This window comes from Cucumis melo, chromosome 10 (genome assembly GCF_025177605.1).
Source record: "Cucumis melo cultivar AY chromosome 10, USDA_Cmelo_AY_1.0, whole genome shotgun sequence".
NCBI lineage: Eukaryota > Viridiplantae > Streptophyta > Magnoliopsida > Cucurbitales > Cucurbitaceae > Cucumis > Cucumis melo.
Window position 1 is genome coordinate 4,923,465 of NC_066866.1, and position 251,682 is coordinate 5,175,146.

Consider the following 251,682-nt stretch of genomic DNA (forward strand, 5'->3'; position numbering starts at 1 on the left):
TCACGTTGTTTAAGTCCTGAAATCAGTCCTTAAGAGAACAATTTTTCTACTTAATATATCTATAGAGAGAGTGAATTTCTTATTGTGTAGCTATGTTTCCAACTCCACAATCAAACAAATCCCAAAATGATAGGCATATTAAGTTGTCGACATAAGTCACTCTCACCCATGCAAATCAAATGATCGCCTTCATACAACTCACTCAGGATTCAAGTCAAGTCACCTATGGTCATTCTGGTGAAATGTAGTCTCAACTAGTAATAATAAAAAATATTATTCATTTCATGGTCCGGTCTTATACAAACTCTTTATATAGAACACTCTCGCTCTAATGCCTCCACATGAATGATTAGGATCAAATCATCTATAGAACTTTAAAACATTTGTAAAAACTACCAAGCAGGTCGTATCCATGGTGTCACCAGGATAAAGTATCCAGCCTTATGCATTTACTACAGACAATTTAAGTTATCACTTAAACATGATCCATTTGTATGTCTTCACATACATATTTAGGTTACAGAAGATAACCTTTGATTTTAGTTTATTGGTTTTGTGGGTTTATGCAATTAAATGTCAAATAAAATAAAACACTTTATTTTATTAGATAAATAAAATGTCTGTATAATATATATAATTACAAACTACAAGATCACGAAATTTTAGGCATCAACTCCAACAGATAAAATATTTACGCTTTATTAAAGTGCAAAATTTTGTCTTTTAGCGGTTTTGTTTTATGAAGAATAAATAGTCTGTCAATTATTTCTATTTTTGAAGAATCCCTAATCATAAGGTATAAATAAGAGGTTTTTTTAAACAATAAAAAATTACTAAAACATAAAATTTTATTAAAGATGTTTTATCTTCCACATATTCACTTGGAGGAGCTAACATGACTCTTTAGGTTTGCATGTTAGACAACACAGTACACACCATCAGAAGACACATAAGATGAATCATCGAGATATAAGTTAAACTTACCTAAAAGTTGATCAAGAGACAATATGGTCTCATTAGCATTGATGAAATTCTAATGACTCCACAAGTACCACATGATAGTGATTATGACTTTAGAGTGTTTTGAGTCCTCGAGATTCTCAACAATCCATCCCCAATAACTGAAAAGATGTCTAAACCTTGTAGACAAAAGTAGAGGCCACAAGTTAGGGATAAGGTGAACTCAAACACCCTTAGAGAATTTACACGTCCGTAGACGCATGGGAAACAAACTCTGTATGTTTCTTGCAGACAAGCACATTCTAAGTCTTACAATGTCATAGTTTTAACCAATAAACTTTAGGTTGGTTTCAATTTGATGGTTAAGATCAAATTTTACTGTCTTAACCTCGAATATTCACTAAACACTCATTCAATCATAATGTTTATTTTCCAAATCTCCTTCAATTTTTTCATAACATTTGTTTTTTTTTTATCAAAATTAAAAAATTACCGATGGATAAATTTATTTGACAATTTGAAAAAAAAGATTTGAGAGATTATGTTTTTTTTTTTTTTTACCATTTTCAGTTTATATATCGAATGTTAAACCTTAAACTAATAATTATATTAATTTAAAGGTTTTTTTTCAAAAATAAACATAAAAATTGACAAACTATTTACATTTTATATAACAAGTTTACTAAAATATTGATTACAGTTGATTTTTGTATGAAGTGTAAATATTTTGTCAAATGTTTTATTTTTTATAATTTCTCTTAATTTTGTCAAATTCATTATAGTTTTTTCATCACCTCATTTAAAGCTATGTTGGATTGATTTGAGGGTTTTGGTGATTGAAAATTAAGAGTGCTCATTATTCCAAGAAGGTTTCTAGCTCTAATTTACTAGAGATTTCATATCACAAAGTGTTTTTTCATGCATGTCAAGAACATTCGGAATTGATCATCTTATTTGTGTAATGTTTGAACTTTGGGGGCAAGAAACTTGTTCTTATTTCAAAATATTTGATCTTTAAGGTTGTTCTAACCCAATCATTGGGATTGAAATCAAGTTGCTAGGATTTTACTAATCGATAATTAATTAGGGATTCTCATCCCAAAGAACTTATAATCCACTTTGTTAGGGTTAATAACAGTATGTCTGATACTTTTCTTTTTTTATTTTCTCAAAAAGTATTTTTACATTGAATTTTTAGATGATAAAGGTGATTTTATTAATGCTAAATTACTATAGAAAACGAAATACTGTAGACTAATAAAAAAAAATGGGAATTCAACGTTTTGATGGAAGTTTTGTACTTTTATCAACAAAAGTGTTTTCATCGGCTACATCAACTTAAACATAACCATTTATAGATGTTCATATATATTTTAAAATTAATAGTTATTTTTAAGCATTAAATTAAAGTTTTATCCTCAGTTTTATGTGACAAGTATCATCAAAACAAAAGACATGATCGTCGAAATTGACAGTAAGAGTTGATCATCCAAAGTAGTCACAGAAGTTAAACTACAAGACATCGGTGGAGACGATGGTTTAAGATTGAGTTCACCCCGACACCCCTCGACACCCCTCCCAGTACTAAAATATGTATATAAGTATGTTAAGAAAGAAGAGGTGAATTACGTTACAAAGTTATTTGATGATTTTTTTTCTATTTTTTTAGTTTTGATAATTTTTTCAAAATATTAAATTGAAAATCAAATTAATCTTATCGTTTACACAAACGAAAAGTTTTGGTTCCGATAATTTATTTTTGTTTTCTTATATTAAAAAAAATACAAAGAAAAAATAAAAAGTATGATTGTTTTTAAAATTATTTTTGTTTTTCTATATTCATAAACAAAAAATACCGAAAGGATTATAGAGGAAGGGTTGGGTTATGTAACCCAACCTTTCAACCCTTTCTTAATCTATTTTTTCTCATTTATAATTTGGATGAAAGGTTATTATAACCAAGTTTTACCCTAAACCCTTCTTCAACTCTTTCTTAATTTTTTTTTTTGTTCTCATTTTTAATTTCTATACTTAGTTTTGTTAATTTTAATCCTTTTATTTTAAAGACACAATTTTTTTTTTTTTTTTTTTTATGAATTTGGTACAATTACATAATTAAAATTATGATTTATTCCTCTATTTTTGAATTAGGTAATTTAGTGTGGTCACACAATTAAATGTTTAATTTGAAATTTTAATTTCACAAATATATTAATATGTATTCGAACATAATTAAATTTTAATATCAATTTCAATCTCATCATTTCCGATACTTCATATTTTCAATTTTTATTTGCACTTATTAATTTACGGGCGTACCACATTCATAAAATCAATTTATTGAAAAATGTAATGTATACTTAAAAAATGTTGAAAATGAACGTTATAGTAAATTAAGACAATTTTTTTTTTGCGAAAACTATGATAATTCGGTAAATTAAATATACAAATTTTGTGTATTAGATTTAGAATATGAGTTTGAAAAAAAATATTCGCACGTAATTACTTAAAAATGTTAAAAATTAACCTCGAAGTTAAAGAAATGAAGAAAAATTATTTCTAAAAAACTAGGACGATTCGGTAAATTAAATATTTTAGAATATGAATTTTTTTAAAAAATCATTCCCACCTAACTACTTAAAAAGGTTGAAAATGAACATCCTATTTAAAAAAACTAAGACAAATTGTTTTACGAAGATTAGGACGATTTGGTAAATTAAATATACAAAATTTGTGTATTGAATTCATAAAATATGAATTAAAAAAAATTATAAAAGTAAATTCCATAATACTATCTACATAACTCTTCTCCAAACACATCTTATCTTCACTATCATAATCCTACCCACATAATTTTTTTTCCCAAACACATCTTATCATAATACTTTTTTCATAACTCTTCCCCCAAATACATCTTATTAATACTAGGTTTATCGTAACAGTGAGTTTATCATAACCCTAATCCCCCATAACACAACCCTTCACCTGAACAGTCTTTAAAATTTTAAAACTAACACGTTCATTTTCTTTGTTTTTAGAAATTATTTTTAAAAAATGAACTTTAAAATTCTTAATCTAACACAAAATTTAGATTCAAATTTCAAAACTTTAAATCGGAATAAAATATGTTTTTCAATACAAAGAAAAAGAATTGTTTTTATTTTCTACTAATGTTTTTAAAAAGTAATTTGGATCACGAACCAAAAGTTGTTTTATGTTATTTAGTTTTTTAACAGTGACGTGTCAATCTTAAGTTTAATCATTTTGTGGATATTTTGAGAAGACTGGTGGTCGCGAACCCGAAGCGATTCGGATACCGACACCGTATGCAGAAATCTTCGTAGTTCTGGGGATTCTCAATTCGTTCGAGCTTCTTAGGGCATTGATTTTCGGATTTCATCTTCCTCTTTGTGTTGTGAATCGGTTGAGTTTTCTCAAATTTCGATTACGTTCAAAAAATAAGCTCTGAATTTGAGTTGTTCTCGTGGGAGATCGGTCCAGAATCGAGATGACTCCTGTTTGTCCTTTTGTGAAATCTGCCCGGCCCGATGACGCTTCTTCACGGAAGCACCAAGGGGAATCTGCTTGTCCTTTCGCGAAATCCGGACGTTCTGATGATGCTTCTTCAAGAAAACCGCAATCCGAGTCTGCTTGTCCGTTTTCGAAATCCGTTCGTTCGGATGATGCTTCTTCATTGGAGAAGAATCAGGCTGAGGGGGAGAGTAATGGAGCGGAAAAAGATGTTGGTGATGCTGCTGGAGCCGGTGGCAAGTGTCCATTCGGATATGATTCTCAAACATTCAAGATTGGCCCTCTGAGTTGTATGATTTGTCAGGCACTTCTTTTTGAATGCAGCAGATGTGTCCCCTGTTCTCACATTTTCTGCAAGTAATTAATCAATTACGGTGTTTCTTTATCGTCGTTTTTTTTCTCTTTTCTTTTCGAGATCCCTTACGTCATTTATTTGTTTGTTTCTTTTTTAATTGATCTAGAGCTTGTATTTCGCGTTTTAACGACTGTCCCCTGTGTGGAGCTGACATTGAGAAGGTTGAAGCAGACGACAATCTCCAAGCTACGGTCGATCGCTTCATTGAAGGTCATGCCAGAATCAAGCGACCCCAGGTGAACTCAGACAAGGAGCAGGAGAAAGTTAATGAAAGTAAAGTAGTGATTTATGAAGACGTGTCCATGGAGAGAGGTGCTTTCTTGATCCAACAAGCCATGAGGGTAATATTCCTTGTTCTTTTAGAACGTATAGAAGTTGCTGTTATTTATTATGCAGGTAAAAATTACTTCAAACTTCACATGGGACTATGGGAGTGAACAAGGAAAGTGACAATAAGGGCATAAATAAGATAGCATTCCAAATAAGATATATATCCCCTCTGTAAAGAGAAGCCATCAAAAGGTATGGAAATAGAGTAGGGTCTTGAAACTAGTTAAATCAAAACCAAACTTTCCATAAGATAAGCAAAATGTAATCAATCAATCGTGAATCTAGACAACTAATTCAAAGTTTGGAATTAACGGCCTTAGGATTGAAAAGCTCTGTGTCCAACTTAAACCATCAATGAAAGAAGAATTGCAAACGAATCTCAACAACCCTGGTCTTTGTAGAAGCTACAAAATTTAAACATCCACCATCCTGTTCATACTGAGTAGAATCCTTTACGAACTTTTAGATTAAAAGCTAAACCAAAAGGATGTTTATCACAATTGAAGCAAAAAGGGACAGAGTCGCTAGGAACATCTAAATCTCTTCGAACACCAATCAACAACAACACCATAAATGCCAGACATGGTAACTCTTACAAAAGAGTATCAATACTGAATTTTCCCAAAAAAACCAAATAAAATAGAAGTCTATCTATACAACTTGGCCTTTTGAATTGCTCCAATGTTCTAGTATGTCAGGACACTTTCTACTTTGAACTATTAAAAACAGCAAAGAATAATTAAGCTTTTTGACTACCCCTCAGGAAAAAAAGAGGGAATCTCTTTAAACTGCTGACCAGACGCCTTGTTAAGTCATCTAAAGCAAAATCCTTAGCTATATCTTTTGCACAGAAGCTACTATGATGCTGAAAGTCAATCTCCACAGTACTGACACTAACATTAGAGCGATGATAGTGTGGTGGGCTTGTTTTAGAATATCTTAAAATCTTATCAAAATGTGTACCAATTAGCCTAATACTTCTACATTCTCCACTTAATTTCTATGAGGATCATTAGGAAGACCTTTCTTTGAGCCCAAAATGTTATCTTTTCTTTGTTTCTGTAATAATAAAGAATGGAATAAGTAGTTTCTTCCATAAGAACACAAAAAGAAGCAAGAAAATCATCTTTTTGGAAACAGTTATCCTAACACCATTTACAGAAAATAAAGATTCTTTTCGTTTTTGTATCTAAAAATTTTACAATCTGGCTTTTTATTGCAGGCATTTCGGGCTCAGAATATTGAAAGTGCCAAGTCCAGGCTCACTGTCTGTGTTGAAGACATTCGAGATCAATTAGAAAAAATGGGCAGTTCACCCGAATTGTGCTCCCAGCTTGGAGCAGTTCTAGGCACACTTGGTGATTGTTGGTATGTTTGATACCTTCTCTTTCTTATGATGGGACATAAAACTTCCAATGTAGCTTCCCTTCAATATTGTCTTACTCTTAGGTGGTGAGCTTTTAAGCAATACGTATCTCTAAGGGTCTTATATTTTATTTTGTAAGCAGTTAATTTAATTTAGTTAGTTATTGGACAAGTGTGTTGGTGTATGTGTTGTAGCGGGGTGTCATGAGAGAGTATATTGATGACTGTGAAAGGCTCACGAGGTTCTTTATTTGAAACTCCTGATGAAAGTTTGTTTTTTGATCCAATTTTACAGTCGAGCAGCTGGAGATGCTGCTTCTGCAATCAAGCACTTTGAAGAAAGTGTAGAATTTCTCTCAAAACTGCCTGAAAAGACTCACGAGGTTCTTTTTTAAACTTTTGTGGGTCGACGTTGTGATTTTTTTAACTGCTTGTGTTTGCAATACTCAGTAACCCTTGTTTCTCCCTCCAGATCACTCATACACTTTCTGTATCACTAAATAAAATTGGCGATCTAAAGTACTATGAAGGAGACCTTGAAGCTGCAAGATCTTATTATCTCCGGTCTCTTAACGTTCGACAAGATGCGAGCAAGCATCATCCAGATGATCCAGCTCAGGTTTGTGATTGTTAATTTCTTATATGCAATCTTTTACCCTAAAATATAGCATGTCCTATATGCTATCCACTTCTAGAAGCTTTTAATGATTTTGGTTCTATTCAGTGTTTATCAAACCCATACGATACTCTTGTATCATATGGGTTGACTCGAAACATAGTCAAGGCTATTCATATTGTGGCTCTGGATTGAAAATAACATTAAATGTTCAATTTGAAATAGTGAATCGTACAAATTGGACTAAATCACAATGGTGTCCAATTCAATATCCTTAAACTAGAGCAGGGAAAAAAACATAACAAAACCTCGGCTAACAAATACATGCAATTAGCGTAGACAAAGTAACCGGAGAATAAGGCAGATAAATGGATACTAGTGATACCGTGTACGAATGAAAAAATTGAAGAATCTAGCACACCCACAGTCATTATAATGGATGAAACTGATAGAGGAAGAAAATGATGGACTTAATTTGTGAAGTCATCAACTGCAGCTTGAACCAAGTGAAATAAAAAGCTCAAGGAATCTTTCCGAATGGACAAGCAAGAGAACACAAGGGTGCAAAACTGATTTGTCTCCTTTCTTTTGCATTCCACATGCTTAAAAAAGAGGCATATTTGTACTATTTAATACTGGCGTACTCATAGAAATCAATAGCCAGTTTACATGCACCTTGACTAGTCTCACGGGACAACCCGTCTGACCCTACAACATTTGGGTGTCAAGGAAACTCGGAGGAAATTAATTCTTTGGTAGGTGGCCATCATGGATTGAACCCACGACTTTTTAGTTAGATATTGAGACTATGTCTCCCTTTTCGCCACTAGGCCAATCCAGGATGGTTCATTAAGGCATATGTTCTAGACCTAACAACTAAGTGAGTCTCCCTTGTTGAATTCAAATCAATATGATGTAGAAGATTAGAAGGATTAATTTGAATATTTGTGAAAAAATTTAAGTTCGGTTTTCGTTATTGGCTTTTAGTTTGTCAAATTGTTCCCCTATAATTTGATGTAGCATTGTAGTAGATTAGTATGGAAAGTTTGAATGTTTATGAATTTTAAGTTTACTGGGTTGCCGTTTTAATTATTGGCTTTTAGTTATTACATTTTTTCTCTATAAACAGAGGCATCGAACTCTTCTGTTAGGGACCTTGTACCAAGTTTGCTATTGAAGAAAGATTGTCTTTGAGGATTATTAGAGGGTGAATGTTGGCCTGCATCATTTGTATCAGTACGATGTTCTCTCCCCCAAGAAAATGACTGTTGTCAATTGAGAAGGAAAATTCCATTGGAGTAAATTCCAAGAATGAGTAGAAGAATTTAATGAATCTTTCATTGGCAACAATGAAATCCCAATAGGTTTTCTCCGAGGATTAGAATTTACCAAAAAGAATGGCTATTCAAAAATTGTTGAAATCATTTTTGTTATTTTCAGAATTACTATGAACCATATTTTTAATCCTTCAAACATGCCCGTAGCCTAGATAATTAGTGCAAATGTTTACTTGTCGACCCTTTAGGAATGTAGTATATGATTGGCTCCTAGAGTCCATAACCGGTGAGTTCTAGAAAGAAATGCCTACAGGTTCGAGAAGGAAATCTCGATGTTTGTGAACAATGTGGTAGGATATCTAGCGTAGGTGGTATGCATGGTGTTCACGATGACTTCAATTATGGATTGCAACTTTAAATTTCTTATTTAGTCGTTGAGCTGTCAAAATTACAAATCTAGTCCTTGGCACTTTGATTTTTTTTTTTGGTATACAAAATTAGAAGTTTTCTTAGATCAATAATTTAATTTTTTTAAAAAAATTAAAGATATATTAGACGCATTTGGAAACATAGGAATCTATTTGTCACATCTAAAATTTTAAAGACCAAATAAATACAAACTTCAAAATTCAAGGGCTAAGTATGTACTTTAACCGTTCCTACTTCTAAAATGGTTTTATTGCTTATGAACCTTTTTATGGGTTGATACAGATTCTAGATGTGGCTGTTTCGCTTGCAAAGGTGGCCGATGTAGACAGTGGTCTAGGAAATGAGGATATGGCAGTTGATAGATTTCAGGAAGGCATTAAGTTGTTGGAATCATTATCACTGAATTCTGAGAATCCAGCTCTTCAACACCGAGTAAGACTACGATTTGTTGCTTCCTTTCTTTTATTATTAAATATGTTTGGGAATGATCTTTAAATTGCTAAAATCATTTTTGTGAGTTTCAAAAGCATTCAGAAACAGCATTCTGAAACTTGAAGTGTAAATTTGAATCATATTAGAAAGGGAAATCGTAAAAAATAGAAAAATTAACAAAATGTTTACACTACGAAATATAATGAATTTTGTTTTTTAGTGGTTTTTTAAATGGAGGGTAATAGTTTGTTTCTTTTTCTTTCTATTTTAAAAAAAATCTTATTACAAAAGTGATTTTAACAATTTCAAAATCACTTGCAAACATGCACTTAATAATGCTTCACCTTCATATCAATGGAAGGTTTAATGGAGTTTTTATATTTTACTTGCAGGGTGAATCTGTTTTGAAGTTCCTTGAAGGTCAACTTGCAGAGCGACAAAAGGCAACTCAAACCAGTTGATAGTGAGATCATTCCAATCTTTTATTATATATGCAAATAAACTCCTTTTAGCCAAGCATCGGGGAAAATTGCAAGCATTAAGGTACACATGTATTGCCACGGGATACATCTCATCTCCGATGTTCCTATCATGTTTTCTTCGGGGTATAGTACGGAAGCATACATAATCGACGTCGCTTTATTCATCGTACGTGCATGAATCTGCTTGGCAGTCTCGTCTCTTGTTAATAATGTTTTTTCTTTATCCCCTCGAGAAACTCCAGTATTGTACAATTCAGCAGAAACTCCTCACACTCTTTTATAGTGAAGTCGTTTGCTAAGCTGCATTCTATGAAATAAATCGAAACTCAAAATAATTTATTGTAGGTTTCAACTATTCTTCTGTCATTCTCATCTTTTGTCAATCTTATTCCCATTTCTTCGTCTCCTATGTTTCACGTGTTGCAAAATGCTGAAAATTGGCGATGAGATGAGTTTTTCTCTTTTCTGTAGAGCGTAGATTTGAGCTTCTAACATTTTCAGTAGAAATTCTTTTTATTTACATTAGTTAAAATGTTCATATTAGTATATGAATGAAGAGATATTTTTGCCACAATGAAATTATATTGGAAAATTTGGGTAGGATATCTTTTAGGTACTAAAGTTTCTTTTAACATTTAAAGAATTGTGGGTTTTGGGTTCATGGAATAAGATAATTGATTCCTTATTATTTATTGATGTGCTAAACTGTGAATGAAATGGATCATATAATGCTAAAATAGTGTACGTATAATTTAAAGAAGAAATTGCATTATTGTTTACGTTTGTATTTGGCAGTATTCCTAGTTCTTCCATAGTAATCAAAAATATTTTTCTAATTATTTAAACTATTTAATGATATCTACTATTTAGGAAGTTTATTAAAATTTAGGTGACAAGTTTTTTTTTTCTAAGGGGTATCAATTGAAGTGAATGGAAAGGCCAAGTGTTATCAATCCTATTTATTTGCTCTACTTCTCATCATCTTTGGTTTAATTGGATAAATAGTGCTGCTGGCTTTTAAAAAGAAGGTTATTTTAGTTCAATTTGTAGTGAATCTTAAATTTAGCTTGATTAAATAATTGTGATGATTTAGAAAATTGGAATAGATTTCTCAAATTTAGAGTAAAATGTTAACATAAAAGTAAAAACTAATTTCTCAAATTTAGAGTAAAATGTTAACATAAAAGTAAAAACTAAAAATTTTAGTAGTAGAAATTGAATTTAAGATTTATTAAAAAGTCGAATAACTAAAATTGAAATTGAAAGTAAGATTAAAATTAAATAAACTCTAAAATGTAGAGATCAAGAAAAATAATAGATTAGATTAAATTTAGAAAAATGTTCTTTTCAAGGGATACTTTTTTTTTTTTTTTTGTTCTTTTATTATTTTCACTTCCTGCTTGACAGTTTCTTCTCTTTCTTTTCTTTTCGTTTTTATTTATTTCTTTCTTTTAATTTCTTATGATTACTCTGTTTTTCTTCTCCTTTTAAACTTTGTTTTCTAGTGTTGAGATTTTGTTTTTTTTTTTTTTTTTGAGAAAATACATTTTTGAAATATAGATTATGGATTTAATTTTTATTTGGTAGTGTTATTTTTTTAATCAACTAATTTTTTTGTTACAATCTTCCCTTAAAATCAGAATTTTTGTTTCATTTTGATACTTAATTAAAATCAGAATTTTTGTTTCATTTTGATACTTAGTTTCAAGATTTACAACATTATAATGTCAATTAATTAATTAAAAATAATCGTATATGTTGTAAAATTATAAAAGATGTACATCTATAACTTTCGATTTTTACATTACGTCTGTCGGTTGCTAGATTAACGAATGTTTGAATAAACATACCATATGTTTTGCTGGCTAAAATTGTTGATAACAAAGATTATATGAACTTCATGAAATGGGCAACTAACAATCAACATAAAACTGAAGTGACTAAATTCGCCATTTTAGCCCACAGCTAACCTAAAAGACATTGATGCCAATCTAATTAAGATATGTAACCATAGGGGAATTAGTAGCTGCAAACACCCAAAATTCTGAACTTCCCTTATGCATTGAACTCATTTGGACCTTCCCAGCTGGAAATGGCAGAATTGGTATTAATCAACTATAGTATTTGCTCAATAATGAAATGATAACGGAGAAATGTTAACATATATATACACACACACACACACACACATACATACTAGTACAATTGCACGATAAAGAATTGAACCTTCAACGTTTGAGAATGGAAGTCATGTCAATGCTACTTCGACCTTAAGTACTATTATCAGATATCATAATCAAAAGTAAGCAAAAGAACATCTAGAAAAAGAAAATTTTATTGCAAGTGTAGACTAAATTCAGATGTATGAGAGCGGACTAAAATGAAATGAAATTTAAAGGAAAGTACATAGACCGAGATGATACCCCGACAAAAAGAAAAAACTCCTTTAGCCAACTCAAAGGCCAAGTGTTTTCAAAGCGACAATCCCGGAATCTCAATAAGATTCTCAGAGATGGCAAAACTCCAAGCAAACTAACAATAGTAACAATAGTAATATGCACAAGAGGTATCCCATTGATAATTTATAGCTTAAACACCATGACCACTCGATGAAGATGTTTTTTTCTTCTTTTCTTTTAAACTATTTCTTGATAGGAACTTTTTTGTATCTCATTTCATCGTATCAATGAATGGTTTCTGTTTAGGGAACACGCACATGAGCATGAGCTAGATTCATATTCACGTTTTTTTTTCCCTATCTGTGTCAATGTGAACAAGATAAGATATGGTCTAATGGCACAAACATATCTGGTTTATCCAGCACCAACTGTCAATATTAAAGGTCAATTTAATGCTGCTGGATGATGTCCTCATTCCCATACCTCATGGACCCTAGGTTCAAATCACTACTCTGTGTTGAATTGTAAAAGAAAATATATACTAAAAATTAGTTTTTTTATTTAAAAATTGATTAAAAAGTAATAACAAACCTTTGTCTGGTTGGGTTAATAGAGGGGTGGTCTCTTCCCTGCAACTTAACATCATGGCAGTGCCACTCTCATCTGAATTTTCCATCCCTGCACTAACGAGAAAATTTATAGTACTACAGTAGTATACACTTCTTCTATTCATATTTCAACATGTCATTTAATGATATATTATTTTAATTTTATGGACCTAGAAGTATTCTTAAATGCTACGAATTCTGACAGACAATGAACAGAGGTGGTATGAATGCTTTTCTATACTACTATAGTATTGAATTTCATCCATGGACTTGCAATACAAAAACTTACCCGCAACCTTTTTTGGGTTGAATAGATGGAAAGGGTGGCGCTCATAGTAGCTTGGAACTCTGGCATGGTAATTTTGAGATCATGAGCAGTGTCACCATCTGATTCCCCAGCTCTTCTCTATCTCCTATCTTCAGGCTCATAATGGCCTGCATGTTCATTAGTATACAACCGTGGCAGCTAAATAGAATGTAAACTTCCCTGTGTCTGTCAGAATTACTTTCAAGTATGTAAACCCCATACACACACTGAGCAGTGCATTCAGATTCACGGATGAAATTGTTTATGATACAAATTAATCACTCTCTATCCAAATAATAAGTATCAGATATCTAATCTTGTGTAAGGAACAAATGTCATCATTTGGCTGAAAATATATACACACTGATCCACGCAAATTATTGAGGCTACCTTCTAGGGTATTAATTATTAAATGAAGGTGCAAAAGAACTGGCCATTTTTTCAGATCTCTCAACTATGTATTATTTCTCAGCAGCAGCAAACAATTCTTCTTGAATCAAATATTGACAGGCGACTTCAAGCAAAGATCCGAAGATTGAAAGAAAATTTGTAGACTTCACATCAACCTGGGATTGCTTTTGGGCCATTCCATTGATCTACTGAACTATTTGGTAATCTTACAGATGGATTTCCTCCTTATGAAGCTTTGAACCTTCAGGAGGAAAAGTTTGATACACAACTATGAGTCTGACAATTGTCCATTGAACAGGACAGTTTAATTTCCCTTGGCCCATGCTTCTCTTGATCCTTGCTTCCACAGTTCCCATCTCCATCTTGGTCTTCGCTGATTAATTGCACGTTTTGACATGATTCCGCCAGTAACGTCAGAATCAGCATTCTGATAGAGAAGCAATGCCATATCGAACGAGTCGGTACATTTTTCCAAAATGGGAATGATAAATGGAAGTTTTAACTCAATCTTGTTGGTTTTGAGGCTAGAATGATTCTTTTTCAAATCTCTCATGCCCATCCGTCCCTCCAAACCTTCAGCTTGATAACAAGTCTCTGCTTCTGACAAAACTCCAGGTCCCAATTTAAGAAAGCAAAGATTTGGAAATATTTCAAACACTGTATCAAGGCAAAACTTAACAGATTCAACAGATTCAGCACGTTGCATCGTATCCAGTGTGAGTTCCTTTATAGTTCTGGCAGATGAAAATGTTGTGATGAGACTGTGAAGACATGGAAAATGAAGATGAAGCTTTCTCAAGCAGGGAAATTCATCTACTTGTAACCCACTTGCATCTTCTAGACAAAAATGGAAATCAGATAACATGGGAGTTTCAATGATAAGAAATTTTGGTTTGACACACTTCAGTTCAAGTTTTGAAAGGCTTGGTGCATATATGCACAGAGAAACAGGAGCATTCGACACCGTCCATTTACAGGTTTTAAGGTGCAACAGACGAATTTTTGGTTCATTTAGGCCTCCAACCCCTATCAAATTAAGAACTTCAAGATGCGGGAAGTTATTGTTAAGCTCACTCAGATCTTCATCATCTAATCTTATAAATTCAAGGGTCAGATATTTGAGGGAGTTCATTCTATGTAGTCCATCCACTGACAACCAAGCATTCTTCAATTCAAGTTCCAGAAGATTACAGCCTACAAAAACAAGTGAAGGTCAATAATGAACAATAACAAGAAAATGTAATGTCATGGAAATATTTTGAATAAAAAATACAACCAACCAAGATTATAATCAAAATCAATTCAAAAGGATGGAAAACTAGTGGTTTTTGGTATCAGGAAACTCAATGTATCTTACATCTACCTGTATGAAAATTTCAATGACAAGTTCCATTCCGTTAACGGAAACTAAAATCTTTCTTTAACAATTACTGTTTTATGCGACATACAAATACAATAATAATACAAATAGTCTAGGATACCAATTACCAAATACTCGGCTTCACTCTGAAACTAAACCTCTCTTTTCCTAAATCCATGCGGACGCCAATTGTTTCTTAGTGCTTGCTCTGCTCTTATCCATGTGAGTGGGTGGGGGGGGGGGGGGGGGGGGGGGGCTATGAAGATGCCTTTCGAGGGACTAAGCCTGCTCTTTCTTCTCCTCTTATCCAACTTATATCAACCATATAAATATATAATTTCACTGATCAAACTTTGGTCTTTCATAGGTCGCATACACCATGGTGTTTCTTTTTCGGTGTCCTCCAGTTCTTCTTTCCATTTCAGAAGCCGAGTGTGCCTATGCTATTCATTCAGCTATGGCCAAACCCCTTAAACACGACCTTCATGATTTGACTATCACAAGCATAACATCAGAGAAAACCATACGGAACATTTAAGAACTGACTTGCTTCAAATAGTATGTTGTAACAATTCACAGTCTACCACACTTTCAAAGTTGACAAGTTGGTAAATTCACTACTGAAATCAACTTAAGCTACATCTTTTATTCATCCCAGCACTTGAAATAGTTCTTGTATATTAACCAGGGAACATGGACTCAAATAGAGTATCTTCTGTTTTAATAACATGTTAAAACACCTTTAACCCATAAATTCCATTTTTTTTTTTTTTTTTTTTGGTGTGTGTGTGTACAAAAATTTACAGTCACTACGAATTCATCGTTTGAATTTTGTTGTAGCAAATTGGAGACGTTTTTTGTATACCATGTAAAATGGGCCCCTTCTGTATCTCCTTGTATATTTTATTGAATGAATAAAAATATGTTTTTATCCAAAAGAACCCATGAATTCAATCTCGTTGAACTAAATTTAATCTTTTATACAAATTCTTAATCATTCCCAATATCCCATATTTCCCCTCTGCGTCCTCACAGCCGTCCCTTATATTTTTCTGTGTCTTCGTCGCATATTCTTGTTGATCAGAATCAACCAGCTAGCATACCAATTCAAATGTTATGGAAAGTTCAGGGAAAGACAAAAAAAAGTCATATAATTTCAGTCTTTCAGACGTGGGTTTTACTTTTATCTAGAGTCTTGTATGAACATAAACAGTTATATGATGAAATTGACAAAAATATATACATATATATAGAAATTCAATAGCCAAACTCACAGCACAAAGTAATTAGCGCCAAAATCTTCGATTGCCTCCAGCAAGATTGAACCCAAAAATCAACGATAGACAAGGACGTCAAATTTTTCCCAATCGCCGGCAGCCATTCCTTAGCGTAGCCAACATCCGTCAAGAACAAATCATCAGACCAATCCTCAACATCGTCGTGCTCATACGAAATCCGTCCGAGTGATTTCTCTACACCAATTGAAACAGAATCAAGAGCCAAAAAATCATTCACCAAAGTCTTCAATATGACCTTGAAAGGCGTTACTAGCAACTTCGTCTCTGCAGCCCTAGACTTGAGATATCGATCCAGTGAACAAAAGAGGTTCACTGACCTAACGTCACGGGAGAGAACATTGAGAGATTTGGAAGCCACTCGGCACCGAGCTAAATCGGCGGAATCCGCCAATCGGTTCAGGATTTCGAGAACTAACGAAGGCGGAAGATCGTCCATAGCGGAGAAGAAGAAGAACGGATATGGATTCTATGAATTTTCTGGCGATGAATTTATGCATTTCTTCGTTGACGGTGAGCTTCGACCATTGTGATTAACGAACAACGATTCTTGAGAATATTCATTTTGGTTTCTTCTGTACGGACGGACACGAGGGAAAAAACAATGGAATATCTCCCAACACTATTAATATTATTAAAAAAAATCACATCCGTTCATAAATAACACAATTTTTTTAATATCATAAATACGACAAATAGGTGTAAATATCACACGACAATCTACTTTTAAATTTACTATTTTTGTAATTTAAAAAAAATGTGATTATATGTGTTGTATTATTATAAATTTTTTTATTAATTTTGTAAATATTCTTAATATTAATTTAAATTTAATCGACTTGAATAAATTTAATTTAGGAACGTTCTCTTAATTGGTTGGAGTCGGTTTGTTGATCAAATAGTCATCGAATTTGTTATGATTAGTTTAGTAAATGTTCAAATCTAGTCCAATCATAAAGGTGTAAATCGATACGTTTGGCCATTTTCATTTTTGAAAATTTTCCTAAATAATATTGGTCCATAAATTAACCAACCTCTACCGTCTTCGATTTAATTTGTTTTGGTTGGTTGACTTGGTTTTAGTTTATGATGTGTTCATTTGACTCAGTTAGTATAAACTTGTACTAGTAATCAATTTGTACTATTAACGTTGAGATCATTCTTCTACCTAATGTATTATTAAAATCAAACAATAATTGAAGTTAAAAAAGAAAAAAAAAATCAAAGCTAGCGCGTGTTAGGAGTTTTAGTTGAATGTATAACATTTTCACTTGCATTATTCTTTCATTTATATAATACTTTTATACTCCAATGCTAAGAAAATGTAGCGTATGATAATTATAATATATTGTTGTATGTGTTGATTCATATCATAATAAATACAAATAATTACATATTACGGTGTATCGCTTCTAAAAATCTCGAGTGGGGACAGAGAAAACAAAACTTAGTGGTGAATAAAATGGATGAAATATTAAATAGTTCGTGAGATGAAGTATTGGATGAACCTACCAAAAGCTCAGAAAGTTTAATAAAAATTTAAATTTATGTTGTTCTTTACCAACCTAATACCAATCGTTTTCACACATAAACTTGACCAACGGAATACATATATATATAATTTTTTTCCTTCCGTATAAATAATTTATGTTTTGTAGTTTATTAAAAAAATACATCAACAATAATTTTGTGTTTGATGTGTTGCAGACACTTGGTTAGATTATTTGAAACAGTAAACACCGTAACAAAAGGGATAAGACATAAAAGGTAAAAAATAATAAAAATATATCAGTCAATGATTAGAATATGTAGTAGTGTAGTTCATCGTAGGTGTGTATAGTTGTTTGAACTACCAACCACTATAGTTCGAGTTCGAAACGTTAAGATTTTCGTTGACTTTAACTCTATGTGTAGGTCTAATAATTTGGTTTAGCTAACTTATGTATGATTTATAACTAACTTAAGTTAGAATTTAGTCCATATGACCTATAATTAAAATTTCGTTCCTTTGAGTCGATAGGATGATCCCAAAATTGTATAGGACAACTATAAGAGATTTATCAAACTGAGTTTATGAGTTTTTTTCAAATCCCAACGACTAAACTATAATATTTCCTCAACCATTACGGACATATTGCAAAAATCGCCTCAAAACTATAGATGTAGTTGTATCATATTCTAAAACCTCCAATTGAAAACTCTAACGATGGAATAATTTTACAAGTCTGAGAATTTAACTTTTATTGTTTGGGGTCTAATTTTCTTCTAACCGTTGAAATTTTGAATTTAGTTAAAAAAAAAATTGTTGATTTGGATTTTTCTCAAACCAAAACAATATCAAGTGAACCATTTTTTATCTTCCACTGGCCATCTTCGATTTGGTTGGTCGGCTCATCTTTTCTATATCTATCATGTTCACGCTTACTACTATATGTGTTCATCATGATTTATTACACTCAATCGTAAATATACTATGATATTTTACTATATTTTGATTCGAGCTCTTATTTATTTAGTTTTTAGATGATAAGATGTTTCATTTAGGGTTGGTGAAATAACCCGAACAATCTATACTACCCAACCCAAATTGTAAAGGATGGGTTGAGTTAGGTTTTATTTTGTGATGGATTTAGTTGATTTTTTTTTTATGTTTATTTAGAGTTGGGTTGGGTTCGGGTTACATTTAAAAAAAGGATAGTTGCAAATGTAGCAATTATATTCAAAATAATGAAATATATAGCAACATTTTAAAAAATTGCAAATATAGCAAAATCTGTCAAAATCTATCAATGATAGGAGTCTATCACTAATAGAACATGTAAAAAATGTTGGTCTATCACTAATAAACCTTAAGAGTCTATCAATGATAAAACCCTATCAACGATAGACTTTGCTATATTTACAATTTTTTAAAAATATTGTTACATACTTAATAATTATTCTAAAAATTGCTACCATTATAATTACCCTAAAAAATGGATTAACTCGACCCAATATGAATTTCTATATATTATTAAAATACATACTACAACTTACAAATATTATAATTCACACCTTTTATTGTTTTTTTAAATCTGTAATTGACATGTTAAATTTGATATTTAATATTTAAATTTTACTAAATTTTAGTTATTAAAAAGTGGTGTAAACAAAATTGAGTATTTTAAGTTAATAAATAATATACTTAAAATAAATAAATAATTTAACAACCCAACCCAAATTTTAATAGTTGGATTCGATCGAATATCTTATTTATATTATTTTAGTTGTTAATTTGACGAACAAAAAAAATCGAGTTGGTTTAAAAAATCTCCTTAAACCAACCTAACTCAATCCAATAGCTGAGTTTGGTTGATATATTAAGTTTATGGAACACAATTGTAACATATTTCATTGACTATGTAAAATTACTTTGTTACCCCCATGGCATAATATATTACTAAATTTGTAGTTTTCTTTAATATCTTATTTTATGATGTCACCGTCATTATCCTCGTAGGAAAATAATGACATGCATTAAAAAAAAATGATTTTTATGATTATATATGCTTCCAAGTATGAACTACAATTTAAAAATCTCATAAATAATTCCATGTTTAATATATTACATTATAACAATTAGATTCCTTAAACCATCCTTATGCGTCAAATTTGGTAATATTGATTCCATCAATCTCTCTTTCTTTTTGTTTTTATTCAATTGACAAAATTTAATTACTTTTCCTTTATGAACTTTTGTGGAAGGCGTATAATGCATTTAATCCTTATCTTAAATGATAATTGATCATATGAATTAATATTTGGTAATTGTATTTTTCATCCACGATATTCAACGATTTTTGTTTGGTTTGAGATCAAAATTGATAGTTGCGTGCACTTCAATTATGAACGCTAATTCGATACTAACCTTAAAACTAAAAGATCGATAATTTAACGTACAAAAGAGATCCAAGGTCAATTATACTCTAGACTTTAAAAAAGTTCATTATGTATAGAGTAGCTCGAAGTTTATTTTAAAATAAACCTTTGAAGGCTAGTTTCATCTTAAACACAACGTCTTGAAGTTTACTTCAAAACAACCATTATAGAATTTTTCATGTAATAACCATAAATAAAATAGTTTTTATAAACTCATGTCAACGAATCTATACACTAATGAAATAAAATAAAATCACATAGACCATGCATCTTATCGTCTACCTCATTTTGTTGGGGTTATTTTATTCCTGGTGAATTTTATTTAGGTTTGTTGACACGAACAAAACACAAACCAATACAATTTTTTTCATCCATAAATCCAACAACAAAAACCTTAACAAAATTATTTCAAACAATTTCAAGAATCATTACTCTAAATCCACCGTTAAACTTAGAGAACATTTAAGGAAAATATTGAAACTATCAAATTCATCAAACTTTATCTATAACAAAATATCGAAATTACCTACAAAATATAGGAAAATCCATCCAACTTTATTTAGTCAATCGAAAAAAAATATATTAATATTTATACAATATAACAAGATTTAGATTTAATAAAGATAAATTAAATTTTGTTATAGTTCGGCTTTTCTTTTTCTTAATGAGATAAAAAGGATGAGAATTTAACCCAAAAAAGATATATATATGTATGTATATATATTTGGAAGCTTTGTGAGGATCTTTATCCAAATTTTTTATTTTTCTCCACCAACTATTCCACTAAACTCAGCACGAGCGGCTTTCTTAAATATAAAAAAAAAAAAAAAAAAGAAAAAGAAAAAGGAAAAAATAAAAATAAACGAATGGAACACAAAGTGAAGGTTCCTCGCCATTAAAGCAAAAATTATTTTTCATACCCAGCTTCGAATGACAGAGGCTTTAGGTTTGAGTGGGCAACCTATTCGATTCTCAGCCAGCAAAACAATCTGTGGACCAAGGATCTACGGTGGCCATGAACTGAAATTGGTAGGCTTGTTTAATCGAAATTTGGCCGCTGTTTCTTTTTTTTTTTCTTTTTTTTTTTGTCAGATTCGACTAGCTTAAGATCTGAAAGAGAGCTCCCTAGGTTTTTTGAAGCACCTTTCATCAAAATTCGTTCTGAATCTTCGATATAATTTTTCTTCTTCTCTGATTCGTCGTTTAATTGTTGAATTGAAGACCATTTTGTTGTATTCCCTAGAATTTTGAATTGCGTGCACTTGTTGGCTGATCCGATCTTTCACGCAATTGCGTAGGTAATTGTGAGCTTTTATTGTTTGAATGAATGAATGACAGATTGTTAGTTCAGTTGGGAATTAGGAGAGTTGGATCGTCATATACAGCTCATTTGTTGTTCATTTGAACCGAAAAATTACTTCCCCCATCTTTCGTCTCGTACTCATCCTTCGTGTACAGAGGACATTGAGTGCGGGGCTTGGATGTGCGTGTTTCTCGCGGTGTTTGTCTGTTCATATATTGGGGCCGAATTGTATAGCTATGCAGCAGAGTGAAGGTCTCTCTAGGAACAGTAATGAAAATGATATTTCTTCTTCGTCTTTGAGGCTGACAACGCCTCAAAAGTCTATTAGGCGATTGGGGTTGTGCTCGCAAATAGCAACTGGCGGACAACACTCCTCGCCCATAGTCTTCCCTGAGAAACGCAGCAAGGCTAAGTCTTCTTCCAGGAGAGGGAGTGAGATTAATTCCTCTATCCCCAAGTTCACCATGACTTCCAGTGACGATCGTGACAAGCCGAAGAGCTTTGAGCACAGGATTGACATAGGTGGAGGAGATGAAAAATCGGATTTATTGGGCTATACGGTATTCTCGGGTAAGCTGGTTTTGGATAAGAGAAAGAATTCAGACAAGAATACTTCTGATGATACCGGTGTAGCTGATCAAGAAGGTTTTGATGCTAAACTTACTAGCACGGCCTTGGTATGGGGTTCTCACATGCTACGTCTGGAGGATGTCATTTCAGTAAGCTTCTCTTTACATCTCACCAAAACACAAGGTCCAAGATTTTCTGTTAGACGTATTGATGAAATAATGATACTATGACAGGTCTCGTACAATGTTGGTCTCAGGCATTTTACAGTTCATTCCTATCCACTGCAGAAAGGTCCATGTGGTCTTTCTTGTTTTATGAAGGCCAGGAGAAAGCAGAAAAATTTTCGCTTTTTGGCTTCTAGCGTTGAAGAGGCAGTTCAGTGGGTTGGTGGTTTTGCAGATCAGCACTGCTATGTAAACTGTTTGCCTCACCCCTTACTCTCATCAAAGAAGCAGGCATCTTCAGAACTAATTCCGGTTGACACACCTCCTGAATTACTTTTCAAATGCAAGAATCCACCAAAGATGCTTGTGATATTAAATCCACGCTCTGGACGGGGTCGGTCAACTAAAGTTTTTCATGGAATTGTTGAACCAATATTTAAGGTATGATTTATCCATGCACTAAAGTTCGTATAGCATGCACTTTGTTTCCATTCAGCTAGATTTTTCCTCCAGCTAATTCCCAAAAAATGACCATGGAGTATACTGTTTTTAATGCCATTTTGTATCAGGATTTACTGATTTAGTGCAAACTCATGATGGAAGTTGACATTTGTACTCTTGAATGAAGTTGAAAATTTGGATCTTTTCTGTCTTGGGGGTTAATTTTACCATGGATTTGAAAGGTTCACTATCAGATGCGAGCTTATATATTTACTTATTTATTGCAAAAACTTAACAGCTTGCAGGGTTCAAATTGGAGGTGGTTAAAACGACATCTGCAGGCCATGCTAGGAAGCTAGCTTCCAGTGTTGACATAAGCAGTTGCCCTGATGGTATTGCCATTTGATGTGCTCTATTATGATAGACAAATGTTATTTCTGGATTATGTATTCATGCGATCATCTTTCCCGCTTTGAATAATGAATCCACCTTTCAATTTTCAGGAATTATTTGTGTTGGAGGTGATGGGATTATTAATGAGGTTAGCCACATCTATTTTTCTTTTCTCATGCTTTGAGTACGAACAATTGTTGGGGCTCTTATTATGTGTAATTGTGTGGTTTTGAGTCTAATAAGTACTTAAATTTTCAATTTTCTATCAAATAGGTCCTTGGAAAATTCAAATTTTTTAAAATTAATTGTTCTATTAGATAAAACTTTGAAATTTATGCAAAATGAAATCCTAAATTTTGAATTTGAGATTTATGCAAAATGAAATCCTAAATTTTGAATTTTGTGTATCACTGTAGATCCATAAATTAAAATTGAAAGCTTAGGGGCTAAATTTGTAGTTTTGAAAGTTGAAGGACGGAATAAACAGAGAGAGTATTTGTAATTTACCTATTTCTTAAGTGGTATATTAAGAAATACGAATCATATCAACCTTGGCAATTATGCAGGTTTTGAATGGTCTATTGAGTAGAGACAACCAGAAGGAAGGAATTTCTATTCCAATTGGAATAATTCCTGCAGGTTCCGATAACTCATTAGTTTGGACTGTTCTTGGTGTTAGAGATCCAATTTCTGCTGCAATGGCTATTGTGAAGGTGAAAACTTTTTATTGTTAACTTGGGATGTTTATGAAGTGTTTAGAGGGGTGGAGAAGGATCCGATAGTGATATTTGGTTTCTTGTTAGATTCCACGTTTCCTTTTGGACTTCTATTTTGAAGCCTTTTGTAATAATTCGTTAGACACAATTGTGTATAGTTGGAGTCCCTTTCTTTAGTGGGATTCCCTTTTTTGTGCGTTTGGTTTTTTGTATGTCCTTGGATTTTTTCATTATTTTCAATTAAAGTCGATATTTCTCCAAAAAAAGGCTATACTGTAAATAATCTTGTTTAAAAAAGAAAAGAAGTTACACCATGAACAAATAGATTTTCTGCACTTTTTGTTACTGTATTCCTTTAGATAAAAGAAAGGCTTTCATGACATGGAACCTGGTTACAATACAGTAGTTGTCTATATTTGTTGTTTATACAATTTCTATGCTCTTACTACTTGATATTCCTTGCATTTACTTTTCTAATTAAAGTTTGTACTTGCAATGGTAATATCAGGATTTACATTTCTGTTCCTGGCCGAAATGTAATTGAGGATATACTTATGTGGGATGTAATATGAACTCACCTCTTATATCAATGTATGAATAATTCTCATAACAAACAGTGAATTGCATGGTGATGTTATCGCTAGATACATGCTTGTACATTCATGCTTGTGTGGAAGCAGAGCCGATCACTATGTCTGCACCTACTACCCAACTTTTTATTAACTCACATGGGAAACATTATGCCTTCATTTGGTTGTTTCAAGATTAGATTTATTACTTATTAGCTATATTTCTCTCACTCTTGCTGTGGTGATTTTTTTTTATTCATAGGGTGGTCTTACTGCAACCGATGTTTTTGCTGTTGAATGGATCAAATCAGGTGTTATCCATTTTGGGTTGACAGTCTCATATTACGGATTTGTCAGTGATGGTTAGTAATGATATCGAAGTTCATTTTATTTTTAATTTCTTATTATGAACCAACGTTGAACACACAAAAGGGTGAGGTGCATGATGGCCTCTTCTTTTGGTGGTTATGGTAGATGTTTCTTTCCTTGCGCATTATGATCTTTTATTCTATTCTTCCTACATTAAAAATCATCCTTTATTGTTCTCTTGTCAATTCAGAGCTATGGTCTGAGACTCTGAATTCAGTCCCCCTATCCCTCTCTCTAAGTTGATTAAGATTTCAAAAGTATTTGGAGGAAACAAAGAACGAAATCATTGATTGGATGTAATCTTTACCGAGTCATTGTTGTTGGAAATACCTTTTTCTTCCTCTTGGGTCAATCCTCTCTCCCGTTATTTTTGGCAGTCAGTGGTAGAAGTCTAAAATAAGTATTTTACTTGAGGCTTCAAAAGCTTTTCACTACTATAGTAGATAAGTACGTGGTTTTGTTATGCTGCAGGTGGCTTTTGAATAGGCTGGCCTGCCTTCAGCTGGATATCTTAGAGACCAATTTTTGTTGACGCCACACTCTTTTTCTTTTTTTAGAAGAAATTTTATTGTTTTTCTTAATGATGGAATGGATTTTGTTCTGTAAAAGAAAATGATGTGAATTTGTCCATTTGTTACAGTGTTGGAACTTTCTGAAAAGTATCAGAAGCGATTTGGTCCTCTACGTTACTTTGTTGCTGGCTTCCTCAAATTCTTATGTTTACCGAAGTACAGTTTTGAAGTGGAATACCTTCCTGCATCGTTAGAGGATGAAGGAAAAGGCACTGCTGAACGTGAAGTTGTAGACATGTCAGATTTATACACAGATATAATGAGAAGATCGAGCAAAGAGGGCATCCCCAGGGCGTCTAGTTTATCAAGCATCGATTCGATAATGACTCCTAGTCGAATGTCTGGTGGAGACTTGGATACAACTTGTAGTAGCACTCGAGCTAGCACTGAACCATCTGAGTATGTGCGTGGTCTCGATCCTAAATCCAAGCGCCTTTCATCAGGAAGGAGTAATGTTACAGCAGAGCCTGAAGTTATTCATCCACAGCCACCCTTTTCAACTACTCCCAACTGGCCAAGAACCAGGTCAAAGTCTAGAACAGACAAGGGATGGACTGGTTTGATAACCACACAAGATACCACTAGATGTTCTTGGGGCAATGCTGCAAATAATGACAGAGAGGATATATCTTCCACACTGTCTGATCCGGGTCCGATTTGGGATGCGGAACCGAAGTGGGATACTGAGCCTAATTGGGTTGTTGAAAATCCAATTGAATTGCCAGGTCCAACAAATGATGCAGAAGAAGGTCCAACAGAGCAAGCCGTGCGAGTGGTTGAAGATAAATGGATTACTAAGAAGGGGAAATTTCTTGGAATCATAGTTTGCAACCATGCTTGTAGAACCGTTCAAAGTTCTCAGGTAGTGGCCCCAAGATCTGAGCATGATGACAATACTCTTGACTTGGTTTTGGTTCATGGGAGTGGACGTCTTAGGCTGTTGCGGTTTTTTTTGCTGCTTCAGATTGGTCGACACCTGTCCCTGCCGTTCGTTGAATATGTTAAGGTATGTTACTCTGCAGTTCCCATTTTCCCTTGCATTTCCAGGCTGCAATTAGGATTCTGTTTAAGGGTGAAAGTGACAGGTAAGGCTCCAAGCAGCACGACCTAAAACAACATTTGTTCTTGATACAGGTGAAGTCGGTGAAGATTAAACCTGGTAAGCATACGCACAATGGCTGCGGCATTGATGGTGAGCTCTTCCCCCTCACTGGCCAAGTCGTTTCTTCTTTGCTTCCAGAACAATGCAGACTTATTGGTCGATTTTCTGGCCATCACGTATAACCAAGTAATCCTCTTATCTGAAATATTTTGATGTGCCACTGACTGATGATCACATTCTGTTTAACTGAGTCCCGTTTTTTGTCGTGTGGTTATGTAACATGCGGAGCAATCCTTTATATCATAAAAGAGAATCTTTGTGCATTATTTCCCTACCCATTTCCCATCTCATAGTTCCTGTTTTTCTACCTTCGAACAAATCGAGGTCTCTGTAAATCTTTTGTTTAGAAAACGTGTCGCTTTTTGTCCTCCAGTTCTATCCCCTCTTGCATTCCCCTGTTGTGTATTTTGTATCCCCATATCATTTTCATTGTACAAGCGTGATAAGCTGCACTCTCAGCGCCCCGGTCGACTCGATTTAGTTCTATTTACATTTTTCACAAGTTTTCTGGAGATACTTATATTGTATATACGTGATTGTGAACTTTTGGCCTGCCCTTCTCCCCTTCTTCCCAGTTCTTCCTCTTTTAATGTTCTCTATTTATGTCTATATTAATCCAAGTGAGAGTTTCTTAATTAGCTATTCATGTTTGTGATTAAAAATGTCTTGTAGCTAGTTTGAAATATTTCTTGGCAGGTATGTTTGGTTAATATGATTTATTTAGTTGGCTTTTTAGTTGATTATTATTAAAGTTATGTGGACTTGCAATGCTTTGGTATTAACATGAATATTTCCATTTCGGCTTTGATTTGTGTCCTAAAAACATTAATGGCAAATCATTGACAACGTGCAGCTATTGATCTGATGAATTATGACCCATACATATTTACTTGTGAATTATGTGATTTATAATAGAAATATGTAGTTTATGAACCTATGAATTATCTAATTCCTCATCTTTTTTCAATTCAAAAAGTTTCTGATACTTCAATTCTGAAATTCTATGTCTGATTTAATTCAATATCGAACTTTTTAACTTTCTAATTAGCAAATTCTTGAGTTTTAAGAAAATTTCACAATCTTGCCCCTCATTTTCTTTTCTAAGATATAAACTTTCTTACTCTCATTTACATAATGATGATAACGTAAAATAAACTACTAAAATGCTAGTCAAATCATAGTTTGATTGATTAGAAGAGGTAAATTATATCTCCAAAAGATTATGATTTCTATTCTTCCTAAAACTAAAAGAAAATTAATAAATATGATTATGATTTAAATATCACAAAATCTGAATTGGGGAAGATATTTTCTAATTTTGAACGATTTGTCGTAGCGTAAAGATGGAACCGAGTACGACATCGCGACGATAATCACACGTTCACATATTCACGAGATAAGAAAGTACACGTGGCATCATTTACATTCTCTTGTTCCAGATAAGATGGAAATAATAATAATCATTTCTCATTTCTTTTTCCTTTTTCCTCTTTTTTTTTTTTTTTTCTTTTCTAAAATAAATTTGCTCTTCACGAAGTGGAAAATATCTGGTGAGGTAAGGCTGTGCGTTTGTGTGTGTGTGGACACCGCCAATAAATTAATAAAATAAAATTGAAGGAAGAAGAATTTTTTTAAAAAAACTCAAGAAACCATATTCATTTCCTTCTTAGGCGAAAGAGTCCTCCAGCGGCACAGAAATGATCGGTATTGCGAATAGTATCGGCCTGATGCCTCCGCCGGTACCGTCGTCGGCGTCGGTGGCTGCACGTTTTGCCTGTTCTATGACGGTATTCTCTACTTCTGATGTTAGATCTTCCTTTTCGTCATCCGTTTGTTCTTTATCGTCAGTTGTTGTTAATCCTTTTAACTGCTCGATTCGAAGAGGGAGAAGATTGTTTAGCGAGGTTTCAGTTAGATCAGATTCCGGAACTTCATCTTCAGCTACTGCTGTTTCGGCGGCGACAACGTCATTGTCGGAGGAAGAGACTGATGAAGCGGCTGCCGCTAGAATTGGAGCGAGAGTTAGGGTTAAGGTGCCTTTGAAGGTGTATCATGTAGCGAAGTTACCAGAGGCGAATCTTGAGGGAATGGAAGGAGTGCTTAAGGATTATGTTCGTGTTTGGAAGGGGAAGCGTGTTTCTGCTAATCTTCCGTATAAGGTGGAGTTTGTTGTTCCTGTTGAAGGTCGTCCACCAATCAAGTTTGTTGCTCATCTTAAGGAGGAAGAGTTTGAATACGTTTAATCAGGCTTGTTATTCATCATCATCTTCTTCATTCTAATGAATCATCAAGCCAAGACAATTGTTGTTTTTCCGATCTCAGTATTAATACCAAGCTTCCTTGTGCAGTATTATTGTCAACCTTTTAAGGTTTGATCTTCTTCTATAGTTCTATCTACACCATTTACGTTTTCCTTTGTAATGTAGAAAAATTGCTCGAATGTTTTTCTTCTGAGCTAGTTAACTTTCTCGATTCTCGATTTGGCTTTGTAAAATAATTGCGCCAAGACAAGAGGAAATTTAATCATCTAATACATGTCTGATCCGAATGGTTTCAAAATCGGTTACTCTTGTATGGATGTTGTTTCAACAACCTATTGTGCATCACCTTTTACTTCGAGGGAGGATGGGGATTTGAAGTGGTTGGGCTTTCCTTCCATTGTGAAGATAATTGCTTACTTGTTTCTTGTGAGTCGCTCCAGTTTACAGTGAGATTCTTCTGTGCTGTTAGACGATATAATATTCAATTTAACTTTACCTATCAACTTAGTACTTGTTTGGATCGACTTCCTAAGCATTTATGAACAGCACTTATAAACAACTTAAACACTTAAAAAGTCAACACGAAGCACCCTTAAGCTTTTGGGTTAATCAGTGATTTAACACCGAGCCTTCTACACATTTCAAGTCCACAATTGGGAGAGTGTTAGATGATATAATATTAAATTTACTTTCATTCCTTAGCTTTAGTATTTGAGTCAATTGGTGATTTAACACATAGGACTTTCAAGAATAGACCCACCTTATTCTATTACCTTTCTTATGTGATTTTCTATCCTATTGGCTAACTAAAATTTTGTTTTCTGCGTTGCATACGTATAGACTTGAGATATGTAGTGCCCATTTGATAGGTTATTTGTAAATATGATTTTTGTAAGAGTAGTTATAGCCGCTTCTTTTATTCTAGTTTTGCTGGATGGTCGATTAGGTATGCCTAAGTTGGCTTGGTCCATATTGAACTGATTTGAGAAGAGTTTTGAATTGTAATGTACTTATCTTTACATCATACATGCATTTAATAATAAAAATTCAATCGGTTCCTATCGTTGTGGGTTTCTTTTACTATATGGTGAGGATCTGGTTGACTAGGCTTTGGAGTGTCCATGTGTCTAGGACTCGCAAGTCAAAAGTCTGCTTGAGCTGCATACAGCTTACTGTTGATTTACTTTGATGTAGAATGTTTTTCTAGAGAAGAAATACTTTGATGTAGAATGTTAAAATAGTTCATTGCCTTCTCAATTGAGGGCAATATATTGAACACCAAATCTTGAACTTTTCTTGAGTTTCTGAAGAAACTAGCTAAGATCTAGATTTAGGTCAGTACATAAGGCATCTTTCATAACTGTGAGTTAAACCTATTCATGATGTAGATGCAAAGTAAAAATATGTTAAAGGCGTCAACAGAGGGATGGAACCGTGATATGAATGAGAGGGTTAAATCTTGTTTGCAGTTCATAGAATTAAGATTTCTTTGAGTTCGCTGCTATTTGTTGTACTCAGAAAAGTAGAAAAGTAGAAACTTAACAACGAATGCTATTATCATCTAAATTGGAAAACTGGGAGATCTGATGATTGAAATAATTACACTTTGCATATTGATAATTCTACATGATGGATCGGTGTGACTATGTCCAAGCTCAAAAGAGATTTTAGTGCTGAACATGAATGACTCTAGATGAGATGGAAAGGTGCATTCTGCAGATAAGAGGAGGGGAATAAATCTCATTGAGTAGTTTTGAGGGCCAAACCTTTTCCTTAGAAAAGTCACTAGTATTGCTGAAACTGAACATTGGACAAGATTGAATTAGTTGTTTGTTTCTTAATGGATTGAGTGCAAAACGTTATAAATCTTTGCCTGCTTTGAATGCATTACATTTGAAAAGTGATCATAAATCTCAATCAGCAGGTACATCATCTAATTAATCTTCGTGAAATTCGATGAAAATTCTCACCTTTTTACATGATATTTCAATTGTTCCATTCTAGAGTAACCTGTGGTCGTGACCTTACTTGAACAGATTCTGTTGTGTAGGCTGTTCATCTGTCTCTTTGAATTCTAAAGAATAGCCTTTGGTCTGTGATCGCATGTATAGATATTATCTGAGTATTCATTTAATTTAAAGAACCGACTAGAGATAAGCATGGAACAGACGATGGACAACATTCAAAAAAGTTGGAGAGAAAATATGAAGCACCACAAACAGAACTGGTGATCTCTTTCTCTCATTGAACTCTCGCTTGGTTCCAGCCTAATATAGTGTATTATGCTTCATTACATGACTTATTGAAATTCTTATTTCTGTTTCATTTTTCAATTAATTGAATCCGAAACTAGAAATGCTTGTAGACAAGGAGAAGTTACAGAACTACTTTTTGTAGTAACATAATATAACATCGAGCTTTATCGATGCCATGCATGCATTACTGAAATGAGACTGAGTAATATCGAAGACATAGAGAGAAATATTTGTTTTCTTCTGCTCCACCTCTAACTTCATTATTCTGTTAAATCATGAGGATATATCTATGAAGTCAGTGTTGCATCAATCTTGTACTATGTATAGGAGCATCTGTTAGATTGTCCTCTCTTTGATTATTTACTATGATTTGTTTTGCTGATTTTAGTTTAAAGAGAAAGAAACAATGGCTGGCATGGGTTAGATGGAGTTGGGTATTTGAAATCATTTTGGATTGTTGGATTAGTTTGATTCAACTGTTGTGAAGTTTGGTGAATTTCTTGCTTGCTTCAATTTCAATTCATTTCCACAACTGAAAACCTTTAACCTTTACCTTCACCTTCTAAATTCTTGATTTAGACTGTTATCTAATAAGCTAAGGGGATTAGCTGGGTTATCTTTTCTAATTAAATGAATGGTTTTGGTGAATTTTCATGCCTAGAAGTGGCATTGGAAGCAACTTTATAGCATGTGTTAATACTCTTGAAAAGTGCTTTATCATTGAATTATATACGTATATATTTTTTTTTCGTGAAAAATGTAGTTGGCCTTGGATTGGGATTTTCTTTCCCTAGGGTATCGTATTTTCTATAAAGTTGTTCTATATCGTCGTGTTTTGAAAGGTGCTTCCTAAATTTAATTTAATTTAATTTCCATTTTTTTCTTTTTTGGGTGTGAAAAATGCTTTGAACTGAAGTATTTTCTTATTAGCACTCATGGAAGGAATATTAATTAGTTGGGAAGCATTTTTTTTTTATCATCTAGTCATACACTAAAAGAAATTTGAAAAAAGAAGTTTTAGCTTTTATTTACATTTAAAACATCACACCAAATACACCTTAGTCCAAAGTATTTGAACCTATTTTTTCCATGTGTTTTTCTGGTGGATTAAGTGGAGGGGAAGATACCTGAACTTTAGGAAAATAAATAAATAAATAAATAAAACATTTGGTAAAATATTTACATAAAATTTTGTCTTTTAGTGTTTTTGTTCTAATGTAAATAGTTTTTAAATTTTCTATTTTTTAAAAAACCTCAATAATAAATGTCTCAATTGTTCTGTTTATTTCTAATACTAAGTTTCGTAACTTTTAAATTTTATAAAAAATAAAATGGAGGATTTTCTTGAAAAAGAAAAGGTACTTAAAATATCATTTTCTAAGTATATATATATATATGAAATTAATGTAGTTAAACATTAAAACAGATGAACAATTATGGGTTTTTTGGTTATTAAGATAGATGTGTATATATGTGTGTATGTATATATGTATGTATATGTGAAAAGGAAAAGTCTAGTAATTTTTTTCAAAAATAAAAGTTGGAGAAATGTCTTAAAGTGAAAATTAGGAAAAGAGAATAAATGAGAGATAGTATTAATTAGAGAGAGAAGTTAAGCTTCAAAAGAAAGATAGATAAGTGAAAAAGAAATGAATTATAGTTTGAGAGTAAAGTTAGACATTAAAAGATACTTTTAAAGAAAGAAAGATTAGAAAAGGACACAAATTTTAGAGAGATATATATACTAGGAAAAAAGCTTTAAGGAAAATATTAAAACTTTGGGCAGAAAAGTGAGAACATTATAAAAAGAGAGAATGAAATTAAAGTAATAGAAACATGGAAATTTTAGTGAGAGAGAATTTGTTTAAAAAATGTTTCCAACCATCTCCTAAAAATACAAAATTTTGGAAAATGAACGTTTTCTTCTAAAGTTATATTAAATCATAAATTTGATCGATATAAATCATAAATTTTGATCGATATAGTTTGAAAAGGAAAATAGAATTTCAATCTTATAATTAAAAATTCGGAATTTAGTCTACGTGCTTCAATGAGATCTCAATTGTCCTGTTGTATGGACTGTTTGAAGTTTCCATCATATACAATTCTAATCTTAAAATTTAAATTTTAAATTTAAATTTTGTCCAAACGTCTTAAATAAATTTTTATTAATTAATATCTTCTTTAGTTCATCAATAAATATGTTTAATCATTTCACAAATAGATAGGAGTATATAATCAATTATTGAAAACACAACAACAGAGACTATTGGCTGGCGATTGGTACAAAATGTTGAAAATAGTTGAGGTGTTGTACCAAATATCATCTTCCATCCTCTTAGAACAAATAATGTAATGTTTTGAACTTTAATGAAAGGGGTCCCTTCCTCTAATCGATGAATTTCTCCCCTTCGAGGTGAGGAGTGGTATTCGTGTTTGAGTAGGATCGGATTGGGTAGAAACGTTTTACGTTCATAGTACACGAGTTTTGGGATGTTTGAGCATGTATTTTTGAAGATTAAAATCACATGATTTTTTGTAGTATATTGTTTTAAGATATCGTTTGACAATTGAGTATTTGATTTTGGTACCTAGTTTTCGAAAATTAAGTTGGAAAGTATTTCTTTTACCTTTTATTATTATTATTGTTGTTGTTAGTAGTCATCTATCTTCTTCTATTGATGTTTTATAGATAAAGAAGTAACCTTTGCTTTTAGAATTAAGCTAATAAATCAACTATTTACTAAAGAAATATGAAAATCTTGTTTGAAAATTGAGAGCGTAGGATTAATCTTAAAAATTAAACGATTATCAAACATGTCATAATATGAGTTCATGCAATACATAAGTTTCGTAGAATTACTAGATTGGAGTACATTTATTATATATTTTCTTAAGTGTTTATCTAAAAAAGAAAAAGTGATTTTAAAAGGAAAAATGAAGAGTTTTTGAAACAATTTTTTGAAGTGTATTTTAAATAGTTTTATCGAAAAATTTTCTTTTAAAAAAATCTATTTTAAATGTGATGCAACGAAAAAGGTATTAGACCAAATCCACGGCCGAACAAGAGAAATTAATATACAAAATTAAATGAGCTACGCAACAAACACGAAAGGTTATATATGGTAGTATTGACCAAATGCTTCTAATTATTAGAATCCTAAATATCTCCTAATTCTACTCAATCCTCATCACCCTATTTTTTGAAGAAGAAATTATTGGGCATGTTATGGAATTACTAATGTACATTACGACAAAAAGACAATATAATTTGTTTTTCTTTCTCTTAATAATCATGTGGATTGTAATAATAGAGGAAAGCAATTAAAAAAAAAAACATTTTCTTAACAAACATTGGAATAAAAGGAAACATTTTCATTGGAGATTCACAAAACCAATATAATCTCGGAATATGATTTGTGAGAAATGAATGTTTACATTATTATAAGACATTTATGGATCTCATTATTTGTGTCTCCTTTATTGATGGATTAAAGGAGTACTTATAGTCTTTATACTATAAAGTATAATCTTTTGCAACAATTTTGTTTGGGAAATTGCCAAAAATAGGTTAAAAAAAGAGATTTAAATGAATTTTGGGACAAGTTTTCAAAAGAAAGACTTTTAGGACAATTTGGGTGTGAATAGACAAAAATGCCCTTCCTTTCCTTTCCCTCTTCCACGTTGCTTTCCCTTCTCTCCACCATCGATTCGTTCTCTTTCGCGTATAGTTCCGTTTCCCTTCTCTTTTCTTTCGTGTAGAACACCTGAACCTACTCCGGCCATCGTCAGTTGTTCATCGTCACTTGCCCATCGTCGCTTGCCCATCGTCGTTTGCCCTTCGTCGCTTGCCCTTCGTCGCTTGCCCTTCGTCGGTCGTTGTCCAGTGCATTTCGTCGCTCCTATTCGGACCATTCAATCAACTTCGAGCGTCTTATTTAGGTGAGTTTCATGTATAACCGATTTTCAATTTATCTGCTGTAAGTAAATGTTTGTTAGGGTATTTGGTGCTATTTTCATCCGTAATTGTCTGGTTTTTGGAATTGGACTTATTTGCCGTAAATTAGTTTAGTCAAATTTTGGTTTTAGGTTCTTAGAAAGTTCAATGTTCAATGGCTAGTGAAAAATGAATTGAACTAGAGGATGAGGATTTAGTTGGATCAAATAGAGGAGGAGTAAGCAATAGGAATAGAAGGAATTAAGGTTTTTTTTTTTATCTCGCATTTTTTTTTATCTCGCACTTATCTCGCACGTATCTCGCACGTTCCAAACTTTCACTATTTATTTCAAAATCAACTTGGTACACCTCCTAATCCATTTAGAGCTATTCTTTGCATGTTTAGTAACTCTCTTAGGCCCTCATGCTTTATCATGCTTTATCTCGCACGTATCTCGCACACATCTCGCACGTTCCGAACTTTCACTATTTATTTCAAAATCAACTTGGTACACCTCCTAATCCATTTAGAGCTATTCTTTGCATGTTTAGTAACTCTCTTAGGCCCTCATGCTTTATCTCGCACGTATCTCGCACGTATCTCGCACACATCTCGCACGTTCCGAACTTTCACTATTTATTTCAAAATCAACTTGGTACACCTCCTAATCCATTTAGAGCTATTCTTTGCATGTTTAGTAACTCTCTTAGGCCCTCATGCTTTATCTCGCACGTATCTCGCACACATCTCGCACGTATCTCGCACACATCTCGCACACATCTCGCACGTTCCAAACTTCCACTATTTATTTCAAAATCAAATTGGTACACCTCCTAATTCATTTCTTTACATCTTGCACGCATTTTGTAGGTTCTTAAGTTCAAATCAATTTTTTAAGATACAAAAGTACTTAAGGTAGTTTAAGGATGGCACATGTTCGGATTTTAGTGCGTCACGGTGGTGAATGGGATGAGGGACGAAGAAAATATGAAGGAGGAGTGTTAAAAGGCATTGTTGTCCCTAAAGAAATAACACACAAAGATTTACAGTCTGAACTATATGACCTTGCAGAAGTTGACCCTACAAAGTTTGACATAAAGATAAGATGTATATATGAGATCAAAGGGGAAAAGGAAGCTCCTCCATTTGAGTTAAGCAATGACCGTGATTTGAAGTTTTATATTCTTAGTGAAAATCCATTGGAGGTCCCCCTATACCTATCGTTTGAGCCTACAAGCAATCGAAGCATGAAAGTGTTAAACAAAGATTACAATTCAGTATCTGGGAGCAACCAAGTTCAAAATTTAAACCCTCATCCTCCTCCAATTGGAATGGATAGATTAGATGAGAATGAAGTTGATATTGGTGAAGTCGAGGGTGGCTTGTGTCATAACATGATAGGGACCAATTCGGCTATATGGGAATCATATGAGTCATATCATTCAATAGATGATACTTTTACATTGGAGTCAGTTGAGATGTACAATGAATTGTTTGACATCCCAGAACAAAGAGATGCTCCTACAAAAGATTGCAAAGGAAAAGGTAAAGTTGACTACAGGTCCTCTAGTCGGAAGTTGAAGACAAAAGGAAGTGGCTGGTCGGAAGAAAGCTCTACAAGTGAAGAGTTGGATGTAGGACAAATATTTTTTTGCAAGAGAGATTTGTCAATGAGATTAAGTGTGTTGGCAATGAAAAAAAATTTTCAGTTTGTAGTAAAAAAGTCTACAAAAGAGGTTCTTTTCGTTAGATGCATCGACAACAAGTGTGGTTGGAGATTGCGAGCGGTTAGACTGAAGGATTCAAATATATTCAAGATTAAAAAGTATGTGAAAGTTCATTCATGTTCTCTTGAGTTTTTGAATCGTGACCATAGGCAAGCAAAATCTTGGGTTGTTGGAGAATTAATAAAGTCCAAATTCAAGGGGCCCGGTCGCATATACAAACCACGTGATATCATAGAAGACATGAGGCAAGACTATGGCATAAATATGAGTTATGAGAAAGCATGGCGTGCCAGAGAAAATGCATATGAACGAGTGCGAGGGTCTCCTGAAGAGTCATATAATCTTTTGCGTAGATATGGTGAAGCACTCAAATTTACAAATTCAGGTACAATATTTCACATGGAACTCGAAGATGATCGTTTCTTTAAATATCTTTTTATGGCTGTTGGTGCATGTGTTAGAGGATTCTTAAATTGCATTAGACCGGTCATAGTCATGGACGGAACATTTCTTAAGAACAAATATCGGGGTCAGTTGATAGTGGCCGTTTGTTTAGATGGTAACAATCAGATCTATCCTCTAGCCTTTGGAGTAGTTGATAGAGAAACAGATGACTCAATACAGTGGTTCTTAGAAAAATTGAAAGTGGAAAGTGGATCCAAAATTATGGAAGGAATACTTGCAATGGAAAAAATCAAGAAAAACAACCCATGAAGAAAGGAAAGTAGTCTCCACAACCAGAAAGAAAGACTTTTTCAGACAGCTTGAAGAAAACACATGGGTACATGGAGACGTAAGTACTCTTCCCAAACGATCGCTTATATTTGATATACGATCGCTTCTATTAACTAAACGATCGCTTCTATTAACTAAACGATCGTTAAGTTAATATTACACGATCGCTTACTACGTAAACGATCACATGTACATTTCTTATGCGATCGCTTATCCTCTCCTTTCATTCATTAAACGATCGTTTATTTTTTCTTTGTAGACATTGGATCTGCTATTCGCCCACTTGCAGAATAAAATGTTGCATCTCAAGCACCATTGCAAGCGTTCTTTTAGAATATTACATTCCTCTTTTCTGGTAAGTTGTTATTCTTTAATTTTTTTTTTGTATACAAGTTAAACTGCATCATTATATTCTGATTAAATTTTGACTTGTTCTTGAAGACTGGAATCAATAAACCAGACTGCATTGTTTGGAACCACATTTTTGATACTCATCTGGTGACACCAGATAATAAGAAAGCTGAATGGACAGACCCAACAGCACACCTAACTATATGGACAGAAAAAGATGTCGAATACTATTTCAACACTGCTGTTGGTGATTACAACGACATACCAGGGTGGGGAGATGTCAACTACGTGATTACCTGCATCAACATAAAAGAACACTGGTTGGCTATTGCAGCTGATATGAGAAAATGCAGGATCTACGTGTTCGACTCAATGCCAAATTATGTTGAGCAGAAACTTGTTGATGAAGCTCTTCAAATGCCTGCACGATGCATTGCCTCACTCGCGATTGCAATTGGAGTCAACCTCCATTCAGATCGTTTCACATATGGCCCTTGGCCAATACGCAGATCGAAGGCCACATTACAGAAAGGGCGTTCATTGGATTGTGGAATTTTCTGTACCAAATTTGTTGAATGCCTTGTAACTGCTAGTGACCTTGGTTGTCTAACTGTGCCAAACATGAAACTGTTTAGACAACAATATGTGCTGGAACTTTGGGCCAATAAATACTTTTGTTAATATTTGTATTCGTTTATATAATTTTTTTATGTAATTTTTATAGAGAGAATAACATATTATAATTTTAAACTTTGTTATAAAATAAATACTTTGTGATATTTTCAATTAAACGCGACCAAAATTGAGAAAGAATATTTGAGTTAATATTTGTATTCGTTTAGATACATATCACAAAATATTCGTGTAGAGAAATACTCATCGCGCACATATGTATAAACGATCTTCTTAATAAACGATGTCTAAACGATCTTCTTAATAAATGTCAAAATATTAAGCGATCGTTTAGTAAAGTCTAAACGATCGTTTGGTAAAGTCTAAACGATCGTTCGGTAAGTGTAAACGATCTTCTTAATAAACGATGTCTAAACGATCTTCTTAATAAACGTCAAAATATTAAGCGATCGTTTAGTAAAGTCTAAACATCGTTTGGTAAAGTCTAAACGATCGTTTGGTACAGTCTAAACGATCGTTTGGTAAAGTCTAAACGATATTCTTAAAATCATAAAAAAATTCAGCGATCGTTTAGCTACAAGTAGTTTTGCAACATAGAGAATAATCGATACTACTAATTGAAATGCAACATACACAATAATAGAACAGCCAATTGATACTTGTGATTTATGTTAATATTTCAATACATAGGAGTGTTGGTCCATACTTGAAATGCTAATTGTTTTCTAAAGTATGACATGTTTTCTTGACATAATGTATCTAAACCAACACCAGCAGCTATGTACTCAAAATACTTAATTGCGAATACGCCACAATCACAATTATTTCGTTGAAGTGGAATTGGGTCAACAATGACAACTGGCCAAGGTTCCTTGTATGTCGATGATCTACCTCTCCTATCAAAGAAGCCAGTACTATCTAACAACTTTGGCACCAACTGTCGAATGGGCAGTAATATGTTTGTCATCTCTTCGGCAGTTGTAAGTGACGGAAGCGAATCCCATACCTTCACTTGACAACTTACCAAATCCAAGCATAATAGAACCCAATGGTTGCCATGGACATTGAATGGAGAGTAAACGTAATCAACACTTGCCCAAGGATCTTGGAAGTCCACTTTTGACCCGACAACATAGTCAACCAACCTATACTCTTCGTCCCAGTCAAACGGGCGATTCTCTTTGATACATTCTTTGTATAGGGGCCACTTCGAAACTAAAATGCGCTGCAAAGAAAAACATACAAACGCAAATATCAGACCGAAAGACAAATATCAAACGCAAATACATACATAAAGTAACGAGACGATTACAAACCATAAAGATTGTGTCTGCAGTTGTGAAGTTCTGAGAAGAAGGTATCCCGGCTGCCTTAATCTTCAAGCGAATGAAAAGAAAAAGTGCATCCAAATGCTAATACAAACAAAAGTAAGCAGTAAATGTATAGAACCATAACAATGATAAAATTATAATTGCATAAATGATAAGATAATCCCATACCTCATCCGACAACCACCGGCGACACATAAACAAGTCTCTGAAAAAAGCCTTCGATTTTTTCCCATGAAAGGTTTCACGCAGCTCATCGTCTGTACGCTTGTCTGTAATCCAAGCTCGAAGTCTATCTAAATGGACGTCAAGTATTTTGTGCATAGGATCATAAACAATTGCTTCAGACTCAGAGGTGCTGGTGGTTGATGTCAGAGACCGTTTAGGTAGAGTTGTGAATGGGGTTGATAGGTAAACACTTGCACGCTTCCTACGGGCGGGCCGAACGTGTGGTCGTTGAGTGAGAAATGGTTCTATCTCTATGACGTCCTCATCGTCAACGACATCTATTGGCTCCTCTAAACCAATATCAACCTTCTTCTCCAACACATCTTCGTCACCCTATGGAAGCTCATAATGCATTAGTGTATATAATGATAGAAATTAAACATCAATATTAGCATGAACATGGAACCAAACCTTCTTTTTAACTTCAATGTGTTCATCCTCCAAGCCTTCGGACACCTTGTGGTCCCCTTCGTCACCCTATGGAACCTCAAAATGAATTAGCGAGAACATGGTTACCAAATATGAAACAACTAACGTGAATACACTTAACAGTTTCATTCCTAACCTTTCTTTGAAGTCCAATGTGCTTCAATATGGTTGACATCAGGCCCTTCAATTCGTCAATATCGGATTTTATAGTATTAAGTTGGCCTTCAACAACCGCTACTCGATCTTGGAGATTTCGAATAGCCTTTTTCATCTTAATCTTGGACTTCTGTTTCTTACTCTTTTTCAACTCATCTTCATCGTTAACAACTTCTCGTACTCTTTTTGAACCACCATTCTTCGACTGAATAATGGTAGATGAGCGGAAGTTTTCAAAAAGTTCACCTGAAGCAATTTTCAATTGCTCCTCTTCAGGTGTCATCTCAATGACCGCCTTAATTATAAACTGCAAATAGAAAAAGGCAAATGTATTTAGGACAAAGAAATAAGCACAAAATCACGCGATCCTTAAGTAAGTTACTATTGCTTGCTACTTACCATTGGCGAGTCAAACACCTGGCTTATAGTTTGGGACTTTGGTGATTGTTGGCACACCCACCTCAGCATTCGTGGTATGGCATGATCGTTTACTTTATCTACACCACATCCAATGATGGTTGGTATAGACTCATATGCCCAAACCTATTCCACATTTGACAAACAAGTTTAGAAAGTGCCACAAGATATATATAGATATATAAACAAGTGGTTATACAATCGTTTGAAAACAACTATACGATCATTTAACATAACTAAACGATCGTTAAAAAGAACTAAACGATCGTTTAAATAACTAAACGATCGTTTAAAATAACTAAACGATCGTTTCAAATAACTAAACGATCGTTTCAAATAACTAAACGATCTTTTTAAAGTTTTGAAGTAAGAAGTAAGAAGTCAAATACCTGTAATGCATGCGGAAATCCATTGATAGTATATTTTTTTGTCTGTGTTGATTTCTTCTTTCCCTTGGCATATTGCTTGTCCAAGGCTCTTTTCAATGCACTTAGCGTGCGTACAAAAACAATCCGACCCCAATCATAATTATTAAATGAATTCCAATCATCAGCAATCTTAAAAAAACCAATGTCCACTTTGGTTCGCCTATCTTTTCCCAACAAAGATATCTCTATAAAGTAGACTAAAGCTAATTTGACGATATCATCGTCATCACCCTCGTATTCCAAAAATATATCTTCTAAGTCGCTAACGTAAACACAGTCCTTGTCTTTGAAAAACTTCTCCAACAGTCGACTGTTCCCACCCAACTGAATATAGTCCTCTTTAGGACCCCATAGTCCAGTTACGATGTTAAACTCTCTCCTACCGAAAGTACAAACAACGCCCCCTAGTAGGAAACTTATAGAATCCTTTCCTTCATCTTCCACCTCCCTTAACAGTAAGTAGTGGATGAGTGGCCCATTGAAGACAATATTTAGGTCCAAAAAGTGCCCAAACTTTGTTTTCCTAAATAAGGCTAATTGATCGGGTTTGAGTTTGGCCTTAATATTATGTGTTGTCTTTTCCAAATGAGACAAACAGCTTACTAGGGAATAAAAATGATGGGAAGGATTAATCTTGTAGAAGGGTCCGTCGGTCGATGTTGAAGTCGATGTCATGATTCAAGCCAAGAAAAAGCAAATATATTGAAAATGGGTTACAGATAAAACTCACTGAAATAAGAGAACACGCTCAAAGTTGATTCTTAGGTTCGAAAAGGAGAAGCGACGAAATGCACTGGAGGACCGACGACAGACGAACAGTCGGAGTATCTTCGAAGAGCAGAGCGGGAAATTTCAAAAGCCAAAGAAAGGAGATGTTTTTTTTTTTTACTTCAGGTGTTCTATGCGAAAGAGAAGGGAAAGCGAACGTGGGTAGGCGAAACAATCAATAGAGAGCGATAGAAATTTAATGAAGGGCATTTTTGTCTATTCACACCCAAATTGTCCTAAAAGTCTTTCTTTTGAAAACTTGTCCCAAAATTCATTTAAATCTCTTTTTTTAACCTATTTTTGGCAATTTCCCATTTTGTTTGTATTAATGTTTTCCATTTTATTTTTTGGAATATCGTTATTATTGATTAAATAATATGTGAAGTTAAAGTTATTGGTCGTTTAAATATGATAAATAAGATGTATATTATTATTTTAAAAGACGATGACTTACTTTTTTTTTTCTAAAACAAAATGATTGTTTTCTTATCTAGAGAAGAAAAATGTCGGATAATGTACGTATGGAATTACGATCACACTCTATAGCAAGTTTGTACGGCAAAAAAAAGTGTTGTTTTATTAACAATGCGTATGTGGAATTTCAAGTACATGTTGGCTTTAGATGAGTAGTTCGATAAATATATTAAGGTCGGTAGAAATAAATTATAGAATATAAAATTTGAAAAGAATGATAAATGATTTCTAGCAAATATGCTAATAGTTTATCTTTAGAAACTAATTAAATAATATTTTGGTTTTTGTATTTTTTTGTTCTTTGTTCGTTTAAAACAATTTTGTTAATGCACTTTCAATATATCAATTTTGCTAATAATCGTAAAAATTTAGGAGTTTAATTACAACTATTGCCAATATTTCAAGAAATTATTTTGTCATTTATCAAAAAGAAAAACCAATACAAACATCTAACTATTTTTTCAAGCCCTAATTAAAAACTCAACATCTCTATCTACCTAATAATTCACTATACAATTGGTTTCTTCGACTCTCATAGAAGCCGAATTAATTGAATTGGTTGTTATAAAACTAGGGTTTTGGAGAGCTTATCTAACCTTGATCATCCCATCATAACAATTAATTTATGGTCGAATTGTTCCTAAGTGTCGCATTCAAATGTGATATCTTTGCACAATCATTTATTGTGTGTGGTGCTTATGGACATTTGCATGATAATAAAAATATAATAACCAAAAAGGAAAATTGCTCAATAGTAGTTTGCATAGTGGTTGTATGTTCCCACCACTAATAATTAGAGTTTCAATCACCGACATTATGTTATAAAAATAATATATTTATATATATGTGTGTATGTATATGTATGTATTAGATTTTAGATATATCATAAGATGAAATAATTTTGAAATGGCCAAAAAGAAAAAGATGATGCCTTTGGTATGGATTCATATAAAAAAGAGTCAAAAACAAAGTGGAAGGTGTTTGGTGGGTCATTTTCAAGAGGAGTGGGAGATTTTTTTTTTCCATCTAAATAATTGTTTTTTTAGTAGAGAGATATGAAATAATAATAAATAAATAAATAAATCTAAATGAGTGGGTAGTGATAAACAAATATTAAATAAATCTAAGTAAGTGTGTAAAGTCAATTTGTTCCGTTGAGCTTGATCAAAACCTAACCCATGTCATAATCGGATCTAAAGAAGAAAGGAAATCGGATCAAGGCTCAATTATCCATCACGATCTCAATTAGAGAACTATCACTCTTTCACGGACCATTTGGAGCAAAGATTATATAAGATTATTATAATCATCTCTTATCGGGCGATCCATCGATCGATCGGAGTCAGTATTTTTGACCACCCTGTCATTTACCAAATTGATCTCAACATCGATGAGTAAAGGTCGGTCGATGGGGTTGGGTAAGTTTTAACACTTAGAAATACTTCATGAAAATTCTCGATTTGGAACTTTCCAAAACCAACTCCGATCGACGATTCTTCTTGTTTTTCGACCAACCGACTTCTGTTCGGTCGGTTAGCTTGGCTTTTTGGTCTATCATGCTCACCGCTAATAGTAAATATTATTTAAAAGTTTTCAAAAATTCAATTTTAAATGGTAATTACTATTAGTTGTAGTTTTTATTATTTGACAATCATTATATATATATGTATATATATATATATATATTTTTTTTGCTACATTGTTTACTATTTCCTTATGAAATTAAAATAGTATACACACCAAACATATATTATTATAACCACATTACTTTAATCAAACTATTATAACTCACTTTTTTGTCCTAAACATCCTTTTAGTTATCATACTTATCTTTTCTATTTTAAATTCGAGTGAAAAACATGAAACCCTAAACCAAAGCTAATATCTCCTTCCCTTTATTAACTTAACTTCAATTTTCTAAACCCTTACCATCTTAAAAAACAAATTTATCTACACTAACTCGAGTATCAAAACGATGTGGAACCACACCCAATGTGCAATTCTTTACTATAATTTGCACGTCACATATTATCTTATTTACAAGAGTAACAGTAAAGTACGTAAAAAATAAAACAAATATAAACATTAACTCAACAATTTCATTCTATCCCATGAGTGTAAAATTATCAACCGTATACTTTTTTTTTTCTTGTAAGAAGTAAAAAAAAAATCAAGCCATTAATTTGCACACAATTATTTATCAAAATATGATCACAAATGGATTGTACATAAACTCCCGTCAAACACAAGTAAAGGACAATTTGAATAGAGAGAGTGAAAAATATCAAATTCAAAAACCTAAAGTTTTAGTAAAGTTTAATCAATGCTTCGTCAAAGGCATTATTAGAACAAAAGTGGTGGCTTAACGGTTTTGCTTCTTATTCCCTTTTGACAACAAATTTAAATCACTAGAGGAGGGAGCATCCCATTTCATTCCTTTTATTTAAAAAACCAAAGAAAGAAAAACATTCCTTTCCACTTTTGATTTGATTTTATCTTAAAAAAATATAATTTGACATGAAAAAACGATATATAGATGATCAGTAAAGTAAAAGACTTTCAAATCTCGTTAGACGCTAATATTAGGTTGAACAAAAAATTAGGAATTATACAACTTCGAGTCCAATTAGCCATGCTGAATAATATAACTGAATTGACACATAATGTGTGTCGTTGATGAAAAGTGTTGGGTTTGAGTCATTCACTTCGTATGTCGAGTTAAACTCAAAAGGAAAAAAATAGTTCAACCAGTGTTCAATGCTCGAGAATTGAAGAAGTCGTTAGAGACATATATAGTAGCTTGATTGATTCTATATAGATATATGTTTTGTATTTATGTGATGTATATGGAAGTATTTTTGGGGATTAATTTTTTTAAAATGATGGCTTTTCTAAGGACAAAAATTCAGGATAAAAGATGTAGGTGTAATTGATGAAATTAAAATTTTAGAATAAAAATTGTGTATAAAATGCAATAGCTAGTTGGCTATTACTAACTTTTATTACTTTTTTCAATATGAATTTTTGGAAGCATAGTGATGTATTACATTTTCTTTCATGAAAATTATTATTATTATTAACTAATTTTGATAAAATTAACTATTAGATTTAAATACAAGTACAAATAATTAAACGTTTGAAAGTATCTAAACTAAAATAAACAAACTTTTTTTCGATAGAAAAACTTGAACCAACTTCAAATGATACTGACCAACAAGGTATTTTCTATAATTTCATATTCTATCGAAGTATACCATTTATATTATCCGAATTTTTTATACTTTATAAATATTTCAGTAAATTTACAATTTACAATCATTTTCATCTAAAATAAAATCTAATAATAATAATAAGAAATAATAGGAATAGCTGAAAACATATCAATCAGATTCAAAATAATTAGATGTATAACAACATTTTAAAAAAATTGTAAATATAGCAACATCAATAAAAGTCTTTAAGTTAGGAGTCTATTATTGACAAACCATGTTGCAAATACTGATCTAATCAATAAAATATAAGAGTCTATTAATGACAGAACTATATTTGTAATCTTTTAAAATATTGCTATATACTTAATTATTATTCTTAAAATTGCTACCACTATTATTGGGAATAGTTGTAACTTTAGCAATTAGTTTTAAAATAATTAAGTATATAACAACATTTTAAAAAAATTATAAATATAACAAATTTTGTCAAAATTTATCATTAATTATTATATTATTGATAAACCATAAAAGAGTCTATCAGCAATAAACGTGTATCACTAATAGACTTTATTATATTTACAACTTTTTAAAAGAGATCGCTATATTATTGCTAAAATTACTGTCTATTATAATTAATAAATAATAATATATAGGAAAGAAAACTAAAATGGGCCGACCCGATCCATATTTTGGTTAATTAAGGTTTGGGCTGGCCCATAAATCCCCGCACGGGACAGTCCGTGGGACGTCGTTTTCACACTGACCAAAACCTCTGCTTCCTTTTGTTTGGAAAAAAAATCAAATTTAATTTTTCTTTTTATAATTTCCCTCTCTCAGTCACACCTCAAAAATAAGTTCAAAAAAAGAAAAGAAGAAAAAAGAGAAACAATTTAAAAAAATTGGTATGGTTATATATTTGAATAAAACGATATGAATACATATTTATTTATTAGTTGGCGGAGGGAGAGGGGACACAAAACGTGAAAGCGCCTCCCTCTCTTCTCTAATCAAATTCATTTTTTATTTCTTCTTTTTCGTTATTATTATTATTATTATTATTCTTTTTATTTTTTGAAATTGAGTTTTGGCCTTCTGTCCTTCTCTGTCCTTCTCTCTCTCTCTCTCTCTCTCTCGGAAGAGCTTTGCTTCGGCGGGATATGCCCATGGCGGTGCCGTCGTTGTTGTAAACAAAAATCCAAGTGTTTAATCGCCGCCGCCGCTGCCGCCTATACCGTCTCAGCAACTCCGACCGACGCCTCTAACTTCGAATTTCTCTTTTCTAATACTGTACTGTGTTTCTCTCTCTCTTTCTTTGTCTTCTCGTTTTGAAATTTGGTTTTTGGATTTTCTTTTTTCTGTTTCTGTTGTGGTTAATGTTTGTGAGTGTGGAGAAAGATGAAGCTAACTTGAGTTGGAAATGTAGCGTGTTGTTGTAACCTTTTTCTTGACTTGCTTGAAGCAAACTGATAAACCTTCATTTCTGGTTTTCTTCTTTGGTGGTTTGTTTGTGTTTTTTTCTTTTCCTAACTTTGATCTGGTTGCTGGTGGTTTCTTGATTTAACTTTTGTTTTTTCTTTGGAAATTTGTGATACAGTGACGCTGTTTGGGGCTGGTGGTGGAAGAAAAGGTGGAGTTTGCTTTTGAGATCTAAGACGTTGTGAGTGGAGATCGTCGGTTCTTGGAAGTAGTTGATGAAGCAGTGTCACTAGTTATATTGCGCTATTCTCGGATTCAAATGTTTTGGGGAATCTGCACAGTGGAATGCTGTTGTTGCAATTCCAATTTCTAGGTTTTCTTCGCGTTCTGATGCTTTTGTGGTTCTAAATTCTTGGTTATACATGCCATGACTACCAAACGGGCGTACAAGCTACGTATCCTTTCTCAATGTCTTGGGTTCAACTTGGGATTTTAAATTTTCAAACCGAAATGTCATTACTTACACTTGATCTGTTTGTATGGCCTCGTTATTTTCACTTGCGATTTTCATTTCTATCTTCATCAGATCTCTGAGTGTGTTAGTGCATATATTATGTTTTATTTCGAAGCATTTCATTTGGGTATATGGTTGCCAATTAGAAATAGCCCTGGGTTATAGTTGTAGGCTGAGGAAGGCTCCATCTTTTTTGCCTTAACAATTATTCAAACAGAAGAATTTGTGGCACATTCTTCCGCTGTCAATTGCCTGAAGATTGGAAGGAAGTCATCCCGTGTTCTTGTCACCGGAGGGGAAGACTTCAAAGTCAATCTCTGGGCTATTGGTAAACCCAATGCCATACTGGTATGTTTCCATTTCTACTGTTAATGGTTTTCTATCTCTTGTCCCTGGTCAGTAGAAAAGAAATTATGCTCTATTAGTTTGTTCTTAAGTTTAAAAAGATATCATTACAAAGATTGACAAACCAATTATTTGATAGTTTTCTTGAGACCTCGTACATTTTAGATTTGTCTTATATTTCTTGTCCACGATATTCAAACATTCTAGTGTAAAAATTTCCCCCTCTTGTTCTAGCATCCTTTTCTTCTGAATTCTTTTTCTTCAATCACTTGTCTCTCATTTTATTGGAGTACTTTTAACAGACCTTGTGATGAACGCTACATGCAATTAATTTTAGTCACGTTATTCTCCCTCCATCTACCCCCAAAAGAGAAAAATAAAAAATAAAAAATCCATGTGCACTATGGTAAATAGGAACAAATATATATATATATATATATATATATATATATATATATTAGGTTATTTTAAATTTAAGAAAGATTAATGCAGACTCATTTTAGCTAAAAATCTATTTGTTATTTCATGTTACTTTGCACTTTAACTTAGCTGTACTTTCATATCCAGAGTTTGACTGGCCATACGAGCGGAATAGATTCTGTAAGCTTTGACTCATCAGAAGTGTTGGTAGCTGCAGGGGCTGCTAGTGGCACAATCAAGCTTTGGGATTTGGAGGAGGCCAAAAGTATGCTTTCTATCACCTCAATATATTTCTTTCATCTCGTTGACAATGTCCAATTTTATATTGCTGATTTTCATGGATAATTGTACCGTGAAGTTTACTTGTACTTCCCCTTTTCTGGATTTCTCTTGGATATTTTCCAGTTGTTCGAACGCTTACTGGTCATAGATCCAATTGCATTTCTGTGGATTTTCATCCCTTCGGGGAATTCTTTGCTTCTGGGTCTTTGGATACAAATCTTAAGATATGGGACATCAGGAAGAAAGGGTGTATCCACACATACAAAGGTCACACTCGAGGAGTCAATGCAATCAGATTTACACCAGATGGCCGTTGGGTTGTATCTGGTGGAGAAGACAACACAGTGAAGGTTAGTCATCCATTGTTTTCCTTACAGTTTCGGTTCACGAATTATTACTGTCTTTTTAGAGGAGAGCAACAACCTACTTCTTGATAAAACCTACGGAGCTGTATTGCAGTGTGTGTAACTATATTAGTCTCATTTTTCTTAACCAAAAAATATTTTGACCTCACCAAGGAGTCTGGAATCCTTTCCTTCATCTTATTGGCCCAGAGAGCTTTCTTTTATCTCTATTACCCTTGGCCTTGGTTATAGCTTGGAACTAGGATTTCTTGTCCCCTTTTCTAGTAATATTGTTTATATTATTTGTTTCCTTGAATGTTTACCCTCAATTTATCTTCCTAGAAGCGTCTAGACTTTGGGCACAGATGACTTTAATGTATTGTCTGGTGGGTGGTGCCAACTGCCAAGTGAGTTGATTTGCAATAGCGTTACATCATTTGCATTGCTTAGGTGTGCTCGCCAAGGGAAACTCTTTTAGTACTCAACTGCTTTTCATACTTTTTTTCCTTTCACACTCCTACCATTCTCTAACTTTTGTCCTCTTTAGCTCTTTTACTCCTTTATTTTACTAGCAGGTGATATCCATGTGCCTAAATGGTTATAGATCACGACATTGATATGCCTAGATATTTACTCTTCTAGGTATATTTTTAACCTTATATGTACTGAATGTGAATGTCATTACTTAATTAGGTTTAAACTTCGGTTTGCACCTTACAACCTAGCCATGGTGGAGCCTTGTATGGAAAAGTACTGGTTTTCTTTATGATGTTTGATGGAGAAGAATGGAACTATTGATACTTGGTTTGGTGGTTATTTTTCAGGGTGTGTTTGGTTTCAACCAACTTTTTTTTGTTGTGGGTTCTTCATTTAGGCGTATTCAGCGGGGTTTATTTCTTATCATTATTATAATAAATGAAATTAAAGGCACTTATCCTTGTGAAGTTGAGCCAATTAACCCGGTGGTTGTTTTTTCTTTTCTTTTTTTGGGCGGGTGAGTGTAAAAGATTAGTTGAATACAAATTTCATAATGCTAACGCACTTGGCAATGAAGGTCAAATTTTAGTTATTTATTATGTCATTTTCTTTATTTTATAATTTGTTGTAACAATTATATATGTATTATGTCATTTCTTGCAAATGGGATATACTATTCACATGCAGAACTTGTGTTTGTATTTTCATTTAGGTACCATTTCCAATTCCAAGGAACCTTCTAATGTATATTTAATATATATTTTTTTAACAGCTCTGGGATTTAACTGCTGGAAAGTTGTTGCATGATTTTAAGTGCCACGAGGGTCAGGTTCAATGTATAGACTTTCACCCTCATGAATTTTTGCTAGCAACAGGTTTGTTATGCACTTTTACCTTTATCTCATCGTTGTTTCTATATTTAAAAAAAGAAAAATTAAATTATGTGTGTTATCAAGTCATGTGTCTATCCTATTTCTTTTGCTTGAGGCTTTAAATTTAAATAGTAGATTTTGCATATGTGAAAAACTAGAGATCTGCTTGTTATTCAATAATTTCTGAAATTTCTTTTTGTCAATCAGGTTCAGCAGATAAAACAGTTAAATTTTGGGACCTGGAAACCTTTGAGTTGATTGGTTCCGCTGGACCTGAGGTATCTTTCTTAATCCAATTTTCTTCTCCTGGCTTATGAATATATATACCTAAGAATGAATATTTTGTTAGGGTACTGTCTTATGATTTCTTTTTGGAGATCTCTTATTTTTGTGTCTGTTTCAGACCAGTGGAGTCCGTTGTTTAACATTTAATCCTGATGGGAGGACATTGCTTTGCGGATTGCATGAAAGTTTGAAGGTAATAATTTGTGCGCAAATGGTTCATCTGTCCAGAACTGCAAAATTTTCGTTCTTTCTAAATTTATTTATATGATTGTGCTACTTCGTAGGTTTTCTCATGGGAACCAATAAGATGTCATGACGGTGTGGAAGTTGGTTGGTCTAGGCTGTCTGATCTTAGTGTTCATGAGGGGAAACTTCTTGGTTGTTCGTACAATCAGAGCTGTGTTGGAGTGTGGGTTGTAGATATTACGGTACAATGCATTATCCATCTACTCCCTATTGAGATTCCCCACTTTATTGTTCTTGTTTTTTACTCAATGTATTGTTAGTAAAAAAGGACAAAAAAAAAACTTAATATAATTATATCGTTGCCTCTTGCACAGCGGACAGAGCCCTATGCAGTTAACAATGCTAACAGACTAAATGGCCGATCAGAACCTAAATCCAGCAGTCATCTACAAAATGAGAACAATACCAAGACTGGTTTTTGTGGATTGTCGGTCTCACAAACTTCTGATCCACTATTAAAGGAGACCAAAACATTGGGAAGGTTGTCAGTTTCTCAAAATTCAGATGTTGCCAAGGATCCAAAATCTTTGTCGTGTAAGCAATTTTCTTTTGTCTTTGTTTTCATATATATGGTTTCACTTCTGTTTTTCGTTGTCATTTTCTAAAATCACCCTTCGTATTGGATTTTTCTTATGTTTGATTGGCACAACCTCTCCATTTACTTAAACTTGGAGTAAATATTCTTGATTTTTTCCCCTCACTGATTGAAGCCACAGGAAATGGACCAAGTACTCCTCAAAAGATCAATTTAAATGCTGGCTCAAAAACTAATTTGGTTACCTCAGCAGCAGTACCTAGTGCAGTGGTGCCGAAGAGAAACTCTGTGAAGGCTACTTCAACATTCAACAATCCAATCTTCAATAAGTCAGATGTGATACCTGTAATCGTACCCAGGACAAGTTCAAGGCATGAGCAGGATGATTCTAGAAAGGAGTTTGATGTTGCTGGAAGAGCAGGCCCCATATCAAGGACAAATTCAAGGCATGAGCAGGATGATTCTAGAAAGGAGTTTGATGTTGCTGGAAGAGCAGTCACCGTATCAAGGACAAATTCAAGGCATGAGCAGGATGATTCTAGAAAAGAATTTGATGTTGCTGGAAGAGTAATGCCACTGTCCAGGACAAATTCAAGGCACGAGCAGGATGATTCAAGAAAGGAATGCGACATTACTGGAAGAACAGTTCCAGCACCATCGCTATCGAAAACTACCGATAACAGGAGGTTTCCCAATAGTAGAGATGAAGTTGATAATTCAACTATCTCTGTGCTTTCTGAATCCAGAGGTCTGAAGGCAAATGACATGAGCGCCATTGCAGATAATAGGAATTCCTTGCATGGCATTGGTTCATTTCAAGGAGTATCTGCTCCACAGAAGATTGTGAAAGAAGAAAGATATATTGGATCTGGCAAGACTGAAACAGAAACAAAAGATACAACAGCAAACTACAAGCACGAAGGTTGTACTTAATTTAGTGACCAGTTTATATGGTTTATATGATTATTTTTAACTTTTGCAGTTGTTATCTTGTTGATGGGTCTATATCTGATAATTTAGTCTTTACACTTGTCTAATTTAGTCTTTAGTTTTTGTTTTTGGCTGTTTGTGATGTCGTTTTGGGTTTGTGTCTTATACTCTGTTCTCATGCTTCTGTGTAATGTCTCTTTGTTCTAGATGAATCAAGAGGCCATAAAATAAGCAGGGATTCATCTTTTCCTGAAGCTACAAAAGGAGGTACTGTCATATTTAGATATTGTTTTGTCCCCCTTGACAATAAATAATGCCCTAACATTCTTTTTGGGGTAATATATATAGGAAGATTGCGTTCACATGTAGATTGGGAGAAAAGAGAGAGACCTAATTTTAGCCGGCTAACATATAATGCCTCCCCTGGAAGAGCAGCTGCACTGGAAAATATTCCATTAAATAACGGGGTACGAATTTATTTGAATTGGAACTCGTTTTTTTGTTCATAGTTGTATATTCTTCCCACAGTGCTCTACTGTTATTACAATTTTTTTACAATGGCCTTTGGTCTTAGTATTAAAATCTTTAGTGTCCTTGTTCTGTTTCTCAACTCTTACCGTTGAACAGATTTGGTAGATTAGTTGTGACTTCTTTGAATTGCTTATTGTAGATTTCTCAACTCTTATTGCTCAACAGATTTTATAGATTAGTTGTGACTTCCTTGAATCAAACGATTGTAGATTATGAAAATAACAGGCCGACAAGTTAAATGAAATAATACTAATTTAAGTTTTTAACATCTCATGTGGTCTTGTGTTTGTTATATAGTCAATCAACTTACGGTTTTGTTCTCTTCCTTAATCTAATGTTTTTGACAGAGAGGATATCGTCGATCTCCTGAGAAAGAAACAGTATCACCTGCAAGTGATGAGGATACCATAGCAAATGTTCTACAACAACACGATCAATTTGTCAACTCAATGCAATCTCGGTCGGCAAAATTGCAAGTAAGGAGAACTTCCAATTCTACACCATTGCATGCTTACATTTGCAAAATATTTTACTCTTTTCTCATGCATTTATCATGTTATACGAGGTAGGATAGAGCAAGTTTGATGTTAAGTTATTATCAATGGCAATGTGACAATTTGCTTGCCTCTAGATAATCCCGCAAAAGGGAGGAATTCAAACTAAAGGAGTGGTCTATTATTATTTTTTTAATATTGTTATATATTAGGTTAAATTACAAATTTAGTCCCTCAAACGTAAAGTTTGTGTCTATTTGGCCCTTGAACTTTCAAAATCACAAATTTAGTCTGCATTTTCATATTTTTGAAAATTCGCAATCAATTAATTTTAAAAGATTTGAATTTCTCAAAGATTTATTAAGCACAAAATCGTAAGTCCGGGACCTATTAAAAGCTTAAATATTTGGGAACCAAATACAAACTTTAAAGTTCAGGACTACAATATTCTTTTTTAATCTCCTGGCACTTTTTATAGAACATAAATAGATAAGTTTTTTCAGAAATTTTCTTATTATTATTATTATCATCGTCATTTTTTAATTTAGAAAACTACATGAGTTGGCTCTTATAGGGGCATAAAATCATATGAGATTTTTGATAATTGCATGATGATCACTTCGGCTGCTATTTGTAGCCTGTGAATTGCTGCAGTTAAGTTTTTAACATAATATATCTGATGGTTTTTTAGGCAGTCTATAGACATTGGGAAAGACATGACATTAAAGGAGCGGTTTCTGCAATGGAGAAAATGGCTGATCATGCAGTAAGTATAATCTTGTTCTTTGAAGTTGAATGAACTTATTTTTCTTCTAATGTAAACTGTTCAAACACGTATTCCTATTGATATAGGTTGCTGCCGATGTAATTAGTATTATGACCAATAGAATTGAAGTTGTCACCCTGGACATCTGCACTTGTATTCTTCCAGTTCTCTCTGGCCTCCTTGAAAGTGACTTGGATAGGTCTCTCTCTCTCACACACACGCAGTTTTTTTTTCCACATTTTAATAAAAACTTTATGGTTTGTGTTTTTGGAAGACTTATTTTGCAACTTTTGTAGTCAAAACTCTTTTGAACCTACGACATTTACTAGATTTTAGTTCAAAAACGATTTGGATTTTGGTTTTTTCTTACATACGTTTCATTTCTGGAACAATAGGTATTTAGACATTTCTATGGAAATGCTAGTGAAGCTGGTGAGGACGTTTGGTTCAGTGATCTATTCTACGTTGTCGGCAACATCATCTGTTGGTGTAAACATTGAAGCAGAGCAAAGGTGTTTTTTGCCAATAAGCTTTAATTTATCATCATTATCATTATCCACCAGATTGTCCTTGCACTCTTTTTTCTAGAAATTATTTGTATTTAATTGAAATTGGCTGGTTTCTAGGTTGGAGCGATGCAATCTATGCTTCATCGAGCTCGAAAAAGTTAAGCGCTGCCTGCCAGCCCTTATTAGGTATGATACGAACTATATTAACCAATTCTAATTTAGCTAAGCACTTTATTATAAGTTATTTTATCTGAGAAGCACTAATTAAATCAAACAACGCACGGTATCTTTAGACTCTTTGCCTTCAAAGAGCACTCTAAACTTCTATTAGTAATGAAGGAAAACTTACCTACAGCCTGCAAACTGGAAATGTGGTCCATTCTTATGGTGACACGTGTTGAACATTTTGTTTTTAATTTTATATATTTTTATTTTTATACTCTTTTCTCATTTATATATTGCCATTCGTTTCTAATTAATCAATTAAATATTTTAAAGTATAAAATAATAAGGTGAGATGTTCTCATAACCTAAATCGGTGTTTCCTAAACATGTTTTTTAGTACATTTTTATTTCCTTTATTTTCTTTTTTCATCTACGCAACGTTGTATTTTCAACCAACCAATTGAATATTGAGAGTTAAAAACATCAACGTGAGAAATAATGTTATCCATTTATGTTTATTTACATATGTTAATCTATTTTACTTATTCGAGTAAAAGATAACATAGGCCTTTTTAAATCAAAATTGAAAGAAAATTATTTATAATTGACTATGTACTCGTAATTACCTAGTATTTCCTCTTATTGTTTAGGGTTTAAACAATAAAAGAGGCCTTTGCATAATTATGCAATTACTTTGAGAAACACTTTTTCCTTGGTTGCACCTACCTAGGAATTAATTCATTAGAAGTTTTCTTGACACCAAAATGTGGTGTGATCAAGGGGTTGTCTCGTGAGATCAACCGAGTTGCATTTAAGCTAGTCTAGATACTCATGGATATAAAAAGAACACTTTTTCCCTTTTTTCAAAACTTCTAACGATGATTGTGAAATCGGTGGTTCCGCAGAAAAAGGGGATCAGTAGCAAAGTCAGCACAGGAGTTGAATCTTGCACTTCAGGAATTTCAATGACATTAAAAACGAAGTAATCCGCTGCTGCTCTTCTCTGCTCTTTGCCATGAAAAGAGAGATCCCCCACACCCTTTCTTCTCTTCATATGCGATGCAACATATCATGAACATGAAATGGTGATATTCTTCTTTGACAATCTTTCCCATTTTCCCACTTCACTACTCACAATGCTTTCTTCCTTCCCCTTACTAGAAAAGTAAGTACGTAAAACAAAAGTACAGCCACAGGTACTTTTATTGACTGCTCTACTTTCGTTGACCCCTGCCTAATTCTGCACATACCCAAACAGGAGACCAAAACAAACAAAAAGAAAGGACAAATTAAGGGCTAATTTGTAGTAGAGGACTGTGTTTCGGTTTCGGTTTTGGAGAACCATCATCTTCATGAGCCACCCGTTCTATGTGGTGAAGGAGTTGAGTGAGTTACCTGACCCCCTAAAACTACCTTTGCTTTTTTTAACTTTTTCTTGGCTAACCCTTCCTATTCCCTAAATGTTGTGCACCACACACCATCTTCTTCATCTTATTTTGACCACGTTGTTTCTGAATATTGTTAGTTATGTTGTGGGTGTTGTTTATAATTAGTCCACTTATTCTCTCGTCTTGCTCTTTTGTTCGAGGGAGGGAAGGCTTTTTCTTGTAATACCACATATCCCCCTCTTTATGTAATCTTACTCACCAATTCATTAAATTTATATGCCCTTTTTTCTTTTCTAGTTATGCTGCCTGCTTGTCTTGCATCTCTTCATCTATTTTTGCATTATTGTCGACTCTCTTGGTCCCAAGTTTCAATTTTTATAGGGTTGGGCATCTCTTTCAGGATTTTGTTTCCTCTTTTAAATCTTATTTTGATCTTGTGTTGTCTATTGGTGTAAAATTGGACACCCTTTTGAGAACTTTAGCCTCTCCATCTTAGTTTCTAATTAGCACTCATTTTGTAATCATCTTTAGGTGTCTGGGTCTCTTTTTTCATTTTATCAACTAAATGTTTCTTATTTGAAAACAAAATTTGGAGTTTAGCTCAATACATTAAGTTTTTTGTGTCTTGTTATAATTTGGTTCTATGTTTTGTAATGTTAAATTTTACCTCTAGAAACGGTAGTGATAAGTCTAAAACCAAGGGATTTAAATGGAATTAAACGGAATTTTGAAAAGAAATTATTTGAATGACGTGATTTGTTTAGTTTATTTGATATATTTATTATAATGGAACAGCAAATTTACCATATACCACATTACAAAAGGTTAAGAGTTTCTATAAAAGCGGTTGAGAGTTGATCTGGTATCTGAAGTACATATAAATTTGTAGAACAAATTATGAATGTTTTAAAGTTATAAATAACTTCGAAGCAGTTTTCATGATAATCTCGATATATTGTTTCATTTTCAATTCATGCACAATAATCACAATAACTTTTCAATTCATTTACGAGAATTAAGAAACTACAGGGTATCCAAATCTTTTTTTAATATTTGAGTTGAAATAATTGAGAAGAAAAGTTCAAGGTGTCACTTTCATGAATTTGTTTATTTTTTGAAAATCAAATTTAGTGCCTCATTAAATATAAAATTCATATTTGCTTATAATAGAACAATTAGTTATTATAAATTTGAAATCTATGAAATTGAAAATTTAAAATTCTAACATAGAGATTAAACCTGAAAGTTAACTTGGACTTGTTTGCTTTTCAAGATACATCTTTAGGTTGTGGTCAATTGAGTATGAGGATGAGGATGAGCTTTGGAAATTGGAAGATTAAGCATGACCCATAGTTTTGAGAAACTTGACCAAGAATCTCAGGAAAATTTCGAATTGGAACGAATAAACGAAAACTTGGAAAAGAATTGGGAATTTTGGTAGAATTCTGCCTTAAACGAGTTGGAATACTACTTGTAACGTGGCAAGAAAATTATAATACCTATCATTAGTAGTCATTCAAAGGAGATTAAATCCAAACCTTCTATTTAATACAGATTTACAAAATATTCAAAGAAAGAGCATAGTTGAGTCCTATTTGGTTTTCTTTGAGGTTGGAGGTTCAACTTAACTTCATGTACTACTATGTTTAGCATGCACCATCATCTCCTATAAAGTTTTAGGTATATATTTTCCTTAGTCCTTACTGTTGTACTAAAGAAGAAAAGAATTTTCATGGATATCGATAATATTTGGAGTTTCTCTAGGCTAAAAGAGGATCGTTTTTTCTTTTAAGGATGAAAGTCTGTTATCTTTTTTTCTTGATGGTCGGTTACGTTTCACCACATTTTTTTTCTCCTATAAGACATTTTTCTTTTAATTCAAGTCAGGGAATAAGGATTTACTCTAGGTGGTTAATTGTGAAACATTTATTTTCTCCTAATAAATCGAGGTTGGCATACCTTATGATGAGGGTGAGACATACGAATGAAATTTCTCATCGAGTATAACTTGACTACTTTTTCAATATTAGAAAAAAAATGATTCTCACGTCTAATTGGTATTCCGTTTCTTAGAGGAGAAGGATGTGTGTGGGCCATTTTCAAATTTACTAAATTCTAAATTTTCAAACTACTTGAAATAAAGCCTACAAGCTTCCTATCATTGCTAAAGCAAGCAAATATACCTGTCAACTGACATAAAAATGTGTTAGCAGTTAGAAGATCTATCTATAAGTTCGAATCTTCCTAAAAAATTCCTAATATTATAGCAGAAACTTAAACGATGAAGATTTAGGCATTATATATACACAGGATTTTAAAAGTAAAAGTTAGATTTTGAAAGACTTGTACCCATACTCAGGACTTGTCATCCCTTCTTCCCAGTCGCCCATTCGACGTCCGCCAAACACAACTTGTTGGATGCCTAAATATCTGCACGTCAAAGTTTATCATTATTAGATAAAGAGAGTATCTAAAACTTTTCGTGTATTATAGTCTAGAAGCTGTCGTAACTAAAGAGTATAATACAAAGTAGACAAAGTTGAACTTACTCTGAGCTTAGAACAGTCAAGCAGTTCAATAGTACATCGATGGCAAAATAATCAGACGTACCAAGGTCGACCCTGCCACACATTATACAACAACATAATAACAACTTGTTTGAATTCCATAGTAGAGACGGAAGGAAATAGCATTGAACAATAGAGTACAATTAATTTCAAGAACTCTTACCAAACCCGGCCCCAGTTGTCCTGAAACTCAACATCACTGATATCATGAAATGATGACTGCATCACTTTAAACCCCTTATCCGCATCGTAGACAGGATTGTACTCCATGGATGAATTCGCCAGCTGCATTTAATACAACAAAAAATTTGAATCCAACAATTTTGCAATTCCCGCAGCGGTCACTATGTAAAGAAGTTGCAGATTAACCACCTAACCAACCGGGTTGGTTTAACCATCCCTTTCTTTTGGGTGTCACACAAAAAGGAAGGGAAAAAAAGGATAGAAAAGAATGTAGTAGGATATATAAAGATTCAATTGTCTAAAAGACCCATTTTAGAATCTCAAATGGCAAATGACCCAAATATTTTAAAAACATCAAATACCACTTCAATGATGTCATCCTCGCGTGGAATTACAGCATTACTCTCAATATTGATTCAGGGTTTTCTTTCATCCTTCTTCCCAGCCGCCACACAAGTTTTTTCTTATCTCCCTACGTTCCTCTCCAGCATCCACACATTTTTCTCTTTTTCTCTGGCATCTTCTTCTTCTTCTCTGACCATCTCTCCAACATCAAGCGACACAAACCAAAATGGGCAAGATTGAACGACAACAACGAGACCAAATGAGATGGGCGAGAGTGACACCAACCGTGCGAGACTGAGAGAGATTGAGCGAGATAGAAGAAAGCTAGACGAGACTGTTTTTTCGCATATGAGCGAGTGCATTTTGATAATCCCACTCGAATTTGACGTCAGCAAAGGGTTATTTGACATCTTTTTCAAAAAACAGGTAATTCCATTTTTGGGTTATCCATCCGCTGGAGCCATATATAAACAGCCTTCGAATAAACCAAATTCATCATTAATTGAACGTGTTATTTCCTTTAACAAGAAAAGAGATGCTTTTAACATTGACCATAGTTCCGTTTTTCAGTAGTCTGAGCATGAGTGGATAGTGATCAAGAGTACGTCCAAAGCAGAGTAACTAATTTCAACCATATAAGGTCGACAATCTAATTAAATAGTTGTGCAATACATTTATCAGCTAAGCATTATCTCCACAAGAAACAATGTCATGTAGAAATTATTGAGAAACTGGCAGAAAGACTTTCCCTCTTTCCAATCCACAAATAAAGCGAATAACTAAAGAAGTAATTCATAAATGTGTAATAGGTGAGGAAACAGGAGTAATTGACTTCAGATCGTTAAAGCGCTTTAACAAAGTATACTATAAATCAAGTAGGTTCAAGGATATATGGTGTAACCTGCAAATTTGAAGAGTTAAAGGCCCCCAATCGACCCATGACATACCATGACTGGATAATCTGCACGATTACTTGTAATGTTAGTAATATAAAGGGATAGTTGCAAATGTAACAATTATATTCAAAATAATCAAGTATATGGCAACATTTTTAAAAAATTGCAAATATAGCAAAATTTATCAAAATCTATCAATGATAGGAGTCTATCACTGATAGACCATGAACAAATGTTGGTCTATCGCTGATAAACGATAGAAGTCTATCAACGATAGAAGTCTATCACCGATAGATTTTGCTATATTTGCAATTTTTTAAAAATATTGCTACATAGTTAATAATTATTCTAAAAATTGCTATCCATTCTAATTACCCTAATATAAACTACAACTTAAAAGTCATTCATGGATGCACAGAGAATGGGGGACAATAGAATATGGTCATTGTAAAGTTTGAGCAGCTCAAGTATAATAATACTTCTGACAAAGAAACTCGTTCTACAGCAATAAGAATTAACTTACACTGCCAATAAGATCAACATCTCGATCAGTTGGTGATCCAATCAGCTCAAACCATATGTAGGAATCAAGAGGATTAAAGCTGTGCAGCAAAACAGAGGGAAAAAGAATGATCAATAATTTAAAATGGTAAAGTTGAAAGTTTGAAAAGTTAAATGAACAATTTATCACCACATCAATGGCAATACTAACAATTTTCACTTCATTAGCACTTAGCAGCATAAGGATGACTGAAAATTTCCCAAGACACGTAGCAAACAGGTACATATATCTAGTGCATAAAAAATAATGGTTATACCTTAAAACCAGTTAATCAAGAAACAAGGACAAATGTATAGCAAAACTCCAGAATACCTGTATCCTGGGATTGTTCAGTTTTGCACTGAACTACTACCAAATTTTCCAAAAAGAAGAAAAACTAGTTTATGGGGTTTTAAGTGATTATATAATAATTGACGTATAAATTAATCACGATCCAAAATTTCAATTATAATCAGCATCCCTATCAATATATTTCATATAGTTTACTGGTACATTCGTTAGTAAATAGATTAACCAACAACCAGAATGCATATTTCAGCCTCAAATATCTCAGGAGACGAGAAATTTAACCAGGATAAGAACCACAGAGCATTAACAATATCCAACCATTCTTTAATGAATAAAAAATTTCTGACTAGCACATTTAGGAAACCCAAAGTTGAAACTAAATCCTATTGCGTATGGAAGCCACAATGAAAACATTTTTCTTAAGATACAGCTGCTTTAAATAAGACTTTGTGCTGAACCAGCCATGACTTCAACAACTTTTGGGTCTTAAATATTTTCTTCAAAACAGATTTGAAACCTGAGCAATTGAGAAAGAACATAATCATATTTAAAGAGTAATGGCCGATTGCAAGAACAAAATGAAATTGGCAATGAGTTGAAATCTTTTCTTTTATGGTGGAGGATCCAGCTTTGATTTTGGCACCAGAAATAAGGTTATACTAGCGAGGACAGAAAAGGGCAGAAAAACGAATAAGGGGCCATTTATTGAATATATTACTCTCTAAAGCTGACTTTGAAGGCAAGGATGGAACCCGTTTTAGACTTTTGGAAATCTCTACCCTTCCTCCGTACTCTATCTTCAACCTGTTACAATCACATTGGAAGATGTAACTATGCCCAAAGATGAGAAAGCAGCATTATTTAACAGGAATTACATGAAAAAAATCTAGAAGCCTTTTCTCTTCTGGTTTGATACCTCGCAGAAAGAAGCTTATTCTGTTGATCAGTTCTATGTGAAAGTAATCACAGACAAATGTTCAAGAATGAGATTCAAACTGCTTTTAATACTCTAATATGAAGCTAACAGCTTGTGATTGACGATAGATGTGAAATAAGTTTAATTACAAAAAAAAATCTGTATGAGTAATTAGTCACATGACGAAACTTCTCCAGCCAAATGTTTTGAAGAGCCAATACTGAAATATAAGTAAAGTGAGCGGCTTATGAAACGACAAACTAATAAAACAGTCCCGTTGCTTATCCAGAAAACGCTACTCATTGAGATAAAATCACTACCTAGAACTTTCCAAGTCTCCCACAGTAAGCACCATATTCAACTATAACAACAAGATATATTATAACAACGGTCCTACTTAATCCTCGTAATTGCGAGAAGATCATAAGGTGAATCTTATCTTCTCAGACGTCCGACTGATGAATATATCAAGGAAACATTAAACGGAAGCGATAAGGTTTATCGTCGCTCAAACAGAAGCGAAAGAATTCTGAACAAAGAGTTGAAAAAACGACACAACAAGAAATGTGCAAACAGGAGATGTATCCAATCATAACAAACTGATACTAAAAAAAATCAAATGAAGAAGATGAATATTAGCCAAACTGATATACCTTTTTCCTCATCTCCTCTGGATTGCCAATGCTATCGCCAAGAACAGCACGTAATTCCGCATCGTTTTTGCAGGCGTCTTCCAACACCCTGTCGTTTTCCCAGCAATTTCATTACCAACAATTAAATAAAACGCAACACACAATCATACAGAAAAAAGAACACACAGAGAGAGAGAGAGAGAGAGACTTCGCCCAAGCAGGATAATTGTGGAGACGATCATGTTCTCGTTTGCGTTTCTCTTCACGAAGCTTAAGCAATCGACGACTTCTAGCAGAGGTTCCAGAGCTCTTCTTAGGATCAGTTGTAGTCGGTGTAGAAATACTCATAGCGTCAAACTTAGAATCATCGCCATTTTCAGAAAGCAATGCACGAGAACGAAGCGAAATTGGATGAAATTCAGGGACTGAAGCGAGGGATTGTGGGAAAAATCTTGTATTAGAATGGAAATTGCAAGTGGAATTGGGATTCGTAAAAGCTAACCCTAATCCGACGCCATGTAACACGGACATTTCCTCGTGTCTTCTTTCCTTTTAGCTGCTCTTCTCCTTGTTCTTCAGAAACTCTCGCGCTAATTAATTCTTAGGAGAAAGATGATTCCCTCCCTCCCTCCCTCCCTCGCTCGCTCGCAAAACCAATTTTGAAATTATTTTTATATCCACTCAAGATGGAGCTTTAATAAATCTTCAACTTCTACACATTTAGGCTAAGGACAATAGTTAAGAATTACAATTTAGCCTTTCAAATTCAGTTAACAATTTATTTTATTTTATGTATTTCAAACTTTATCGTAATTCACTTTCTATCGTTCGTGCACTTTGTGTATGTGATGCAAGTAAACATGTGCAAGAAAAAGCTGTAGAAAAGTGAGTTCTTGGTTCAGTCGTCGATCCTATCTATGTTTCTACGATGACCCAAGAGTACGCTCATTCTTCCGCTGTTGAGAGACTTTTGAAATGGGAGATACCACTATGAACTCAATAAATACGAGTCTTATTATGTAAAATCACTCGAATTTCAAATCATTCACTTGCTTTAACTACTCATGCTATGAATGTGGGAGCATCAACTACATTCCTATGGGCTTTTTAGGTGCTGGAGAAATTATTCGAATTCTATGAAAGAGTCTTGGAAGCCAAAATGCATGCCAATTTCTTACGACTAGTGGAATGGTACAAGATCTGCCTCTTCGCTTATGTCGAGATATTGATTCCTTCACACAACAATTTGCTTCTCGTATCGACGAATTAGAAGAGATGTCAACCAACAACCGTATCTGGAAACTACAATTAGTGGATATTGGTATTGTCAGTGTGTCACTACACAACAAGCAAAGGATTAAGGATTCGATGGTGTAATGTTAAGAAGTCATGCGACATGAAGACATTGATAGCAATATGGAGGAAGTTCCAATCAGGCAACAAGGGTTCTGCCTCGTGAACAACTATCCAATAATTAATCTAGTAATTAATTAACTGTCTACGATATAAGAAACATATGTAGAATAAGGGTGGATTTGAAATAAATCATTTTGAAAAAAAAAATAGGCATATTGTTATAGTCAATCCAAACATGTCCTAAATCATTGAAATTAAAATTTACCAACTAATTTGTTACTTCTATGAAAGTCTAAAGATCAAAAGTGTTTTATAATACGGTTTAAGAGTTGAAACTAGACCACTTAATCAACAGATACATCTAATTTTGTACTTTGATTTGTCTGTTTTAAAAGTAACCAGTTTTCTAATAGAGATTCTATTCAAGAGCTTTGTTTTTTTAAAGAAGACTATTGATTGGAGGTTTCAATGGATAACTAGAGTGTTATGGTCCACCTTCTCGGTCGAGCTGGTAAGATCAAAGAGGCCTGGAATTTTATTGAAAATAGGCCTATTGGTCTAGGGATTATGTATATGGTTCGACGCTGGGTGATTGTAAAATTTAGAAAAACATTGAATTGAGAGAGAGCCACCAACAAACTGTTTGAGTTGATGAAAATGAGTACTATGTCTTGCTTGCGACCATTTCATGCTTCTGCTTCAAAATGATGGAATGGAGTAAGCACAACTCATCCACAATCCAAGAGAATATATAATGTCTGTTTTGGCTGGCGTATGTGCCCAACACAAAACTTGATTCACGATGTAGAAGACGACAATGTGCAAGAGCAACTTCTCAATAGCCATAGTGAAAAATGCTTGCCATTTCTTTTGGTCATTTAAATACAATACTAGTCCTACATGTCCGAAAGACTAGGAAGGGAAAAACAAAATGCCTCTCATTCCAAGGTCATCGGAACCAGAATTAGGCTATACATACTTAGCAACATTAAGAAATATACAGCAATAGATTTAGCCAACAGCCTTAAATTGGAAGGAATAACAATAGAACTCTCCCACTTGAAAAAGAGAGATCCCCATATGAAAATCTTAAGGAGGCGGTGTTCTTTCAAACAGTAGGCTTATTAATAATAACAAAAATGCTCTCCCATTTGAAGATCCGGATGCTGAAATTTAAACTATAAGAAGATTATTAACTTACAACTTTCCAATCCTATAGAACAGATTTGGTTCCGGTTGTGACATTGCCCCGGTATATGTCCATCATATTTGGGATCTCATTCAAATGTTTAACAACATATTTCTCCACAAATTCTCTCTCCCCTCCTACAAGCATCCGAGGGATCTTAATGTTCTTAAGAAGACTTTTCACCTTCAAAACCTCAAGAACTTTGTACCTCGGTCGGAGTTTGTCCAGTGCACTCATGAATAACGTAGGGTAAGAAATTACAGTTTCTGGATCCAACTTTGCAGTGTTGAAACAGAAATCTGCAACATCCCTCAGTTTCTCCTCCGAACAACCAGTATTTTGGTTCTTTCTTAAATGCTGTAAAAATCTCCTTCTCAGACCATCCTAAACTCTTCATAACATTTATTTTCTTCTTCCAATTTGAATCACTCATTGAACACCTTATTTTAAGTGCACGAACAAACATACCAGACTTTGGTTCAATGCCCAATTCTTTAACCATTTTCACTACTTGAATCATTCTATCAACCTTTTGCATTATAGTTCTAGGCTCCTTTACAATCAATTTCGCTATACTCCTAGAAGCTATTCCTTCCCTGACCAATAAATCAGTGTTAGGTTTTAAAATACCTTTCAAATTAAAAGTTAGAAGCCACGAACAACGCCAAATAGAAGCAGTTGCTTTTTCATCCGATTCAACAATTTCCTTCAAGAAAAAAAAAATGATGGTTTCAATTGAGAATCTAAGCTCCTTGCAAGAATCACAGGGTTTGATAGAATTAGCTTAGGAAGTAAAGGACCGTCGAACCCGATTTCCTGGAGGAACTCAAATTTAGGCTTCAGATTGGTGGATACTTTGTTATGAAGAACCGAAGGTTGTCTCGAGACCAACTTGGCGATCCGTGAATTCTCGAATCCATGCGATTGCAAGAAACCGATAACGGCTTCGTACTTCTGGGAGTTTTTTTCATCGATTTGGAGCTTTCGACGAGCGGAAGAAGGAGATTCTGAAGCAAGCCCACATGAATTCTTTAGGAATTCAATTGTGGAAACAGACGCTAAAGGCAACGTAGGACCAGAAACGTTTTTGTATGAAATATAGAAAAATTTTGGAGGAAATTATAGACATCTTGGGTTTGGATCGAAAGTTTTCAAGAAAAAAGGTTGCAAGTTGGGGTTTTGAGCTGGGCAGAGTGTATATTGATTTTTTAATTTGTGATATGATAAATAATAAAAAAAATTATTTACTTTTTTTTTTTTGAATTTACAATGTAATAAATTTGGGTTAAGAGTAAAAAAAAGAGTTTTGGTTATGTGATGGTCTAATTAATGTTGACTAAATACGATTTTGTTTCTTATTTTAAAGTTTATTCTTATTCTTTCCGTAAACGTTTGTTGGTGCTTGTTTATTTGTGTTATGTTGTGTCATTTATAAGGGTACATTTATTCACACGATCTCGTTCATTTTTCAAAAAATAGAACATTTAACAAAATATTTATACTTATAGGAAAATTAAGTGTAATAAATTTTATCATTTTGTTTTATAGAGGGTAAATAATTTGTCAAATTTTTCTATTTTTGAAAAAATTCCTTTAATTTAAAAATTTTCTTCATTTACCTGGGTGACATATATGTCTATAATGTAGGATTTTTAAAATCTGATTGATTGTGATAACTTTTTACGTGATAAAAGAAAAACTAGACTTTAATATAATAAACAAAATATCCTATTTGGTTGTTTCTTTTGTATTTGTGAGACAACATGATCATTTATTTGGTTGTTCGAAGCTTTTCTACAAGCAATAGAATGTCGTCAACTTCAAAACAATATTTAGTAATCATTGTCAAGCAATAGCCAATGCAATTGAAAAGGTATTTCGTAAGACTCCACATTGACTTTGTTTATGGTATATTGGTAAAAAAAATGCCCTGCTTATTATTTAAGAATGTGTGATTTCGAAATTTTATTCAATAGATGTCTTTACAACCGTGAGATTGACAAAGAGTTTGAAAACGTGTGGAATCAACGGTTAAGACTTTTTTCCTTTTGTAGAATATTTTAATATTATTTTATTTCGATGATGAGAAATTAAGAACAAGGATAGTGCATCTTGAAAAAGTTTACTTCGTCCGTTGAACAATTCATGAATTAGTCGATAAACTAATGAAGGAATGAGAATGTCTCATTAATTTGTTTGTTTGTGAACTAATAAATATCTCTAATCATGTGAACCAGTTATGAAAATCATGATAGACCAAAAATAATAATTATTACAATAACTCATTTGGTTTGAGAAAGAAATAGATTAGTTATTTAAATTTCTGGGACATAAAATATCCTCTAATTTGAGTTTTTCTATACGGCGGATTAGACATTTAAACTTTCAATCCTTAATGGAAGGTCGGGACAATTATAACTTTAGCTTAGTATTACTAAGAAGATTTGAGATTTTTCTTTAAAACACAATTTTTATAAGGTTTAAGATGTCGATATGCACAAAAATAACACGACCTTGATTTTAAAAAAAGAAAATTAGAGGAAAATATTGATAAAATAGATATTCTTGAAAATTTATATAAAGAAAGAAAAATTAAAAAATTTTAAATTTATAGATTAACCTTTTATAATTTTTAGATAAAGTCACATATCTATTGTTTATACACTATTTTGTTAGTAACATTTTGCTATGCTTTGTGGATTTTTATAAAATAAAACGAAAATATATATTTACCTCTCCGATATCAAACTCATGAAAACGTAGAAATATCGACAAAGATATCGCAGAAATTTAATACTATTTGCAACACTAAGAAACCAATAACATGTAAGCATTAGGGTATTTTGGGGGAAACCCACTCATTTTCCCATACATGACTAAGTAAATCAAATATCATTTTCTACATCTAACTTCACTAAATCACATTCCAAATTCGAAAAAGTAATGAAAACAACACCCTCAACTATTTAAAATTCTATCTTAAAAAGATGCTAAACTACGAGCATTCTTATAGTTGGAACTTGCAAGGTAGAAAACAATAAAAGAAAGTCATTGATAGAGTGTGGTGAAAGCAATAAGTTGGTAAAAAGAGATACATGCATCAAATAGGTGTATTAAGTATACATTCTTTTTTAACATCTCTGTGTGTCGAGAGCTTAACGTTATTTAGACAATGTCTCCCCTTTTACTACTAAACCAATCCATGATGGTTAAAAGAGGTGTATTAGTGAGGTGTGAGAACAAACATCTTACAGTCATGAGAGTCTACTTGAGCAGTAAGGTGATGTTGAACCACCTGGCTGGAATGCTGTTGTTAGGAATGAATAATTAGTCAGAAGAAGAAGGAACGGTAAAAAAGGGAAAAGGAAAAAAAACAGCTCTTTTGAATGATGAACGAATTATATACACTCGTATAAAATAGATAAATTCAATTTTGACAGAGTTCATATTTGTTTATTAAAACGTGTGCTTACTTAAAAAACAATTTTCATCAAACCAAGCATCAGAGAACAATTTAGTGTTTGTAGTTTATAATCACATTTGGTTTTGAATAAATTTATAAATCTCCATACGTAATATAAATATAATCATTTCAATACTAAGCCAATACAACATCTATCTAGAGTACATAGACTAAATCAATACAAAATGAGGAAAGATACTAAATGGTTACATACTAAGATTAAGTGACAAGTTTTATAAATTTAAAAGTATATGAACTAAATCACTATCTAATATGATAAAAATTTAAACATTAGTTTTTGACATATGAAACCCAATGCCATAAAAACTTTGAAAGGTGGATTTAGTTACCAGATAATTCATATAATACCTGCCATAAGTCTCGAGCAGTAACTGTCGTTGATGAACACAAACCTATATCAGACCAAGATGCTGTGATATTGGCTCGCCATAAACCTCTGTTCCATAGAACCACAGCGACTCTTTTACCACTCAGCGGCCCTGCCCAAACCTGCATTGGTTTTGTGTAGAAAAGTTAATGTAAAGTAGAAACTTTACCTTTTTTTCTTTCTCTTTTAGTTTCCTTTTGGAATACGTTAGATGATGAGAAATTACCTCGAGGTCTCCATATTTATAGACCTTCTTTCCTTGTACTCCAAGCTTATCTACTTGGATAAAAAACTTTTAGATGGCAGCACATAATGTTATATTTAGTTAATGCTTGAGTGCCTCCTCGGCGTAGAAAGATGGGTGCAACCTAATATGCATCTAAATATTCTTAACAATTAAACTTTCCATTTCATTGAGAGAAATCATTACTATTTTTGGTTATCTTTTTCACAATTCTCTATGAATTAGCATAAACAGTTTGGTTTTTACTTACCCTGATTAACTGCAATAACCTCCTTGTTACTTAACAGTTTCATGGTGATGTTGTCCATTGATCTGATGTCACATCCAATCAGCAATGGAGCCTTCGTATATGAAGAAAAGAAAGGAAACGATTGTAACATGATTTATATATTTTACGAAGCACATGATTATACACTCAACCCACGAGTTGAGGAACATAAGATGTTCAACCCCACCTTGTTATTTAACGAACTTGAATTCCAAATATGTGCTAATATAGTACAAGGAATTCCCTATCTGAACTAAAGCTTTAGAACTCAATGACACAATTGTACAACGACCTATAGAACATATCCTAAGGTCTTCCATCTAAACTAGAACTGAAAAATTCTACTCAACGGTACTTACTTTTGCCAGTGCCCAAATGCTAAAATGAGAACGGTATTCTGCAGTGGTCATCCCTCCATTCCCCACTTCAAGCATGTCGGGATCTTAACAAAAGAAATAACTAAGATTATTTTCCCGAGTATTTCTGGGATTTATGTACTCTTCTAGAGAGGTTAGCCAAAGGGAAAGGGTTTTGAGGGTGTAGAGAAAGTTGTTTTGTCATCATCATAAAAAGAAATTGTTTGACAATAAGTTAATCAGATGCAGCATTTGATTTGATTTAATCCTTCGAATCTTTACTAAGTACCGACAAGCTAACCAGCCAGCCAGTGTTTAATTATCATATTGAGCTACAATTATGAATTTACCATTCCATCCTCCTGGTTTAGCGTAAGAAGCCCATTTGTCATTCTGATCAGCAATGGTGGTCATGCTGTAATCATTAAGTAGGAGCATTAGTTTCTTGCTAAAGAAAGTATTTTGGACTTGAAAGATCGTACTTCAGTACAGGCATATTCATAGATAGACAAAAGGGACTAATCAAATAGTGTAGACAGTTTTCCGAAAAACTGAAAGTGTTTCCAGAAATGATGATCGAATGTATGCTCACTACCTAATCCAGTTATCTTGAATATCTGATGTTGTTCTCCAACTATTTCCTACATTTACTGCCCAAGTTGCTGGATCTTCTTGTCCCCTACATGAGGAAAAGTTTAAGAGAGGAACTCGGTCTGTGCTTTAGAATGGAGAAGCATTAGAACAACTATAGCAATTTTTTTTGTGTGTATAAAAGATTCCTAACCATTCGCATAATGAAAAAAGTATGGGTCTCCCAGATTGTTGTAAAGCTTTAGTCATCTTTGGATACCTGTACCCCTGGAATTGTTGCAGTCATTTGAAAATTTTGATACTTGAACGTAGAAAGCTAATCCTACCTTTCTTTTGGGCTTGTACCAGTATTTTCACAGTTATCATACTTCAAGTAATCAATCCCCTGTACAATTATGTATATATCAGTTTCTAAGCAAAAAATCATTCATTATAAACAAGAATTAAATGAGTTAAGCTTTAAGAGTGTAGACTAGAACAGCAAAAAATACCCATGAGGCAAAAGTTTTTGCATCTTGTTCTTCGTTACCAAGGGAACCAGGCATCTTTTTACTGCAAGTTTGGATCCTGAAGAAATTATATAATTTAAGTAAAGAAGATTGAACTAAAACAGAGTTGAATCTGTTGATAGTGAAATTTCTTTCAGCCAAAAAAGAAAAGAAAAACAGCTGCAGCATTTGAATGAATCGCAACAATCGAAACGAAAGATCAGGAAGTATTTTATGATGATCTGTGAGTGTATAAACTTACCCAGCATCCGAATAAATTCCAAGCTTAAGCCCTTTTCTATGAACATAATCTGCTAGGGCCTTAATACCAGAAGGGAATGTTGAAGCTTTAGCAACCAAATTACCCTGAAAATTTTGATGGAAATTATTTAATATACAATTGTTTTTCATAGACATCCTAGACAGGAAATAGGACATTCAAATTTACCTTAGAGTCTCTGTCAAGTTCAGCCCAACAATCATCTAATTCATATAGAAACAAGAACATATTAATGTCAAAAACAGAAAGCATGAAGTCGAAAAACCAAAGAAATGTACGAAAAAAATAAATAAAATCATCACCTAAATTGATATACTCATATCCTAATGCAGCAAGTCCGCTGGATACCATTGCATCCGCTTAGCAAAAGAAATAGTATGTGTATCTCAGTCACAAACTCACAGTACACAAATCAAAACAGAAAAACGCCTTCAAATCAAAATCATCACCTGTTTCCTTGATTAAATTCTCGTTTAAATTACATTGAAAATGGTTCCAACTATTCCATCTGCATTGATTACAAAAATCAGCAATCCATCACCATCAAATTATCAATAAGCACTTTGAACAAAGCCAACAAGATCGACAATAAAAAAAAAATATTTAAAAAAACAACATTTGATTCAATCGAATTGATTCTACTTAGAAATCATGATCGGAGCATAACACTTACCCCATCGGAGGAGTTAGAGCGAGACCATTGTTGAGAAGAACCCTCCTAGAGGAAACAGAATCAAACTCAGCGGCAAACCGTAGAGCTGTCGATCGAGAAGCTCCGGCCACCGCAACACCATTGCCATTGCCACCTAGCAAGAACGTCCAGGAAAGGACGAAGTAGAGTAGAACCATAACTGAAGGTGAAGATGGGGAAAGAGCCATAGTTGTAACCTGTGATTGAGTATTAATGGTGAAAGTACCATTAACAGAGTTTAAGTCTTAGATCATAACAGGTTGATTGGTTACCTCAGAGCAGCAGCATTGAGAGACAGGATGTGGGTAATGCTTCTTCAGTGAAGTAGAAAGCAATTAATGAAGGAAGTGAGGTTTGTCCATGCAAACCCACCAATGGCGGTTCCCCTCAATGATTGATTTAGCTTTGGGCAATAGCAAGTGGTAAGCGAGGACCAGTGACTCCAATAATTATTGCATTCAATTGCTTTTTTCTATTGTATTCATTTGAGTGAGAAATCATAATCTCGAGGGAAGACTCAGAAGTCAGTCTCAATGTGGAAACAATAATCTGGAGGGAAGACTCAGAAGTCAGTCTCAATGTGGATGAACATTTTCCTTACGAAAAAATTTAAGAACAAATGTGAATGTAAGAAACAAGTCGATAGATGGAGATATCCATAGAGGTGGTCACGCGGGCACATGGGTGAGTGTGAGAGTGACTTAGATCAGAGTTATGTGAAATTAATACATTAAACTAATAATTATTGCATTTATCTTGCTTAAAATGATCAAATACCAAAATATTAACTCTATTTTTTCTTTATCTTTTTTATGTGTACTATATAGGGAAATTTTATGAAGATGTACAAAAACATTATAAACAAAATTATTACCTAATCACATTAATATATATATATATATATATATGTATGTATGTATGTAGTTATTTACTTATCATACTAGGAAGGAAATGGTTTAGGAATATAAAAAAATAAACTAAAATATTTAATAAATCAAACTATTATCAAATAGATTGAGATGGTTTATTTTAGAAGTTTTATTATTTAAAATAATTTCAAATTACATGTGTTTATAAAATAAATAACTATACTAAAAAAAAGAGAAATAAATAAAGGGAATAAGATGGAAGAAAATTGTAAAGAGAGAACAAAATCTAGAGAGGTATGTGTCAAAGAGAAGTAAATCAAAAGAAAATTGGTGAAATTTTGTAAAAGAAAAGAAATTTAAATTATTAGAAATTTAGATCCATAAAATTGATAGATATATATATTAGAACCAAATAATAAAGAAAAAAAATATCAAAGATATATATGTCTGAAAAAAAAATAGTGTCTAAACAAAATATTTATTATAATTTGTATCAAATTACCAACAAAATTACTTAATATTAAAAAAAATTATTTTCAAATATAACAAAATAAACTAAAGTATTTATAAATATAAAAAAAAATATCACCATAAATATTGATAAACTACTAACATCTATCACTTAGACATTGGTAAATGTCCATCGATTATAGACTACAAAATTTTACTATATTTATAAATATTTTTAACAATTTTATCATTTATTTTTTTAAGAATGCTTTAAAAAAAATTCTAAGTCAACTGTTATACTAAGAAAATTAATAATAAAGAGAAAAAATTGATACCCTCCTCCTAAATGGCTAACTATTTCAACGAGGAGTTTTGAATTTGTGGTATGAATAGAAGTTCTAGTTAAGAGAATTCTTAATTCTATTTTTGTTTGTTTTCAATTCAAATGAGAGACCAAATATTATTATTTTGAGTTAAGGTTTAATTTTGAGAATTTTGAATCAATGGGTCCAACAATAAGGTAAAAAATATCAATTGACTCAATTTTTTTAACAAATTGTCGAAGGATTATATCTATTGATGTCAAGTTCGGATTAAATTACCAAAATACACTTACGCACACATAAAAAAGTTTTTCGCTCTCGCTCTTTCTTCTTGTTTTTTCTCACTCACAACTTCCTCTCGCTTTTTTTATTTTTCTCACTCCCAGATCGCTCTCTCCCTTCATGTGGTCTTCTTCTTTCTGTCTCTCTCTCTGTTCTGCTCACTCTTGCTCTACGGAGTTGGTTGCCTTGAATATGCCCACTTGACTCGCAAGACAGGTAGAGAAGAAGAAGATGACATGCAGAGGAAGAAAAAAAAGAGGGAATATATATATATATATATATCAAAATATCGTAACATCACGGGTTCATGACATCAACAAAATAGCATTTCATTTATTTATTTCAAAAATAGATAATGTGCCATTTTTTTGCTTTAAAATGGTTTTCTTTTTCTAATTTTATTTTTGCAATTTTGAATAGTTGTCATTCACTCAGTTTGTTGTTGTTGAAAATATTTTAGTAGATTAAAAGTCGGAGGACAACACGCATCATCATAATACAAATAGACACCATCATTTTACCATTCATCATGTGATCCATCAAATTCATTTGATCTTACGGTCTCACGTAAAATTAAGATATATGTTTTATCCATACCCATAATTATTTTGTAAAATAAAACAAAAAATTTATAAAACATAACAAATTTTCAAATTTTATTAATGATATAACATTTTCAAATATAGCAAAATATACCAATATATTTCGATTATAGACGGAATAAAACCTTTTTCTATATTTAGTAAAAAGAATATATTTATCTATTTTGTCATTTACTATAAACATTCACCTTTTATTTCCTTATGTATTGTTATTGTTTCGGGGTAAATTCTTTTTTTTAAAATATCTTTTAAGTACAACATGAGTTTGAATTCAAAATCTCTTATCAAAAAATATCCAGATGTCAATTGTCAATTGAATTAAATTCATGTTAAGGAAAAGTAGTTGTGAGATGAATCGATTTAGTTAAGACCAAGACTCAAACAAAAAGTAAACAAAATTGTTGAAGCCTAATTAATGCAGACATTTTATTTCATTTTCCTCAAACTTGGAGAGCTTCAAAAGAAATTAAAGCAGCGAACAAAAATGTTCCATAAATAAATCAGAACAAAAATGTTCACAAAAACCTTATTTCCTTGACAAACCATGTCCAAATGTGGAATTCAATATCTCTAACATCAAGAAATTGGCTTCAAAATATATAGTTTGCAGGCATGAGAATCCACAGTAGCTGTCAAATTTGCCACAAAAGTAGTTTTCAAAGTAGTACGCTGCAAAATTGTCACACACAAATCAGATATTTATATGATATATAAAATTAACATGATGTTTGGGGATACCACTAGCAAATTTACCTCCCAAAGATCTCTTGCTTCAACATTACTGTTTGGAGGGATACCAATGTCATCCCATTGCGCGGTGATTGCATTACGCCATGGCCCTCGATTCAGCAACACAACCGCTACTCGGTAGCCAGAAAGAGGCCCTGCCCAAACCTGAAATACAAACAGTAATCAAATATGTATATGTGTGTGTATATTTTTCTCTAACCTGCTTTGCAACAAAAAGGGTTATGCTCTTCGCTAGTAGAATTATAATATTGGATTGTACCTCTAAATCACCTTCACTTCTGACTTTCTTGGCCTGGACGCCCAGGGGATCTGTTTCGGGAAGCATCGAGCGAAGTCAATGAGGTTGAGAAGCAAGCAGTAACATCTATGACAAAAGGAAGTGTAATAGTAATCTCTTCTATACCTTGGTTAACTGCAATGACTTCTGTGTTCGTAATGATTTCCTTTGTTTCTTTTGTTAGATTCCTCAAATCACAACCAAGAAGAAGGGGTGCCTGCAACATCACCCCCACAGTACCACATTAATCTTTTTTAGAAAAAAGGTGAGGATAGGGAATCAAACCTTTGACCTAAAAGAAATACGATTATGCCATAAACTTACTTCTTAGTGTTATATTATTAAACATGCTATTCAAATATCCCAAACAATTCAGTGAAGGAATAGGAGTTTTTGCGGCTTCACAATACCTTGGATATGGCCCAAAGACTAAAGTGAACGATATACTCATCTTTAGTCATCCCTCCATTACCAACCTCCAGCATGTCAGGATCTGAAAACAATTTGCAAAAATGAATACTAAATATGGTAAAAGATATTCTGGGAGTTATGATTTGGCTCAATATGAGGGACACGCTACCATTCCAGCCACCGGGTCTTGCGTAATCAGCATATATTTCATTGAGGTCTGCTCTAGATATCATACTGCAAGTAGAATCTCAAATACTTAGAACTTGCTTAGGAGTGGTTTTCAAAAATAGTGATTTTAATGAAAATGATTTAGTTTATAAATGAATTAAAAGTGGTTTTCATAAAACTTTCTCAATGTTTGGGTTTACACTTCTAAATACTATTGTCATGCAATAAAAATTAATTTTGGAGGAATTAAATATGTGTTTTATAGCACCCAAGCATGCCCAAAGAATCCATTTCAGATGATGAAAGATAAGCATCTAAACAAAACTTCCTTTAAAAATTCAACCTCTCCCATGAATCATTGATGTCGTTAGTAGTTCTCCAGCTGTTTCCTAACTTGTCGCCCCACAAAGCAGGGTGCAGGTCTCCCCTGCAGAACAAAGCAAAAGAGCAAATGCCATAAATGAGAATAGACAAGGAACAAATTCATTCGCCTAGCCCGAGTTGGCGTTAAGTAGGGGAGTAGTCACCATTCACAAAGAGATAAGAAGATCGGACGCCCAGCCTTCATCAGTGCCCGAGTCATTACTGGATATCTGAGAAGGAAAAGATAATCAACAGGCTGCAGCTTCATCTTTCAAACCATCATATATGACTAACTTAAAAAAGAATTTAACTTATTGATTTATGTTTGTAGAAATTAAATTACCTAATAGTTGGCTTAATGTTACCATTGTTGCAATTATCATACTTCAAATAGTCAATCCCCTGCCAAGTAAAACAATGTGCATCAACAATCTTTCACCTAGAAGATGAATTATAAAAAAGAAGAATAAAAAGAAAGTTTGATTTAATTAAACTTAGTAACGAGAATTTTCTATTATCCATACCCATGCAGCAAAAGTTTTGGCGTCTTGCTCCTCATGGCCAAGAGAGCCGGGCATGGTTTTGCTGCAAGTAAAATACCTGCACAGTTGCTTGATAGTTTACTGCTTGAATGGTAGATCGAGTTCACATATAGAAAATGCAAAGGTATGTGACAAAGTTGAAAATGAAAGTTCATACTAAAATTTGTTTTTTTTTAAAGAAAAAATGTGTCCCAAATAATTTTAAAATCTTCAATTCAACTTTCATCTACAAATCATAGATGCCTCATTAATGCCAGAAAAGGTAAATTCATTTAAGTTGGAATTATCCCATATTTTAATTTAATAAATTAAATATGCCATCATAAAATTGAAAAGTGAAAACCTATCCGCTATGCATACTCTGGGCCCTCTTAACTTACCAAAATCACAAATAATCATTACAGCACATAAATTCATTGAAAATTTTGTATACATATACATAAAAGATAAATTAGACCTTCTCAAAATTTTATCCATTTGAAAATTATTGTCACCCACTTACCCAGCATCTGAATAAATTCCAATTTTAAGACCCTTTGCGTGAACATAATCTGCAAGAGCCTTCATACCAGATGGAAATGTTGAATTCTTCGGCACCAGATTACCCTGAAACCATATTAGAAAGAAGTTAGAACTCTGAGAGACATAAAATCAAACGGTGTACATGCAATCTGAAGGAAGATGAAAAAGAAGGCGAAGAAATTACCTTATCATCACGAGCTATCTCAGCCCAGCAATCATCTAAGAAGAAAATCCAAAAATCATATAATTTATCTTTTGAGTCTTGAAATGTAATAAAAAGAATGAGAGATTGACCCATAAGCCATACCGATATTGACGTATTCATATCCAAGCTTCGAAAGTCCAGTGGAAACCAGAGCATCAGCTGTCGAACCAGGTCATTTGGTCATTGATGTTGAGTGTTGAGGTAAGTTAAAAGAAATTGAACGATGAAATTTTTACCGGTTTCTCTAATCATTTTCTCGTTGATATTACATGCAAAGTGATTCCAACTATTCCATCTGGCCAACAACAATGAATTTTCAAAAATTAGAATACAAACAGCGCTACTCCAATTGGATAAAAAGAATATAAAACCTAATTTAACCAAAAAGAGTGTATGGGAGAGAGAAACATTTGCTAATATAGCGATGAAAAGGACAAATAACAAGACGAAATAAGCCAATTAACTAGAGAAATGCGCGCCAATAGCGTCGTTGAATTAGCAAAATAAAGAAAGATCTCCTTGGGTACTGTTTGCCTGAATTTCCTACTGGATAATAATAAAAAGTTCAAGAGAGAGATCTAATTGGTTAAAAAGGAATAACAAAAACAGAGGAACTGCATAAACAAACGGAAACCCATTTAGATTTGTGTTAGATCGAAGAACTCACCCCATCGGAGGAGTAACTCCAAGGCCATTAGCAAGCAGATTCCGCCTCAGCAAATCACCGTCGGTGGCGATGATCTCCGTCATTCTAGAAGTGGCTGAAACAGTACTTTCCAGCATTACCAATGAGAACGCTAAAACAAACACCGCCACTGCCGCTCCAGTGCAGTAACTCCGGCACTCCATTTTTACACTTCAGAGCTCGATCTCCCTTTGTAAGAATCGATTCGATTCTTCGTTCTTCCTCAGTACGTGTAGTGTAAAAGATGGTGGATGGATATAGCCCATGAGTTCATGGGGAGTGTCAGTATTTATATGAACTTTTTTTCTTTGTAAAATGAACCGACCGATTTGCATTTTGATATTCCGAAATTGCCCTTCTCATGCGAGTCGAATCGCTACTGAGTCGGATCGTTTGGTTAGTGGAATTGTAAATCATTATCCTTTTGAATGTGACGCTCTCCCCCTCTCCCTATTTTTTAACTTTATTTTTTCAAATAATAATTTCAACTCATAATTTTCAAATATATATATATATATATATATATATGAAAATTATATATTTATATATTAGGAAAAGTCTCTTTTACGAATCATAAAGATAAAATTACAGGAAGAAACTTTCTTATAATTATATAAATTTACCCTAATTTTTGTTAGATGATAAAAAAAAAAATTGAAATTAATTACAAAATATATAGCAAAATTTAGGATAGATCTTGTAATATTTTGCAGATAATTTCAATTTTTATCATATTTGAAAATGTACTTTTTGTTTGCTTTTTTTTTTTAAAGTAAAAAAAATGATTTGAGGCTTAGTAAAGGAAGGAAATTTTTTGAGGTGAAGAGAGGAATTAGAAGATAAAGTTGGAAATGAGAGAAAGAAACAAAATAAATTATTCAAATCATTAATTATATAAATATAAAAGTAGGAAATCAAATTAAGGCAAAAAGATTAATTAATGAGTAAGTATTTGATGGTTTGTTTATGTTTGTGTAGATAAAATTGATTTTTTTTTCTTCATATTTTCATATTTTGTTGTTATTATTTTGGTCTAATGAATAAAGTTGGCTTCTTTCATTTTCATTTGAATGGTACAAAGACAAATGGGTGATGAAGCAATAAAGAAGAATAGTGGAAGAAACAAAAGAAAAAGGTGAGCCAAAGTCCTAACACAATGTTTTCCTCCATCTCTTTGTTTCATTTAAATTTGTATTATTTGTGGACCAATATGATCCCACAAACCCACAAAACCTACCTTCTTTTTTGCTTTTCCCATTGTTGCACTTAAAAATTAATGGAGTTTTTTTTTTATTCCATTTTCAAATATATATTAAAGTTAATGAAAAATTTTGCAATTTTAGTATCTATCCATTAAAATAAAAATATTTTCAAAAAATTTTTGTCGCTTACGATCGTTTTTTTTTTTCAAATATAACAAAGTTTACTTCTTAAAAAAAATTGTTTTTCTCGATCTTCTCCTTTTTAAAGTGTCGAAGAATAATGGGACTAGTTTTGAAAGGATAACAAGAGAATAATGCACTTTTTTTAGTTGTGTTTTATTTATTTGTTTCTTTGTTTCAAAGGATGAATGGATTTTGAAGAAAAGTGTTATTTATATTATGATGCAAAGCTAAATTGAGTATATCACCTAAAATGTATCTTAAAAAAAAAGAAGAAAAAAAAGAATTGCTAATGTGCAAAATAAATATTACTAAAATCAAATAAGAAATATATTTAACAAAAAAATCATAAAATAATTCATTAATACAATATAGATCAAATAATATAATAACACACATATGGTGGAGGAAAAATATGATTCTATAGTTTTATAAAAGTGTATTTTTTTTTTCAAGTGTGTCTAAAATTCTATATTTTTACATGTGTTTAAGACAATTGAGTCAAATACTTATGAGGTTATTTAGGAAGAAATAGAAGGCTTGTACTATGAGTGTAATAAGGTATATTAAATTAAGTTTATTAGTGTAGAAAGTTCCATATGTTATTATTATAAAATATTTTTTGGTCTAATTTTGATATGTGTTATAGGATTCGTGTTTTTTTGGGTGAGACCTGAACTTTTTCCCGTAAAAAAGGTGCTCATTGCAAATTATGACCCTAAACCGAAATCAAAATTAGGAAAAATAGATTTGAACTTTGTGATGAAAAAATTGGATAGTCGCAAATATAATAATTAAATTCAAATTATTAACATATATGACAACAATTTTAAAAAATTGCAATATAATAAAATCTATCAAAGTCTTTCAATAATAGAACATGTTGTAAATATTGGTTCGTTATTGATAGACTATATGAATCTATAGCAATAAAAAAATGATATATTTTGGTATAGTTACAATTTTTTGAAAACATTTTTATATACTTAATTATTTTTTCTAAAATTTCTATCATTAAAATTATCTTAAAAGAAGTAAGAAAATTACATGTGACATAATAAAAGTGTAGTTTTAAATTAAATTAAAGACTAAATCCTAAATGAAACTTTAACAAACAAGGTCAGATGAGAGAATGAGACTTGAAAGAGAACGTAATCATTTCTATGATACCGTTGAATATAGATATTTCCTCTCCATACTTAGATGTCAAATGAGCTATGCTCAATTTAGAAAAATTTAATATTATCTAATATGATATAATAGTGTAAATGAAAATAAGCTGTGTCTGATTTTCTATATGTATATTTCTAATTACATGTATGAAACTTAAATCCATTTAATCTAGTGCATACTATTTTCACATTAGTTTCTTGCTGCAACATCAATGGTTTTCGTTCATCGTTTGATAATAGTACGTTCAACTATGTTTAATTAAACATCTATCGTTCTATATATTTTTAAAATTTATTGTTGGAACATCGTTGATTATATTATGAAATTAATTATACCATACACACATACATATAATTATGAAATTAATTATACCATACACACATACATATATATAATAGGTGAAGCACACGATGGTACCAATTTTAATCTCGTTATCTATAAACTGTAAGAGACCGTTTGGGAGAAGGGTTAGTGTTATGATAAACCTAGCCTTATCATAACATGTGTTTAGTGTTATGATAAATCTAGTCTTATCATAACATGTGTTTAGAGAAAGAGTTTAAAAATGTAGTTATATGATAAAGATATGTTTGGAGGAAAGGTTATGTGGATAGGGTTACAATAGTGTTATGAATAAGATGTATTTAGGGGAAGGGTTATGTAAGTGTGTTATAATAGTGTTACAGTAAGATTTGTTTGGGTAAAGGATTTTGTAGGTAGTGTTATGAAATTTTTAATTATTATACATTTTTTAATTATTATACAAGTTTCGTATATTTAATTTACCAAATTATTATATTTTCATAAAACAATTTTAAGTAATTTCTTTAAATGTGACGTCCATTTTTAACGTTTTTCTACGTTACTCGCGAAGAAATTCTTAGTTTTAAAAAATATTTGTATTCTAAATCCAACACAAATTTTGTATATTTAATTTCCCAATATGTCCTATTTTCGTAAAACAATTTCCATTAATTTCTTTAAATATGACGTCTATTTTCAACATTTTTTACGTAATTGTTACGTGCAAATAAATTATTAATTTTTTAATTCATATTTTAACTCAAATACACAAATTTTTTATATTTAATTTACGAAATCGTCCTAGTTTTCATAATACAATTAGCCAAATCTTTTTTAAATAATCGCTAAGTGGAAATATTTTTTCTAAAATTCATATTTTAAATCCGGTGCACGAATTTCACATATTTAATTTAACAAATCGTCCTAGTTTTCGTAAAATAATTTGTCTTAATTTCGCTAAATACAACCTGAAATTTCAACTTTTTTTAAGTAATCATTACGGTTGAATAAATTACTGTTTTTTCTTTTAAAATAAAAATTATAATGAATTAATGAAAATATAAAAATAAGGAAGAAGAAAGTGAAAGACTACATTTTGAAAAGTACGAGCATAATTTGGTAAAAATTTTAGATTCAAAATTTAATTGAAATAAATCTTAAATTAAATCTCGCCACCAAATTGAATTCTTTTAAAGAAAAATCCTATACATTTAAAGTTTAAATCATTTTTAAAATATTTTTTATACATTTTGGTTATGTAAGGATTCAAATGTTATTTAATTTAATATTAAATCGTCTAATCTAATTTTGTTTTGATTTTTTATAAATTTAACAAAAAAAATTTAGAAATTCATTTAATTTAAACTTATCCGAAATAGTTTAGATATAAGATTAGTTTTAAAATAAAATATTTGAAAATGTGAAAAAAAAATAAAAGGCATGAAATAATAAAATTTAAAAATAGAAAAAGTTAAATACGACATCTAAATGCGTAAACTAATCGCAATTAAAATTAATTTCGTAAATAAAATATAATTAAAAAATAATATTTTTTTAAGATCATTAAATTAATTAAAAACAAATGACATTTGATAAATAAAAGAATAATATTTAAAAAATAAATAAAATAGTAAAACTATGGGAGAGTTGAAAAGGTAGGGTTATGGAGAGTTGAAAGATGTTTTAAGAAGGAGAGAGAGAAGAAGAGTTATGATAACCCTTCCCGCAAACAATGGTTGGATTACCATAACCCAACTCAACAGTGATAACCCGAAAAGGATAAAAGCCCTGCGCAGTGGAAGAATTAACAGATACCTCAATTTAATTACGAACTGGGAACCTAAAAAATTTCAATACATTGGCAAAACTTTATCTATGGCTAAGCATGCTTTGAAATAATGGAATAACAGAAATACAGAGAATTGGAAACTTACGATCGTTGACGTATCTGTATCTACAAAACTCTAAATTGGGAGACACCACCACTTTGAAACCTTCTTATTCTCTAGTTGAGATTTGGTCTGTGGGAACCAATTGGAATGAATTTTTTTTCAGAGAAAAATTTTCTTTTCCAGAGAGAATTTGAACATATACAGAATCACAAAACAGTTCTTCAGATAGAAGAACTAAGAAGTTGAGATAATAAATGGGAACGTGGTAAAACCATCACGTTTTCTATTAATTTAATATGATTTATCTAATTAATATATATTAAAATAATTTTAATTAATTAAATCATATTTAATTAATGTTTCATTTAAACCATATTTAAATGAATATCTCTCACATATCTTATAGTTTTAATTTAATTAAATCAAATTAAACTTAATTAATTGTTAAATTAAATATCTTATATTTAATTTAATTCAAATTTGAATCATATTCAAATATAAATTTTTCTCGTAACCTATAGTTTTAATATGTATCATATATACATTAAGTTTTAACCTATAGTTTTAATATGAATCTAATTCACATTAAATTAATATTTGAATTTATTCAAATATTTTATTCTCTCATAAATTAATTTTGAATCATATCCAAAATTAAATTTATATAATAAAATTTAATTAAAATATAAACTTTATATTGCAATGTATCACCATACATTATATTAATTCTCAAAGTAAATTTGAACATTTCAAATTACAATCAATAAAATTAAATCTCATTACCTTTTACGAGTTATGAAAGAGACCTAATGGACCTAGAGATCAAAAGATACAACAATATGAGATTAATTGACTAAACTCATTAACCACATTAATCAATATTCGTTGATTGTGTGTACACTTCACTAAAAACTCACAACTGAACTCTTCTCACTTTAGATATATTTTTGTGTCCACAGATATAGACCAATACTAACAAGTTAGTTTTTCACAAGTGTTCGTAACACCAGTTTGGTCAAATTACCGTTTTACCTCTGGGTTACTTCTAGTCCTTAAATATCAGTGTTCCTCTAATGAACAACATGTTTATGGTCGAACCAATAAACATAAACCCCTCTCGTACCATAATGAGGGTAAGGCCCTTTGTTCAAGTCTTAGAGACATCATTTAAAGAAACACTTATCTACTTACCTTAAAATCGGGAATGAGTGAATTCCATTTTGTATGATTATGTTCCCAACTCCCCACTCCCACTCGATATTGTCCCCAAAATGATAAGCATGTTGAATCGACAATCTGGCCACTCTTACCCGTACAAGTCAAAGGACAATCTCTCGTGAACAGGAGTTCATAATACACTCAATATTAAGACTAAGTTACCTAAATCGATCATCATAATGAAATAGAAATCCAACTAGTTAATGAAGTTACATTTAGTGATTACTATTTCGTGGTCTGATCTTATGCAAACTCATTGCATAAGATACCCTCACTTGCATGTCACATACATAAACGCATTGGATCAATGCGTTTGTATCAAATACAAAGTGAATCGTATCCACGATGTTACTAGGATAAGGTATCTAGCCTTAACCCTATACTATAAATCCATTAAGCTGATCTTGACCATTAATTTCTGTATGTCTCCACATCCTGTTCAAGACTTATCAAACAAATTAGGATGATAGTTTATTGGATTTAGGTTATTAAGACAAAACTAATAATCAATAATACTTATTGAAATGTTACAATAAAATACTTTATTAATAACGGTCAATAAAATATATTTACTATCTATGAGTTTTAAGACATAAAATAAACCCTTGGGCCAAACGGCCCTTATCTGTTTGAAAGTTTCTTTGAGAAATATTACTAGAAGATTAATATTTGATTTTAATTTTAAAAATACTTTGCTACATTTTCTCTCTCCAATGGGTTTGGTTTGTTTTAAGGAGATAAAAGCTGATATATGAAAAATTATAATGAGTAGAAATTTTTAGAATAATCAGTAAGTATATATCAATTTTTTAAAATTTTTTTATAAATATAGACTAAAATTATAAATATAGAAAAGTCTATCAAACTTCTATGGTTGATACTCTTATGGTAATAGGTCAATATTTATTACATGTTATATCAATGATACACTTCTATCATTAAAAATGACACAATATACTTAATTATTTTGAATATAATTACTAATCTTTAAATAAACAAACAAGACATTTGTTAAAAAAAAAAAAAAAACACCCTTTTTTTTCCTTTAGTCAAAGGCACTAAATCAATTAATTATTTTATCTCAAAAGCCAAAAAGAAAAAGAAAAAAAGAAAAAAAGAAAAAAAAAAAAAAAGAAATAAGGGGAAAATTAATGTAAGATGATGTGATATAAGTAAAAGGAAGATCTTGACAAATCCATTAGAAAATGTTTTAAGTGTTGTGGACCTTTTGAGGAAAATAATAATATTTAAGAGCTTTTTTTTATAATTATTTTTGAACACTAATAATTCAACCTTTCTTTGAAAAGGATATATTTAAATCCAAAATTTTGTCCCTTTTATTAGTTGGATGGACCATATGAAGTCCAAGACCACGTGATTTACTTTGACCCTGACAAATAATGTTAGAAATAGAATACGTAATGTGTTTGATTTGTTATATATAAATTCAGAGTTGTTAGAGAGTATTGTGATGATTTCACTTTTATTATCATACATCATAAGATGGTAACAAAATAATAATAATAATAATAATAATGGTCCATAATTAGCAAATATTTCATCAATATGGAGATTCTCATTGTATTGAAACAATTAAATAATAATGTCCATATTAATATTAATATTTATTTTATTTTACTTTTTATATTAATATTGATTATCATTTTTTAAAGAAAAATTCTAACACCACGCTATATTTACATTTTTCAAAAAATATGCTTTAATGATTATATTTGCCCTAAAATATTGATAAAGAGATTTTTAAATATATTAAAATAAACTAAAATATTGCAAAATTTTTAATAGGATACTAATATACTTTATTATTATCTATCAATCAATATGATAGGAAGAAACATATACTTTATTATTACCTAAAATTTTAAATATTTTATCAAATTTTCTTTTTTTAAATTTTCCTTAACTTATATTGTTAAACTTTTTGTTAATACAAAATTTGCATGCCAATAGTCAAACCTATTTTTTTTATTTTACCACAATCCAATTATCATTTGAAACTAAATTGAATGAAAAAGATATTTATCCATTCTTTTTATATATTTTTTTCCCTAACTAAAATTTTTCCTTTCAAAATGAGAAACTACAAGCTATGTTATATAATACACTACACAGCATAATAAGATTTAAAAATTTAGATTGATAAAATTAATAATGATTTAGACACCATAGTTTTTAAGGAGAAAAAAAAATCCTTAAAAAGGTATTAAAATTATAGATGAATAAAGACACCAAATTAATATAAAGGGAAGCATATATAATTGAAAACTGAACTACTATGAAATAAAACTCATATAACAAAATCCATCCAAAGGATCTGTTTCAGATTGTCACATGATGAGAGTACACAAATGGATTTTGAGTTCTACAAAAAAAAACAAAAATTAGGGCACAAAATTTTGGGAATTTCAAGAACAAAAGTTTATGAAAGTTGATTGTTTCAAATTCTTACTTCCCCTACTTTTTAAGGTCACACAATAAGCAGTCCAAAAAAAATTTCAAGGGGATATCCACCCCTCTTTCACAACAAGAAAATCAAAATTACTAGTTCAACCCTCTTTAGGTGAAATACTAAAAATAACTATATTTATATAATAAATAGCAAAAGCATAGATCGAGACCAGACTGCAAAGTTATATAAAGATAAAGGATGCACCTGAGCAACTTCTGGATGAAGGAGTCAGATGCCGAATTTGCTTGTTTATTTGATTCATTTCACAATGCATATCTTGATGACGGAGGCAGCTCCAATTCGGTGAAGTGCGACAATGGCATCCCCAGGTTTGCACAGTCCTTTCCCCATAGCGGATTTCAGTGCAGCTTCAAGTATTACTTCTGTGGATTCGGCATCTGTGGCCTTAGCAGATCCTTCAGCCAATATAGGAATCAAGCCTCTGTGGATCAGGCTGTGTCTGGCTGGGGATTCGTCGCTGCAAGTCCAATCGAAAGAATCGGTAGTTAAAACTGGAACGACGACTGAGAGGATGGGAACAGCTGGCCTATACTTAGCAACCAACTTGGCAGTGGTTCCACCACGAGTCAACACGACGATGAGTTTTGCTCTTGCCTTGTTAGCAGTTCGAACGGCTGAGGAAGCAAGACTCTCCAATGGACTCATTGGAAGTGGGGTGGCCCTTATCATCTCCTTAAAAACAACACCATAGTCCAAGGATGATTCTGCTTCAATACAAATACGAGCCATGATCTTTACAGCAATTTCAGGGTAAGACCCAGCTGCACTCTCACCACTAAGCATAACGCAATCAGTGCCATCAAGAACAGCATTAGCGACATCTGTAGCCTCTGCACGGGTTGGCCGTGGAGATTTGATCATTGATTCAAGCATCTGTGTAGCTGTAACCACAGGCTTGCCAGCAAGATTACACTTGTAAATCATCATTTTTTGTGCCAAGAAGATCTTCTCAACTGGAATTTCCATTCCAAGATCACCTCGAGCAACCATGAATGCATCAGTCTCACGCAAAATTTCATCAAAATTGATAACTCCCTCCTGGTTCTCAACCTTGGGTATTCAAATTAAAAGAGAAATGAACGTTTAATCCAACAGATATAAAGACATCCAAAGAACATTATCTTTGAAGATATATACAAAATGAAAATTATCTACAAAGAAAGCCTTAAAACATTGAATCATTGCATAAAGAGTCAAATACGATAGGGAGTGATTCCTCGACCCACTCAACTAGCCTGCAAATAAAGTACTCATCAAAGGACTAAGAATTAAAAACATTGTGCACACCATGAAAGTACTCATCAAAGGACTAAGAATTAAAAACATTGTGCACACCATGAATAGATGGAAGTAATGACTACAACGATTTCAAAAGGAAGACAACACCAAAACAATGTCAGCCAAACAGCTTCTAGTGGACCGACAATTATTAAAAGAGAGAAGGAATTTTAAGCAAATAAGCAATGGTAACCTTCAAATGATACTTTTAGGTGCTGATTTCCCTGATAAAAATGTGCAGTCAAGCAACACATGCAATGTAAAATCCAAGACCGTTCAATCTACACCCCTCCCAAACGAAAATAGCAATGTTTCTCTCTAAGCTAAGAGACAATAATACAATAATTTTCACTCAATATAATAATAAGAAGAAGAAGACGAATGGGACTCGTAAGCAAAATACATACCTTTGACATCAGTTTTATATGTTTGGCATGGGGGCCAAGAATCTTGCGGACAGTGACGAGATCAGAACCCTTGCGAACAAACGAAAGGGCAATCATATCAATACTATTGGGAACACCCCAACCAAGAATATCTTCTTTATCCTTTTCTGTCAGAGTGGGAAGATCTACCACTACACCAGGAAGATTCACATTCTTTCTCTCTCCCAACATTGCTGTGTTTTCACAACGACATACCACCCTCCCAGCTTCTGGATCACAAGACAAGACTGTGAGGGTGATTGTGCCATCTGAACACAATATATTATTTCCTGGCTTCAAGTCCACAGCAAGCTTCTGATAACTCATTGAGATCATTTCTTCATCCCCCTTGATGCTATAATCCGTAGTTATGATCACTTCTTGGCCTTCTTTCAGTTGAATTGGTTTCCCATCCTTCAAGAAACCAGTCCGAATTTCTGGTCCCTGCCACGGTGAATAAGAGGAAGCTTCATGAAAAATCAGTTTGCAACTGCTAAAAAATTACGATACCATGTGAACTAAGTATGCTCTGATCTGTGAACTCTTCAAAAGTTCATGAGTTGGTGTATGCAGTGTATATTAAATCCTTTTTTTAATAAGAAATGCATATTCAATCCACTTTCTCAAAATAGGTGTTAATCCAATCCTTTTTTTAGTAGGTCTATACTTTATTTTGTACAAGGGTATATACAATCCCCAGGGTCCATCTTTACCCAGAAAATAATATATTCGTGGACTAGCATAGAGATTTTAGAAGCCCTATAGTTAGAACTTAGAATTACGAAAAATTGCAGGGAGATGGTACATCAGCAGGAAAATTATCTTAAATAGACATCATATTCACATTAGACATTTGTTGCGGAAAGGATAATGAAGGAGTTATAAGATAGCAATACCTTATTTAGATCCATAATAATTAATCAAAATACAGTAGCGAACCCAACCATTTCTTATGTATAAAGTTCTAGACTTAACACTTTTCGTTGACTACATATTCCCTTATCAGGTTTTCTAAGTTTCAAATACAACCCACATTTTACTTCTTTGCATCAAATGTGACAGAGAAAGATTTTCGAACAGATATATAATTCAGCATGGTATAAATGAGGTGAATTTCCTACAAAATAAATAGTTTCATTAGACGTGTTGACAGAAAAAAAATAAGAAAAAACAATTTCAACAAAGTGTCATTGTTGCAATGTATTTAACATAGCAACTGAATCAAGAAGCAACCCAGCAGGATATTTTCTCATTTCCCAAAATCAATCATCCACTACCGCAAAGTGGATGAAAGTAAGTTCATTAACCAGATCCTTCTTCCATCCATTTCCAGAGCACCCAAGCAAGAACCAATGATAAATATTCAAGGAATTTAATAAAATACTACCTCATATAATAGCATAACTCATCATTTTCAAGCAAAAATCATATTAGGAGAAAACAACAAACCTTAGTATCAAGCATGACGGCGCAAAGGATTTGAGTATTCTGCATGGCGGTCCTGAGATTGTTCAAAGTCTCTTGATGATACTCATGTGTACCGTGAGAAAAATTGAAACGAGCAACATTCATACCAGCCCTAAGAAGCTTCTCGATCATAGTCACCGATCGAGAAGCAGGTCCCAAAGTACAAACAATTTTCGTTTTGGGAATACGCCCATCATTAGGAAGTTCCTTAAGAATCCCTTCAATATCAATATTGGCCATCTGCAACTTACTATTTCTTCCTCCCCTTCCTAGGGTTCAGTTAAGCAAATCAGAAATCAAACCAAAAAAAAAAAAAAGAAACATATGTTATCAAAATCATACAAAATTAATCCAGAGATCCAAAAAACACGAAGACAATTAGGAAGAGCAAAACAAGGAAACAGCAAAACAGCAAAATCTATGATGAATATAAGAAAAACTGAACAGAAACAGAAAAAATTTGGTCGATAGAAAGATTGATATACGGTATACCTTTTGCTGATGAGGACACTAATGGCTTCAACTACAAACTTGAACTATTCTTCTTCTTCTTCTAGTTCTTGAAATCTGTTTGGTTTTGTAGTGTTGAGTTCTGTGTGCTTCAAAGCTTCGGCTACCACCGTTTATGCTTCTTTACATATACTGCGTTTGTAAAATTATATAATCATATTATTATTAAAGAATATTTGTCGAAATACAAAATATTTGACCTAAAAAAGTGTAAATTTTATATGGAAACTTTTTCTTTTCACATTTTAATTTAAAATACCTTAAATTACATCTTTAACCTTTTAGAGTTTAAATACTTTAGAAAAAACCAAAAACTGATTTTAGGTTTTTTTTTTTAAATATATTTTTTGGATGAATTTTAGGGTTTGTTCAATTTTAGTCTCAAATTTTTAAAATTTTGAATTTAATTTATGGTAGATTTTATCATTACCTTTTGTTTTTATTTGCATTTTCAATATAAAGGTATAAGTACTAAAATCGAACATTTGAAAGTACAATGACTAAAATTAAGTAAATTGACCAAAATGACATTTTAACCTTTCTTTTGTTCATAGTAAACTTATAATTGACATAACTATCTTCTCTCTTTCTGATCGCTTACACATCTATTATTGAAATCTTCCTATATTTGTTCTCTCTTTTTTTTTTGTTAAAATGTTAATTCTTAAAAATAATTATGAGAGGTTAAATTTTATTTCTATAGCCAATTTTATATTTATGTGTGTGGAATTTATCATAAATGACAAATTAATAGAAAATATTTATTAAAATTTCACATTTTATCAATGATAAGTATGTACACATATCGATAAATCCAAAACTTTACTTTACTTTAAAAATATTTTAGTTTATTTTACTGTATATGAAAATGTTCAGATGGACGTTTTAGCATAAATTGGAATTATAAATTGAGATGTCCGTGTCCATGCATAGTTGGCAATCATGAAAATAGCTTTATAATACAAAAGTTTATTAAAACAATTTGTCTTTTTGAGTATTGTTATTAAAATAATAGAGTATAGATGCAACTCCACCACTAATATATTTAACAATACTCACTACTGCCACACTTAGTTTAATAAGTGCTTAAGTTGCCTTCTTCTTCTTCTTCCTCTCTTATGAGATTTTAAGGTTTTGGATTTCCATTAAAATAATTGAATGATGCTTAAATCAGAGATTAAAATATATATATGTGTGTGTGATTTATTACTAGGTTGAAACTATAAAAATATGTGATTTTTATTGGATTAAATTAAAGTTTATTTTATAAGTTGAAAAAAGAAATTTAGTTTTAATTTCTAAAATTCTACAAAGATATAAGTTTAGTTTGTAACGGTCAAATTTCCAATTTTATAACAATTTAGTTATTAGATTTTATTATGCAACAATTTAGTTTTTACTATAAAATTAAATGTAAAAATTTAATGAGCTTTCTTTTTTGTAGAAATAAATTAATAGACTACTTAGAGACTCAATAATTTTATAAAATACAATGCTTAAATTTCTAAAAGTTGACATCAAATTCTTATAAACTTTGTTATATTGAGGACTAAATTGATAGAAAATTAAAAATACAATGACTAATTCATTATAAACAAAAATCGAATGATTAAATTATTACTATTGTAGAAAGTTCTAGAAACCAAAAGTATTTATTAACCAAATTTATGAATAATATTTACAATCAGCAATTTCAAATTAGCAAATTAAATCAAAATATTTACAAAATAAAATAAAAATTTAAATTTTTAACCTTAATTAACATTAATAAACATAAATAAATAGATTTTTATCATCGATAAAATTTAAAATCTTACGGTTTTTATAAATATCTTGTCTTTTATTATTTTAAATAATTAAATCATATTTTAAATGTTAAACTTTTATCATAAAGAAAGTTTTATTTTTTAAAAATATAGGATCAAATTCACAATAAAAATTTGTTAAAAATAAAACAATTGATAAAATATTTGTATTTCATAAAAAAAATTAAATACAATTAAATTTATCTTTTAATAATTTTGTTATATATAGTTTATGGATTTGGGTAAAAAAAAAAAACAAAAAGTGAGTGGAGAATTACAAAATCCACCTTGGGTAAAAAAAGAAAAAAAGGAAGAAAATGAAAAAGAAAAGAAACTGTGTGCGTGGTAATGTTGTAGGGGTAAAATTGTAATTTGGACTGAGGCTTCCATTAACAATGGGCGCGTTTCATTAAGAATAGATTACTTGCGTGACAAGACAAATGGGAATATTCCACCATTATTCCATTTTGCATATCAAATACTTTATTTCATTTTTATTACTTTTGGGATGACAAGTAAGATGCCATCAATTATTGCTTTCTTTACTTTTTATGCTACAAAACCATTTTTTGTCCATGGGTTTTGTGTCACCATTTAAGCAAACTTTAATTCATGCTGATTTCTTTTTTAATTTCCACTTTTAAATTTGTATTAATTTAGTGAATTTTAATTTTTATACCTCATATTTTGTAAATGCTTGTTATTTATAGAGTAACGTGGACTGATAAATCGATTAGGGATCGAGTTTATTTGTAAATTATAACGACAAAGTTGTGATGTAATTAAAATTGACAATGTCGAATAATGTCAAGTTTTGACTAAGCAAAATGTATTTTAATCCCTATGGAATAATAAATAGTAAGTTGAAACATGTATTTGATCCGTATGGAATAACAAATAGTGAATTGAAAAATTGTGTGTGGTGTACTCGGTTGGAAGGAAAAGAGAGTATTTGATACTGATTGGACAGCTTATGTTGTTCTCGGTCTTTATTTATACGTTTTTACCATCTTCCTCTTCCTTATCTAATCAGGGTACGTTTCTGTCAATGTCGCCTCTTCAAGGATTCTTGAGTCCAACCAACCCAACATTCTTATCCAACGTTTTTAGGGTTACATTCCTTTTTGGTTAATTCTAGGTTCATCAGATGTTGATCATTTTTCTGTTTTATGGGCTTGGATCAATGTCAACCGAACCCATTTTCCTTTCGACTTATTATTCTTTTATTCCTTTATTGTATATTATAAACTTGGAAGTATAACAACTAGATTATTACAAATTTAAAAGTACAATGAGTAAACCATTACAAATGAAAGTTCATGGACTAAATCTTTATTTCCTATAACAATAATTCATAGAAGTGATTTGTAAACTACATTTTCCTTCGTCTAATTATTTTCATTAAATAAATTACACCATTCTATTAAACTTGTCATCTACCAAAAAAAAAAAGTGTAAGTTCAAATTATCCTACACACACCATTTAATCTCTAAACAAAACCCAATCACTCATTAGTTTATTTTGCATCATATTATATTAATCTAAAATGATCAAACAAGATAAAAACATCGACTTCCAACCTCGAAATTAATAGTTCAAACAAATCTTATTTTCGTACAAAAACTACAATATAATATATAATAGATATCTAATTCATCTAAACTTAGATGGATGATAATGTTAATAAAAGTTACTAATATCAAGTTATAATCAAACTGTTGTGTCTCTACAGTAATTTTATTAAATAAAATTCGAGTTATTAGAGTATATATATAGAGCTAATTAAGTAGGCTATAAAGAAGAATGAAAAAGAGAAAGATTTGTATGGTTATTGCATAGTTTTAACATTAAAATAGTTGAAAACAATGGAAGGTTAGCCACTTGTTTTTGAATTACACAAATCAAGCGTCCGACAGTTGTTTTTAACTTTCAAGGTTTTGCTTTGCCTTTTTCTTTTCCCCCAAAAACCACTTTCTAAATGAATTCAAATCCCCACGTTTTTTATCCAACCAATTACCCTCCAAATTTGTGTTAATTATAACCGATTTTGGTTTTTTAAATTAAGTCTATTTTCTTCTCGATTCTTATACTAATTTGTATAGATATAGATAGTGGTTGAATTTGTCGTCAAATTTTAAAAAAAAATGCATAAATCTTATTTTGATATCTAAACTTTGTATTTTGCTCTATTCTTTGATTTTTTTTAGAATGTATGTTTTAGTCTTTAAAACATTAAGAAGAGATTACTTTGTTCATACCACTATTACGTGATTTCTATGTTTAGTTAGATTTATCATATGAATTTAATTTGAGTAGTTATTAAAATATTTATTTGTAATTTCTAGAGTTTATTTTCTACGTTGGTTGTTCTTGATTTTTTTTTTCACTTATCATGAATATTAACACCAAAATGCTAGTTTTATTTTATTTTATTATGTTTAATGTTCTTATTATTTTCAAGATTCCAATTTTTTAAAATAATAATATGGGTGTGGAACGTGAAAAGGTTGAGTTTTGGAGGAAAAAAAAAGGAACAATTTTAGTTTTTTGGTTTGTTTGATTCAAGTGCATTAAATATATTTTCGTGTCGACATAAAAGATTTTTAGAATAAATTAACAATATTTAATCTAGAGTCTAATAGTCCAAATATTGAAGGTTATTCCATCTTTAAATTTTTTTAGGTTCAAAACAATCAGGATAGAACAAGACACAAAGTTTAGGGATCAAAATATGATTTAAGCTATTTTTGTAAATTAATTTGGCTTGATTTTTCAAACTAAGTGTATATCAAAATAAAAAACTGGAGAAGGCAAAAATCGTGTTATAAGCTTAATTTTCAAAAATAAAAATAGAAAATACAATTGTGATTAGAGGAGACCTATGTTATAAAAAAAATTCATAAGACATTAAAAAAATGTAATTGATATGAATATACTATAAATAAATAAAAAATAATTTACTCGTCATATCTAAAGTGTTTATAATTTACATTCAATTGTCGATTAATTAATTTTCATGCTTCTAACAGTTGAATCCAAAAAACAAAAAGATGTAAATACGAATAGTGAAGTGCCAAAAAGATTTCTATTATAGTATAACGTAATACTTTAATATTTGACCATTTTAGCATAAGTGTCTTCACCGATTGTGGGTGGTTAAGGCTTATCATATGTTTTTCTCTCGAGGTTAAAAGTTTCATAATCATTTTTATTTATTAAAATCTCCATGTTAACTCATAGTTTGAATTGAGACTTTTTTTGAAATTATTTTAATATTTAAATTAATAATATTTTGACCTATGTATTTTGGTCGATCGATTTAGTTTGATTATGTGACATGTTTATCGGTTTTATTAAGTATTAAGACATGTGCGAGACTAACTCGATAATTATATAATTTTTATAGTTTTTACTCAAGAAAAGGTAAAAGCAAAAATAGAAATTTATACTTAAATATTATTCTTCCTTAAAAATAAGAAATAGATGGAAGATTTGTTTTCATTTTAATTACTATTTTCGAGAAAATAAATAAACAAAAAGGTGAGTTTGAAAATCTCAACAAAATTTCGAATGTTTTTGAATTTTGGACAGAGAAGTATTTCGAAAGTCGTGTGAAACATTTTGTTGAATTATATTAAATCCAATGTGACAATGACCAAATGAAAATTGGCATTTCTTTGGTGTGTTTTTTTCAATTCTATGCATTCCTTTTTTTTTTCAAACGAATTAATGACATCACCACAATTAAAGGAATGGTTATAATATAATAATTAAATTCAAAACATTAATATAAATAGCGATATTTTAAAAAAAATTATACATATAACAAAATCTATCATAATCTATCAATGATGCAAATCTATCACTATTATACTATAAAAGTTTATCGTTAATAGATTTTGTTGTATTTGCAACTTTTTTTTAAAAATGTTCGCTACACTTTATTATAATCTTTAAAATTGTTATCTACCATAACTAAAAATAAATTGTCGCTGATTTAGAAAAATTATTGTAAATGACAAAACTATTGAAAACATTTACAAAATGGAGCAAAATTTAAGATTCTATGATGAGAGATATTGATAGACAATGATGGACGAAATCTATGACTTTTTAAAAAAGAAATACAACAAAAAAAATAATAATACAAAACAAAAATGTTAGAGGAAGTTAATCTAAATGAGAGATATGACAAATCTCGTAAAGTATATTTAAAATGGAAATAAAGTAGAATAAGGAACGAGAATGAGATTGATCACCATTATAAAATTAAAATGAGATTCCCAACTTTGGAGTGACGGTTTTGTTCTCGTTCTAAACAAATGTTATCGATGAGAATAAAGTGAGTCTCACATTTTTATTTTCGATTGAGTTTAGTTACACAAAAGAATGAATAGTTCATTTTGGAATTTATTATGGGTTGATAGTGATAATCCTTACCCAAAATATGTATCTTGAGTTTAAATTGTTCATAATTTATTTTTACCTAATTGTTACAAGTCAATGAACTTGTAGGTTTGATTTCAATACTGATCTTAAATTTCTAAAAGTTTCAACTGTCTTCATTGATCACATCAATCTGTAAATTCAATAGTGTTTTGTATAATTTATACCCCATTTAGTAAGTGTTTTTTGTTTTAAATTTTGAAAATCCAATCTATTTATTCTTCATGTTTTACCCTAATTTGTATTTATTTCTAACTATAATTTATTTCTAACTAATGGTTGAATTTCTAGGCAAATTGTGAAATAAAAAACAACTTTGTATACTTACTCCTTTTTAGTTTTCAAATGTTAGTTTTTTAACACATTTGTAGAATATAGACGACAAAGAAAGAAACTTGAAGATAGGAAGTAGTGTTTGTACGTTCAATTTTAAAAAACAAAAACAAAAAATAAGATTAGATTAAAAGAAACAAGAAACAAGAGCTTTTATTTTACTAAATAGTGATTAAAAATGTAGGAATCAGTAAACATTCATACATAGAATCAATAATAGAGGCTAGACATATAATTGAGATCTCATTCCCCCCCCCCCCCCCCCCCCCCCAAAAAAAAAAAAAAATTATTACACTACTATTGTTTATTGTTATTATTATTTTGTTTGAATCTTCCATCCCCTATTGGATCTAAAATCAAAAAAATAAAAATAAAAATGATGAGAGATTTTAAATAATTGTTCTTAAAACAAGACAAAAATGGGGGTCAATGCAAGTGTAATAATAGCCAGCAACGTTCATCAAAAATTGAGAGAAGAAACCAACTCCGGAGAGCCATACCATTTGCTAAGTTGGCCATGTATTCAATGTTGTCGACAATGGCTTCTTCCTTTAAAAATCATTCCTCTCCCTCCATTTTTTCTATTTTACAGCTTGACCAATGACTCGAAAAACGTCACAGCTGGGAGTGCTGATTTTTTCAATTTGCAGTTGAGCTTTTGACCCTTTCTCTAACCATGGTTTGGACGAAGAGCTCGCCTGCCCGATATGATGATCGAACCTGAACATATAGGGAAAGAAGTATCAAATGAATTCATTTTGGTAGCAATAATGGTCTAGGAAATGGATGCAGTAGTGTTGGCAATGGACGGAGAATTATACGTTACATATAAAGCTTACCAAGGGCCCACTGGCCACGTATCGGAATCCAATCGACTCCCCATATTCTTTCCAGAATGCAAACTTTTCAGGTGTGACGTATTCTTTGACAGTCAGGTGTAATGGGGTGGGCTGCAAGAGGACAACCGTTTATTATTATTAATGAGTTAATCATCAACAAGTTTACTCAAACTGCTAATATGCATGAGCTGATGCAGGCCCTAGCTAAGCGGTTATCAGACGAAACACCCAAGGGGATTGCAAAAATGATATACACTATAACCATTACGAGCAACGAAGAAAAAGAACTAAGAATAGTTGAAACTGAATTAAGAACGGTCAAAACTCGGACAAACTTGACTCGTCTTCATTCAGTTAAGTTGGTTCCATGGCAGGAAAATTGAAGCGAGGATAATTTTCTTTCAAAGCAAGGAATATGACTGAACGAGTAAGTTCCAAGTATTAACAAACCTGCAAATACTGCCCAAGTGTAAGAATATCCACATCTATGGCCCTTAAATCAGCAAGAGCTTCCTTCAATTCATCATCGGATTCTCCAAGCCCTAGCATGATTGAAGATTTGGTTATCATCCCCTCCTTACTGTGCTTTGCATGTTTTAGCACGGCTAAGCTTTGGTCATAACTGCATAGAATCAAACTGATTGTAAGACTCTCGACTAGGTGGGGCACGGATCACAAGTAAAGGAAAAAAACTGAAGAGTTCCATATTGGTTGAAGCCCTTGCTTACTAGCTTTTGTAAAATTTTCAAAACAAAGTTTAGTTGAAAAGAATGGAAGCACAAAAACCAGATTCCATCACACCCACAAGTTACTAGTTGTAATTTGTAAAAGGACTTTTACCATAATGGTAATAAAACAAGTGTGCATCGAACGGTCATTCAAATAAAGTTTTTTATCTTATTATGAGAAGGTCGATGCCATGTAGACTAGAATGGGCAAGAAAACTAAACTTGGAAAAATGAATCAGTGTCAAACAAGGTGGTGTCCAAAATTATAGCGTATTTGACTTTGAGAAATCCTCGTTTTTTCATGAAACAAATGTCAGGTCTGAGTTTTGTATTCTTAAATATTACTAAAATAGAAACTACGGACATAGTTTTCTTTGCTTACAATCCATAAGAAGCTAAATGCCATTATTTCCTTTCAATCTCTTTAAGGATTTCTTTCACCTAATGATTTTATATATAGTAATTAGGACCTTAAGTCAATACACACTCAAGTCTAGAGACAGGACTGAAACAAAGTTAATTGGTAACACAACTTACCCAGCTCGAGGATCTCTAACAATTCTTTGAAGCCGTTTCACAGTCTCGATATTGTGAGCAAATACATCTAACCCTGAGTGAACAAGAGTCTCCACAGCCTTTAAGTCACCTCGGAAATCAGAAGTTAAGCATTCAACCATTATCTCGGGCTTAAGTTCCTACAGAATAGATTCACTAAGACTAATCAGATTTCTAGTAACTTTTCCAAGAAACCTTCAACAATTCAGTTTATCAATAAGGAGACAAAAATTATTGTAGAAAAATCTATTCAACCTTCATTGCTTTAACTGTTTGAGCAAAATGCCCACTTCCTCCATCAGGAATATCATCACGGTCTACACTTGTTAAGACGATGTAATCCACACTAAAAGACAATACAGAAAAACAATTCAATATTATTAAAAATTAGTTACACCCATTAATAAAACAAATAGATGAGAACATAGAGAAATTTCTCTGTTAACTATTTGATAAAGAGAATAAAGAAAGAAGAAAAAGAAGAATAGTCTTAACAACCATGTAAACACATTCTGCCAATTAGATATATGTCAACATTATCAATGCAAGATCAAGTTCAATAAACATCAATCCATAATCACTCTTAATAGGCAAAAAGAAGGTTGATTCTCTTACGAGGATACAGGATAGTTAATACATACCCCCAACTGGCAATAGCTTTAGCAGTATTAAGTGGTTCCATTGGATCGGGAGGTGCAGGGTTTCTGCTAGTCTTAACAGCACAAAATCTACATCCCCGAGTGCATGTATCCCCAAGAAGCATAATTGTGGCAGTTGCAATTCCATCCCCTCCCCCATTCCAACACTGCCCAAACATTAGGATCATGAGGATATAATAGTCAGTCCTGAATACAATTAAGAGCTGCCCACATTGACAAAAACCAGAATCCACATACTGAAAAACAGAAATCCAAAACAACTTCAAATCAAAAAACACTACTCTAAGGTAGCAGTTAACCATACTCCCTAGTACACTCAATCTTCTGAGAATAGTTCTTTGAATCACAAGGTCTAAAATGAATTAGTGTATGAAGTTAACTATAATGAGCTCTTTCACATACTGAAAAACAGAACCAAAACAACTTCAAATAAAAAATCACAACTTTGAGGTAACTGTTAACCATACTCCCTAATAATAAACTCAAGTTTACGAGAATGGTGGTCTAGGTTAACTATAATAAGCTCTTTTAAGTTCTAATGAGGATAGAGAGAAAAAGAGAGAGACCTCTCCAATGTTGGGGCATTGAGCCTCTTCACAAACAGTATTGAGATTCAAACGAGACAAGGAGTCTTTGACCTCCTGAAATTTCTCTCCCTGGGGAGCTCGTTGCCTCAACCAACCAGGCTTCTTCACACTCGGATCTCTGCCGGTGTGAGGCCCCATTCCTCCGGGATATGGACCTGCCTTGGAAGAACCCTCTTGGGGTTCCATAACCCTACCTCCCACCGAAGAAGAAGAAGAATAAGAGGACTGCACCGCCACCTCTGAAGAAGAGGAATCGAGAGCTTCACATCGAATCACTGAAATCGACCGGCGAAAACGGAGGGAATGATTAGAGAAGTTGCGGAGTTTAACAAATGGGAGAGGCGAATGAGAAGAAGAAGGAGACTGATTGGAAATTGAAAGCGAAGAATGAATAATCATTTTGAGGTGAAATTCTGTAAACAGAAATCAATTTGGATGGAAAATGTGCGAAGAAATTTGGGATTTCGGTATGGTAAATGAGAAAGATGGATGAATCGAAGCAGAGAAGAAGAGATTGTTGTGATGAGTTTAAGCCAATTGGATCAGTTGAAATGAAAACGGTGCTTCGATTACTCCGTCCAACGGCCGGTGGCTTCCGTTCATTTCATTTTCTTGTTGGTTTTGGGTTACCAAATTGACACTTTACATACAACTTTCTATTAATTCAGAGGGTAACTTTCTAATATATGTTTAAAACTATAAATTAATATTTATGTCATTAACATTTTCTTCTTCTCGTATCTATTCATATACATTACTCTACAGACTATGTTTAATTTCTAAAAGTTTAGTGTATAGGTTTCAAAAGGTTACCATATTCATTTTTTTATTTAATATTAAATATTAATGTATATTAATTAATCGAATCTAATTACAATAATTAATTAAGTTCCAGTATTTATATATATATATATATACATAATTTTTTTTTTTTTGAAAGGCTTAAGAGCCCTTTTAACTACTTTCGATTTTAAAAAAAGAAAAAAAAACCACTGTTTTGTAACTAATAATTAGTATAAATTGTATAGATTAAAAAATATTGATATTATTTATAAAATAAGATAAAATCTGATATATAAAATTTGACGAATTTTGTTATATATATCGCAAATAGTATCAATATTTTGCTATATGTTAAAATATTTGAAAAATTAATAAAACATTTGTTTTTTTTAGCGATTTTGTTATAGTTTCTCAAAATTTTCTATTTTTGAAAAAGTTTCTTAATATTTTTAATTTGTTTTATTTTTCTCTGACTCTATTATTTTTCATATTTGCATGTTTAATTTAATTTTGAATTTTAAATCTTTTAACATTTAGGTTATATTTAGCAATATGTATTTTTCTTTTCATATTTCCATGTTTAATTTATTTTTTAATTTTAAATTGTTCGAAATTTAAATTTATATATTATTTTGATCTTCCAAATTTAAATATTTTTTATTTTAAAATTTTAAAATGTGCATGTTTAAACTTTTCTTAAATTTCTTCATAACATGAATTTCATGCTCCCTCCTTCAACATTTTTCATATTTCTACCTAAGAATTCATGTTGTTGGATCAGATTATAACTACCTTTTTAAGAATCTGTACAAAAGTCTTTATGAAATTTTATTTTTGAAAAATGCTAAGAAATTATTCATCTAGGTTATGTTTAATATTTTACTATTACAACATTTACCTAATAATATAATTAAGTTTAATTTAAGTAAAATCATTTAAGACAATTAAATTGAATGAGATAATATTTCAAATTAAATTTAGACAATATATAAATAATAAAATCTATTATATTATAGTTATTAATTTTACAACGAGGTTTACATGTATTTTATAATGGTAGGCATTTTATAATTATTATTTTTTATATATTAATGAATTCTGTATTTTTTTTATTTTTTACGTAATTAAATTATACTTAAAACTAAAAACTAACCCAAAATGCTCAGAAAAATAACAAAACAAGAAATAAGAAATCATTATCAAATAAATTTTTGTTTTTGTTATTTTTTTCGAGAAACAAAAATAATTATCAAATATTTTCATTTTTTCTTCTAAAAAACAGAGAACAAGAAACAAGAAATGGAAGATATTATCAGATAAATCCTAACGTTCTTTAAAACTCAAAGCCTGTATCCAATTCAACCTAATAGACTAGACTAGTACATAGGAGAAAGGATTTATTTAAACTAAACTAAGATAACCATTGAGAACGGCTATCAAATCCAAACATAACTGAAATAGTTCCATTATTACTTTCGTAACGGTTGAACTCAATATACATATATACTCGAATTGGCGATACCTACTACTTTAAAAATTCTATTTAATTTGATGTTAAATTTTTCCTTAGAAGTTGGAAGAATGGGCTTTGAAACTATAAAGTACAGATGGCAATAATAATAATAATTAACATATAGGAAACAAAGGCAAAAATCTAACAAAACAATAATGATAATATAATACAAATTAGCCTCAACACTAAACCTCGACCTTACTTAATGACTATCATAGAGCAAAACAAAAAGAAGCTAAAACCAAGAATGGACAATTTCATCAAATAATCTACAAAAGTTAAATCTCATTTTAGCTAAAAAGAACTCAGAATCCAGCCTCATAAAATAAAAACATTGGGGATTTTATCCTACAAAAAGATTTCATATCCCAAGCTCCATGAATTTGACGAAAGAGAGAGTTACGATCTCACCTCCCAGAAAAAAGAACTACAATAATCTTTAATCATTGCTTTCATCAGATGGGTCATCTTTTAAATCTTCGGAATCTGAAATGCCAGCCATCTTTTGAAGAGAATCCATGTCCCCAACTTCGGAGAGTGTGTGTATTCTTAGTTTTTCAGCATCTTCACTGGAAAAAACCAACAAAACTTATATAATCAAACATGGAAAAGCACTAAAGGAAAGATGGCTCCAGAAGCTTATGTTGAAGCAAAGTTTCAAATTTCCCATTTGCAATAGCTCACAAGAATCTTTTTTTTTTTTTTTCTTTTTCTAAATGAATTGGCCTTTAGTAGGAATGTGAGAGGAGGAACTTACTCTGTAACACCAAATATTTCTTTCACACTCAAAGAGCTATCTTTCGAACAGAATTCCGGCAGCTGTTCGACGTTAATGGACAAGTTAACTTCAGAAGAAGATCGTAATATGAATGTTTCTTTAAATAAAAGAACAGCGAGCAGCTAACTCAAGTCTAGCTTAAATGGTTTAGGTTATAATCTCAATCAAAAGGTTAAAAGTCAAATCCTTCTAATCCCACAAATTGAATAATAATATTTAAAGAAAAGAAAAACCCTGAGCAACAACTCTATGTTCCACAAACCATTTTATTATAACTCAAAAGCTTGAGTGGTTAGGTGAAGACAAATCTAATGTTATATTAAATAAGACTCCCCCTCACTTGTAGACATAAGATATGTACAAGACCCAACAAGCGAAAATCAATTTTAATTGGAAAGGAAATAACAATACATGTCTGCAGAGATATGAACACAGGACCTCTCAAACTACCTGGTCTGATACAATCTTAAATCACTAATTAACTCCAAAAGTTTAAGCTTACGAGAGAAGGCTAATTTAATGTTATATTACCTAACAATAGGAATAGAGATTGTCAAGCAAATAAAAGTAGATAGAAAGGTCAAGGAAAAAGTTATCATGCACTGAAACGTGAAGTAATGGTTTTTCTTCTTTCCCACGAGAAACTAAGCTTCTGTTGAGAAAAATAAAAGAAATTTAGGAGTTTTGCACAATATACTGATCGTACTACCAACCTCAGACAGGTAGAAGATTTTGCCAAAAAGGGCCTGCACAGCTAGTTTTCTCTTGAAACCCTTCTCGGTATAACCTGACATATTCATAACAACTGGACCTGAAAAATTAAAAAATAGCAATCAGAAAGGCAATAGCGTGAAGTTCATCTTACTCCAAGCGATCAACATTTAGTGCGTTCATACACACACACAAATCTAGAACAGAAGAAACAGTCGTCAAAGGAAATGAATAAACAAACAGGTTAAAAGATACTTACACAAGGAGACCGATTAACTATAATAGTTCATTGTTTAAGCTTTCTAATTAAAATTTTAAGACTTGTTGGCTTAACATTAAATAGATAGTTCAGTCTTAAAATAACCCCTATCGAGTAGCAGTCAGAAACTCGAGGGATGGAGGGCTATACTGAACCAGAAAATTCGGCTGCATTTCAATAAAATTTTATATAGAAGAGTCTTAAGAGAGATAACACAGCAGACCCAGTTTTCAGGGAAGGCTTGTTAGTAATAATTTTAGGTGAATATAAAATTTTTAAATAATCAACAATCCCCTACAACTTTTAAGATTTGAAAATATAAATATAGAAAAATGCAAGTATGTTTACTATGCAATGGGTGTAGCTACCTTATGGGTTTGATTCACCACTTGGTCTTAGCATTCATACACTGTACATTTGAAAGAACCATAGTGAACTAAGTCTTAAACTAGGTCTTTTGAGCCAAACTTCCAAATACCAACACACTCTAACTCATAGTACAAGCAATATCCTGGGTATACTTTTTATTTAGCCAGTGCATTCAGTGGTCATGTACACGTATCTGTTTCATGAGAGTTTTAAAGGAGTATCGCAACACCTCTTGTAGTGCCACACTACAACAACCACAGAGGTGAACATTTTGGATAAAAGGTCAAGAAACTTTCAAGATTTTATTCTATCATTCTTTTATGTTAACCTTTTATCTTTGGTCAGCCCATTTATTGCTTATGCTTTTATCTCAAAAGAGGGTCATCATACTCTTATACAGGCTTCTCTGTCTAGCTTGCCCATTTATTACTTATCCGTCTATTATGCTCCATAAGATATCATTAAAGTTCTGGATAAATTGATTCGTGATTTGTTTGGGAAGGAACTCGTGGTAAGGATGGGATGCATAATGCGAATTGGGAGATTACTTAGAGGTCCAAACTGATGGGTGATATTGCTATTGGTAATCTTCACCATCATAATTTGGCTCTCTTAGCTAAATGGATTTGGTGTTCTCTTCATGAGAAAGATGCCTTATGGCGCAACCCCATTGTGGCTAAATATTATTCCCCCACTTGTATTTGGCCGATGGTTTTCGTGGTCACTCAAAATCCCTATGGCATTTCATTTGTTGGACTATTGATCTAGTGGCCAATCATACCTGAATTCAGCTTGGTTCTGGCACATCTACTTCTTTTTGGAAGGATTCTTGGCTAAATATTGTGGTGCTACAACTTTTCCTCGATTGTTCCGACTAACTCCTCCTGATATCACGGTTGCTAATGTCTGGGTCTAGAACTCTAAGGGTTGGAATTTGAGTCTTCGTCGAAACCTTGATGATTTAGAATCTATTGAGTGGGTTGCCTTGTTCCTTCACTTATTGCCTATGCGTCTTCATCTTTTGCCTGACTCTTAGATCTGGACCATCGATCCTTCCTCCATGTTCGCTGTTAAATCCCTTATGGAAGATTTGGTGGGATTGTTGACTCTCACGTCATGGATGCCTATTATGCTATTTAGTTTCCAATTGGATATCTTTGTTGTAATCACCCGTAATGGAATTTAGATGTTGAGATTTAGTGAACTAATTACATGCATTTTTGCATGTAATTATGTTATTTAAAGGCAACGTTTTAAATTAGAAAAAACTTTACCTAATTTTGTAATTTTAGACTTGCAAAATTATACCAAATTCAAATTTCTCTCACCACTCTCAACTCTAAAACCCACCTCCAAATTCCATCTCTCTCTTCTTCATTCATTCACTTATCGGGTCCTACAACCCGGTTCTAAGTCCGGAAAATAGCAAGTCAACACTAGTGGTGATCCCGGGTTCATGTCCATGAGGAGATTACAAGGATTAGGAAGCTTCAAAGGTATGAATTTTCTTTTAATCCTAATGTCGTTTAATTAGGCTAATTGTTGCATGTTAATTTCTAAATAGTTTAGATGCAAGTAGGGTAAAATTGATCCTAATTCCGATGCGCATGTCTACCGCTTTCCATCATGTTGAAATGCATTGTAGCAAACTTGTTAAACACGTCTTCCAGATAAAAGAAAGGTGCTCTATAACAAAAGGGCACCACTAGTATCCCATAGTTGGATGGTTGTTTTTTCCCGATTTTTTCTCCCCTACCCTCTCGAATCTTGAGTTTTATTCTTGAGTTTTTTGGTTTTGAGCATACAAGCTAGAATTCTTAAGAAAGCTTAATTGTCAACAAGATCTCCCGAAGGATTGTTGTATCTTCAGAATCAAGTGTCAAATAACTCAATATAATGGAGGCAGAATTTATCTATGGATAGTGTTTATAGTGTCTCAATCCATAAATAATATGTTATTATTATCACTTAATTTTGTTATTTTGATTTTAATAATTATTCCAAAATTTTCAATTCCCCTAAAATTATTTACAAAGTTATGTATTAGAGGGTGTTCGGGGCAAGAAGTGTAGTTGAGTCGAAGTTGTGAAGTTTTGGAGCCCATCGGGTAAAAGACTTGATAAAGCATAACATTAGCGTTTTGCTTTTTAGTTATGTGGTCAAGAAGTCCTTGGACCAAATACCCCCAAAAGAAAGTTGGCTTTTTCACATTGCCATGCTGCATAGAAACATGAAACATGAGGTTTCTACCTTCAACTTTAATTTCCTCTTTCCTCTTACGTCTAAACAATTCTTTGTTTCCTAATCACACTTTTAAGAATGTAACATTTTTTGGACATTGATCCCTCTACTACAAATAACAATAATGACAATGTTAGCCGTACAACAACCTCTCCAAAATCCCCTTGGATGTGATAAACATAAAAGTCTAAATAACAAAGTAGTTTCAATTACCTTTATCTCTCTCAATCCTCCTTGATACCTCATTCAGAACTTGAGCAACCTGAGTATCCTCCAATGCAGAAGCTTTTCTTAGCTGAATCAGGTTGGCAACCAATTCAGGGTTGAATGGTTTTTCATTCAGTGCATAACGGATGTACTTCCGCAGAATTTCATCCACACTGAAACCTGTCTGGAATGGATTGGGTTTAGAAATTATTACCGTCCATAATATGTATTGTCTAGCATGAAGAGATCAACGAGGACAATCAACTCCCACAAACACTTAAAAAGACTATTTTAATCATCGCTCAAAAACAGACTAAGATCCTTTGGTAATATCCGGTTCGATTAGATATGTGAGAAATTAGAATTAAAGAATAGAAGATATTTGACAATAATCATAGAGGTTATACAAATTCTTTTGGATATGGCAGTTCTTTAAAAGGCTTTTGTAAGCTCCAAAGTTTGAGGGTTCCTCTCATTTTGTTTACCCTATAGTTTATATCTTTTCAAGTGATGTAGCTTAAGTAACCTCAAGGAGAAATCCTCCAAGAACCAAGATTGTGGATCTTTTATTAAAATGAATAATATGCTTCATACAAGAGGAGAAGACTCCTATTTATAGAATTTTATTATAATTGGGGGAAAAAAGGGAATCAACCTAGAATATTACCTAATTACCAATTAACCCTTAGTTTCTTACACCATCAAGTTTCTTAAATTGGAAAATTACCGTTGCCCCCTCAAAGGAAGAAGACTATTCATGTCAGGGTAGTTCAACCAGAAAAGAGAGCCTCTTATGAAAATTACCAATATGGAAGAAAATGATATGTTAAAGAAAAATTTCCACATTATTCGAATAACTCAAAATATGTAGATTAGATTTTGTTGATGACAAAATTATAACTTTACAGTAAGAAGTATAAGCATAAGATATACTCTATATGAGAATTAAAAAAATCCACAACAGATCTAACCTTCTGCACGATTTCAGCAAGAGCCTCAGGTTTTACTTCATCCCTTCCTTTCTCAAGCAGCTCATCTACTGATTTGCAGAGAATGGCATTTTTTGTGACCTGAACATTATTAACCCCAATCAATGTAAACTTTAGTTTTACAAAAGTTGCATTGCTACAAAAATCCACCGCCTCTTTTATCTTATTTCCAACTGGTAATCTCTACTATAACCACATTTAGGTGCTTTGGGGTTGTCCTTGCTTCATTTATTCAATGACATGCTTCTTACCTAAAAGAGTCTACCTATCTCCGGCAGCTGGCACAAATAATTAGCATTATACAAATTTAGCCCATTACTTCCATTAGCCACTGTAATCAAGTCCTGATATCGACCCAACTCTCTCTCTCTCATGAGTCACGATTAAACAACTCCAGTATAGCTATCAAGCCTATCATAATGTAAATATTATAAAATCTTTGAAGTGATGATTTAGAGCTTGTTTAAATTGACTTGAGAAAAAATAAATTTTGAAGAAACTCATTTTTACTTTCCTTTTTTTTTTTTGATAAAAATAACTTTTGAAGTGGTGTTGCCAACCACTCAAATTTTGTCCAAAATGACTTATTTTTTAAGTTAAACACTTGAAAATGTATTTGAAACAAACTTTTAGCACATGGAGTTTAGTACTTGATTAAGTTTAAATTTTGCAACAATTGTGTTCTTAAATTTTTGTACATAATGATTAAATCCACCATAATTTAACAATTGTAACGATTTAGTTCCTGAGATAAACGTTCTCTTTGAGGTATAATGGGTTTCTTACGTAGGTAGATTAAAGAACTACTCAAATATTAGATGTATTGTAAACTTTAGACTAGATGGTTACATACTGAAATTGAATACTTCACGATTTTCACCATTTCAAAATTTAAATTATAGAAACTAAATCCTAGTGCATTAAAATTCATGAACTGAATCATTACAAATTTCAAACTACAGTAAGAAATCCATTGGAAGGTGAAGTTATAGATTAAATCACTATTTCAAACATGAACCGAGCATTTATTTTAACCTAAGGAAAATCAAGTTACAGATGAGGAGTAGTAAAGCAAGTGAGAGAAGAAAGACCTGTCTCCGGCGTTTTTCTTTAGGGGAATTGAATTTCCGAACAGTCTTAACGAAGGCGATAACAAAAGTAACTCCTAAATAAGCAAGAGGAACAGCAAGAATCCAAGGCAACGAGCTCTGGCCAACCCTAGGGCCAGGAATTGCCTGAGTAACAGAGCCAGAGAACTCCACAAGGTCCAAGGCCTTCTCCTGATACCAAGGCAACTCCTCTTCCACTTCCACGAATTCGTCCTCGTCTCCAACTGTATTACTCTTGGAATTTTTAGATTCCTTTGTGACAGCAGGAACTGAATCGGAGTCCTTCTTCTTCGCCGCTGCTAAGAGAAGTGTTGAGCGGTTCGAGACGGTGAATGGAGAGAAAGTAGAAGAAGGAAATTTTGGAAATGGAGAATTGGGGCGGTGAAGCAATTGGGAAGTGTAGGAACAGCAATAAGAAGAGGAAGTGAGGGAAGCCATTGTTGAAGGAGAGAGGAAGCTGGTGATGAAGCTCCTTCCTCCCTTCTGGGCTTTATCGCCTTCAACCACACCTGAGTTTGCAAAACGATTTTGGACTTACCTTTAGGTTTTCTGACGTGGCTTTTTCAACTTTTTCTTTTTTACTTTTAAGCTTAAAATACATAAATTATTGACAAATTATTCTAAATCTAACATAACGCCTAACTATTTAAACCCATAAAATCAATCATTTTAACAACTTATCATTCCATATTTCATTTTAAGAGTTTGTCCTTCTATATCTCTTTCTTCTGAAAAGAATTAAGTCTATTAACAAAATAATCGTAATAAATTAAGTCTCTTAATTCATTAATAATTAATACAAACTTTCATCCCAAAAGTAAAAAATTGTCTTAAAACAAAATTTCAACCTCATAGATTTATTTTATTTTTTCTAGAGAAAGCGAGTGAAAGAATTCCCGACCATACCCCCTTGCACTTATCGTGTCAATCTTTTATAAAATCTATTGTTTGGCCAAGTTAATCGATACGTTTAAATCGAATTTTTTTACAATATATAGAATAGAGAAACAAAACCAAATTTTGTTTTAAATCGAACCTTCAAAATTTAGACCAATTATTCAAATTGTCCATATAGAATTAACTACATACAAAATTTGTAAGAGAATTTAACTTTTCAACAGAAGTTATTTTAACATTTTTTGTTCCGCATAAAATTCAAAGTCAGAGGAAAAAACCCCAGGAAAAAAAATATATATATAATATTTTACAACAATTAAACTGTAATCATGAAACATGCCGTTGAGGCTCAAAAAGGTATAAAAATAGCTCACAGTGAACAAAATTAAATTTTACAACATTGTTTGGTGTAATCATATTTACAGACTCTAAATGGTGAATGCTAACGCTTTAGAGAAACAATCTGAATTTAGATATGTGGAGTTAATGTATCAAACATTTTCTGGCCAAAATTCCCTAAAAAATGCTCGTTCAAATTCCTTCTCTTGAAATAGCCTCTCTTCCTCTTGCATCTTCCTCATCCTTTTCGATAGCCCCTTCCCTTTCTTTGGAGGAGGACGTTCCTGGAGATCAACGACATTCTTATTACTAACTCCAGTTATTTTTTCGAGTTAACCTGAGCCTAACTAAAGTAGTGAAGCACATGTCATCAACATCGACTTCAAAAGTTAAAAGTTTGAATCTAAAAAAATAAATAAAAATAAAACATAATTGTCGTGGAGTTAACTTCTAAATGTGCAACAACTCTATCCACTTGAGTTCAAACCCGATTTATTCCAAATAGAGATGTGCATTTTCCAACTTAAACATAACCCAACTATACACACAACCGAAAAAAGTTATATATGAAAGTTTTGAAGACAATCATGTCAAAATATAGAATTGTTGAGATGGCTAAGTGAACTTACTCTTCTTCTTCCTGGTGTTTCCTACATAATCTTTTTTCGTAATCATGCTCATTTTGAAATTTATTCTAATTCAAAAGAAAAATTCTAAGCTCCCGTAGTTTCCAGAATGATAATAGCGATTAAGGACTGCATAGAACTTAATGTACAAAAGTTTTACCTGGTTATTTTTTCTATCTGAGGCTGCATTATCTTTAGTTTCTTTAATCTTCTTCTTCACTTTATCTGCTCCCAAGCCTCGTTTATTATTCTTCACAGACGCCTGTACGGGCTCCAACCTACCCTGCTTGCATGAGAGTTCAATTATAGTAAGTTTCCACGCATAAACATCGAAGGATAACAGCAAAACAAGAGAGCACTGCATTGCAATGACCTAGTTACATGCATCATAAGGGGAAAAAAGAACCGCCATGCACTTTCCCTTTTAACAATAAAACAAAAGATCCGTAGATAGGATGATAAAAAATGAGGGACAACAAATAATAAATCTAAGAAGTGGCAAGACTTCTCTCAACTTGGCTTTAGAGAGACGAAAACAGAAAACAGTAGAGGATGAGACAAAGACACGATTCTCCTTTATCACATCCACTTGATGCAACTCTCCATGAATGTTTGTACATTCTTTCAAGTAAAGATTCCCATGAGATTACCCTAATTGCATTTAGCTCTTCCCTAAGGAAGGGTTGCCAAAAATACCTCCCTCTACAGCAAAGAAAAGATGCTAAATGAATTCTTTGAAAGTTTTGAAGTGGAAAGGAAACAAAGCCAGCGATAACCTACAGTTTGTTCCCAGCTCTAGCAAAGGACGAGCCAACTAGGAGTTAGTAGGAATCTAAACACTACATTCAAGCTAGTGGAAAATGCTCTCCCCTACAAACTCTCCGAAAAAGTTTATATTTCATGGAAATCCCATATAGGGATCAAATTTTTCTGCCATGAGAGTTATCCAGTAGCTCTTCGAATTTAATTATTTTATGACCATGTACGTATGCATGTATAGTATAGATAGATGCAGATATAACAAAATATTAACATATAGATTTATGCACATTTTTTTCTTAAAAGAAACTGCCAGCTTTGAGAATTTCACAAACAGGTTGGTCTTCCCCATGGAAAAATTTCCATGGTCTACCGTTAAATCAGGGATTTCCCACCTTGACCATCCCGAGCAGGTAATTTTTCCATTCCAAGAAGATGGATGCAGTAAGGGGCCCCGATTGGAATGTACAACTACCCAACAAAAGACTGCCCCATCTTTAACAGGCCTCTTGAGACTTAACAATAGCTTTAATCCACTATCTTCTTCCTTCCCTTCTATCTCTGTATAGAATCCTCAATCCTCATTACTAACTCTGATGATGATCACGGTTCCACTATAAATCTTTGTTTGTACGAAGCTATGTAGTTACAAGATATCAAACGTCCGAAATTTCCAGTTTCATTAACCAACTATTCATTTTTAAATTATTGAGGAATGACTAATCTTATTTAGAGTAAATGATAAAGCATGAAAAGTATAAGTAGGTAACCTGCTCAGAAACTCCAAGGCCCGTTCCTTCCCTCCAACCATGCTTTTTCAAAAGCTTTAAGAAGACAACCAAAAAAGAAGAAAAATCAGTATATAGAATAAAACTCAAAGATTTGAAGGTATAACGTAAATAGTTAGAATAAACATAGAAAACAGGAGGATATAAATGACAGTGGATGAAAGAGAGAGAACCTGAAACCCTATGTTCGAAGAATCAATGGCTGCAGCAGAAACAGAACCCCCTGGGCCCGACTCCAAATCCATTATTCCTCCTGAGGCACAGTGATCAAAGACATCAGCTTCCCAGAGTATAACAATGACACATAAATGTATACAACGTTACTGGGAATGAGTTAGTTTTATTCGTTTTTTTTTGGGGGGGGGGGGGGAAAATAAATTTACAACTAAACTTCTCAAGTTATATCAACACCCTAAACTTTCAATTCCAACCAATTCCACTACAAGCACAAGTAAGTGCTGCAATTTTAACCTTCCACTCCAGACGCCCACATGTAATGCTATACTCTCAAATGAACAGGACCTATAAAATAAGAGAAATTGACAGCGCATGATCTTTCAACAATCGATTATGCGTCTGATTAGAATGTCTTCCTCGACATAGAGCACTGTTTCGATCAGATAAATACGAATATTCCTAATCACAAATTTGTTATATCTACCTGGTAATTGAATAGCTCCATACGATTCTATTCATACACAAAACTCTTGTTCCTTTTGCCACACTTAACACGTCTATACCCTTACAAATGCAGCACAAATTTATAAACTACAAGATAAGACAAAACTGCAAAAACAAACAAATCCTTCAATTGGAGTATGACATCTCGAAGACAAAATTAGGAATAGATTAACTAGTTTAAACAACTAACCACATACGAATTAACTCTTATTCCTCTTCAACAAATTCATTTAGATATAAAAACTGATAGAAGAAACGTACCTGAAAAATGACTTGTGGGTAATCTTGAGTCCCAATGGAGATAATTCCGATACAACTATTTGTTTACAAAGACTGAACCCAATTCGAAATTTGCAGAACTTTCGCACTTTCGCCTAGCCCTAGGGTGTGGAGTTTAACTTTTTTTTGTCGATTCTGAAGAACGGATGCCACCGTGCAAATGGGGAATTTTGAATCTTTTTTAGATTTCCGTTGAGGTGGTAAGTTTTCTCTATTCCGACTTTGAGATGACAAACCGAGTATGCCTCGATTATTGAATTTTAGGCCGGTCGAGTCGATAAATCTTTTGGGTCGGGTTGACCCGATCCAACTCGAAGTTATATATTGTTATATATCTTTGTGTTTACCACGTGACATTTTTTTTTTAATTATTATGGAAGCTTAATTATCTTTGTGTTTACTACTTACACTTTTGATTTTAGTGCTCTTTATTATTCCCTCTATCCTTTGATGAAACAGAGTTGATCGGGGGAGGGAGTTCAACTAACTAGGATTTTAAGAGTTCCTCAAGGTCTCGACTGATGATTTTTCTTGTCGATGAATGGAGACGGTGTTATAATAATGAAAATGTTTGAGAAGTTCGTAAAAGTTTAAGATCGTTAATGAAATACATTGAGTGTTGGAATTGGTGCTTTGGTAGATTTAGCATAGGGCCAAATGACTCAATCCTTCCTATGTTCTTTATAGTAAATTTGATATGGATAACAAAATATTAAAACTGTCTATAAAATATACACAAAACTTAAGTATACTATAAAAAAATTTATGAATTTTGCTATATTTTGTAAATAGTCTCGTTATTTTGTTAATTTTGAAAATGCCCTATATATATAAAAAAATGAAATAATATCAATTATAGAAGTTAACCCAGGTTCGAGCCTTCTCTCATTGCATTTTTTTTATATTATTTTTACTAATCTATAAAACCTCCGTCAATAAATTGTTTGGATCCACCACTGAGTTGGTGCAACTAACATTATTTTGTAACTAGTCTTCTTTTAGAAAATCGTACAAAACGTGGGATCTCAACAATATAGCTCTTATATGATATGCATTAGGTGGGCTTGATGGATAATTTAACATTTCTATTTCTCAATGTATTTGAATGGTCTTTGGAGTTTTGAAATTGTGTTCGATATGTTTTTTGGAGGTATGTGTGTGTGTTGTACTTGTTAAATAAATATTTTCAACTTTATTTGGACCCTAATGATCCTCAATCTTAGTATACAATGTGACTATTAGTTTCTCACTTAACCATGTAAGTATATTGACATCTAGCTAGGTTTGATTTGATATATTTTTTGTGCGATTGGTATGTTATAGTCAAACTACTAAACAAATCATAACTACTAAATTAAACACATTTGAAATTAAATACATCCATGTCGATAAAATTGATCAGACTAGCTGCTTGATCAACCATTGCACATTGCATCCACTTTACAAAAGATAAAGTTTACAGTGTATATATCATATTTTTGTTTCTAGCATTGCATTTCAAACATACGACTTGGATTATCTATAAAAGTCTTATAAAAGATTTTTCACGAAATTAAATAGGGTAAGCTGACTGAAATAAAAAAATACAATTTGAAAAATAATCATATTTATAGGTAAATTGGAAACAAAACTTTGTTTATTTATTTTTACTAGTCTTCCATTTGGACTTATGAGTTTAACGACCAACTACATGGATAGCTCAACAGTGAAAAGCTGCCCAAGATGAAATTTGACATAAGTTTTTAGAAAGCCGTGTTTGGGCATTGTTGCTTACGTCAATCCCTTGTGAAACAATCGAGAACATTCTAATTTATTATTCACCAACTTCGCTTTTTACCCCCCATTTATAACTCGTTTTTCAATCTTCTCGTTCCTAACAATTCAACTTCTCGTTTATAGACCAAGAATCCGAACAAGACCAACAAAAATAAGTGAAATGAAGAAAGGAGCCATAACAAGGTGTGAAATAGAATAGAAAAAGGAAGACAAAAACAAAGGAAGGAGAGGAAGAGATGAGATTCAATCCTCTCCTCTCGTCTCCTTGTTTGTGAGTGAATCGATAATTTCAAAGCAAAATGGAATCAACATAATGTGGAATTTAAGTTGTATGTTGCTCAATTATATTTGGTTAGGTCTAAAGAGGTCGAGCTTACATTAACATTATTTAAGAAACATCTTGAAATAAAACGTCATATAAAATGCAGGAAAATATATTTGTTTTATAATATTCATTTTGGTCGATCCATTAATTTTAAAAAAAAAAAAAAAAAAGAAAGAAAAAGAAAAAAAAAGTATTTATTTAATTATTTATTAATAAAACAAATTCATATATAATTTTCTTTCGAAATAAACAAAAGGAGGGGCGGAGGGTGGGATAGATCTATTGGGTCAGCGTCGGCTCGTTCCACTGAATTTTCAATTTCAATCGCCTAATCACACCCTCCATATAATTAATCGGAGTTCTTCTCTCTCTCTTTCTCTCTCTCTCTCTAGGGTTCCATTCTCCATTGTCGCTCTTCTGCTGCTGGCAATCCGAAGAACAGATACATGGATTTGGACCAATGGATCGCTAAGGTCAAGGAAGGCCAGCACCTTCTTGAAGACGAGCTTCAACTTCTTTGCGAATATGTATGGTTTTTTAATATATATATATTTTGTTTAATCCCCACCACCATTTCAATCACTTGTTTACACGATTAATCTTCAAAACCTTCCGTATCTGAGGATATTTAGGGTTTATACATTTTGGGAACCTCGTTTCTGTAAACCCCTTTTACGTATCTTCATTCATGTTCTACTACCAGGGTTTAGTTTCTTAAGTTTTTTCGCGAAAACCTCTCGGTTAGTTCACTGGTTTATGTTTATTGAACACCAACCAGTGCTTTCGATTAGGTTTTAGAGAAATGGATTTTGAGGTTGTTGGTTGTGTTTTTGGAGATCAATTGGGGGGTGTACATGTGGAATTCTGATTGGGAATTTGCGACATGTTGTGTTTGTGCTTGTGGGTATTGACGAAGTCTCTGTTTATTAATCGAGGTTCTTAACGAGCACTTATACTATAAACGGCATTATCGGTTGAAACTCTATTATTGCTATTTTTTTTCATAGGATCCTTATTAGTAGTATCCGTAGGCGATGTTAGTAAATTTGGATAACATAATGAATTGGGCTGTTAATGGGTTCGTGCTATCTGCATAACAGGTAAAAGAGATCCTTATTGAGGAATCTAATGTGCAACCTGTCAACAGTCCTGTAACGGTTTGTGGTGACATTCATGGTCAGTTTCATGACCTGATGAAACTTTTTCAGACTGGAGGTCATGTGCCAGAGACAAATTATATCTTCATGGTAGGCTTTGTACTTTTTGCACAATTGGGAATTTTCATGGCAGTCTCTGATTCTATGGGGTGATTAACTCTAATAATTTATTGTCAGGGTGATTTTGTTGATCGAGGTTATAACAGTCTCGAAGTTTTTACTATTCTTTTGCTTCTTAAAGCCAGGTAACGTCTTATGCATGTTTCTGGGTTTGAAAATGCTCTCCGTGGTTGCAAGGCTATATAATTAATAGTTTCCCCTTTACATTTTATTTGGGGTTGAGGGATGGGGTTATTTGCCTAATTTTATGCTAATTATTAGCCAGATATGGATGTACGTTTTATTTTTGGCTTTCGCTAGGTTGACAATCAATCTCAAAGCAAAATCTGGCCAATGAAACTAATAACTTTGAAATAAGTTTAAAAGAAGGTCTATCATGAATACTTCACACATCCACACAAATGTTAGATGCCAATCTTTTGGAATATTGGTGATTTAATGGAACATATCTATCAGACAGTAATGTCTTGGCGTTTTGGTTCCAATGAGGAAAAAAACAATAATTAATTAATCTTAGTATCAATTCAAAAGGAAATTGTATGTGGTTAGCAGTCTTCGTTTACTGCTTTGATCTATAGACTTATAGTATTGTGCTCCAGTTTATATCGAGAATTAAAATGCAGCCATTATGAGATACTTGTCTATTTATTTATTTCTTTGCAATTTTTAGGAGAAGAGGGTACTTGCCTATCTTGTCATTTGGTCTCATGTTTCACAATAAGGATTGCACTTATTTGTCACCTATTACTACAAAAGAGGTGGAGGAAGGGAAAGGGCCTCACTTGGTTAGCTGTGGGGAAACCTGGGAAAGAGGGGCCTAGAGCTTGGAAATCTTCGGTTATGCAACAAAGCTTGGTTGGCTAAATGGCTTTGGCCTTTTGCCCTGATTCTTTGTGGCAGAGGATTATTGTGGGCTAACATGGTCCCTTTCCTCTTGAGTGGCTCGCTAAAGGGGTTAAATGACACACCAAAATTTGTGGAAAGATATTTCTATTCAACTCCCCTTTCCTTTTCCCATCTTGTGACTGTGCAGGGGGAGGTGGTTAGGGAACATATTTTTGTGAAGATCATTAGGTGGGGGATAGTTCTTTGTCTTTTGCATCTCTTGGTTATTTCTGTTGTCCTCCTTGAAAAATTTTAGCCTGCTGAACTTTTTGGTTTGGTTGGGAAATTTTGTTTTTTTTTCCCTCTGGTTTCCGTGGGCCATTGACCAATAGGGAAATTACAGAGGTGGCCTCTCTTCTTTCCTTGATTGAGGGTTTTGACTTTAGGCTTGGGTGAAGGTATGTTCGTATTTGGAGTCCGACCTTTTTGGAGGGCTTCTCTTGTAAGTCGTTCTTTGGGATTTTATTGGACCCCTCTGTTGTTGTTAAATTGCCCTTTGAAGTTTTATGGAGGATTTAGATTCCAAAGGAAGTCAAGTTTCTTTCGTGGCAATTTTTTCTTGATCGTGTGAACATGGTGGATAGCCTTTTGAGATTCTTCGCTAATGGGTTCTTTTTGTCGTATCCTTCGTCAGAAGATGGAGGAAAACCTGGATCACCTTCTTTGGGAGTGTCAGTTTGCAAGATTTGTGTGGAATGGTTTCTTTCAGGAGTTTGATTTTACGCTTGCTTGTCAGTGGGATGCTCAATTGATAATTGGGTTGTTCCTTCTCCATCTGCCTTCCAACGAGAGACCGTTTCCTTTGGTTAGTGAAGGTGTGTACCCTGTTGTGGGATATTTTGGGGGAGAGGAACAATTTAGTATTTCGTAGCGTGGAAATGTGAACCCTACTGGGGATTGGTCCTTGGTGAGATTTCATGTTTCTCTTTGGGCTTTGGTTTCAAATACTTTTTGCAATTATTCCCTAGGCAATGTCTTGCTTAGTTCGTAACCCTTTCTTTAGTGGCATTTTTTATGTGTGTCCTTGTATTCTTTCATTTTTTCGATATAAGTAGTTGTTATTGTAAAAGAAAAAAAAAGGCCTATTAGTACAAAATAAGTCCTTAAAATTGATTTTGTTGTGCTTTTAGTTTTCTATTATGTTATTTGCTATGGCATTCTTTGGAAGAAACGACAGTTTCCTTTCCCTGAGTAAATTTATTTCTCGTCTTAGATACCCAGCTAACATCACACTCTTGCGAGGAAATCATGAGAGCAGACAGCTTACACAGGTTTGAATTTTCTGTTTAGTTTATTGACTTTCAGTTCTTATCTCTCTTATAAAGTAATGTATTCAAATCTTCTATATATATGGGTGTAAAGAAAGGAGATAAATCTCTGCTTTTAAGACCCATAATATCATTGCAAATAGTTTTAAAAATGGTAGAATTTAAGCCGTCAACAATCAATGTTCCCATTTCCGTTCAATGTTCTTTTCCCTTCTGAAACCAGAGTCGAGAAAATGCCTTAACAAAAGGCCACTAGCATTCTACAAGCCCTTATAATTCGTAAATACTATCTCCATCCTTGCATTTACTTGTATTTTCCATCAACTCACTGGCATCTCAATTCTGTCCGTATTTGCATTTTTATTTTTTTGTGCGGTTGAAGAGAAATTGTGAATCAAAACTATCCTGGGTTTGGAATTTTTGCATGGCCGTGTCTGGATTAGTGGAAACTTTGAACATGGTGACAGACCTTGGATTCCAACCCAGTGACGGAATAGGCTTAAAATCCATCGAGGTCGTGAAATTGGGATAAGTATATATTATTGCTGACAGACTGTAGTCATGGATGTGAATTTTGTGAATAGAAGGTTTGGGTATTGTTCAGTTTGGGAACAAGGATTGAATTCATCTATCTCGCCACAGTGTTGAGTCCTAGTCCCAAAATGCTCTTTACATGCATTTTACACGTCCATGGTTACAGTCTTTTTTGTTCTTTCTTTTCTCTTAACATTAACTTATTCAGTGCATGTTTTTGCTCCATATTATATTGGAAATTTCATCTTCATACTTCATTGAAAGCATGAATGTAGATCATGATAGGAAGATTTGAACTTTATTGTAATATCCTTTGGTGCTGCCATTTTCTTGTTAGGTTTATGGCTTTTATGATGAGTGCCAGAGAAAGTATGGAAATGCAAATGCATGGCGGTACTGTACAGATGTTTTTGACTACTTGACACTCTCAGCAATTATAGATGGAACTGTAACCTCTCTCTCTTGTTACTCTTCAAAGCCCCCACCCCTGGCTGTGGTTTTATGTGCATGGATATATGCAGTTGATTTCATTATTGCATGAGTGTTCCTTGAATGTTTCAGTGTTGGGTGCCCTTACATGCTTATACGTTTTTGCTTTGTTTCCGTACCATCATCTCAGGTTCTCTGTGTCCACGGAGGGCTCTCTCCTGATGTGCGAACCATCGATCAGGTTTCATTATATTCTTTCAAATGACAATTTGTCTTTCGCTTGTCCTTTACCTTTATCCGAACACCCATTTTATATGTAAATTTATTTTCATGAAGAGGGATAAAATATATAAGTAGAGGTTACCTATGCCTTAAAAAGATAATTTGGTACGAACTGTTGAATCTTTTATATGAGCTGGAGAAGAATTTCAGAAATTAATTGGTAGTGAGGATTAATTTAAAGTATTGAAGCAATTTGATACGAAAGACAGCATATATTAGTCTTAGAACTTTGACTGTAACTTTTCTGAAAGGAGTAAACCTGTTTAAGTGGTCAACGCACCCTTACCGTAGGATGGCTCCAAAAATCATTTTAAGATGACTTATTGTTTGTTTATTTCCACACTCATTCAGTAGATTGTCCAATCTATTATTTCCAACCGAGACTTTCTGCATTATATATTTATATGGCAATATTAATACACGGTTCTCTCACTGGTATTTAGATCTGTGCTGATCTCTTGAAAGAAATGAAAGAAAAAATTTATATAACTGCAGCTTGGCATTGCCTTCTGAATACTTTCACGCACCTTACAAATCCACATTTGAAGTACTATAATGCCTGATGTGATAATTGATGTGATTTTCTCTATGAAATGCTGAATAATGTTTCTTAATCCTATTTGCCAATGGATCTGTTTGGAACTTTACTGGCTTGAGGCCTTTTTTCCACCATTTTTCTTCCGCTGACAGATAAGGGTGATTGATAGAAATTGTGAAATTCCGCATGAGGGGCCTTTTTGTGATCTTATGTGGAGTGATCCAGAAGATATTGAAACGTGGGCAGTTAGTCCACGAGGAGCTGGTTGGCTTTTTGGTTCCAGGGTTACTTCTGAGGTAATTTTATCTGTTTTAAAGTTGAACCATACATGCAAAAAAAAAAAAAAAAAAAGGAGAGAGAGAGTGAGAGAGAAAGGAAAAAAAGAATTAAACCATACAATTTCCTGCGGAGCTTATGAGGATTTTGATTATTGCAGTTCAATCACATCAATAACCTTGATTTGGTTTGCCGAGCACATCAACTTGTACAAGAAGGTCTCAAGTATATGTTTCAGGATAAAGGCCTTGTGACTGTAAGATTTAGAGCGAAAGTTATTATCTCTGTATAATGATAGACTTTATCTGTTTGATTGGGTCATTTGGTTCTTGAATTTGCAGGTATGGTCTGCTCCGAATTATTGTTATCGTTGTGGGAATGTAGCTTCTATATTGAGCTTTAATGAAAATATGGTGAGTGCTCACTTTCGTGATATGATTTTATATTTTAAAAGAAGAGGAGTATTGGCCCTTCGGTGTTTTAATCTGCTGAAGCACTGTTCCGTTATGGTTTTGATGACATTTACCTTTTTCAATATTTCTTCCATTATAACAATAAAAAGACATCAAATATTTCCAATCTCTCTGTTGGGTACTTAAGCACCTTGGAGAACTACACCCCAAAAGCCAGCTGTTGGGATGGGAGAGCCAAGCCACTTAAGTACCAAATTCGCCATCCCATTCTATCCAATGTGGGACAAAGGTATCCCATAATACCCTGGTTCCTAACCATAACCCATCCCCGGAAAGCCAACGTCTTGGTGGCTACTCCGACAATACTTCACTTGGCCACACCCGGTCAGAACCCTTCGCTGGGTCCACTTCAAAGCGTCGATAATCGATTTTGATACCACTGTTAGGTACTTGATCACCTTGGAAAACCACACCCAAAAAATCAGCTGTTGGGTTGGAAGAGCAACCCGCTCAAGTACCACTTTATAATACCCTGGTTCTTAACACTTCCCCACATTTCATGGTTCAGGGGTTTCGACCCATTGAATAACTTCTCCATCTTTAGAGTTTGAACTCCTGAGCAACCACTCTTCCTCTAATGAAGTATTTTAATTACCTTTAAGAATAATAATTTTAGCGGTATTGACCCAACTTCCTTTGTCCCTAGAGGTCGGTGGTTCGGCCCCCCACCTAACAGTTGTACTATAAGTTTTAGAACTTCGTCCCTAGAGGTCGGTGGTTCAGCCCCCGACCTAACAGTTGTACTATAAGTTTTAGAATATGCTTTCACTTGCATGTTTCTTATTCAACAATACGTTTTTTTAACTTCAAACAGGAAAGAGAGGTGAAGTTCTTCACCGAGACAGAGGAGAATAATCAGATGAGAGGCCCAAGAACAGGAGTTCCATACTTCTTATGATAAAGGGGGGTTGATAGTTGGCCATATTTGTGAAAGTATCAAGCTATCATGATCGGGCAATATGATCTCTTTAACAAGGATACCTTGAATTTGTTGTTTGCAGGTAGATCATTGTTCAGCTTGGGTGGATATTTCCTCCTAGGCTGATAAAGATAGATATTTTGGGCTGTGGATTACGTTGGCAGTAGGTAATTTATTTATTCAGCAGTTTGATTTCAGAGTATGTTTCTTGTTGGGACCGCTTTATATTCATTTGTGTATTACTATTGAAAAAAAAGGAAGGAAAATCTCAACCACAGCCACGCATGTGCATTATACTACCTGTTGAGCATGTTTTGAGAAGTCAGATTCGACATTAATCAATGTAGAAAGTATGTAGGGATGAGATTAATCTTGTTTGTGTTACTTCTGAAACACCATAGTTTGTATCTTTCTGGACCTCTATGGCTTCCTTTCTCAATTTTCATGACATTAAATTTTGATTTGTCTAGTTTGCTTGAAACAACTTTTCAAGTGTTTAGAAATAGTTAAAAAGCGTTTACATTTGAACTTTTCTTTCTCAACTTCCGAGAGTGGGGAAATTCTACATGTCCTTTTGATTACTGTGCATAGTTAAAATATCAAATTCTTTATTGGATGATCTAGACTGAGAATTGTGCAGCCAAGGGTAGAAGCCAAAAAAGAAAAAGGAAAAACAAAGGTATGTTTGAAAACAAAGTCTTAGTTAAAAGGGTATACCTGCAGTCTTTTCTTGTAAGCTGAAGGTATTATTGAAAGATCACCGATCATTTTCAAGTATTAGAAAGCTTCTGCTGCTAAACGATTGGTATTGAGGACATGTTTGTGAGTAATTTTAGAATGGTTAGAATTGTTTTCAAATTACTCTTAAACATGTTTTTAATCATTTAAAATCAATTTTATGATAGGAAAATCGTGCTTAGAAATATATACTAAAACATTAAATTGATTTTACGTGATTAGATGTTTGGTTTGGAGTGATTTTGAATATGACATGTGATTTTAAGATCATTTTTAAACATAATTTTATAATAATTGATCGATAATAGTATTGATTTTGTCCGTCGGATATGAAAATGAATTGAATTGAACTTAATGCATTCCAGTTGAGATGATAGGTAATAGGTAATAGGTAAAGAAGCTATTTCTGCTAATTTGGATGCTTGTATAAAAAATGAAAATTCTTATGTCCCATCTTGAATACTTTGTGATGATCCGTGACAACTTTCTTACTAGTAATGGTTAAAAGGCAAAAATTCACTATTGTTTGATGTTTTCCTCTCATTTTTGGATCTTAGTCAAATTCTGAATGCCGTGTGAAAATTCTAATGACTCATCCAGCAAGTATTATTCTATCTCGTTTGTTTAGTAACCTTCAAATTACTCCTAAGAGGCTTTTGGTTAGCGATAAAAGTTGTTATTAATTATATGAAAATTCTTGGGGACTTGATATGAATAGCGGTGTTAAAATGTGAGGATTTTGATGAGTATTGGATAAGAAAATTATTCATGTGATCAAAATATTGCTGTTAGATGGTATTTGTTTCATTTTTTCTAAAATTTATTATATTTTAATAAAAGAAATACTCAGTTTAATTTATACTTCACAAATTTTAAAGTTTTATTTTAACAATTGAAGTTTGTTCCAAGACAACTTTACATGTTTTCTTTTTTCTTTTTTCTTTTTGTTTTTTTTAATTAAGTTTGAAACAGAACAGTTTTGTATTTGTTTATTTGGACAGATCTGAACGAGTACACTGAAAAAACAAAGTGCACGAGCACATTCCATTAATTATTTATATTGTCCTTCAATTTGACTCTACTCTTAATTTATTTATTTGCTAACCTTAACCCAAAAATTTACTCTTTGTAACTCATAAACCTGGACAAACTCAATAATTTAAAGAAAAAAAACAATTCATTTCAAGATCAAAATGATTTTTTTAAAAAATTTATTATATGTATAGTTGAGGCCAGCTTTATCATGTTTTTTATAATATATATGTATATTAGAAAATAGGAATAATTAATCATATAGCAATATTAAAAAAAAAAATTGTAAATATAACAATTTTATATTGATAGACCATAAAAATTTATTATTAATCAATTTTACTATATTTATAATCTTTTTAACAGGTATTTATATAAATATACTTAATTATTATTTCTAAAACCTCGGCTATATAATTACCCTAAAAATTTTACATCATAGATGCATAAATGGCAAGTGGGTCTATGACCCTTTTGTTGCTTGTGATAAAAGACAATAATTATGTGTATAGTTGGTGATAGGAGGATAGGGTTTTGGGATATTTTTGAGTAACCAATAAATAATGAATTGAGAAGGATGGCTCGGAGAACAATTAACATTATCCCAATGTCCCATCACAGAATCAATTATTGTAGGAAACTACGTGGCACGATGTCCAACGTTCATCCATGTGCTCCACTCTTTACCCTTTTTCTTAATTAAATTAAAAAAAATGGTATATTCAAAAATAGAATAAAACGATAAAATATTTACATAACAGGTTTATCGTGTAAAATATTAAAAATGTTCCGTCAATGACACACGCGTAAGATATTTGGTACACGATCGTTTAGATTTTGTTACAATTTATTTTTTAATTTTATCCTTTGATTTTGTTACACAATCGTTTAGATTTGGACACAAATTTAAACGATTTTTTTTCTTCAAAATATGGTACACGATCGTTTATAGTTGGTTCAAGAGTTAGTTCACATTTGGCTACTCCAATTTAAATGTTTTTTTTCAATATTTGTTATATACGATTTTTTAGATTTTGCTATTTTTTTGTAAACGGTTGTTTAGATTTGATTATTCAAAGTTAAACGACGTAAAAAAAGAAAGAGAAAAAAGAAAAAAAACTATGGAAAGGAATCACAGTGAAAAAAAAAAGAAGAAGAAAGACGATAGAAAGATTAACCGATATAAAAAAGAATCAGAAAAGAAGAAAGACGATAAAAATATTAAACGACATAAAAAATAGTCAAAAAAGAAGAAAGACGGTTGAAAGAAATCGCAAAATCAGAAAAGAAGAAATACCAGGAAAGAAATCGCGGTGAAAAAAAGAGGAAAAGAATAAATACGATGGAAAGTTTTAACGACGTAAACAAACAATTGAAAAATAAAAAAGCGAATGAAAATAAATTACATAAAAAAAAAGAGGAAAAGAATAAAGTCGCAGGAGGAGACGATTTCATGCGAGGAATAGAAGAAAGATGTAATGACAAATTTGAAATATTTAAAAAATGGCTAACTTTATGAGCTTTGGTACACAGGCCGTAAATAATTTGGTGTTTTGTTACATCTATATAAATTTCCCTCGTAAAAAAGTATTTCAAAGCTTTTGTAGTTTGCTTTGGAATTATGTTTCATATATGAATGGAATCATTCAATAATATGGAATAAAGATATCTCTATCTTCTTTTGTAAAGGCTTGTAAAACATAGAAAATAGCATTAAATCGGTTTAATAAGAATGTAACGACTAATAACTATATTCATAATCTTAGTTTTGGAGTAAAAACAACACAATTATTATTCAAACAAATTTTATGAATTTCATGACTTTTAGAAAATATCTACGAACATTGATGTTTTATGAATATTTTAGTAAAATCAAAATATCTATATTGATATGCACATTGATATGCTAATCCGATAAAATTACTCTTAAACTTTGAACTTTTAATTTTTTGAGTAGAAAGACAGAAGATTGTTGAATGAAAAGTCGATTGGATTAGAAAGATTGCTTGATAGTTGAATGAGAAGGATGTCTGTTAAAGTTATTTTTTCTTACTAAATTAAACATCAAATCAACATTTCATCGTTTTACGTTAGTATTTTGTCTAACATTAGATAGTACGTCTACTTCAAAAATAAATTTGAAACGTTGTGAATGGTGAGGTGAGAAATAATAAACAATACATAATATGTTCTATTGTGGGTGGATTTTAAAACCAAAGTAAAGGGAGTTAAAGAAGAGTAAATAAAATCAAAGGAATGAGCTCATAAACAAAATAGTTATCCTCATCCGAACATAGCCTAGGCCTTAAAGGATGAAACCCTAATGCATCTAGCAAGAATGTTAGGTCGGTCGACCTTGGTCCAGAGAAAAGTTGCACACAGTTAGTAGATTGACCAAAATATATTGATATAAGTTAACTCAAATTTTGTTTTTTCCAATACAAGCAGATGTTAAAAGATTTGAACACGAGACCTCTTGTCTTCAGGTACAAACCGATGCTGATTGAGCTAAGCTTATGTTCGCCTTATTTACCATTACGATACTATAATTTTTTCGATATTCGTGAAGAAAAAAAGAAAGTTTGTGAGCCTCACATCTTTCTATAGTGTGGATAACTTTGCAATTGGACTCTGATTGCTGCATTCTTGGAGCAGTTTCCAAGAATTAATCATGCAAACTATATAGTATAATTCTTATTTATATAAATTTATATTATCCATCCCTATTCATAAATAAATCATATAGTAAACTTTTTTCTAAAAAAAAAAAGAATTTTTTTTAATATTCTTATGTAGGACTATGAAAAATGTTATTTTCACCTTTTAGAGTTGAAAAATGTGAAATTCTAAGAATTATATATGTAAGTGATAAAGTTTTCTTTCTCATCCCTCACTAAATCAAAAATAATTATTCTATTAAGTCCTAACAAATTTTTTGAAGTTAGAAATATGTGATGGAGAATCTAAACACAAAGTTACTTATTATTTATTAAGTTTGCTATTAATAATTTTTAATTTTTCCTTTATATATTATTAAAAGTTAAATTTACAAAAATACTTGAAGCATTCGAAAAAAACAAAAACATTTATGATTATAAGGCCAATGTCATTATCTTTTCTAAATTGCAAAAATAACAAATTTAAAAGCGGACAACCCTCTAATAAGAAGGTATTTGATAGCATATATCTAATTACTTGTCATATTTATTATATTTGCAATATGTAAAATATATGCTATGAACTATTTTTTCTAAATTTTTTTGTCATCTGATGAAATTTTCCAATATAACTTCTACTTGCAAGGTTATTTGTTTAAATTTAAGTTATCTTCTAAGAAGATATGTACTTTTTTTTTTTGAAAAAATTAATTGTATATATTACATATAAATTAAGATAATTTTATGTTTATCGTACCTGCAAACTATCAATTTTTAATTTTAAATCGCTAATTGACCTAAAAACTTAAGAAATAACAACACAAACTTGAATACGAAATATTTCGAATAACACTACTCTGGTAGTATCTTAAATCATCAAATCAATCGAAAAGTTTAATATAATCTAACCGATAGAACAAATAGACTCAATTTTTAATTTTAATAGTTGGGTAATTATAATGAGTAGCAATTTTTAGAATAATTATTAAGTATATAGCAATATTTTAAAAAAATTGTAAATATAGCAGAGTCTATCAACAATTGAATTCTATCACTTATTTCACGATGATAGAATTCTATTGTTGATAGACTCTTATGGTTTATCAGCGATAGACCATTTGCTATATAATCTATCAATGATTTTGACAGATTTTGCTATATTTATAATTTTTTTTAAAATGTTGCTATATATTTAATTATTTTGAATACAACGTTACATTTGCAACTGTTCCTTAAAAGTTTAATAATCTAAATGTATATTTTTATTATAGTAAATTTTTTTTTGTCATGGAATAAAATTTTCCAAAATAACTTCCACTTGCAAGGTTATTTGTTTAAATTCAAGTTATCTTCTAAGAAGATATATACCTTTTTTTTTTTTTTTTTGAAAAAATTAATTGTATATATTACATATAGATTAAGATAATTTTATGTTTATACCTACAAACTATCAATTTTGTTTTTCATAAATCACTAATTGATTTAAAAACTTAAAAAACAAGAACAACGCTTGGATAATACTACTTTGGTAGTATCTTAACTCACCAACTCAACCAAAAAGTTTAATATAATCTAACTGGTCAATTTTTAGAATAATTATTAAATACGTAACAATATTTTTAAAAAATTACAAATATAGCAAAGTCTATCGGTGACAGAATTCTATTGTTGATAGACTCTTATAGTTTATCAATGATAGACCATTTGTTATATGGTCTATCAACAATAAATTCTTATCATCGATAGATTTTGACAGATTTTGCTATATTTGTAATTTCTTTAAAATGTTGCTATATACTTATACATTTGTAACTATCCCTTAAAAGTTTAAGAATCTAAACGTAATAAGAGTAAACATCGTTTTCTAAGCTAATAAATATAGTATTGATTTTGATATGATTATGAGTTAATATTGACATATATTGTTTAAATTTTTTTAGAAAATATTTTCTTCAATTATTGTTTCAAATTATATAAATGGAGAAATATCGAACCAATGGAAAAGAGAAAAATTGCGATATTTAGAACAGTTAGAGAAAAAACCGTTGACTGAAATGACGCTATTGCAACAAAACAGCATATTTGGTATACTTAGGAGAAGCTTCATTCTCTTTATTCCCGTACTCTACCTTTCGCCGGCACTACCGTCGGTAGCTTCATTCCGTCACTTCCGATCACCGGTTGCTACAATGAGCCAATCTCACTCTCCTCCGGTCGCCAACAAGGTGGAGCATAAAATGGAGTTGTTCGGAGACGTAAGGATCGACAACTATTACTGGTTACGTGACGATTCTCGCAAAAACCCCGATGTTCTTTCGTATCTGCAGCAGGAGAATGCCTATACAGATTCCGTCATGTCCGGTGAACTCTAGTTTACATTTTCATCTCGGTTTTTGAATTTTTTTTTGGTTACTACATGAGAAATGTATGAATCAGTGATATGGTAGCATTGATTTGATTTGAATGAGAGTACCGTCGTTTGATTTATCGATTGCGGATGATTTGTGTGTAATGTGGATTTTTTTTTATTAAACGATCTAGGAACAAAGAAAGTGGAACAGCAGATTTATAGTGAGATAAGAGGACGAATCAAGGAGGATGATGTAACTGTGCCTGAACGGAGAGGTTCTTACTATTACTATGAGAGGACTTTGGAAGGGAAGGAATATGTTCAATATTGTAGGCGTTTTGTTCCTCGTGGTGAAGAAGAAGCTATCTCTGTGCACGATACCATGCCCACTGGACCTAATGCTCCTCCAGAGCATGTTATATTGGATGAAAATGTCAAGGCCGAGAATCAATCTTACTACTCCATTGGTTGCTTTGAGGTATCGTAAAGACGGAACTGCTTCAGAATTTGATCATGTTTTCTCTTGGACACAATTTTGATTCAAGGATCTTTATTGTCGTTTCTTCTCCAGGTAAGTCCAAACAACAAGCTAGTGGCGTATGCAGAAGACACTAAAGGAGATGAAATCTATACGGTTTATATAATCGATGCCGAGACTGGAGCTCCTGTGGGAAAGCCTCTTGTAGGTGTGACCTCGTATCTCAAATGGGCTGGTGATGATGCTTTAGTTTACATCACAATGGATGAGATTCTTCGACCTGATAAGGTGATTTACTGATTTTCTACCCTACATTCTGTACTTCTCATGGCTTTGACTGTTGTCTCATGAGAAAAACAATTACAATCATGGGGCCTATAACACGTCTCTTAACTGGGATTGAAATACAAAGAAGACCCAATAAGTAAAATCAATTTTAATTATTGTTGATTGTTCTGTGCATTCAGAATCGCCTTCTAATGATATAGTAGGTTATTTAACTAAAACGAAAATACCTTACATACCATTACAATAGCTTGCACTTCCTCTAGTTTCTCATTTGTCTTACTGATATATAGATTATAGTATCCTTATAATTTGAGTGTCTGCAATCTGATGTACCCAGTAATATTATTGTCAAACTTCAAATTGATAATTTCTTTTCAATGTGTTCAGAATTTTAGATGTTTATCTAGTAAATTTTCTCCCCTTTCAATAGGCATGGTTACATAAACTGGGAACAGAGCAGTCAAAGGACACCTGCCTTTATCATGAAAAGGATGACATGTTCTCTCTTGATCTTCAAGCTTCTGAGAGCAAGAAATATTTGTTTATTGCATCTGAAAGTAAATTTACTAGGTTCAACTTTTATCTTGACGTTTCAAGGCCCGAAGATGGGCTTGTTGTCTTGACACCTAGAGTGGATGGAATTGACACTTACCCCAGTCATCGTGGAAATCACTTTTTTATCCTGAGACGAAGTGAAGAGATTTTTAATTCAGAAGTAGTAGCTTGCCCACTTGATAATATATCAGCTACCACAGTTATTCTTCCGCACAGGGAAAGGTAGTGTTTCGTATTCTTTTATGATAATTGATGATTGACCTGATGGTATTATGTGAAGAAACAAAAATTGAAAGTGATGAGCTGATAGTTAATGACTTGAATCAACAAGCTTTAAAAGAAAATTTTGTCAGAATTTGGTGTTTATTTATTTAATTTGTTTGAAATATGTTAGGGCAGCTATTTTTATAAAATGAAAGACCCAACTGATCTATATCTGGGAGTGTAAAAAAGAAAAGAAAAGAAATGTTAAAAGCTTCTTAATTAGCTTGTTATTGGGGCTTATTAAGTTGTTTGAATATTGTCCAGTGTGAAAATCCAGGACATACAACTATTTCTTAACCACATCGTCATATTCGAACGTGAAGATGGTCTACCGAAAGTTGTTGTCTATAGCCTCCCAGATATTGGAGAACCACTTAAAACCCTTGAAGGAGGACGAGCTGTGGATTTTGCTGATGCGACTTATTCAGTGGATGCTGAAGAATCAGAATTCTCTTCCAGTATTTTACGGTTTTGTTACAGCTCAATGAAGACACCCCTCTCTACATATGATTATGATATGAAAACAGGAGTGTCCGTTCTAAAGAAAGTTGAAACAGTGAGTAGTTCCACAATCATGGTTATGTTGTTCTCTTATGACCGGGATTGCCTCTAGGTTTAAATGAATTATTGTCAATCTTTACATGTGGTATCTTCAAATTTCCTGGTCACGTTAGAAAAATATATATAAACTGAATTTCTATCCTCTGTTTTCTCAACCTAGTACTACCCATTTTTGAGGCTAGGAGTATATTTCATTTATGTATCTAGTCTTTCTAAAACCAGTGCTAATTTCAACTTTGAGTACATCCTTTTGCTTCCTTTGTTTCTTTTTCTTTCACTTCTTATGATTAATAATTTTTATTCCCTATATGCTAGTGATAGTTTAGAAAAATCTTCTGTCTCTTAGTTGATTTTATGCCTTTACATCGTCCGTTTTTTTTTTTGTTGTTGTTGAGAATTCCTGTTGTCTAGCGAATATAAAAAGTCTCCTCTTACTTTTCCTTCCCCCCAGGAGGATTTGAATTAATTCAATTCTGTAACGTAGTGAAATTTCCACAAATTTTCTCAGGTGTTGGGAGGTTTTGATTCTAATAAATATGTCACAGAGAGGAAATGGGCAACTGCTTTAGATGGCACTAAAGTTCCCCTATCAATTGTTTACCGAAAGGATCTAGTGAAACTTGATGGTTCAGACCCACTTCTACTTTACGGCTATGGTTCTTATGAGGTAACAAGTCCTGTGTCAATTAGACTCTATACGGATCTCAGGAACTCGAAGTTATTTTAAATTCGAAGAGTGTTTTTGTTTCCTGGGGAGTTATTTTCCTGTTTTAATTGATTTATCAAAATTTCCAATTCTGAATTATTTATTCTTTGAGGATCTATAGTTCGTTTTAATGTCCAGTGTTTTTGCTATAATTACAATGTCTGCCGGTTGCTAATTTACTGTTCTTAAACGTTTGAGGTCATGAACTTGTACCTGAATCTTTTTGTTTACTTTTTTCTTGTCACTTAACTGAGTTTTGAATTGTAACAATGATGGTACATGAACCTGATCTCGAAGTGAATTTCATTCTTTGAACAGATATGCGTAGACCCTAGTTTCAAGCCATCAAGGATATCTTTGTTAGACAGAGGTTTTATTTATGTAATAGCTCACATTCGCGGGGGCGGTGAAATGGGGAGGCAGTGGTATGAAAATGGAAAGTTACTGAAGAAAAAAAATACATTCACGGATTTTATTTCTTCTGCTGAATACTTGATCGAGAATAAATACTGTTCAAAGGAAAAACTATGCATTAATGGAAGAAGTGCTGGTGGTTTGCTTATTGGTGCTGTTATAAATATGAGGCCTGATTTGTTCAAAGCTGCAGTTGCTGGGGTACCTTTTGTAGATGTTCTAACGACCATGCTTGATCCCACAATTCCCCTTACAACTTCGGAGTGGGAGGTAAATCTTCCCTAGCTAGTGTACCTTTTGCAATCCTGTAGGTGACATGCAGTGAAGTTGTGCAATTGCTTGTTCAGTGCTTAAATAGACCAGTTAAGGACTCTTTAACTTTTAGCTAATGGCATTGGCTCAAAATCACTTTCGAGTCCCCAAATTAGAGTGCCATTTTGAACTAGAGTCCAATGTAGGATAGGCAGTTATCAGTTTAGCAATATATGTATTGAAAAAGACAAAAGGGTGGAAAATGTTCCTCTTTGTCGCACGGTTCCTAACACACGAGATTTTCTTTTGACTTTGTAAATATCTGTACTTATCCATTATCATATCTTTTTTCTCTTTTTTCTACTGTCATTTACTGAAAATATGTTGTATAACTAATTGCAGCGCCTATTCTTTTTGACTTGCCACTTACCTTCTTTTGAATTCTGCAGGAATGGGGTGACCCTAGGAAGGAGGAATTCTACTTTTACATGAAATCATATTCTCCGGTTGACAATGTACGCACCTCACTATTTTTAATGAACATATCCTGTTTCAGCCTTTTCCATCTAATCATCCCACTTGATCGCAACTTGATTTTGGATCATTTGAACGTGTTCGTGCTTATGTGTTTCATAATTCATGGAATATCTTCAAATTTTTGTTTTCACTAGGACTTGACTTTATCTGAATGTTTCAGGTTAAGGCTCAAAATTATCCTGACATACTTGTTACTGCCGGCTTAAACGGTAAGTGTGATGGCTTAAAACTTCAATTCAAGTAGAGCCCCAATCAATTTTGCTGTTTCTTTATCCTGTGCACACATTCGTCCTTCATATCCAGAATAGACAAGGTCACGAGGAGATTGATGAATATGTGGATGTTTGGAAGTGATTTTGGCCTGGTTGAAAATCATTCTAAAGCATGCTCTTACACTTAAAATTAGATCAATATTTTCTTCTAAAGCATGCTTTTACACTTAAAATTAGATTAATATCTCATAAAATTTTGAATGATAAAAAACATCTTTTACAATGATTTTAAAAATGTTAAAAGCGGTTTTAACCCTTTCAAAATCACACTCAAGTATGCCCAATCAAACATTATTTAAAGTGCTAAATCCTTCTTTTCGTCCATTGGTCCATGTGGCAGATCCACGTGTCTTATATTCAGAACCGGCTAAGTTTGTGGCAAAATTAAGGGCTACGAAGACTGATAATAATCTTCTGCTTTTCAAATGTGAACTTGGTGCTGGACATTTTTCAAAATCAGGAAGGTAATTATTGGATTGTTGATTTCTTTTGTGGGCTTCGTGATCTGTGTTTTCTTTCGTGTTTGTATCTCATCTCTTTTTGTTGCATGTGCCTTTTCTTCTTCTTCAACATGATTATAAAGTTATTTCTTATTTAATTGATGATATTCACTGCCGCCTTTTCTATTTGTAACTCTACGTTATACATGGAGAAGAAACATTATTTTGAACTCTGATATATGATTTCTCACTTCCTATTTTAGAAACTGTAATGAAGAGAATTGCAATACTTAAATCATCGTATATTTGTTCCTATACCTCTAACTTTTTTTTGGTAGAAATTTATTATTTTTCATACTAGTGTAGGACTTTTTTATGAAGTATGAAAAAAAGAAAGAAAAAGCTCTACTAAAACAGACCTTTAGTTAGGTCTTATTCTCTTGGATTTAAGTCATTTTCTTAATTAATGTCGGACTCCTTTTTGTAGAATGGTTTTTTTGTAATACTTTGTATGTTCATTCATTTCTTTGAGTTTCTATTTCTTTTTGCAAAAGTCGCCACCCATGATAACAAACTTAGGAAAAGATAAAGGAAAACAACCTTGAGAATACACAAAGAACATCTTTACATTTATCTTTTATTATTAAAAAAAAAAGAGCTCATCCTTCGTTGTTAGGGGTCGATGTTTTGGTGCATTTAAAAGATTCTTACATTTTCTTGTTTTTGATTTATTATTATTATTATTTTGCTGCCATTTCAGATTTGAGAAGCTTCAAGAGGATGCATTCACATACGCTTTTATACTGAAGTCTCTTAACATGATTCCAGCACTCGGAAATTGAGCAGAAAAAGCTGCTCCCTTGATGGTACACTTCTTTCATTCTTCTATTGACCTTTTTAGTGAAAATCTTTCTTTACTAGAAAAAGGGTCATATTTGTACTGTTCTTCATTACCTTACCATTAGATAACCTATGCTATTTTTATAAGATAACTAGTTAGCATTCATGTGCTTTTGCACCACCATTTTTAGAAATTCAAACAAGTTTATTATTCTCTCAATAACACAAGGATGAAGGACCTTTTCCCTTCTTCCTAACCACCCTAGCTGTATTTTCATGGTTTCTTACAACTCCAAAGTTCTAACCATTTGTATTATAATTTTATACTTTCCCACTCCTGCGTACCTATTTGAGAATGTAACCAAAGTGTGATATTGGTTAGGAAATGGAAAGTCCATGCTATATGAGTAAGGATGTACAATTATATATCGGTATTGGTATTAGGTCTTGGGTAAAACCAAAAACTATGGGAAACATTTTCTATACTATGGTAGTAAGAAAAATTTCCTATACTACTACACTAGCATACTACCTCTAGTTATTTTGTATCACATTAACATACTTTTAAAAATAAAATGAAATCTACTGTGTTACACAAATATTTATGAAGACAAATTTATAGTATAAACAATTCTCGTAGTACTGAAAAAATTGCCGACTATGAGAAGACCATGTTTGTTTTATGGGAAGTCGCATTTGGGTTTTGACCCGGATAAAAGTTATATACGTTTGTTTCATGGACTTCGAAATATGAACATGAATGTACTCTAGAAGCGTTCGCACGTGAGCAAGAAAGTTTAAAAGTAGGCTTGAGATTCAACGGTTTTGACTCAAATAAAATATATTACATCTTATATTCTTATATGTGTGTGTTATGCAATTACCTTAAAAATATTTTACATTTTTCCACCATTGCTAAAAGATAATTGTACATTTGAATTGATGATTGAATGAAAAATATAGGGTGAGATATATGTGTTGAATACAAGTTTAGAGCCCAATTGGTAAAGATAAAAAAAAAAAGAAGAAAAGTTACGTAGAGAATCTTAATATATATTGTTTATAATTATTTTTATAAGTATGATACTGCTTTTACTTGTCTTCACTTAATAAAATATATCTATTCAAATAGGATTTTAAACATCGTTTCAAGCCATTTTTGAGATTTGGTCCTTTCAGAAACAAAACTATAAAATTGTTTTCATAAAATAAATTAAAATATTAAAAACCTGTTATATAAAAGACACTTGAAAGCGGATGGGATATGTAAAAATATAATAATCATTTCTGACTACAATTAATACTACTTAACAATTCTTAATTAATTACGATAAATACTATTCCAAAACTCCTCGTTTGATATAATATTTACTATTTGTTACGATTTTTATTGTTTGATATTCATCATTTTTTTTTAATTTTTTGTTACCATGTTCCGGTATATTAACTTACTCCTTGCACCTTGCTTCTTCTCCCTTATTGACTATATATTTAAGACATCAATTATTTTTGATGTTGAACTTAAATCTTATTCTTTTCCAGATTTTTTTAAAATATAAATTAAATGATTATCAAAACAAACATAAAATGTTTTTTTTTTTAAATTACTTTTTTATTTTTAAAGTTAGGTATAAATTCTCATGAATGACCATTTAAAAGAAACAATAGGAAATAATGACATTGTGTGAAGTCAATTATAAAGCAAGGTCTAAAAATTTATATATTAATGTTTTTCTTTGGTTCCAATATAATTAGCAAGTATTCCCAATTTTTGAGGCTGTGGATTAAATTTTCTTAATTTCTCATTACCTTGCTTCCACTTAAAAAATTCCCAATTAATTTGATTAACAAAAGTAATTAATTACTACAAGCAATTAACAAAAATCAATAGACTGAAAGTGGAAGATTAGTTTTCTTTGACGTTTCTTAAGTTTCACATTAAAGAATATTCCAAGACTATCAACCCTAAACATTTTCTTTTTCATGACAAATAGAATTAGAGATTCAAACCGTTGATTGAACGTCAATTGGTGATGGTATATTAACACTAGTCAAACATTTTTCTTCTATGAGTACGATGTCAATCAAACTTAATTCTTATGACACATCGACTATTTATTATTTCACCTATGAATTCTTAGACGAAGGTTAGTTTTAGGACAAATATCAATCTATATCTATAAATGAGTGAATCAATTTAGACATTCTATTAGAATTAATTTTATTTTAAAATAGTTAATGGACATCGCTTTCACTCCTAAATAAAGTTTTTTTTAAAAAAAAGAAATTAGAGAGAAATACAAGAATCAAATAGATAGTAGCCATGTTGTAGGGGTGGTGGGTTGTCTCATAAGACTAGTTGAGGTACGTGTAAGCTAGTCCAAACATCACAAATATATAAAAAAAAGAAGTAGTTTTTATTTGTTTATCTTCCTTGATCACATTAAATACCTATAATAACCGTTATCGTCCTTGTCAAGTTATATGTCCTTCAACTAGTTGGGACCTTTGATAGCAAATTGTTTGAGCAGAGTGATGCATAATCTTTTCTTTAGTTTCTTTTTTTTTTCTTTTTTTTCTTTTTCTTCCTACCACACATACGAAGTTTCGAACCTTCAAACTTAATAAAAAAAAAAATGATATGTCAATTATCTATGGAGATACTTTTTAACATGACATTTAATTATTTTTATACTTTGAGTAATGAGACATTAATTAATATGACTTATGACTTTAATTATTTTAATAAGAATCCCAAAGGATAAAGCCTAAAGGGAGGCTGTTAACATCTCAATAAAGGAAGGCCTACCTTATTATTATTATTATTATTAGAGAGTATATTTCATTTTTCATTAAGAAATAATGAAACTTTATATTAGAGTAAGAAATCCAGCTACATTATTGAATCTGCTTTATTGGGAAATGAAGCAAAAACTTTAACAAAGACACTAATAAGATTATGAATTGAATTTAATTAAATTATAAGATATGCTTTACTTTGCTTCTATATATTGTTAAATTAATATCATTCTTTTTTTTTCTTTTTTTTTGCATCTTATCTACTTTTTATAGTTAGCTAGCTGTCATAAATATTTATAAAACCATTTTTATTAATCAAGTTTCTTAAATGAACTATGAACTATGAAGTATTCATTACACATTATTTAGAAACCTATCTTACTCTTACTTTTTAAGAACATTTGTCGGTCGTTTCCATATATTTTTCTTTCTAGATCTATCGTTTCATTTTTTTTTTTTATAGATTACATTCTTTTATCTGGTAAGTCTACTTTTGAATTGAGGCGTCGTGTGTTAATCTTGGAGAGCAACAACTAAGTTGCGTTTGGATTTTGCTTTCAAATCAGTGGGTTTTATCCACGACACCACAACAATGGACAATCTCGTTAAAATGACAAGTCATTTCCAACCATTCTCGAAAACTACTAACATTTTAATTAAATTTTAATGGCTAGAATTACTTGCCTATTGTATAGTCTATTAGATAGTTCAAAAATAAGTGAAAAAAATGTCTAAATTTTATTTGGCCCGAAGATTTTAAATATTACATAATTTTACTCTTGAAGTTTGAGTTTTATTGTATTTTAGAAGGTTAGTTTTGATGATTTAGTTGTAAGCATAATTTTACTCTTGTAAGCCTCTCTATCCTATGTTGAAAAATATCCCTTTTCTTAGTGCGACTTTCAAGGGCAAAAAAAAGAGAGAGAAAGAAAGGGACCAAACTTTATGTTTGATTAGAGGTGACAAAGTATATCAAATTTAATTTCAATTTAATAAATTAATTTTATATCATTTAACCCAAATTATAATTTCTGTATTTAATTTTGTTGATTATTGATGAGCATTTTTAAGGGACAAACAATTTTGATGGCTAATAATCAATTTAATACTATCAAAATTTAGAAGTTTATAGACTTATAATCTGGTAATGTTTATCACAAAACATACAAGTAAGTTATAGTTGTATAATAAATATTAGGTTGAATATAAACTATTATTACTTAAATTAGGAGTATGGTATATTTTACAAAATTGGGATGTTCGTAAAAATAGTAAAAAAATTTATGATCATAACGTCTAAATCACTACAATTTCTTAAATTACAAAATTAGCAAATTTAAAAGCAAATAGTCTTTTGATAGTCATTTGATATATCTAATTTACGTGTCATTTTTGTAATATTTGCAATATGCATTAAAGAGACGCCGTGAGTTGTTTTTTCTAATTTTTTTGTCATCTAATTCAATTTCCTTAAAAGTTTTTGTATAATTTTTTTTTCTGGTAATATCTTCTCAATTGTAGTGATTATATATTTCAATTTAATAAAAATTAGAGAAAATAATTTGGATAGTAAAAAAAAAAAAAACTATTTACAAGATATAACAAAATGAATAAAAATATTTACAAAATATAGTAAAATATGATCATCTATCTAGGATGGACTATATCTATATTATTATATGATAATCGATGTTGGTCTATTATAGATAGACAATAATATTTTGTTATGGTTACATGTCTTAAAATGGACTTATAATTATTAATTTATAGTTTGAGTGGATATAACTTTCTAAATTTAGATTAATAAATGGGTATTTTTGTAAAAAGAGAAAAGAAAAAACTTTACAAATATTTTAGAATAAAGAGAGGTGTTTTACATCAAGTTGGAATTTAAAATCTTAAAAAGAGAGAAAAAAGAAAAAGGGGGAAAAATGAATTAGGTTTGGAGAGGGGGTAGGACCAATCAAAATGCAAAAGCAAAAGAGAGGACTTTTAAAACTCTTCAACCTTTGAAATTTGTTAAAACTTATTATTATTATTATTATTATTATTATATATATATATATATATATATATATATATATATATATATATAAATTATCACTTTGAGAAATTACATCCAAATTTTGATTGGACCAATTTATTTTCCCTTCCCGCAATCACCGCTTCCTAAATTATTGTTTCATAATTTCTCTTTTCCTAAAAAAAATAAATTAACACTCAAGTTTATATATATATATATATAGTAATTAGATTTTAAATAATTAAGTACATATCAATATTTTAAAATGTTGAAAATATAGTAAAAACTATCAAAGTATTATTGATAAGTTTATCATGATAAACTATGTTGTAAATATTGGTCTATCATTGATAAACCATAAGATTCTATTGAGTCTATTAGCAATAGAAGTCGATTACTTATAAATTTTGCTATATTTTTAATTTTTTTAAAAATGTTGTTATATATTTAATTATTATTCATAAAATTACCATCCGTTATAATTACTCGTATATATAGCAAATAGATTTGAAACTATCTATAAAATATGGGAAAAAGAAACTCAAATGAGCTATTCTTTGCTATATTTGAAAATGTCCAATAAATATTTTAGAACTTTTGGATCAAAATTGAATTTAGAATTGTGTTGTGATGGTCTAAAAATGACAGCTTGAATCGTCGCATCATTTCGAGTTTCGATGTTTATGAGTTTGTTGAGTGGTCAGTTATTGTAAATGAAAAAACTATTAAAAATATAAAACCAGTCATAGATTTGGAATTTTGTTATATTTCGTAAATGTTTCGGTTCATTTTGCTCTATATTTAAAATATGCTTCTAAAAAGTTTTGAAATGTCAATATCTATTTAGTGATATGTCAACCTTCTTAAAAAAGATTTTTAAAATTACGATTGCTTTCTCACAATTTTCAATCATCGTTTTTTAATATTTCCTTTGTAAAATATTGGATTGTTAGTCATATTCTAATAATAAATTTTAGTTTTTCAAAGCTTAGGCTGGATTTTGAAAATACTTGTAAAATGTAGGTAACGAAAAGAGAAATCAATAGGTGCATATGGTATTTATAAGTTTAATTTTCAAATTCAGAATAAACAATCAAATGATTATTAAATCAGACCTTAGGCTTTTGTTGTTAATAGAGTTCAACGTTTCGTATTTGATTTGTATGTGTGTTTTCTTTTTTCTCTTCTTATATTCAAAATTGGTTAATTAGTTAATTTGTTCGACTAAGATTTTTGAAAGTCTAAGATCGATAATGTATATTCACTTTCACTCATAAATGTTTTGACGACATGAAAAAAGGTCAATAAAACATTTTTCAGTCTCAATTGAGTTATAGTTTCTAATTTCATAAAAACAAATAGTAAACTTAAATAAATGTTAATTTTTAATAATGTGCTTTCTAATCCTAACAAATCGAAAAGAAAAGAACAACTAACTTCATTGTCGTTTCCTTCGATATATATATGTGTATATATATAACATTAAGATTATATTTTGAAGAGATTCTTAAAAGATATAAACATATCATGAAAACTCAGTAAAAATAAGTTAAATCTTATCAGCTTTTTTCTTATATGGTTTTTTTCTTTTCTTTTAATTTTATGGTTAATAAAAAAATTATTGTCATAATATTCATAAATATAGCAAAACATCATTATTTATAGATATATTACTGTCTATGCTATCTTGATCAATTACAACCCATCATAGGTAAATTGTGATATTTTATAAATATTTTGGTTCATTTTGCTGTATTTAAAAATAGCCTAATAGTATATGATTTTTATTTTGTTTTGTTTTTCTACTATACTTTTATACTTATAATGTAAACGTTTTCAAAGAGCACATTCTTTCCTAATTATGGATCCTATATCTAGTGGTGGTTCGATCATTCGCTATTCTTTCTCCATGTTATGCGGACTCCTATTAAGTTTTCGAACCTTTCTCGATTATTTTAAGTTGAACTTTGAGGCAACTCTTTTGCATGGTGAAGTGTGTATTAAACCTATTGTTCGTGATTCAAATAGTGATGTTTGCTTGCTACGTAAAACTATTTTTCTATGAGATCGCAGATATAACTAAGCTCATTGAGGCTATTGAAGTAATGTTTGAGAAATTTTTAGGGTAATTAGAATGGATAGCAATTGTTAGAATAATTATTAACTATGTAACAACATTTTAAAAAAATTGCAAATATAGCAAAATCTATCGGTGATAGACTTCTATCGTTGATAGACTCCTATGGTTTATCAGCGATAGACCGACATTTACTACATAGTCTATCGGTAATAGACTCCTATCATTGATAGATTTTGACAAATTTTGCTATATTTGCAATTTTTTTAAAATTTTGCTATATACTTAATTATTTTGAATATAATTGCTACATTTGCAACTATCCCAAATTTTTAAAGCTCTTGAACAAAGCTGCTGGCATTTTCTTTTATTTGGATCGTAGGATTCCCTTATCCACTTACGTCTCTTGGTTAAGAAAGTAGGAAGTGAATGAGATTCGGGATTTTATGAACTCCATTCGCGATTTCCATCACGATAGATCTGTGTCCAAAGACTCCCTTCTAATCAACACTAATAATAATTGTTATTTTGTGAAAAAAGGTTGTAAAATGAGAACTTTATTAGCATAGAAATTGGTCAAATATGAAACCACTTTAGACCACCGCCTTGGCCAACTAAGTCAACTAATGGTTGAATTTTCACTCTAATGGGAGCTTACTATAAAACATGATTACACCTTATATTATATATATATATATATAATGCAATTGTTATATATACTATAACCATGTAGATCTTTTCTTTTTCTTTTTCTCTTTGGTATAGAGGACATGGAAATTATTTTAATAATTTTTTAACCATCAACTTAGAGGACGATAAATATGAATGACTAAAAATTACATCATTTATCGTAATTAGAATTCATTAAGGGATAATGAAATTGGAATGCATCAAAATTTATGTTTAGATTGAACGTTTTGAACGTGAATTGTAATATTAATCTCACTTTGTTTAAGCAATTCTCATTTAAATTCTATTTCTCAACATTTTCACTTGTTTACGTTTTCATTTATCTCACCCCCAATTTGACAAGCATTCCAACATTTTTCTAATTTTCAATAATTTGAATTGCATTACAACTCGATCTCTAAACACCCTTAACTTATTTCTCTTTTTTTTTTTTATGAATATCGGAGTTGCAATTCAACTTGAATATTTAGAATAGCCTTTGTCACATGCAAAGAGGAGAATAAAAAGGAATGTAAAGGATGATACAAAATTAATGAATTTGCTTCTCTTCTCTCTTAGTACTTATAATTGTAATAATTTGTACTCATCTTTGTCATCAAATATATGCAAATATAATTAGTATGTTATGTTACTTATAATTAAAATTCCTATCTATAATTGTATGTATATACAAATTGGCCACTTCACAAAGTCCAAGGTTTTTGCCTCTGTTTAGGTTGGTGAAAAAGTGTTCTACTTTTAGTATTAATCAATACCAAACCCTATTGGGTACACTTTGGTTATGGCTTTAATAAATGATATCATGATTGTGACTGTTTTCATCAATAAAATAAATCTCTCCCTAAAGTTATTCAAGCAGACTTTAGGGAAATTCCAATTAAATACACAAATAACTCTAAAGTGTTTTCTTTGCTACTTAGTTGAAAAATCTATGTCTGTATCAATATATTAATACTGTAGAAGAGATGGAAATTTGGTTTAGATAAAAAAGGAAGGAAAATATTAATGGTGATCATAGATATTTTAAAACTAAATTTTATTGTTCGTCTTTCGATTTTAAAAATATATGGTTTTAGTCTTTTTATATTGTAAAAATATTCTATCGTTGATTTTTTTTAGACATTTCAAAACTATTTTTTTTTGATACAATTAAATAAAAAATTGAATGTAAATTCTAAAATAAAATTTTCTTTTGCTATATGATGTTATCGTTTAAAGCAAATTCTAATAAATTATTAATGAAAATGTAAATATGAATATTAAATTGACTTAGATACAAATATGGGGATTTTAGGATCATAAAATAAAATAAATAAATTGATTAATGGATTAAAACACTAACCCAATCAAATTAAGGTCAACTTAGAAATGATATAATTAACGAGAGTTGATGTTAATAACACTAGAAACTCAGTGGAAAAAAGAAATGAAATGATGGGGAGGGGGCAATAAAATTAAGTATGATAAGTTAATTTTGAGGTTTAATTTTTTTGTTTTTTTTTTTTTTTTGGTTTTTTTGTTTTACTCTCTTCAAAGGCTAAGGAATTTGAATACAGTGCGCTCCAACTTTCAAATGCAATTGGGATCCTTGTGATCAAACGGCTATAAAAAAAAAACAAAAACTATGCATGTGAATCTCTTTAAACTTATTGATATTCAAACTTTGATTTACAAATTTCTCACTCTTTCATTTCACTTTCTCCAAAAAGCACTTCCTTCTTCTTCTTCTTCTTCTTCTTCTTCTTCTTTATATTCTTCTTCTTCTTCTTCTCTATAAATACTTCCTCCATTCTCTCCTCTTTTTGAAGCTTTGCATATTTTTATCAACAACCCCTTCTTTTTCATCATTATTCCTTCTTGTCTAAGTGAAAGAATAGAATAAAAATCCTTGTCTGTCCATCACTTTTTCCACCTTTTTTTTCCCTTCTTTCTTTTCCTTATTGATTTTCACCAGAATTGTCGGATCTGATTACAACTCATCTCTCAAAAATGCAGTTTCTCAAATGGGTATTGCTTTTTCTCTGCTTCTGTGATGTCTTGCTGGGTATGTCGGTTGCAGAGACGACGATGACGACGGTGGCGGCTCCGGTTTGTGCAGAGGAAGATAGAGCTTCATTGTTGAGCTTCAAGGCGAGAATTGTGCAGGACACGACGGATATTCTAGCGTCGTGGACTGGGATGGATTGCTGTAACGGTGATTGGGAAGGTGTGGCGTGTGGCGCGACGGGACGAGTGACGAGCTTGGAGTTGCAAAGACCAGTGAAGAATAATGAGATGTTCATGAAGGGTACACTGTCTGCTGCTCTTGGGAATCTTCGTTTTCTTGAGGTAATTGTGATAAGTGGAATGAAGCATATCAGCGGTTCAATTCCTGAGAGTATCACAGCTTTGCCTCATTTAACTCAACTTGTTCTGGAAGACAATGCCCTTGGAGGGGCTATCCCTTCAAGTTTAGGTCATTTGTCTTCTCTTCAGATCCTCTCTTTGAGTGGCAACCATTTGGCAGGGCAGATTCCACCTACCATAGGAAACCTTAACAACCTTCTCCAGCTAAATTTAGCAAGAAATTCACTTTCTGGTCCAATCCCACTGACATTCAAGACCTTCCCTAGCTTACAGTACTTTGATCTCAGCTCCAACAAACTCTCTGGCGCCATCCCTGATCATGTGGGTCGGTTCAAAAACCTCACTTACATTGACCTCTCAAACAACCAAATTTCAGGGCCAATCCCCATCTCCATTTTCAGCTTGCCCAAGCTTTTGGACTTGTTATTAAGCAATAACAAACTCACAGGAACCATTCCAGTCCAAATTGAAGGCCTCAAATCCATTACCACTCTCTCTCTCAGTGGCAATCAACTTAAAGGTCAGATACCAGCTTCCATTTCAAAGCTTCAGAATCTATGGAACCTTAACTTATCAAGAAATGGGCTGTCAGATCCATTGCCAACCATTCTTTCAAGTAATATCCCTTCACTTTTGACAATAGATCTCTCTTATAACAACTTTATTTTTGAGACAGTTCCTGATTGGATCAGAAACAAGCAACTCTCAGAAGTGCATCTTGCTGGGTGTGGCCTTAAGGGAGCTCTCCCCATCTTCAGAAAACCTGATTCTATAACCTCCATAGACTTCTCAGACAATCACTTCATTGATAGGATTTCAAGTTTCTTGACAAACATGTCAAGCTTGCAAAAACTCAAGCTCTCAAACAACCAGCTGAAATTTAACCTCTCAGAACTCAAATTGCCAAATGTTCTCTCCTCTCTCGATCTTCACTCAAATCAAATTTCTGGGTCTCTCTCAAACATCTTAAACAGCAAAACCAGTGGATTTCTAGAGGAAATTGATGTATCAAAGAATCAAATTACCGGCATCTTCCCAGAGTTAAACTCTGGCTTGGGATTGAAGGTCCTCAACATAGGATCAAACAAAATCACCGGCCACATTCCAAGCTCAATCTCGAACCTGGGAGAGTTAATAAAGTTAGATATTTCAAGAAATCAAATACAAGGAACTATCCCCATGAGTATTGGATCAATGGTGAAGCTCCAATGGCTTGATATCTCCATTAATTCTCTCACAGGCAAAATACCAAACACTTTGTTGGCAATTGAACGGCTTCGACATGCGAACTTCAGAGCGAATAGATTGTGTGGAAAAATCCCACAAGGGAGGCCGTTCAATGTGTTTCCGGCCGCCGCTTATGCTCATAATCTGTGCCTTTGTGGGACGCCATTGCCGCCCTGTAGAGAATCAGAAGAATCGAAAAAGAAGAGGAAGCAGTGAAAACAAAGACGAAAAAAGAAGTGCCCATTACAAGAATTGCTTGTTTATTGTGGCTCATCGTCTCAATTGAGCCCTGCCATGGCGTTGAGGAGCTGATCTGCTCCTTTATATACATAATAATAGTAATAAGTTTCATTTGTTTTTCTTATTTTCTTCTTCATCTTCATCTTCTTGTTGATTTGATTATATAGTTAACTTATCTTGTTTACTTGATTCATATTTTGTGTACTTCTCTAAGAAAACATAAAAACAAAATTCTTATTATTCTTATTATAAAATAATATACTTTCATCAAATAACCCCCTCTTCTTTCTAACTTTAGTAAAATTTAATCATTCAAATATATAAAACTTAAATATCATAAATACATAGATATAGATACTCTAAATACATCTCATCGATCAAGAGATCTAAAATTTAAATTTTGAAAGAATCTAATTTTTCGAAACGAAATACATTTTTTTCTTTCCATAACGTAACTAAAAAGAAATCTAATTTTTTATACTATAAAGTAGGTAACAATTTAATTATCTAATTTGTTACTATGAAATAAAATAATCATTAAACCATCTATGTGGATAAGAAAAATACATAAATTATAAAAACTAATTTGTTTTTTTAGTAAATTTTGTTATTTATTTCACTTTGGTAAGATTTCGTTAGTACAAAACATCATTATAGATATAAGGTCAAATTGCACAAACCACCCCATAAATTATGCTGATAGTTGCAATTATACTTTTAAGTTTTAAAAATTAAAAACCTAGCCCTCAAATTTATCTAAATTTAAAAATTGGACTTTCAAATTTACATAAATTGTACTGGTTATATAAATTTAAAAATTCAATTTTTTTTTATCATTTGTGGATTTAATTCTACTTTTACTGTAAATTTGAGAATCCAATTTTACGATATTTAAAAGTTTTGAGATTCAACTATTATAATCAAAAGTTTAAACGCATAACTGGATAAGTAGCGAGTTAACCCTATCAAATCAATGAAAAAACATGGTTTTGATTGTATTATTTATTTATTTTGGTTAAAGGTTTGATGGACTATTTTCAAAGTTTGTGAGGATATAGTAAAAGTTTGATTAGATTCATTGGGCAATAAATACATTTTTTTTCTATTTGAATTTTAAATAAATAGTTATTATTTATTATTTATGGCCGTCCAATAATTTTTTCTTTTTGAAGAATTATAGAAAATGGAAAAATTGAAAAACTATTTACAAGTCCAATAGTTTTTTTTTTTTATTATTTAGTAGTTTGAAAATATAAATTTGCATCTTTTTTTACGAACATCACTAAATGTAATTGACAGTAATTAAAATTACTTTGTAAAAACTAACGAAACTAAAGTGAGAAATCATGAAGTGAACTTCACGAATCACCCAATTAACTAAATGATTTGCCACTTCTTTGAGAATTTTCAATTTAAAGAACGAATTAATAACGACTTTAAAGATTTGTTCTTGAAACTTTTAAATTTGATTTTTAGAAGGAAAAATAATAAAAAAAAGTTGTTTCTTTTTCTTAATTTATTATGATTGTCTTGAAAACCACTTTTGATTATCTTAAATAATTTCAGATACACTAAATATACATTAAGTTTTTTTAAATTATTTTCCGAATGTTCTTGTGGAGATAAAAGGTGACTTCATTAACTTTGAATAGAGATGGAAAAAGAAAACATCATTGTTTTGAAAAGCAATTCCACATCTCCCTTGTGGACAAAACAAAACGGTGGGAGGAGTTTGGGCCATAGAAATTTAAGATGGGCCCTTATGTTGGGAAATGGGCTTCCGCCTTGACAATGAGCCCAATGCAAATGTTACGTAGTCAGAATTTCCTTTTTTTTTTTTTTCTTTTTCTTTTTCTTTTTCGAAATGTATAGTATTAATGTATAGATTGTGAGAATCAAAGCTTTGATATTTCATAGTATAATCAGAAAGTACTTAGTTAAAAGTTGTATTAATATATACTTTTTGATCTTTCAAATAATTTATTTTTAGAATGCTCCTATGATTGATGTTGAATTTGAGGAACAATCGATTTAAGATAACTCGTATAGTTCTCTACTTCTTTTAATATCAATACTCTTTTTCATTTCTTTTGTTTAATTTTCATGAACCCAATTTTTTCATCAACAAAACGGAAGCCAAAGTTTTAAAAGTTAAAAGTACCTTTTGAATCATGATAAACTTTCTTGAGAGATTAATAATGTGAATTGCAAAAAAGAAGAAAGAAAGATCAACCAAATCTTCATCGTTATAAATTTAGTAACGTACATGTTTTCTTTCTTTATCCTTCTATGTATCGTGACCCAATCTTAATATCACTAGTTCTTATGCGTGCCCTTTTCTATATTTTAATTAATTATCTCAAATGACATATTAACACTCACTCATTTACTAATCTCAACAACACAATGATAAACATTTAAAAGAAAATGGAGGAAGAAGAGAGGAAACAAAAAAATGGAAAAGTGTTTTAACAAAGGAGGGAAAAAAAAAGAAGAGAGCATTTTTGTTAAAAGCTAAGGGTACTAATGCAATTTTCGTTAATTCATCTAGGTATAAGAAAGACACAAAGGCTAATTAAGCTGTGTTACCCACAGCCAGTGATTAACTTTGAAGATAAGAAACATATATAAAACTGATAACATTTTTTTAAAAAATTTATTATTATGTTTGTTAAGAGTATATAATATGTATTATAGTATTTTTTTATGTTAGGTTATGTTAAAGTGTTCAATATTATGTAATAATTAATAGCTTTTTTGATAATTAGTTTAGGTTTGTTTCTTTTAAGATCTTGATCTGATCTTCTTCCCTTGTGTAAGTTTGGTTGGGAACCCTAATGTATTCACCTTTTCCTTTTATCTCTCTAGCTACCATTTTCTCTCGATCTTCTCTAAAACCCAAATCAATATAACTTCAAATTTCTCGAGGAAGAAGTAAAAATGTGAGAAGTTTATAGAGAAAGACAGATAACAGAGAATATGTTACATACGTATTTTAACATAATATAATACACAATAATATTAAATACTCTAAAAAGAAAAAAATCGTGCTTCCATTGTTGGAGTTTTTGTCCAGATGACTATCTTAGAAGTATGTTTATGATTGATGACTTACATTCCTCGTAAAAGGAAAGTACGGTTAATTTTGTTATAACATGTTGCTTACGTCACAACTCATTGTTCCTTTTTGTTAACTTATCACATTAGAGGGATGGTCATGTGTATCATCCTAACGTGATGATGTCATCTCTATCACAATCCTCATTTTTTTAAAAGCAAAGTCTAACGAAGTGGAAGAAAAATAAGGAAACACAAAACAAATTACATTATAAGTATGGCGTTAGAGATGATCATGTATGTAGTCCTATCGTTATGATTAACCCTAGCTAATGCGATACATTACAGGATATTGGCTGGTTATTGATGTATATACAAAAGACTATAAATGGTGAGAGTGGAATCATTAATCATAAACAACCTTCACAGAGGATCAAACCGTAAGAATACTATCAGTCTATCACTTCATTCCCACATTCAAACTAAAATATATATAACTACAAGATCACGATTAAGTGGATAAGATGCTTCTGATCTCTCATTATTTTCATATACATTAGGTTAAACTCAATATATATATAACCAACAGGAAGAGACCTTCATACATCTGATTACTTAATATAATCATAATTCAGTAATAATTATATATATGAAAGAGAAAATGTTAAAAATGACCTCTTTTTTGTTGCCCAAGGTTGGATAAAACAATTAGAAAGCCATAAAGAAAAGAGAAGAAAATATTAGAAAAAAGGAAGCAAAGATTTTAGTTTTGTTTAATTAACTTATGATGAACTAAAGAAGCCAAAGTTGCCATCATCGAAGTTCAAAGAATAACTGAAAGGGTCATAGTGGAAACTGAGGTTCTTTTTCCTGCGGGACCTTGCCGCCATCTGCCGCTCGATCTCCGCCCTCACAAGGCGGAAGAACCTCCTGATCTTCCTCTTCCTGCTCCACATGCATCTCCCAGCCACAAAATTATATATATGAAAAAAAGGTTTCTTTGGGAGGATTTTTTTAGAGAAATGGGAAAAGGAGAGAAGGGATAAGAAGATGTCATCACAGTCAGAAAGAGAGAGATATGGATAGTTCATTAGTTCTTTGGGTTCGGTTTTTTCATGTGTGTTTTGAAAGCTACTTTTCATTCTAACTTTATTTGTTATTCTATTCTATACAAATTTGCATTGGAAGGTGTCTATATATTTATGTAATACCTGCATTGAATCTTTTTTCCAATGCTTTGAACCACCAAACATATACGTTGATATCTATGATCTCCAACTTTAAACAACCAAATTAGGTTTGGTAGTATTCAGGTGATCAATGCCTCCAAAACTAAATAATTTATGTATTTAACATATTTTATAGTTTATAATTTAACTCTTAGAGACATTATTGCTCCATATTCAAAATTATATATTATCTAGCAATAAACAATTTCCTCTATTCGTAAACGTAGGTAAAAATGAACATGTTAATTTTTATGTTGGTTTTTTTTATTGTTTTACAATTTATGTTTTCTTTTATTTGTCAATTTCATATAAAAATATGAACAATAAATCATCTAAAAGTATAAAATATTTATTTGTTAATTTAAATATATAATTTTGAATGATATGTTTCTATGACATATTTCTTAGGAAAAAAAAAACATTCATTAACATCAAAATTTTATGAGCAATATTTGTAAAATTCACACGTTAATGTTTTCAAAACAATGTTACATTTTAAACCTACGTAGTACTAAATTAATAGATTGAAATGAAAATATAAGTGAAATATCTCCCCTAGTTGAAATGAAAGATCATAAGGTTATTAATTATTACCACATTTATTTTTTGAAAGATATTGGCCACATGATTTAACACATAATTAATTAGTTCTGCTCTCTACAATTTGATCATTTGGTAATTTTCTGTATTCTTTCATTATGAAAGCAACTCTATATTCTTTTCAATTTACACATCCTTCCAAACCCTTTTCTTAGGGTCAACTAAAATATGGATGTTGATAGTCGATATCAAAAATATTGATATTGAACTTTAAATTATTTGTTTCTCTATTTTTTTTTAAAATGATTTATTAGATATGAAATTAAAGTGTGTGTCCGATAGGAATATATATATTAAAAATAAAGTTCACGCACACTTTTTTTACTTCTAAATATCTTCATTTCTTATCTACTTTTTACCGATGATTTTAAAAAACCAAACCAAATTTTTAAAATTAAAGAAGTAATTTTCCTAAGAATTCTTAAGTACAAAATGTGTAAATTATTGTAAGAAATGAGGAGAAAATAAGGTTAAATTTTGAAAAACCAAAACACATACAGAAAATGAAATGATTACCAAATGAGGCCTTAGATATTCGATAAATACAAAATTGAAAACATAGAAACTAAGAGCTACCTATTTGATATTAATTGAATTGAAAGTTTAGATATCAACCGGACATTATCTTTAAAGTCTAAAGGGCCATATAGATAAAAAAAAAATTGAAAGTTTGGAACTAAGCTCATAATTTAGCCCTCTGTTTTTTTATATGCTTAAATTCAAATCTTATTGACAAAGAGTCTCGTATTCAAATCTCCGTAATGTTTAAAAAAATCAGAAGGCCAACATAGAAAACACACATCCCAAGAGATAAAAGTGAGAGTCAACGAACCCGAAATGAAAAATATATATTGATTGGAAGGTAACTAACTCGAGCGTACCCTTGTAAACTTTCAAGAACCAACTTCGTTCATTTATATTCACATCACCATCGTCATCTTTTGACCTATATAAGTATTTATATATTATGATCATATTAGTTTGTTTGATAAAAGTATGTTAAATGGTAAATTTGTTAGAATTTTGTTCCTATTATTAAATAAATTATCTCATAAATAGTTCTTATTAGAATATGATTAGAACCAAATATTTTATCATAAAAACTAAATTAATTTTATTACCATTCAATTGTGTGTTAAAAGAAATCATTAAAGTTCAAAAATTGTAGTAAAAGATAATAAGTAAAAGTTTTTTATTTTTCCTTTCTTTTTTCGTTCCTTTAGAATTGCGGTTTTTATTCTTAAAAACGGCGTAGAATTAGTTACTTTCCTAATCTCTATAACAATAGATGAGTTTAATCTTTCAAGATTTCAAAATATATATTAGGTTCTCGAATTTTTAAGAATGAATTTGAAAGGTCGATAAATATAGCTTTCTCATTTTATTTATTTTTTGAATTTGTGACAATTCAAGAAGAAGACCGAAAATAATGGTAGGGAGAAAAAGATTTTGTTTTATATATATATATATATATATATTTTACCACTTTTGGGAAGTAAGAACACAATTTGAATCCTATGAACCGAACCGTCGTTGAAAATTCAAGAAATAAAAGTAAATTTTTAAAGAAATAAATTACATATATTTGGTCCATGAAATTTGAAATTTGAGGTTAGGTTTCATGATTGAGCAATGACCTCTCTATTTATTATTATTATCATTTTTGATAAATCACATCTTCTCCTCTCCTTTTCCTCAACTCCCTTTATAGTTTTGCTTGGGGTTTTGGATTTTCCCCCAAAGCTAATTGTTACGTGCTTTATTCACCTTGGAGAAAAAAAGGAAAATGAAAAATAATTGATTCCTCTGTTTCAAAAGTATTATTATTTTACCGTTTAAAATCGAGTTTTGTTTCACTTTTAGTCTCCGAAAGATTTCAAGATTTACACCCTTTAACTCTAATTTTGTTATTAATATTAATATCTATTAACTTATTTAAAATTTAAAATTCCAACAGTGAAACATAAAAGAATTACAATTCATTTAAAATAACTAACAAATACTAACACTAAAGACAAAAAGAAAAAGAATGTTTAATGGAAAATGAAGATTATTATTAAAAGTAGAAATATTGAAATGAAGGGATGAAATTGAAATAAAAGTAAAATGGAAAGAATTTGAAATTTAGAAAATAAGTTAAAAATAAAACTAAAAAAAGTATTTTTCTAAAAGAAGAAATAGAAAATGAATTTATATGGAAATAGAATTTGTGGACTGTCCAATACGGCGGTGGGCTGTGAGGTTGGCCCATTACGGGGTCAGACTACGATGAGTTTGGAAAATACCATTTGAAAAATTTAGGGAAAACACATACTTTAAATAAATATGGTTTCATACCATAATTATCTTATATCACATTCATCATGCATCCTGTTATAACTTACCTATTTAATGTATTAAATAAATAATATTTTTGTTTTCATTTATTTAATTATAGATTATCATTTTTATGGTAAGAATATATTAAAGAATTTCCACAAAATTAATAAAATTCTGCCAACCCCGTTTTCTTGGCTGTCCAGAGTTCGCACACGGTTGTTTACATATGCATTGGTCCATCTTCCTTATTTCATTGTGTTTATATTTTTAATATATTATTAATAATAAAGGTAGGTAGTTTGGTCAACTGGACTCTACGTTTGTGTAAAAATTAAAGCCTTTTAGGACATTTATGAAATTTTTTGGAACTTTGGGTTCATCTTCTAATAATGCACCCCTATTTAGACTAAAGTAGTTAAAACTCAAATATAAAGGAGCCAAGCTCGGTTACATGTTAATTTACAAATCTTGAGATAGACCTAGGTTGGGTTGTGCTTTATGATTGTTCTTTAGTTTGGGTTGGGTTCAAACACTTTTTTTTTACAATTTAAATAATTCTCATTAAATTATAAATTCAGTCCAATTCAACTATAGAACATTTGGATTGGTTTTGAATTAGATAGATCACTTAATTAAATTTTTGTTCTAAAATTAAATTAAATTATTTTCTTATTAATGATCAAACTCTTTATCCTAAGTTGATGTCATAACTAAAAAGAAACGATAATAAGAGACACTTTCTTGAAAATAGGAAAACTAAATTTTCATTAAAAACATAATACTGTAACACTGATACATACATAGACGTGAAAGCAAAACTGAGTCCCCATATGACATGTCACGGATCCTTCCTTGTCGTTCACCAGCTTTCCTCTACCTTTACCTTTGCCTGAAATATTAAATATAGAAAAAGTGAGAATAAACATATATTCAGTAAATGACCTACTACTAGTCTCGCTAGATGTCTGTTAACTTCCCATTAGAGTCTTGTAAGGAAGTACCCCTAAACTAGCGTGTTCCTGAACATACACAATCTAGTGATCCCATAGGAACACATTTGGTATTCGGTGAACCCAAAGGAACACCTAAGACAAAACTAGTATTCGATGAACTTGAAAGAACACCTAGAACAAATTAGTCTTCAGTGAACTCGAAGGAACACTTAGGACAATCAGATTGTAAGTGACCCCGTCGGACCACTCATATACATAATATCTCATGAGATTGGTGATCTCGCCAGACCACATAGATATAAAAAAGGTGGTGATCACGAGGAACACCCACATGAGTACAACTCTAATAGACATAAACATGACATGAATAATTAATTATAACGTTCTTAATTATGTGATTAATATATCATGCATCATTATCAACGTAGATTAGTCATCAAAATAATATCAATCATAATCATCATCAATCATTAACACAATATGCACCTTAGCTACATCGATGCATAATAGAAAATTACATGCAAGCTCTAACTTCAGTTCGAATGTCTAGTAGGAGAATCTCTTACTCGAAGATTTTAGTCAAACAAAATACTCCCTAGCTGACAGTAAAAATTCTCCAATTAATTTGATCCTAATCATGAAAGAAAATTTCAGCATCTTAATTAATAAAATTAACAATTGACTATCATTCAAAGTTTTTTTCCAAATCAATTAACTTCCTAACAAAATTAGGGTTGAAATCAATTTAATCTTGATTGGAAAAAATCAAGATTAAATCTTAAAAATTTAGCCAATTAAACCTTTAAAGAAATTCCAATTAGATTAAAAAATTAGCCAATTGAACTTTTTTTTTTTTAACTTAAAACATTACAATGCTATTTATAAACCCCAAATAATAAGAATAATATTTATTATTAATATTTCATTTTCCTTTTAGAATATATATAATACCAAAATATACATATATTTTTATTCCCATTATTTTTACTTAATAAATTTCTTAAATGCACAAAATCTCAAGCATTTATAACAATCGATAATAATAATAATAATACTTATTTATTATTATTATTCTCTCACCAAAATCTATAATAAACATATCTATTTATTTAAACTATTATTCTCTCTATTAAATAAATATATCATATTTTCTCGTCCAATCAAAATCATCCATCTCTCCTCATGAATTATTTTATTTTCCAAATAACTATAATTATATTCCGTTGTATAATTAACTTCACTTTTTCATATTAATTATCTATACAAAACCAAATAACTAATATTATATTTCAAAAGATCGAAATTATTAATTAAATATATATATACTCAATTAAATCAAATTCCACTAACCAACTTTTCCTTCCAAAATCTCCAATTAACTTAAATCCTCAATCCTTTTAATCAATCAAAGATTTTCCAATAAATCACTCATAAATTTCAACATGAATTATCTTAACCCAACTATTAAATTTTGGCTTCAATCTTTAATTTAACACCCAAATAATTTAAAATAATTAATAAAAACTTCTTAAAGGTTTTAGATGTTACATTCTCTTTTCCCAATAATTATCGATTTTCCTTTTAAATAAATCAAATTCATTCTCTTTTCTTATTTATCCAATCATATCAATTTTTTTTTTCAGAATCAATATTTATCTTTCTTCAAAATAATTAATTATCTTCTATAATAATTAATTATTTTTTTCTAAAACAATTAATTATCTTTCACAATAATTAATTATTATTTATCTTTCTCCAAAATAATTATTCTTTTACAAATAATTATATTTTCTCAAAATATAAATATTTTTCTTTTCTTCCTTAATAAATATAATTTCTCCAAAATACATATTATATTTTCCTTAAATAATTATATTTCAACAAATATAATTATCCTTTCCTTCCTATAATAATTATGTATATATTTCCACATATACATATAATTATCAAATCTCCAACAAAATTTCCACTCTACAATTTAATTAAATAACATCCATAATTATTTAATTTAATTCAATTTCAACAACACAAAAAATCCCCAACTTTACTCAAACCTCATAACATACAACTTAATCAAAATCAAAACAAACACCACAAGCCAAAACCTCTAGTTAATTAAATATTCATCTAACAAATATTTAATTAATTTCGATTTCCAGAAAATCGAATAATTCTCATTAAATGAATTAAAAAATAACACCTAATAAATTAAATCTATTTAAACAAAACTAAGATAACTAACTCAAAAATTATCTTAATTTTAGGGGTGTTACACTTATATTGAACTATGAATAAGGTTGAGAACTCAATATCTAACTATTAACTAACTTTAAATTATGAAAGTTTTCTTTCTATAGTCTAAAAATTGTTTTTAAGAGTAGTCGGAGTATAAATATAATATATCATAAGTTGAAAAAGTAATCTTTTTAAAAAGAATAATTAGTTCGAAATGATTTGAGTTGTTTTCGACGAACTCAGGAATCAAATTAATCGTAAGATTTTAAATTCAAACCGTGGATTGATCTAGTTTTATGAGTCAATGAGATTTTTAAATGCTTGAGGTTAAGATATTGACAAAAGTAGATTGCCATGCCTAGAATTATTAAATTTAATTAAAAAATAATTAAACCAAAGTTTTACATATTAATTTTTTTAAACTAAAAATTGAATTAAATAATTAGCGATCAGAACTAACCCAACTTAAATATTTTTTGTAGTCAAGTCAGATTGAGTTCATTTTTTTAATAAGGATTATTTAGGTTGAAAAACTTATGACTCGAACAATTAGATTGAGCCTAAAGAGAGTTTAAAAGGTCTTTCAACTCAATCCAACTCAACATATAAACACCTCTAGGATTGCAGGTTAGACTTTGTAGAAGATTTGTTTTTCCTTGAATTTCAAACTATGTAAAGTTAGACGTTTCTTAGATTAAATGCTGTGATCTTAAGAAGAAATTAGAAAAAGAAATTGGACGTTGCAAAATATAATATGAAAAATTATAATTTTCTTTTAAATAAGTGGTTTTATACGAAGATGACATCTTTCGAAATATTAAAAAAACACTCGTTTTTTTTAATATTTCTTTTTTTGATATTTATAGCGAAAGAAAACAAAACCTTTGTGAATATTAAAACATAAAAATTTGAATAGTTAAATTCATGGTTAATTAGAAACTTCAAATTGGATTGAAAGCCTGAACTAAGACGATACTTCTTCCTTTTTTAATGAGGTTTTTTTTTTTTTTTTTTTTTAATTTTTATTTTGGTTATGTAACACTTCAATATGACAAATATGTTTGTTAGATTTTATATTTTTATTTGATTTTGATTTTAATTGTGAAGAGTTACTTAATTACTAGTCTATATATAGTTTTCTTGTTTCTTTCATCCCAATTACTCCAAATCTAAAACTTCCTTCATTTTCTTTCTTCTTTCCAACTCTAGAGCAAGTATCCTACCGTTTTACAAAACTCGAGTAACTTAATATTATAGTTCTACCAAAATTACTCTTTGTATCATATTGAGAGATAATCGTCGTAGTTTGCTAGTAGTTAGTGTAAAACAAATAACTGTCTTTAAGATATCATTTATCTAATGCGTGCCTTGACTAGTGCTTATTAACGTCTTTACAATATCTTCATAAGTCCCGTTATACTACTTATCTTTAAAACATTATTATATCCAATACATGTACGATATTAACGAAGTGTAATCAATTTGGTAGTATATTCAAATGTTATAAATCATTTAACCACAATTTTACCCCCTATTTTCTTTGTCCTAATTGTTCATATAATCCATTTGTAAGGATGTGGAAAGCTTTCTTTTGATTGTAAGCAGAGAAAATGTAGAAAGAATCAACAAGATTGAGAAATCATTTTTCTACAAATCATATATCAAAATTTTGTATAGAATATAATAAAAAAGATTAATTTGAAAACTGTCAAATGAAATATATATATATATATATATATATATATATATATATATTTATATTATAATTAAAATAAAAGTGAAGCTTTTAGTTGTAATAATTGTGGAATTATTAGTAGTTAATTAATTAAGTAATAGTAAGAGGCACCACTCGTGCATTTTTTTTTTGTTTGTGACATTAATCACAATGTTCCACTAAGATTATTACTTTAATATAGAATTATAATCCTACCAAAATTGTTTGGTTTTGTCGTGTTTAATTAATGTATAAAATATGCCCTTCCAATATCTTCTATTTTAATCTACAATAATTCATACCATCTACCATAACATTCAATCCCATTTTTAATTTCATAAGTGCCCATAACACATATTATTTATTATTATTATTATCATTATTTTTAAATTATTTATATCTATATCTATCTATCTATATATATTTATATATGAAAAGACGGTAACCTGAATCTAGATTTGACTATACTAAATTTGTCCGCAGAGATAAATCAAATCTTTAATTTCAAAATAAATTATAAACTAACATTTTTATTCGATTATCAATAAAAAATATAGTTAAAAGAAAAATTAAGGACAAATTTCAAAAACCACTATTAAAATACGATTATAGTTGTATCTGTATCCTTTTAACTTTTACGGTTAGAAATTAAGTTTTTCAAGCTTAACCAAAATTTAAAACTAAACTCTCAAATCTTAGGTAATTTATGATCATCTTTAGGTTCAATTTAATACTTTTAGAAGTTTAAGAGTGGTAGAATTGTTATCCTTAATTAAAAGTTTGAAAATATAATTGTGATAAACCAAAATATTAAAAATGGTTTTTCTTTTGCAATTTGACTAAAAAATTAAATTGGGAGGAATTAATAAAGATATTAATTAGTTAAAAGTAATAAAACCTTTTTGGCTTTATTTAAATATAGAAATATATTTGATTAGAAATATGGATGCACTAAATTTGATGTAAAAGGTTGTGTGTTAGTTAGAAGTATTGCTTTAATTCTTTTGGCTTCCTTTTTTTTTTTTTTTTTTTTTGTGTGTGTCCATTTTAATATTTTAATAAAGCATATCTTTATTTGTATTTAATATATCCATGCCATTCTCTCTCTATTACATTATTTTACTACTGGGAATTTTAATGTTGAGTCTTGTGTAATTAATTTTGGCAAAAATAACATAAATATTGAATTTTTAAAAAAGAAAGAAAAAGACAATAAATTTTAATAAATAAATAAGGATTTGAGGTAATATTTAAAACAATTATTCGAACGATAAGTTTAAATAGAAAACCAATTAACAAACTTTTAATCATATACTCTTAATAATAATACAATCTTTTTAATTATTTCCTTTTTGAATTTAAAATTATTTTTAAAACTAATGAAATTTCATTATATTTTTTAACATAAAATATTAACGATTTTCATTTTTTCCTTTTACGTTTTATATTATAAGATTAATTTTGAAAATTTAACTTTAAAAAACTAATTTTAAGTTAGAGAATAATTTTATATTTAGAAGAGAGAGAGAGAGAGGGGTATGTTATGTTACATTGTGAATAATAAATATATAATTAAAAAAGTGGCCACCAACTATTTGGGAAATGAATTGGATATGCACATTTCTCTCTCCTCTCACACACGCGTGACACTTTTTTATCTCTCTCTATATATCATCTTTATATATAGTATATACGTTGAAATTGAAACAAACCATTTGTATATTCTTTAACGTTTATTTTTTAAATATAAAATAATGAAACAAATATATTTAAGATATCATAAAACTATACTCTATTTACTCTAGATTATGATAGATTAAGATAGACATAAATAGTAATATATCTTAATCTATCGTGATCTATTATACGTAAATTACTATACATTTTGATATATTTGTAGATTTTTTATTTTTTATTCAAAAAAGTATTATTCTTCTTGTATTTATATATTTTTAAAAATAAAGTACAATATTAAAAATACTTTTGGTTCCTAAACTTTTTTAAAATAGAGTAACTTAGATTATGGGTGTGTTTGGATTGCATTTTCAAATGATTAAATTAAAAAATAAGTTGTTTTTGAAAGAAAAAAAATAAGATCTCGTGTTTAGCAATCACCTAAAATAAATTTATAAAATAATGTGATTTAGGATAAACTTCTACAACCAACTTTTCGAAAAATAAATTTTGTGTGATTAATCATAATCCGCCCAACGCCTTCAGCTATCCTCACTAACCAATCTTCAACAACCATTTATGTTTATAACTGTTGTTGACCAACTTTCTTTCACCGTTTTTTGTGGTCGTTGTCTATCAACTTTTGTTAGTAATTTTTTTTATAATTGTTGTTGGCTTATTTTTGTCAATTGTTTTTATGCTAATCGTTACCGTTCAACTTTTATTAATCATTTTTCTATGATTGTTATCGGCCAACTACCACAATAACCATTTTTTTTTTTTTGGTGATTGTCATCTTTTGACTTTTAATGACCACTGCCACCAACCTCTGATTATCATTTTATAGTGACTGTCCCTGGCCTAATAAATAGAGATCGAGGAATTTGAACCATAAACCTAATAATTATTAATATACTTTTATATAAATCGAGCTATATCGTATTCCACAGTACTCGAACAATAATAATTAAATTAGCGTGAGAGAAAAATTAACGATCATGAATTCTTTGATAAAGTTGGTATAAAATTAACATAACATTTGGGAAGTTGATTTTGCCTACCCTATGTGCTTAGGTCATTTATTTTAATTTCACATTCTTCTCTCAAAAAGCCTACCTCACCCTTCAACTAACCCCAATCACACTTTTTAATTCCTCTCTTTTTTATCTTTCTTTTAATTAATTAATTTATTTATGTCATCTCATTCAATATCAAATTTATAACTAATCTTTTTTAGAAAAATAAATCACTTAAAATAAATATTCTTATTCTCTTAAAAGTTACAATCTTACTATTGATTTTCTAAAGGGTATTTTTTTTTTATCTTCATAAGTAAAATATATTCAAAATCTTACATCTTTTGAACAAAAAATAAGGAGATGATCAAAATAACTTTTAGGTTATATTGGTTTGAAACAAAAACAACTTATAATATAAAAATTAATGTTAAACTATATATATTAATTGTGTCCAAACATGTCTTAGTAACAAAGCACTTTGAGGACAGAAAGATCAAAAGCAAGCAATAATTACACACTTTTCAAACTTTTTTTTTCTTCCCCTTTATGAAATTAGAACATTACATTTAATAATTTGATACTATAGCTAGCTACCATTAGTACCCTAGTGCCTATATACCACATGAATAATAATATATACCTTCATTTAATATTCAATTAATTCAATAAGGCTCATCGAAAGAACATTACGATTGAGTTTGAGTTTTAAGATATGTTTCTCATTCTTATGTGAAGCGTTGTTGCTACAACTATCAGACTTATTTTCTTGCAAGAACGACGTAGAAAAACAACACGTTCCTCTTTTCTTTCTTCTCCTTATTTGGAATGGTTTGATTTGTTATCTTTTAGTTGATGTAATTTTCTTTTTTGTTGTTGTTGTTTCGTTGCTAAAAATATAAAACTCATTAAGAAAAGCACTCAATATGCTCTCACAAAAAAAGAATAAATCATTTACAACGACTAACATTCTAATAGGAGAGCGAAGAACATGAAACTTTCAACATTAATAAAGGTATTATAATTAATTATTGTTGAGCTAAATTCACTTTCACTATTTATCATGACTACATATCGACTTATACAATTTTTTTCAAAACATACAACTATATATTTGCGATTATTATACGGAGTTATTCAATAAAACAAATTTATAATTCCTTTTGTTTTAAATAGTTAAACGACAATCATGAACCTTGAGATTACACCTACGTTCGATTCTCTTACCAAATACACCTTTTAGTGGTAAACGATTAATATTAACCATCTTAACTGGTTGATATTTTAAGTGTATAATTGGACACGTAAAAGAATCGAGAGGGCATTTGAATAATTTAATCAATATATAATTAATTACCTCTTTTACTTGCATATACTACTCCAAGTCATATATATTGTCTTATTATAGTCTTACTTTAGAGAGAATGTGTTTGAATTGATATATATTATTCATACTATTTTTCTTAAAAAGAAAAAAAAAAGAGCATGTATTCTTTTTTAATTAAGTACCATAGAATTAGGTAACATTAATTAGTTGCATTTTAAAATAAAGCAAAGAAAGACTAGAGGAGAAAAGGCAAAGATAAGATAAGGTTTTGGATTTCTCCTTAACTAAAATATATGTGTAGTAATTAGTGCCTTACTTAAAAATTTTATGTGGGTGAATTTTAAAAATAGTTTTATATTTTATAGCATACAAAGAACTATTATGAAAAATATTAGGATATTGAGTTTTTGAAGAAAAGTTTTTATACATTAATCAACTTTTTTTTTTTTTTTTTAGTTTTAAGATTTCAATTTATTTAATTATTGGTTTTGAGTTTCAATTCTTCTTCATAACATCTGCAATATGCATGATAATATTCTTGTTTAATTTTTCTTTTTCTCCTTTAATTTTATTTAATAAAATTTTAAATCAGGTAAGAAACATATTATTTAAAATTTTAAAAAAATTATACGACATATCCCTAACATATGATTTCAACTGATCTGTACTTCAAACATAGATAGATAAACGCAGATAAAACGAGTATGTACTCCAAATACAAATAAATGAACTCTTCAAATATCGTTATAAATTTTTAATCTTTCAAAGTAAAAATTTTTGTCAAAAATTGTAAATTAATTTATAGTAAATATTTTCTCATAATTTTATTTCACAATCAAAACATATGAATTAGATATTCGAATAACGAGTTGAACTTAATTAACCAAAAGAAAGATTGATTAGAGGTGGGGAGCTTGTGGATTGTCTATTAATTAAGTAATTTTTATTTTTGAGAAAGAAGTAATGTTTCTTAATTAGATGTAATGCTGCTTTTATACATGCTGACAAAGAATAATTAAGTTTAATAATAATTAAAGAAAAGTGATCATAATTTCAACCATATTCCTTTATTATTTTGTTTTCATTGCTTTTTTTTTTTTTTTTTTTTTTAATTTCTGTTTTGTTTATTTATCATTTATTATTCCTTTTTTAATCAAACACACACATTTATATGAACCTCTACTATTTTTTATATTTTAATTTATGTCGTTGCAATTCATCTAGAAGGAGTAGTATGTTGAGAAACCTTAACGTGTAACGATCCAACTCTTTATACTAAGTTGAGGTCATTACTAAAAAGAAACAATGACAAGAAACACTTTTTGAAACGAGAGAAGACTAAATTTTCATTAAAAACGGAATATTAAAACACTTAAGCATAGGCGTGGAAGCAAAACTGAGTCCCCATATGGCATGTCACGGATCCTTCTCTGTCGCTCGCCAGCTTGCCTCTACCTTTACCTTCGCCTAAAATATTAAACATAGAAAGAGTGAGTATAAACATATACTCAGTAAGGGACCTACTACTAGTCCCGCTAGGTATCTGTTAACTTCCCATTAGAGTCCTAAAAAGTGGTACCCAAGAACTGGCACATTCCCGAACATGTGAAATCTGTGATCCCGTAGGAACAAGCTGGTCTCTGGTGAACCCAAGGGAACACTTAAGACGATCGTGCTGTGAGTGATCCCGTCGAATCACTCAAATCATGTCTATGTCAATGTCAATGTCAGACTGGCGATCCCGTCAGACTACGCAGTCATAAGTGTGAGCGATCCCGTCAGACTACGCAGTCATAAGTGTGAGCGATCCCGTCGGATCTCTTAAATCATGTCTGTGTCAATGTCAATGTCAGACTTGTGGTCCCATCGGACTACGCAGTCCTAAAAAGGTGGTGATCCCGAAGGACACCCGACTATAATAGACAAAGTTAACAGAAGACCCTATCCATAGCATGTAGCACAACATAACATCATAACATGGCATGAATATTAATCTTAACGTACTTAATCTTGATTGGGAAAAATCCAAGGTTTTAAATCTAAAAAAGTTAGCCAATTGAACCTTTAAAGAAATCTCAAATAGATCCAAAATTAAATTAATTTATTAATTTCATTGGCTTAGCAAAGTTACTCAAATGAAGGTTGAAAAATCCTCTTATCCTTGATGGAAAAATTCATCACTTTAAATTCTCAAGCTTCCAAAGAGATCAATCTTAACTTCAATTGATGAGGCGGCGACAACAAAGGGTTATCTGAAAGAAGAAGATGAAGAACCTTTTTATTTTTCTTTACTTTCTAACTTAAACATTCCAATGTTATTTATAGACTCAAATAATAACAATAATATTTATTATTATTATTTCCTTTTCCTTTTAGGATATATATATAATACCAAATATATACATATATCTTTATTTCCATTATCTTTCCTAAATAAATGTCTTAAAAGCACAAAATCTTAGACATTTATAACTATTGATAATAATAATAATACTTCTTTATTATTATTATTTTTCTCTCACCAAAATCTACAACAAACATATATATTTATTTAAACCATTATTCTCTCTTATAAATAAATATATATCTTTTTTCGTCCAATCAAATCAATCATCTCTCTTCTCATGGATTATCTTCTTTTCCAAACAAATATAATTATATTCCATAATATAATTAACTTCATTTGTCCAAATTATTAATTAAATATATATATATATATCCATATATATATATACTCAATTAATTCCAATTCCACCAAAACTCAAATTAACTTAAATCTTCAATCAATTTAATCAATCAAATCTTTTCCAATAAATCACTTACTTCCAACATAAATTGGCTTAACCCAACCATAACAACTCCACTCCATAATCAATATTTATCTTTCTGCAGAATAATTAATTATTATTCATCTTTCTCCAAAATAATTAATTATCTTTCACAATAATTAACTATTATTTATCTTTTTCCAAAATAATTAATTATCTTCCACAATAATTAATTATTATTTATCTTTTTCCAAATAATTATTCTTTTACAAATAATTATATTTTCACAAAACATGATTATTTTACCTTTTCTTCTTTAATAAATATCTTTTCTCCAAAATACAATTATCTCTTTCTTAAATAATTATATTTCAACAAGTATAATTATCTTTTCCTTTAACATAATAATTATATATATATTTCCACATATATAATTATTAAATCTCCAACAAACTTTTTACCCCACAATTTAATTAAATAACATCCATAATTATTTAATTAAATTCAAGTTCAACAACACTAAAAATTCACAACTTTACTTAATTCTCTTAACTTACCATTTAATCAAAAACTCAACAAACACCACATGTCAAAACCTCTAGTTAATTAAATATTTATCCAACAAATATTTAATTAATTTCAATTCCCACGTAAATCAAATAATTCTCATTAAATGAATTCCAAATAACGCCTAATAGATTAAATCTAATTAAACAAAATTAAGATAACTAACTCCAAAATTATCTTAATTTTTGGGGCGTTACATAACGTCCAGATAATTCATGTGCTAATTTGTCTTGTATCTCACCTAGTAAATTTGTATCTCGCCTGGTCAAGTAGTCTATGGGTCAAAATGCCAAATGATCATCTTGCTTGTTACCTGATCAAAACGCCTAATGATAAAGTGTCTGGTCAAAACGTGTATTGCAAAATAGACACTGATTAGAAAATGGATAAGTCTCGGATCTCACTTTCTTTAAAACATTTTGTGGCTATGGTCTTTTGTGTAAATAGATTTGATCGCTCCGTCGTCTCCATGATAAAACAACCTTTTTCTTTAATTAGTTTGGCACTGAAACCAATTGGAGTCTCAACACTTAGATAGACACTCTGATGCTTGGTATACTGAAAACAAAAGAACTTTTTTTTTAGAGAAAGAAGTCGTTGTTGTGTTCTTTTTTTCTTATTTGATCATTAATTTTTTTATTCAATTTGGAACGGTTTCGCTTTTAAACGTTTTATAACATAGAAACCCGGTTTTGAAAATTAAAAATAGTTTTAGCAAAAATATGATATATTATTATTTTATTCCTCCCCTCCCTCGATCAACGACAATGGCACGTGGAGATATCAACAAACCTACTTTTGCTTATTTCCTCTCCTTTCCAAAATTTAAGTGCCATTAGGGTCCAAATCCATGAAAATGAATGTAATTAAGAGTTTATAAAGGAGACTAGCTTCAAGCAATGTGTGTGTTTAGAATAAAATAATAGAAAATATTTGCTAACCCAAATTTTTCATTTAACAATTTATGTGAAAATCATTCGTAGAAAAATTCGTGAGAAAACACATTTTACATTTAGGGTGAGACTGATGTTTTCCTGAAAAATTGTGATAAAAGGTCAAAATGATTAGACTATAATATCATAGCAATACTTACGAAAGAAAAGACATATATATACAATATTATTGGTTTGGATGTAGATTTAAAATTTCAATGTTGATGTTGATAAATATTTCTAAATTAGTAAATACATAATTCAATATTTATTAAACCATATTTACATTCCCTGCTGTTTGCTTATAATTTTTTTTTATGTTATATATAATAGAAATATTGATTTACTTCTGAATGTTAACGTTAAATTTATAAAAAAAGAATATAATGATAAAAATGTTGAGATATGAATAGAATTATAATACCATAATTTGTATTAAGATATGAAAATAGTGTTTGAATACATCAAATGAAAACAAAAGGCAAGATTTGCACACCCATAGATTTTGATTGAAGTGAGAAAGGAAAATCAACTTTGTGCCTAAACATCTTTTCATGAAAAGAAGTATATATAGAAAAGGTAACACTTCATTTTTATATGCACACATTTAATTTATCAAGATAGAAGTTCTGTTGCATTGAGTCTTTAAATGTTTTAACTCATACAATTTAGCAAAATGATTTTTTCAAATTTTTGATATATGCAACTAATTAACCGAATATAATTTCATCATTTTAATTTATTTGTGCTATTTTATTTTTTAGTCGAATCATCAACCTAAACTATCTAATTTTAGTTGGATTGAGTTATATTAAAAAATTTAGTTTTTTCTGGATTGGAGGTGAAAAATTGAGTTCGGGTAAAAAAATATGGATTGAGTTGAGAATGTTACCGACTTAACCAATTTATACATTTTTATTTTTTTATATAATTGAATGGAAGAAAAATTATCTCAAATATGAAGTTTAAAACCTTGAAATGCAGCTAAAAAAACTAAGATGAAAACCAAAACATTTAATGACAATCAGAAATCACATCCTAGAAAACAAATAGACCACACAATCATATCTTGAAATGGAATGTATACAAATACAATACACAACAGACAACAAAACCCACTCCCTCACTCTTTCTTTCTCTTTCTTTCAATGGGGGAAGACAAATGAAAGCAAATAATTGAACAAACACAAGACAATTCCTACTCAAATATTTCTCAATAAACTCCAAAACATTATTTCACAAAAAATACAAAGGACCCTACAATTATATATATATATATATATATATATATATATATATATATATATATATTTACATCTCTCTTTTTCCTTTTTCAAATTTACATCTTTAAATGTAAAACCCCAAACAAATTCCCTTGTTAATTTAATTACTTCCATCTTATTCCCTCAAATATAACCCAAATCCTTTACTTTCATTCAAAGGTCCCATTCTCATTTTCTGAACCCCAAAAAATTTCAAACCATGTTCTTTAAACAACTGATCTCTTCTCTTCTCTTTTTCCTCGCTGTACTCGTTGTCGTTGCTGCCGCCGCCCGCCCTTCTTCTCCAACAAAGTTTCAATACCTTAATGTTAAAGCTACCAAATTGGACTTCAATGACGGTCAAATTCTTCATACCCTTAATTTCTCCGACGCTCACCGGCAAGTTTCTGGTCATAAATCCCACAACGATACATTTAAACTCAACCTTCTCCATAGGGATAAACTATCCCATGTCCATGGTCACCGTCGTGGGTTCAACGACCGCATGAAAAGAGACGCCATAAGAGTCGCCACCCTCGTCCGCCGCCTATCCCACGGCGCCGCCGCCGTGGAAGATAGCCGTTTCAAGGTGGCTAATTTTGCCACGGATGTCATTTCAGGCGAGGAAAATTATTATTTTTTTAAAAAAATACCCTTTAAAATCCAATGTGTATATTAATTATTTTCTTGAATTTGGAAATAGGAATGGAAGAGGGGAGTGGAGAATATTTTGTTCGGATCGGAGTTGGGAGCCCGCCGAGGAGTCAATATATGGTGATTGATTCGGGGAGTGATATTGTGTGGGTCCAATGTAAACCTTGTAGCCGATGCTACCAACAATCCGACCCGGTTTTCGACCCGGCCGACTCCTCGTCGTTCGCCGGCGTCTCTTGTGGCTCCGACGTTTGCGACCGCCTTGAGAACACCGGATGTAACGCTGGACGATGTCGGTACGAAGTGTCGTATGGGGACGGGTCTTACACTAAAGGCACTCTCGCTCTCGAAACTCTCACCGTCGGCCAAGTAAGCATTATTATAACTCTTCAACTTCAACATTAGAACAATAAGTTGATTAATGTGGTAATTTTTTAATTAAGCATGTTAATGTTAATAATAATGTCTTAAAAGTTTGGTATTTAAGTTTTAGAGTTTTAAAAATTATAGATATTTAAGTTTATGAGTATATTAATTGATTTTGTGTGGAAGAGATCTCAATACAAACTTTAAAAAGAAATGGTATGTGTTATGCACTTCAAATTAAGGAAGGAGCACTTAAAAAATATTTTTGTAAAGTTAGAAACCTTTAAAATTAAAGGTCTAATTTAATCTTTTTATTCTTTTTCTAAAACAAGTTTTCATGGTCTTTTTGTGATGTAATCATCCAACCACTACAAAGAATGGAAAAATTATATATGCACAAAGTTTTAATTTAAGTTTGTGCTTATAAATCATTTAAGTAAATATTAAATGTTAAATATGTAATTATCTATTAGATACAAATGTAAAAAATGATAATACTTAGTTTACAAAAACTAAGCTTAGAAATATTTCATCAATTTCTACATTCCATGTTTTCAAATCTTAAAATGTATTTTATAGTAGAATTTGGCTATCTATTTCACTAAAAAATCTAAAGACTTTAAAATAGGCAGAAAAATTGTGAGAAAATTGACTGATTTTCAAATATAAAAATATTAAATGGTTATGAAATTGTATCGAATTAAAAATTTGATATAGAATTGAAAGTTTCTTGATATATTATATATTTTTTGAATTCTTAAGAATCTACTCGTCACAAAAGTTAACTTTAAATATTTATATATATTCAAACATTTATGCAAAGTTATATGAACATGACTTAACTGACATTAATTTATACTATCAATTTCGTGGTTGAATGTTTGAAGACTAAATAATACAAGTTTAAACGGTGAGACTAAGGGTGAACATGATAGATCAAGAAACTGAGCGACGGATCTAACTGATCAAACTGAGGCTGTTGGTCAGAGATAAGTATGAATTTGGTCAATGTCGATTTGAAAAAATCTAAATCGAGACAACATTTAAAAAAATTTCAAAGGCTCAACCAACCTTCTTTATTGTCGGAGTCGAATTGAACACTTACTAAATCATCTTAATCAATTAGAGGATGGTTTGATTAAAAAACCGATTCCGACAAACTGATGCTCGTCAATAGGTGGGTTTAGGTTGAAAAAATTAATCCTTACGTTTTTGTATTTTTATAATTTGATTAGGTGATGATTCGTGACGTGGCAATTGGGTGCGGTCATACAAACCAAGGAATGTTTATAGGGGCCGCCGGTTTACTCGGACTCGGTGGAGGGTCAATGTCCTTCATTGGCCAACTCGGTGGTCAAACCGGCGGAGCATTCAGCTATTGTTTAGTGAGCCGAGGCACCGGCTCAACCGGAACATTAGAATTCGGCCGTGGAGCATTGCCAGTTGGCGCCACCTGGATCTCCCTAATCCGGAACCCACGCGCCCCAAGCTTCTACTACATCGGACTCGCCGGCATCGGCGTCGGCGGAGTTCGAGTTTCAATACCGGAAGAAACGTTTCAACTCACCGAGTTCGGTACCAACGGCGTCGTAATGGACACTGGCACCGCCGTGACACGTCTTCCGACATCGGCCTACGTGGCGTTGCGTGATTCGTTCACAGCCCAAACCAGCAACCTCCCACGGGCGCCTGGCGTTTCGATCTTCGACACGTGTTACGATCTCAACGGGTTCGAGTCCGTACGAGTGCCCACGGTGTCGTTTTACTTCTCCGATGGACCGGCTCTGACACTGCCAGCGAAGAACTTTTTGATTCCGGTAGACGGCGGCGGAACCTTTTGCTTGGCTTTTGCTCCGTCGCCGTCGGGACTTTCTATAATCGGAAACATCCAGCAAGAAGGAATTCAAATCTCATTCGATGGGGCTAATGGGTTCGTTGGGTTTGGCCCAAATATTTGCTAAATCTACAAATTATATATAATTAAGGATTTGAATATAGTTTTTCTTAATCACATTATTAAATTTTGTTTTAAAGCTAATAGATGGATCACATGTAAATTATTTACTTGTCATGTAGTATAGCTATATAGTTTCTATGAATGTACTATTTTTCTTATTTCCAATGTAATAAAATCTGAATTTTGCTTTCATTTTATATACTCACAATAACAACCTACCTAGTTTCATTTAACACAATTTATATTAAATATAGAATCACTAAATAAACATAAGTCAAAGTAAGCTTAGCTTATAATTAGTGGTAAAGATGAGTTAAATATGTGAAAAGTTTCACTGTAAATTTCAGTAAAAATTTATCATCACGTGAAAAAACCTTTGAAGGTGGTATTTTAAGTAGTTTACTCTTTACGATGTAGTGAATAATTCTTTGAGTTGAGATTTATGATTGTTGGTGAAAACAATTGATGTGGTAGAAAACCGTAAATTTTTCGATTGATGCTTTTTCTTAGATTCTTTTTATTTATTTATTTATTATTATTATTATTATTTTACATATTCTTGTAACGATATGGATGTGTCTGTAATTGAGGATTAGTATATAAAAAGTTAGAAATAAGTAAAAGAGTAAATAGGTGGTTTTATAATTGTGTGATAGTATGTGTGATGTGTTATGGTACATATGTTTGGTAGGTAGTGTCACAAGAGCAACAGTGGCCCATTTAAATGATTGACTTTATATTGAAGCACTATTATACGACTTTGGACATGTGAAGGTATCACGAGGGTCAAAATTCCTCTCTTTTTCTTCACTATTTATGTTAACTACAACGCAACAAAATATTATATGTACATATGTTTTTTTGGTGTAATTGTATTTGTGGCAAAATATAAAATGAAAATTAAGTCCATGATCTATTATTTTTAATTTTGCATGAATGACAAATTATCAACTCCAGCCCTATTGAAATTTTCGAATGACCAAAATGTCCTCGTAGTTAAAAATGTGTAACTACATTTGATTAACGTCTGATTGCTATCTGATTGTGATCTTATACCCACAAATTATCAATAATTTCAATTACTATTTGATTGTTGTCTAGTTATTGTCCAATTGCTATTTGATGTACATTATTGTTTAACCGTTAATGATACTAATTTACCATCTCATTATTATTTAATTTTAATATGATATCATTTACTACTTACTTCCGTTTTTTTAATGTATAATTACTAAGTAGTTTATCGATAATCATCTTATTATCTTCCATCTTTTGTTAATTATTAAGTATATTTTGATTAATTACCATCATATTATCATATGGGTACCTTCAAATTTTTTGTCAATTGCTAAGAATTTTTTTTATGACATTATGATTGTCATATGATTACTTTTTTTTTCCTGTTAATTTCTATGCAGTTTTTTTATTATTCTTCATTTTTGTAATCTACATAACATTGTCGATCATCTCATTGTAGACCATTGAAAGCTTAACCACAACGACAAAATAATGAGATAGTATTACTTGATTACCTTCTAATTGTAATTTGATTACTTTTTTTCCCCAATTTTAGTTAGTTTTCTAAAATAGATATTGGATTACCATATGATTTACATTCTACTTTTTCATTTTTTTCCATTTTAGTTAGTCTTTTGAAATAATAATTTAATTTGATTGCCTTTTGATTGTCATCTAATTATCTTCTGATTGTCACAAAATTTCCAAGTCCAACAAAGTGGATCGAAGCTCCTAGTGATACTTCATTCTCTTTTTCCTTGTTTGTATTTTGAAGGCAACAAATTCCGATTAGGAACACCCTCCTCTGCCATCGTTGTCACTGCTTTATCAAAACGAATAGAGTAACCAAAGAGAAATCAGAAGCTCAAAGTCTTAAAGATCTGGCGAAAAAGAGCTTTAGAGATTTCAATCTCAATTTTTCTAAAGTATGCCAAGCGAGCCCATCACATCGATGCGAACCTTAACAATGCCATCAAAATCCTCACTTCTTTTCAATTCTTTGAGTTGTTGCCGACTCTCTAGACAACTGGTACCAGATTCTTCAAGTGGAGCCATTCGCCCACATCAACACGCTAAAAAACAATACAAGAAGCTCAATCTACTGTTGCATCCAGATAAGAATCCCTATTTCAATTCCAAGGAGCCGTTCAAGCATGTAGGCGAGGTGTATCATTTTTTATCCAATAAGGTAAGGAGTAAGGAAAGGGAGTAACTTCGGTATCTATAAAAATAAATTTATCATTTTTTATTTGTCCAATATAATTAATAATTTTTACCATATTTGCAATATACTAAATAAAGGTGATATGAACTTAATTTTATTAAAAGACTTTGCTATCTAGTACAAATTCCCATGTTTTTACGATACATATCTTTTTCTCATTCATGTTCGTACTGTTTTATTTCTCAACTCATTGTCAAGATTAAGATTCATGTTGTAAATTTATGTACTTCCATGCGATACATTAATTATTACTAGCAAATTATCATACGATTTAATTCATAAGATAGGGGGATTACTTGTTCGTTTCGTTTACTTCAGTATGGTAATGTGTCCATTTTGAAGCAAAATTCCGTAGGTTATTTTTTTTTGAACTCAACCAAAAAAAAAAAAAAAAAGTGAACCTATTGTCTTTGTTGGACTATCTTTTAGTTAAATATTTATGTTTTAGTTAAATTATGGTTTTAAAAGCGCTAGTCCGTTTAATTTTGATGGGTAGTTTAACAAATCTTTTTGTTAAGTTCTATTGTTATAAATGTCAAGTATGGAGGAAACGAAACTTCACATTTGTTTAGGAGATAGAGATCCACTTATGAGTAAGTTTCAAAAGCAAAGTTACTTAAAGACTTGCCTAAAATGGACAATATTATAGTATACTGGAGATCTAGGCCAAAAATCTCGTATGGATTTAGTATGCTCCAAGTGAAAGAATAAGAAAGGGTCGTGAAGTCAATGAGCTTCGATTTCTACTGAGGTGACCCACGCTTGTCGGTTTATGCTTTGGTGAACTTACACGTGGGTCACACCCTTATCCATCAGTGACCCTAGTGGCTCACCTCATCTTGGAGACTTAGTTGCTTCATCTACCTTAGCCAACTCACATGCAGTTGCCCTTCTCTGGGTCACTTTTCCTAGATGGGGTCATACAACTTTTCGTTTGGTAACGTTCACGTTCCATGTTTCTTATTTCTTGTTTTCGGTTCTTCTTTTTTTAGAATAAAAAATAGGAATGTATTTAATAACTGTTTCTGTTTTTTGTTTCCTGAAAAAATGAAACATAAACAAAAAAATGTGTTTGATAACTGTTTATTGTTTCTTGATTTTCTTCGAGATTTATTTTTTATTTTTATTCATATCTAATTCCATTAAACATTAAATAAAAATATATGCCCCATTAAACATAAAAAATAAAATTATCAAAAGTTTATTCATTTAATACAAGGAGTTCCGGAAATAAAAATAATAACATAAACACAAAATTTTATCTATCCTTCAAATGTTGCCAAATTTGATTGGCAATATCATCTCTCACTCAGGCCATTTCTCATAAATGATGTCGACTCACTTCTTAATCTATCAATTTTAACAATCTCAATATTTTATAACATTTAAAATATAATAATTGAAAGAAAACATGAAAAAAAGAGGAAGATGATGATTATTTGGGTAAGTTGATGGAGATGAGAGGAAAAAGAAAATCAATAAAAATAATTGAGAATTAGTAAAATGAAACCAATATAAAAACAATTGAGAAAAAGGAAAAGGTAACAAATAAAAATAATCGATAAAATGGAAAAGAAAACAATTAAAATAATTAAAAAAAAAGAAACTAATAAAAATAATTGAAACAAAAGAAAACAAATAGAAATAAGAAAAATGAGATTAGAACGAGAAACAAGAACGTTAGACTTTTTCAACTCTGGTACGTATTAATCATTTGTCTTAACTATCAACTTTGACTTTATCGGTATCAAAATTTGTGTATGACGCACGTCATGACCTACAATTGTCCTTAATTTCACATGTAATAGTGTATTATGTATAACTCAACCTCTCTATTAGATATATATCTTCTCTGATCTTTTTTTTTCTTCTAAATTTGTTTTAATGTTTGTAATTAGAGAAGCAAATAAAGAGGGAGAGAGAAATAAGAGAGAATGGAAAGGAAACAATAGACAGGAGAATTTTAGGTTTTGTCATTTTGACAAATGTATTTGTCCAAAAGGACAGACAATGTCTGAGAAGTGTTTTGGGTGTTGTGTTGTATTCTATTTATTAACTTTATATGAGTTTCTTTTTTAATCCTTTTTGACTTTGTGTGTGATGATTTCAAAAGCTTCCAAATTCATGAGATGCACATTCAAATTCTCAAATGATGTGCCCTCAATTTCAAACCCAAAAAAAGAAAAAAAAAAGGCACTTTTTCATACTCTACTTTCATCTTTCTATCAAAGAAATTAACTGTAAGAAAATTTTAAAGCTCTCCCTCCATGTCGAATGTGAATGAGAATATTCTCTTCGATAACTTTGGTCTTTCCAATTTCAGGGTGTGACTCTAAAGGTGTAATTGCCGTTAGTAATTCCGAATTGTGTAAATGGTATTGACTAAGAAGGAAGAGATGCTTACTTTGGTCAAATTAGTGGCATAAGATAGTGTAGACCAATCTCAATCCTATAATCGAGAGAAAATTTTTCTGTTTAGTTGAGGTCATTGCCTGAAAATGATATGATTTCATTTTAACTTTTATAAATAAATTTACACGTTATTGATAACGTTTTTGTTAGAGAGGGGAAAGAAGTAAATAATTGAGAAGCAATTACTTTAATAAAATCAAATTTTGTTCAACCTCTTTAAATATCTACAATATATTCCCAAATGAATGGAAAAAAAAAACTAAAATGAGAAAAAAAAATGGATAAATGCCTTTCCAACACATGAAAACTAAGTCTAAAAACAAAACTAAAGGAAGCCTCGTAGGATAGTCATTTGGTTTTTAGTTTTTGAAAATTAAGCTTAGAAACACCACAAATACCTCTATTGACCGATCAAAAGAAATAGACTTAATTTTTAAAAACCAAATGATAATCAAACATGACTCAACAAATTAAAACCGACTCTAAACTAGGGCCAAAATAAAACTAAATAAGCTACAAACAAGTAAGCAAATCACCTCTAGGCTCTAACTAATATTTTGTAAAGATCAATGTTTTCTCCCATAATCTTAACCTGCAAGCCAAGAAAGAAATTGTGAATTATCAACAAAAAGATATCAAGAGGATGAAAGATGTATAGATTACAAGTAAATTTCGTGGTTGTTCTTACTGTATCCATCTAACGAAACTCATCGTGGTACGGATAATAATCCATCTCGTCTTCACTGAAAACAGAGCTATAGAACACAAATGGGTTCTCGATCATATCGTTCAAGGTTAGGAGCCCATCATCATCACTATCTGCCTGTAATTCACGACATCAATAATCTGTTTAAGGCCCTCAAAACTATGGAAATCATTCATCGTGTGTTCCTGAGAATCTAGAGCATGAAGATTAATACAAGATGATAATCCTATTGAGCCTTACATGGATATACTTCCCCAGCCCTCATTACGTTTCATCGGTTATGTACTATAAAAAGCTCACAGTAATCCCGCAGAATACTTTCTTATCCCAAAAATATAAAACACTCTTTCGGTTGAAGACTTTGTTAATTGTTTACAACACAACAATAAAAGCGGAAACCATGTTTTATCATCCAAAAGTACCTGAGAGATGATGTATTCTGCTTGTTGTTTTGCATAATAAGCCTCTGATGGATGGATTTTTCCAATTATAGGCAACAGTTCAGATGTTGAAAGGAACCTGTAAGAATGAAGAACAATATAATGTTTAGAGAATAAATTATTTACAACAAAAAGACATATATGGGAATAATGTTTTACTTTTACCCATCAGAGTCTTTGTCGAGCTCCAAGAACATCTTTCTTGCCAGTGCCTCCGGTTCTTCGTCCTCCCAATTTGATGAATTGTAATCTTCATCCACTCTTCTTATTAAGTCTAAAATTTTAGGGAAAAACTCACTGAAATTAAGCTTTCCATCTTTGTCGTTATCTCTTTCCCTGATAGGTAACATTATAAAGTGAGTGGTCAGCAGAATGAACTTGTCAGATTATCAGTACTAACTTTAAATACAACAGAAGGTTTCAACACAAAGAAGATTGGAACAAGTGTTAGAATCTTTATAACGTGTTTGTTATGTTTAACTATCTCGGTAATAAGCTCCAAAGGCTTAAGGAATTCATTTACCTTACTACATCTGCACATAACCATAGAAGCAGCTTTGGGCTCTTGCTGTCAGCGGGATGCAAGAAGCTGAAAACAAGTAGATCGTACAATGGTATAAGTATCGACAATTGAGTGATAGAAAATGACAGAAGACGGGCTCTTTTTCTTAGCATTTTCAGATGATGTGAGAGGTGGGGACAAAAGAGAGATGGTGAAACTTTCGAAGCTTACTCATTAAATTCATTTAGATCCAAAACTCCATCCCCATCTGCATCTGATGCATTGAAATGCTCCTCATTCCACCAGCCAATATCATAACCAAAAGAACTGTTACCTGATAAACAGTTTGGAAATTAAACAGCAGAATATGTAACATAAACAACACCGTTGGAATCATTAAAAATCTTCTATGAGAAGAAGAAGCAATTTAAGGATGTTTATCAAAGCAAGCCTATGTTAAACTATGGATTGCTTGTTTTAAACTACGAAAGTGTTATATTCTTATAGTTAACATAATCAAAGTAACGAAAATTCAAGCTTATGAATCCTATCTTCATATCATATGGTAAAGTTTTAGGCTTTGTGAACTCAGAAATCAAATACAGGGTATGTACTTTCTTAAAACAAAAAATCATGATCCCACATAAAAACACAAGTTAACTCATCAACCCAACAATTAAACAAATTTTATTACACTATCTCAAAAAAGAAAAACCGAAACCCAACCATATTAAACACATAAACCACCAATGACACAAACTTAGGTTTAAGCTATATGAGCCAAAAACTCCTTTAGGAATAACATTGGAGAACTCTAAGTATGTCATAGAAACATATACAAAAACAATAACCATATTTCTCTTAGCTAAAAAGGCAACTTCCTGCTTCAAAGACTGGTAAAGTAAATCATTAATAATTTAATATTGTTGTCAACCTCCGCAAGGTCCAACTTATTAAACCAAATACCCTCGATAAAAAGGTCAACGGTGTTTGTCCCCACCCACTTGCCGCTACCCGTACCCACTTGTATTGAACTAAAAGAAATCATAAATGCCATTGGGAAACAAACGTATCATATCAGATAGAATAGTCTAAAGTACAAAAGATACTAAAACACAAATTCACCAAACAAGAACATACTAATCAGCAGGGGTTCTCAAGATCAAAGTGAAATCAAATTGACAAGTGATTAGAAAGAAGAAGACGATTTACCGGCAGCAAGAACCCAACTGGGGGGTTCATACTCAGCAAAGGAAACAAACCCATCACGATTTTCATCATGAGATTGAAATTCCCTTTCAGTCCGATGCAAAGCTTCATTCATGGCTTGCTGCAAGTTCCAGCGAGTCAATTCCTCCGCAGACACAAACCCATCGGAAGGATCCACATCAATTTTGGGAAAAATAAAAAACAATCTTTCGGTGACATTAAACCTGTCCTCATCGTTGATGAACTCTTCCCACTCAGGATGAGAATCATGGGCGGCGAGATTTTCGAGCGACTGCTTCTGCCATTCGTCGTCCTCACGGCGAAGCTCAATGTCAGAGATGAGAGGGTCGAAGGAGATGTAGTGGTCGTGTTGTTGGCGGTGGAGAGGGGGATTGAAGGTGAAGTTGGAACGGAGGCGGAGGCGGCGGTGGCGGGGGACGGTTGTTGGAGTTTGAGATATTAGGAGTAGAAGAAGGGAAAAGATTGATATGTAAATGAGAACAGAGAATTTCCCCATTTTTGGGAAAATGAAAAGCTTCAAGCTTGATCAATGGAGGTTACAGGATGAATCAAATGTGATTATGATTTTTATTATAGTATCAGTTTGATTTTGAATTTAATTAAGTGATTAATTTATCTTCTTAGAGGGAGAGCGAATGAAGCCATGAAGATTGAACAGTTTGAAGCCAAACTATAAATATACAGATATCAACCAAATGTTTTGTTGATAATATAAATATTAGCAGATCTTGACATTTTAGTTGAGATTGAAATTTTAGACATCAACTGTTTATTGTTTTGATTACAAAAGATATTTGTAGGTTGTTTTTTGGAATCAAAATATTACCAATATAAGAAAAGAATCGAAATATTACTAAATATAACAAAAGTATCTAAAAAAAATAGTTATAATTGAACTGAGTTGAATTTTAATATGTGAGTGACATATATATATATATATATTATACATTTAAATGTAAATCTACAGGTCCATTCCAAAATTTCAATTTATATAAAATAGGAACAAAAATGTTTTCTTTTAGTTTTTTTTAAATATATATCGTATACATAATTAGGTTGGTCTTACTTGCACGATCCTGCTTAGCCTACCATTCAACTTCTTTTTCTCCAATTTTCTAACCCAATCCAACACTACACACTCAACCTTTAGTAATTTAGATTTATGTTTATCATAACATAAACATATACAAATACAAATGGTAGGGATATCATATTTTATCATAAAATAATTTTTCTATAGATATATAATATTTAAAATTTAAATAAATTTTTCTAAAATAGAAAAGTTACGATAAAATTCATTACATTTGTTTTTATAAGGAAAATATAAATTTTTTAAATTTAAAAGTGAGATATTTCTATAATTTTAAAAAAAATTAAAACAATAGAAAATATAGATTATATTTTATATTTTCAAAATTTGTTTGTTAATCAAATTATATTTTTGAAAACTACTTTCAAATTATGCGATTTAAATCCAATAAATTCTCAAGAAAATGTAGAAATATAATAAATAAAATAAAGAATATAATTATAAACTCAATTTAAAGGAAAATGATATGCATTGATATTGCAAAATTGAGAGTATCAAATGCATATGTTAATCAATTTCTTCTAAATTTACTCTTTCATTAGATTCCTTTGTGTTCAAAATTTCAAATTCTCTATCAAAACAGAATCTATATTATATTATCTAATTAAAAAGCCCGATATTCCTAAAGAAATTCTGGAAACAAAACCCAATGATCGTGTTTTCCGCCAGAATTTCTCTTAATCGTAAAGATTTTTTTCTTACAAAGTTGAAAATGAAATGAAACGATACCCTCTTTTTGTAATCTTGTTTTTATAGATTGGGAAAATCAATTCAAATCACGAAGCCAATATGAGAAGAATTTTGATTTGGGCCTCTCTTATTTTCTGCTATGCAACTGGCTTTACAGTTACCCATTTCCCCGCTTCCATCACCGTTTCCATTTATTTGGTTTACAAGCAAAGAAATCAAGAGGAACCCATCAGATTTCAGTTCCCCTGTTTTTCTCTGTTGCTTCTTTCATGGATTTCTTGTTCATATGTTCATAAAGATTTGCAGATTCTGTGTCTTTTTGAGACCGATAAAAGGTTTGCTTGAAGTTTCTGTCTCTCTCAGTTGTCTTATTTACAGTAATTAGTTGTTGGGCATGGGACCTAAGACCCATCACAGTCCCCCTTTTTGAAAGTTTAGTAAAACCCATCATCGTTGCTTATAATTTCTCCACCTACCTTGTAAAAATCTACTAAATCAGGGCCCCATTTTCAATCCCATCTTTGTTATCTTGCATTTGAATCCCTCCCTTTCCTTATTTGAATTCGTTCTACTTTTAGAAATCAACTTGTTTCTACTTTTTTTTTTTTTTTTCCTTCAACTTTTTCTGGGTATGATTCTATGGCTGAGAGGAAGTAGAAAAACAAAGTGAAATTTTTTATTCTTACCCATTTAGGGTCTCTTTGTAATTCTGTACCTAGATTTGGCCTTTTTGTGCTTTAATTGTTTGTGGCTGTGGATTATGGTGGTGAGAGCTGTGTTGGGTTGGCAATAATTCCGTTCGGAATTTTCGTGTAACATGTGTTTAGTGTATTGCTTTAACTGTAACTGTAATTGATATTTGAAAAGTAAGAAGGCAGGACTTTGAGGGTTTTGTCATCAATCAAGAGGTTGAAAAAACCAGGAGCTGTTCTCTATCATTTCTGACTGTTCTTCATTGAAAGAGTTGTTAGTGTAGTTTTACTTGGCTCTTCTTTTAATTAGAAAATTGTAAAAGCACATGGGTTTTCATTTTTTCTTTTCGTTTTGATACCTAGAATCTATGCTCTGAAGGGATGCCTTTTCATCTCAACTTTGCATCTTTTTCTCTTTCTACTTATTCCAAATCTTACCTCACAATGAAATGTAACCTGCTTGTAAAATGATTTTACTATTTGAGCAGCAGAAGAAGGCTGGGCATAAGGAGGTAGTTGGGTTTTGGCTTTTTCCTGTTGTTGTCTTAGGTTCATAAAAGTAGAAATCATATTGTAGAGATTTGAGTTTTATAGTTTGGACCGTCTAAACTGTTCTTGTCAACTCGAAAGATGATAATTTGAGTTTTTTTTTTTTGCTCGTTAGTTTAGTATTGAAATCGTAGACACTCTCCTATTCTGTGGATTTCTGGATTCATCCTTGTTTGGTATATGCTGTCCTTTTCAGATTTCATCATCAGGGGATGAAATTCTCATTCGAAATGATTCACCCGTTCAATTCTATCTTTTGCTTTCTTTTGAAAATTGATACATTTACTCTTTTTACTATGGATTATCAGTTTTTTCTCATGCAGGCAGTCATTTTCTGGTTAACTCTGTTGTTCTTTTTATTCATTGATAGGTTATCTTCACCTGAATCTAGCTTTTGAGCCATGGAGAAAATTGCTTTTGAAATCTTCACATGTTTTTTCTGAGTTTCATCATTATATAGGTGAAACTGGATTCAACTGAACAGTGTTTTATTTGTCCGTTTAAAGCCCTATTTCCTAAAGCTTTCTTTCTTGCCATGGATTTTAGATCATAGAAGACCTTCGTAGATTTTCCTGTTCTCTCTTGTGGAAAATTTGGAGAATAAACACAAGGTTAAATGACAGTAGATGAAGAGAGAAAGAGCTCGATTTGGAGTCGAGAACAGGACAAGGCATTTGAGAATGCTCTAGCTACTTATCCAGAGGATGCTTCAGATCGTTGGGAGAAAATTGCGGTTGACGTACCTGGAAAAACTTTAAAAGAGATCAAAGATCATTACGAGCTGTTGGTTGATGATGTTAACCAAATTGAATCTGGATTCGTTCCTCTGCCCTCCTATAGTTTTTCTTCTGATGGGTCTCCAAGTCATGCTAGTGAAGAGGGAAGTGGAAAGAAGGGAGACTACCATGGGCTGGACAATAGTGAATCTCGTTTCGGAAGTAAAGCTCCAAGATCAGATCAAGAGCGTAGAAAGGGGACTGCATGGACAGAGGATGAGCACAGGTAAACCTTTGGTCTTTAGGTTTATTTTCTTACTTCTATTGACAAATGGATTTTCTCAAGTGTCTAAGGTGAGGTAAGTTCAACTTTTTCTTAATTAATAATAAGAATAGTCATTGTTTTTCTTTTATACAAAACATGCCCGAATAGGCTGCTAATTCAGGTCTGTTATTCTTCATTATCTTATAAGTGTTGATGTTATCTTGAATCATGTATCACTATTTATTTTTCCCGTTTATTCCTTTCACATGATTTTTGTAAAGTTGGTCAACAGTTTTGGTATTTCTGTATGAAGCTCTGAATCGTGGTGCTTTCCATATATGTATGCCAACCCAAACTGATTAATAGCTGTACTCTTAATTTCTTTGTAGTCAACAAATGATAACTGTTTCCCTACTTGGATTTTTTTTATAGTGCTTACTGACGTCATTATGGGAAGCCATTGTGTCTGATGTTTAGGAGGTCGTTTTCTCTTTTATTACCATTAAATAGAGAGGCCATTTCTGGTATGGAACCTCTTATTGTTATATTTCAGTTTCAAAGACATGAATTTCTGCTAAAGTGTTTTGTTACTTTCTCTGTTCTATTAATGTCAATCCAACTACAGACTTGGTATTTCCATGTTGCCGATAAAATGCATCCAAGTTCCAACTCTCTGTTCTATTACACTTTTTACAGTTACTGATCGTAATGGAAATGGGGCAGATAGAAGTTTCCATCTCTTTCCTCAATTCTCATCCCTTCTGTTCTATAGTTTGGACTTCTTGAGGATGAGATACGACAAGTTTGACATTTTGGAATTGGATAGGTTGTACAATTGTGTTCTTGAGTTGTGAGAATGAGATACAATAACTGGTCATGTTCTTTTTAGACACATCACAGTGGGTTCCGATATACCTTCTCAGCACTTCCATTCCTCTTGTTAGACCATCTATCACACCCATAGCTACAGCTCTTAACTCTATCTCCTAATAATGTGTTGTACTTCACAAGTTGCATTATTTTTTAACCGCCAGTTTCTTTATCTTTCACTATCAAAGCTTGTAAATATTAGATATTTTTCTTTGATTATCAACCCTTTGGTTATCTCTTATCTGTGGCGATATCTTAATCATGAGTTATAAGGGGCCTTATGTGAACACAAACAGAGACTAGCATAAGTGTTGGATCCAAAGTTGGTACTAAAGATTATAACCGACTTATTACACTCTTGGATGTGATATTTTAGCAACATTTGGAGTAACAATTTAATTGACAGTTCCACTTGAGGAATCAGGGGCTGTGGTAGTTGCTGAATCTTCTACTGTCTCATCCTAACTACCTCTAGGTATTATTTTTGCTTCATCGGAGGCACTTTCTGTATCTTTTCTTCTTTTGTGGGAGGGGTCTTTGTGGGCTCCTTTGCATATGTCCTTCTAGTCTTTTGCCTTTTTTTTTTTCTCAATTAAAGTTCGGTTTATCATTTCCTATTGAGGTTGCCTTCAACTTGAAGAATGGATATGCCATATGCATTTGTTTTTCTTCCAATTAGAACCTGGCAATAGTTCATGTATAGTTTCCCGGAGTACAAGATGGCAAAGTAGTGTTGCTCAAGTAAATATCACGTGCAGAACATGTGCTTGGTTGGGATGAGAAGGTGCCCTTCCCAGACACAGAACATGAATTAAGCACTTAGTTTGGATGTCTTGTTTTTTAGATACAATACAAAGTCATTAGATAGTCTAATTGCTCAGAGTTTTGAATCAATCACATTGAGATATAATTATACAGACTTCCCCTGAGAAATTCTGTTGGGTTCATTCATAAATGGAATATAAATACAGAAGTACATGACTAAAGCACTCAAAAGAGCAACATAATAAAAAAAAATAACCTTTCTTAAGGTGGCGATTTTTATGCTCACCCTTGTATAAAGGTAAAAACATTGCAGTTTGCACAAGATGTTAGGCTTATGCTTGTTCGATAGCTTATCATGCACACTAGTTTCTGTTAGCCCTATGTTTGTTTTTTCACAATTGGTATATTTGCATGGTTTATGATACACTTGTCTTATCATAAATCTTATGATTTATGATAATTATCAGTACATGTATTCATTTTGGGATCATAACAAGCCTTACTTTTAGCATTTGTTACCAAGCAGGCTATTTCTTCTTGGTTTGGATAAATATGGAAAAGGAGATTGGCGAAGTATCTCCCGGAACTTTGTGGTGTCGAGAACACCCACTCAAGTGGCAAGCCATGCACAAAAGTACTTCATTCGTCTAAATTCAATGAACAAAGACAGAAGGCGATCAAGCATCCACGATATCACCAGCGTTGATAATGGAGATGTATCTGCACCTCAAGGTCCAATTACTGGTGAAGCAAATAGTTATGGAGGAGTAGGAGGAGGAGGATCTACCAACAAATCGACCAAACAGCCTCCTCAACCACCTATTGGATCATTTGGTGTTGGGATATACGGTGCTCCAACTGTAGGGCAGCCAGTAGGAGGGCCCTTTGTTTCAGCAGTTGGCACTCCGGTTGCGGTTAATACTCCTTCACCAGCACATATGCCATATTCAGTTAGCTCACTGGCCACTAGACCATCGGTAAACATGAGCCCCATAACGTATTAAATCTCTCAAGCATTTGGTGTTAGGTAATGTTTTCTGTTTTGGCATAACTTGTCTGAACAGTGGTCTTATGCCTATTGTTTTGGTCTCATAGAACATTTGCTGAATAATATAATAACTTATATTATGATGCTGCTTTGCTAAATTGGATGCTTTAATAATTCTTTAATTGAGCCCATAGGGATTACAAAATTTATGAAGGAAATGAGAAAGAAAGCATGGACTTTTCCCTTCTGTCTGTTTGTATTTACTTGTTATGATGTTCAGTTGTTACTAAGCAAAGCACCTTCATGAATGATGTAGGGGATTCTTAGACCTTTTTAGTTCAATGTTGTGTTCTTCTCCAACATATTGGATTATAGTTTGATTTGGATTTGATTTCTTTCAAGCTTTTTAAGGTTCATTGAATGATTAGTGATAAAATAGAGAAAATGTCACAAGGAACTGTCTATTTGTAGGGCAGGGCGTCCTTAATGATTCCATCAAGATTGCATTGTGAATGCAACCATGTCGAGGAAAAAGTGGAGAAGAATTTGAGAAGGTAAAGTTGGGTATATATGATCTTAAAAAAGAGGGAGGAGAAAAAGGAACCAAATTCAAGTAATGACTTTTTACATGTGATATGTTTCTTCATTTTTGGTTTTTTGCTCATATAATCTTGGTGGAAAAAAGTAATTGGTGACATCTTAAAGCTAACCAGCCAACTCAGCATGTCCTCTATGATCACACAAACCCAAGATATTGTTGGTGGTAAGAAAGTGGAAATAACCCAAATAAGTTTATGTTTAATAGGTTATGAGAGTGCTAGGAGGGCTATCAGAATACATGAATTTAAAAGTTTAAAAACTTGTTTGAACAATTTTAAAGATTGTTCAAGAACTTGGGTTAAATAGCAAATTTAGTCTCTAAAGTTAGAATTTAGTCATAATGGTTAATAATTAGACTTTAGGTTCAATGGTTTGACAAAAATCTCCTAAATAACTCAATTGACAGAGACTATATTATGAAATGTTTATCAAACAATAAAATTGAATTTTAACTTTCTTTAGATTATAGAAACCAAATTTAATTTGTATTTTAGTATGACAATAGAGAGCTAAACAACAAAAGAACTAACAAAATCAACAAATCATGAAAGTGAGAACTTTGAGTGCAATATAGTCACTATTCACATTAACCAAAACGAAATCTTTAATATGCTCATTGAAATATAGATCGTGGATAGAAAATCAACAAAAGGTTAAATCTTATTTTGCATATCGTACTTTCTCAACCAAGAACTTTAAAAAAGACTCTCACACATGACAATCCGATCCGACGAACGAGATTGACCGATCCAGACAAAAGGAAAGGAAATGGTAAATGAAGGTAAAAATTGAGTGATGTGTAGTTTAACTTTTTGAGGATATGATGCCATGACAATTTGAACCTACCTTATTTGTGTGATTTTGAAAGATGATTTTGATTTGTTTATATAATATGCTGCCTTTTTTTATGTCAAAAGCAACCACTCAGAATCAACACCCACTTTTCAAAATTCCTTTTTTTTATATATATATAATTTTATTTCTTGCTGCATTAAAAATATCCCATCTTGTTTTAAGAGACTTTTGCAAAAATTGGAAAAAAAAGTTTTATGAAAGTAAAGTCCATATCACTACATTTTCTAAATTGCAAAAGTAACAAATTTAAAAACGGTTAATCAATCATCCGATAGCCCTTCGATAACCATCTAATAACCGTCTAATAGTCAACATTTTTGTCATATTCCCGATATATAAAAAGATGTGATATGAGCTATTTTTTTCTAATTTTTTTTGTCATCTTATGCAATTTTTCTTATGTCTCTCCCCTTTTAGTTGACGATGACTCAAATATATACATATATATGTGTATAAATATAGAAGTTTCCTTAGGTTTCTTTAAGTAGTTTCATTATATTATCCCATTCAAATTCAATTCCCATCGCTCACTCCGTTCAGGTTGCCGGCCGGCGGCTTTGGGGGGCTCTGCCCGCATGATTGTATGACTAAGTTGAAACTTGGTGTTTTTCTTTTTCTAAATACTATTTAAGTTTTACTATATTGCAATCATTGGATGATTCATATATAGAATGAAAAAAAATGTGACAGAAAAAGGTAGAAATATAGCAACAATCTAATATACATACATACATATTATCATAGTGATTATCTTAAATGATGTGGAAATATGACAACATGTGATTTGGTCGTTGATTTGACTCTTTTCCTTCTCTTTTTGCCCTATCTTTACTTACAAAAATATGTGTGTTGGCATCATAAAGCAAAGAAACCACCTCAGAGAAAAGCTATAAAAAATCACACAAAATCACTCACTTTATTATGATATATACAAAGAGAAAAGAAAGCAATGGGTAACCCTACTCTTAGGATAACGTATTATATGATAGAATAATTGTCGGCCAAAAAGAAAGTATGCATGCATTGCATGGACCATTTATTAAGAGCTTTTCTAAACAGTTGTTTTGACAAACAAGTTGGTATTGTTCATGAGCTCACCTTCCCTAATTTATTTAAAGAAATCTCATAGCAATGAATATTTGTTTATATATATATATATGAAATCACTACAACAAAATCTATCTTTCAATGATTCGTGAAATTATAGTAATCAAAATGGATGGGAAGGGTGAAAACGAGTCATAAAATTCGAGCTTAATTACATCGATTTTAGGCCATGTGAGATGATGTTTGCATCTTCGACATATATACATGACATTACGCCCTATAAATTTTATTATAATTAAAGTCATAAAATCACAACTTTTTTAGGATGGGGCATGCATGAAAGAGGATTTCCATACAAATCCATCATATTCTTTTACTTTAAGCCATTGGCTGATTTTGTTTTTTAAAATTTTTATTATGTTTTAAATGAGAAATGGTCACAAAAAGTTGATGATTAGTTGGTTTTGTTAAAGCCATTCTTGAAGAAAAGGGAAGAAAAAAGAGAATTAAATCCTTCAATAGTATATAGTATAGTTGATGATGAGGAAGAGATGACTCATAGCTCACAAATTAAAAGCAAAAGTTAAAATTTAAGTTTATCAATCCTATCATCTCTCTTTTTAAAGATATGTATACCAAACTTCTTCTTCTTCTCCTTCTTCCCTTTAAATATATCATTAACTCAATTCAATCAATCCTACAAAATTCACATTATTCTGCCTTTCTAAATCTCTCTGAATTTTCTATCTATATCTTTTTTTTTTCGATTCGAAAAAAATGAAAACTACAATTCAAGAACATATGTTGGGATTTCAAATGTCCTTGGCTCTGTCACGAGCAAGATATTTGGGTCATCCTTTGAAGCGTCTTCACTTATCTTCTTCGGACGATGGATCTCAATCATCAATTAAAAAATGTACGAGTGAAGAACAAAAAAGTCTTTTTGTTTTTGTTGAATATATAAAACAGTTTGCTAACTAAATTTGGTTTTTGAGTTGCTTGTAGATAATGGAAAAGATTGTATCTTGAATAGGCTAAACACAAATGGAAAGAGAACAGACAATATCATTCATGCACTCCGAGAACATGGTAAATCTTTTTTTTTTCTCGTTTTTTTTATAGATATATCTAAGAACCTTATCGTCTAGAATTTGAATTTAGGAATTGAAAATTGAATTTGATACATGTCGTCACTTTGATTGAAAACTATCATCGCCTACCAACTCAAGTTGGTATGGATAGTTTTCACTCTAAATTGAATTTGGAATGCTATGCAAAGTGTAATTTTGATGATTTGAGGTTGAATTTTGCAGTGAAATTAGGAGGCAAGATATCAGAAGCAGTGAAGGGAAAGTTGAGCTTAGGAGCAAAAATATTGAGAGTTGGTGGGCTAAGGAAAATCTACAAGAAGTTATTTTCGATGAACGAAGAAGAGAAGCTTTTGAAGGTTTCACAATGTTATTTATCAACAACAGCTGGTCCTTTAGCTGGTCTTCTCTTCATTTCCACTCATAAAATTGCTTTTTGTAGTGATAAATCCATCAAAATCGCTTCGCCAAATGGAGATCATATCAGAATTCTCTACAAAGTAAGTTTCTAAAATATATATATAATAAAATACCTCTGTTTTTAATTTGGTTAATTAAATTTGTCATTAGTACTGATATAAAGGTTAATTAATTTATGCATTGCAGGTTGTGATTCCAAAGGAGAAGGTGATGAGAGTAAATGAAAGTGAGAACGTAAAGAAAGCATCAGAAAAATACATACAAATAGAAACATTGGATAACTTTGAATTTTGGTTTATGGGATTTCTAAATTATCAATCAACTTTCAACTCTCTACAGTGGTAGAAAGAAGACATCGAGTTCTTTTTCTTTTTCTTTTTTTCATCGCTTGATGATAGAGAGATATGTGTGTATATTTGAAGCATAGAACTGTGATTAATTCATTTGTACATATTATTATTAACTTAATCTAATGAGAAAATTACTCCATTTTATTTTCTCTACATCATCTTTATATGTCTCTCTAACTATATTGTTCATCTCTTTCGAGTTTCGGAGTCGTGGGTTTTTTATATTTTTAGAAACAAATGCCGGAAAAAGTTGGGATATATGATGAGAGGGTGCTACCAGGGTTTGCTTCATCAGTGCACCTCCAAACCCATTTATATCTTTCTGAAAAGAAATGTTGGAGAAAAGATATGTATCAATTCTGATAACATCAAACAGTTTACATCAATAGAACATTTGAACACTCACGAACTCAGTTACAAACAAACAACAAAACCAATATATTTCATAACTCTACACACCCCAGCACCCCTAAAAAATTTAACTGAATGGGGATAAAAACATACCAGAATTATCACAGTAAAGATTACGCATCACCAACAAAATATGAATTAGCTAAATTTAATTAGTAAGCCAATTTAATTAAATAATATAAGATGGATATCCAATTTAATTATATATAATTTAAAAACATAAAGCGAGTAGTTGATCGTAAGAATATCTTGAATCAATTATCTAAGGTTTCGGATGAAGCATCTCTAATTCAAGAGGCACATCGTTATAAAATATGCATTATATGAAATATATTTCTCTCTAATAATATAAACTGTTCTTTCTACTCGTGGATGTACATCACTTGCTAGTTTGAGCGAACTCGAATTCTTTTATTGTTTACATTTTCCAGCTTCTTTCTTTAATGGTTGATTTAATAACAATTGACATATTTTCTTTTTTTTGAAACCGAAAATCAGGGTTGAAAAAATTCATACCCTCATATTTGTTATAGTAAAAAAGAGATAGAGATTCACTATCGATGATGCATTGTTTGTATGTTGACTCAAAATATAAGGACTTTTTGGTTATGTGCTTGACTTAAACTTAAAAACGGAAGAAAATGTTTTTAAACTAGAAAACAAAAGAAGTTTAGAAAATAAATAAATTGAAAAACAGTATATATATCACCAACCAAAAAGTTTTGAATTGGTGGCTCATCTTCTCTATGGTGGTGCAGCCATTGAAGACAAAGAGCAGAAGCAGCAGATCGAGAGTAGTCATAGGAAGAAGGTATATGTTTGTGACAAAATTTGACATTATATTCCCAAAGCACTTTTCACTCAAATATATCCCTTTAGAAAGTTATTTTGATAAAAGCATTTGAGACTTGGTGATTTATATTGACACATCCATATGTTATCTTTTCTATCTATCTTTTTTCTTTTTCCCCCCATTTCTTAAGAAAATCAACTTTGCTGACATTACATAAAGTAATAAAGCGTTATTTTGCCAACTCTAAAGTTATTGCATGTGATGCATTATTATATTATATTATATATATATAGACACATACAGAATTTTATTTAATTTTCCTTATGATGAAAGGAAGAAAAAGGAATGAGTGAATTTATGATCAGTGCTGTGACATATAACTTGATAATTTTGATTGGATTAGATAAGGCAAGTCCATTATATATTTTAATTTGTTCAGAAAGCTATGGTCGTTTGATATCAATATTTTCGGAGAAACTTTTATTTCTCTTAACAAAATTTCTTACTGTGGATTGATCAATAATTACATCTATCTCATCAAATTATCACTGATTCTTTGATTTGTTTATGGTCTAACACTAAACAAATTTCCTCCTTAGTTCATTGAGGGGAGGAGGTCTCTTGTTGATCAATTCTCGGAGAAAGTACTTTAGAAGACTACACTTTCTTTTTTTCATATAATAAAAAGGAGTGATTCTTGGTATATATATTTTTGTAAACTACGTTGGTACGCATGTATATTGAGTTGCTGACTTGGGTCACTCATCCTCATCCATGCAAATTAAATAAAGAGTTCATATGATCAAGAGTTCACAATTAAGATTGAGGCACGTATGATCATATTGGAAAATATATTTCGCAATCTAATCTTAAACAAATTTTTGTATAATATAATTCATATGTCTTCACATGAATAATTTAGATTAAATCATTAGTAACAGTTACAAAGTGCCACTATAATGAAATCTACTTTCCATGACTCACGAATAGCAAACAAAATATGGATGGATCGGGAGAGCAAAAAATAGTCATAAAAACTCATTTCATAGGTTTTTGGCGGAAAGAAACAGAAATTTTAATTTTGGATTTTTCGCAATATATGAAAGATTTTTTTTGTGTCATTAATTAGTGATTGTAAAAAAAATTATGGAATGTACTAAAATGAAGAAGGCGTAATTTTGGTAGGAATAGATGAAAATTTTAAACTTTTCCAATGCTATGACATATTTCTTGCGTCGTCGTTTAGTGATTATAAAAAAAGTCATTAAACAATGACATTTCATCAAAGTCACTAATTTGTGTAAACATCACTTTAAATAGAAAACAAAAATTTCTTACAACATATGGACTTTAACTGCAATTTTAGTATCATCAATCTACGGCTTGGTAATGTATCCATATACTAAATCCTTTAGATTATAGCTTGAACACAAATCCACATGTTTGTCTACAAGTTACATGCAATAAACTATATATATATATATATATATATATATATAACACATCACTTTTAATGTTTGCATTCCAAACATATATACCCTTGAATTTTTATTAAAGTTACAAAAAATCAAAACTTTTTGAAATATATGGGCATGCATGAAGAGGGAGATTTCCAACCAAATCCATCCTTATACTTTAAGCCATTGTCTGCTAGCTTTTAAATTCTCTTTTTCTTTTTCAAATGAAACATAACTTTATGAAATGGTCACAATTAAAAACAGTTGATGATTAGTTGGTTTTGTTAAGCTTTCTTAAAGAGGGAAAGAAAAAGAAAAAGGGAAATCCTTTTTTTATTTAATTATCCAAACATATGCAATGGGGTTAACTACTTTATCCTTCAATATTGTACAGTTGATGAGGCAGAGATGACTCATTGCCCACAAATATATAATTAAAAAGCAAAAGCAGTTTCAATATATGTATATATATATATATATATATAATCCCTTTAAATACAATAACTCAACTCCATCATCCCACCAAATTCAAAGCTCCAGACATACCTAAATCTCTAAAATATCTAAAAATTTCTATCTTTTCTTCCATTTGTAAAGAAAAATATGAAAACTACACTTCAAGAACATATTCTAGAATTTCAGATGTCATTGGCTCTAGCAAAAGCCAGATATTTGGGTCATTCTTTGAAGCATCTTCGAATATCTTCTTCAAACGATGGATCTCAATCATTAATTAAGAAAGGTAAGCGAGATTAAGATTGAAGAAGAAGAGATTTTTTTTTAAATAGTTTTTTCTAATTAATTTGGGTTTTTAAATTCTTGCACAGGTAATGGAAAAGATTTGATCTTGAATAGACTCAACAAAAATGAAGGGAAAACAGACATGTTAGACGATGTTATTCATGCAGTCCAAGAACATGGCAAGTCTTCTTTAAAAATTTAAATCTTTTCGTCCAAAATACTCCAAATTTTGAATTCGGAATTTTGAATTGGATTTTTGTGAAATTAGGAGGCAAGATATCAGAAAAAATAAAGGGAAAGTTGGGTTTAGGAGCAAGAAGTCTAAGAGTTGGTGGGATGAGAAAAATCTACAAGAAATTATTTTCAATGAATGAAGAAGAGAAGCTTTTGAAGGTTTCACAATGTTACTTATCAACAACGGCTGGACCTTTGGGTGGCCTTCTCTTCCTTTCCACTCATAAAATTGCTTTCTGCAGCGCCAAATCCATCACATTCTCTCCCCCAAATGGAGATAATGATTATGTTAGAATTCACTATAAAGTAAGCATCTTTAGTTATTATATCTACACATATATATATTATTGTTATATAATGTGTTATGTGAATTAAGATATATATTAATGATGAAGGTTAATTAATTAATTTTTACAGGTTGTGATTCCAATGGAGAAGGTGATGGGAGTAAATGAAAGTGAGAAGAATGTTAAGACAGATTCAGAAAAATATATACAAATAGTGACAGTGGACAACCTTGAGTTTTGGTTTATGAGATTTTTAAATAATTATCAATCAATTTTCAATTCTCTTCAAGTGTTAGTAAAAACAAAACTTTGATTGTTTTTTCTTCTTTTATACTCATGGCTTCCTGATGATGAAGAGATATGTGTGTATATAATTTGAAGCATAAAACAGTGGTTAGTTTGTACAGTTTATTTATTAAATTCAATCTCTAATGAAAAAATTAACTCCATTTTATTTTCTCTACATATGTGGGCTGCTGCATATTTGCCTAAAGTTCAAATCACAATGCATTCTATTATTTTTTTTTACTTATATTAACATTTAAACAAAGTGACATCGAGTCAGAAACGATTAATGTTCAAGCGAAAGGTGAAGTTGATCATCAAAATTGGTTACGATAATATATATCTAACATTATACATACCACCACATTTTGAAGAGAGAGTTTGGGTGTTTATTGATGTACTCTATGAAGCACGAATGATTTACTTTTACGACAGTATATTTGTGTCAAACAAAGATATGTACACTTCACGAAACGAGATGTTAGAATATATTGAATCTATTCTTACGTTTTTGAATACCAGACACGAAATGAGCTATATATATATATATATATATATATATATATATATATATATATATATATATATATATATATATATATATATATATATATATATATATATATATATATATAAACCTTCTAACATCACCTAGGAAAGAAGTTGGAATTTTGAAATTATTCCCAAAGCACTTTCACACAATATATATAATTCCCGTCTTCAGAATGTAATTTTTGACAAAAGCATGTGAGATTTGGTCTTTTACTTTGACTCATCCAATGTTTCTCTCTTTTCTTTTTCCTCATTATCTAAAAATAAAGTTATCTTTGCTGACCATATGCATAAAGTAACAAAGTTTGCCAGCTCTAAAGTTATTGTATGTGATGCATACTTTATCATTTTTCTTTAGATCAGTGCTGTGACATATAACTTGGGAATTTGTTGATTGAATTATAAAGATAAGGAAAGTTCATTATATTTTAATTTTTTAAAAGAAGATGTAGCAAAATTACGTTTGGCAATCTTTCTTTTTCTTAGCTTTCTTTTCTTATAGGTGTTATTTCATTGGGTATTTTAGTTGGGATAAAACAAAGTTTGTTTATGTCTCTACATATCCCTATTGGTAAGAGGTTTTTTGTTTCATAAAAAACTACTAGATGAGTGGATATATATATATATATAGGAAACTAAATGTATTCAATACACATGTTATGAGCCTTTTGCATCTTCAAGTTTCTTGTTTCTTCAATTTGGGTTATGTGATGTTTCATGTAGCACTCAAACAGAATGATTCTATAGAATTAGATTGATATATACTTCCACATGTTATGGATAATGTTAGAGACATCTCTATTTTTCTCCTGGAAAATCCGTACAATTACCACTACATTTACTTAGCTTTCGATTTTCCTCTCAACCATATCACATAAAATTATGTAAATAACTCAACCACATCTCTTTCAAATTAACAAAATACACTTTTGGTTTTGCGAGTACTTGAAATAATTTAGCCTTCTACGTTTATATATTACTATATTCTAAAGTTAATCATTATTTTTAGGGCATTTATAGATCAAGAAGTTGGGTTATTATAGTACTATAGATTATTATATAGATGGGTTAATCGTTTTTGTTTAGGTAGTAGGATTATTTTAAATTTGGATTGTAATAATAGTATGTATTTGAGATGTGAACTATTTAAGTTTTTTTAAAAAAATAATAAAAACTGTAGTTGAAAATAAAAATAATTATAAATGTAAAATACAAAAAACTAAAGAAAATAAAAGCTTTGGAATAGTGTTAATTAATAGTAGCTAATGGGAAGTCAAAAATATAGTATTTACTGTCGCAAGATATGATTATTATAATCTTAAGATAGTTTTTGCTTGCTTCAAACGCTCCTTTATATATAAGAGAAACTATTGAACTCAAACGCTTCTTTAAAGTTTAAAATATTGGATACGGTAACAACTTTGACAAAGATTCAAAATTTCAAAGGCAAAAAGGAATGAATTTTCACATTAGATTGAATTAGTATATACAAAAACGCAATATTTGTATATATACACACATATATAATTCCCCATCATCTAGCTACTTCCTGAAGAGAGTTGAAAGTTGATTGATAATTTAGAAATCCCATAAACCAAAATTCAAAGTTATCCAATGTCTCTATTTGTATGTATTTTTCTGATGCTTTCTTTACGTTCTCACTTTCATTTACTCTCATCACCTTCTCCTTTGGAATCACAACCTGCAAGTAATGCATAAATTAATTAACCTTCATCAGTACTAATGACAAATTTAATTAACCAAATTAAAAACAGAGGTATTTTATTATATATATTAGAAACTTACTTTATAGTGAATTCTGATATGATCTCCATTATTTGGCGAAGCGATTTTGATGGATTTATCACTACAAAAAGCAATTTTATGAGTGGAAATGAAGAGAAGCCCAGCTAAAGGACCAGCTGTTGTTGATAAATAGCATTGTGAAACCTTCAAAAGCTTCTCTTCTTCGTTCATCGAAAATAACTTCTTGTAGATTTTCCTTACTCCACCAACTCTCAATATTCTTGCTCCTAAGCTCAACTTTCCCTTTACTGTTTCTGATATCTTGGCTCCTAATTTCACTGCAAAATTCAACCTTAAATCACATTTTGTATAACGTCTCATATCAAAATTTGAAATTCTCGTTGTGACTAAATTAATTAAACTTCTCAATCATGTCTCTTTTGTCGAGCGAAAACTGTCCCTCCAACTTGTTTTGATAGGTGAGGATAGTTTTCAATCAAAGCTTGACTTGTGTCAAATTCGAATTCCAAATCTTAATTCAAATTCTAGACAAAAATGTTCATGCAAGATATATATCTATAAAAGACTTACCATGTTCTCGAAGTGCATGAATGATATTATCTGTTTTCTTCCCATTTTTGTTTAACCTATTCAAGATACAATCTTTTCCATTATCTGCAAGCAGCTCAAAAACCAAATTAATTAGTTAGCAAACTCATTTATATACTCAACCAAAATAAAAAGAAATCTTTTAGGTTCTTTACACATATATATAGCTCTTACATTTTTTTATCGACGATTGAGATATTCTATCATCTGAAGAAGATACATGAAGATGCTTCGAAGGATAATGACCCAAATATCTAGCTCGTGACAGAGCAAATGACATTTGAAATCCCAACATATGTTCTTGAATTGTAGTACTTTTCATTTTTCTTTCGAATCAAATTAAGAAAGAGATAGAAAATTAGAGAGATTTAGGGAGTGAGTTTTGGTTGGATGGTTGAATTGAGAGTACTTTTATGTGTATTTATAAGAGGGAAAAAAGAAGTTTGGTATATGAATATAAAATCAAAATAGCTTTTGCTTTTAATCTGGTCAGCTATGAGTCATCTCTACCTCAACAACGTCAACAAAGTATTGAATAAGCATAAAGGAAACCCCATGCATGTTTTAGGTTAATTAAACTTAATTAGGATTTCCCTTTTATTCTTTTCTCTCTTCAAATAAAAATGCTTAATTAACAAAACCAACAACTAATCATCAACTGTTTTCTGACCATTTCACAAAGTTATATGTTCCATTTTTTAAAAAATTTAAAAAGCATCTAATGGGGCCTTTTTAAGTATAATAATGGATTTGTTTGAAAACCCCCTTATTATCAACCAAAAATTTCTAATTTAATTTCAAGGTTGGATTTTAAAATTTTTGTTGTTTGTTTGTTTCCCATGACACTAGTTGATGATTTTATCATTCATCCATTCAATTGTTGTTTACTCGTGTATCCTCGAATTTGATTGTTCTTCAAACGGTGTTTAGATTACCAATTTAAAATTAGTTTAGTGGTTAATAATTACGCTAATAAATTTGGTCTAATGAGATCTTCGACTATTATAGTCAAAACTAAAATATTTTGCACCTCAAATTATATAACTTAAATTATAGAAAAATTGCATCAGATAACCTAGAAAAAAAAGTTCATAACAACTCCTTTTTGCATATTACAAATATGACAAATATGATTATTGAAAAACAATGAGAAGATTATCGAAGGGTTATTTGTTTTTAAATTTATTACTTTTATAATTTAAAAAATTTAGTAATATGAGTCCTATTATCATAAAATTTTTCGATAGAATATATACCAAACTTGTGATTTAACCCATTTTTAAAGTCAAGAGTTATAGATACACACATAATTAATTATTGAAGTGACGATATATTTTAATTAGCAAGTGAGATTTTGGTGGTTGATTTGACTAATTTATTTAATTTTTTCTTGTTTAAGTAATCTTTCTTTATCAATTCTACGTTGGAAAAAAAAAAGAAAAGATGTGATGCTCTCAAAAAGTTCCAACCACCTTATCAAATTTAAAGTTATAAAATCTCACAAAATCCTTACTTTAGAAAGGGAAAAAAGATCCAACCTACCTTTTAATTTGAAATAAATTATTTAAGGCTAGAATTTTGAACTACGAATCTCTTACCTTGTATACATATAAATACAAATTGAGTTAAATTTTTATTTTATACTTTAAATTTAGAAAAATTACATCATATGATAAAAAAAAATTTTAAAAAAAAACAGCTCATATAAATAACCCCTCTTTTAGCATATTGCGAATATGATAAATATGACAAGTAATTAATGATATCAGATGGATATTGGCTATCAGACGACTATTAGAAGGGGTTATCAGAGGATTATCTATTTTTAAATTCGGTACTTTTACAATTTAAAAAAATGCAGTGACATGGTTTAGTTTATCATAAATTTTTTGTTATTTTTGTAAATGTCCCAAGCATGACCGTATTAAATTTCATATCAGTGCAGCATTTTCTTTCACATTCCTACATTTTCATCTGAGTTTGATATTAACAAAAAAAAATAATAGTAATAATTGAGTCAATATTTTCATTAACATCATTAGAGATCTATTAAATTAAATATGGAAATAAGTAATCGAAAATAGATATAATATGAAATAAATATATTAATTTAAAAAAAAAAAAGACATAAAAATGTTGTTATTTATTTTAAAACTTTAACCTTTCTTTGTCGTTTAAAATTTTATTTCACAAGTACTCCAACGTTGGTATTTTTTTCAACAGTGTCATTTTGAATTATTATACAAGAAGGCACATCCACTTTTATGACGATTGATCTAATTCACTCGAATTTTCAAACAAAACACTAAATTGAGTTATTGGAGTTATATAGGTTGATTGTTAGAAAATAATTTGGGTTTGAAATATTGAGTTGAAGATAAAGTTTTTCAATGTATAAACATGGAAAATAGAGAAGAAAAAATAATCTAAGTGGGGATCATATGCTTTCTTTAAAATAAAGGGATAATGGGTGGAAAGGAAATAAAAGAGAGAAAGAAATAATATGCATGCATGCATTATATTGCATGGACATATCCCCACTTCCCATGCTGATGATGATGATTAAATTCAACCAAACAAAATATGGGCTTTTGCTTTCTTCCTTTATTATTGATTATTATTATTATTATTTTCATGTTCCTAATATATTTTAGATGCATGTTCTACCAATTAATCACACAAAAAGCAAAATATCAAAAAAAAAAAAAACAAACTTTTTGGATATGAAAAAGAAAAGAATATTTATCACTTGACAAAGACTATAATTTGATAATAATTAAATAGAATATTAATTTCTATGTATTTCTTCTAAAAAAATATTTTGACTATTACTATTAAGGTTTAAGTCTAGCTGTCGGTAACTTATATATTACGAGAGGGAGAATCGGCGTCGCAGGGAGATGTGATGGGGCGTGAGGGAGAATCGGTGTTGAACTGTGAGCTAAAGGGAAGTGTGGCGCAAACTGTGACCTTAAACCCTAAATTTACCTTTATTGAATTATATAATTATTACTAACAATAAGTGCGGTGCACGTGAAAATCACACACGAAAAAATTATAGTTTTAACTTAATTTTATAAAATTAGAACAGTCATTTTAATATCTTTATATTTATATCATTTTTATATTCACATCGTAATGCGTGGAAAATGAATAATAAATTTAGAAATATTATAATAATATACTATCTCAAAATTTATAATAGCTTTAATAAAAATAAATAAATGAAGAAAAAAATATGAACAAGATGCCCAGGATTACATTAAAAAAGATTCTCAATACTACATAATTTAAACATAAAAAGCTACAGACATATCTACATGTCAAGCACGAAGTTGGTAGTTCAAGTTTCCCCAACTTATATTGCATACTCAAAAGAAACCTATAAATGAAAAAATATACACAAGCATATAGTTCTATATGAAAAATAGATAAAATTAAAAAAAAAATATATATATAGAAAAGAATAGAAAAACATAATTTGATTTGCTTTTCTTATTCACCTCTAGAATTTTGTTGTGAATTGTGAACATTAGTGAAAATAAAAACAAAAGATGAGATATTTATATCCAAATATTTGAAAATGAAGAATTTGAAAGGTTAAAAGAAATAAGAAAGAGTTAATATGAGATAAAAAAAAATGTGAATAGTTGGGAGATAGAAGATAAAATGATATAGAGGAATGTGAATGAATTTGGATAAACTTAAATGACATAATTAATTGGAGAAAAAAATTTAAAATTTTGAGAAAAGTTAATAATAAGAAGATGAAAAGTTATGGAAATTTAACTTATATCTTGTTGATGTGAAAAAGGACATAAATATAAAATTTATGTGAATGAAAAAATTGCCACTAAAACAAAACATACAAAAAAAAAAAAAAAGTTATAATGAAAGGGTAAAATTGGGCTAGAAAATTTCTGAACTTCCATCTTTTTATGTATAGATTAGTGGGGTCAATTGCTTAAAAAACAACTTTAATTGAAGGATAAATTGAGTCCTAATTTGGTAACCATTTCGCTTTCTTTCTTTTTATATATATGTTTTTTTAAAAAAAATTAAGTTTATTTCTTCTTTATGTTTTACATTGATTTGTGTCTTTCTTAAATACAATAGTGAAATACCCTAAACCAAATTTTAAAAACAAAACAAAAAAAAGAAAGAATTGGTTTTTTAAAACCATCCGAACAATATAGATAACAAAGGGAGAAAAATTGGTGATGAAAGTAGTAACATAGACTTTATTTTTTAAAAAAAATTACAAAAGATAAAATTGTTGCCAAATACGCCAACCGAGCTTTAATAATTCCCAAGTTCGAAAAATCCGAGATTATTATATACTAATTGTTTAAATTTTTATTAGATTTGCCGTTTTTGTTTTATGAGAGGATATTATAAAGAATGTTAGAATATTAATATGAAAATAGTATTAATTTATCTTAATCCACGAGCTTAAGTATTTTGTTTTATCGGTAACTAACCATTGATTTGATATCAAAGTATAAGAGCTTTTGAACTTTAGTAAAATAATTTTCTGCCAATTTAATATTGAATTCTCACCTGTAAAACCTTTAATAAAATTTCAAGTCTACAAGCGAAGAAAGAATTAGTTTTAAGATATAATATTAAAGGATCGTTTATTGACTTGTCAATATATATATTTATAAATGGAAGGATTTGATACATTCTCCGTATTAAAAATCTATTGATATTTCTTATATCATTTATAAATGCTCGTAAAATTAAATATAATAAAAAAATATATCTATTTATATTCAATATGAATAAAATACTAATAGCCACTAAATTAGTTTAAAAGGTTAAAAAAAAAAGACACTAAATTATTAACCTAAATAATTTTGTATTTTTTTACTTAAAAAATATTTGTTGGTGTTAGTAATGATTTTTTTTTTGAATTAAACCTATTTTTTCTCGATTTTTTCGATAGTTACCATCTTCTTAAGTTCGAGAATTAAATTCTTAAGAAAATTTCAAAATCAATTAAAATATATATATATTTTTTTCAAATCTTGGGATATTTTTTGAGAACATGACGGTAAAAGTAAAAAAAACAAAGCCAAAGAACTTAAAAGATGGAATGCGATGTCTATTGTTGGTGCTCAAATCTAGTCTGCGCGGTACGATTTCGAATCGTCTTAACCAACGACCCACATCTTCTTGATTTGGTCTCAATATTCTTCAAGTTATTTTATGCGTAAGAGAACTAGCTAGCTTACCTTTGGAGTGGCGCAGAGAACTAGCTTATATTTGGAGAGTGGTGTTGAGCTTAATTACTACAATTCAATACTTAATCAAGATAGTATAATTAAGTGACTAATTGAACTAAGCACAAAAATATAAATAAGACTAGGTCTCTTCCCTTTGATGACTAGCTACTTACTCTTCTTTTTTTTTTTTTTTTTAAGGTCGAATGAAACTATTTATAAGTCTATCTTCAACACGTGTTATAGTTCCATGTGTTCAAAGTGTCAAGAATATTTATTGTGCCAAGGTTGTTATAAAATGCTAATGTATATAAACCTAACTCGATTATACAATTTTTCAATGATATATATATTCACTGGCTTGACAGGTCAACCCAAATTTCGAGGCACCAACATTTCTCTTCTTGGAAGTATTATATTCGCTTATGCCTCCGCTAAGTACCTTATGGCCTAGGGCTTGGGCCAATTGTAGGTTTTGGAACTTTGTTTCCAGCAACTCTAATAACAGATATATATCGTCTTAATTTTCAAACAAAAACAAAAACAAAACAAATAATTACAAATCAAAGACCTTGAGATTTTCTTAGTTCATGGATGATTTAATATATTGGTTGAATTGAAAAACATCCACACCACCTCCAAGAAGTGGGGAATTTGGAGGCTCTATCCCTTTGGGTGGTGGTGCAGCTCAATGCATGGAAGAGACAAAGGCAGAAGCAGCAGATCAAATGATAGAATAGAAGCTGAATTATAAAAGTTGACGTAATGGGCAACCACTTTCACACAAAGCACAATGTGTGTGTGTGTGTATATATATATATCCCTTAAAGAAAAGTTTTGACAAAGGCATGTGATTTGGTGGTTCATTTGACTCATCCATTGCCTTTTATTAATCTCTCTCTCCTATTGTTTTTTAATTATTTCAATTTTTTTCCCATATAATATCTTTAAAAATAAATCTTATGAAAATCTTTATGGGGTGACATCAAAAATTAAAGCTACCATCTGCCAGCTCTCAAAGTTGCATATGATATCATCACATATATAACCAAACTTTTCCTTATGATGAAGGGAAAAAAATATGAAATGCAATTCATGATCATTGCTTACATAACATCGCAATTTGAATTTGTTTATGTAAGCAGTGATTATGATTAGTTTTGTCAAAAGGGAAATCCATTGTATATATTTTTGTTCATATATATATATATATATATATATATATATATATATATATATTTTGTAAACCTATTTTCTTAAACTTTATTTAATTAGGATGCACAAAATCGCCATTACAAGTGTGAATTTACGGTGAACATATTACATATAGATTTATAAAGTCATTGTTCAAAATTATAACTTTTAGTATGACTTGTTTTGATCCTACAACTTTTATGTATATACAATATGGTACATTGACATGTGTTCGAGACACATGTATCAGTTATCTAAATACTACGTGGGTATAAATATATTGGCTCGTAGAAAAATAATACATTCATCTAAATGTTCATATCAAATGATAAGACAAACATAACTTGAATTGATATACATATTCCAAGAGATTTGTGGTTAGAAATCCCTCATTATTATCGTACTAAAGAAAAGTTTAAATATATACGTCCCAAAATTTTAATAAATCTAAAATAACTTTTTGAAAATAAAAAAAAAAAATTGAAGAACTATAATACACTTTTCAAAGGGTAAAGACCTAAACATAGAATAACAAACATGAAACTTAGAAAAAGAAAAGTAAATAAACAAACCAATTTTCAAAACCAAACTTTGGGGAAAAATGGGTTGAAAAAGAGTATATTGTTCAAACAAACCCCAATTCTTATGCTTTAAGCCATTGAATGCATTTAAACATTTTATTTTTTAAATATATATATATATATATATATATATATATATATATATATATATAAAACTTTCTGAAATGATCATAGACAGTTGATGTTTAGTTGGTTTTGTTGTGTTTTCTTGACAAGGAAATAAAAATAAAAAAGGGGAAATCTTTTAAAATATGTTTATCTAAAATATTGGTTTCCTTGTCTGATATAGTTGATGATGAGCAAGAGATGAGTCAGACAAATCAAAAGTAAAAAGCTTCATAACACTAAAAGCCACCCCTTCTTCAAACTTCTTCAAACTTCTTCCTCTCTTTAAATACATTAACTCAATTCCTTCATCCCAACACAAATTCACAAACCTACGCTCTCTCTCTCTCTCTCTCTCTCGAGTTATTCTCTCTCTGATATTAATATTTTTTCTGCTTCTTCGATTTGAAAGAAAAATGAAGACTACAATTCAAGAGCAAATTGTTCTTGGAATCCAAATGAAGTCATTGGGTCTTGCCAGAGCTAGATTGTTGGGTGATCCCTCAAAACATCTCCATATATCAGACGATGGATCCCAATCAATTAAGAAATGTAAGACCTTATATAAGAAGAAGGAAAAAGTATTGTTTTTAAAAGATTTTTTATGTTTAATTAATAATTTGTAAAATGATTTGGTTTTTAAATTGTTGCAGATAATGGAAAAGATTGTATCTTGAATAGACTCAATAAAAATGGGAAGAAAACAGACAATATCATTCAAGCACTTCGAGAACACGGTAAGTCTTTTGTATAGATTCAAGAATTCTTTTTTTCATTCAGAATTTGACCATGCCACTTTGGTTGGAAAACCACCATCATCACCTGTATCAACATAAGTTGTAGGGATAATTTTCGCTTTAAAAAGTGTGGCATGATCAAGTTTTTTGGTCACGATGAGAAGTACTTTAAATCATGGAACTAAGACGACGTTCATAGAGCGTATTTGTGATGATTTTGAGGTTGAATTTTGCAGTGAAATTAGGAGCCAAGATTTCAGAAACAGTGAAGGGAAAGTTGAGCTTAGGAGCAAGAATATTGAGAGTTGGTGGAGTAAGGAAAATCTATAAGAAGTTATTTTCGATGAACGAAGAAGAGAAGCTTTTGAAGGTTTCACAATGCTATTTATCAACAACAGCTGGTCCTTTAGCTGGTCTTCTCTTCATTTCCACTCACAAAATTGCTTTTTGTAGTGACAAATCCATCAAAATCGCTTCCCCAAATGGCGACCACATCAGAATTCACTATAAAGTAATTAAATCTAAACCCCTTCTTCTTTTTCAATTTAAATCTCTTCTTTTTCCCCTCATATACTAATGATTTCCATAAAAATTAAATGTATTTTTTTCAGGTTACAATTCCACTAGGGAAAATAACAAGAGTTTTCCAAAGTGAAAATGTGAAGAATCCATCAGAAAAGTATATGGAGATAGTGACATTGGATAACTATGAGTTTTGGTTCATGGGATTCTTGAATTATCACAAGTCATTCAATTGTCTTCAAGAAGCACTTTCTTCTCAAGCTTAGAGAAAACAAAAAAGGATTATTAATTATTGGATCATCGAAGATATGTATAATGTTGTAAATTTAATTAGCACAATTTTTTTGAAGCACAAATTCAATATTATTTTAAATTTGTCTTCAAAAAATCCAACTTATAAAATGGATTATTGTATTGAGATGTGTGTGTTAAGGAGTGGAAGTTGAGGATCATCATAAGATGAAATGTCAACAAAAGTTGAAAGTTTTGTACAAATTTTATGTTTAATGACAAAAATTCTATTTTATTCTTAATTATTATTATTATTATTCTAAATACACTTTTTTTCTCTCAAATACCATAGTCATTATAAATGAATAACGAAAATTAATTCTATGAATATAACCAAATTAGTTTAAATGATCTAATGATAGATTCACACAATCTAATATTTGTAATTTGATTAGAAAATAAATAGTAGATTTATGGTTGGAAAAAATGATTGCTAGAAATACATTATATTTTGATTTTTTTTATGCTATATATATATATATTTGTAGTACAAATTAAATTTACTATACAAATTTTTATGTCTTAAAAATACAAAAATCAATTAAGTAATTAGAAAAGGACAATCAATTATTGCAAATCAAGCCAACATTTTAGGTAAAGATTTGTATAAACAGTCAATCTAGAATGATTTTTTGCAAGCTAAAATTGATGTGACTTGCTCAAAAACCAATTTTAACATACCAAACAAATTTAAATATTCTTGATTTTGAAGTTACAATATTCAAGGTTTAAAATATTTATCCTAATCAAAATATTGAGTTCTTAATTTTATGAAGAAAAAAAATGTCAATGGAATTTATATCCATATAATAAGATATTTCTAAAGAAAAAATGTATGTTTAAAGTAATAAACACCCGTTGCTTTTTAACAAATTTAAAATGCTTAATTGATGACATTTTTATGTTCCACGAAGTTTCTTGTCGATATCAAACATATAGAAACGCAAAAACATCGATAAAAATATTAATGTTTTGATAGAAATATTAATACCAATAATTATATTTAAAACTAAACCGAATAACTCAAACATAGAAAGTTTCCTTCCTATTGATCTTTCTGTGGTTTATGAATAATATTATGGATTAATATACTAACAAGAAGCTCCATGAAAAACCATGCAATGCATGCATATATATTTTTCAAAAATATATAATTTAATTTACACATTGGAGAAAAGTTATATTATATATATTGGGAGGTGAGAGGTGGAAAAGGGATTTGACGTGGAAATCCAGTAAGCATAAAAGAGCACTAGGTTTCTTCTTCTTCTTTTTTTTTTTTTTTTCCTTCCAATAATTAATTAATTAATTAATCACTCTTGGTTAATTAATTAATTGATTAAAGGTTAAAATTCAAATAGGCCCTTTTTGTTCATTTTAGCTTTTCTTTCTTTTATCTTTTCTTATGCCTTAAGGCAGAAGCAGCTTGGACCCTATCTTGCCTTCTCACTCACACCTCAGCCTTCATTTTAATTGAAAGTTACAAAGGAAGATACATTTATATATATATATATATATATATAAAAAAGATTATTTCTGACAATGATCTCCACATATAAAGCTTTACAAGAGAAGAATGGTCTTTTTTTTCTTTTTAACAAGTGATCTCTCTTCACCAATTACCTTATTACATCATGTTTTTCTTTAACATTTTTATCTTCTTTTTCTTTAATTACGAGACTCTAGGACATTGGGACCTGTGTGTGTGTGTGTGTGTGTGTGGGGTATAAGAAGTTAGGTGTTGTGTTACCTTCTCTCTTGGACAATATTTAAATGTTTAATTAGCTAGCATGCATATACAAATATAAATATATAATCTAAAGTAATGAAGCTAATTAAAGTTACGTTTGATTTTGAAATTTATGGTGACTTTTATTATTATAATTTTAGGTATAAGAGATATGTGTTTTTTACTTATTATTTAATTACATGCAAGAGTAGCTAGAGTTTGTAGGATACAAAGTTCTAGCTAACCCTAATATTTAGATTGAACATATACATTGATTTGATTATAGATTTATTGTTCTTGACTAGATAAACTTAGGGTTTTGAATTTTATACATCCACTAACTTTTAGGATATTAACACTATAAAATCATTTAATTAACTTAGGCTATATAAGCCAAAAAAAATCTTTTCAACATTCTACAAATTCTTTCATATAATCATTCCATGTACGTATGTATATATATAGATATATATAGATATAGTGTAACTCTCCAATTTGAAATTCAGATCTCCAACATTCCCCTACATCTCCTACGATCTGGCAATATCATTTATAATTGTCTTAAAGGTTTATTATAGTGAAATTCGTCCCCGCACAAACCAACATGAGTTCTCTCAACATGCTTTGTTCTCACTCACAATATGCATCCTAAAAAAATTTCCAGGATGTCCCCCGACATAAAATTGTTTCGAGTTAAGCACACTTAATTTTAGAATTCCTATAATTGAGTCACCTTGATTCTAACTTTTAAGTCTTTCTTAACTTTATTTTCATATCCTTGGAATCTCTCTTGTTCAAATGTGATATCGGATTATTCATATTTCTTTTCTAAACTCAGAACGTTACATATAGATATGTAATTGAAGTTATCATCGATCTTTATGTGTGAAACTAAATAAAAGGTTAGAAAGCAAATAGAAGAACAACTTCTAAGTCTCATATTAGTGCTAATGAGGGGTACAATAATTTAAAGTTAAGATTAAGCTTTAACTAACTAAGTATATCCAAGAACTTTTTTTCTTTTTTATTTAGCAAACAACCATGCAATCTTAAAGTAAATAACTCTTTGTCTAATAATACTTAATAAATCGTAGTGAAAAATTTAGGAGATGCTGCAAGAATATTAATGTGTTTAGTTTTTATCCTAAACAACGAAAGATGTGAATGAAGGCTTTATTGACCCACTTTCTCTCAACCATTAATTTCAAATTAAGTTAAAAGTTGATGTTTCCATTTAATTTTCTACTAATTTATCCATAATGTTATTAAAACTATTCATATACTTTTTTTTTTCTTTTTTACGAATGAACTTTATTGAATTATGACCCATTCTAAAAGGTTAAGGGTTAATTTGCCTTTGTGTGAGGATAAGTATGAGAGACTTTAGTTTATATGTTTTCATCCACAAATTAACAAACGTGAAGATTATTAAATTAAATTATTATGGCTTTTTGTGATTATTTTGTAATAAATTAATAGTAATCTTAAAAGTTTTTTAATCACAAAGAATAAATTGGTTTAATCACGAATATTCGTTTTTTGTGCTTTGTTTAGCCATAAAGTATATATGTATTAGTGAAAAGAGTAATGCTAAACACAACATGCAACCTATTTATTTATAAAATTATTGGATAGTTATTCATTTTTCCTTTTTTTTTTAAACAGAAAAATAATCAATCATTAATCTATGAGCTTAATTAATCGTTTATACAAAGTAGAATTTGATTAGTTTTGGTGAAAGATTTAATCCTACGTCCTATATAATTGTTATACTAAAAATTATAATTTGTTTTAATATCCATCTTAAACTACTAAATTAAAATATTTGTTATTAGATTAAAAACTTGATCAACTTAATGGTCGGTAGTTGTTAGAGTTACTTTTAAATATAACAAAACGAAATAAATTACTTACAAAACAAAAGCAAAATATCATATTTCAAATAAATAGTAATTTCCACATTTATGCATTGTTTTCTTTGATAGGTCTAATATTTACAATGTTGAATTAAAAAGTTATCGATCATTTTAATAAAAAAAATATTATTTCTTTGAGAATGTACAATTTTCTATTTTTAACGTTCTATTTAAGAATAAGTTATTTACAGACATCTTTATTCTCTATGATCACGAATTTTTCTTTGGTCCCTTTAAAAATGGTCGATTTTTCCCCTTATCATCTATTTTTTATTTTATATATAATTTCATTTGGAAAATAGTTAATAAATTAATATTAAGTTAAGAAAATTAATATAAATATTTATTTTATTAAATTAATAATAATCTAGTGAAATTTTTACTTAAAAATATATTAGATGAATTCAATCACATTTTACGCAAATTATTAATTAATTAGTTAACAAAATATAGCAAATTTATTTAATTTTTCATAGCCCATATTTTTAACCGATTAGTAATGAATTTTTTTTTTTTCTATTCATAAATTTTTTTCTAACAAATATCTTAAATGTATTTAATTAGGGAACTAAGATTTAGTTAAATTTAGATGGTATTAAAAGTTCATTTTTTTTATAAATGATAATTGATTATTTTATTATTTTTAATAATCAAGCAATTATTTAATATTAAAATTAATTTCAATTATTTAATTTTAATTTGATCTTTCATTGGAAATATATAATCATTATTGATTATTTACACTCACCTAATTATTTATTGCAATTAATGTAGATTACTTTCATTTCATGATTAACATATCATATTTATTGAACTTTTTTTTGTATCATTTATTTATATATCATATATTTATCTCATTTTTCTCTCTTTCTATAATACATTTGTTATTAAAATATATTTTCTTATATTATTTAATTGAAATTAAAATTACTTAGGTTAAACTTAATTAATTAAAAATTAAACATCATTAAGTATATATTAATGAGTTAATTCTAATTATAAATTACTCAATTTTCAAATATTTATATTTAAAATTACTAATTAATTAATTTTTGTCAACATATGGAATAATAATTATTGTTTAATTAATTAATCTATTAAATTTTGATAAGATTTTTATGCTTAATTTCATAATTGAATTCAAACATAACTTTTGTCCATAAATAATTTCTGATAGCAATTTTCATCCATGACCAACAAACACAGATATCATTGATTTACAAACATATTATTACATGTTCAGACATCTATAAAACCTAATCAAAAGACCCCTTACGAGCTATACGGCCAAAATGAGTAGATTCCAACTAGATGCCAGAGGTTTGATTCTCATTTCAACATGTTGTAAAAGAAAAAAATAAAAAGTAAAAAGAACGTTTTTGTATAGTCTTAAAAAAAGATAATTAAGGTGAAATAATCAAAAGTTGCTCAAAAGTACTTTAGTTTATATAATTAGAGACAAAAATAGGAAAATATTCAATATATAGCTATAAAGTTTGAGTATTGTATCAATTAAAACTTTAAACTTTCATGAGTCAATCAATTTATATCGATGGTTAGTAACCTAATCTAAATAAAATTATATACTTTCAAAACTTCAACAAAATACTCACTTCTATTTGTTTGATTCTTGCATATCTCTTCATTTACATGTGTTTATGCATCGAAAAATTTTGTAAGATTCGTATAAAAATTATATATCAATTATATTTTAAAATAAAATTTCATTAGAAAATGTAGATCGATCGAGTTATAAAATTTAGAATCTAAATTATTAGTTTAGAGTTTTTAATTTATATAATCTCAACGGTTAGGAGTATATATATGAACTTTTCATGAATAAAAATATGGATAAGCTTTCAACCTTACCCTTAACAAAACAATGTTCTAAGAGGTATTGGTTTTCTAGTTTTTATAGGAAAATTCGAATTACTATCTTTCCGACCATTGTCACGATATATGTCAATCGAGTTGTTCATATAGGTAACTATTAACTGTTCCATTTTATATCATCCAACGATACGTTCTATAATTAAATTATTTTTGTTTGTGAATTTTGTTGGTTCTTTTGTTATATAATTAGATGCTATCCTATTCATTGACACCTCATTCAAAACTATAGACCGTTGAAAGAATTTCTTTTCTTTTTCCTTTTTTATTTGAATGTTACAAAATCGACATTGAGAATTCCAACATCCTCATGACTGTAATCCACGTAATGAAACCAAAACCAAAAAAAAAAACAGCAAAACATGTTTTGTTTCTCTCACGTTTTCCTTAATTCATTTGTCTCTTTGATTCTATGAATGACACCCAAGATTTTGTTTTTCTTTTTTTTAAATATCCAATGCTCCATCTCTCTCTCTCTTTCCTCTGAAGAAAGAAGCTTGTTGTCTGTAGGTCATCAAGTTCAATGATCAGAGAGCTTGGAAGAAAAGGTTACAGCTTTGTTAATGGAATCCTTGAACATGGTAAACATAAATTGCTTTTTTCTTCTTTCCTGTCTGACTATGATGAAATGATGGATTGGATTGAATTGTCCTCTTTGTTTTTCTGGAAACTTCTATTCCTCGTCTTGTTTCCTGTAAACCCAATGCATAATGCCGAAATCCCTCCGTCGATCTAAACATGATTCAACTAGAGAAACCGAAAGCACTATGTATCTCTTCCTGCCTAAATAGAGATTGACATTGATTCTTCCTGCATTGATAACAATGTATAAATATACTTGATTCGAGGGATTAAAATTGCTTGACGGTTACTCTGAAATGATGACATGCACAGTTAAACTGTCGCCGAACATAGCCAAAACGGTGAAGGGGAAGCTGTGGTTGGGGACAAAACTTGTACAGTTTGGAGGAAGTGAGAAGATATTTCACAAGATGTTCAATCTCGAACAAGGAGACAAGTTATTGAATTCTGCACATTGTTATTTGTCAACAACAGCAGGTCCTATAGCAGGTCTCGTCTTTGTTTCCACCCATGTAGTTGCTTTCTGCAGTGACAGACCAATCATCATTTCTTCTCCGCATGGAGAAGTGGGCAAAGTATTTTACAAAGTAAATAATATTTCCTTTCTTCAACATTTACATTTGACTATTTCCCTCCCTATCTCTCTTTCTTCCTGGTTGCTAACCAAGTTTTTGTTTTCTATAATGTTTGTCTCATCAGGTTATGATCCCAGTGAATAAGGTGAAGAGAGTTAACCAAAGAAACAATGAAAACAATCCAGCAAAGAAGTACATTCAAGTGGTGACAGTGGATGATTTTGACTTCTGGTTTATGGGTTTTTTGAATTATGAGAAAACTTTTAAATTCATACAAAAGGGTGTTTCTATGGATTGAGAAGATTGGCCTGAAGAGGCCCAAAGAAAGTGTCGTCCAGGAAAGTTCTGGACATTGTAAAGTTTATGAGCACAACTCTTTAACTAACTTATCTGAGGAGATCAGATACTTTAAACTTGGTCGGTATGTTAACTCCAGATTTGATCAATTGGCACAGACACTTCAATTTGGCTCGCGTGTCGCCATGTTCATATTGGACACTTAGTGGACACCTATCAGACGCATGTTAATGCAACAAATGCATTACACATGTATAGAACACTTGTTCAGTAGACTAAAGAGAAACATGCATAAAAATAATAACAAATTTTTAAATTTTGAATGTGGAATAGATCAAGTTAAGTCTTTAAAACATTTACTATGAATTTTCTTTTACTATAAAAATGATATACATCTTAAAAATGAATACTTGAATAAACATGTCCTTATCATGTCCTATATTTTAATGTCCATGTCTTGTCATATTTGTATCTCTAATCCGTATTCGTGCTTTAGGATTGAATCAATCCTACACTACTGTGATAGAATGCACAACTCATTTACACTAAAGCAACAAAAAAGCATATATTAGAGCTATACAAACACACCAAGGGGTTTGTTTTAGGTGTGGAAAAGGCTCCATCTTAGCTTTGAAGCTACCTCTGGATAGATATGAGTTTTTTTATGAACCGAAGTTGTAGTAGCGTTTATGCAACTAATGTGCAATTGTTGCTATGAACCATGGGAATGTTGAATGCTAGTTTATGCAACTGATTGTTTTCCTTTAAACAATAAACTCGTGAAAGTCCCCAAACAAATTTCGTGAGAACCCGTTTTAGGGACAGAGTGACGCTTTGATTTTTCAACGTATGAAGCTCCTACAACCCCATTGGACATAGACCCATGGTCACGAGGTGCCTATACTGATGCTTTACTTCTAAATATTATCAATTGTGTAACTCATTTACTAAATAACTGAATCATCAAGCATGATATGAATTGGTTGGTTTCACCTTTCCTAGCAATGGTTTTGAAGAAAACTCTTCATTTTGCTCAAGAAACTTCAAGAATCTTGTAGACCATTTTGACATCTGCGTAGGTTCTTAAGGAAAGATTTTTTGTACTATCGTGGTATGCACACTTCTATCATTCATATTTTGACACTTCATCAAATGGTATATTAGCTTTACTTCATAGTCCACACATTATCACTAAATGCTACCACTATAGAAAGTAATAAATAAATGGAAGTAATATGAAGAATTTACTATCCTAAAATTTTCCCGCTTTAGGGAAGTTAAAAAGACCTCTTCGCAAAAGAAACCAAGCTTAATTCTCTAGAAATAAATCATGGCATAATTCAGATGGTCGAGAGTGACAGATTTGTACAAAAATGAAGAACAATATTATTAATATCCACACTATGGCAACAAATTTCCAACATATGAATAATGTTGAAAGAAGAAGGAAAAACAAGCAAATGAAATGTACATCAACAATCTACGTGCAGACTCTACACTATAAATTATGATGGTATTCCTCCAAAAGGCGACATTACAATGCTTATTAACAGGATTTGTGACTGAAGGTTGCATACCCGATGAAGCAATCAAAGAATGCTTTCTGAAAGACTCAGGGGGATGAATTGTTGCAAGATTGGGAGATTAGGTCTCAAAGAAAAAGATCTGGCTCACATAAACTTCCCGCAAAATTCACTTTACAAGATGCAGGAAACTGCAATCCAGCCTCATCACATCCAGCCTTGGTAATATGAGGGCAAGACCTCACATCCAGATATTCAAGAGAATTACACTTGTCTACAAGAATACTTATTGTGGCTAATGTTATCTTCGGGCAGTTACTAACCTTCAAAACCTTCAAATTCACCTCAATACCATCACTTCCCAAAGTATGGAAAGCTGCATCCGTCACCTCTTCACAGCAACCGATGTCAAGAGCCTCCAGATTGCTACAGTGAGTGAATATGCAGCTTAGTGAAGAGTCAGTTATGTTCAAACACCAGTCCATACGCAAAGTTCTGAGATTACTTTTACATGCAAGTGCAAGCTTTTGAATAGATTCATCAGAGATATCCCTACATCCACCTATAATAAGGGTCTCAAGATTATTGCAGAATTCAGCCAGTGACAAGATGGAGTCATCTTTAATTTTATAGCAATCCAACAACTTAAATGTCTTAAGAGAGGATGAACACGCCTTCGAAACGCTAGATACACCAATGTCCCCAACATTGCTGCATTTATTAACATCTAAAATCTCAATCTTCTGACACCCTTTGACAAGTTCTGTTAGTCCCGAGTCAGTTATATTAGTGCAGCCATGTAGACCCAATTCTTCTAAATTGTGACAGTTCTTAGAAAGAGTTTTCAATAGTCCATCCGTAACCAGTTTGCAGCCGGCGAGATTCAAGTTTCTTATGTAGCGACATCCTTCTGCAACAGCTGAGAATCCCTTGTCAGTCAACTTCCTGCAATAAGACACGTCTAACGACTGTAGTTTCGAAAGACCATTTCCAATTGCCGCTAATCCAGAATCAGTTATGCCTGCAAACATAGATGAAAAGAACAATCAAGACACCAAACAAATGAATCAAAAAGAAATATACTAAACCAACTTTACCAAGTCATTTTTTAACCAAATTTTAAGTACTTGATTAGATTATTGCATCTACATATTCATATCACAATCTTACTCATTGCAGAGACAGTGTAATCTAATTTTTCAAGCGAAATTCATCATAAAAATGCATAAATTCAACTAATTCATCGGTCTAAGTTCAATAAAAACTTAAAACAAAACCGACCCTGGTCTTATTTCTTCAAATCTCCTAAAACCCATTTAACTAAATCTCAACTTCAAAACCCAAAATGTTAAACTTGTCGAACACAAACATTATTGCCGAAGCAGAAATATAAAAAGTTAGTGAAAGTGAATTACTTTTGCAGTATTGAAGATTGAGGACTATCAAGTACTGGAAGCCATTAGCGACGACAGTAAGATCGGAATCAGTAACACCCGGATAAAAAGATCGAGAAGTAGACTGAGAGAGATCCAATTCCAATAGGCGTGAGAACCTGGAGGCCATTTTGCGAAGCAGGTGAGGACCCGCCCGAGCTGAGAGCTTCTTCCTCTCGTTGCTTTGAACTCGCAACCATCTCTTGCAAACTAACCCAAAAATCTCCTTATCTTTGTCCCTCCCAATCTTATCAAGAATGGATCGGAGCTCGTCGTCGGTCAGAATATCATTGATGCAGACAGAAACTACAGCTGAGTCGGAGCCGAGTTGCAATGGAGAATCAGTGGAAGCCATATCCGAAAAAATTGTAGGAAAACGAAGAGGCAATTCCGAAGAAGGAAATGAAGAGAGAGAAATTAGGGATTAGGGTTAAATAGAAAAAAGAAAAACGAAAAACCCTAACTTTGTTCCTAAGTTGACATCGTACAGATAAAGCCAAGAAGGAATCTTTTAAGAATGTTAGATGCTAATATGCAGCTATCAGCTAATCCTCTTTTCTGAAGTTACCCAATTACCCTCACCTTCTCCTAATGTAATGATGTCGAAAATTAAAGCTTTAACCAACTTAGTGTCGTCTAGATTTAGTATACTCACATTAACAATGAATCGTTGCTTAGCTTACCCTTTTGTGTTGCTTAAACTTTTGTTGATTTTGAACTTGATGAAATGTAAAATCACGTTGAAAATGGACGAAATTTTAATTAAAAAAAAAATAAAAAAAAATAAAAAAAAAAATAAAACCGATGATGGGGGCATTCTTGACATTTTGTAATTTAAAAGTATGGGTGAGCATTTCGTTTATTGAGGTAATGATAATTGGATAAAGGAGCATTTTAATCATTGAAGCCAACTGCCATCTTCATGTTTGCCAACAAGACAACCTCAACTTCCAATTTTTATTGATTTTGCTTCCTTTTAGAATATTATTTCTTCTCATTTCTTTGGTTAGGAATGTCTCCTAACAAATAATTGAATGTGTTTTAATTCTTTCTAATATATCAACGGGGAAGTTTAATGGATTAAGATATATATTAATAAAAGTATTCTAAGTATTAAAGTACTAATCTAAACATTGCAAAAAATGTATATACACTCTGCAAATTCATTAATCAAACCATTATCTTTATGAGATAAATAGATTGATAGAACAAAAGCTCAAACTTTGAATTGGACTCAAAACTTCGATAAATTTATAGATTTTGATAACTAATCGTCACAATCAATAAAGTTTAGTTCATTAATCAAACATTTCCTTCTTGATTGATGCATCACCAACTACCATTTAAACAATCATTCATCAAACCAACGTACTAAAAAATTAAGTTCTTTAAATATTTAATTGACATGGTGTCATAAAAGATTCGATAATTTCTTTTTAAATTTCACAAAAGTTATTGTTGTTCAATGAAATATCATAATAGGTAAACTTTGTTCAAATTTTCCACAAACAATCATAACTCTCAAACCCCACGACTATTTTCCATTATAAACAATCCACCAATGTTAACCACAAAATGAGTATCCAAACCGAGTGAGGCGATATAAGTATTAAACACATTAAGTGTATACAGTATAATTATAAAGGGAACGTTCCGTTCATCTTTTCTTTTCATGGAGAAAGCATTTTAATTTAAGTGGAAGGCAAGTAAAGGGTCAAAGATTGGGTGATAAAGATTCAGCTCCAAAACCTTTAAAATGAAATAAGTAGAGAAATCAGTCCAAGAGATTATCAAATAAGCAATAATGGATTTGACTAACTCAGAAAGTTGGCTGAAGAGAAGAAAACTCAGAAACAAGCAAAGTTCAAAATGGTTATTGAAGAAGGGAACCAAGAAATTTAAGAGCACATGGGCAAACATGGCTACAGTTCTACCTGTCTTACATTCCAAGAATCAAGTGAAAAGGATCTAAGCAACCCTTGAATTGTTGAAAAAAGAAAAATTCTATAAAGCTATTTGTTCCAAAACAAATTATTGATACCCTGTACAGTTCCAACATAAAACGATGCCTTTTGAATTATTTGTTTCCAGATAAATGTACATGAAGACATAAATATAATAAATACTTTGCAAACAATGTGCTCTAGCTAATACATACTTGAAAAAAAATGGGTCATTTGAATCTGTCAGATAGCTGAAGGAAACTACTAAACTGTTCCTGCCAAAAATAAGTTGTAAAACTTCACTGAACCAGCTGTAAATGATTGCATTATCCACATCAGCCCGTGAAACCGTGTTTCGTGTCTGCATATATTTAGAACATTATTGCTGAAACGCCCTCAAATTGAATCACCAGATTAGCTCCACATCTCTTTGCAAGAAAAATTATGGATCTCGCTGATGTATATATATAATTCAGAGTCCAAGGGATTTAGACATTTCAGTATGTGAATATAAGAGAGGTCATCCAGGAATTCCTTTTGTCTCTAGAAAAATAAAAGGAGGTGAAATCCAACACAATCATACTCCATCGCCAAATTCAATATTGACGCAGTCTTGTGTTCCTACAAGATGGATTGTACCTATATCATCCATTTCTATGTGAACATGAGTGGAGTCGATAGCTACCCGACATGGAATTAGGTTCTCATCAGTTGTACAGAGAAAACAGTTATTATAGAAACCTTCTTTTGGAGATAAATTTAATAAACATGATCTTGGGGCTGACACTCTGCTATTGGTATTGCTAAATCCCTCTAGGCCTTTTTCCATCAAAATAAGACGATGCCTGCGGCCTAAAAGCTCAGAGACATATTTCATATCTCCTATGGAAAGTGCATGGCGAACCCGAGTAGAAGACACTTGTCCTCTCTCCTTTGAATTGGCAGAATTAAGAACTTTTTGGTTTCTATCCATCACAGATTTTATAATATAAGCACTTATCCCATATTCCTCGCACAGTTTCACCAGCTCTGCTGCATCACCTGCTGCCTTATATCCAAACCTATAGCTTTCCCCTGCCATCATCGTCAATTGAAACCTCAAAACGATTACATTTTACTCCAAGTCAAAGAGAGTATTTTACCAATAAAAAACTTGCATAACACTTTTTAATTCCACTTACCTGCCACAACTCCACAAACACGAAGCTCCTTTGATAATTTTTCAACAAATTCTCTTGGAGTAAGATAACGGACGCTCGAAAATTGAATCTGATATTCTGATGGAGCTGAGTTTTGGCAGTATGGTGCCCATGAGGAAAGAACTCGCTTCCTATCGCATTGAGCAACTATGGGAGCCCTGTTCAATTTAACTAACAGATAAATAATTAACTCCAAGAATATAATTCTTAGCACTTGTTGAGAACAAAGGAAGGGTTAGAGATCTGCAACTGAATAAACTCAACATCTTCATGACAAATCCTCGAGGACATAACAGATGGTATTCATATTCCCATTATTTGCCCATCTAAAACAGGTAGAGAAACAGAATAAAACATTTTAGCAAACTATCAGATGTTTCTTAGACGAATTTTCATTGTTCTACAAACAATTACAAAAAGAAACAGCGGACACAGGATACCACACTGATACTTGTTTTCCTGAAATTAGAGTATATAGGTAAGAGAGACCAGACACAAATACAGGTTGATGGGATGTGTTAATCTAGGTCCAGTGAAACTTTGTTTCATTTAAAAGAAACTTGAATGTTAAAAAAATGATGAAGAGAAGAATCTATAGTTTTGATACCCCGTCTAATGATTTCCTCCAAATCATCACCACTTTTAGAATCTCACCAGAATCTCTGCTTTAACCGAGTTATTTTCCACAGAATGTACATTTTCAGTCAAATGTGGTGTCTCCTCCGATCACGGGAATCCATTTCTTTTCCCGAGCAGGATTTCTCTATGGAGTTTGTAACTAGTTTCTCAATTGCTAGTTGGAACTTGGAACCTGTACTAACTACCAACATGACCTAGAATTAAGATTCTAGCAGTCTGCAGAAGACTCCAAAGGCTCATCCTGATTCTATCATGATGATAGCTAGATGGTTTACAATAGAAAGGGATTTAGTTTTTTTCATTTTAAAGATTTTGTTCTTGTTTCTTTTTAACCATCCGTTCATGCAATATTCTCCTGTTTTCTTTATTTATTTTTATTTTTATTCCCTTCTGCAAACTTGTATCCTTGAATACGAACAACTAATTGCTCAATTGCTGAGAAACTATGTTGAATGCCTCGAGCAATGACCCCAAATTTTTCCTCCATTCTTTGTTGCAGATTGTTAACAGCCAACCATAATGTTGGAGTGCCTTGCTCTCTTTCTGCTGTTGGCTACACCCAATTGTTGCAAGCCATCAAGCCTTAATGGAAAAGGGATGGCTACCACAAGATATTAGAATTTAAAATTATCAGGAGCTAATGAATTTCTGGACCTGTCCACTAAATACAACTGAACAAGAGTTACGGTTACACTCCAGAAGAGAATCGATCATCCAAATTCTTATCAAGAGAGAACCCAACTAAACTCCCAGTCCATTGAGATTAATTGTTCATGTCCCATAAGTGGATCCTTTATAGGAGAAAATATATGAGTTTCACATCGCCCAAAACTACCAACTTCACATTATAGGATTATAACAACACCCTTATAACTTGCAAGAATTCCATGGGAAAGTTGGAAACTCGATCTGAATCATTTCATGTTATACTGAAGCAAAAAAATGGAGGATCAGATATTCGTACAGATTCTCTTGGTACCAAAATTGATTAGAATAGGGAAACCTTCCACAGGAAAATATTTGAAGTTGCATAAAATTGTGAAATATGTCAGAACCTTAGAAAACAATCAAAACGACACAAAATTCTATTTTGTAAGGGCACAGTTGATACATACCAAATGAGAGAATTTTAATAATGTTTTTAAAAGTTGTCAATATAAGAAGAAAAATACTCTATTTATAGCTCTAATCCCAATCCTAATTAATAAAAGAAACTAATCCTAATATTAATTAATAAAAGAAACTAATTCCAATCCTAGTAAATAAAAGAAACTAATCTTAATCCTAATAGATTAAGGATTTGACCATAATATCTTATTCCTACTACATCAACGGTCAGATGTGATTTTCCTACCGATCATGATGAAACAAATAATAAAGTTAAAAAAAGAAAAACAAATTTTGCTTACCTAGGTTCCCAACCAAGTACTTCAGCAATTCCAACAAATGACAATAGAAATGGAGATCCAACCATTGATGCTTGAATTGCAAGCTCTCGATGACCAACGTGGAGAGCATCAAATTTTCCTAATGCTACTATTCCTCCTGAGTGACAAAATATGATTTTAAAGAAATGGTCTCCTACTGTCAAAACTATAAATAATAGGAGAAATACAGAATTATATTTCCAACTTTCTTATAGCAAGCTAATCCAACAGAAGAAAAGAAAACTTCATCACATAATTACCAAACTGGAGGACCTAGAACTAGAAGGGAGAATATCCATCTAATACTGTGACACACATTCCTAAAACTATGAATCAAAGCTACTGTATCCCCATCCGACCGTGACCAACTTAAGTTGGCTTGATTTGGCTATTTTTGTTGGATTGTCCATTTTGTAACCCCTTCTGTATTTTTACCCCCTCAATGAAAGCTGGTTTCTTTTTATTAAAATATTGTTTTTAAAAACAAAATAAACAATATCTAAGTCTTCACTACTTGCTCTCAAGTTGGTGACTCCATAAGTGTATTATATTCCTATTCCATTCCAGCGTGCTACATTAAGCCATCAACTGTTTGAACACTAAGTGGAATAAATGCCATCGTAATGAAGTTTCCTTTGTACTACACTGACTATATACTTTAGGGAAAAGACCCATCAATACCCTAAATCTTAGGATCATCAATCCTGTCAAGAGCATAGGAATTTAGTTCTCCAATTTTGAATTTTTTTTTACACTTACTAACATTTGAAGCTTTTTCTTTATTTGGGAATTTTGTTTTGATTTCATTCCCTTTTGGGAGCTTGTATCTTGAACAACCAGCATTATTTTACTATTTCTAACAAAACCCAATTCTCGTGGTATTGCACTTAAATCGGAGCCAGTTTGAACCCGCATTCTAGCAAACAATCATATAGTCAAAAAGTCGTTCAACTTCACATTCCCTCAAATGAAATAAGCTTAACAAATTAAGACGAGATTACGAATTCGCATTCTTCAATGAAATTGACAACAGTTCCAAGAGAAAAAAAGGAGACAATGAAGGAACACAAACCTGCCACAGAGACTTCACGATCATCCTCTCGTGAACTGGGAAACAAAACGCCAATAGGTAAGATTGTAACTAAACAGCAAGGATGCTCATAAGTACTAGAAGAAAACGGAATAGAAAGTTACCCAAAACAATCTGAGAGAACGGGAATTTCGCCAGAGGAAGTGGAGGGGACAATGGAGCAAAAGAAAGAAACCCGACGTGGTTGAGAGCGGTGAGAAATTGAAGGAAAATTAGAAGTGGGATTGCGAGGCCATATGGGAGGAAAGAGAAGGATGGCGGAGGAGGTAAGGCCGGAGGTTAATCCGAAGGCAAAGTGAGAGTCGAACTCCCGGAGATGGTGAGAAACGCGAACGCTGGCAGCCAACATCGCCAGCCGCTTTGGACGGAATGGAGGCGGCAAGTGGGGAAGTAACGAGAGGCACAGACTTCCTTTTGTTGCCTTCCCCAATATTGTAATTTTTAAAGTATTTATCTTTTCTTTTTTTTTTTTTTTAATAACTTTCTTTTAAGAAAAAATTCTTTTCAACTCTAAATTCTCCCATTTGCTTTCCAATCCTCTATCGTACTAAAAAGCACTTTTATATGTTTATCTTTAAGATTAACTGTGTGAAAGTGTTGTGTTAACTCGTCAAAGTCATCAAACATAATCTTTCTTTCTTTTGGAATATATTTCTTTAATATATCCATCGTGTTCGTTAATCTAACATAGTTTAATGAATCAAAAATACTAATTATTTTCTCAAAAGTCAATAATCTTATTCTTCATTTTCGATTGTTGAACTTAAAAAAATATGTTAATTTATCTTCTTTGCGAAAGGAAATCGGAATTCTTCTACATGTACTGTGTATAATATTATATTGTGAGTATATGGTATTATGAAATATGTTGTACTAAAAAAAAGTTTGAGATTCGAATCATCTACCCTATGTTAGATTATTAAAGAAATAAATTATATAGACTTTTATCTTTTAATTATTGAAATTTTTATATAATAATATTTTTAGTACGGGAAGAGATATGAAGGTTTGAACCTCTAATTTCAAAGGAGATATCAATAATGACAATGTTATGCTCGCACATATCAATAATAGCAACGCTATGTTCATCTTCATTGCCCATTAGATAATTTGATGAATTGAACTAATCAAGGGTAAATTAGGCTATTGGATCAGAAAGGTTTAAAGGTAAAATAAAACGTAATTGTTTAAGTCCAATAATTGAATTTTGTAAAAGATTTATAATAAAAATATAACTTTGTTAAATGTTGTCCATTGATAAGTTATTTGACCAGGAACGAAACAATCTACATTGAACAAAAATTGTTGTCTAATACAACCATCTTTGCTTTATTCAAGGCCTTGAAGATCACATTTCAAATTTGTAAACAATGGACAATGAGATGTGCTGAAAGAAACACACATTGTGGGAGAAGAGAAAACCTCAATATTATATCTATTAATGTAGAGATTGTTAAGTAGTAGAAAAAGATATACATATTAGAGAAAGTGGGCTCCAATGGCACTAAATCACTTGAAGCCCCTCAAAAAAATTGTAATGGAAAAATTAGAACAGAACTCTTGCATCGGTTCCTCCTTTGCAACTATAAGGTTGCTAAGAACAATGTGAATAGCTATTAGGAGCACAACAGAAGAAACATATTTTTTTTTTATCTCCAATTTTGTACTTGAAAACCCTTTCTTCCTCTTTCACCCAGTGAATAGGAAAAACCCGTCATTTACAAGTTCCCCAAAAATTACCAACCGACCCCAGCCTCTCAGACAGAAAAACAGTGTAATTTCTACTATAACTTCATTTTTCAGTTTTTAACTATACCTTGTGCTGTTCCTCCTTCCCCACCATTTCTTTTTCACTCTATCCATGGCACCTTCATTCCCAAGCTTATTCAAAATCACTTTCGTTTCACGCAGCCTTCCCCCGTAATCTTTCTTCCATGCTTCAAACATTTGTTTCAACCTTCTTAGTTCTCTATCTGGGTCAAGACTTGCCTCAACTTGACCGGATTTTACCTCTACCAAGAACTTTGCATCATCACCAAAGACTTGACTTCTTTGTTCGAATTCTTCAGCCAACCGGCTAATGACGCTGAGACCTGCATTCATTGGTCTTACTCCATTGCTTTCATTAGCTGTGTTGTTGCTACCCACTTCCCAACTGTATCCTCTGTCATCACTTGCATTTACTGATGCATCAGAATTTCTCTCTGAATCATCAACTGCTAAGCTTTTCTTTGCAATGGAGAGGCTAGATTGCAGGGATCTCATTTGTCTCTGCCATACCTCTTCCATTGACTTCATTTTCAGCTCATACTCTGACCAACGGTTCTCATACTGTTGGAGGCGCTGATGGAGGATGTCATTTTCCTCTTCTTTCTCTCTCAAAGCTGCCTCTGCTTTCAGGACACGGCGTTGCAACTCTGAAAGGAATGATGACTTAACAAGCACTTCACCTGACCCATTTGCCTGATGGAAATCCAAAATTATGAGTAGTCATATAAAAAAACATATAAATAGGATCTAAGTTCTACTAAATAGTATTGAAAGCAATTAACAACAACCCGAGACTTACGTGGAAACCCGAGAACCGGGAGAAAAATCACGATACTTTAGTTTTTATTATTTTTCTTATGAACAAAAACAATAGGTACAAAGGGAGTATAAATAGAGTACAATAGGAATAAGAAAGGAAAAGATTTAGGAAATATTTAGGAAATAAAATCTTATATTTTATTTTTTCCAAAAGTACTAATTCTAACACTCCCCCTCAAGTTGGGAGGTAAATATCAATGAGTCCCAACTTGCTAACGCAAAGGTCGAAGTGTGGTCGGAGAAGCCCCTTGGTAAGAACATCAGCAATCTGTTGGCTTGAAGGAATGTACGGAATGCATATGCTTCCACTGTCAAGTCTTTCTTTGATGAAATGCCGATCAATCTCAACATGTTTAGTTCTATCATGTTGCACTGGGTTGTTAGCAATACTAATAGCGGCTTTATTATCACAAAAAAGCTTCAATGGTGTCTCACATTCCTGATGAAGATCTGACAAGACTTTCTGGAGCCAAATTTCCTCACATATTCCCAGACTCATAGCTCTGTATTCAGCCTCAGCACTGCTCCTGGCCACAACACTTTGCTTCTTACTCCTCCAAGTTACAAGATTGCCCCAAACAAAGGTACAATAACCGGATGTAGACTTTCTATCAATAACAGATCCTGCCCAATCTGAGTCAGTATATGCCTCAATGGTCTTTCTATTTGTTTTTCTAAACATCAACCCTTTACCAGGTGTATTTTTCAAGTATCTCAGGATTCTGTTAACAGCTTCCATATGTTTCTCATAGGGAGCCTGCATAAACTGGCTGACAACACTCACAGCAAAGGAAATATCCGGACGAGTATGGGATAAGTAAATTAATTTACCTACAAGGCGCTGATATTGTTCTTTATCAACTGGAACTTGATCATCAGAGTTTCCTAGTTTACAGTTGAATTCAATAGGAGTATCAGCAGGACGACATCCCAACATACCTGTCTCGGTTAGCAAATCAAGGGTGTATTTTCTCTGAGACACGGAAATACCTTCTTTTGATCTAGCCACCTCCATTCCAAGGAAATATTTCAGATTTCCCAAGTCTTTGATTTCAAATTCATCACCCATTCTCTGCTTTAGTTGACTGATTTCTGTTTGATCATCTCCAGTCAAAACAATGTCATCCACATAAACAATTAGAATAGCTATCTTTCCTGTTTTGGAAGCCTTTGTAAATAAAGTATGGTCAGAGTGCCCTTGACTGTACCCTTGGGACTTGACAAAGGTAGTGAATCTGTCAAACCATGCTCTCGGAGACTGTTTCAGACCATATAGAGATTTTTGGAGTTTACACACCTCCTGACCAAATTGGGCTTCAAATCCTGGTGGGGGGCTCATGTAGACTTCCTCCACAAGGTCTCCATTCAAAAAAGCATTCTTAACATCCAGCTGGTATAGAGGCCAATCTTTGTTCACAGCAACAGATAGCAGGACTCTAACAGTATTCAATTTAGCAACTGGAGAAAAAGTTTCCGAATAGTCAATACCATAGGTTTGAGTGAACCCCTTTGCAACTAACCTTGCCTTGTGTCTATCAAGCGTACCATCTGCTTTGTATTTGAGAGAGAATACCCATTTGCATCCTACAGTTTTATGTCCCTTGGGTAGAGCACAGATCTCCCAAGTTCTATTCTTTTCGAGAGCCTTCATCTCTTCCATAACAGCATTCTTCCATTCAGGACACTCTAGAGCAGTGTAGATATTTTTCGGTATTATGGTAGAGTCAAGGTTTGCTGTAAATGCTCTAAACTGTGGAGAGAGATTATCATAGGAAACATAGTTGCAAATGGGATGTTTAGTGCATGATCTGGTACCTTTTCTCAATGCAATTGGAATGTCAAGAGAGGGATCATACTCATCAAGTTTTCTTGTATGACCCTGTTCAGCTTCATCGTTACTGGTTTCTATTCTCACCTCAGTCTCATCATCACGGTTCTTTTCTTCCATATTTTCAAGAACAGCAACATCAGACTTGTCATTCTCACTCATTGTATTATTAGTACAAGGTTTTGTAGGGTTTTCCATACCTTGGTCTCGAGGAGGTTCGAAATTTTGGACTGGAGCCGGCGGTTGACTAGTAGGGGACCCAACTTCCTTTCTGAGATTCCTCCTGTAATATGTTTTCCAGGGAACTTGGTTTGTGGGTAAGATTATGGGATGAGGATCAATGTCAGACACGGTAATAAGAGTAGGTTCAATAAATTCAAAGGTGTTGTTAGACTCTTCACTCACATTCTCCCCCTGAAGATGGCTAACAGGAAAGTATGGTCGGTTTTCACAGAAAGTAACGTCCATAGTGACAAAATATTTCCTAGACGGCGGGTGAAAACATTTATAACCGTGTTGGTGAAGGGGATACCCAACAAACACACAGGCCTGAGCCCGAGGGGTAAATTTGGTCTGATTAGGGCCGAAATTATGGACATAGGCGGTGCACCCAAACACACGAAGAGGAACCTCAGAAACAAGACGAGTAGAGGGGTAAGACTCCTTAAGACAATCTAAGGGAGTCTGAAGGTGGAGGATACGAGAAGGCATTCTATTGATTAAGTGAGCAGCTGTAAGAATAGCATCTCCCCACAGATATGATGGAAGGGAAGTGGAAAGCATAAGTGAGCGGGCTACTTCCACAAGGTGTCGGTTTTTTCGTTCGGCCACTCCATTTTGTTGAGGAGTGTAGGCACATGAGGTTTGGTGAACAATCCCCTTGGAGGCTAGAAATTCACTAAGGTTATGGTTTTGGAATTCCCGACCATTATCACTTCGAAGAATTGCAATTTTTGTATGAAATTGTGTTTTGATAGTATGATAGAAGTTTTGGAAAATGGATGGAACCTCGGATTTATCTGAGATAAGGTAGACCCAGGTGAGACGGGTATGGTCATCAATGAAAGTTACAAACCACCGCTTTCCCGAGGAGGTGGTGACCTTGGAAGGACCCCAAACGTCACTATGGATGAGGTTAAATGGTTGTGTAGGTTTATATGGTTGTGAGGGAAAAGAGACTCGATGTTGTTTTGCCCGGATACACACATCACAAGATAGAGAAGAGACATCAACTTTAGAAAAAAGGTGGGGAAATAAATGTTGCATATATGTAAAGTTTGGGTGGCCCAGTCGAAAATGCCACAACATACAGTCTTGTTCAGAAGTGCTAAAGTAGGATGACAGTAAACTAACCCTAGACAAACTACTACATGAGGTATCATCATCAAGGATGTAAAGTCCCCTGCTATGCCGGGCAGTGCCAATCGTCCTCCCCGAGCTCATGTCCTGAAAATAAACCGATTCAGGTAAGAAGATAGCTTTACAATGCAACTCACGAGTGATCTTGCTTATAGATAACAAATTGTAAGACAGTTTAGGGACATGCAAAACATTCTGGAGAGCAAAACCGTCAAAGGGAACTATTTGTCCTTTGCCAGCGATCGGAGCTAGAGAGCCATCGGCTATTCGGATTTTTTCATTACCGGCACACGGGGCATATGAGATAAAGTGTTCTGAAGAACCTGTCAAGTGATCTGTAGCCCCCGAGTCTAAGATCCAGGGATTCTTCCCATCAACGCTAATAAGCCCAAGGGACTGAGGCATACCTGACTGAGCAATGGCACCCAGAGTAGGAGTCTTGGTCTGGCTCACAGTAGGATCAGTTGATTGAGAAGTGCTAGCAGGTGTAGTCTCACTAATGTAGGCACGTCCTGAGTTCTGTTTCTCGTTGGAGGACCGTTTCTTACCTCCTGGGGGACGACCGTGGAGTTTCCAACACTGATCCTTGGTGTGCCATTGTTTCTTGCAGTGCTCACACACAGGAATTGACTTCCCATTATTCTTGTCACTGTCATGATTTGAGGACCGAGCGCTAAAGGCTGCGGAGTCAATGGTAGGGGTAGTCAATACACCCATGGCATTAGTGCGATCCTCTTCCAGGCGGACTTCAAAACAAACTTCCATTAGGGAGGGAAGAGGTCTTTGTCCGAGTATACGACCACAAACATTATCAAATTTGGGATTAAGTCCTGCAAGGAAGTCATAAACACGGTCAGCCTCTTCAAGTTTAGCATATTGTGTACTGTCATTTGGTGTGTCCCAAACTGTCTCTCTGCACAAATCCATCTCTTGCCAGAGGAGAGAGAGCTTGTTAAAATAGGTAGTTACGTCCAAGGTCCCTTGTTTGCAATTATGGACCTGTTTTCGCAGTGTATATAACCGAGAGGCATTCTGTCGTTTCGAGTAAAGGGTCTGAGTTGTATCCCACAAATCTTTTGCTGTGGCTGCATATAGTAAAGGCTTGCCGATCTGTGGTTCCATACTATTAATCAGCATGGACCGAATAAATGAGTCCTCTCCTTTCCAGAGTCGTTCCAAGGCGTCTCCCGGTGGAGGACGTACAGTCTCTCCAGTTAAGAATCCGAACTGGTATCGACCTTCGAGGAACATCTTTATTGATTGGGACCAAGAAAAATAATTTTGACCATTTAATTTTTCGCCTGAAAAATTCCCTGTAGACGAACCCAAAGAGCCAGTTATATAATTTGACTGTGAATTAGGGAACGAAGTTACCGGGTTCTTGGAATACATCGGCAACTCGGTTGGTTTGGAATGCGTTGAAGATTCGCCCGCTTCAATGTCCGATCTGTTTTGGGGTTGATCAATTCCGTTACCAGAAAACAGCGGTTGCTGTAAAGGGTCAACGTACAGCTGCTGCTTACTGTACTGATTTGACAAATTTACGGTTGAGGGATGCTGTCCGGAGCTCGTAGACGGCGCATGAGGATGCGGATGGCCGGAAGGGTTTGACGGCTGGACATCCGACGGTGCGTAGAAGGGAACGGGATGGGCGGTGACGTGAAACGGCGGCGGCGCGTGGGCCCACGCGCCGGACACGAGCGGCGCGTGAATCAACTTCTGGTCAGACGGCGGCGCGTACGGCTGCGGAACCACTCCCGTTGGGTAGATCGGCGGTTTCTGTAGGTTCTGGAGCAGTTTCTCCATGGCGGCGGCGACGGCGGCGTCCACGGCGGCGGCGATTCCGGCGGCGGCGGCGGCGGCGGCGGCGACGGGTTCAGTTTCGATCTGGGTTTCTCCTAGGTTATTTTCTAGGGTTTCGTTATTGCTTTGCTCTGATACCATATTGAAAGCAATTAACAACAACCCGAGACTTACGTGGAAACCCGAGAACCGGGAGAAAAATCACGATACTTTAGTTTTTATTATTTTTCTTATGAACAAAAACAATAGGTACAAAGGGAGTATAAATAGAGTACAATAGGAATAAGAAAGGAAAAGATTTAGGAAATATTTAGGAAATAAAATCTTATATTTTATTTTTTCCAAAAGTACTAATTCTAACAAATAGTATTCTTCAAATGAAACGTGAATAAAAGAAGGCACAGTTTTTCCTTGTACGTCAATAGAATTACAAATTTTACACTTATGCTAATTGCTGATTAACTAAATCTAAGATTGAGATCCTTCGTATAAACATTCTTAGTTCGTCACTAGATAATATACTAGAAAATAATATTAGCTTCAATGCTAATCGTCAGTCATAAATCGGACAACGTTGAGATTGGAGCAGTGTGGATCTTTAAAGTTTAAGGCAACCAGAAAAATTGAAAGAAAAAATGAAAATAAGAGAACAAATGAAAATCAAAATGCTAGAAGTTTACCGTCAGGCCACCAGGTTTCATTAATCCAATATCTCCTGAGCATCTCCTCACCAACCAGCCACGGATAACTGAAATATATCAAACATCAAACCAAATTAGTAAATGAAATCAGAACTCACACCAAAAAGTGCACAAAGAAAGTGTAGATTCTACTGGATTAAGAGTGAAACTGTAACAAACTCTCGAGACTATAAACTGTAGTCTTTAGTTAGATGCTTCCTTGTAAAATAACAAATCCAGTAGAATATCTAGTAAACTCTAGAGACTATAACCTGATTGTATCGTAAGCGATGCATCACAGACATTCTTCAAATGTTTACTAGCAATTCTGGCTTTCACACACTTTTGAATAGAAATAGCAGCCCTATGCCTTTGTATCAAGATTGCATATTCTTTTCTTGCTTTCTGCCCACGCGCAACTGCATGAGAAATTAAAATAGTTCAAACTCTGAATCCCAAGAACTAGAAAGTGATTGGTTCTAAGTCGACGAGGAAGGTTAATACATGACTGAAGTACGGAAATCCCCCTCTTTAGCTCTTTAAGGTGGCGTCGAGCCAGGTGCCCTCTGTAACAGCTTTGAACAGAGAGAATCCCATGGAGCGTGCGGTTCCTCGTATCTTCAAGCACTCCAATCTGCCACATTTTTTTCAAACAAATTTGATTAGCAGCACTAGTCAGTATTTTATGTGATGATATGGAAGCTACTATGAGAAAAAGAAAATATACACACACAATTGGAGAGAATAAAGTTCGACAATTAAAATATATAGACATAGGTCATATTTAACTCGTTTCTCAAGTTCTTTTTTATCATTGATTTCTAACCCTACAGAAACTCGAGGAAAATAGTGAGTGCACAATATAAGCAACAAAACTTTACCTGCCCAGTTCGGAAAAACAATTTTGTATAGCCAACTTGGTACATTTCAGGCAATATATTGAATTGATGAAGAATTGCGACTGAGACACTAAGGGGATCCTGTGATGCAATGCTTTCTTGTAGAAGGAAACCATACCTGATGTCCCACACACCAAGAACCATATGCAAGTTATTTTACATCAGCAGATGTTAGAATGAAAATTTTTAAAAAACATAATGGTGTAAAAGCAATAACCAGCACTACCTTCTAGCAAATTTCTGATGTGACATCCGGGTAGGAAAACCAGCTCGTGATATTCGTACCACTTCTAGGACCCCACAACATCTTAACTGTTGTAATACAAGTCCTTGCTCATACAATCTAGGAGATTGAACGTTGTTGGGCTTGATACAACGGATGAAATGGGGTGTTGTATTTTCAAGACGGAGCATCAATTGGAATAATTGACCCTAAACAAATATAAATCTATTAGTTAAAGCAAGAGGTTTAATATATGACAGTTCGGTGCCTAAATATAATCAAGCCTAGCCCTAAGAAAAGGTCACACTCAATTTTCTGTATCCTACTCCATCTTGAAATTTACTGTTTATAAAATAAATTATCACTTGGGATGTCTGTCATATTACAAAATGCATGAAGTGCAAGTAGCAATGATTTAAAAAATCTTAAAAACAACTGAAGAAATCAAACAAAAAATGTCTCTATCCTCGCTCCAGTTTGAGCTATTGTTTTTTTTTTTCTTCTCAATCAATCGTTGATATAATTTTGAACAAACTCTTGAGAATAACAATGTGGTGTAGCCTAAGAATGACTAAAGGAGAGATCTCCGAGAATCAACTCTTGAATCTTTACTATGTATCAAGTTGTGTCAAATATACGAGCGGGGCTCCCTATTTATAAGGGATTAATACGCAAATGAAGGAAAAAGAGATTAACCTAAGGATTTTCCTAAATTACCCTAGTCCTACCTCCATCAAAATGACTTATAGATATTGCATAAGTCAAACTAAATAAGTACTAGTTCAGGAAATATCATCCACAGTATGCGATTGAGTTATAAATTTATTGTGAAAGACAGATTACCTTAAACTTCCTTGCAACACTTAATTTTTGGGATTCTGCACCACCAGACTTGTGTAAAGTGCCACCTATGGACTTTTCCGACTGAGTTAGCATGTTGGATGCAAAAATCTGAGGAAGATGGCATGAGCATGAGGATAGGAGTTGAATAGAATCTAAATGTAGCAAGTCCCTGTTTTTCTCCAGAAAACCAGTTGTGTCATAAGTGACCTGAATGAAGACCCAAATGCAGGTATCAAAAAGTCAGGTAAAAATGAACTGAGGAAGAGAAATTTCACCAATGACTACCAACAACTTGTCATATATTCTTTGCTTCAGGCAGTGATATTTTCCTAAACATTTTATCAATTTAACAGCTTCATGTAATAAATCCATCACAGAAATGTGAAAAAAAAATTAGAAACAGTTGATCGAATCAAGTCAGGGGCCAATGAGTAGCAACAATCCTCATTGTATCAAGTGATGAAAGTTTGCATAAATAATTAAAATTAAAAAGCAACTGCAGTAGGAGTAGAAAACAAATAACTATTAGCTGCCGATGCCATGTAAATACCTCTCCTGCATAATGACCGACAGTGAAGGCTTTCCCTCGTTCTCCTCTAAAAGATGAATTAGGACCCAAATGCTGCTTAAGCTTGTTCGCGAAGGTCAGATCTGTGCCATTTGGAAAAGTAGACTCCTCGTCTAACAGGGACAACAATCCCAAAGGTTTCTGCGCAGAAATTACAAAAATACATAAGGAAAAGCATCACAAACACATTCCACTAATGAAAAATCACTAAAATCTGAGTAGTCCAAACTTATAACTCAGAACAAACATCAGCAGTTGTTATAACCTACTAATCAGACAGACTATATTAAACACCGGTAACTTAATAGTTACGAAGATTTAGGGCAATTCAGCATATGACTTTGTCTGAGAATTTACATGGGAAACCCTAAATGGCATATATAAGTTTTTATAATTAAAAACCCAACATTCAGTGAAAGATATGAAAGGATAAACAAGAGCAGTCAAAAGTAGAACACAAATTAGTGGCATGGAATTACGTAAGGTATTTCCCTCACTATCCTGTTGATATTCAAAAGAAAAAAAAACCAAAAGGCATATGAGCTTCTAGCCAACTTAAGAGAGAATGGTAATCTCTCCCTATCGACTATTTTCTAATAAGAAAGCCAATTCAAGGGGGAATGCTAATCTCTCTCCCACCCACTATTTTCTAAAAAGAAAGCCAATTCAAGAAGGAATGGTAATCTCTCCCGACCCACTATTTTCTAATAAGAAACCTAAAGATCCCCTCTCACACTTGCCCCCTAAAAAATGTATGCATCCCATTACCACTAACCAACTGTTGAGATATATTTCTCCTTTTACCCTTCCCGGTATTTGTATTGACGAGAAGCAGCTTCACAACTTCATTTATAAACAGATATAGTACGCTCATTTAAATTAACCGTGCTTCAAAACACAACAAACAAAAACCAATGAACTCGTGTTATAGAATATAAACCAAAAGGTGAAAAAAATGGGTAAGTACAAGTAATAGAAAGATTGGAAGATGAAAAGAAAATCATCATAAATACTAAAGGACCAAGAGATGGTAGCAAAGAATCAAGTCAACGAATTAAAAGCTCTAAACCTTTTCAAACAGACTGAGACAATCTTGATTGTCGTCAAAATCAACTTTTGCCCAATCGATGCCATCTTGAATGTATTCCTGAAATACATAAACTTCAATGTCAAGCATGAGAAATGAGACGAAAATATAGTTATTGTTCCTTTCCCTCTCTATAAGCCAGCTTAACGCTGGAGAAAATACAGGTTACACCTTGCTCTTTTATGACCTATTCCAAGGTAAGGGTCCACAATTTCATAATTTGGTAACTTCTAGTTTTGTATTCCATTTCTACCATTAGGCCATTTTAATAAATATGGTCCAAATACTTTTTCATGAACCATGTGTATGCTATGAGATTTTTCCCATATTACACCAAAACAATGAAATATTCGTAGACCCTCAGTAATTTCTGAATTAGGAACAAGAAGAGGAGAAACGACTGTTGCATTTCAATGAAAACTGAAAGTAATAGCTTGAAATAATTTCAGCTTAATTAGTGCATAATCAACGAGACAGTTACCTCCTGCTCTAGCTTAAATAAATGACGATTGAAATGCTGCTGTAGTCTCTCATTTGCATAGTTAATACAGAACTGTTCAAAACTATTCCTCTACAAAATGAAGGAACAGAGAGGGAAAACATATTAGGATAAAGATTCATATCACATACAATACACGTTAAATGAGTAGCAACTAGAGAAAGAGAGAGATTAAGAGCTTAAATGAGGCTTACATCAAATGATTCAAAGCCATAGATATCAAGAATGCTTATGGATCTGCCAGTGCGTCGTTTGCCTACAGCAAGAGATTTGTTAATTTGTTCGACCAACCACTCAAACAAACAAGCGTAAATTGACTTTGCCAAAGCATCTCTTGTGTCAATTGCCTGCAGACAGAAAAATGAAATCTGATGTTGGAGTTCACACAACGATAAACTCATAGAAGTTATCTTCCATAATATGTCAGATGTTTGGAACAACAATATGATATAACTACGTATAAATTATTTAATAAGGTTCAAACTCTATTTTGATCCCCAATCCACATCTTATGATACAAATGTATAACAATGCAAGACTAACAAAGCGTAAATCCAAATGTGAGTGCATGCTGATGAAACCAAAGCCAAGATAAAATTAAAAACAATACAAGAAACAAGAGAACAAAAACTGATTCTGTTTTTAATTGCAGAACCCTGCGTGTAGTATGGCCCTCAACAGATTTGGGCCTGAATAGTCGACACATTCTACTCCCATCAAAATTTTCTGGTATAACTTTTCCACCAAAATCACTCATCTTTCACGTAGATCTAACAATTGTTTCGGACAAAAAACTTTGGGGACAGAAGAATTTAACGGAAGAGAGTTCTATTCGCAGTTTGGAGCTCCAATAACTATTAAATTCAAGCTCAAACTTGTCATCAATTGTTATTAAGTCATTGCTTAAACATAATCTAAAGGTGAGCAATCATGTCGTTTGCTGGTGGGAATTAGTTTCTTGTCTTTTTCTTTTTTCTTAACCTGAATCAGTTTCTCCTTTATACACAAAAAGTAAAAGGTTTTCCGGAACAAGTTTCTTGCCTGAGATAAGGTAAGCTTTTGGACAATGCTGTCATTCCCAACTCTCATTTTTCGAGTTGATAAAGCTAGTTTAAGCTCCTCAATCTCACACTCAATCAGCTTAGCAACAGTCTGTAAACCTGAAAACGGTTATCCAATAAACATAAAGCTCAAGAAATATGTTTCAACAGATCATGAATGATTAAAAATAAACCAAATAAATAGTTACTTAGATTGTCATGCAAGTAAATAATGTAATTACAAGTACATTGATGATATTTTAAAATATAAATCACTATGAATAGAAGAAACAAAGAATAAAGAAAGTTATAGAAATAGTTCTAGAAATTGTTATCCCTAGGATGGGAATTACAATTACTTCTTTGTTAAAGGCCTACAAGGGCTTCCTCGTGAAAATATCACTTTTATCTACGTACAGGTAGGTATCTGTTGATTCTTCATGACACTAACCATAACTTCTATCATGCCTTTTTCAGCGTCAAAGATGAGAAGCTAAATTGTAGTAGAATGAATAAGGGAAAATTGCTCTCGTCCTTCCTAAACCCTTAGACACAATGATAACCATTCAAATTGCATTACCATTTGTTCAGTTAGGTTTATCTGACACTTTAACTCTTTTATAGGTTATTTCACACGGTTATTCATAAGCAACAAAACCATCCTGATGGAACACCACCTTTTGGTATGAATTTCCTCTTCTATTTAGATTCTGATAAGGGGTACATTCTGGAATTGAGTGGAAACTCAATTCCTTTCTCTCTCTACTGCCTTTCTCTCTTTTAAGAAATTACAGTAAATCTTCTTACAATCTTGCCAGCCTCTAACTAACTCACATGTGAGTGTTATTACAACTAATATAACAAACTAATATAACAAACTAACGTAACAAACTCCAGCTGGTATAACTAACTTTTCCTTCTGCTGTAAACAAATCTAATTGGGGGTCTATCACATCCCTAATTATGACTGACAATATTAATTTCTTGATAATTTAAAGAAACCACGGAAAGTCCTTAGATAAGAATATAAATTGACAGAAAGGCTGAAGAAAGTTATCTTTCCTGTTCAAATCCATGCTACAACATAAAAAAAGTATTTTACATTTAGAAATTCCAAGTTTCTAACCTTCATCTTCCACAGGCTCCACATGATTCTCATTGTCTATAACACTAAAGGAAACATTTCCCAGCCATAGAACAGCAGCAAGCATTGCAAATACACTGTTCTGATCTTCTTTGCTGATATGGACAACATCCAGTGCTTCCTGAGAAGTAATGACAGGCAGCATTACAGCAAAGTTCGACTTCAAACACATAAACACTGAATAGAATGGATCAAAACAGATAGCTCGTCAGTATTGAGTTGATTAAAAATTTAGAGAAATTACCCTGACTACGCGAAACTCCTCAGCATCATTTACTCTACTTATTGAAAAACAACTGCTTTGGCAGAGATATTTGTACTCTTCCGCTCTTCTCAAGTTTAACTTCTCTGCACATCAAAATTAAACATAGGTGAGATGGTGCGCATAAATGGGAATAAGATGTCTACCTCAAATAAGGGGCACAATCCATACTGTACTTAGGGTGAGTTTACAGTTAACTATTAAGCCCACGGTGGTGCTTTCTATCAATCCATATAACAATGAGGAACGACAGTTAATAATTACAAGTAGATGAGAGAACTTCAAGAATTCAAACGAGGACAAGAGAACCTAACTACTTTTTCAGTGCCCAACGAAATTATCTGCCACACAATAAAGATTAGATCTTTTGTGCAAACCATACACTGGAGTAAATATCAGAAATGAGCAATCGTGGCACGGAGAAATTAGTAGAAAGCCTAGAAAATAATCAGAGATGTGAAGGGAACAAGCAAATGTTCGAAAATTGGCATTGGATTTTTAAAGTTTTTTTAGGTAGCGTCTTGTTTGACTGTTAATTTGCAGAAATCCTCCAATGTTTACTTGAACATTGATAAAGATGAGGTCTTTGACATGGCTAAGCTGCTCAGTTGTAAGGTTAATTGTCTTCTTTTTTCTTTTGGGTGTTACGAATGGTGGGAAGCCTAAAAATAAATCATTCTAGATTCCACTTGTTGAGAGACTTCTCAAAGCGTTCTTTCAAGTAAGCCGGTCTATTTCTTCTCTATCTTTAGAGCTCCAGCTGGCACCTGTAAGGCTATTGAAAAGTGCTATAGGAGCTTCTTTGTGGAAGAGGGTTTATTTGATAAAAGGGAGTCACCTTGCTAACTGGGACAAAGAGAGCACAAAAAACACTCCAAATAACAACACTCTAAATGTTAGTTTGTACATGCAACTCAAGATAAAAATCACTTAAAAGAAACAAAGAAAACAAGAGATCCAACTCAATCAGTTAGCATTCACGATGTGTAAGCTATTAGATAATGAGTAAAGGAAAAATTATTATCAAATTAGCTTCAATCGTTACTCCCAAAAAAGGTGTTAGATCATCAATTTACCCAAAAGCCTAAGCTAGTGAGTAAGGATAAATTTAATATATTATCTTAGAAGGCTTCAATTGCTTTAGATATAAAAGCACAGCCCCATATCAAGCCAAAATATTGCCTACAAACAGTGGTGGATCTAGAAATTTTATTGTCGGGAGCCTTTGTAGATTACTAAAAATAATCTGGAAAAAAACATGCAAGGAATGGGGTTTGAACCTGAGTCCAAAGGGGATTGGGAGACAGTTTTACCACTAGGCTAACTTCTGGAATTGGAATTATTTCTGTTTTATATATATATATATATATATATAATATAAAGAGAATAAAGTTGAGGGAGACTCGAGCCCCAAGCATATGCTAAATCCACCGATGCCTACAAATAACTGCAAATTGGAAGAGATGGATTACCTTTAAGTGCAGGCGAAGCCCCACTGCAAAGTTGATAAAAGATATGATATGACCTTTCTCCCTCTGTGCATTGGACAACTCTAGACTGTAGGAGAAATATATCATTCACTAGTAGTTTTTCATTTTTTGTTAGAAAATAAAGAATCAATTCAGGCACATTTAAAGGGTAGTTGTATATTTACCTTTTCAAGCAAAACTGTCGGGGTTCATCAAGAGCAGCACAATCAAAGTCAGATTTTACCATCTCAAAAAAAAATATCCATTGAAAACCAATGCAGAGTCCAAATTACAGGAAAGCTTACAAGTTTGAATATTTGCACCAGATATTTTCCCAGTTTCACTAAAATGGATTTCTATCAACTTTCCCTGCAAAAGTTAAATTCAACTTAAAATGGGCTTTGGATTCTAAGTAGAAAGCCATTTTATTACAACACAGCAACGTAAATGAAATTAATGATTTAGGATCTTACGAAACGGCTTGAGTTATCATTTCTCAATGTTTTTGCATTCCCAAAAGCTTCTAGGATAGGATTGGTCTTCAATATCTCATATTCTATTCCACTTCCACCACCAAGAGCAGCCAAATATTGCATTGCTATCTTTGCTGTTTCAGTTTTCCCAGCTCCACTTTCACCGCTGAATATGAAGGCATTAAACGGACATGAATGATAAGGAGAATATAAAATTGCCTTCATGCTATTCACAACACCAGCGTGTTATTTATTATTCAAACTAATAGTTATATGGAAAACATGAATACCAAGCTACCAGTAGCACTAAGAGACACACAACATGGTTGGTAGTATGCTGTCTTATGTCATTTATCTGAATAACTAAAGGGTGAGTCTCAGGTCTTTTATTGAATATCATTATAATAGGAATTATTTTTTATATCCGTGAGTGTCCAAGACAACGTATGCACACCTCAACTAATCTCACAGACAATCCGCCAAACCTTACAACACTTGGGTGTCAAGAAAACTTGTAAGATACTAAATCTTAGGTAAACGGTGACCATAGACCGAACCAATGACCACTTAGCCCTTTATCAAAGTTATGTCTCCTATTTACTACTAGGTCAACCCATGCTGGTGTATAATAGAAATTCAATTCATTGGGTCCTTAGCAATACTATAACCTACAGCTAGAATAATAATAAAACATAGGGTAATTATAATGTAAAGCAATTTTAAGAATAATTATTAAGTATATAGCAACATTTTTAAAAAATTGCAAATATAGCAATTATGATTTATCAGTGATGACCAATATTTGCTACGTGGTTTATATGGTCTATCAGTGATAGACTCCTATCATTTTTATAGAATTTGACAAATTTTACTATATTAGCATTTTTTTAAAAATATTGCTATATACTTAATTATTTTAAATCTAATTGTTATATTTGCAACTATCCCTACAACATATAACTTCCCTTGCTCTTTTAGATGAATGCTATGCAAGTACGCATGAATAAAAAAGTAAAACATGGAGAGAACAGCGATGAATTAAAAAATAAATAAAAGAACTGTACAAACGTGTAAAACAGGCACCAGCATTACCTTATTATAATTGATTGATTTACTTCATCTGAAATTGGAAAAAAAAGGTCGGTAAGCAGACAAAATAAAAGCCTAAGCAGAAATTGAATCTAATAAAATGTCAATTGCATCAGGAAAAACCTCGAATCATCTCTCTTATGGCTGTATCAGTAATGGCATATACATGTGGGCTCTCGATTGTTTTGCGCTTGTATGCATCAATGTAATCGTTTCCATACAAATCAACTTTCTTAAAAGGATTGATGGCAACCAGAACTGGCCCTGCTTTTGTCTGAAATTCCCAAAATCATACCCATTGTCATTACCAAGAGAAATGTTTCTAAGCAGACCCTTGACTGACTACTGTATAACAAATTTTGTGACACTCACATATATAACATCTTGATTATATCTGTACTCAAGATCATATAATACTGAAGGCTCATTTAAATAGCTAAGTTGCATAAGATCATCAACGCCATCAAGAATATCCGGATTAGCTGGAATCAAATTTTCAGCTTTCACCTTTAACACCTGAAACCATCCATATGATATACGCAATCAAATATCGATAACCTTTACACAGCTAAGCTTCTTACAGATTTCAATTTGCCACCTTTCCATCAGTCAGTGAAACTACTGACTCTGTTCCTCCCGTTGATAGTATCTTTACAAGATCCCAATTCCCATTTGGAAGTTTAAACCAAGACTGAAGTATCTGAAATAGAAAATTGAGCAATATCTTAAAATCAAACACTAGATATTTCAATTAGAAGGGTCGACCGAATACAATTTTAGTTCACAAGATTATGATTAACTGAGGAACTCGGTAGTTCACAATAGCTTAGAAAAAACGGTCTATACAAGATCATATACACAAGTGGGTTTTTTTTTCTTCTTGAACACATCCATTCCAAATTTATGACAAAAAATGCTAGAAACACAATGAAAATGCAAGTTATATGAGATGCATAGAGAAAACAGAAAGTAATAATGCCTGAGCTGCCAAATACGGATGAACCCTTTAAGTGCATTATCAAAAAGAGATGCCTAAATTGGAACTTGACAAGGGTCGGTAAAACATCAAAGAAGGGACAAGATACACAGCCATGTAATTGTTATTGGTCAAAACAACTTCGTTGTATGGGCAAGGGGACCATCTGTAATTGACACAGGTAGGTAACAATAATAGGCTCATCATGAAGATGCAGTTCAATAGGTTCAGAAGAACAAAATCCAAAAAGGCATGAAGAATATGAAACCCGTTTCTATTTGATATTATCTTCTCCAAGAGCAAATTGATACACAGCAACAAGGGACGACAGGAGAAGATCCAAAAACATAAATAAATGTCTAAACGAAAAAAATTATATAAATTTAAAGATTTAAATTTACAGAATCTCTAGTTCCGCTTGAAAAATAATTTAGAAGGTAGCTGGACACAGATTTTCTTATGAGAAACAGGACGAATATTATGCGAAGAAACCCAAAAACAGCCTAAAGTCAAGGGTGAAGAGATGATAAATGGACACAATTACTTGCAAGAACAATGATTTAGCATTGTGCACACTGAAATTATACGACCACTACCAAGCAAGTGATTCCTAGATGGCACGCATCCTACCTTCGGACAATTGCACCCGTTTTAATAAGGATTACTACTCTTCTATTGTACCAAAGAGTTCTTGACTTTTTTTTTTAACTACAACAAACTGGGGTATGGGAATTTGAACCTCCAACCTTAACAAAGGTAGTACACCCCTATTACTACAATATACTCACTTTTGGCTGAATAAGTTAAAACCCGAACATATATTATGATCATTCATCATGAAAAAGATAGACAAGTGAAAAACACGAGTTGATTGGAGATAGCAAGTAAATGACTCTGCAAAGCTCATATCTTGAGCGACACGGTGTCATTATCATTTTCTTGATAGATAATGCATTTATTATTCTAACATGAGTGACATTAATACAGCTAAGCAATAAGAAACCCACCACCAATTTTTACAAATCATTAGTCCACGACCTAAAAAAATAGCGCATTCATTAGTAGAATCCAGACATATATTGGACAAATCAAATCTCAACCTCGGACCTTATAACCTCAAGTTATTACAATAGAGGGCCAAATGTTTCAAATGGAAAAACCGACTAGGGTACATTTTCTTTTATATAACAAATTAAAAAGGAAAGGAAGGGGGAAAATGCCATCAGAAGAAGAAGAAAGAATGAATTTTAACTTAAGTAAAAATGAGCAAGAGAGTGAATTTTAACTTAAGTACAAATGAGCAAGATTGTTACGGGATGAAGTGGTAGAAACTAGAAGGTATCGTTTGAGTAATGGTGAACTAAACATAAAACCTCAGCTACCATTATACTGTGATTATCTTTTAATAAGAAATTCAAGCGTCAATATATGACCCAAAATACCTTCCTTGGCGTGTAGGAGGATGTGTCACCCCACCTGCGTTCACTATGTGAAGCCGACACTGAAGGTGAAGGTAAAGGCATAAAACCATCTTCTCCATCATCCATGGTGGGTCTTTCTTCCACTGATGTAGTATTACAATTATATGGTGAGTCCTCATTCAGCTCATCAATATTGTTCATACCGTATTGAAGTCGATTGACGGCATCATCTCCAACAGTTCCATTTTCACCATCAACTATCGAATTAGCTTCCATGTTTTTCACATTCCGACTGTAAGGATCTTCCAAATTTTCAGCAGCTTGTGGAATCATGAACCGAGAATTAACTGGCATGGATTTGGTGGACTGCAATGAAACCATCACCTGGGATTTCCGAGACATCTTCCTGAAAATTTATGCATAATGGCAGACTGAGCATTGGCAGGTGGGATCGCTATGGCTATGGCTATCAATATTGAGATAAAAAAAGATCACTTTTCAGAAAGAAAGAAAAAAACTAATAATTCTAATCAAACTTTAATAAGGTCCCACGTGAACACCCATCTGACGAACAAAATGGAGGGGACCATCTCTAAGATTAAGATGCAGTATCGACTGATCCTGGTTAGTAGGTCACCATTGACAGGTTAACACCCAAAGGTTGCCTCAATTCTGAAATATCCTAAGCTAACAGAGAAAGAAATAGAGTTGTTTCAAATCAATTGTATAGACAGAAAGACTCTGTTTTAACCCGGGAACTCTGAAATTAAAACTCCTCGATCTGTAAGCTTAAATTCCTTAAAAGGTAACTACCGATCACAGTTAGAACTGCTTCTTCGATAGATCTTTCAGTTAAATCCACCCATTGGAAGCTAAAGGAATTTTCCAAAAAGTGAAAAGTGAAGCTCAATAAACAACTAATGACATCAAATTCAAAATCTGAAAACAAAAAAAAAAAAAAAATAAGTCCAACCAAGCTTCAACAGTCAGGAAAGAGTAACAACAGCACATCAACAAAAACCCATTTGATTTATTACCTGAAAAGAAAAACCCACCAAGGTAAAGTGAATACAAATGCATTAAATCTAAAAAGTCATCATCTTACCTCTTCAAGAAATGAAAACAGCTCCGAGCAGATTGAAGAGAAGATCGAGTACCCGGAAGTAAGAAAGGATAAATCTGCTCAGAGCATGAAAGAATTGAGAATTGAAAGAAGAGAAGGTGGGAAAATCCGATGCAGGGAGATGGAAGAGTTGGGTGAGTTGAGAGAGATCGGTTGTTCCAATGGGGAGGGGGGGGGGGGGTTTCAGTTTTCAGGGAGACGTAGAAGAAGTCATAGGCAGAAACATGGTAGGGTTTGTGGAGGAGGAAAAGGCAACGAAAAGAGGGTTGGGATTGAGATGGAGATGGAGATGGAGGAGATGGAAATGGAGGGAGGTTTGTTTGGATTGAGAGAAAGTTGAACAGAAAAATGGAAAAGAAAATCCAAAGCGTGTAGAGATGGTGCAGCTTTTTTGCCTTGCTTTGCTTTGTTATTTTCCTCTGCTTCACAGACACACACATAAAATTTTACATTTTTAAAAAAAAAAAAAAAAACAAATAATTATATATGTGTGTGTGTGTGTGAATTTGAATTTGATTCGTATTTAATTTCTTCTCCCCAATTTAAATTTTTTATTTTTTTTATGTGTTGGAGGAAAGTTTAAAAATATTGACGAATTTGCCCATTGGTACCTTTTATAATTACTATTTGTGTCCTTGGGTGGATGGAGTTGACTGATCTGAAACAAAAGGATGTTGGTCCAACGCCGGATAATAAATTCCTTCTTTTTATTAATATATAATATATTCTTAAATTTTTTTAATTTTTAAAAATTTTGTCTGAATTCAAGGTTTTAAAATATTAGGTATTGTATTAGATATAAATTTGTATTGTACGTATATTTATACATTGGTATTTTTTCCCTTGTATATGGTTGATTAGGCGACATTTTCATATATAGAAAAATGAACCAAAACATTGTAAAATATAACAATATTTTAAAACTATCAATGATAGATATTGATAGAATCGAAATATGAAATTTGAAATTTTTTGGTATACTTATAAATATTTCAATAATTTTTTATTAATAGACTTTGTAGCAAAAAAGTTAAGCTTAAAAAGATTAAATGTGCAATTTTGGAGTTGGAAGAAACAGACAAACACAAACGTGAGCTTTTTAAATCTAACCATCCAGATGAACATCGGTACGTATTAGTTCTTTTTGTTTTTATGAAAAATATTACCATTTCGTATAAGGGTGATGAATTTGTAACTATAACTTCGAAAATAAAACAAATGAATATTTGTGGAGAGAGACAACTGGAGTAGGTTGGAGTTAGTTTCGTTTGTTGATTAGTCTCAAATATCTTTTAAATCCACTCTGACCCATCGCCTTATTTATTTTTTACCTATACCCCACAACTAAACATTTCTACTATTTTCTCCGAACATCTCCTAGATTGTTCTTACACGTGTCCTCATAAAATATGAATATATTCGGATTGTAGTTCTAAAAAAAATGGGATGTTCGTCATTTTAGTATAAATTATCAAATACATACCTATGGTTTTAGCATTGATTTTACTTAACTTCGATAATTTGAGGATGATTTAACCTTTGTATTAGTAATTTTTCAAATTTGTGTTAGTTAAACCTTGCATTACATGAGATAAAAGGGTTGATAGTGATCAATGAAACTCGTAATGAGATTTGACCAAATCAATTGAGTTTTTTAAAAAGATCATATATACTAAACTTTTAAAATCTTTAGGTATTGAGTTTAAATTATGCAGACTAAAAAAATTCGTGATTTAATCCATAAATATTTAAATTATTTTAAGGCATTTGACTATATATTTTAAAAATATTTAATTGATCATTGGATTGAGTTTTGATCATTAGATTGAGTTTTAGGGCAGAATAATTGAAGTTATCCTTTGTTTATTGTAAATTTACAATTTCTTAATTTATGTTTCATGTTACAAGTCAAATGATCTGTTTTTTTTTTTTAATCACTTCTAGATAATTATTTGTTGATGAATTATTGTCGCACAATAAATTATGAAAAATCGTATTAGTTTAACTTTAAGGGAAGTATTGTCTTTTATTTTTTTATTTTCTGACAATAACGAATGTATTATCTCTGCAACAGTTTTAGTCTTAACCAAAAAATAACATGAAAATTTGTGTTTTTAAGATAATATTAATTGCAGTTAATTGAAAAGGACAAAAACAGTAATTATTTATTGTAGCGAGAAGCTGTTATTATAGTTTTATGATAATCCTTGTTCCAAACATACTCTATGTATAGTATTGTATTGTGAAATATTTTAGAATAATATTAGATATGAAGTTATTTTACCAACATAGTGTATATTTTATTTTCATGCATATAAGTATAGTTGAATGATATTCAAAATAGTGCAATAACATTTTTACTTTCTTCGAAAATACGAAAGTTTGTATTTTTATCTTAAAGTTTTTTTATGTGGATAATCTTGATTTCAAATGTCAATGTTATTAGTCTTAGTGTTTGAAAATAGTGTGAAAGACGACCTTATTTCATTATACAACACGTTAAGAGTGGTAGTTTATTTAGAATTTCTTTTGCGCATTGTCGATGTCTTTGGTCCAAAAGCTGGGTTAGAGTCGAAGTACCTCTAATCTCATGTAAGATAATCCTAAGGTAACTTGTGGACCTTGTTAAAATTCTAATGGAGAGTCAATCGTTAACTTTGCATATTTGTGAGTGAAATCCTGAGGACATTAAATTATGGTCAGGAAAGACTTAAAAAATTGAAAGTTTACCTCTACCAATAAAATGCACGTTCAATTATGGTTAGAATGTCATTTGGAGACTAACCACTTAGAAAATAGTGAAAGTCGAGGCACAGGGATAAACCGATATCACATTTGAATTAGTGAAATCTTAAGGACGTGAAATTATACTTAAAAATATTTAAAGAATTGAAAGTCATTACCTATATCAACAAGATAACTCTGATTTTTACTTACTCAATCATAGAAACTTTAAAGTTAAGTGTATTTATTTAATTCACATTATCCATCTAAATAAGGACAAAACATACTGAAATGGCCCATGTTAGTATGCGGAGACAATTTTCACTATTACAAGTCTTAAAGACAAGCAAGAACGACATAATCAAGTCATAGGAGATTCAAAAAAATATTTGTTGAATCCAAATTCCAAATATTGAATTGAAGCGTTGCAAAAACAATATTATTATTATTATTTTTAAATGTAAAAGATAACATTAAAGTTGGTTCAACTTTAAAATTATACCTGTAATAAATTTTAAATCGAAGTGATTTAAAATATAAACAAAAATAATATTTTAACAAAGGGATATAAATTAAGGGAAAAAAAAAAACAAAACAAAAAATTGGGGGAAATAGTGAACGATTTGAATCGGGGGAACAATAAGAGAGTGCGACATAGAAACAAAAACGTGCGGTAGCGTGAAAATTTGAATTGTCATAAATTAACAATTATGACTATCACAGTGGCAAAACCGTCATTTTTCTACCCAATAAAAATCCTCTAATTTTCTTATTACTTTGACCAACAAAAAATAAAAAAGAAAAAAGAAAAAAAGCGGGCAGTAAGGGAAGAGAAAGCGGAAATCAAGGACGAAACGACGCCGTTTAATAATGGGCGCCACATAGTTTAAAATTTAATCCAATACCCATTCGACTACACATTGCGTACCGTGAAAGCGGGTGCAGATGATTATGCCTCCCACAAGCCTCGCTAATTTCTCTCTTTCTCTTTTCCTTTTTTAAATATTAATAATTGCTCCATTTTCCGACATGTCACGCTGACGTGTCCCCTCCAAATCACTCCCCCTGGGTCCCACACATCAAAAAGTTATATCTTGTAATATAATATATATATATATATATATATATATATATATATATATATATGTATATATGTATAGAAGTAAAACCCACACTTCTACTTGGGGGTTTTTAATAATTATGAACACAATAGTCAATATATTTTCTTAAAGATTGTGAGTGGAGATTTGGTGTTTTTCTTGTTGGATTGTTATGGGTAGTATTCTATATGTTTGTTTGTGACATCAAAAATTGGTTTCATCTTTTTATACTTTGTAATATAATATAACCACCATATATGTAATTTTGAATAATGTTAGAAAATGTAAGGGTTCAATACATTTAAAATGTTCAACCGTATGAGATTTTTTAGAATATAAGAAATGTATTTATTTTGTAAGGTATGGTTTAGATCAAATTAGAGTAGATCTTTCCATGTTTAGGTACGTGTTAAGACTTGGAGTGGTAATGAAAAAAAAATCAAATTTTGTAGTAATGAATTAAAATTAACTTCTATATTTGTCAATCGTGACTATCCTTTTTTTATTAAATTAGGGAGAAAGTCATATTGTTAGAGAATCATTAGCTTTTCGGGAATTTTGCAGTATCCAAACATAAACTCAAATTATTGAATGTGATCATAATTAAGAGGCATATTTTCATTTCAAGCAACAAAATACTGTTTCATTTAAGATTTCTGTAATGAATATTATAAGAGGACCATTCGTTCATTAAAATTTATAAAATATTGTAACGTGTGTGTTGTTTTTTCTTTTTGGCTCGTAAAAGGAATGCTCTTTAAACAAAACAAAATTGATAGATAGGCAAATTAGTCGCAATGAATGAACAATTATAGGTATATAAAACTCAAACAAAATCAACCTATAATTTTCTTTTATGGTAATAATTATATAGAGAATGATTTGGAGGGATTCAAGAATAGAAAGGACCCATATGTTTAAAGTGCAATTTTAATTGGTTTATTTTCTTCTTTAAACTAAAAAAGGGGTTATGTATGCAAAACATAGCATTATTTAATGAAGACAACCCACCTAAAATTATGAGTCCAACTTGGTGGGGCCTCTAAAATTAACAACCCATCTTTTTTTTTTCTTTTTTTTTTCTCTTTTACAAGTAGCTAACATTTTATTGTCATTACAACCCACTCAATTAAATATTAATTAAAAATAATTATGATGATTATTGAGGGTAAGGTTTGACCAAACGAACTCACCTGACTTTCACATGCTCTCGATGATAAAGTTGTAATTTAGAGAAAAGAGTTACCTGTAAAAAATAATAAAAATAATATATATATTAACATACCGATGAGGTGCTTGTTATAGACACTCTAATGCTTAAGTCAATAATGTTGTCTTTGGAAAGTGAGCTCACCTTTTACAGAGTTGTCATGCTCTATTTATAATAAAACGTAGGATCCTGTTTGAAAACGGGACACTTAGGACTGGACTTGGGCTATCGAAGATGTTCCGTATAAAGGATTGTTCCAGATCGGCAACTTGCGAGGGACTATTGGCATCGATCTCAGCTCAACCTTGCCCTTTGAGGTCAAGGAGAACTCTTTGGTCGTGAAGACCAAATTGACCTTGGCCTCGGCTTACGAGGTCGTTGTGTGCCAATTGGGTTTTAACCTAGTTTTCTTTTTCTTCCTACTCGTTAATAACTCTCTTTGAACCCATTTCTTGCTAATTTTGGAATTGGGTAACTCTTTTTTTATCTTTTATTTATCTTTTACCCATTCAGAATTACTCATAATAAAGATAATCAAATATGACTTTTAAAAGAAAAATATGTCAAAATGGATAAAGTAGCTCAACCACATGAATTGCTTTGGTTTTGAACCAACCGGATAGGACCAACCACGACCGGTCTTTTGTTGATTCTTTTGGCCGGTCTGTCTGTATGAACCACAAACATCAATTTCAAATTTGTCCTCTCTCTCCTTCCTATAACATTCACATTAACTTTTTTATTTATAAAATACTTGGTTGGGTTTTAATTTCATATATTCATTTAAAATGGATTTTAAAATATATCGGTGACATACAACTCAACCTACGAACGATAAAATTCAAAAAAAAAAAAAATTGTACTTATTATAAGTAATAAGATTACACCACATTTATACGTCCTCGATGACTCTCATCATAAACCTTTTTAATCCAATCTTAAAATAAATATCACGTAAAAAAATGTTGAATTATGAAAAAACACTTTTCAAACTATGGAGTAAGTTTTAATTATGTTTGTATACCTAAAAAGCTTCATTTTAAATTGTGAGCTTTGAAACTATATTTTAAAAAGAAATTACATATTTGATTGTTATTTTTTCAAATAAAATAATATCAATCGAAGTTGAAACCATTTACAACTATATAGAAGATTAACATAAGATATTGTAGGCATCTTTCGTAATACTATTTACAAATTATTTTTTTTTTTCACATAAGATGCCACATCAATTAATATTAATGACATTATGATGAGAAAACGAAAACACTTTTATTTTTTGTGCTACGTCTCATTATTTGAACCTACAAATAGTCAAGGGCATTTTTGGAATTCTATCAAAGTTTAAACTTTTAACATTCAAACTAAACAATGGAAAAATTAAACATTATCCTAAATAAAAAGAAGAAAAAAAGAGATGGTGAGAGGAAAAAAAAAGTATAAGAAGAAGAGGAGGAGAGAGTTGAAAGTGAATAGAAGGTATGATTTTGAACCCCACATTATTTGGTTGGTCTAGTGGGTTTCAAGTGTCAATATTATTTATGTTAAATAGAAAGAAGAAGTTTGGAAAAGGGTACAAAATGATTGATTATTTATGAGGATCCCAATTGTTTTTTTTTTTTTTTTTCTTTTAAAAATTTTCATTATATAAAATGGGGAAATTGACAAAATAGCTTAGAAGAAAAATGGACCCACAAAAGGAAAAAAAAGAAAGGGACAACTTAAGACTTAGACCAATGCTTCTCTTTTGTGCTTTGGCTTTTGGTTATTTCACAATTCCAAATGCCCATTTTCCCCATCCCAACAAAATTCCCTCTCTCTCTCTCTCTTTCTCAACCCTTGCAGGCGGGAGCTTTTCATTTTAAAACTCACAATCTCTTATTCAAACATTCTACTATACAACATTTCTCCATTTTTGTCTCCATTCTCCTTCTTGCTATACCCTTTTCTTTTTAGTATTTCATTTATGTTTCGGTTGTCGTCGTTAGTACATCCCATGCCGGTTAGACTTAGGGAGGGTTTGGTTTACCAAGATTGTCCAATGCTAGGAGGAAGAGTTATCGATTTTTTGTATTAGTTTAATGTAGCTTACTTACTTAAACTATCAACTTACGATTCAACCCCTTTTGAAATAAATGCCATGACGTTTTTTTTTCTTTCTTATTTTGAGATATTTGAATGTTACTTGAGTTACATCATCCACGAAATAATTGTCATGTGTTCCTTTAAGTTGAACGATAATAAACCTATACTAAATATCATTTGTTTATAAGCACTTGGAGGGAATAACCTTTTCTACTATTACTACTTAAAAATAACCTTTTCTACTATTACTACTTAAAGAAGGAGAAGAAGAGAAAGATGACGATGTTGGAGTCTAACAAAATCAATGATAAAATTTTATTTTAATAAAAGTGGGGCTAAGCTAAAAAAATCAAATGACAATCATAGAGAGTGTCATGACACTGAAAATAGCAAAACCTAAAAAATGAAATCTTTCACAAACATTAAGTTATTTAAGTTTGAGAAAAGAGAGAAAAAGAAAAGTGTATAGAAATTCAAAAGATAGAAATTTGAAAAGAAAAGAAAAGGTTAAAGCAAAAAGGATCAATTATCCAAACACAAACAACTTTTTAAGGGGAAAGAAAATGAAGAATACATAACATGGAGAAGAAGTTATAAGCTTTTGAAAAGTGGAGTTAATCATATATCATATTCAAGAGAAATACATAACATAAGATCCAATTAAGATATTAGGCATTTGGGCTGAGTTGGAATTGGACCAAACTCATCACATGCATTATCTCTCTACATATTAAAGGAAATTGTGTAGGCCATGAATGTTTCCATTTCTTTATTTCCCCCATAACCCATAAATTTAATTTTTATTTTTTTTTTGAAAAAGGTGAAATTAAAAATATAGCAAACCAATCAAATTTAAGAATCGAGGCAGATTTTGAAATTTTAGAAATTTATTTTTTCTCTACAAAACAATGATCTTTTAGAAATCATTATAGTTCGGAATAGCGTAGGTAAGAGACAATTTCTATCGATAACTTAAATCTAATTTAGACAAGTGAAAACATATAAACATTTAAAGCACTTCCCTTTCTTTATATATATTATTAGCATTAACGATTATAAGACACAAAATTAAAAGTTTAGTAAATAAATCACTGATTCGATCATTTAATTTAGAAGGAAGTTTGAATATATAAAGACCAATCGAATAATTACATATAAAATTGGATGTTCGTGAACCAAAAAACCACAGACTTAAACGGATAAACTCGTAATTTAACCGATAATTTTCAAAGTTTTATTAAATTAGAAGCAAGAGATGGAATGTGGTGGGCAAGAAGGCAAAGGAAACCACATTGAAATTCAATTATTAAAGCTCATGGCTTGTTAAGTGTGCAAATGTCCCATTTAATCTTTTTGGATTCTGAAAAAGTGATCTTATTATATAACAGATTCATGGGAATCCATTTTTGCCTTTTTTGTTCTTTTAAAAAGCTATTTTTCTTTCTATATTATTATTATTATTATGTCCAAATGAGATTGCTGCAAAGAGAAA

General features: G+C 31.6%; 28 protein-coding genes and 1 long non-coding RNA gene across 47 annotated transcripts; 14 read left to right on the forward strand and 15 right to left on the reverse strand.

Annotated features, from left to right (window-relative positions):
• Positions 1 to 4,193: 4,193 nt before the first annotated feature.
• Positions 4,194 to 10,132, forward strand: LOC103488802 (protein NCA1). The gene is made up of 7 exons (XM_008447698.3): positions 4,194 to 4,848; positions 4,953 to 5,187; positions 6,399 to 6,544; positions 6,837 to 6,924; positions 7,014 to 7,160; positions 9,146 to 9,295; positions 9,688 to 10,132. The coding sequence occupies exons 1-7, from the start codon at positions 4,469 to 4,471 to the stop codon at positions 9,754 to 9,756; spliced, it is 1,215 nt and encodes a 404-aa protein (XP_008445920.1). The 5' UTR covers positions 4,194 to 4,468; the 3' UTR covers positions 9,757 to 10,132.
• A 1,423-nt stretch (positions 10,133 to 11,555) lies between these two features.
• Positions 11,556 to 13,067, reverse strand: LOC107990795 (uncharacterized). The gene is made up of 2 exons (XR_001762600.2): positions 12,768 to 13,067; positions 11,556 to 11,863 (listed from the first exon to the last, which is right to left on the reverse strand). It is a non-coding gene; the product is annotated as an uncharacterized LOC107990795 (long non-coding RNA).
• Positions 13,068 to 13,297: 230 nt separating this feature from the next.
• LOC103488800 (F-box/LRR-repeat protein At4g29420) lies at positions 13,298 to 16,762 on the reverse strand. The gene is made up of 2 exons (XM_017044812.2): positions 16,137 to 16,762; positions 13,298 to 14,696 (listed from the first exon to the last, which is right to left on the reverse strand). The coding sequence occupies exons 1-2, from the start codon at positions 16,594 to 16,596 to the stop codon at positions 13,807 to 13,809; spliced, it is 1,350 nt and encodes a 449-aa protein (XP_016900301.1). The 5' UTR covers positions 16,597 to 16,762; the 3' UTR covers positions 13,298 to 13,806.
• A 4,077-nt stretch (positions 16,763 to 20,839) lies between these two features.
• LOC103488799 (sphingoid long-chain bases kinase 1) lies at positions 20,840 to 28,893 on the forward strand. Its single transcript, XM_051091321.1, has 10 exons — positions 20,840 to 21,104; positions 21,534 to 22,097; positions 22,182 to 22,553; positions 22,852 to 22,945; positions 23,057 to 23,094; positions 23,513 to 23,659; positions 24,494 to 24,593; positions 25,241 to 26,178; positions 26,307 to 28,121; positions 28,217 to 28,893. The coding sequence occupies exons 1-9, from the start codon at positions 21,006 to 21,008 to the stop codon at positions 26,454 to 26,456; spliced, it is 2,502 nt and encodes an 833-aa protein (XP_050947278.1). The 5' UTR covers positions 20,840 to 21,005; the 3' UTR covers positions 26,457 to 28,121; positions 28,217 to 28,893.
• On the forward strand, positions 28,032 to 28,893 carry LOC103488798 (ferredoxin-thioredoxin reductase, variable chain). The gene has a single exon (XM_008447694.3). The coding sequence runs from the start codon at positions 28,032 to 28,034 to the stop codon at positions 28,575 to 28,577; it is 546 nt and encodes a 181-aa protein (XP_008445916.1). The 3' UTR covers positions 28,578 to 28,893.
• An 8,273-nt stretch (positions 28,894 to 37,166) lies between these two features.
• LOC127151463 (uncharacterized) lies at positions 37,167 to 38,334 on the forward strand. Its single transcript, XM_051091322.1, has 3 exons — positions 37,167 to 37,308; positions 37,510 to 37,605; positions 37,692 to 38,334. Exons 2-3 carry the CDS (start codon positions 37,546 to 37,548, stop codon positions 38,280 to 38,282), a joined length of 651 nt encoding a protein of 216 aa, XP_050947279.1. The 5' UTR covers positions 37,167 to 37,308; positions 37,510 to 37,545; the 3' UTR covers positions 38,283 to 38,334.
• A 537-nt stretch (positions 38,335 to 38,871) lies between these two features.
• Positions 38,872 to 40,658, reverse strand: LOC127151464 (uncharacterized). Its single transcript, XM_051091323.1, has 5 exons — positions 40,356 to 40,658; positions 40,202 to 40,267; positions 39,734 to 40,123; positions 39,551 to 39,646; positions 38,872 to 39,459 (listed from the first exon to the last, which is right to left on the reverse strand). Exons 1-5 carry the CDS (start codon positions 40,656 to 40,658, stop codon positions 38,914 to 38,916), a joined length of 1,401 nt encoding a protein of 466 aa, XP_050947280.1. The 3' UTR covers positions 38,872 to 38,913.
• A 5,970-nt stretch (positions 40,659 to 46,628) lies between these two features.
• Positions 46,629 to 56,489, forward strand: LOC103488797 (katanin p80 WD40 repeat-containing subunit B1 homolog KTN80.4-like). Of its 2 annotated transcripts, XM_008447692.3 has the most exons (19): positions 46,629 to 46,961; positions 47,269 to 47,545; positions 47,822 to 47,952; positions 48,517 to 48,634; positions 48,775 to 49,001; positions 50,245 to 50,347; positions 50,552 to 50,622; positions 50,748 to 50,822; positions 50,914 to 51,057; positions 51,190 to 51,409; positions 51,586 to 52,332; positions 52,548 to 52,607; positions 52,689 to 52,807; positions 53,219 to 53,347; positions 54,057 to 54,131; positions 54,218 to 54,330; positions 54,527 to 54,643; positions 54,758 to 54,826; positions 55,711 to 56,489. In XM_008447692.3, exons 2-19 carry the CDS (start codon positions 47,518 to 47,520, stop codon positions 55,772 to 55,774), a joined length of 2,610 nt encoding a protein of 869 aa, XP_008445914.2. In that variant the 5' UTR covers positions 46,629 to 46,961; positions 47,269 to 47,517; the 3' UTR covers positions 55,775 to 56,489. The 2 variants fall into 2 exon arrangements, with proteins under 2 accessions (XP_008445914.2, XP_050947281.1); XM_051091324.1 differs by lacking the exons at positions 54,218 to 54,330; positions 55,711 to 56,489 and having other exon boundaries at positions 46,676 to 46,961.
• A 1,836-nt stretch (positions 56,490 to 58,325) lies between these two features.
• LOC103488796 (uncharacterized) lies at positions 58,326 to 65,751 on the reverse strand. Its single transcript, XM_008447691.3, has 8 exons — positions 62,791 to 65,751; positions 62,604 to 62,691; positions 61,753 to 61,838; positions 60,708 to 60,786; positions 60,190 to 60,249; positions 58,924 to 59,045; positions 58,743 to 58,814; positions 58,326 to 58,623 (listed from the first exon to the last, which is right to left on the reverse strand). The coding sequence occupies exons 1-8, from the start codon at positions 63,111 to 63,113 to the stop codon at positions 58,521 to 58,523; spliced, it is 933 nt and encodes a 310-aa protein (XP_008445913.2). The 5' UTR covers positions 63,114 to 65,751; the 3' UTR covers positions 58,326 to 58,520.
• Positions 65,752 to 68,155: 2,404 nt separating this feature from the next.
• LOC103488794 (alpha-galactosidase 2) lies at positions 68,156 to 72,625 on the reverse strand. 3 transcript variants are annotated; one of them, XM_008447689.2, is made up of 16 exons: positions 72,169 to 72,625; positions 71,879 to 72,093; positions 71,655 to 71,713; positions 71,508 to 71,564; positions 71,374 to 71,408; positions 71,188 to 71,291; positions 70,929 to 71,004; positions 70,764 to 70,822; positions 70,631 to 70,696; positions 70,442 to 70,525; positions 70,197 to 70,261; positions 69,850 to 69,932; positions 69,473 to 69,563; positions 69,205 to 69,254; positions 68,960 to 69,100; positions 68,156 to 68,434 (listed from the first exon to the last, which is right to left on the reverse strand). In XM_008447689.2, the coding sequence occupies exons 2-16, from the start codon at positions 72,082 to 72,084 to the stop codon at positions 68,351 to 68,353; spliced, it is 1,260 nt and encodes a 419-aa protein (XP_008445911.1). In that variant the 5' UTR covers positions 72,085 to 72,093; positions 72,169 to 72,625; the 3' UTR covers positions 68,156 to 68,350. The 3 variants fall into 3 exon arrangements, with proteins under 3 accessions (XP_008445911.1, XP_050947283.1, XP_050947282.1); XM_051091326.1 differs by having other exon boundaries at positions 71,879 to 72,011; positions 72,169 to 72,418; XM_051091325.1 differs by lacking the exon at positions 72,169 to 72,625 and having other exon boundaries at positions 71,879 to 72,162.
• Positions 72,626 to 74,823: 2,198 nt separating this feature from the next.
• Positions 74,824 to 78,693, reverse strand: LOC103488793 (alpha-galactosidase 1). The gene is made up of 15 exons (XM_008447688.3): positions 78,328 to 78,693; positions 77,897 to 77,955; positions 77,763 to 77,819; positions 77,640 to 77,674; positions 77,436 to 77,539; positions 76,916 to 76,991; positions 76,735 to 76,793; positions 76,556 to 76,621; positions 76,372 to 76,455; positions 76,030 to 76,094; positions 75,860 to 75,942; positions 75,576 to 75,666; positions 75,432 to 75,481; positions 75,176 to 75,316; positions 74,824 to 75,091 (listed from the first exon to the last, which is right to left on the reverse strand). Exons 1-15 carry the CDS (start codon positions 78,507 to 78,509, stop codon positions 74,999 to 75,001), a joined length of 1,245 nt encoding a protein of 414 aa, XP_008445910.2. The 5' UTR covers positions 78,510 to 78,693; the 3' UTR covers positions 74,824 to 74,998.
• Positions 78,694 to 82,871: 4,178 nt separating this feature from the next.
• LOC103488792 (pyruvate kinase, cytosolic isozyme) lies at positions 82,872 to 90,669 on the reverse strand. Of its 3 annotated transcripts, none has more exons than XR_007824444.1 (5): positions 90,467 to 90,636; positions 89,957 to 90,243; positions 88,490 to 88,951; positions 86,988 to 87,854; positions 82,872 to 83,224 (listed from the first exon to the last, which is right to left on the reverse strand). XR_007824444.1 is itself a non-coding variant. In XM_008447687.3 (4 exons), the coding sequence occupies exons 2-4, from the start codon at positions 90,212 to 90,214 to the stop codon at positions 87,042 to 87,044; spliced, it is 1,533 nt and encodes a 510-aa protein (XP_008445909.1). In that variant the 5' UTR covers positions 90,215 to 90,243; positions 90,467 to 90,669; the 3' UTR covers positions 86,729 to 87,041. The 3 variants fall into 3 exon arrangements, 1 of the variants encoding a protein (XP_008445909.1); XR_007824443.1 differs by lacking the exon at positions 82,872 to 83,224 and adding an exon at positions 86,452 to 86,696; XM_008447687.3 differs by lacking the exon at positions 82,872 to 83,224 and having other exon boundaries at positions 86,729 to 87,854; positions 90,467 to 90,669.
• Positions 90,670 to 97,355: 6,686 nt separating this feature from the next.
• LOC103488790 (lipoyl synthase, chloroplastic) lies at positions 97,356 to 101,088 on the reverse strand. Its single transcript, XM_008447686.3, has 7 exons — positions 100,417 to 101,088; positions 99,833 to 99,996; positions 99,447 to 99,537; positions 99,174 to 99,331; positions 98,359 to 98,530; positions 97,909 to 98,019; positions 97,356 to 97,789 (listed from the first exon to the last, which is right to left on the reverse strand). The coding sequence occupies exons 1-7, from the start codon at positions 100,834 to 100,836 to the stop codon at positions 97,709 to 97,711; spliced, it is 1,197 nt and encodes a 398-aa protein (XP_008445908.1). The 5' UTR covers positions 100,837 to 101,088; the 3' UTR covers positions 97,356 to 97,708.
• Positions 101,089 to 102,826: 1,738 nt separating this feature from the next.
• LOC103488789 (uncharacterized) lies at positions 102,827 to 109,967 on the reverse strand. Its single transcript, XM_008447685.3, has 6 exons — positions 109,379 to 109,967; positions 108,270 to 108,368; positions 107,305 to 107,482; positions 104,225 to 104,322; positions 103,491 to 103,552; positions 102,827 to 103,302 (listed from the first exon to the last, which is right to left on the reverse strand). The coding sequence occupies exons 1-6, from the start codon at positions 109,832 to 109,834 to the stop codon at positions 103,173 to 103,175; spliced, it is 1,023 nt and encodes a 340-aa protein (XP_008445907.1). The 5' UTR covers positions 109,835 to 109,967; the 3' UTR covers positions 102,827 to 103,172.
• Positions 109,968 to 110,563: 596 nt separating this feature from the next.
• On the reverse strand, positions 110,564 to 113,999 carry LOC103488788 (uncharacterized). 2 transcript variants are annotated; one of them, XM_051091327.1, is made up of 6 exons: positions 113,748 to 113,999; positions 113,467 to 113,591; positions 112,979 to 113,058; positions 112,788 to 112,841; positions 111,419 to 111,541; positions 110,564 to 110,916 (listed from the first exon to the last, which is right to left on the reverse strand). In XM_051091327.1, the coding sequence occupies exons 3-6, from the start codon at positions 113,048 to 113,050 to the stop codon at positions 110,785 to 110,787; spliced, it is 381 nt and encodes a 126-aa protein (XP_050947284.1). In that variant the 5' UTR covers positions 113,051 to 113,058; positions 113,467 to 113,591; positions 113,748 to 113,999; the 3' UTR covers positions 110,564 to 110,784. The 2 variants fall into 2 exon arrangements, with proteins under 2 accessions (XP_050947284.1, XP_008445906.1); XM_008447684.3 differs by lacking the exon at positions 113,467 to 113,591.
• Positions 114,000 to 116,091: 2,092 nt separating this feature from the next.
• Positions 116,092 to 123,216, forward strand: LOC103488787 (phytochrome-associated serine/threonine-protein phosphatase). 2 transcript variants are annotated; one of them, XR_007824445.1, is made up of 11 exons: positions 116,125 to 116,393; positions 116,967 to 117,113; positions 117,201 to 117,268; positions 119,242 to 119,299; positions 120,168 to 120,278; positions 120,450 to 120,500; positions 121,232 to 121,375; positions 121,516 to 121,611; positions 121,697 to 121,768; positions 122,643 to 122,914; positions 123,005 to 123,216. XR_007824445.1 is itself a non-coding variant. In XM_008447683.3 (10 exons), exons 1-10 carry the CDS (start codon positions 116,313 to 116,315, stop codon positions 122,724 to 122,726), a joined length of 912 nt encoding a protein of 303 aa, XP_008445905.1. In that variant the 5' UTR covers positions 116,092 to 116,312; the 3' UTR covers positions 122,727 to 123,216. The 2 variants fall into 2 exon arrangements, 1 of the variants encoding a protein (XP_008445905.1); XM_008447683.3 differs by having other exon boundaries at positions 116,092 to 116,393; positions 122,643 to 123,216.
• A 5,915-nt stretch (positions 123,217 to 129,131) lies between these two features.
• LOC103488786 (uncharacterized) lies at positions 129,132 to 135,465 on the forward strand. Its single transcript, XM_008447682.3, has 11 exons — positions 129,132 to 129,535; positions 129,716 to 130,002; positions 130,096 to 130,290; positions 130,721 to 131,067; positions 131,374 to 131,665; positions 132,179 to 132,337; positions 132,695 to 133,060; positions 133,492 to 133,557; positions 133,740 to 133,788; positions 134,192 to 134,315; positions 135,052 to 135,465. Exons 1-11 carry the CDS (start codon positions 129,229 to 129,231, stop codon positions 135,131 to 135,133), a joined length of 2,274 nt encoding a protein of 757 aa, XP_008445904.1. The 5' UTR covers positions 129,132 to 129,228; the 3' UTR covers positions 135,134 to 135,465.
• Positions 135,466 to 144,199: 8,734 nt separating this feature from the next.
• On the forward strand, positions 144,200 to 146,805 carry LOC103488784 (DNA damage-repair/toleration protein DRT100). Its single transcript, XM_008447680.3, has one exon. The coding sequence runs from the start codon at positions 144,710 to 144,712 to the stop codon at positions 146,507 to 146,509; it is 1,800 nt and encodes a 599-aa protein (XP_008445902.1). The 5' UTR covers positions 144,200 to 144,709; the 3' UTR covers positions 146,510 to 146,805.
• Positions 146,806 to 168,266: 21,461 nt separating this feature from the next.
• LOC103488783 (protein ASPARTIC PROTEASE IN GUARD CELL 2-like) lies at positions 168,267 to 171,355 on the forward strand. Its single transcript, XM_008447678.3, has 3 exons — positions 168,267 to 168,806; positions 168,890 to 169,209; positions 170,442 to 171,355. The coding sequence occupies exons 1-3, from the start codon at positions 168,407 to 168,409 to the stop codon at positions 171,165 to 171,167; spliced, it is 1,446 nt and encodes a 481-aa protein (XP_008445900.1). The 5' UTR covers positions 168,267 to 168,406; the 3' UTR covers positions 171,168 to 171,355.
• Positions 171,356 to 175,981: 4,626 nt separating this feature from the next.
• LOC103488782 (uncharacterized) lies at positions 175,982 to 179,360 on the reverse strand. 2 transcript variants are annotated; one of them, XM_008447677.3, is made up of 7 exons: positions 178,678 to 179,360; positions 177,697 to 177,799; positions 177,487 to 177,552; positions 177,129 to 177,299; positions 176,946 to 177,042; positions 176,506 to 176,640; positions 175,982 to 176,409 (listed from the first exon to the last, which is right to left on the reverse strand). In XM_008447677.3, the coding sequence occupies exons 1-6, from the start codon at positions 179,189 to 179,191 to the stop codon at positions 176,515 to 176,517; spliced, it is 1,077 nt and encodes a 358-aa protein (XP_008445899.1). In that variant the 5' UTR covers positions 179,192 to 179,360; the 3' UTR covers positions 175,982 to 176,409; positions 176,506 to 176,514. The 2 variants fall into 2 exon arrangements, with proteins under 2 accessions (XP_008445899.1, XP_050947285.1); XM_051091328.1 differs by having other exon boundaries at positions 176,390 to 176,640.
• Positions 179,361 to 180,444: 1,084 nt separating this feature from the next.
• On the forward strand, positions 180,445 to 185,969 carry LOC103488780 (transcription factor SRM1). 10 transcript variants are annotated; one of them, XM_017044828.2, is made up of 4 exons: positions 180,445 to 180,813; positions 182,090 to 182,179; positions 182,266 to 182,721; positions 184,862 to 185,481. In XM_017044828.2, exons 3-4 carry the CDS (start codon positions 182,336 to 182,338, stop codon positions 185,337 to 185,339), a joined length of 864 nt encoding a protein of 287 aa, XP_016900317.1. In that variant the 5' UTR covers positions 180,445 to 180,813; positions 182,090 to 182,179; positions 182,266 to 182,335; the 3' UTR covers positions 185,340 to 185,481. The 10 variants fall into 10 exon arrangements, with proteins under 10 accessions (XP_016900317.1, XP_016900319.1, XP_008445897.1 ...); XM_008447675.3 differs by lacking the exon at positions 180,445 to 180,813 and adding an exon at positions 185,795 to 185,969 and having other exon boundaries at positions 180,826 to 182,179; positions 184,862 to 185,362; XM_008447676.3 differs by lacking the exon at positions 180,445 to 180,813 and adding an exon at positions 185,800 to 185,969 and having other exon boundaries at positions 180,826 to 182,179; positions 184,862 to 185,362.
• A 2,571-nt stretch (positions 185,970 to 188,540) lies between these two features.
• LOC103488778 (GEM-like protein 4) lies at positions 188,541 to 189,841 on the forward strand. Of its 2 annotated transcripts, XR_537547.3 has the most exons (5): positions 188,541 to 188,741; positions 188,831 to 188,914; positions 189,139 to 189,272; positions 189,356 to 189,413; positions 189,520 to 189,609. XR_537547.3 is itself a non-coding variant. In XM_008447672.2 (4 exons), exons 1-4 carry the CDS (start codon positions 188,603 to 188,605, stop codon positions 189,676 to 189,678), a joined length of 657 nt encoding a protein of 218 aa, XP_008445894.1. In that variant the 5' UTR covers positions 188,541 to 188,602; the 3' UTR covers positions 189,679 to 189,841. The 2 variants fall into 2 exon arrangements, 1 of the variants encoding a protein (XP_008445894.1); XM_008447672.2 differs by having other exon boundaries at positions 189,139 to 189,413; positions 189,520 to 189,841.
• A 3,011-nt stretch (positions 189,842 to 192,852) lies between these two features.
• On the forward strand, positions 192,853 to 194,063 carry LOC103504485 (putative GEM-like protein 8). The gene is made up of 4 exons (XM_008468828.3): positions 192,853 to 193,086; positions 193,172 to 193,264; positions 193,354 to 193,625; positions 193,737 to 194,063. The coding sequence occupies exons 1-4, from the start codon at positions 192,948 to 192,950 to the stop codon at positions 193,917 to 193,919; spliced, it is 687 nt and encodes a 228-aa protein (XP_008467050.1). The 5' UTR covers positions 192,853 to 192,947; the 3' UTR covers positions 193,920 to 194,063.
• A 1,764-nt stretch (positions 194,064 to 195,827) lies between these two features.
• LOC103503118 (GEM-like protein 4) lies at positions 195,828 to 197,186 on the reverse strand. Its single transcript, XM_008467274.3, has 4 exons — positions 196,973 to 197,186; positions 196,781 to 196,864; positions 196,250 to 196,527; positions 195,828 to 196,145 (listed from the first exon to the last, which is right to left on the reverse strand). Exons 1-4 carry the CDS (start codon positions 197,118 to 197,120, stop codon positions 195,978 to 195,980), a joined length of 678 nt encoding a protein of 225 aa, XP_008465496.1. The 5' UTR covers positions 197,121 to 197,186; the 3' UTR covers positions 195,828 to 195,977.
• A 7,005-nt stretch (positions 197,187 to 204,191) lies between these two features.
• Positions 204,192 to 205,695, forward strand: LOC103503290 (GEM-like protein 7). Its single transcript, XM_008467426.3, has 4 exons — positions 204,192 to 204,455; positions 204,557 to 204,640; positions 204,877 to 205,151; positions 205,252 to 205,695. The coding sequence occupies exons 1-4, from the start codon at positions 204,320 to 204,322 to the stop codon at positions 205,426 to 205,428; spliced, it is 672 nt and encodes a 223-aa protein (XP_008465648.1). The 5' UTR covers positions 204,192 to 204,319; the 3' UTR covers positions 205,429 to 205,695.
• Positions 205,696 to 211,098: 5,403 nt separating this feature from the next.
• LOC103488777 (GEM-like protein 4) lies at positions 211,099 to 212,616 on the forward strand. Its single transcript, XM_008447671.3, has 3 exons — positions 211,099 to 211,569; positions 211,883 to 212,157; positions 212,270 to 212,616. Exons 1-3 carry the CDS (start codon positions 211,512 to 211,514, stop codon positions 212,441 to 212,443), a joined length of 507 nt encoding a protein of 168 aa, XP_008445893.1. The 5' UTR covers positions 211,099 to 211,511; the 3' UTR covers positions 212,444 to 212,616.
• A 1,188-nt stretch (positions 212,617 to 213,804) lies between these two features.
• Positions 213,805 to 215,894, reverse strand: LOC103488776 (uncharacterized). The gene is made up of 2 exons (XM_008447670.3): positions 215,381 to 215,894; positions 213,805 to 214,986 (listed from the first exon to the last, which is right to left on the reverse strand). The coding sequence occupies exons 1-2, from the start codon at positions 215,751 to 215,753 to the stop codon at positions 214,094 to 214,096; spliced, it is 1,266 nt and encodes a 421-aa protein (XP_008445892.2). The 5' UTR covers positions 215,754 to 215,894; the 3' UTR covers positions 213,805 to 214,093.
• A 1,554-nt stretch (positions 215,895 to 217,448) lies between these two features.
• On the reverse strand, positions 217,449 to 222,129 carry LOC103488775 (FAD synthetase 2, chloroplastic-like). Its single transcript, XM_008447669.3, has 5 exons — positions 221,801 to 222,129; positions 221,679 to 221,713; positions 220,589 to 220,724; positions 218,523 to 218,698; positions 217,449 to 218,415 (listed from the first exon to the last, which is right to left on the reverse strand). Exons 1-5 carry the CDS (start codon positions 222,043 to 222,045, stop codon positions 217,919 to 217,921), a joined length of 1,089 nt encoding a protein of 362 aa, XP_008445891.2. The 5' UTR covers positions 222,046 to 222,129; the 3' UTR covers positions 217,449 to 217,918.
• A 970-nt stretch (positions 222,130 to 223,099) lies between these two features.
• LOC103488774 (myosin-1) lies at positions 223,100 to 243,510 on the reverse strand. The gene is made up of 23 exons (XM_051091331.1): positions 243,054 to 243,510; positions 241,970 to 242,354; positions 240,150 to 240,251; positions 239,924 to 240,067; positions 239,675 to 239,825; positions 239,555 to 239,582; positions 238,463 to 238,628; positions 238,295 to 238,358; positions 237,993 to 238,100; positions 236,503 to 236,606; positions 236,241 to 236,379; positions 235,116 to 235,234; positions 234,269 to 234,421; positions 234,057 to 234,146; positions 233,558 to 233,635; positions 232,471 to 232,629; positions 231,921 to 232,127; positions 231,081 to 231,286; positions 230,837 to 230,972; positions 230,460 to 230,589; positions 230,228 to 230,374; positions 229,956 to 230,023; positions 223,100 to 224,159 (listed from the first exon to the last, which is right to left on the reverse strand). The coding sequence occupies exons 2-23, from the start codon at positions 242,348 to 242,350 to the stop codon at positions 223,503 to 223,505; spliced, it is 3,537 nt and encodes a 1,178-aa protein (XP_050947288.1). The 5' UTR covers positions 242,351 to 242,354; positions 243,054 to 243,510; the 3' UTR covers positions 223,100 to 223,502.
• Positions 243,511 to 251,682: the final 8,172 nt, after the last annotated feature.

Coding starts and splice junctions, on each gene's coding strand:
- LOC103488802 (XM_008447698.3), top strand. CDS start 4,469: ATGACTCCTGTTTGTCCTTTTGTGAAATCTGCCCGGCCCGATGACGCT. Junction 4,849..4,952: donor TGTTCTCACATTTTCTGCAA/GTAATTAATCAA, acceptor TAATTGATCTAG/AGCTTGTATTTCGCGTTTTA. Junction 5,188..6,398: donor TGATCCAACAAGCCATGAGG/GTAATATTCCTT, acceptor TTTTTATTGCAG/GCATTTCGGGCTCAGAATAT.
- LOC103488800 (XM_017044812.2), bottom strand. CDS start 16,596: ATGGACGATCTTCCGCCTTCGTTAGTTCTCGAAATCCTGAACCGATTG. Junction 14,697..16,136: donor GGCGCTAATTACTTTGTGCT/GTGAGTTTGGCT, acceptor TTGTTTTTGTAG/GCTGTAATCTTCTGGAACTT.
- LOC103488799 (XM_051091321.1), top strand. CDS start 21,006: ATGACAGAGGCTTTAGGTTTGAGTGGGCAACCTATTCGATTCTCAGCC. Junction 23,095..23,512: donor GTGATGGGATTATTAATGAG/GTTAGCCACATC, acceptor GCAATTATGCAG/GTTTTGAATGGTCTATTGAG. Junction 26,179..26,306: donor CGTTCGTTGAATATGTTAAG/GTATGTTACTCT, acceptor TTCTTGATACAG/GTGAAGTCGGTGAAGATTAA.
- LOC103488798 (XM_008447694.3), top strand. CDS start 28,032: ATGATCGGTATTGCGAATAGTATCGGCCTGATGCCTCCGCCGGTACCG.
- LOC127151463 (XM_051091322.1), top strand. CDS start 37,546: ATGTTGCATCTCAAGCACCATTGCAAGCGTTCTTTTAGAATATTACAT. Junction 37,606..37,691: donor TATTACATTCCTCTTTTCTG/GTAAGTTGTTAT, acceptor TTGTTCTTGAAG/ACTGGAATCAATAAACCAGA.
- LOC127151464 (XM_051091323.1), bottom strand. CDS start 40,658: ATGACACCTGAAGAGGAGCAATTGAAAATTGCTTCAGGTGAACTTTTT. Junction 40,268..40,355: donor ACATTGGACTTCAAAGAAAG/GTTAGGAATGAA, acceptor GAGGTTCCATAG/GGTGACGAAGGGGACCACAA. Junction 39,647..39,733: donor GCCGGTGGTTGTCGGATGAG/GTATGGGATTAT, acceptor TGTTTGTATTAG/CATTTGGATGCACTTTTTCT.
- LOC103488797 (XM_008447692.3), top strand. CDS start 47,518: ATGACTACCAAACGGGCGTACAAGCTAC. Junction 50,348..50,551: donor TGAATTTTTGCTAGCAACAG/GTTTGTTATGCA, acceptor TTTGTCAATCAG/GTTCAGCAGATAAAACAGTT. Junction 52,808..53,218: donor ATATTCCATTAAATAACGGG/GTACGAATTTAT, acceptor TGTTTTTGACAG/AGAGGATATCGTCGATCTCC.
- LOC103488796 (XM_008447691.3), bottom strand. CDS start 63,113: ATGTCCGTGTTACATGGCGTCGGATTAGGGTTAGCTTTTACGAATCCC. Junction 61,839..62,603: donor CAGAGGAGATGAGGAAAAAG/GTATATCAGTTT, acceptor TGATTGTAACAG/GTTGAAGATAGAGTACGGAG. Junction 58,624..58,742: donor TTGACTGTTCTAAGCTCAGA/GTAAGTTCAACT, acceptor TTTGACGTGCAG/ATATTTAGGCATCCAACAAG.
- LOC103488794 (XM_008447689.2), bottom strand. CDS start 72,084: ATGGCTCTTTCCCCATCTTCACCTTCAGTTATGGTTCTACTCTACTTC. Junction 70,526..70,630: donor CTTTTTTCATTATGCGAATG/GTTAGGAATCTT, acceptor TTCCTCATGTAG/GGGACAAGAAGATCCAGCAA. Junction 69,933..70,196: donor TAAACCAGGAGGATGGAATG/GTAAATTCATAA, acceptor TCTTTTGTTAAG/ATCCCGACATGCTTGAAGTG.
- LOC103488793 (XM_008447688.3), bottom strand. CDS start 78,509: ATGGAGTGCCGGAGTTACTGCACTGGAGCGGCAGTGGCGGTGTTTGTT. Junction 77,956..78,327: donor GGAGTTACTCCTCCGATGGG/GTGAGTTCTTCG, acceptor GTTGTTGGCCAG/ATGGAATAGTTGGAATCACT. Junction 76,456..76,555: donor TTCTTATCTCTTTGTGAATG/GTGACTACTCCC, acceptor TTTGTTCTGCAG/GGGAGACCTGCACCCTGCTT.
- LOC103488792 (XM_008447687.3), bottom strand. CDS start 90,214: ATGGCCAATATTGATATTGAAGGGATTCTTAAGGAACTTCCTAATGAT. Junction 88,952..89,956: donor CCGTCATGCTTGATACTAAG/GTTTGTTGTTTT, acceptor TCACCGTGGCAG/GGACCAGAAATTCGGACTGG. Junction 87,855..88,489: donor ATATAAAACTGATGTCAAAG/GTATGTATTTTG, acceptor TGAATACCCAAG/GTTGAGAACCAGGAGGGAGT.
- LOC103488790 (XM_008447686.3), bottom strand. CDS start 100,836: ATGATTATTCATTCTTCGCTTTCAATTTCCAATCAGTCTCCTTCTTCT. Junction 99,332..99,446: donor AAACAGTTAAAGCAATGAAG/GTTGAATAGATT, acceptor TCTATTCTGTAG/GAACTTAAGCCCGAGATAAT. Junction 98,020..98,358: donor CACTTGGGCAGTATTTGCAG/GTTTGTTAATAC, acceptor GTCCTCTTGCAG/CCCACCCCATTACACCTGAC.
- LOC103488789 (XM_008447685.3), bottom strand. CDS start 109,834: ATGGCTTCCCTCACTTCCTCTTCTTATTGCTGTTCCTACACTTCCCAA. Junction 108,369..109,378: donor AAGAAAAACGCCGGAGACAG/GTCTTTCTTCTC, acceptor AATAATGTTCAG/GTCACAAAAAATGCCATTCT. Junction 104,323..107,304: donor GAGGATTGAGAGAGATAAAG/GTAATTGAAACT, acceptor TTAATTTTTCAG/GTCCAGTTGTTATGAATATG.
- LOC103488788 (XM_008447684.3), bottom strand. CDS start 113,050: ATGGATTTGGAGTCGGGCCCAGGGGGTTCTGTTTCTGCTGCAGCCATT. Junction 111,542..112,787: donor GCCTTGGAGTTTCTGAGCAG/GTTACCTACTTA, acceptor TCATGCAAGCAG/GGTAGGTTGGAGCCCGTACA. Junction 110,917..111,418: donor CAGATAGAAAAAATAACCAG/GTAAAACTTTTG, acceptor GTTGATCTCCAG/GAACGTCCTCCTCCAAAGAA.
- LOC103488787 (XM_008447683.3), top strand. CDS start 116,313: ATGGATTTGGACCAATGGATCGCTAAGGTCAAGGAAGGCCAGCACCTT. Junction 121,376..121,515: donor GTTCCAGGGTTACTTCTGAG/GTAATTTTATCT, acceptor TGATTATTGCAG/TTCAATCACATCAATAACCT. Junction 121,769..122,642: donor TGAGCTTTAATGAAAATATG/GTGAGTGCTCAC, acceptor AACTTCAAACAG/GAAAGAGAGGTGAAGTTCTT.
- LOC103488786 (XM_008447682.3), top strand. CDS start 129,229: ATGACGCTATTGCAACAAAACAGCATATTTGGTATACTTAGGAGAAGC. Junction 130,291..130,720: donor AGATTCTTCGACCTGATAAG/GTGATTTACTGA, acceptor CCCTTTCAATAG/GCATGGTTACATAAACTGGG. Junction 131,666..132,178: donor TTCTAAAGAAAGTTGAAACA/GTGAGTAGTTCC, acceptor AAATTTTCTCAG/GTGTTGGGAGGTTTTGATTC.
- LOC103488784 (XM_008447680.3), top strand. CDS start 144,710: ATGCAGTTTCTCAAATGGGTATTGCTTTTTCTCTGCTTCTGTGATGTC.
- LOC103488783 (XM_008447678.3), top strand. CDS start 168,407: ATGTTCTTTAAACAACTGATCTCTTCTCTTCTCTTTTTCCTCGCTGTA. Junction 168,807..168,889: donor TGCCACGGATGTCATTTCAG/GCGAGGAAAATT, acceptor ATTTGGAAATAG/GAATGGAAGAGGGGAGTGGA. Junction 169,210..170,441: donor AAACTCTCACCGTCGGCCAA/GTAAGCATTATT, acceptor TAATTTGATTAG/GTGATGATTCGTGACGTGGC.
- LOC103488782 (XM_008447677.3), bottom strand. CDS start 179,191: ATGGGGAAATTCTCTGTTCTCATTTACATATCAATCTTTTCCCTTCTT. Junction 177,043..177,128: donor CTCGACAAAGACTCTGATGG/GTAAAAGTAAAA, acceptor TCATTCTTACAG/GTTCCTTTCAACATCTGAAC. Junction 176,641..176,945: donor CAGAATACATCATCTCTCAG/GTACTTTTGGAT, acceptor CGTGAATTACAG/GCAGATAGTGATGATGATGG.
- LOC103488780 (XM_017044828.2), top strand. CDS start 182,336: ATGACAGTAGATGAAGAGAGAAAGAGCTCGATTTGGAGTCGAGAACAG. Junction 182,722..184,861: donor TGGACAGAGGATGAGCACAG/GTAAACCTTTGG, acceptor GTTACCAAGCAG/GCTATTTCTTCTTGGTTTGG.
- LOC103488778 (XM_008447672.2), top strand. CDS start 188,603: ATGAAAACTACAATTCAAGAACATATGTTGGGATTTCAAATGTCCTTG. Junction 188,915..189,138: donor TCATGCACTCCGAGAACATG/GTAAATCTTTTT, acceptor TGAATTTTGCAG/TGAAATTAGGAGGCAAGATA. Junction 189,414..189,519: donor ATATCAGAATTCTCTACAAA/GTAAGTTTCTAA, acceptor TATGCATTGCAG/GTTGTGATTCCAAAGGAGAA.
- LOC103504485 (XM_008468828.3), top strand. CDS start 192,948: ATGAAAACTACACTTCAAGAACATATTCTAGAATTTCAGATGTCATTG. Junction 193,087..193,171: donor TCAATCATTAATTAAGAAAG/GTAAGCGAGATT, acceptor ATTCTTGCACAG/GTAATGGAAAAGATTTGATC. Junction 193,265..193,353: donor TCATGCAGTCCAAGAACATG/GCAAGTCTTCTT, acceptor TTGTGAAATTAG/GAGGCAAGATATCAGAAAAA.
- LOC103503118 (XM_008467274.3), bottom strand. CDS start 197,120: ATGAAAAGTACTACAATTCAAGAACATATGTTGGGATTTCAAATGTCA. Junction 196,528..196,780: donor TCATGCACTTCGAGAACATG/GTAAGTCTTTTA, acceptor TGAATTTTGCAG/TGAAATTAGGAGCCAAGATA. Junction 196,146..196,249: donor ATATCAGAATTCACTATAAA/GTAAGTTTCTAA, acceptor CATTACTTGCAG/GTTGTGATTCCAAAGGAGAA.
- LOC103503290 (XM_008467426.3), top strand. CDS start 204,320: ATGAAGACTACAATTCAAGAGCAAATTGTTCTTGGAATCCAAATGAAG. Junction 204,456..204,556: donor ATCCCAATCAATTAAGAAAT/GTAAGACCTTAT, acceptor AAATTGTTGCAG/ATAATGGAAAAGATTGTATC. Junction 205,152..205,251: donor ACATCAGAATTCACTATAAA/GTAATTAAATCT, acceptor TATTTTTTTCAG/GTTACAATTCCACTAGGGAA.
- LOC103488777 (XM_008447671.3), top strand. CDS start 211,512: ATGATCAGAGAGCTTGGAAGAAAAGGTTACAGCTTTGTTAATGGAATC. Junction 211,570..211,882: donor TAATGGAATCCTTGAACATG/GTAAACATAAAT, acceptor TGACATGCACAG/TTAAACTGTCGCCGAACATA. Junction 212,158..212,269: donor TGGGCAAAGTATTTTACAAA/GTAAATAATATT, acceptor TTGTCTCATCAG/GTTATGATCCCAGTGAATAA.
- LOC103488776 (XM_008447670.3), bottom strand. CDS start 215,753: ATGGCTTCCACTGATTCTCCATTGCAACTCGGCTCCGACTCAGCTGTA. Junction 214,987..215,380: donor CAATCTTCAATACTGCAAAA/GTAATTCACTTT, acceptor CTATGTTTGCAG/GCATAACTGATTCTGGATTA.
- LOC103488775 (XM_008447669.3), bottom strand. CDS start 222,045: ATGTTGGCTGCCAGCGTTCGCGTTTCTCACCATCTCCGGGAGTTCGAC. Junction 221,714..221,800: donor GTTCTCTCAGATTGTTTTGG/GTAACTTTCTAT, acceptor TTTGTTTCCCAG/TTCACGAGAGGATGATCGTG. Junction 220,725..221,678: donor TCGTGAAGTCTCTGTGGCAG/GTTTGTGTTCCT, acceptor TTTGTCACTCAG/GAGGAATAGTAGCATTAGGA.
- LOC103488774 (XM_051091331.1), bottom strand. CDS start 242,350: ATGTCTCGGAAATCCCAGGTGATGGTTTCATTGCAGTCCACCAAATCC. Junction 232,128..232,470: donor TCGGTCATTATGCAGGAGAG/GTATTTACATGG, acceptor GTCTTCATTCAG/GTCACTTATGACACAACTGG. Junction 230,375..230,459: donor GATTTCCGTACTTCAGTCAT/GTATTAACCTTC, acceptor TTTCTCATGCAG/TTGCGCGTGGGCAGAAAGCA.